At 38.2% G+C, this 249713-nt stretch overlaps 4 protein-coding genes across 5 annotated transcripts; 1 reads left to right on the top strand and 3 right to left on the bottom strand.

The window, feature by feature from the left end:
* Positions 1 to 3311: 3311 nt before the first annotated feature.
* Positions 3312 to 13773, bottom strand: LOC139949580 (U11/U12 small nuclear ribonucleoprotein 48 kDa protein-like). The gene is made up of 8 exons (XM_071947982.1): positions 13573 to 13773; positions 12276 to 12429; positions 11256 to 11375; positions 10244 to 10307; positions 8898 to 8936; positions 6640 to 6816; positions 5787 to 5905; positions 3312 to 5387 (listed from the first exon to the last, which is right to left on the bottom strand). The coding sequence occupies exons 2-8, from the start codon at positions 12399 to 12401 to the stop codon at positions 4788 to 4790; spliced, it is 1245 nt and encodes a 414-aa protein (XP_071804083.1). The 5' UTR covers positions 12402 to 12429; positions 13573 to 13773; the 3' UTR covers positions 3312 to 4787.
* Positions 13774 to 13834: 61 nt separating this feature from the next.
* Positions 13835 to 21217, top strand: LOC139950162 (tetratricopeptide repeat protein 32-like). Of its 2 annotated transcripts, none has more exons than XR_011787619.1 (4): positions 13835 to 14089; positions 14937 to 15091; positions 16642 to 16832; positions 18332 to 21217. XR_011787619.1 is itself a non-coding variant. In XM_071948784.1 (4 exons), exons 1-3 carry the CDS (start codon positions 13944 to 13946, stop codon positions 16779 to 16781), a joined length of 441 nt encoding a protein of 146 aa, XP_071804885.1. In that variant the 5' UTR covers positions 13835 to 13943; the 3' UTR covers positions 16782 to 16828; positions 18332 to 21217. The 2 variants fall into 2 exon arrangements, 1 of the variants encoding a protein (XP_071804885.1); XM_071948784.1 differs by having other exon boundaries at positions 16642 to 16828.
* Positions 21218 to 35179: 13962 nt separating this feature from the next.
* On the bottom strand, positions 35180 to 58370 carry LOC139949942 (dipeptidyl peptidase 1-like). The gene is made up of 8 exons (XM_071948528.1): positions 58237 to 58370; positions 56134 to 56336; positions 53371 to 53470; positions 52027 to 52311; positions 50991 to 51140; positions 41931 to 42173; positions 40649 to 40874; positions 35180 to 40097 (listed from the first exon to the last, which is right to left on the bottom strand). The coding sequence occupies exons 2-8, from the start codon at positions 56299 to 56301 to the stop codon at positions 39854 to 39856; spliced, it is 1416 nt and encodes a 471-aa protein (XP_071804629.1). The 5' UTR covers positions 56302 to 56336; positions 58237 to 58370; the 3' UTR covers positions 35180 to 39853.
* Positions 58371 to 83167: 24797 nt separating this feature from the next.
* LOC139950141 (uncharacterized) lies at positions 83168 to 228910 on the bottom strand. Its single transcript, XM_071948767.1, has 19 exons — positions 228771 to 228910; positions 221407 to 221520; positions 171005 to 171151; positions 166062 to 166170; positions 150314 to 150406; positions 142072 to 142143; positions 139880 to 139951; positions 127600 to 127671; positions 126715 to 126786; positions 116041 to 116112; positions 107868 to 107939; positions 104686 to 104757; positions 103503 to 103574; positions 96432 to 96503; positions 92848 to 92919; positions 89195 to 89266; positions 88064 to 88135; positions 86118 to 86189; positions 83168 to 84392 (listed from the first exon to the last, which is right to left on the bottom strand). The coding sequence occupies exons 1-19, from the start codon at positions 228859 to 228861 to the stop codon at positions 83168 to 83170; spliced, it is 2715 nt and encodes a 904-aa protein (XP_071804868.1). The 5' UTR covers positions 228862 to 228910.
* Positions 228911 to 249713: the final 20803 nt, after the last annotated feature.

Below are 249713 nucleotides of genomic sequence, written 5' to 3'. Positions count from 1 at the left end.
TTGATTCAGATGATGGTTTACTGTAGGATTCCGTCTAAGCAAGCAATCATGACGATACTTCTGATCCTTTTTGAATATTTATTGCATAAAACAAATATTTCAAACATAAACGTAATATTGGTGCTTTAAACAATTAATTGGGAAAACAATAATAACATAAACAACAAATGTTGTGTTGTGTCTCATATTTTATTGTGTACTACGTCCAGCGCACTTAAAGCATGAATGCTCATGAATATTTAAATGTACTTTTGTTTTTCCTCATTAGGGCCTCCATGAGATTTGTGTCTGCTTATTCTTGGTTTTGTTTTCGGCTTTTGAGAACATCGATCGGCTCAGTATAATCCACTTCCGTCGGTCGTTTTAATCACACTTTGGGCTCCATATTAAAGCCATCAGTCCGGTGACAACCTTTCTAATGTGGCCACTTCCAAAAAAATCCATTGACCACTTTAATTTTGGTTGATTAGTCTTGAAATCAAGTCGGTAATTGTCGTGTGGTCTTATTTGCCAACCCCTGCTCTGTGCAAGACACTGACTAGGTCTAAGGCAATTATTTTGTGATTTGTATTCACAAATCCATAAACTATTAATATATTTATTTAATTGTTATAAATCCTTGATTGTACATAGTGCCGATGGGTTGACGTTTCATGTTTTCCTTTCTTGCTCCTTGATTTGAAAATAGACACACAACAACTTTAAGAAATGCCTTTGTACAAAACTGCTATGGTTATTATTATTTATTTATATTCGGATTAAACCGATACATAAAACAAACACAAACAAAACAAAAGCCTGTGACATATGCCTGGAATTAAAACAGTTTACCAAAAGACTGTAGCCCGAAGGCCTTCAATTCCAATATCCCTGGCCATGTATTAAAAATCAAAAATTATTTACAATAAGTCTATACAATAAGTATAAATGTAATGTTAAGAAGCTCACAGTGACATCTTGCTAAAGATGGGGGAGGGGGACAAACGATGTTACGGGAGAAACAGACGTGAATAGAATTTGCATAGAAGACACTGGACACCTTTGGTAATAATTGTCAAATACTAGTCTTCTTACTGAGTGTATCTCAACATATATGCATAAAATAACAAACCTCGAAGTTGCGAGATAATAAAAAAACACCCTTGTCACACGAAATTTTGTGCTCTCAGGTGATTGATTTCGAGACCTCAAATTCTAAATCTGAGAGGTCTGGAAATCAAATTCGTGGAAAATTACTTCTTTCTTGAAAACTATGTCACTTCAGAGGGAGCCGTTTATCACAATGTTTTATACTGTCAACCTCTCCCCATTACTTGTTACCAATTAAGGTTGTATGCTAATAATTATTTTGAGTAATTACCAATAGTGTCCACTACCTTTAAGATTGGGGGGGGGGGGGCACAAACGATGTTACGGGAGAGATAAACGTGAAAATACACCATTGAATTTGCATTAAACAACCGTTTTGTGGGTCAATTATTACAATGCGGTAACCTACATAGACTTGTCCAAGGCCTTACCGTTTTGTCATAAGAGTTCATATAAACAATGTTCTGTCTCAATAAACGATACCACTGGTGTATGTACCAACTCTGATGTAGCTTTTTCAAACTTTGATAAAATGACAATTAATAAGGTGTGCAATTTGATTGAATAAAAAATTATAAATGTTTTGCGAGTTTTTGGTGTTCTGTCTGTTAAAGTCTTATCTGCGTGAAAAAAAATGTAGAGATGTGTTTAATTTTGTTCTTAGAAAAGATCACAAAATTGCGTGAAAAAAATGTAGAGATGTGTTTAATTTTGTTCTTAGAAAAGATCACAAAATTTAAGCAAAAGAAAACAAACTTAGGCAGCGCCACACAACTGAGGTGGCAGATAACAATCCAAAAGCAAACCTTTAAAGGGTGGGGGATATATCTGTTTTACAAAGAATACGAAAACAAACATCAATGCCCAGTTTGGGGAGTGCATATATTTTGTCTAGCAAGGTGTATTGAAACAATAATATTGAGAAAATGGTGATAAAAGACCAAGTTTAGTCTACAGACATGGTCCCTGGTAAAGTAGGTCATCGAGTGCAAGGGCTGACCTGCATGTATACATAGGTTGTAAAATACTTTTCAGGCCTTTATAATAACATGCTTTTTTATGGATCTCTCCGAATGGCAAACATTAGGAACACTTTAATACTTATAGACACTGGACACTATTAGTAATTGTCAAAGACCAGTCTTCTCAATTGGTGTATCTCAACATATGCATGAAATAACAAACCTGTGAAAATTTGAGCTCAATCGGTCCTCAAAGTTGCGAGATAAAAATGAAAGAAAAACACCCTTGTCACACGAAGTTGTGTGCGTTTAGATGGTTGATTTCGACACTTCAAATTCTAAATCTAAGGTCTCGAAATCAAATTCGTGTCTTTCTCGAAGACTATGTCACTTCAGAGGGAGCCGTTTCTCAGAAGGTTTTATACTATCAACCTCTCCACATAACTCATTACCATGTAAGTTTTATGCTGATAATTATTTTGAGTAATTACCAATAGTGTCCACTGCCTTTAAAGGAACACGTTGCCTTGGATCGGTCGAGTTGGTCTTTGAAAAGCGTTTGTTATAAAATGTATGTAGGTAGAAAGATGCTGTAAAAGTAGAATACAATGATCCACACAAACATGCCTCGAAATTGTACGGTTTTACTTTTACCTCGTCGACTAACACAGTCGGCCATTTATGGGAGTCAAATTTTTGACTCCCATAAATGGCCGACCGTGTTAGTTCGCACAGTAAAAGGAAAACCACGCAATTTCGAGGCAAACTTGTGTGGATCATTGTATTCTACTTTATAAACATCTTTCCAATCATATGCTTTTATAACAAACGGTTAAAGGAACACGTTGCCTTGGATCGGTCGAGTTGGTCTTTGAAAAGCGTTTGTAACCGTTTTTTATAAAATGCATATGGGTAGAAAGATGTTGTAAAAGTAGAATACAATGATCCACACAAACATGCCTCGAAATTGCGTGGTTTTCCTTTTACCTTATCGACTAACACGTCGGCCATTTATGGGGGTCAAAATTTTGACTCCCATAAATGGCCGACCATGTTAGTTCGCACAGTAGAAGGAAAACCACGCAATTTCGAGGCAAACTTGTGTGGATCATTGTATTCTACTTTTAAAACATCTTTCCAACCATATGCATTTTATAAAAAACGGTTACAAACGCTTTTTATAGACCAACTCGTCCGATCCAAGGCAACGTGTTCCTTTAAGTAGAAAAAAATATCATTCCCGAGTCTTTCCAAGCGTACATTAATGTTAGCAAACTGGCTAAAATGTGCGTTACTGCACTCATTGTAAACAATATCTGGATAAAACCTCGTTTTAATAAAACTTTACTAACTTGTGTTATAATCAGGGTACAGTGCCGCTGTTCGTCTGACATGAAATAAAGGCACTAAACACCATTGGTAATGTTTACCCCAAACAATTGTTAGCATAAAAACTTCCTTGGTAACGAGCAATGGCCATGCGAGCTACTGATAGCAAAACAATTTTTCAGAAATTGATCTCTTTTTCTTACCCAAGAAATAATTTAAAGACATTAGGCCTAAACGCACACAATATTGAGTAACCGGTTTTTCCCCCCATTATTCTCTTTCAACTTCGATGACCAATTGAGTCTACATTTCCACAGACTTGTTATTTTATGCATGGTAATCCCATAACTATTGGTAACTACTCAAAATATATGTTAGTACAAAAACTTACTTGGTTACCGGTAATGAGCAAAGGAGAGCTGTTGATAGCACAAAACATTGTGTGAAATGACTCCCTCTGAAGTAATGTAGTTTCTGATAAAGAGGTAATTTATCACTCACTTAAAAAGCTTCGGGTCTGAAGTATTTTAATACTATTTTTTTGTTAGCCATCTGAAAACTCACAAATTCATTATTCTCTTGAAACTTCGATGGTCAACCGAGTATATTTTGACAGATTTGTTATTTTATGCATATGATGAGATCCACCAAGTGAGAATAGGCCTACTGGCATGACTGGTATTCGACATTTACCAAACGTGTCCAGTGCCTTTAACCCAACTAGCTTAAGATGTCCACTAAAATGCAATGGATATCTCTGATGAATGCCATTCTTTCCCCTTTTACTAACCAATTACAACCACTAGAGGGCACTGTTCAGTTTCAAAAGTAAAACATGGTTTTATTTCCAATAACACATGCAGTTTTGACAGTTATTATTGGCTGGTAGGATTAGCAGGTTTCCACACAATTAGTAAGGCTCAGTTGGTGCAGTTTGCAAACTTTAAGTAGTATAGGTTTCAATTTGTTTTACCAGAAATAACACATTTATGTTTTAAAACACTATTGATTTCCATTATTATTATTTTCTTTTACTAAATCTATTGCATAAACTTAGGACAACATTTTTAGAGTTGGTCAGGTATAAACGCAAAGCAAACAGTATGGGTTTTTCAGGGGCACAATCTGCTAAGCATTGGATTTCAAGCCATATAGCTGTCTGCATTTATTTATTTTTTTTATATTTTTTTTTTACCCTTTGTAACACCTTATTTAGGAATTGAGCCATTTTTGGAGACACCATATTTTGTTTTCATAATAGTGTTTGGAGTTTTCCGTCCTGTGACCCTTCCCCCCACCCCAAACACAAATTCAAACTTGGAAAAAAATCATATTTACAAATTATTGCTTACAAAATCCAGCCTTGAGTCTTGATTATAAATGGCACACTTGCCTACATGTATCTCTCTACCTATGATGCTTGTGCTTATGGTGATGCTTATGCTTTGAATGTTTGTGCTTGTGTTCTTTTCTCGACTTGGATGAACTTCGACTGGAGTTCCCAGATCGAGGCTCTTCATCTTTCTCCACTTTGATGCGGATCTCTGGGCTAGGAGCAGAGCCATCCTCTATGTCCCTCTCTTTCACTCGTTTAGACTGAGAATGCTCAGGACTATCGCCAGCTTCATGTGACCTAGTCAGGTCCTTCTCGACTTTGATGTGTGGCTTCTCAGCGACTTCACTATGATGTGAATCTCTTCGGCGATCTCTCCGATCGTCCTTTCTTCCCGAGTGAGAACGTCTTGGACTCCTCCTTGACCTGCGGCTATATGAATCCTCCTTGAAGCTTCCTCGCCGTGAATTCCGATGTCCGAGGGAGTCTTCCCGTTGTCTGCTATGTTCTCTTGATCTTGGGTGGTCAGGACTAGGGCTGACCTCTCGGGATCTGGACGGGGTTTGAATCGGTGAGGTATCAGCTCTCTCGGAGGTTTGAACTGAGCTTTCGTCATCACCTTGTATCGCCTGTCGTATCTCAGTCATCTGATTCTCAATCACGTCCCTCATGATCTGTCAAATTTAAAATTATTGACAACATTTTGGTTACCTTAGAGAAAGAAATATGTGATTTCAAATAATAAAGCTCATGTCATGGTTGTACTTTTGCATGAAAATGTTGTGTTCAACCAATGTTGTATGGTGTTAAGAGCATCAAATTTAAGTTCTGGTGGTTAAGTCATTGGAGGTTGGGTGAGAAACCCGGTCATGACCCATACACTGTATATCCTCGAGCAAGATGTTTTACTATAGTTGTGTCTCTCCATCCAGGGATATAAACATTGATTCTTTCTTTGGATTATTTTTGTTGCTGTTCAACCCCAAATCATTTTTAAATTAACCTGTTTTCCATTTCCCGTTGTGGTTTTTTATTTGGTTTAAGAAACAAATACTCATGACGAATCCTCATACCTCTGTTTGAGAACGCCTAGTGATGTGAACATTCTTGGCACGGTAACTCTGACGACGTCGTTTGTAGTCCCTTAACTCAGCCAGAACCTCCAGTTTACTCTTCTTTACTTGAATTTGATCTATGAAACAAATTAAATGTTTTATTATGGTGTTTGGCGTCCTGGCCGAGCGGATAAGTGTACTGAACTCAAGCTCTGGCGTTTCTGTAATACCAGCAGGTTAACAGAGTGCGGGTTTGAATTCCAGTATTGACATAAATGTGTCCCTAAGCAAATACGTTCAACTTAAAGTTGTAGCTACATGTACTGTGTGTTGTGTAATGGGTTTAAAACAACCTAGTACACTTATCGTTAAAAGAAGGGGTTGCCCCCAACATTTCTGGTATAGTTGGCTACAGACTACGCCGAGGCACCTTGTAAACTGTTACATGGTGCTAGTTTAAACAAATGAGTCTTAAAGTTCAACTAAAGCTCAGCATGCCTTGTAGAACAAGCGATTTGAGATTCAAGTGTGATAAAGCACTTCATAAGTAGTGGCACTACTTTCTTTGTCCCCCAGGTTGCATCCCCACCGAAATCACACCTCAGGTTATTTTTTTTCTGATAGTATAAATTGTGTTTAACCCAAAACCATGGCAACCACATTAATGTTATCATGTGGGCTTTAAGCCAGATCAAGACTAAATCTTGCAACAGTCATCATGGAAAACTGTCTTTGGAAAAGAGTGGCTGAAAACTGTTCCCATGTCCCAGACAATCTTTAAAGGTGTATTGAAATCCGAAATACCACCTCAGTTTAAGCCAGATCAAGACTAAATCTTGTGTAGATCCGACATTTTGGTAAAACTGCTCACCTCTCTTCAGCAGGCTATCAGGATCCAGTTCCAGTTCCTGGAGGGAGATAGCGCTCTGTCTATTTGTAGCTTTGGACTTCTCGATGATCGTATCATAAATTGCTAGCCTCTCCGCTGGAGTAAATGTCTTATCCATTCGCTCCACGGTACGGGGTACCTTCTTGTCTGCAAAGCTTCCTACAAAACGAAAAGCAAACGAGGAATCATTTTAATAAGGCATGTGAAGTTACTACAAATATTACTCTGTGAATTATTTTGTGGCGTGTCAAGACAGAGCGGTTTGGCAGTCCCAAGCTCTGAGTTGTGGGTTTGAATCCAAGTCACGACACTTGTGCCCTTTAGCAAGATACTTGATCATACTTGCTTCGTAAAATAGCCTTCACTTGAAGTGGCAGTCTGGCCTTGTGATGTTATAATTAATAATAATTGTGGCTTCTTATAAAGTGCACATGTCCATCACCCAGTGACGCTCCTGGCACTGTAACATACAGTAGGAGATTTTTCATGAAAAAAGACTAAAATATAAGAAGATGTGAGCTATAAGAACAAAGTGGTATTGCAATTCTACCTCACCATAAATAAAGTAGACTTTAAGTTGAGTTTAAGGCATTCTGTTGCACATTTTGATATGGAGAAGAGCACTGTAAACTCGTTTTGAAAGTCGAAAACTCATGTGGATGAATGACAGTTTTGTCATTGGATGAGTCAACTTTTCTACATGCAACTACAGGACTGGAACTACAACTACATGCAATTACAGGACTGGAACCTGTAATGATCGGTGTGTAATGGATAATACGTAGATGGGGTCGTGGTGTTTAATCCAACTAAGCAGTCAGTGTTTTTTTTTCCATTGACCAGAAAAAGCACTGAGTATGCATTGCTAACCATACATCAGCTCGTTGGGGAAAAACAAATTTGGTTTAATCTTTCCCCACAAAGAAACACATACTACATGTTATCATAGTTATCCTAACAACATGCGTACGAACACCAATGACAACAATATTATTTTAGATTATATAACACCCAAGCAGATCCTTGCCATTTGATTGGAGGATTGTCCGTCACGTGATAGCAAATAAAAGTACCATTGCACGCTGAGTCACTCACCGTGCTTTTTCGTTCCATCCGAAAAGTACCATTGCACGCTGCCAGCGTGCAATGGTACTTTTCGGATGGAATGAAAAAGCTGAGTAAAAACATCACTGCGTGCGCGTGCCTTTGGTAACGCTGCAGCAGTGTTACTGCAAGGCATAAAATTACTAGCATTCAGCTTCTACAATTAAAAATTGTAGGCCTACACGCTTTGTTTGTTTTGAAAGTTGTATCTTTCAATCAAAATGACAAAGATCTACTTGGATGTTATATAAAACAAATAATGAATGTTTTTCATTCGTGCAATGGTGCGAATATGTTCATTCGTTGAAAGCTGGAATGTTCCATTCAACTCGGCTCCGCCTCGTTGATTAGAACATTCCATCTTTCAACTCATGAACATATTCGCACCATTGCACTCATAAACATTCATTATGTGTATATTAATGCTTGTCATCACGTACTCTGCACCCCTATAAAACACCTGTTAATCCCCTCATTAAAGTTATATTTTCAAAGAGGATACAATTTAAGGATATATGTAGAAGACGACTTTGAGTGATATGAGTGAAACCACCTGCCTCAAGTTAATGGTCTCAGGGCTCATCACTGAAAGAGAATAAAAAAGTCAGTTCACAGGTTCAGTTTCATATCATCTGGGAGTTAAAGGGAGGGTATGTATCCCTGATAATTACTCCAAAAGTTAATAAACGTAAAACCTTACACACTGTACTTGGTAAGAAGCCTTGCTGATATTGATAGGGCCTACAATTTTGAGAAGATGATTCTCTTCTAAGGAACATGGTTTTCAAAAGAGGAATACAAAAAATTCAATCTGAGAAAAGTTTCTCAGATTGTGTATTCCAATTAGGGATTGCTCTTCCTCCGTGGACATAACCACTTCATGTTTGTTTACGATATCTCTAAAATGCTACCACCTTTTGAAATGAAATTTGCACAGGTTGGTATATCATCAATATTTACAGAATCAAATCAATTGAATGGTGTAAAAAAAAAAACGGTAAACTTTGCCCCTTTATAGATGTTCAAGTTGCACCTGTATAAAGAATACTGCTTAGTTTTTACTAATACGCCGATGGGTGTAAGGCACCATATACTGGGTCGGAAAGGGGGGGGGAGAGTGAGAAAACTGTTCTTACCTGGGACTTTGGACAGTATCTCTTTCTGCGTGTCATTATCTGTCAACAAAAAGGTGACAGGTCAACATTCATACTTGACAGACTAAGCAGATGTGGGTGGCTTCATGCATCTGGTCGTTGCCACATGCCCCTTGAAATGTTACGTTACGTTGCTAAATGTGGTAAAGTAATTTCTCCCGTAACAAAATATCATGAGTATTTTCAGCATGGTCGCATTCTAGATCACTGGACCCAAGCTCTTGTGTTGTCAGCAGCAGAGTGTGGGTTCAAGTCCCTGTCATGACACCTGTGCTCTTCACTTCAGCAAGGCACTTAACTGAAACATATTTGCTTGATAAAAAATAGGAAGGTACCAGCCTGGCGCATAGTTGTACAAATAGTGGTAGTTGATTTGGGTTGGAAGCTCAAATAAGTTAAACGGGACCTCACCTTAAAGTGGCCATCTGGCCTTGTGACGTTAGGAGATATAAAAAGTATATGTAAATTGTCTGGGCATGAGTTCTCAAATTTTGTAAGTGTCCCACAAACAAATTGAGACAAGGTTGCAACCAACGTCCCCCCCCCCCCAACGCCCTACACCACACCACCACCAACAAAATAAATAAATAAATAAACAATTCATGTGAACAGCAATTTGTGACAGAAACAATGTACCGGCATTTGTGTGTGGCCATTGCCTTTTTGCCCAGGATGTCCCGAGTTTCAGTCCCTCATCATCGTGAAGAGAAAAACATAATAACAATTTAGTGCTGTCTATCCTGTTAAGTTTTGTATTGTTTTGTGTTGTAACAAGCACATCCATCACAAGCCTCGGCTCTTAGGATGATGCCTCCATGTGTAAATCTGGTAATCAATTTTCTACTGAATTGAAAACAACACAAATTACAGTTTAACCACAAGCTATCAGGCCTGCATGTCAAATAAAGAACAGACAATCTCTTGTCATTAAAAGGCAGTGGACACTATTGGTAATTACTCAAAATAATTATTAGCATAAAACCTTACTTGGTAACGAGTAATGGGGAGCTGTTTATACTATAAAACATTGTGAGAAACGGCTCCCTCTGAAGTAACTTAGTTTTCACGAAAAGTAAATTTCCTCGAATTTGCTTCGAGACCTCAGATTTAGAATTTAAGTTCTCAAAATCAAGCATCTGAAAGCACACTGCTTTGTGTGACAAGGGTGTTTTTTTCCCATTATTATCTCGCATTTTCGACAACCGATTGAGCAAAAACTTTCACAGGTTTGTTATTTTGTGCATTTGTTGTGCATTTGTTGAGATACACCAAGTAAGAAGACTGGTCTTTGACAATTACCAATAGTGTTCAGTGTCTTTAATGCTTACCTATCAGCACAGGTACCACACAGTTTGATTGGGAGTAGAAGAAGTGTGTGCTTTGAATCTCTTTCTGGAAACAAACCAATAATAATAAAACTTAAAACCATGCAGCTGTTATATTGATGGACCAATGTTTTCAAAACTGAACCACCCTGGTTTGTTTAACCCTCTCTCTTATCTCTTTATAAAGTAGACAAAAATGCATTTGCCCAAGGTCTCCTCTTCAAATTGTACTTGCTTGAGTTCGATATCACAACCTAAAACCAATTTCCCCTAAAATGCCTTGCCTCACTTTTGCCATTGTTAGCAAAAGCAAATGTCAAGCAGCTGTACATCTTTGGGGTCAGCAAAGTTTCACTTTAGTTTAAGGGTTAATTTGAATTAGGGCATTCAATCTCTATCCCATACATGTACATGCCATAATGCGCTGCCCCTCCATTCGGCCAACAACATAATACAGCTTAACAGAAGATATGTAGGCAAAGGATTGATTTCACAAAGCACTTTGTTTTATATTAAAGACGTTTTGACCACCAAAAGGATGAACATGGCACAGTCGCCACGAGTGATGGGCGTGGCAAGGGGTCAAAACACAGATACCGTCTTGTGTAGGGTCTCCCGCTACATAGTGTTATAGTTGATTCTTGACCACGGAATATTCACAATCTACAATCAAGGTATAGACCCCTTGCAACACGCGCAGCGTACTCGCATGTGCCTATCCTGGGTGTCATTTTGGGTGTCAAAATCGTATACAAACATGCACATTGCACAAAAGAGAGCTGACACTCAAAATTAAGTGCACTATTCGGAGGCGCATACTGTAATGTGTAAGAAGTCAAAGCTCCCCCTTGCATAAAGCAAAACCCTACAGGTACGCTGCGGTCACGTGCTTGTTTTTACGCACAGAGACAGCTACTGTCCAATGATCTGCCTCCTTTTTGAAAGTGTGACATCATACGCAATGGGTCTGTAACAAGCTTAGTGTCTGCACCTGGCAGTTGCCATGGTTATTTACCTGTTCCTCTCTGGTGTAGCCCTCGGCTACCAGCTCACACTCCTCAGCGTGTTTCTTCAGCGAAGACTCAGGGATGACGTGATGTGAATTGATTGGACAAACCTTCATCCTCTTTTCATTCTAAGTCAGACAAACGAAATAAGATTAAATCCACTGAACTCTTTAGGGCTAAATTTCATAAAAATATTTTAAAAGTAGAATATAATAATCCACACAAGTATCACTCGAAATTGTTAGTTCGCAAAGTAAGAGGAAAACCATGCAATTTCGAGGCAACTTTGTGTGGATCATTTGTATTCTACTTTTTAACAATCTTTCTAACCAATGCATTTTATAACAAACGGTTACAAATGCAATGTGTTCCTATAAGCAGAAAATACTGTGTGTGGGGCACCTGTTGCAATAACTTAGTGTCAATCTTTTTGAAATTTGGCTGGTTACCAGTTTCTGTTAAGCAAGATTTGTTTGTGCTTAGCAAGTTTTTGTGCTTATACAGTTTTTGTGCTTATACAGGCTTTGTGAAATTGGGCTCAGAGTGTTACCTTTTACTGATAAAAAAACCTAAATACCCAATTTCAGAGAGCCTGTAAGCACACGCACTACAAATGTATTCAAGCAACAATAAGCACAGACAAATTTTGCTTAAAAAAAGTGGTTACCAAAAAATTCAAAACAATTATCAATGCAACTGGTGTGCCATGCATTATTTTGCTTAGCAAAGAAAGTATTAAATTATGAGACTGAATCTGTGTTACTCTTTGTGATTGTTAACAAGGTGCTGCTGCACACTCAGCAGGCACTTCCGGAAACACAGCCCATCTGATTGACAAAGCAATAAGAGATATGTCTTGCTTTAAGAACACCGGTGTCAAAACCCGGACTCAAACCCGCACTCTGCAGATTGGAAACACCAGAGCTTGAGTCCAGTGCAATTGACAACTCCGACTAGTAAAGAAGAGGTAAATAAACGAGTTGTGTGGACGAGGCATCATGTCCTCGAAGCTTGGACTTTTGACTTACAAGAAGCTCCTCTCTGTTCCAGTTGAGATCCCCAAGAAAGCAATCCAGCTGGCTCTGGCTTGTCTCAATGAACGCAGACAGGTTGTCGATTGTAGCTTGACGAGCTTCAAGCTGATCCTCTGCCATGATGGCTCGCCAAATTGTGTCTAAGAACCTACAGTTGTAGAAAGAAAGTTTTAAAAATATCAATGTGATGTTTTGGGTCCTACAATGATGTACATACAGTGATTATATAGTATCCGAATCAAACTACCTTTTACTACAGAAAAGAAAAAGTGTGCCCCATTACAATGTCGCAAACACTTTGCTGTCCATCTAAATATAATACAGGGCCACTCCAGCAGGGTTAGGGTTAGGGTTAGGGTTAGGGTTATGCCGTTAGCATTAGGGTTAGGGTTATGGTTATGCGGGTTATGGTTAGGGTTTGCATGGTTAGGGTTAGGGTTAGGGTTAGGGCTGTCGCCGAGTGTGGCTCTGTATTCTATAGTTACTCCTCAACTGAGTGTTGTTTTGTTTTAAAAATGATCTTCAGGTCAAAGAAACTTGGCGAACTCCCATAAGCTGTCACTGCCCCGCTCTCCCAGTTCAAATCCACTCTTAATCTACCCTACATGTAGTTGCTTCATCGGTCAAACGCGTGTGTAATCTTGGCGTGATATCTCATCATGGGACTTTGCCGAGTTAAAGTAGAAGTAGAAGCTAGCAATGTAAGTTTGCCCCCGGTCATACAACCTCTGATACAATTATTTCTTTTACTATTTTATAAGCTGAAATCTTTCTAATTCATTCTTAATCTTAGTTAGTCTTTTATTATGAATTAGTTTATTAAGTCTAACTAATTCATTCTTAATTTTAATCTTAGTTAGTCTTTTAATTTATTAAGTTTAATTGTTTTAGTATTTATAAAATTGAAAAGCCTACATGGTCATGATGGTAACTTCCGTTATTATAATAATATTAATATTAAAATATAAATAATTAATTAATCATTATTTATTACAATAATTATTAATTAGGTTAGGCCTAATAATTAGACTGTGACTGTGAAGTGTGAGTGTGATGGATAGAAAGACTAACAGTGGTAAACACAATCAATACAGCATGGAACTTTATGATAATGTTCCAGAAATGTTCTTACATTACCAACATATTAACATTATACACAAAATAAACATGTGTTCACTACCGCAAACCAAAGGACGAGTTGACTTACTAATCGGTCTTTCAACATGTTTAAGTTTTTGGTTTTGCTCAGTAATAAAAAAACCCGAGAAAGTCAAAGTGTCAGGACTCTTACCGAACTGGTTAGTGAGTGTCTCAAGCGTGGACTTGTGAAGATACAATGAATACTGCATCAGCTGGAGTTAGGACAGTTAGTGAATCAATTTCCTTCTTGTTGTTGCTGTTTCATCTTCTGATTGAAGAACTAACGAAGAAAATGTAAACAAACAAAACAGAACGATCGCGAATCACGTTTCTTGTTCTCCGTAAAAAGTTGAGCAGCGCCCTCAAGTGGCAAGCTATAGTGGCAAGCTATTCAATGTTTTGATGTCACATGCTCCACGCACCAAACTACAAAAGTGACACCGACCGAGTTTTTGTATCGAGTTTAAAACTTCCCAAGGTCTGCATTTTCCACTCGCTCGGTGTATATAGTTCTAATGCACTATGGACGCAACATTCGACGAGGCCCAAAAGCAGTTCATGTTGGGCCAGTTTAAGGTGGCAGAGAAACTATTCACGGATTTTGTTGAACAATGTAATGCGGAAGTAACTTGCGACAGCAGTGCCTCGTGTGACAAAACTAATCGAGAGTGAGTGCTTGTATGTACATGTAGTAGTAGTAGTACAGGGGGAGGCCCAGCCTAACTATCATTGTACCAATCATGCTTTTATGCGGTTCCGTTCCGCTATCGTCTCCCGTGAAAGCGGAACGAAACCGCATAGTTCTAGGAGTAGGCCCAGACTAGACTCCCAGTGGCCCAGTGGCCAGTGAGTAGTGAGTGTGTTCAAACTCAAGTCAATAGTTGCACACTGCACAGCCAATTCATAAGTTAAAAACTTCATTACTTTTTCACTCAGAACAGTGTACTGTGTATATACATTGTATGCTTTATTTTAGTTCTGTTTTGGGCTCTTTGGGCTCTTCTTAAGTTATGGTACTCATAACAATTCAGTGGGTGAATTTTTCAATTTGTAATCAAATCAAAAATATTTTACCCAGTAACTGGGCTGGGGCTCTGCTGATGATATGAACTCATCAACAAAAAATGACATTTGCGACAGTACAGAGCCCCAGTTACAATACTCGGGTACTGGTTATAATCACATTCCCGGCCCTAGTAGTAGGAGCCTGTGTGGTAGGCGGCAAACCCAGTCCCTTGGGATGAATGAAGGTTAATTCCTCCATTGACCAGCATGCTCAACCATGGAGGTAGAATGGCTCAACTGAGTATGTTGGTGGAAGAACCCCCCCCCCTCTCGAAGCAAAACTAGTGCCCAGTGCAGTTCCTTTTAATCATCAAGTATATGTGCAACCTTGTTCCATGTAGCAACAGTGCATTCTCTTATGTCTTTATGATCATTTTATAATGATCATTGATTATCATTATAAATGCTTTAAAAACAATGCTTATAATACTACTTTTTGTTTGTACACAGAAAAATGCTGGCCCAAGCATATAACAACCGTGGCCAGATAAAATACCTACGTGTGGACTTTGACGAGGCTGTGGAGGACTACACGGCTGCCATTAATGTGGATGATACCTTCGCCATAGCGTACTACAACAGAGGACAAATTCATTACAGGCTAGGTACTGGTTGGTTTCATGCTGTTTACTAATCCATGGTTTCACATAGTAAACCTTTCATTTCCCTTCTGGGGGGTAAATTTTATAATTGGCATTTCATAAAGCCTGTAAGCACTAAATCCTGTTAGGCACAGGCAGCTTACAAAACAGGTTACCAGCCCCAAATTGCCATGATAGTGCAAGTAAAGTACTGCAAGAGAGGACAAATTCATTACCATGGCCCAATTTCATGGCTCTGCTTACCGCTTAATTCTGCACTTACGATGAGGATTCACCGCTTACATGTACCTGTAAGCGCCAAATTTCTGCACTAGCTTTGTAAGCGTAGAATGCCTAGTAACGCGGAGTACGCATACGCAGAATCCAAAATTCGTTGCTAACCTGTGACCTGCTAGCCATAAGCACAGAATTCCCTGCGTTCGTAAGCGCCGATTCTGTGCTTACAGTAAGCAGAGCCTTGCAATTTGGCCCAGCTGGCTACTTGATGGTTTCATGCTCATCCTAGGCTTCACAATAACCAGTCAATCAGCAACCCATGCAAGCTTACACTAATTGCCAGGTTTTATCTGCAGCATTTTATGTGTGTTTTCATGTGTGACCTCGATGTGAATATTTAATTAGTCTGAAGGGCTTCTGAAATTCAGTCTTTCTCAGCCTTATCTGAAAAGTATTGACAGAAATTATGTAGCAGTACATCGAAATGAAGAGCATGTTTTTTTTTTTTGTATGAACAAAATCGGTGCAACTCAAACTAAAAGAAATTGCTTCAAAAAGAAAGAAAACAAGTCAAAAAAATATGGCAGATTGTCCCGTTATGAATGTCGCCAACAGTTCTGAAAAAAGATGGATGGATAGATTATTTGATATTCTTCCTGGAAATGTTAAAAGCGAAACCGGGTGATACCTAGTCCAGTCAGGATACAGCAATTTCCACCAGTAGTCAAAAAATCCTGTTACGAAAAAAGCCACCATTGGACAGCATAGTTTTCCTGCATGGTGCATCATCGATTGATATGGCAGCCTGCTGTTTTTTTGTGGGTATGGTGCCCCGACCGCCGAGCCAGCGTTAGTCAATAACAAAAGAGCCTCAGGTCTAGCATGAGCTGACCCTGAGCTTGTAAGACTCTTCTGTTGTTTTACAAATGCTGGCTTGGCGGTCACGGCACATTACCCACTCTTTTTAAAATTGGAGTTGCACCAATTTTTTTCATACAAAATTACAGATATGCTCTTCGTTTAAATTTACTGGTGCATTATTTTTGTTGAGACTTTTCATAGAAGGCCGAAAAAGACTGAATTCCAGAAACCCCTTTGACTAATTAAATATTCATACCAAGGCCACACATGAAAACCCATGAACATTTTGCAGATAAAAGGAAAGGAATTTGTCACTGTGTGTGGTGCAGATTGACTTTTTTTTTTTTTTGAACTCACTTTCATTCAGAGCTTACAATTTTGAAAAACAGAAAATATGTACGAGAATTGAAGCAGTATGGTTCATTATATATTAATTGACACTTTTTTGGTTTCTTTTCCCTCCTTGTTTCATATAGCAAGATTTCAATCTGGAATCAATGACTTCAAAGAAGCTTTACGACTCTGTCCCGACTTCCCTGATGCTGAAGTGGCCCTGAAGACGTCTCAGGAAGACTTAGAAAGAAGTCAACACGTCCCGCCAAGCCAGCATTTATGATGCGGTTTCCGTGGAAACTTGCTCCATGTAGTCCTTCAAGTGGATAAGTACGTAAGGGGAATTCATATCAAGTTTTTCGATGAGGTTTTTTTATATGATTGTTCTTGGTTGAAAGAGAGATCATAGTGTGGCTGAATAGCAGGCCTGGTACTTCACAAAGGTTTGCCATGGTGCCTTTGAAAAGCTCCAACAGGTATCTCCTCATATGGTGTCGTTTATCAAGGAGAAATTGCCTTGGTGCCCTTTCAAAAACAAAGCATACAGGCTTCTGTTGGGGTATACCTCATTATAGCAAAGAAAGATACTCAACCTTTATAACAGGCGTCAAACGCTTAAAGGCAGTGGACACGTACTATTGGTAGGTACTCAAAATAATTATTATCATAAAACTTTCTTGATTACGAGTAATGGGGAGAGGTTGATAAACATTGTGAGAAACAGCTCCCACTGAAGTGACGTAGTTTTCAAGAAAGAAGTAATTTCCCACGACTTTGATTTCGAGACCTCAAGTTTTAGAATTTGAGGTCTCGAAATCAACATTTGAATGCACACAACTTTATGTGACCATGTGACCATGGTGTGACAAGGGTGTTGTTTCTTCCATTAATTTTTTGCGACTTCAACGACTGATTGAGCTCAGATTTGTTATTTTATGCATTATGTTGACATACACCAACTGTAAAGACTGGTCTTTCTTAATAACCGATAGTGTCTAGTGTCTTTAATAAGATGTTTGTTACCTCAACCAAATTGTACAAAGCCCTGAAAGTACCATCCAACATGTCCAGATCCTGAGTCAGGAAAATCCTGACCTGAGATAATTTACTGCAGAGTTTCGATATCTTGAAATTAAGACATCAACTTCCCAAGATGATATTTCGGGATGACAATGTCTTGAAAGTTTCTCCTGAAGACGAGCAGAGTTTGAAACGTTGCGACAACATTGGTTCTTTTCAGAGCCAACACTCGCACAAAAGAGTTTTATTATGTGGTTGTACTGGCAAGTTTACTATTTATTGATTTATAGTTACCTCTGATCTTAAAAAAAGATTGCTGACTTCTCAAGATAATCCATCTTGGGGTGATGACATTCTGAAAATAAGATGCCGTCTTCATCAAAGGCACTGGACACTGCTGGTAATTACTCAAAAAATGTTCAGCAGAAAGCTTTCTTGGTAATGAGCAAACAAGAGCTGTTGACTGGAAAAATTGTGAGATACATCTAGTTCTGAAGTAGGTTTTTTTTTTTACTGGAAAAAGAGGTAATTTCTCTGGCAAATACTAAAAGGAACTTCAGGCCTGAAACCTTTTTAGGCATCTTAAAGCACACAAACTTGTGCAGCAAGGGTGATTTTCTTTCATTGTTACCTTGCAACGTTAATGACCAATTGATTCCCACTTTGCCAAGGTTTGTGATTTTGTGCATATATTGAGATACACCAAGTGAGAATGGTCTTTGACAATTACCAATAGTGTCCAGTGTCCAGTACATATCTCCTATGGCTAGACTAGAAAAACTAATTTATTTTTGGAATAAATTCTACTTTCAGGATGTCGTCTTCATGGGTGACAAGTAAATCTGAAAGACCTCCCACTTCTACCATGTGGACCCCCAAGGTAATTGTTATCTGGAATAAGCCTTGGAGACTAGTACGACTAGTGTCAAAGTCGCGACTATTGATTTCTTAGACAAGTCGCAACGCTACTGTTTTTCAACTACTCAGTTAACATGGTTAATCGCGCCGCCACGTCTGGGTCTACTTCAAAAATATTTGCGACCCTATGCTGGGTAATTGAATAGTGTCGATCGCGACTTTTCACAACAACATTATTTACTTACAAAACACAATCGGTGACACAATCCTTCAATCCTTTAAGCAATAAGTTTTATATGTTGCGCCTGCGGCAAACAATCTGTCGCAATGCATCTTCAAAATTTTTTAATTTTGTCGCGACCGTGCCCAAATCACCTTCCTCTACTTCCAAGATGTCATCTTTAGTAAGTCATCTGTCATCTGCTGTTTCCACAGCTTTTTTAAAACTGTACCAACTGTCCAAATTGTTTGTAATTATTAACGAAAAAGCTGAAGAGGGAGTGTAGGCATTCTGGTTTATTTATTTACTGTACTGGCGGTCAAGCAGGCCGATAAGTACTTATACAAGTAAAAAATAGTTCAGATAGGTGAAAATATATAGATGTTGGTGTTATTGTTAATGTGTTGAGTTTTTTTTTCAATTTATTTTTTAGTTGTTGAGTTTATGTATTGATTGTTTGTGTTTATGTCCTGTGCTATTAAATAGTTTTTGTTTGGCGCCATTGTTACTGTTTATTGTGATTGAGTTTTTGCACCCCTTTTTATTGAGCCACAATGGATGTTTGTGTGGTTGATATTATTTTTTGTTTGTGCATTGTTGTGATCATTTTATCAAAAGGACATTATTTATTACTGATATGTTCACACTTAATTTAACTAAATAATGGGGAACAAAAAGTTATCTCTGCTCAACCATCGGAAATGCAGCACCTATTATCTTGTCAATAATGTAGTAAACAAACTGTTTTGTCATCATTATACAAATGTTTACTTGGTAGGACTTGAAACTTGGTGCATGGTGGAAATAATATATGGAAAGGTTTGCGGTAACACCATTTAATGACTATCTCTAATGAGTTTATATGGTTCTTAAAGTTTCAACTGACCGTCATCTCAGAAGACGATCAGAGCATACTGATCGAAACGTCGAGTTGAACTGTTCTTTTCAGAACCACCCCTACTCATTAGGAATAGTCAATGCATGGTGTTACCGCAAACCTTTCCATATCAATGGTTTACTTGTTAATGGATTCTGCACTTGTTCGGTTTGTAGTATGTTTGTGCTATTATTTTCCAAATGTTAACACCAACATATTTGTGCGTGTTCTATATGTCCACCTAGACAGTTAGGCCTAGCTGCACTAGTAGTTTTGTATGAGTTAGTGTCATCATTTAAAGAGTTACAGTTTTTGTTTTATTTATCACTGATTATATGGAAAGGTTTGCGGTAACACCATAATAACTATTTCTGAATGAGTTAGTTGGTTTTGAACAGAACCGTTGGTTTTCAACTGTCAGAGTTGAAACCAATGGTTCTTTTCAGAACCACCCAAGTCAATAGAGATAGTCATTACTTGGTGTTACCGCAAACCTTTCCATATCGTATCTTCACCATGCACAGTTTCAAATCCTACTTATCCCATATTGACAAGCCAACACAGTGCCTTCACACTACATGCACCCCACGGAGTTGTAACGGGGAAGTTGGAAAAAAACCTCATACAAAGGCAAACATACACAACTGAACATACACTCAGTTTTAGTGAATGATGAGTGAATAGACATACTTTTTTATTTGAATACTGTAAGTAAAGGCCTACATTATCACATACATTTAAACCTCTGAAGTCTTTATTTTTTCCCTAGACGTACTTCCCTATAATACTATTTATAACAGTTGTGTTCAGGCCTAAAACTAATATCAATGTATTCACATACGAAAGGCTAGAGGAATAGTTGTCAACAAGTCACCGTTGCTGAAACCCGTTTAGAATGTTTCTAATTAATATGGAAACTGAGGTCACATGAGAGTAAACATATTTTAATTGTGTAAATAAACATTAATTATCAATACACATCTCCGGTGCTTATTAGAAAGATTCTCGAAAAACCCCGTTATGCCATCACCCATGTTACCGTATGGGAGGTCTGTTTTTGTATAACTGCTTTGTCGCATCATGAACGTATAACGAAACAACATCCCACGCATGACGTCAAGGTTTTGTAATGTTGACGGACGCCACCAGCGGCAGTTTTGATCGAGGATCACGACAAATTCTTAAGGATATCAAAATTACATTTAGATGAAAGAATGAAGAACACACAAGTTTATCAGCATTTCTTTTAATTTTTTTTTGTTTAGCTCAAGTAGCTGTAAAATTTGAAGCCTGCGGCTTAAAAATATAAAGAAAGTTATCAATATGTTAAAATGCAAGGTACCATTTCAAACGGATAATAAAAATTAAGTTTAAAACAGTCAATTATATCGACATTATATCGATAAATATATCGATAACTATGCACTTGTTCAAAGGCACTGAATATGTTTGGTATTTGTCAAAGACCAGTATTCTCACAATAACAAGTTCGTGGGAATCTGAGCTCAATTGGTCATCGAAGTTGCATGGAAACAATAAAAGAAAAAGAAAAAACCGCTGGTTCACAAGGTTGTGAGCTTCAGTTGCCTGTAAAAAAAAACTTCAAGCCTGAGGTCTTTTTTTCTTCAGATTTAAATATTTTAGTGAGAAATAAACACCTCACAATGCGTATTTTTTTCAACAGCTCTTTACTTACCAAGTATATGCAATATATTTTTTTACTAATTACCAGAAGTGTCCAGAGTGCCCCTAATTTAGAAGAATAAATAAAACTATTGAAAAGGTAAGAACTACGTATTTAATATTTTATTTGAACCAGACAATACATCTCTCGGTAGACGTTAGGGTTGAAACTTTATGTTGCGATCTTGTTTTAAAGCTGTAAATGGCACGTTTTTCGCCGAAAGTTACGACAGACATACACAAACTCTTGCACACAAGGTCAACGCACAAAAGAATATAACACATTAATGTCAAAGTTAATTGTACACGGCTGATGTACGTGAGGTTGTGTTGGGATCCCGACTAAAAAGTAGTTTTTGATTAATCTGATTTGCGATTTTGTTTTATCGCGTGTAACCTTTAATCAAAGCTTGAAAACTTCTCGAAACTGTTGAAAGATATTTAAAAAACTGAATGAAGATTTTAGTCCGATCAAGATCGGCCAAACATTCCAAATGTTTCAGTAAAATATGTTTTTAAAGGGTCAAATAATTAAAGACAACATTTTTGGCCGGATACTTTGAGCCAACCGATACTGATCTTTTGAAACCATGACGTATTTCCGTACAATTTTGTCTGATACGGACTGTCGTGAACGTTAACATAACAGTTTGACCAATTCTTTCCGGTTTATTTTGTCCTATTTAGATTTATACCATATGCCTAGTCCGTGTCAGACAACGACAATGGGTATACATACATTTGGTCCAGTAATCCATCCTTTCATATTGACCATCACTTTATTCGTCCCCACCACTTTATTCGTATTGGTTCACAGCCACCAATTTAAACATGGACACCTTGATTGGCTATACTTTTTGTGGACCCTTCCCTTAACCCCCCCCCCCCCCAATTGTCTATAAATGGATATTTATTTGTTTGTACTTGTTTTATGCCTCTGGATAAGGTCCGGTTTGGATCGAAAGCCAAGGCTATCTAACCCTACTCGTCATAAATTATATACATACATAGCTCCATCCATACATACACAAATATTTTGTATACCACCAGCTCATCACTATATCAAAATGGACGATCGTTTCCTATGACAGATACGGACCATCGTCTCCAAACATATTGAACTGGCCATCATGTCCGAACCATGTCCGAAGATTTAGAACACTGGGGACTCCGATTCATGTCAGACGACGTTGTCCGAAATTGTCCCTGGTGTTTGATAAACATTAAAGACCTCCGTGTCCGACCCATATGTCCGAATGTTTGATATTCGTGTCCGATCCATTATTTTCTACACGGATTGTAACATTGGGCTACATATGATGTGTCACGGTGTCCAAAAATGGACATTCGTTTCCGATGATGGATTTTCAGTGCTCGGGATTTGGACCATCGTGCCCGGTTCGTTGTGCCCGGTTCGTTGTGCCCGGTCCGTGTCCCGTCATCCAAAATGGTCCATAAAGTCTGACTAGAATAGTTTCACCCGAGATTTATTTATTGCTTCATAAATCCAGAGAAGGAAAACGATCCTTGTTTTTTGGCTTGAGGTGATGAAGACTTGTTTTTGCCCGTAGACTTGTTTAGGAAGTCATGGGACTGATCGGTGCCGCTCTTCGATCTCCTGGCGTACCTCTTGCCGTGGGTATCCATGCTACCACGGTTAATTCTTGAGGTGAAATCCGAAGGATGATGGCTACCGGAATTCCCAAAGCGACGCGGCAAACTGGGCGACCATGTGACGTGCTTAGTTCCTTTAGGAGATCTGCCTTGAATCGGACTGGGTGTATCCCCTGGAAGAGTAGAGTGTCCTTCGGTAGAGCATCCCTCGCAGAGGGTAGCGTTCAACCGGAAGTCCTGCCGGACTTCCCCCTTCAAGCTACTGGCGAGAGTGTTCTTGACGGGGGCAGAAACGAGGGTAGACGGGGAGGTTATCAAACTGTTGTCTTTCTTGATCGGATTCGGTGAGAAAAGACAAGGTAGCGAGGAAAGGCTCGTTGTTGTCGTGTTTTTATCGGTATGATGGGTACAGATCGTTTCAGCTTCTCTCGCCTTCGGAGCGTTTCTTAATTTGTGAGTAGGACTTGGCAGGGGACTTGATGATAAAGGAGGCAGTTTAAACGATGCACTTGAAATTAAGGTGTTTTGCGGTGGTGGTCTTATAGTTAAGATCGGTGCGTTTGATCTAGGTGGAGGCGAGTGCGTCAGCGACACAAACCGAGTCAGACAATGGTCTTTGAACTTGCGCATTTTCGGTGAAAAATACTCGGTATAACGTTCATAGACGGACTTACTTTTTCTTAGTGGACGGTTGTTCCCCTCTTCTAGTTGTTCGTCATATCGAACCTGTTCATCACCCCTGGGTAGATCTTCGATGTAACGTCTGACGTACCAATCGGCATCTTTATCGTCAGAACTTAGGTCATTTAGGAAGTGTGCAGTGTCGTACTCAGCCGTAACCCCGGCGTCGATGCGGCCCTCTCTGTGAGCTTCGTGCATCATCTTCGGTTCGTTGTTCGGCTCGTTGTTCGGCAGGGTTGCACCGGTAGGTTGCTCATCAGGTGATACCGAGAAATGGTGACTCTTGGTTTGGTCAAAGTAACTTCTACCGGTCGCGAACGAGGAGAAATCGGTATCGTCAGTCCTCCCGACCGATCTGAAATTTAAATGGTCAACATCAGTCCATGTCATCGACCGGACTCGCTGATCATAGCCATCGTTGTCTATCCGGAGTTGAGAGAGTGTCGGGGCGAGGGTTCCAGTCTGCGTTTGACAACGGCAGTCAGCGTGTTGCTGATCGCATTCGATGTCATGTGCTTCCCAAACTGCGCTTTCGAAATACATTATGATGAAAAATTTGCTTCCGGATTTGTAACTGTTTTTTTTTATTTAGATATGCTAATTCATAATATATTGGCGTTAGCCGCAACTGTTTCAAACTTGGCTGTAATACCTCTCCGGAGTCATGGAGTATGCCTAAAGGTACTGAATTCAAACATGTACTTGCGCCAGCGAGTTGTGTGTCATTAGACTGACGTATGCTATTAATAAAGTCCGGTTTCTGTAGCATAATACATGAGTGTCCAACTAAAGAATACGTATTGTCTTCTACCTCATTGTGAATAAAGTAACAACTATCAGATACCAAACAATGCCTTGAAAACTGCTATAATTGGCAAAAGAGACGGAGTTAGCCTAGTTCACACTCATCTTAATTACCTTGATACTTGCACGTAACGAAACCATTGGACACCGGCTGTCTGCTCCTGTTTGTTGATTTGTTGTGTGGAGATGACGTAAAGACGTCGACAAGGCTTCCGATAATAATAGTTATCCATCAGGTGAAAACGAAAACACCTCACAAGCTAGGTAACAAAGTTCCAAAGTAGTTTCTACAGATTCCTTCTTCTAAGAATAAGATAGTTTTAACTGGAATCGTTACATAAATAAACCATTGGACACGGACTGTTGGTTGGTTTGTTTTGTGGAGATGAAGCAAACACGTCGACACGGCTTGGGATAATAATAGTTATTTAGGTAAATACGAAAACACATCTGTAAGCTAGGTAACAAAACTGAAATGTAGTTTCTACAGACTCCTCTTCTAAGAGTTGTGATGTAAGCATGGAATTAGTGATTTCCAGGTATAGTTGAAACGACAACGGGCACTATTGGTCATTGTCAAAGACCAGTCTTCTCACTTGGTGTATCTCAGCATTATGCATTAAAGACACTGGACACTATTGGTAATTGTCTAAGACCAGTCTTCTCACTTGGTGTATCTCAGCATTAGGCATTTAAGACACTGGACACTATTGGTAATTGTCAAAGACCAGTTTTCTCACTTGGTGTATCTCAACATTACACATTAAAGACACTGGGCACTGTTGGTCATTGTCAAAGACCAGTCTTCTCACTTGGTGTATCTCAACATTAGGCATTAAAGACACTGGACACTATTGGTAATTGTCTAAGACCAGTCTTCTCACTTGGTGTATCTCAGCATTAGGCATTAAAGACACTGGACACTATTGGTAATTGTCTAAGACCAGTCTTCTCACATGGTGTATCTCAACATTACACATTAAAGACACTGGGCACTGTTGGTCATTGTCAAAGACCAGTCTTCTCACTTGGTGTATCTCAACATTAGGCATTAAAGACACTGGACACTATTGGTAATTGTCTAAGACCAGTCTTCTCACTTGGTGTATCTCAGCATTAGGCATTAAAGACACTGGACACTATTGGTAATTGTCAAAGACCAGTCTTCTCACATGGTGTATCTCAACATTACACATTAAAGACACTGGGCACTGTTGGTCATTGTCAAAGACCAGTCTTCTCACTTGGTGTATCTCAGCATTAGGCATTAAAGACACTGGGCACTGTTGGTCATTGTCAAAGACCAGTCTTCTCACTTGGTGTATCTCAGCATTAGGCATTAAAGACACTGGGCACTGTTGGTCATTGTCAAAGACCAGTCTTCTCACTTGGTGTATCTCAACATTAGGCATTAAAGACACTGTACACTATTGGTAATTGTCAAAGACCAGTCTTCTCACATGGTGTATCTCAACACTAGGCATTAAAGACACTGGATTCTATTGGTAATTGTCAAAGACCAGTCTTCTCACATGGTGTATCTCAACATTATATGCACAAAATAACAAGCTTGTAAAAATGTCAGCTCAATTGGTCGTCGAAGTTGTGAGATAGCTTTGAAAAAAAAAAAATCCATGTCACACTAAATTGTCTGCTTTCAGATGCTTGATTTCGAGACCTCAAAATCTAACTCCGAGGTCTCGAAATAAAAGTTCAAATATTTTTAGTGGAAAATTACTTCTCTCTCGAAAACTATGTTACTTTAGAGGGAGCCGTTTCTCACAAAATATTATCCTATCAACGGCTCTCTATTAATCGTTAACAAATTTTTTTTGCTAACAATTATTTGTAGTAATTACCAATAGTGTCCAGTGCCTTTATACCTGGAAACGTTACATCTTTTACTTTGTGGTGAAGCGTGATGTAAGTATGCAGGCAGTGATTTTCAGGTAGTTTATCTGTTTGTAATAGCGAGGGAAGTCAAGTCCCATTCAGTGAATATATAGCAGCTGGTATCTGCATACTATCTGGCTTGGGAATACTTGCACAAGAATTATGTGCGAGTAAAATATTCTTAAAGGCACTGGACACTATACACATAAATTTGTTAGCATGTGTAACAACTTACCTGGTAACGAGCACGATGGAGAACTGTTGATAGTATAAAGCACTGTAAGAATAGGTTCTCTCTGAAGTAACGTAGTTTTTGAATAAGATGTAATTTCTCACTTGAATATTAAGAGACTTCAGGCAAGTAGCCTTTCTCTGTAATTTTTTTTTTCCTCTTCAACTTTTCTCTTGCAACTTCAATGCCATTGATTCAAAGTGAGAATAAACTAGTCTTTGAAAGGTGTTCAGCGCATTTGATTTAACATGATCTGGTTGAACATGTTACTCTGTATAGAAAGATTGACTAAAAGAGCCGCAGACCTTTCATGAACATGAAATTCACTGAATATCAACAAATCTTTCCCTGTTCTGGAGAACAAATTTGACTGCAAATGGTGGCATCACTGTGAGTATTATCTTTGTTATGGTGACCATAACATGCACACACAGTACTGCTCTTCATTTTCTTGTATAGCGATACAAAAAGAAATGTCTTTCTGATGCAATCGGCAAAAGGTTTGCAGACTGATTAATTATAAGTAAATGGAGACGATAGGTGGCAGCAGACTCGTCAGATGGGGTGCGACTAGACGGGGCCCCTGTCTTTATCCGCTATGACCCAAAGACAGGTATTGCTCTAACAGAACCAGTGATATGATTGGATACAATGTACATGTACTGCGATACATGTACATCCAAAATGTGATGATGTTTTTTGACTGCGAAATGATATCATTTGACTGCGAAATATATGCAAGTGACGTCAGATGTTCTGGCTAGGGATGTGCCACACTTAATAAACCCCCTCAGCAACCAACTTTAATCGCAAATACTCAAAAATACTCCAATAAAATTATATAACGAGTATCTCAGCCTCTTGAAAACCAACCCAACATATTTTCAGACAACTAAAGTTCAGATTTCTATCAAATTTTGGAAAGGTCGGCCTTTTGAAACTTGTGCTTGTTACACCCCTCCCCCCCCAAAAAAAAAAAAAAAAAAAAAAAAAAAATTCACGTAGTATCTGTATTGTCATGATTAAACCTTTTATGTCGAGCCAGAGAGCCGTATATACACGGCTCTGCCCAGAGCCTGCGCCAGCGCCCTCTATCGGCTGCTCGCAGTCTTTTTTCGTGAGGCACCCCTCCAATTCCAAAGCCAAACAGAACCAACTTCAAAGCCCAAGTGTATCCTATCTCCTCAAAAGTGGAACCACAGAACCCTAATGTTGTAATATATTATGATAATTGCGCATAAGCTGCATGACCCTAATAGTATTTGTATTTTTATATCAAAGGATTACAAAAAATTAATGATTTAATTTAGAAAGGTGCAATAATTGTGGCATGTATGTATTATGATTTAATAGCGTGGCGCACCAATAATTATACGCCTTTGCTTGTGAAGGGCGCCCCCAATATAATGTTTATAGGCAAACCTTTGACTAGGCAAGTCTTCTTTTCAATTTATGTAGGGATCAATAGTCATTGTTCTCTGCTTATGTGACTTAGAGGTTGATGAGTCCTACACGAATAACGGTTTTGGCAAGAAGTCAGTCAGGACTCGATTCACATATTTTTTATTATTTTTGGACCCTCACTTTTGACATTCGCGAATCGTACAACTAAGCGCTTGATTGATAACAACTTCGCTGTCCCCCTCTTTTATGTAATGAAGCAAAACATCTCTCGCTGGTATACAGCGCTTGGTTGCTGGGGTCGATTTCACAAAGAGTTGGGACTAGTCGTGACTTAGGACTAGTCCTAGGAGATATACAAATTGCATGGATAGTCCTAAGTTAGGACGAGTAACTGGTCCTAACTCGAGATAAGACTTGTCCTAACTCTTTGTGAAATCCACAGCTGGTGATTTTAGATATTTATTGGGGGACTCTTCACGATCTTCCAAAAAAATCGCTATGTCAAAACCAATCATCACAACTTTTCCGAAGTGCTGGAGGCTACATTCTTCCTAAATTACTATTAAAGTTCCGTATCTGAAGTTCCGTGTTGAAGTTCCGTATTGAACCCTAGCACGTCCAAACTTAAGATAGGACTAATCGTAGCGTTTCGTGAAATCGGCTGCTGGAGTCCTACTTATCCACATTGATAAAGACAGGTATACTTGCTTTCCATAACCAGTGATTTTATTGGGTACAATGATTTCATTGGATAAACTTACAGTTACGTGAGCTTTATGTATCCGTGTTTTGATTGGTCCGAGGTGAATGTATGGTTGTTGCAACCCCCCCCCCCCCCCCCCATGTAAAATGAAAGTATGTGAACTGTGATTATGGGCGGGGATTGACCTTGGGTAGGAGGCCAGTCTTTGGCGTTGTTCACAAGCCTGGAAGTGTGACGTCAGATGTTCAGGCCAGGTGGAGGCATGCGCTGCACCTCAACAAGACGAGCACTATTAATTGTAAAAACAGCGCCCTCTTGGCCTCATGCACGAACAGTCTTTTCGTGCTGCCAACATCCTAAAGGTTTATACTGGTTTATAAATTACATGGGTTCCGGGTGTCATGGGGCCTGTGCGTCGGTTTGAGCCGGAATAACACTCAAGAATCAGCCACTTGGTCAAACTGCCAGGGTGTGGTTGGGTGGGGTTTGGGGCGGGGATGCCGCAAGGCTGCCCGGAGGTTTGCCAGGGACACTGCCGTACTCAACAACATTGCTGGTTTCATTTTAGCAGAGGTTTGGATGTTGTGTGTACACTCGGACAAAGACATCCACGTGTCAGATTTTGTACGACCCCCCTCCCCAAGAATCAAACAAAACAAGACGAGCACAACACATTTTGTAGTCATGCAAAATTCGCCAAACCTTGGGAGTTACAACTTTTTTTGTGCAAAAGTTACCTCATAATTTGACCAAACAAAACAAAACGAGCACAGCAAAAACACACACACAAAGAAAAAACGAAGAAGATGGGCTAAAATTAATTGCTTTGTTGCTATTTATTTAAAAAATCGTTCCCAGATCGCCTACTTTCAAACTATCCATAGTGAGCATAATAATAATATTACTAATACAGTCAAATACATCATATTAATTCGTATATTAGTGAAGTGGTACAACAAAAAAGGAAACATTTTAAGACAACTTGTATACAAAAATATTCTTTCCTTCGACCTTTTTCTTAAGTTCTGTCGGGTATATACAATTATTACACGTACATGTTCCTTGTTGATTGTCTGCATATTGCACAGCAACACCTTGTAAACCAATTTCTTTTTCCATGTAAAAGGAATAGGTTTCATAATTTAAACGTGGGCACCAATGACTAACTAATGTTTACAGTGTGTGAGCACTATTATTATAACAAGCCACTATTATTATTATAATACATTTATTATTGCAACAAAGGTTGTGTTACCGGATAATCGTGCGCTCCTTTGCTGCAATTTACAGAGAGTGTCCCAAATGCTTTATTGATTACTGCAAATGAGTAGTCAATCTCTTGCCCAATGGTTTGACTTTGTCTGTACTGTTATACTTTAGCCCAGTCTTGTAAACTTTGATTGAAATATTTGTAAATTATAACAGTTTAGACCGACTACTCTTACGTACAACAATTTGATAAAAGCATTTTTCAAAAGGTGACCACATTGTAAATGTACATAGAATGGATACCATTCGGACTTAACGGCAGTGGACACTTTTACTCATGATTGTTATCATAAAACTTTTCTTGATTACGAGTAATGGGGGAGAGGTTGAGAGTATAAAACATTGTGAGAAATGGCTCCATCTGAAGTGACGTAGTTTTCGACTACAATACACACACATATAGTATAGCTTCAAACTTGTATGTAAAAAAAAAGGTGTTTGAAAAATAATATGATAAAAACAATGGGAGACAGTTCACTCTTATCAAGCTTGAACTTTATAGCAGCACGATGTTCTCAATAATGTTCACAAGGTAAAAGGAGATACTATACACATTTAACCTTTAATTTATAAAGACAGTGAAGACAGTATTTGCGATGCTGGTGTTTTGGGATGTCGATGTCTTATTGTACTTGGCAGAATGCAGAGACCGAGTGCTGGGTCGTTTTTCAGGCAGCTAGCACTCCGTCGTTGCCGATGTCGGTCAGCCAGGTCCGTCTGTGGGTCCAACAGTCTGACATTGGGCTCGGATTTCGACTCCGGGTGGCACCGATATCTGAACCAATTCGGCAGGGATCTGCACCAAGTGAGGGGCCTACTTCCATAGTTTAAATGTGTCGACAGTTTGTCAGCAGCCCCATCAGAACTTGCGTCTTGAACGGAAACACTACAATGCTGATCCTCATCACGACAGGCCTGCTGAGTTAATGCGAAGCTGGCCGGTGTTAAACTGGGGAGGGCCAGTGGTTTCTCGCATGTTACTTTCAAGCAGGGATCTCTTTGGGTTTTGTCTGTTTCGAAGGCAGAGTTTGAGGTTTTGGCAACAGTTTCACACGATGAACGGCGCCGGGCAAGCGTGGTTTTGTGTACTGCAGGGTTGGTTAAGCAGCTTTGTGTAACGGTGAGGTTTGGTAGACGAATTGTACATTTGTCATGAGACACGCCTCTCCTCTTCTCGTCCTTCTTAGAGACACATGGGGACTGTGTTGGCATCTTCAACTCATTGTTCATAGACGTGTTACGGCTCCGTTGCCGCTTCGCTTGTTGATGTCCCGAACTACCGTTGATGCTAGCCTCACGAATATTATACTGGACCGATGCATTTAACAACGATGACTTATTTTTCTTTGAGGCTCTTCTTGAACCGCTGCTCTTGTCTGGTAGATAGGTCTTGGAACGTTTAGAGAAATAGTTCACGCCTTCATTGATGTGGGTTGTATGATCGGGCATGGAAACTACGTACTGCTCCATCACTGCTTTATCGAATCTTGTGAAAGGTAGTAAGGGATCGTGTCCAAGGTTTACTTTCCACGAGGATGTGAGTGCCATATCGGGCTGGTTTTGCTCCGTTCTGCCATGGGAGGACGAAATGCAGCCGGTACAGTCGGATGTTTGAGGAGCAGGCGTCATCGCAAACCGGCTCCGATGTGATGGGTCGAATAGCTCCTCTTCGCGTTCTTGTTCTCGGAGTTTAAGTTCAGTTAATTGTTGGTTGAGCACATCTGTCATGATAAAGCTGTAAGCTTAAAAAACAACTGGGCACCGGTGGTTCAAAGATGACTCCATTCATTCAGACGTGTCAATTGTCAATTACTGATAACTGCCTAGATGTCAGATATTTATATCATCTTCGGCATCCTGAACAAAGATCACCGATCTACCCCGTCATTACATGTCACGTGTGATGACTCTCATATTACTCAACGCACACGTAACGATGACGGTGTCGTAAGTTTCCTGTGTAGAAGACTAAAGCAGTTGACTGTAGGGTCTGAAACTCCCGCGTCATGTTATATGGTGCCTTGGGGCAGAGGTCTTATAAGCAAAACGTGGTTGAAGTATGGGATTCTCAGGTGCGTTGTGCGGCTTTGAACTCATTTTCTGTGCCATCTGAAAACACATTCCGGTGTGGCGGTTTCATTCTTCCGCCGTGTTCAGTTTTCCGGGTGACGTAGTCGGACATATCAGCACGTTGTTCGAACGGTTTTAGCTTTCCGGCGTGGTCAGTTTTCCGGGTGACCTGTCAGATACCGCCGCGAGTACCCTGGCGAGTACTGTAGTTCTCTCAGCAGTGACCCCAAATTGTTTATATTACGATTCTTTTCTGTGTAGTCACATAATCTCTTGCCCCATCTTTACATGTATTTAGGCGTACAACTTTAGGCAGGTCACACTCTGCTTGCATAAAAAACAACTCATACGATCCACGCGTTTGCCGCTAGTTGTACTCGACTCGTGGACGCCGCCATGACAGCTACCGGAGGGTAATGGATGACTCAATATACGGCACTAAAAATGGACTACTTTCGCTTGCTGTGCGCAGGCATCGCATGACGTAATGCTACCGTATTTGGTCATTCGGAAAACTGAACACAGCGGAAAGTTGAAACCGCCACACCGGTACGGGTCAGATCACCATAACCATTGGGGTTGTTTTCATCCAATAGAATGTGTTCTCTTTGCGTCGTGATCGTTTTCGTTATCGCTGCAGTGCGACTTGGTCTGTATGTAGTCCCCCTCATGTAGTGCCATTCATTTATATTTCTTGCAGTTCTGGTCCATGCTGTTCCTGATACCCTGATACCATTTTTACTCCCATCTTCTTCTCTGTCTACCTCGTTTCCTTTTTCATTAATATCCATTGGTTGCCAATCCGTTCATATATCTGTGAATTTAATCTCGTCTCTGGTTGTTGAGACATGCAGTCATATAGCGATCCTCAAAATGGACCAGGCCGTACTGGACCTGGATCCGCCGGAGTAAATTCCGACCCAGAAGATTTAAGAGTGTGGTGCATGTCTCTGGTTCACGATGGAAACGCGGGGTTTCAGCGTAGCCCCATTGGTGTTTCCGGGTAGTAGCCGGTTAAGGAGGCACCATTGAGCCCGTGGGACGGGTCAAATTCCCCGGGCTGGACGGTGGAGTAAGCGACTCCGAACTAATGCAGTAAAATATTATCAAAGAATCATTCGTCTTTTCGTGCACGAGACCAGTGCATAGTTTTACGATACCAATGAATGACCACTACGGGAAAAACGTGATTTAATGTGAACAAAAAACTTGTCTAAAAATTATTCCAACAGTAAATTTATAGTGGGATGTTTCAAGACACTTCTCTCTGTTGGAACATAATTTGAGGTATGATTTAAGCAACATCATCTAGGCGTCAAGAACATGTGCGTTTTGCGGGCGTTTTTTTTTCTTTTTTTTTTTTTTTTTCTGCGTGATGATTTTAAAACCAATTTTGCGGGGAGCAAAATTTGTGCCATTCATGAATGGGAGTTCAAGAACATACCACTTGCATTGGGCGCTATTTTTGATGACACGTGCACACGTGAAGGACTACCATTGGCTGAGAGTCGTGCGCAGTGCATATACACGTGTGCACACTGTTATTGTTTTACATCAAATAAAGGCTCGGGCCTTTATTGCACGGACACGACCCTGCCTGTTTTAACGGCTCTGTCCTTAAACGCATCGCCACAACCCTTGTTTTCGATTGCCGTTTAAAGGAACACGTTGCCTTGGATCGGACGGGTTGGTCTATAAAAAGCATTTGAAACCGTTTGTTATGAAATGCATATGGTTAGAGAGATGTTTTAAAAGTAGAATATATTGATCCACACAAGTATCACTCAAAATTGCACGGTTTTCATTTTACGGCGCGAACTAACACGGTCGGCTATTTATGGGAGTCCTCCCATAAATGGCCGACCGTGTTAGCCGACGAGGTAAGAAGAAAACCACGCAATTTCGAGGCATGTTTGTGTAAATCATTGTATTCTACTTTTACCACATCTTTCTAACCATGTCGATTTTATAGCAATCGGTTACAGAACGCTGTTCAAAGACCAACTCGACCGATCCACGGCAACGTGTTCCTTTAAAAACTTATCTACTTTTGTTTTCCATAAATAATATGGACGCGTACTGCACGTTTCATCGCCGATGGTGGTCAATCCAAGAATTCCCCTACTAGCAGTGCAGCCCAAAGGTTGAAACACATATCGCAAGCACGTGACTTGGTTAACACGTGTAAAGTTATATACGACTTCTACATTTTCCAAAGAAGTACGCGTCTGTTGTCCTCGTTTCATGAAGCGACTTTAAACAAAAATAATGTATATGATATGAAAACCCAGCCAGAGCTTGAGGTGTTCGGGAAAGAGATCCGGTATCAACTTCCATTGTGATGCCCTCTTGCAACTTTTCTCATTTAGTAAAGAATGTTTAATTATCTTTATTATTTTGTGTGTAGTGATTTGATTGTAAATTCAGAATGCAATTCGGTCGTTGGACTGCAAATTGTTGAATGTTTTTAAATAAACTATAAATCACCTATTGCTGTTCGCGTCTGTTGCATGATGTAACTTAGACATTGATTGTTTCCTAATGGTAAAGTCGGTCTTGGTTTGGTAAGAACAGTGCGATGACTCTTAACGGGTTTGTGGGTTTAATGTTTAATCTAACTGTAACAGATCTCTCGTAAAAATATTCACTTCTCATTTGTTGGCACCTCAACATATCAAGAACGAAACCAAAAGTAATCAAGATTCAAGACCCCCCATTTCACTTCACAAGGCTCGCAATGTCGCAATCAAAGATCTCATTACAGCCAAACGTCAAACTTTCTCCATGCATATCCGCTCATCATCCACAGCATACCTGCAACTAGCTCCTGGGTCCAATTTCATATAAGCTGCACAACAATTTGCTAAAAACAGGATTACCCACCAAATTTCACTTAGGTGCATTCTGCTTGTTACTGGTAATCATCTGTTGTTTAATTATTCTGAAAATCACGTGGAAATATGGTTGGTAATCCTGTTTTTATCAAGGAAGAAATTGCATGCTAAGCAAATTTGTGTGCTTAGCAGCTGTATGAATTTTGGGCTCTGGTCCCCTTGCCCATCGGTGAACGAGCCTTCTCCGTGTGTGCTCCCAAACTTTGCAACAATCTCACCAAACTCAACAGTTTGTCAGTTTCACAATTCAATAGTTTTATCAAATGGGTGGGGATAAAAGTCATCTACAACTTTCAAAAAATTCAAAATATCTCAGATTATTTTTTGACCTGTGTACTGAGGACAGTGGAACATGTTGAATGGGATGGAAAGAGATGAATATTTGTAATGACATTGCATTGTTTTAATGAACGAGAACGTAGAACGAGAACGTATTGATGGGACCAGCTTGTTTCACCATCCGTTTTACCTGTTCTCTCTTCCTTGGACATGATTGGACAGATCGGGGTCCTGGGTCCGAGTCCACGGGGCATGTAAAGCACAACATTTATCTAGGGGCCGGAAGCACATAATTATTCTCCGTAAGCAGCGCATTGATATAAGCCCTGTCCTACAAAATACGCATTGAAAGTACTTGATTGATTTTTCTTTAATGATATAAATTGTGTTACAAAATAGCTAACATATAATATTTTAAATAATGGTGCAAACCAAAATGATAATGTACACTTATTTGTTGTACTATAATATTACCGTTTTGTTAACATATTTTATCCACATAACTTGTGGCTTAATCAAATACAATTATTTGTTGGTTATGATGCGCAGGGTGATTTCACAAAGAGCCAAGATTGATCTTAAATGAACACGTTGCTTTGGATCGGTCGAGTTGGTCTGTGAAAAGCGTTTGTAACCGTTTGTTATAAAAATGCACATGGGTAGAATGATGTTGTAAAAGTAGAATACAATGATCCACACATACATGTCTCGAAATTGCACGGTTTGCCTTTTACCTTGCGACAAACACGGTCGGCCATTTATGGGAGTAAAATTTTTGACTCCCATAAATGGCCGACCGTGTTAGTTCGCACAGTAAAAGGAAAACCACACAATTTCGAGGCAAACTTGTGTGGATCATTGTATTCCACTTTTAAAACATCATGCCAACCATACTCATTTTATAACAAACGGTTACAAACGCTTTTTATAGACCAACTCGTCCGATCCAAGGCAACGTGTTCCTTTAAGTACGAGTCAATCGTAAATTGCTAAGTGTGATGACGCAATACAAATCACTATGTTGATATTGACTACTCATCCTAATTAATCTTTAGTGATTTGTGAAACCGAGCCCACTAAACCAGCACTATAATATTGCACTATTATCCACAAACAATTATTAGCTTACATTAACTCCCATTTAACTTGTTCATGTTTTTTCAAGAATCGTGTCTGTTGCTCATGTTGCGTATGTATGTCACTAAATCGCTAAAAGTAGATTTCACAAAGCATCTTTATTATGATGTTGAGACAAGTTGAATCTCTGTGGAAGATACGAAACCTAGCTATAGGCACTGAACACTATTAGTATATATTCAACATAATGTGAGACTTTGAAACGCTAGGTGGCTACAGACTTACCGGGTAAATTTCCCATTGTTTACGTAGTTCTGAGCGTGCGCACATAACCGAGAACAGTTGGTTGTACCTGGTAAGTCTGCTGCCACCAAGCGTCCCGAAAGTCTCCAATTGTTAGCAACTTGGTCAAAAACAATGGCGAGCTGTTGATGGCATATAACATTGTGAGAAACAGCCCCCTCTGAATTAACGTAGTTTTTGAGAAAAAAAAAACCTAATAAACTTTCTGAAATACTTGAACGGACTCAATTCGAGCCCTCAAGTTAGGTCTCGAATTCAAGGCACATTAAAACTGGTGCGACAAGGATGTGTTTTTCTTCCATTATTATCTCGCAACTTCAACGATCAATTGCGTCAACATTTTCACAAGTTAGTTGTTTTATGCATATGTTGATATACACCATGTGAGAATACTGGTCTTTGACAAGATACCAAACGTGTTCAGTGCCATTAATGCAATACACACTTGGTATAATGCTACATGAGTCTCAATGTTGTTTTATGCATATTATTTTGAGATACACCAAGTGAGAATAATGGTCTTTTGCTATAGTGTAAGTGCCTTTAAAAAAGATAGTCCAATGTCATTCTCGTTGTAAGTGAGATAAATCTACGCAGTTATTTTGGTCAAATTTTCACCTTATACAAATGTACAGTAGTATATTTTTTAATAGGTATATGTTAAACAAAAAGAAAACTTTACAAAAATACTCCAAAACGAAACGAGACAAGCTTGTAATATAAAGTGTTATTTAGAATAATTAATGCGGTCCATAAGAGTATACATTATGTCCCGCAGCCTCTCAAATTAATAATGCACCAAATTTGCCTGCTTTCTAGAGTAGCTTCAATATCTTCAAATACATAATTATGAACGTGTGAATAATAATTTTCAAAATTATCAGATATGTTTTACATTATTGTCCTTTATCTGGAAATAGATGCACACCATCCTAAATCTTTTCCCGGGATCTATATGTTGCGGGAAAGTAGGTCATTGCGGATAAGTTGCGGATTGATTGTGTTCATAGGTAGATGTTTGCCCACATCAAAGCTAATTTTATCCGCATGTATGACCACTGAGCATTCTGTCTATAGATTTACCCACATGTACACAAAACACGCCTCGATTCATAACCAGCATGGCCACTTATTATAGAAATCTCTATGCCGAATTGTAGCGTATAAGTTCATTAATAGTTATATTAGAAAAATATGCAAATACATAAGTTTAAACTCACTGATGCAAATACTGTTACGATAATAATTACATAAAATATTTGTTGATTGAAATCTTAATTATGTGATAATAAATCCTACAACAAACATCTTAATGACACAATAATATTAGAATTAAAATGCAAGATTATTAGTCGTATATAATCATATTTTAGTAAACAGCAAACGAAGAGCTTAAACAAAGCACAGTCATTAATATTGGAGACTTTCTGAAACGATATGTGGCAGCAGACCGGGTAAAGCCATTGTTGTCAGAATTATGCGCATGTTCAGAACTACGTAAACAATGGAAATTTACCCGATAAGTCTGCTGCCACCTAGTGTTGGAAAGTCTCCGATTTATGTCATATGAAAATTTAAACTCACTATCAGTAGCACAAGACAACAACATCAAATCTGCCGACAAAATCAAATCTGAAGGGCATACCTAAAACTTCACGGAGGCAACAAAGGCGACTGCATCAATGGTTCCCTGCGTCATTGCCTTGGTGCCCTTGAAATACTCCATTGCAAATTTACACTTTCATCATATTATGGGTGTCCTTCCAAGGACAAAATGCCTTGGTGCCCATGCCGTTTTTAAAGCAAAGCATACAGGAAACAAAGCATATACCAGGGAGCGGGAATGATGATGTACACCACTCATAAAGACATAATCATTTACTCGCATGGGCAAACATATAAAAACAATGGGCACTTCAAATAGTTATAATATGTAAAATGTAAGCTAAAATAATATTATTACTGTAATGAAATGGAATATCGGCTCCCGGGCTGTCGCCCACCTGAAAATCAGGGCTTCGTTTGCAGTGAACATGCCGGAGGAATAGTCATCCTCATAATTGGTTGTATAGCCTCGCTCGCTCGGTCATTAAAACACTTCTTTTCTTAGAGGTATTCGGAATTCACAAAATAGTGAACTCATCGTTTTGGATAAAGATAAATCCAAATAAGTTGTTTTTTAGTAATCTCGTGATATTTGATAAGTATTTGTTCTCAAAGTTTTTAAGTTTTCAGAACTCGTTAAATAATGAACTCATCGTTTTGGATATAGAGAAATCCCAATTAGTTGCTTTGTTATCTTCTATAGCACTGGATCAGTTTTTTTATTTTCTTTATCTTGAACTATTTAATTGTATATGCGTGGCAATACTTTTAAGGGATCATTACATATTTGTTTGGCCAACAAAAGAGTTGCTGGCGGTGTTAGCACTTTATGTAATCCACCATATGCATCAACTGACATAAACTGTTGAAGTTTAAAATCGATCGGTCATCTGTGTCTTGAGAAAATAGTGAAAACCGATTGCAAATTTTGCATGACATCGATTTAAAAATAAAATGAATAGAACGGTCAGTGAGCGATTAACCCCGAACGGAAATTTTTTTTTTCATTAATTCCCATCAAATAATGACACTTCAGACAGAAATGTCAAGGGATGTTTTCCATTATCCTCATCAATAGACCGTGTACGATTTATGTAAATCTGTGATCTTTTTCTTACCAATTCTGTACAGTTCGTTTAAGTTTACCAACACAATTCGGAAAATAATGAACTCTTTTTTTTTTTTTTTTTTTTTTTTTTATGTTGCTTTTAGTTGTCTTCTGGCATCGGATCAGGATTTTGTTTTTACTTGTCTTGAGCTATTTCATTTTATGGGCGTGGTAATGGTTTTAACTTATCAGAATTGAGAAAATAGTGATTTATCTTTTTAAGAAAGAAAATCCCACTTAAATGCATTTGTTATCTTCCGCCAATGCGTCAGTATTTGTTCACACTCATCTTGGTGAACTTGGTCATATTATTATATGGGTTAGAATGTTTTTAATTTTTCATAATTCAGACAGCAAAGGACTCGTCTTTTCGGAGAAAGAAACATCCCACTAAGTTGCACTTTTTATCTGTTGGCAGTGGGTCAATTTGTTCTCACTCATCTTGATGAACCTGATCAAGTTATGGGTTAGATAATATTTTCTTTTAGTTTGCATAATTCAGAAAATAATGAACTTATCTTTTCGGAGAAAGAAACATCCAAACTAAGTGCTGAGTTATCGTCTGGAGTGAATCAGTATTCGTATCTCACTCCTCTTGATGATTATTTTTAATTTATGGGTTAGATAATGTTTGTTTAAGTTTTCATGAATCAGAAAATAATGAACTCATAGTTTATGAGTAAGATACATCCTACTTAGTTTCATTTGTTATCTTCTGGAAGTAGATACTGCACATTTGTTTCCAGTTCTCTTGAGCTTAGTTATGGGCGTGGCAATGTAGCAACAGCCATACTTTCAATATTGACTTCGTTGGTTCCCCTCCGGATGCGGAAGTAACCCATCTCCCCCCACAGGTTACCCCAAGTGTTCTGCACAATCCAGTATTTCTCCCCAGTTTCGGGATCGTCCCCAGAGAAGCCGTACCCGACCACTAGGACCACGTGGTTTGTCGTTAGCCAGGGGTTGTATGTATCCGTCAGCTGAGTGTGCTTGTAGATACCGCTCCTGGGATTGAGGATTGAGAAGAAAAGAAATTTAAATGTAGGGATTTATTTGTGATATAAACACAGTTGTTTGTTATTAAAGGCAGTGGACACTATTGGTAATTATTGTCAAAGACTAGCCTTTATAGTTGGCGTATCTCAACATAAGCATAAAATAACAAACCTGTGAAAATTTGAGCTCAATCTTGCGAGATAATAATGAAAGAAAAAAAAAACACCCTTGTCACACGAAGTTGTGTGCGTTTAGAGGGTTGATTTTGAGACCTCAAGTTCTAAATCTGAGGTCTTGAAATCAAATTCGTGGAAACTTCCTTCTTTCTCGAAAACTATAGCACTTCAGAGGGAGCCGTTTCTCACAATGTTTTATACCATCAATCTCTCCCCATTACTCGTCACCAAGAAAGGTTTAATGCTAATAATTATTTTGAGTAATTACCGATAGTGTCCACTGCCTTTAAGGGAGTATGGTACAATTGTTGTATTTTTACACGTGCCTCGATCGAATGCAAATTATTCAAAACTTCAAAGATTTCCCGCTCCTTTTATACTTACATATAATAAAGGAAATCATCGTACACCTCGAAGCTCACGGCGATCGGACCGTTCCGAAGTAGCTCGATTTTCATCAAATCAGCATTACAGGCGCCGTAAAAACCGCCAATGTAACGGTAGTCCGAGGTCTTGAAGCGACGGCAGGTTACGGGGCGACATGGCTCGTTGTACTCCGTGTACGGGAAGCAGGAATCGTCCACCAGACCAAAATCTTGACCGTATTTACCTGTTTGGAAACGTCATCAATTTTATTGAAATTCATCAAATTATCAACTCATTGTATTGTGTTTTATGTTTGGTTGAAACTATAATAATTGTAGTAATTTTTAGACGAGCAATCAATTATTAAAAGTAAAGCTATATATGCATCGCGATGCTACACGCTCTAAATTGGAGGGATTTAAAAGTTAATCCCAAATGATTGTAATTAGGGACCAATCCATTTAAAGATTTGAAAAAGAAAAAGAACAAAATATGAGAATTTAAAAATAAATCTGAACGATTATTCCGATCCTCTTTTATGAGCGGTGTACGCACAGGGTATTGGGTGAAATCCGAGCAAAAAAAAAAAAAAAAAAAGACAAGAAAAGAACAAATGTATTTATTGTTTTATTGCGCGTTTATTTTGAGGCATTGCGGTATACAACTATAAAACATGGTATGTTTACATGTAAACTACAGCATGGTCCCGTTTGAAAGCTTAATTAAATGTTCAACTATTTTCTGTTGTTCAAGATGCATTGCGGTACATTTGAAAGTTGGCACTTGTGCACGAGGGCTATGTTTTTTTCGGCGTTTCGATCAGTTTACATTGGAAATCTTCTGCAATTGATCATGGGTTTGGTTCTTATTGATTATTGACTTTGGCACTCTTCGTATGCATCACTTTAAAGACACTGGACACTATTGGTAATTGTCAGTGACCAGTCGTCTCACTTGGTGGATCTCATCAAATTTGAGCTAAATCGGTCGTCGAAGTTGCTAGATAATAATGTAAGAACAAACACCCTTGTCCCACGAAGTTGTGTGCTTTGATTTCAAGACCTCAAATTCTAAACTTGAGTGTCGAAATCAAATTCGTGGAAAAATACTTCTTTCTCGAAAACTACGTTACTTTAGAGGGAGCCGTTTCTCACTATGTTTGATACTATCAACAGCTCACATTACTTGTTACCAAGTGAGGTTTTATGCTAGTAATTATTTTGAGTAATTACCAATAGTGTCCACTGCCTTTAACCAAAAGTTAATTAAACCTCATGATGTTTTCTTCTCTTGCACTCACCAGCAACAAGATACGGAAAGCCACCTTCGCACTTCTGCGCATACTCAGAGCAGCTGACGATCTCCTGTGGCGAGAGGAGCAGCTTGATTGAGTTATTAGTCAGGACCCGGTACCTGGACTCCTGTAGGGCCGTGGAGGCGAAAGCGTAGCAAGATCCGCAGATGCCCTGGTCCCGTACGGGAGGGGTGAAGCTGACTCCGCCAACATTACGCCAATCAAACTCATCAGGTAGGTGGGCGCTTTCTGTTGGATGGTTCAAAAATTAAACCAGTGTTTAAATTGACCAAAACACAGACTAACCCCAAACTTAACATTTCGATATTGTGCAATTGATTATTATAATTAAAGCTAAATGCATATTGGGCGCGACATACGAAAGACAGGGCTACAAGATAGACCCATAGGACTTGCCTTTAATTATCCACAATACCCCACAAAACAATAAAACATAAATAAATAAGTAAATAAATAAATAAATACAAATAAATGAGCAAATCAATAAAATATTCCAACATAAACCGGAAAAAAAACCACTCCAACAGATAAACAAATAAATATAAAAATATCAATAAAATAAACACAAAATTAAAATCATTGTAAAGGACTCTTAACACCACAAGAAGTAACACCGTATTTTAAATGCCGCTGTCACCGTTGAAACAGTTATGGTGCCTCCTGTATTCTTTATGATCATTGAATCACGGTGTTAATATAATACCTCAAAATATATAATTATACAGTATTCTTTTTACACTTTTTTTGTTATACCCATTCCTTGGAATTGTTTATTAAATGTTTTGCCTGCACGTTAATCCGAGAGTAGCAGTTTCGAATCCCCACCGAGTGTCTCTTTTGTTCTTCCCCAAATTAAGAGTAAATTAAAACAAAATGCAGTCGTTAGCAGCACGATATGCTACACCAGTAACGAAGAGCACGAAGTCGAGGTAAATTATCAAGAACCAGGCATCGGCGGGTTTTAAACCACCAGTTGAAAACCGATTAAACACACTTTAATTCCCATTCACAAACCTCAGACAGTTACGCTATTCCCATTGGTGGAGAGCGCGTCACGTGGGTAGGTATTTATGAATGGCATGAACGTCATCGTACATCCTGATATTGCTTATACTATTACATGTTGTGTTTTTTTTTTTTGGGGGGGGGGGTGTCTGGAAAAAGGGGGGGGACTTGTGGGAAGTTGAGTTAGGTCTGACGACAGAATGTTAGTATCTGACTGAGAAAGTAGGTCACGATAATGGCACTGGGGATTTCTGAGGTTATTTAATTAACCGAATTTTCGGGATTATAGATTCGAAGTCAAAAACGCGAGACTCCCTGTAAATTGAACAAATCTAGCTATATTGCCATGCGACGTGCATACTGATCCGTGTTTCATTATTTATAAACGGGCAACTATTTGTTTTTTCTTTCTCGCGGTACGTTCACAGTGATCTAATTAGTTTAGGCCACGCACTGAGATTAAGCCCACACAGGAACCCCCCCCCCTTCTAAACATAGATCACTTCGGTTGAATTATTTGGTATCTTTAAAGCAATGTTACAGATTGTCCATTGCTAAGCAAAACATTTGCTGGCAGTGTATGCACTTTATGTAATCACCATATACATAAACTGAATAAAATCTGTAGAAGTTTGAGATCGATCGGACATCTGGGTCACGAGAAAAACATGGAACAACCAACTACGCTGATTAACAAATAAAACGCCCAGTAAGCGGGGAAAAAACACTCCAAACGGGAATTTGGTTTTGTTTATTTCTCATCAAATAATATGATGTTTCAGACAGCAATATTTCAAAGGATGTTTTATCATCATCATAAGACAAATTGTATGTAAAATGTGTTCTTAGACGAGTTTTTTTCTTACCAATTCTGTAAAATGTTTCTTTAATAAGCATTCCCTGTTGTGAAAACTATTTGTGTGGTGGAGGAAACTCCGGACCGGACCTCACTAAAAATAGACCCCCCTTTTGATAGTCTTCATGAGTTTGAAAATCTGTTTGGTTGTTGGGATATTATGCTCAGACTTCACCTTCAAAAGTTGAGAGGAAGTTTCTAATTGCAGTGGCGTACCGCGTGAATTCAATGTCAGCTCGCGAGGACGTGGTGTCATAGTAAACAGGTTATTTGAAACTTGAACTCTTCATAATTTGTAACTATTTTAAAGATCAATTCAAAAGCATATAATAACCCAAATCAACCAGGAGTCATCGTTACTTAATTAGGCGCATTTCAAGCAAAATCTATATCACCTTTAATAAACACATCTCGTGAAACTACTATGCTATCATGACAGAGCATGAACTAAAAGTTGGAAATAGAACGGATTATTTTTTAGAACGGTCACACCAGCGTTTTTGTTTTTTTGAAGTATAGGATGTCTTGATCGGGGTTCGAACTGGGTGGGCCTATTTATTAATGAAAACCAGAATGTTGTCGAAGAGCTATAATACAGGCCAAATTGATACCGAGTCAACATGTTTATGGCAGTCGTGACCAGTTGTCTAGTTCCGAGGCAACACCTAAACATGTGGTTCCAAGCCGCTGCAAATTGTGTAAAAATAGTCTGGAACTAAACCATGAAGGCCATATTTAAAGGCAGTGGACACTATTGGTAACTACTCAAAACATTTTTTAGCATAAAGACTTCCTTGGTAACGAGCAATGGAGGGGTGTTGATAGTATACAACACTGTGAGACTCCCTCTGAAGTAACGTAGTTTTTTAGTAAGAAGAAATTGTCCATGAATTTGATTTCGATACCTCAGATTTAGAATTTGAGGTCTCGAAATCAAGCATCTGATAGCACTTAACTTCATGTGACAAGGGTGTTTTTTCTTTCCTTATCATCTCGCAACTTCGACGACAAATTGAGCTCAAATTATTTTCATAGGTTTGTGAGAAGACTGGTCTTTGACAATTACCAGAAGTGTCCAGTGTCTTAAGAGTTCTTGATATATTTACGGAGATTAATTTGTGTTTTTTTTCCCCGTTGTTTATTTATATGTCATATATACTATTCACACCTACATAATAATATACACTTGTAAATAACCTGTTCTTATCTTTGTAACTGCCATCATGAAAAAAAGTTGTTTCTTAACTGAATTGAATTGAATTGAATTGAATTGAATTGAATTGAATTGAATTGAATTGAACACTAATCTGGTTCTATGAAACGAACAGTGTGAAGACAAATCTGTTTCAATACCACTGCCAATGTGAACAGTATCTTTGAACTAAACCAAGGCCACTATGAACAATGTGGTGCTTTTTTATCCAATACTAATTTGAACAATAATCCGGTTCCAACATAAGTGTTAACATGGTTCTTCTAAGCCAAGGCCAATGAACATTATAATACTCATGGTTCCTTATAATAGCATTAAAAGGAGTAGTCGTCATCGATCAAACTTGTAACAAAGTAAATATGATAGCATACGACCAACGTTTTTTTATTATGGTATTACAATTACATAAACATTATCCAATACGATTAATCATTCCGCGTAGCTATTAAAGAAACAGGAACTATTTCACTTGTCCGGGGGAGTTCTTTAGACAATACAAAGTCTCAATTTTATTCAAAACAAGGGCAATCCTTCGGATATAAAATTGATACACTTTCTTTTCAGAGTCATAATCAACATGCAACCCGTACTTTTAACTGATAAAAATTGATTGCCTTTGAGCGGGGGTGAATTCATCAAATAATTACATGATATAAGTCAGGAAAAGGTTGTTAATAATGAAACCTCCGTTAAAGCCATTGGAACCTTTCGGTACAGAAAAAAAAAAAAAGGTCACAGATTTACAAATAATTTACAGGGTTTACAGAAGGTAATGGTGAAAGACTTCTCTTGAAATATTAGTCCATGAAATGCTTTACTTTTTGAGAAAACGGTAAAACAATATAAATTCTCGTTAACGAGAATTACGGAGTTGTTATAAACACATGTCATGACACGGCGAAACGCGCGAAAACAGGAGTGGGTTTTCCCGCTATTTTCTCCCGACTCCGATGTCCGATTGAGCCTAAATTTCCACAGGATTGCTATTTTATATATAAGTTGTGATACACGAAGTGTGGGACTTGGACAATACTGTTTACCGAAAGTGTATAATGGCTTTAAACAATTTTTTACAGTTTCTGTTGTTATCAAGAAAGGCCTTATTTGATTGATACGTGTGTGCGTAGCCAGTAGATTTGTTGGATAACTGTTTATCTACTTCATGTACATAAGAATCCCATTACAATCCCATCCCAAACCAGATGTATAATCTATCAGAACATAGGCAGGGCTCGATTTAGACACCAGCCCGGCGTGCAATCAATAGTCAAGAGTGCCAAGTCACCACTAAGGGCTAGTGAAAATTTGTGCGGGCTGAGTCAAAAGTACAGCTGACTAGCCCGACGGGTTAGTTAAGGAAATAACTTAGTACAAGGCCTGATAGGTAACCGTTATTATGGTAGTTTGAAGACCGGAGAATTTGAAGACATTATTTAAGACGTTTTTTTTCGTTCATGCTTCCATAAAGACGTCAACAAGATGGAGCTAATTAGCCCTGGCAGCATCTTCACGCCTCCGTTCACGGTCATACAAGCGTGTCTCATTACTAGGGGTGAAGAATTCTCTTAACAAGGTGCAACATCTGTTACAGAGATCTCATGCACAAAAGGGCTCCACAAAAAAGATATTTCAATGAGTTGGGGATTTCTCAGTATTTCACTTCGACCTTTGCTTATTAATTGTGTGTGACGTCTTACGAATTACCTGTATAGGGACAAAAACTAACGAAACCATTATGATAACCTGCTGTGAAAATTTAAGGATTTTTTTAAACTTCACTGCCGCTGAGTGAGTTTTTAAATTGTGGACGTTTCGACTATAACCTGGTAATTCTCAGGAGACTCTCAAGTTAACCATGCAGTTTTGGCTCCGTTTGACATGTCTTCATTTATCGAACAGTCTGTTATATAACAACAATTAAGGTCACAATGACTATCCTACATAACCTTAATGTTGTATACGTTATCCAGAATGTCATGGGGAAGTCTTAATATCAGCGACGTCAACTGTATGATTTCCCGTAAGACTGAATTTAGTGTATGTCTTCTTCTTCTTGATATGCAATTATGTGAAAAAGGACATAATTGGGTGCCGTAAACTTCTGTGTGTGTTCCGCAGGCATTTAATCATGTAGCATTGTACCATAATGTGTATTGCAATAAGGGCAATTGACACGTTTGGTGATTGTCAAAGACCAGTTTTCTCATGCTCTTGGTGAATTCCGATGTATGCATAAATTAAACAAACTTAAAAGTTTTGCTCAATTGGTAATAGAATTTTTAAGAGCGAATAATGAAAGAAGAAACACCATTGTTGCGCTACTTCGTGTGCTATTATAGACGATGTGAACCTTGTTTATAATAGGTGGACCTTGTACATTCTTTCAGTATTCTGGCAGGCACAATACTACACACAGGTCCTATGGGAAAGTTGACATTTTGTGTCATAATTTCCACATAAAACCAAGAGTTATGAAAGTAACAGCTGGTCAAGTTTTGAGATGTGCCCCCTTTCATCATATCAAAAGTTGATAAGAATTAGACAGTGCAATCTCCACAAAATTTAAGTTTCTATGTTTTCTTCCATTGAGCTGTGTGCACATCATGCCTGCAGGAAGTCCAGGCTCTGTGGCTCTTTTGTAAACATGTGATGTCACAGGTCACATCGTCTATGCATAATAAAAGGCTTCGGCTCATTTTATATTTTGTTATTATTTGAGTGAGGAATAAAAAACACAACAAAGTTTGTTACTTCAGAGGGAGCCGTTTTTCACAATGTTTTATAACTATCAACAGCTCCCCATTGCTCCTTACCAAGTAAGTTTTGATGCTAACATTATTTTCAGTATTTTTTTTTACCAATAGTGCACAGAACCAGTGCCTTTAACTTGGTGTTGTGTGCTCCGTTGGCGTTAATCTTGTAACATTTGAACATGTTTAGTTGTTGTGTGTATTGCACTAAACCCAAGGAAACTCGCAATACATGTAACCATAAGAATAACCCCTATCAACCATGTGGCTGGTTGTGTTCTCTCGTCTTTAACCGAATTACCAATCAACGACAAGCACCAGACACAACATATTTTTAGTATTACTATAATCCTATTACATATTCGATACCCGAGCAATTATTACAGAGATATAAGTATATACGAGCCTTTAAAGCCATTGGAGAACCCACTCTCGGGAAACCACTCACTGTTTTATACGAAATTGAGAAATAATAAATCACAATAAAATATCCTTTTCTGAGATGTGTTTTGGCGACCAAGAATATAAACATTATTTGGGCTAAGCCTACTGTTAAATTTTTGTTTTGGTTTCCTTTTGGTTGTGCCGCGAGTTGGGTTGTTTTAACGCTACGAAGTGTGGACCTGAAAACGAAATAGATCCACGTATTGCTTGGACTTTGAAGACCATGTGGACTTACACACGTCCACATAGTGTTAATACAGTTTTGAAGAAAACGATATTCTTTTATGCATTGGTAATTGTCAAAAACTAGTCCATTTCAACATATGCACAAACATAACATACATGTGAAAATTAAGTTAGATCTCAATCATTGGTCGTCGAAGTTGCAAGATAATAATCGAAATCAAATTCGTGGAAAATTACTTCTTTCTCGAAAACTATGTCACTTCAGAGGGAGCCGTTTCTCACAATGTTTTGTACTATCAACCTCTCCCCATGACTTGTCACCTAGTAAAGTTTTATGCTAATAATTATTTTTAGTAATTACCAATAGTGTCCACTGCCTTAAAGGAACACGTTGCCTTGGATCGGTCGAGTTGGTCTTGGAAAGGCGTTTGTAACTGTTTGTTATAAAATGCATATGATTAGAAAGATATATTAAAAGTATAATATAATGATCCACACAAGTATCACTCGAAATTGCGTGGTTTTCCTTTTACCTCGTCGACAAACACAGTCGGCCATTTATGGGAGTCAAATTTTTGACTTCCATAAATGGCCGACCGTGTTAGTTCGCAAAGTAAAAGGAAAACCATGCAATTTCGAGGCAAATGTGTGTGGATTATTGTATTCTACTTTTAAAACATCTTTCTATGCATTTTATGACAAACGGTTACAAACGCTTTTCAAAGATCAACTCGTCCGATCCAAGGCAACGTGTTCTTTTTAAGTGTATACACATAGAGCTGCTAAGCACACAAATTTGCTAAGCATGAAATTTTTGCCTTCATAAAAACAGATTTTCCAACCAAATTTCCATGTGGTTTTCAGGATAAGCCAACAACAGCTGAATACCAGTGACAGGCAATATCCATCAAATGAAAATTTTGTTGGTTATCCTGTTTTAATCAATGAAGAATCTTCATGCTAAGCAAATTTCAGTGCTTAGCAGCTCTATGAAATTGGGCCCTGGTAGTAGGTGGACGCATTCCCCAAACCTAGGCTCCGTCTCTCTCCCTATAGATGCATTTGTTATTAGTAGCACCACACACAAAACACACTGCCCGAATTGCGGGAGTCGGAGTCCAACCAAAGTTTGGAATACACCTCATCATATAAATTATATTTAGGTATGATTTGAAACTTTGCATGGGGGAAATACGATATAGAAAGGTTTGCGGTAACACCATGTAATGACTATCTCTGATAAGATGGGGTGGTTCTGAAAAGAACCGTTGGTTTCAACTCGACGTTTCGATCAGTATGCTCTGATCGTCTTCTGGAGAAATTATATTTAATGTCGGTGTGAACAAAGATACACAACAAAGACCAAAGTTTATCTAAGTGAAAAAAATAATAAAGTCTTACTTTGTTATAGAAAGTTGTTTTTCTCCAATCGATATATTATCACCGTAATAATGGTCTTCAAAAACTTAACCAAAGCAAAACATCATATTCAGTCCAGCCACATTAAGTTTCTGGTTTACCGACCAGTAGTTTTTTTTTTAAAACCAATCAGTGAGTTTGATGTTTTCAACCTGTACTTTCTTGATTCAGTTCATTGTCTATGTATACGCTCTATTGCTCAGATGACACCGTCACACTGGATACACCTGTCTCGTATATAATAGGCACCATTGGGCTATATAGTTCCCTGCGTCATGTAAGATTATTGGTAGTTCATCAGTGCGCGATATTACCTGCTGGTTGCCGAAAAACCCCTCGGCTCGACCGGATATGACTTCAAGCATGGCAGAAATTCAATTTACATTTTTAAAGCGAAGTTGTGATTGTCGTGATACATAAAAACACATGCATTTGCCAAATAAAAAAATGTTTTGTGTTTAAGTTAAAGTGTCAACCATTTTCAAGATTTCTGTCTGTTTTTAATATTGTTAAGGCTTTACCTTCTTGCCTTGTGCGTGATTTTATGTTTTTGTTTATTTCATATATTTATTTCCTATAATTTATTGTTACATTTGACTTTTTTTATAATGATTCCCATTATCCAGTTATCCATCCTGTTTTAATACTGGCGCTGAAATACTTTTTATGCTGAAAAAAGTTTAGTCTTAAGGCCCGGTCACACTGGACTCGGTAACGAGAACGAAAACGAGCACGACGTTAACAATGCACGCCCTTGATTGGTGGAATGAGCGAGTGCGTATTCTGTGCGGAGCATTATTCAACCAATAATAATGCGTTCTCTTTGCGTCATTGTCGTTCTTGCTTTCGTTATCGCTACAGTGTGACTCGGCCTTAAACCCGAATGGCTAAGGCCTCAATTGGGTCTGGAAAATGGATCAATTCTGACCAGTTAACCTTTTACAGCGTTCCCTGCCGTAGTATTGGGCTTTGAAGTTCGTTCTTGAAGGGGTGCATCAATTTTCCTCTGTAAGGACCACCTCTATAAGGCAAATGTAAATGTGTATTGGAACCTTGCCGAGTGCACCATAGAGAAAAAGCACGTGACACCTCGGCAGTTGCCGTGGGTGCCGTGGATAATTTCGAGACCTGTATTAAACTGCGTTATATGAATTAAGTTGATGAAAACTTACCAGCTTTTGTGATGTCATTTGGTACCGTTGGCGGAGGGTAAGCGTTTTTCCATTTCCTGCCGCCGGCCCTTCTCTGTAGATCTCCCATTGTGATGTTGTCATACCGGCTGTACCATCCCGCTTTCCAAGAGGTCTGTTTTCCATTTATTTCTAGATAGATGAAAAAGTATCATAGTAAAGGGACATCAGCAAATTTCACGAAATGAGAGGATAAATCCTATTTTAAGGTAAGACGAGTACTAACGGTCCTAATTTAGAATGGGTTCAATGCGCCCTTCTGTGTTTACGAAACTTAAAACTCGTCATGAATCCTAAGTTTAACCCATAGTTAGGAAGAGATTGGTAAAAATGACGGATTGACATTGAAACATGACTTCTCACTTGGAAGTAACTACACGCGTGCATTAACCGTCATTGTCACAAAATAAGCTTTGATAGAGCACCGTCTTTGATCATGACGACAGTGTCCCTTTAAGGACTGGGAGGGGAAGCAAGGCAAAAATCAATTTAGACCTTTGTTATTGTTTTTTTTCTCTTCTTTATCATGGTGCAGCCATGTTGATTTTACTTCCATTCGAAACAATGTAACCATATTGCGGCTAGAAGGAGAAATAGTCTGGTTACTTTTTGTACCATGAATACTAGCAGCCATTATAGCCCTGCCGGCCTTAAGGCACTTTCGTATACTACTGTAAATGTGTACAGCACACAGAGGAAGAGTCGAAAGCACCCATTATTGTTATTGCAAACAAGGTACATGACCAAGATGGTGGCAGCATGATAATGTTTTATATATGGTACAATATAGCCGTGTCCGAGATGCGGCTACGGCTGTTGCTTATGGCAACCTGGCTTCATTGTTTGTTAACTTGATAATTCAACAGCAGCCACAGTCACTATTACACAAAAAGCTGACAGTGAAATTTGTCAAATTTGTCTCACACGCATCAGCCCCAAAGCTGGCACTTGTATAAAATAGTTTCATAGCCAAACATCGCCAAATTCATATGTTTTTCACTCATCTTCTGATACTCACTGTCAATAAACTCCGCGTTCTGTTTGTAGAGCCGACTCTCGTCCAGTTCGCCTGCCGTGTAGGTAGGCGGGGGTTTCCCCACTCCCGGCCCGGCCACTTTCTCCCCCCGGAAACAAGCCCAGTCCCTCCCGTCGGAGTTGTGCACCCAACCCGACGTCACGTTGCAATAACTGATGACATGTTTCTTAGTGATAACTTTGTAGTCGTTGAATCCGAAGAACTTTTTGCCGTGAATGACCACCTCGAACCCTTGGTTGTAAATGAGGGTCCAAAATCCCGTCATACCTTTTAAGCAAATTGGGGAAAAAATTATAGTTCAATTAGAAACAAATAAAGTTTTTGTGACGTCACAAAAGCAAGGTGTTATAGTGTTGCTTATCCACGACTATTTTGCAAGACCTCATTATTCAAGATTCAAGATTTTAAGTTCACAGTCGATGGTTGGTGTAACCAGATGACTCTGGAGGACGATGACGTACTCATTTTAAAGGTCGTCAATACCTTTCCTTTAGAGACACTGGACACTATTGGTAATTGTCAAAAATCACACTTTGTGTATCTCAACATATGCATAAAATAACAAACCTGTGAACATTTTAGCTCAAATTGTCGTCGAAGTTGCGAGATAATAATGAACGAAAAAGCACCCTTGTCACACGAAGTTGTGTTCTTTTAGATGCTTGATTTCGAGACCACACATTCTAAACCTGAGGTCTCGAAATCAAATATGTTAGTGAGAAACGACTTTCTTTCTCGAAAACTACGTTACTTCAGAGGCAGCCGTTTCTCACAACGTGATATACCATCAACCGCTCAGCATTGATCTCGAACAGATAGGTTTTTATGTTAATTACCAATAGTATCAAGTGCCTTTAACATGAAGATGTGCCATAATTATTGAAAATTCGAAACACAATCATGATTTTCACGTCCCATGAAACAATAAAACAAAATATTACTCACAACCATGGTTTTCTTGTGCTTGTAAATCTACTATTTTGTTTCATAAATAAAAGCTGCAATTAAATTAATTTTGTTATCAAATTTCGAACAAACAAAATGGGCTTTACCACAGATTAGTCTTTTGACGAGTATCGTCTTATGTGAATAAACCAAAAATACAATACAAATGAATAATAATGTAAATAACCATAAATTAAACAAATCATTTGTTGTTGTTTTTTTAAACGGCAAGCAATTGTTATTCGCCTGACGTTTTGAGCCTTTCGAAGGCTAAAATGACAACGAATCAACTTTGAAATGTTATGTGACTTTATTCAGATGTTGCACACATCAGTACACAAGCAGGTTATGGATATTTGTTTAGCAGTCTGGGTGCCATACCTTTCTTGTCCACTGCTACATCCGGGAAATGTAACGTCACAGTCCACCTTGAAACAGCCTTCCATTGGCGTGAGCAGTCCACCTTGTTTGTTTTCCCACCCTGCAAGACAATGGACAGAAACAGGCAATGGACCAATAAGTTTCAAAGAACAGTACTGGATTGGGTTTAAAAACAAAACAGTTGCTGACAATGTAGGACCTCTATACCTAAACTGACAAACCTGTAGAAGTTTGAGAACGATCGGCCATCTGGGTCACGAGAGACGATTGAAAACCGATTACATTTTTTTTCGCGTGACATTGATTAAAACCACTGAAATTAATGAAACTCTCACTAAAGGGGAATACCAGGTCGTGGCCGTGCGTTCGACTCGGGCCTTTATCCCACGGCCACGACCACGACGTTTAAGAACGAGTCAATACTCTTAAATCCGATCCGTTAATCAATTCCATTTTGGTTCAAAGGAGTCCGATATCAACTGTGTAAAAACTTATCTTTTTTTCCCGACGCCGAGTTATTTACACGTGTTGCGTGTTTATGAGACAGTTTTCGGATATGCATTAAGTGCGAGGTTGGTGCTAATTAACACAAATGCTATCCGAAAACAACCGTTGATAAACAGCTCCAGCTGGTCAATATCAACCGTTTAAACAACTACATGACGCTTTTTACTGATAGGAATAGCGAAACTGTCTTACGCATAAATGAGCGATAAACTCAAAACTGGAAATTGCCAATCACATTGGATACTGCTGTGTTAACTTTTGACAGCAGTATGGAGATAAAAGTGAATTTAATTGTAATCAATCACATTTCCATATTGGCGAGAAAAGTGAGAGAAAGCTAAGAAAAGTAATTAAAGAAAAAAAAAAAAAAAATGAAAATAATTGTTGCAATGGATATGGAGCAAACCAAAACGGGCCATTGCAGAAGTCAGGTTTGTTTGTTTAAATGCCTGACAATCACAAAACATACAAATATTAAAGGGACACACCGGCTCACCGTTTACGCAATTTAGGGCTGTAGAATCATAAATAATGTTTTTATAGATGGTTGCTGTAAAAAAAAAAATCATCAAAATGTCACGTATTTAGCGAACAATTATTTTTAAAAACCAAAGCGGCCATATTACCACCTTCCGTTAAACGGACTCTTTGAATGTGAATCTTACGTTAGATTTTTCACCATTATTTACATTTTGTAGCGATAATTTGAATACCTGATCTTTTTCGTCAACTATTTGTAAATAATTTTGTAAAAAAAAAGATTTTAATTTGGTTAAGTAAGTTACTTTTAGACGGCTGAAAGTAAAACTAGCCCGGAAGGTCACGTGATTGTTTGTACCACTGTTTGGTTAGAACAATCACGCGACCTGCGTTTTTGTCTTAAAATGCTCAAAAACGGCTAAATTTGATGATTTTTTTATGGACTGTTCTTCTTCATTCCTGGAATACTGCTGAATTCATTTCTAAGTCTATTTTGTAGCCCAAATAGCCCAATTCGGCCGGTGTGTCCCTTTAAGTATTGTTTGAAGCTTTTTTTGCATGGTGTGGAGAAATAAGAGGAAACCATAAATAAATAGTCAACTTGCGGGTACAACCATGTGTAAACCAAACATAAATATTTCACAACACAATAAGAGTAAACGCAAATAACTGCGGAACTACAGTAGGCTACACATAATAACAACAACTAGTGAAACAAAAAAAGTTTGATATTGAAGGGGATATAGTATACACCAACAAGAAATAATATATTTGTGTCTGGTGAATGGAATGTTAAAACAGCCTTTAAATTTAATGCTATCAAGCACCCTTCCCTGGACAGATGCTCATCAAAGTTAATTGGGCTCAATGCTTAAAAGATCTTTTTCGAACGAGGCCTTTCAACCAGTGGAAACAAAGATATTGTCGGTGATATAAAATACATAAACAGGAAATAATATATTTGTGTCTGGTGAATGGACTTTTCAAGAAGCCCTTTAATTTATTGCTATCAAGCACCCTCCCCTGGACAGATGATCATCAAAATTAATTGGGCTCAAGGCTTAAAAGATCTTTTTCACACGTGGCATTCTTGTATCGTCTGGTCACCCGACCCCCCCCCCCCCTCCCATCCCCTCCAACAAATTAAATAAAAATAACAATACAAAATAAAGGAAAGTGGCAAACTTTCGCTGGTTGTTGGTTGTGGTTTTGTTTGTTGTATCTGTTTGCACTTTTCCCGAGACGAATTTATTGTTGTTCTCATTTGTGGTGAAAGGTCACTGCAAATGTAGAAAAAGACCGGTTTGGCTTATTATAAACCAAAACTTGCTTATAATACAGCTTTAAACTACCGATTGATGTAATGGCCAGCTTGGGTCTTAAAGATGCCATGTCAGATTTTTGGCCTCAAACATTAAAAAATAATTTTTTTTTGAGTGAATGGTATTTCAAAGAGTATCACCTGCTCTAACGAAAAAAAAGTTTAACTTTACTTTCAATGGTCAGGAACCATAACGAAAGTTTAAAACGTTTCTTATAAAACACATAAGAATTGGTCACGTGATATATTGTCGGGATCCCGACAAAAACTAATTTTGAGCACTTTATTTCACTGCTACTAATAATCGGCGGACTTTTTCGAGCAATGGCTCAAATGAAAGCTTGTAACTTTCTCCCATCCCATCCCTTTCTGACCCCCATCAAAATAATTTTTTGGTCAAATCGGCCAAAAAACTGACATAGCATCTTTAAATTAATAAAACAAAACATACTCACCGGTCCGATGTAAAACCTCCATTGACCCTGTATGAGATCAAAGGAGCAATTCGCTGGAGTATCAGCGAAGGCCAAGGGAGTTGTTCCGCCGTGAAATCCAAGATGAACACCCATGAGAATTGTACAGAGGCCCGCTAAGATATTCCTGGTTAACCCTGGCCCGGGCATGGTGGTTCGGTGCTTGGGGGACTCAATATCCAACTCTGATGGGGGCAATATGATTGTAATGTTAGGGGATCTTATTGAAGGAACGATGATGGATAGAGAAAAAAATACTTATTAATGTCACACAAGAAAACACATAAACATAAGATTCGACTTGCCTCTGATCAATCTCGGAGGTCTGGTATGAAACTGCAGCTATTGCAAAGGTCGTGGGTTCAAATCCAACATGTGTAAAATGTCTGGGGTTTTTTTTTCACAGAACTCGGGAAAGTACACAGTGCTAACACATTGAATATCACACAAGAAGTTCAGAACAGCAAACTTTCCCACCTAAGCACACTCTTGAAACTTCCTGGTTGAAATCAACCAATATCCCGGGTCCTTCGTGGCCTGACCCCGTTCTGCCATTTCTGGGCGAGTCTAACACAGAAAATTATGTGCCAACATTGTGCAGTAATGTGCAAACTTTACCCCGGATCCTGGCTATAAGTCCTATTTTTAAAAGCCACGTCTTAAATGGGTCAGACCATCTCGGATCCGGAGTCTGAGGGTTAAAAGGCCTTTACAAAACATGAATGTTTAAATGAGTCGGTAACATAAGTTGTGTACAATTTTTTGCACGATTTCTGTTTCCAAAAGCAACAAACTCAAGTACACAACTCAGTGGTTAAGTTTCAGTTACAAAATGTTTATGTAATGCTATACTTGCACTCAGTCAACTTTTACCAAGTTTTACCCTGATCATGAAAGTTTTACAGAATTTCTGAATGTTCTGCATACTTGAATTTAAGAGTATTATAAGGATGTCGTTATCATGTGCTTTAATACTTAACAATTATCAGTAGATTGCTTTAATTTCAAAAAGTACTAAGTTCAAATGAAATAAAATTGATATTAATGACTGTTGTAGTTAACTAAACAATATTCTGTTCAATGGTCAAATGGTCAATGGCATCAATGACGTCATTTACTTTATTCCTTAAAGACACTGAACACCATTGGTTTTTGTCGAAGACTAGTCTTCACAGTTGGTGTATCTCAACATATGCATGAAATAACAAACCTGTGAAAATTTGAGCTCGATCGGTCGTCTAAGTTGTGAGATATAATGAAAGAAAAAAAAACATGTCGCACCATGGTCACACGAAGTTGTGCTTTCAGATGCTTGATTTCGAGACCTCAATTTCTAAATCTGAGGCCTAGAAATCAAATTTGTGGAAAACTACTTCTTTCTCAAAAACTACGTCACTTCAGAGGGAGCCGTTTCTCACAACGTTTTATACCATCAACCTCTCCCCGTTACTCGTTACCGGGTAAGGTTTTATGCCGATAATTATTTTGAGTAATTACCAATAGTGTCCACTGCCTTTAAATGAAGGTGAAGGTGTACCACAGCCGAAGCCTTACACTAACAAAAAGTAAATGCCTGAGATTATAGCAAACATTTTCAGTGTCTGATCCGTCTAGTAAAGGTTTATTTCCTGTTTCGTTTTCGTGTCAGCGACCCTGGTAATCACCTCTTCCACATTTTTGATGATAATCCAATCCCGTATTGTCTTTTTTTTTTCCAAAGCCGAGTGTGAACTCAACTTCCAGCACCCATATGTTCCGACAACTCCATATACAGATTTTGTTTTATGTACATCAACATTGCCCCTGTCGTAGTGCTTTAACAATGTGGAATCTTTTGTTTCTAAATCGATTTAAAACAAAAAAATGAAAATAATCCTTCAAGAAAAAAAGGACACAAACAGGAACATCTCTTTTAGGATGGCAATTCTGTAGGCTCCTACTATAGAAATACAAATTGCAACCAATTACGTTGATACACTAATGGGCTTCCTAAGGAAAACACATTATGGATATCGAATCATTAGCTGGTCGAAAAAAAACATAATCTCTACATCAAACGCTTCGCAATCGATTTAAATAATTTACCTCTTTTTGGTGGGTTTCTTCGGTGAGAACTCTCCGAGTCTCAAGACGTGGTGCAAGCCAAATTTGAAAGCCGCTCTTTAGGCTGTCTCTATGGCTGTTCTGCACTAACTGCGTAGGCGTCCGTCCACGAGCGCTAACCTAATAAAAAGCAAACCAACTCGCTGATAGAAATCTGTCGGGTAATAAGCTACTAATCACGTGAATTGTACCTCCATAAAATAATTATGGAGGCAGTGTTGCGAGATGGTTTTTTTTCTTCTTTCTTTTACATTTCTTGTGGACAGGAGCTGATGCGTGAAGACATGGTCTGTGCGTATGTGACGGCAGCCTGAAATTGACTTTTTTGTATAGCCATCGTTTGGTGTATAGTTGACTGTTTGATGTCTTGATGTTTTAACAATTAATTGTGAAGTTTGGTTTTGTTTTCGTTTGAAATGGTTTTGATACCTTCAGTATTCCATGAAATGATTCCTCCATCACTGTGAATGAAGATGTATGCCATACATGTATAACATACATGTAGAAATTTCAGCTTTATAAACGTCAAGTTTTGGAAGGGGGTATGTTCGTGACGTCCCTGTTAAAGGCAGTGGACACTGTTGGTAATTAGTCAAAATAATTATTAACATAAAACCTTTTTTGGTAACGAGTAATGGGGAGAGGTTGATGGTATAAAACATCGTGAGAAACGGCTCCATCTGAAATGACGTAGTTTTCCACGAATTTGATTTCGAGACCTCAGATTTAGAATTTGAGGTCACGAAATCAATCATCTGAATGCACACAACTTCGTGTGCAAGGGTGTTTTTTCTGTCATTATTATCTCGCTACTTCGATGACCAATTGAGCTCAAATTTTCACAGGTTTGTTATTTTATGCATATGTTGAGTTACACCAAGAGGGACGACTGGTTTTTGACAATTACCAATAGTGTACACTGTCTAAGGCCTTTCTTGAAAATGTACAGCAACTGGTAAATTGTTTTTACAAGCTCGCCATGATGAGTGTATGTTTACATTTTTACGGGATAGTACTGATGTCCGAACTTCTTGGAAATCCCGTTCAAATAACTATCATTATTTGCTTTTGTTGATTTATTTGTATAAATTGTTTTGTTTACATTGTTACGGAGTTTGACTGTCTATCGCATACACTTTGGGTTTCAATAACGTTGTATTTCCCATTGCACATCACCATTTAATATGAATATTCTTATAACTGCCCCATTTTAGTGCAAACTTGAATGAGACTACCGACGATAAAACTGCCGGTGAAAATACATAAACAGTTCACAATAACATAAACCAACTTACAGCTTTGAGAGCCATATTGTAGTTAACATATTATATATCACTTGCCAACAGACTGATTACATTTCACCGTCTGTTAAACAAATGTTATTTGGTGTTTTCACTCACCGGAAATTGTATGACGTTATTTGGTCAGGCATTATTGGTTATAGTGAAACATCTTACAATATTTATATTTTTTGTGTATAAATTTTACGTTCGCGTATTCGAATATCTAAAGTATAAATTACATATACTAAAATAAGACAAAGTAAAAGACATAATTTTGCATCCGCAGAGTAGGCACTTAAAGAGATTTCTGTGCGAAAAGCTGCCGCAAATCTGAGTGTTTTCTTTTTTTATCCTGACGCAAAACAAAATAAAAAAAATAAAAATTGCAAAGATGATTTGAATCGACAACTGTTTCAATTCAGGCGAAATGGAAAAATCAAGACATTTAATGTAATTGGCTGCGAAATTGACAATGATTTTTTTTTCTGTCGGTTGCCCCCTCGTGTCTTCCTTGAAAATACTTCATGAATGGTTATCATTTCCCAATGAATGAGACACGAGCTGCTCTAAAACGGATTCTCTCGTCATGTTTAAGTTAAGGCTTGGACACAATGCGAAACATCTGCCATGCAATCTCTCCTTGGTATTTTCTTGCTTTTATTCAAAATAACGTTAAAGGTGTCACGCAGTCCACTTTGCCTAGACAAAAAGAGCCTTCACTGTATGGTTGCATACACGTAGGCTTTATATTATACAGCAATTATAAAGGCGCACTACATCTGGTATAAAACCATTCAAAGGCGCCGGTCATTTAGCCATTTAAATGCATACATAATGATCTTTGTTGTTATACAATGATCTCTATAAATGCATATAAATGAGCCCTTTAATGAGGTTTGTTATTCCAAACATCAACGTATCGTTATCAAATGCTAAATAGTACTTCCAAAGGGGCATTTGCAGACGACGCATCACCCAAACCCATGGTGGTACTATAAGTAGGTTTACGATAAAGAAGAATTACATATTACACAGATGTATCTGTTCAACGCGTCACTGCTACGGTGAATTTTTGTTTTCTTAAAAAAAAAACCCACAAAATTGTATGTATTGTTTCTTGCTCACAATATATGATACTGATAGCACCGTACAGTTAACTGATGAGAGATGTGCCTATCTCCGTTGGAAAATACAACATTAAAGTCATAGGACACTATTGGTAATTATTCGACATAAATATTAGCATAAAACCTTACTTGGTAACGAGGACCGGGGAGCTGTTGATAGTAACATTGTTAGAAACGGCTCCCTTTGAAGTAACGTATGTTTCCGAAAAAGACGTTATTCTTGATTAACATATCTGAATTTGATTTCGAGACCCCAGATTAGATTTCAAGGTCTCGAAATCAATCATCTGAAAGTACACAACTTTGTGTGACCAGGATGATTTTCTTCCATTATTACCGTGCAACTTGGATGGCCAATAATTTAGTTCAAATTTTCACAGGTTTGTTATTTTGTGCGTGTTGAGATACACCAAGTGAGCAGACGGGTCTTTTACAATAATATAACCAATAGTGTACAGTGCCTTTAATGTTAGGGTGCAGGCCACGTAAAGAATGTACTTTTAATTCATATTCAACCACTTCGGTTCAGGTTAAGAATCAATAACCCGTTACGTCTTCTGTTGGGGTTCCGGTGCAAGCCTCCCCCCCGACTATATAAGCCCGCCTCCTTGATTAAAACGCCAGCTGAACTGCAAGTCATTCAGTTTGCGGTTAAATAATTGCTTATTAGATTGTGCTTATTAGATAGTATGACTTCTCCCTACTGCTGTTCTGCTCTCTGGATTTGTTTTTGATTTGTTTTCCGCTGTTTGTCATTTATTTGAAGTAGTACGTTGTATATACGGTATCCCACTCCCAAGAAAATGAAGAAGATGTACAAGTCGGTTTGAACTCAGATGTAAACAATAACAGGACATTTTGAAATAAAATCCAATACACTAAATATTATGAGACGTATCTTTTAAAAGCATACACTAACATGAACAAGCACGTAGCACTGTTATTTAAAATTACTTGGAAACGTGGTACCCTATTACAGGACAAGTTGTCAGACAAGCAAAAGACATAGCCAAACTTACATAATTATTGGCGGATTTTATAATTCCGATACCGAATTTAATCCCGTCAGTATTGCTATTGCGTGGACTGGTCTGGAAAAAAAAGCGGGAGTAAAAGAAAAGGAGGAAAGTAATTAAACATCACTCACTGTCGCAAAACACAAAATAAAAAGAAGAATCAAAACCCCAAACGACCCTGCTCTAAAGAACAAATTTGCGATAATCATATTGATTATAACGATGCCAAAAAGTAATTCTTCGCGGTGGTCGATCCCGCCATCATTAAAAGGCATCTTTAACGGTTTCTATCTGAAGGCGAAACCACTGCCATGACGTCAGTTTAAATGGTTAAAGTTGACGTGTTTCAAGCCTCGTCCTTGCCCAAAGCAGCTCAGTTCTACGAATTTCTACCTAAGAGGTTTTTTTTTTTTCTTCTTCTTTTTCTTTTTAATCTTCGGACGTAATTCTTTATTGGCAGGGGCCGTCCAGGGTAAGGCAAAAACTGTCATCGAAGCGATGTGCCTCCCGGACCCCTCCAACAAATAGCATACATGTTCATAAAAATACATAATACATAAAATAAAAGCAGGAATTTAATAAATATAGATAATAAAATATACTAGTGCAAAACGCTACATTAAATTAAAAGCATGAAACACCGAGCTGGCACAAACATTATGGAAAGATAATGACAATAGACCAAAACTGAACACTCGTAGATAAAACAAAATATCACCCATATATTGAGAAATATACCAAGCAAAGTATACAAAACAATATATAAAACAGAGATGGGATATAATGTTTATGGAGTGAGGACAGGCAAGGAAGACAAACAAGATTATCACATTTCATGGAATTGAGGACGATCAGGTTTGACACCCAATCAACAGTGCGTACAAGTCTTTATTAATGTTGGAAAAATGTCCCTCAACATATTTTTTTAATGAAACTCTTTGACACTATGGACCTCTATTGGACAGGTAACATACATTTTAAAAACAAATGTTCGTTCATGGAAAGTATGAATTATTTTCCTACAAATATTATTATTTCGTCCGTTCAAAAAACGTGATTTTTTTCTCCCTAAAAATGTTAAATCAATCTCTCAAAATATTAGTTACTCCCTTCGAACTATCATTCTTGTTCCTCCCAAATAATTATTTGTTCTTTCAAAACTGAATGATTTTCCTTATAACGACATCATTGAATTGTTTGGTTCATTTAATAGCTCTCTCCGCTCAAAATGCTATTTTCTGATCAATTTCATTCCAAATAGTTTCACCAATCACCACAGACTAATCAACGTTTCATATTTATAGTATCAAAAATCACTGTGCTTACACACTTTAGTGTAACCAATTGTAAAACCAAATATTATTATTTTCCCCCGATGCAATTTTAGCATTTATTAAAAACATAGTTGTTAAAGGCAGTAGACACTATTTTGGAGTCTTTACATTAACAACAAAACATGCAGTGAGTAAATTTCGCCTGCAAAAGAGTCAAACGATCCTATAAATAAGCTATATCATGCTCCATACATGCTTTTCTCGTAAAGGCAGTGGACACTTTTGGTAACTACTCAAAATAATTATTAGCATGAAAGTTTACTTGGTAACGTGAAGGGAGCTGTTGATAGTAGTAAATATTCTGAGAAACGGCTCACTCTGAAGTAACTTCGTTTTGATGGCCCCTTTTTGTTTTACCGCACAGTGATCCTTTTTTTTTCTTTTTTTCTTTTTTCTTTTCTTTTATTTCCAGTGTTGTTAATGTTTATTGTGTCTTTATTTCTCAGAGTGGGTGGGGCGTGGGGGGATTTTTTAATCGGTGAGCGGTTTTTATAATACAGATATAAATTGTCTAATAATGTATGTGTATGTCCTTGTGGTTGATATACATGTAGTAAGTCCGGTTTTTCACTTATCGTCTCCTCATTAGCTTTGTTTTCCAAGAACTGTACGTGGTGGTTGACATTATTATCAAACCTTCACCGGAAGGATTTAGTAATTGATTAAGGTTTCACTGCGTCTGTAGGAAGTGCCCATAATTATAGCGTAATGAACAAAGAAACTTACTTGGAATTTTGTTTGGTTTTAGTATAGGTTTTCTTGGTAAATTTTGGCAAATGAGCAGCCAATTTAACCACCAGAATATTATATTTCGCGCGAAATCGAATGCTACTGAATTTTTTTCGTTTTATAATTAGTCAAATGTAATGTTGCGTCATTCGATTAAAAACAATAATCATTCAATTTAGCAATTCATCAAAGCAGCATTCAAATTCGCAGACGCTTCTTGAGGCGTGTGTGTCACGAAAAAGAATGTTGATACGCTAAATTGAACAGAGTGTTAAAGGAATTTGACTCGACTCAAAACGAAATTGAATGGCCGAATTATGAATTTGAAACGCAGTAACAACTGGATAGGTAAAACTGCTTTAATTCGAACGTATGAAATGAAATTGGCTGCTCATTTACTGAATTTGACCGATAAAACCTATAGTATAAAACAGTGTGAGAAACGGCTCTCTCTGAAGAGATGTAATTTTCCACGAATTTGATTTCGAGAGCTCATATTTAGAATTTGAGGTCTCGAAATCAAGCATCGGAAAGCGCTCAACTTCGTGTGACAATGTGTTTTTTTTTTCCGTAGTTATCTCACAACTGCGACGACCGATTGAGCATTAGGGAAACGAGCCCAGTCTAATGTCACGTTCTCGAACCTCACTTTCTGAGGTTCGAGCCAAGTCAATTATGAACGCTTGCAGCACTTAAACTGATTATCTTCACTGATAATCTAGCCTGCGGTCAGGAGTCGAAAGTTATACTTACAACACCACTGACCCAAGGAGGCCGCAGTGTTCGGGTGGCTGGTCACCGAAATTGCTTACGTAATCACTGCACCATAAACACCTTCACCGCTGCTAGTGGTCACGGTCTGTTATTAGGCTGTGTTGCGGGGAGCTGGCTCAAGGTCGTTTATTCCACCACAGAACTTTCGTGTGCTCAATGGTGCAATGGTCCTTGCTCAACGTGTCAAGTTTATTTTACATTTTGTGTGTATATAGCGTAGTCGAACAATCCGATGACTAAACTATATCTGTAAATAATGGCAAATACAGGCCAGTTTGGCTGGCCAGGGTGTTTTATCCCATATGTAATTCAGAACGGGAAATGCTTTCTCGAGGCTGAACAGTGCTTAAAGGTTCTTGGTTTGTTCAAGCGAAAAGAAATCAGAGGATGGGTTCCATTTGACAAATGTTTCAATGAAAATGGTATTGTGGTACGGGACGAAATTATATGTTCTGGCAGGAATAATAATCGTACCCACATCAGTCTTCTTTGCTATACCACCCTTCTAATCGGAGGGGGTTATTTAAGGGATAGCGAAGAGCAACTGACAAAGTACATTCCCGACCTTGACGACTTCAATGTCAAGTTTTATAACACCCCTTGCAAGTATTCTGCCTGCTCATTGGTTTAGAGCGCGTCACATGACATGTCTTAGTTTTGCTAGACGACGGCCGTGTGATAGTGCGTCGGTTTGCCATGCGCTAGTCCGAAGACTAGCACACGGCGCCGTGCGCTAGTCCGACAGACTAGCACACGGCGTGCAGTACCCAGACGTCCGTGGCGTGTACGAGGATGATAAATTAATAGTCTGTAACCATTTCGGATTGCATGGCACTACACTACATGCAGCACAGTAAGTAAAAGTGTTTGCAATCTGTATTCGCGTCGTCCGTGGATTGTAGCATTTAGGTCTGTAACTTAATAATACTGTACAGTATTTAGATATGTTTGGGGTGTTATAAAACAAATATTGACTGCTTTTACTCGTGCAATGGTTAAAAATATGACTCCCTCGGTGATCCCCGTAGCGTTCTATTTTCCCTCGGCTTCGCCTCGGGAAAATAGAGCGCTCCGGGGATCACCTCGGGAGTCATAGTTTTAACCATAGCACTCGAAGCAGTCAATATTTGTATAATATGAATTGAGGGATTTTATCACAAACACCTGCCTGGCAGCATTGATTGGCCAGCCCAATGAGCGACATCGGCAACATCCACCAAATGCCCACAAACAAAATTTGGAAACAACCACGAATATTGTTTCAAAAATTGTTGCTGCTGGTGACCCCCACTCAAGGGCCCAGTGTAAACTGAGAGTTAAAAAAAGGATATGTGAGCATAAACAGAGACTTAATATCCAGCTCACCAAGGAGGTCCATGCTGGTGGGAAAAACGATCTGCTGACTGCATTGGCGTGGTAAGTACATACAAGATTCACACATAAATCATACCAGTTCTACAACTTATTTTAATAACATAAACTTCCATTCTCAGTGCGTTTTTTTACCATAAATTTAGGCCTAGGGTGGAGTGGGGTGGAGTGGGGTGGATCCGTGTAGCTGGTTGAGACGTTGAATTTTACAACCTGAATTTGTAAAAAGACCTCACACACGGACACATCAGTTTAGATCGAGGCTATCATGTTCGGCGTCCATAGTTTATTTAAGGTGTCGACCATCAATGAATAAAATACGGTGGAAGCAAGCTGGACATTTAACAAATTAAGAAGTAATTAATTTAGATCTACTAAAATTAGTGTTAAAAAAATATTCCAAAGACACTCTGATAGAAAAGTCCCAACCATGCTTAAAATGTTCGTACGGTCAATCGTCGATCAATAACCAATCACTGCCGATCATAAGCAGGCCTACTAATTGTTATATTAATAGATGATTAATTTGCATTTGGGATGAAAAACCCACAACCCTTGCAATAGAGCAGTGTCTTACCAACTAGACTACCGAGATTGCCCATTAGTTCAACATGACTTACACACATCGGTGTTCGATGGGTAAAAGACAAAAATTAGTATATAGTAGTTGTTTGCAAAACTGTTCTGTCTGATCGATACAACGAAACCACTAACTGTTATTTCCATCTGACAGGGATGCTTCTTATGGAAAAAGTAATGAAGAATGGGATGGCCACCTCGTCAAGGACGATTTCATCACGGTTCTGAAGACGACAAAATCTGGGACTGAGGATGCAGATTCATTCTTTGATGAAATCGTGAGGTAAAAATAACACGGCAACGCGGCAAAACATTTCAACATATTATTGAAAGACGGTCGTGCGCTACGCATGGTGTTTAAGGATAATTTACATTGACCGTACTGAATTCATAACCAAAATACTAATAATATTAATAATAATAAATAAAAATCACTAGAGCTAAAGTTAAACCTTTGTGTTTATGAGGTTTGTGTAGGCCAACCGGTAGTCCGATGTAGATTCTAAACATTGTGCATTTTAACCATTTCCCCGGTGCCAACAAGACAGATCCAAATAACGAAATAGACCTTTATTCATTTTTTTCACAGACAGGAAATTCAGTCACGTTTCCAGATTTAGACGGATGAGATGTTATTCGTCGAGGACACAAAGAACGTATCCGAGGTAATAGACTGGTTTCAAAGGAGAATTCCAGGGGTAGTTCCAAGCCTCAGAAAGATTCGATCTCTGAAGAAGAAGTGTGAAGATGAGTTCAAGGCAGTATGGAAACCCAATGTATGGGTATGGAGGGGCAATGTGAATTGTATGGATCGGCACCAAACACGTACATATACACACAACCGCCCTCCCCCTTTTCGAGAGGATGGCATCACACACCTACATTACACACAGCCGCTCCCCTATCAGGGGAGCGGACACCACATACGTACATAACACACGTACAGTCGCCCCCCTTCCGAGAGAGCGGGCACCATACACGTACAATAGGCTACACACAGTCGCTCCCCTTCCGAGAGAGCGGGCACCATACACGTACAATAGGCTACACACAGTCGCTCCCCTTCCGAGAGAGCGGGCACCATACACGTACAATAGGCTACACACAGTCGCCCCCCTTCCGAGAGAGCGGGCACCATACACGTACAATAGGCTACACACAGTCGCCCCCTTCCGAGAGAGCGGGCACCATACACGAACAATAGGCTACACACAGTCGCTCCCCTTCCGAGAGAGCGGGCACCATACACGTACAATAGGCTACACACAGTCGCTCCCCTTCCGAGAGAGCGGGCACCATACACGTACAATAGGCTACACACAGTCGCTCCCCTTCCGAGAGAGCGGGCACCATACACGTACAATAGGCTACACACAGTCGCCCCCCTTCCGAGAGAGCGGGCACCATACACGTACAATAGGCTACACACAGTCGCTCCCCTTCCGAGAGAGCGGGCACCATACACGTACAATAGGCTACACACAGTCGCTCCCCTTCCGAGAGAGCGGGCACCATACACGTACAATAGGCTACACACAGTCGCTCCCCTTCCGAGAGAGCGGGCACCATACACGTAGGCTACACACAGTCGCTCCCCTTCCGAGAGAGCGGGCACCATATACACGTAGGCTACACACAGTCGCTCCCCTTCCGAGAGAGCGGGCACCATACACGTAGGCTACACACAGTCGCTCCCCTTCCGAGAGAGCGGGCACCATACACGTAGGCTACACACAGTCACACAGTCGCTCCCCTTCCGAGAGAGCGGGCACCATACACGTAGGCTACACACAGTCGCTCCCCTTCCGAGAGAGCGGGCACCATACACGTACAATAGGCTAAACACAGTCGCTCCCCTTCCGAGAGAGCGGGCACCATACACGTACGCTCCACAATCGAGGGAGCGGACATTATTTTATTTGTTTGTATTTACTGTGTTTATTTATCTTTGTATATACTTACTTATAACCATATACGTGTAATGTCTAGTTGGATCGAAAGGTAATGGTCATCTACCCATCTGCGGCAATTATTTTTACATCTTAACACTTTAATGGTCAAATTTATCGGAACCTCAAAATATCATGCATATCATACATACATGTACATGTACATACATGTACATGTATATCTGCTCAACGCTGGACTACGATCCGTTTGGCTGGTGGGTTTTGTGGCCGGATGCTAGACCAGCCCCTTGGAAGCAAAAACATCGTTCAATCGGAAGCAGAATACGTCATTTGGCAAAGCTTTTCGATGTTTTAATTCACCATTTGTTATGTCTCATCAATAATTCCATATCTACAAAAACATTTTCATTTAACAATGTAGCGTTTTTACATAAAAAAAATCTATTTGAATCGTGGAATTTTGTTTTTTTCTTCGACTCGAACATGACTCGACGTTGCTGGATCGCTGCATTTCAAGACAAGCTCAAACCTTGAAGCAAAAACATCGTTCAATCGCAAGCAGAATACGTCATTTGGCTCAGCTTTTCGATGTTTTAATTCATTATTTGGTATGTCTCATCAATAATTTCATATCTAAAAAGCATTCCCATTCAACAATGTAGCATTTTTAACGTCCAAAAAGCTAGTTGAATCGTGGAATTTTGTGTTTTTCTTTTTTTAGATTCGAAAACGTAACCCCCTTCCCGCCGGCCGCCGGGATGAGAGTTACGTTATCGCAAATGTTTTTAAAATATTCTACATTTTATGTGACTTAATTGATTTCAATGAAATTGATTAATTTTATTCCGTTTAACTGTAAGGTTTTTGTTTTAACTCAAACCTCTTGCTTGTAGACTTTTGTCCATGCAGTAGGCCTACCCAAACGAGGGACGTATGTTTACATGTGTGTGTGCGTGTCGTGTGAATGCTCGCTAAAAAATCGCACGCGGTAAAGGTGGCAGACGGCTGGCGCCCTTAACCAGGGACCCGCGTTTGCAGCGCTCGTGTGAAAGGGGCTTAGGTACAAGTATATGCAAGTATTATGTACAATGCAAATAACATGGAGTTTGATTTTTAAAACTGCATAGCAAATAAGTTTAAGATAATTGAAGTTGTTACGATAATATTATTGTTAGTAAAGGTTTCTCACAAATTTTGCTGACATTTCACACATAATTTTTAAGAAATGTATTTTGGAAAACAAGATGATTGGAATGAATGCTCATCTAAAAAAAATGATTATGCCATCACACCGTTATTTTTTATTGTTTATTCGTATTATACACGTCGGCCTATCGTGTGTTTTACTTAATATTACTACAATCACATGGTATTTAGTTTCTATTAGAACAACCATTCAGACAATCAATCCAGTTAGAATTTGACATTGAACACATTATATCAATTACGCCATTGTTGTTGTTTTGAACTTGTGCATGGCAGACTGGCCAGGTATTTTTCTGACATAAACCTGAAACGTTATTTTAAATGCATTTATATAAATCCCATTAGGATGTTCTTCGATAACTCAGAATACACACGTAAACATGTACTCAGTGAAGGTGAATGTTTGAATTAAACAGTAAATCAATGAAATCAATTATAATGCCACTCTGTCTTGCTATTGCTCGTTTGTTTGTTTACTAGTTTGTTTGTTAATTGGTTTGTTTGTTTGTTTGGTTCCCCCCCCCCAAAAAAAAAAAAATAAATAAATAATGAATGTGTTAGCCCTGTTTCCTTTGCTGTTTTAATTCGAGGTAAATCATTAATGCGCGTACCTAAAACTCTGTACAGGAGTCCGGTAATCGGATTAGCCCGATCTGTGTGAAGCTGTGCGTTCGTCCGTAAAGCATAAAGCTTTGACCATTCCATTCACAATTAAGGTGTTAAAACACTTCTTAAACTTTGCAATTAAATCAAACGTAGAAAAATAAATAATAACAAACTGTTTATATCTGTAATAAACTGCAACTTTTGCTCTGTTGCAAAACTATACTGCAGAGGCGTGCGGAAAAATGCACTGTACTAAAAAAGAAAATCACACCACACGGCAACATTACCCCCTTCTTAAGATTGGTATGCCCCTAACGCGTAGCAGGTTTGAGTTCCAAACTTGTGTTGACGTTACTTCTCATTTTCGAGAAATTTTCCACATGATCATAACTATTCCAGCTTACGGTGGGATAAAAACCAAAATAATATCACATAAATCTTCAAGAATTGGACTTTCCAATAGTATACTTGCACGCTTAAATCACGTTTAAAAGGAGGGAAAATACCTCTTAAACCGGTACATTTTTAAACATGTGAACATGTAAGTGCACTTATTCTGTTATGTGGAGATTTGGAAATGTGCACTTGAATTGTATTGAATTTAATTGAATTAAACGGAGCATTCTCTGCCACCGCCGAATAGTGCTGTGTAGGTGCATTCAATGGGATCTCAAACAACCACCAGTATCCCGATTCGCTATTTGGTCTAACCATACGGCAGATGGCAAACAACTGTAGTTTAACATCACCTTCTTGAGAGGGACCAACCTCCACTTTAAAGCTCGAAAAACGATATTTTAGTGGTGCTTTCTGGAGACGGCTTCCTGCCGTTTCCGTAGTTGGTTGCATAAGTTGTACACGGAAATTTCATATATTGTTACTTGAAACTTATCATTCTTTTTGGCTGAAGAGTTGTAGTGTGGATCTCTGTCCCTGTATAGTATTCTACTTTTAAAACATAATATTTCTAATATAAACATTTCATAACGAATGCCATTCGAATGTTTACAATGCTTTTTATCAACTCGCCCGATCAAGGCAATGTGTCCCGTAAAAGAAGAGGTTCTGATTTATGAAGGGTGCATCAATGAAGTCCCAAATCTCTTTTCCATTTTGAGCTTCGTTGTTTTACTGTAACAACATTCTGTTATTTGGCCAGTTGCATCAGGATAGCAGCATGGAGGTAGAAATAGTGAAATAGTTTCTACCTCCATGGCCGAAACCTTGTACTATTGGGGTACTATGGGGACTGCATAATGAAACCGTGTGCTAGTGTGCTAATAGGATCAAGCAGCAGGTTGTGCATGGACTCACACGTTCTCTCCACACAATGATTGACATGATCTAGGCCTCATCTGCGGTCAACCATGGGGTTAGCACCCTTGTTTACATTACTGAAACCAATACCGGGCTTTTCTATCCTAAGATGTAAGGGATAGTGCAAAGTCGCTAATAACCTCCAGCGTGACATTAGACTGGGCTCGTTTCCCTAATGAGCTCAATTTTTCACAGGTTTGTTACTTTGTGCATATGTTGAGATACACCAAGTGAGACTGGTCTTTGACAAATACCAATAGTGTCCAGTGTATTTAAACCTCTATTGTAACGAATGAACGAGTTAACGAAGTGGCGTTTCGCAAAATGGGGTCTCATATATGTCCACTGTACCACTTCCAGGGGTTGTGGGCGCAAGCAAGGCTTGCTGGTAAAAACTGGCGCGATGGGATCGATCACCCGTGGAAACGAGGTTGGCACTTCCCCGAAGTTCCACAAAGACAAACAGGTTGATGTTGATTTGTTTGACGATTTTACCCGATCATGATTTTTTGTTGGTCGTGCTTTTCTATCATTTAAATTCTAAAAAAGGGCCCCAGCCATCTCCGTTTGTTATTCGGTGAAAATTACATGCCCTCTTTTCCGGTAGTGCCTGAAAACAAATCTGCCAAAAATAATACTAGTCAATTTATTTATTTATGCTTGTTTATTTTAAACTTTTAGACAAACACAATAGTTACAAATTGGACAGGGGCTGCCGAGGTTAAAACAAAAGTATACAAACTGTCAGCAAAATATGTGTAAAACCAGACCCCTGTCAACGATAAAAATATAATTATACAATATAAAAAAGAGATTGCACTGACACAATTAAAAATTACACAAATCCATCATATCGAATGTCATGCTTTTACCACAAAGTGCACAATTGTTACCACAGCAGCTGCACTAAACACAAACACCGTGCCAATAGGAGGAAGGGACAGCAATAAAAAAAATAGCATGGACTTAAAAAAAAACAGAGAGCAACTTTCAAAACAATGAAACCAAAAGCATGAATTTAAAATTATATTGTGACATTACGCCACGATGTCTTTAGCTACATTTAAATTGTGTGTTAACATTTCCGTTTTAACAGCGTCATTCTTTGTCCAGAGCTAATAATAAAAAAAAGAAATATAAAATAAACGTTGAATGAAATAGTCGTTGAGAGGAACATATCCTGAATTCAGTGGAGCGAACGCTTTGTGGTCTGATGCGGAAAACGATAAAGTGATGAGTATAAATTAATTAATGAACGAATAAAAAAGAAGAAGTGTGACATGTGAAAAGGAATAATGAGATTTGAATCACAGAGTCTTTATACTATTGTTTCTCGTCTAAATGTTATACATTTAATTGTATTTGTGACAGTTTTACAATGTTCAAGGGTTTTCATTACTTGTTTGAAGATCATGTTTCTTTATACCATGACATAAGTGATGTGAACTCATTTTGCATGCAGATGTTTGTAACATTACATGTGAAGTTTCAGCTTTAATAATAGTCTTCACGTTTTGAGGAGAAAAGTAAAAATCACATTATAACTGTTTTAAGGAGAGTGGCGTAAATCCGTTGTTAATCTTCTAAAAGACTACAACACTTCAGCAAGTACATGTAGTATTTTTAGGGAACTTTTTATCATCATTACATTCAACTGTGTATAATTTTAATGTTAACATGTGGACATTGTGTGTTTTGTCCTTGAAGAAGCACAAACCCTTATGTCCGTTTATCACCAATGAACCGACGAAGAAGCCTTCTTGTTGTTAAATTATTGTGTAGTGTTAGTTTTCTATGGGCGGCCAAAAGGGCCAAAAACTAATAAATTTATAAACTAAAGGACAAAACAATAATCAAAGAATGAAGTTGTTCAACAAACACCAAGTAGAAACTAAGGTAACAAAACTCAACAACAATCAAAGAAAATTGTTTTCAAACAATGAACAATTCCCTAATCAAGCTTTAAAGCGCAACAACAATCAAACACTTGTTTTTTTAACAAGAAGTACTCTGAATCAAACTAATAAAACAAAACGCAATCAAATATAAAATAAAAACAAAACAAAAACAGCCAAACGCTAAAAGAATGAATCCTTGTAAAAAAAAACACAGACAATAAAACGTCAAATAGGGACGAATACTAACACAGTAAAAATAAAGAGAAATCATCAATCGGCTATCGTTGAAAACGAAAATCAAACTAACTATTACAAAATGTTGAGGGCGGTTGTCAAAGCTAAGGACAAATTGCAAACCGTATCAGGCTCCTGAGCATGTAATCAACATTTACGACAAACTAAGGACTGACTGAAAATCATCGTTGGCGGCGTATGTACATGTACAGTTGTGACCATTGTTGTAGGGCCGGGTATAGACGATGTGAACTGTGTCGTCACATGTTTACAAAAGAGCCACAGAGTCTGGACTTCCTGCAGGCACATTGTACCACAGAGTATGATTGTACACAGATCAATTGAAGAAAATAACAAATCTTATGTTTTATGGAGATTGCATTGTCTGATTTTTCTCAACTTTTGATATGAAGAAAGGGGGCACATCTTAAAAACTGTACAGGTTGCTTTTGTAAATTTTGAATTTATGTGAACATTATAAAATTTAATTTATCCCATAGCCTGTGTGTAGTATGCCCCCTCCAGGAAACGCTTTAGAATGTACAAGGTCACCATGTAAACAAAGGTAGCATGGTCTATTGTAAGGCTGTGATGTGGTATAACCATGGGAAATGGGTTAGTTCTGATAACACGAGACCATGACGAGACCAAGTGTGACGACCACTAAATGTGTTTTGATGCCATCTCAGATAATAAATATAAATGTGACGATGTAACGCAGGAAATAATGTTCTTGAATGCTAATTCTCCACCAGAGTGAATGTTGGGCAGAGCTTATACAGGGTTTTGGTGGTGGGGGAACTCTAAATTTAGAAATGATATAATATTGGTGACACCTAGATTCTAGAAGTGAGATGATGTAATGGTCAACGGGGGGGGGGGGGGTAAGGGTGGGTGGTCAGGAATGTTAAGGGGGGGGGCTAATACTGGACATGGGCTTACAGAGGATATGGGCCACCTGTTGAAGTGTGAACAACCATAGAGAAAGGACAATGGAACGATTTGAGAATTCTACTCTAGAGATAAAATAGTGGGAAATCATCCTTATCCAATCCACAAGTGGGGCTCTTGGGGCTGGCCTGAGGTGCACTGACGTCACCACAGGAAGGCTCACGTGGTGACGTGTCTGTGTTTTTTTCCTGGTTCGAGGACGAACGTGGGGTAATTGTGTGCCCACGTTCGTCCTGGAAAAAATATAATACGCAACATCGGGGGTCGACCCAAGGAAGCTAAACGAACGCACCCTTTATTACCCATGAATAGCGCCATCTAGTGGCCATGTTTGGATTACATGCTTTACTCTGAGTTGTGTGACTCTCCAATGAATGGTACTCACTAATAACAGTAATAATAACATCACATCACTTAAAAGGTACGCTTTGTCTGTGAAAACATCTTAAGGCGCCGGTCTGAAAGAAAAGAAGAAAAAAAAAGTTCATGAAAGAGCCTGCCGGAAAATATATACCGTATGGTAAGTTACCGCAGCTGAATATGAGATGTTGTGTGTTTCTATGTTTCTTATTTGATATGTGTTCATAATAGATCTTCACTCTCTATACAATTAAACCGTTGTTCTGATTAAAAAAGATTTTTGCTCGTCTCTTTGTCAAGCCATGGAGATGGTCAAACTAACGTACATGCCTATACTGCTCGTCTACGTAAACACAGCTTAAAGATCGGCTATATCAAAGGCCGCCGAGATGTCAAGCATGACTACAATTTGCAGTATTGTCGCTCTCCTCTGCATACATTACATCTGTGTCGACTTTCAAAGGGGCAGTCTCCACGCTGTGTATCATCTCACGTCACACATCATGTTCCATTGAACTTGCATTATATTTGATCCTAGTTGTCATGGATACTGCAGACCTAGATATGTGTGCGTACTTACATTCTCAAAAAATGCATCCTTGTGGAGCAATATTTTGTCCTTTCCTTTTGTCATCACTGCACTAAGTGTCTTGCAGACTTTGTACACAACTCGCTTCGTGGATTGCCCAGTATATAGAATTTCCCAGTGGAGTCTCTTTTTAATTCCCCATTGTTTTGTTTTTGAATCAGTGTTCATATTAAGGAGCAGAAAGTGAGCCAATTCTTCATATCCCTGCACTCAGTTTTCCATAGACTCTGTACACAACTTGCTTCGAGGAGCACCCAGTCTGTAGAACTTCCCAGTGGAGTCTCTTTATTTCCCCCCACTCTCTGGCCATAAATCTCCTTAAAAAAAACAATAAAAAAAACAATCCCCCCAAATAAACGAACACCCTAACAAACAAACAAGCCTACAAGTAAACAAGCAACCAGTCAAAGGAAAGAAATGTATTGGAGACAGAATTCCTGCAATAATCATTCCCGTTTAATAACTTTTATCAAGATATATATTATTATATTTTTATTTATAATTTTTGTTTCAGAACCACTCCGTCGATACATACAGGCAAACATGCTTACTAACATTATAAAACACTTACTTTGGACTCGCAGTTTGAAAATACAATTCTTATATTTAGAGTTGTACATAACCCCAACTGACCTTATTTGACAAAAATTATATTTTATGACCGAGTAGAATATGGGTTTTCTTGGCCAAATTCGACAAATGAAATCTCAACTTCATTTCCATGCGTTCGAACTAAAGCTGTATAGCCTCTCCATTTTGTTACTGCGTTTTAAATTTAGAATTCGGCCTTTCAACTTCGTTTTGAGTAGAGTCAAAATTCCTTTAGCACTCTGTTCAATAGCGTATCGTCATTCTTTTCGTGACACACACCCCTCGAGGAGCGACTGCGAATTTGAATGCTGCTTTGATGAATCGTTAAATTGAATGATTATTTTGATTGTTAAATCGAATGACGCAACATTACATTAATTTGACATAATCATAAAACGAAATCGAATGACCCTTTTCAGTAGCATTCGATTTCGCGCGAAATAGAATAGCTTGGTGGTTAAAGGCAGTGGACACTTTTAGTAATTGTCACAGACTAGCCTTCACAGTTGGTGTATCTCAACATATGCATAAAATAACAAACCTGTGAAAATTTGAGCTCAATCGGTCGTCGAACTTGCGAGATATGAATGAAAGAAAGAAAAAGCCTTGTCACACGAAGTTGTGTGCGTTTAGATGGTTGATTTCAAGACCTCAATCTGAGGTCTCGAAATCAAATTCGTGGAAAATTATTTCCTTCTCGAAAACTATGGCACTTCAGAGGGTGCCGTTTCTCACAATGTTTTATACCATCAACCTCTTCCCATTACTCGTTACCAAGTAAGGTTTTATGGTAATAATTATTTTGAGTAATTACCAAAAGTGTCCACTGCCTTTAAATTGGCTGCTCATATTCCGAATTTGACCGAAAAAAACTATAGTAAAACTTTGCAGTTTTTTCCCCCAATCTACTCTTGTTCAACCTGTGCATGATTAATCTTAAACAAAAATCTAGGTTGATGGCGCTTGATTGACTTTAACCTGAAGACGATCAGAGCATACTGATCAAAACGTTTAGTCGTTAAAGGGTCTATGTACTTTTTGTAGGACAAAAAAAACACAATGTTACAGATCTACACCATACTTACACGGTTTGAAGATAATGATAGCAGAAAGCTTCCCTGAAAATATTTCTTGATGAGGTGCTGTAGTTTTTGAGAAATGAGTAAAACAATGTCATGAAAATAGTGTACGTCTCACTGATCATGAGAAGAAAACTATTTTATCATGTAAAAACGTATTTTCATGACATTGTTTGACTCATTTCTCAACAATACAGTACCTCAGGAACTTATACTTCAAAGTACGCTTTCTACTGTAAATCTGTGCACACGGGTTTTGTGTTTCAAAAAGTACCAAAATCATTTAACCACCGGCTCCATTTTCAGACTGACATTGCGTTTAAACCTCTTATAGTTTTACTTTCACCATAACAAGTTTCAAATCTTACCAACTTTTGCCTCGCACAATATTGAGAGCCAAAAATGAAACGTCAATCAGTTTTTTACTGCCATCTACTAATAAAAAAAAAAAAAAAAAAAAAAAAAAAAAAAAAAATTAGCTCCCCTCTCTCTACCTCTCGACCTCTCTCTCTGTCTCTCTTTGTCTCACTTTGTTCTATCTTTCTAATCAACCGTTTTATTAAATACACTGGACACTACTGGTATTATTGTCAAAGACCAATCTTCCCACTTGGTGTATCTCAACACAATGCATAACAAAACAAACCTGTAAAAATTTGAGCACATATGGTCGTCGAAGTAGCGAGATAATAATAGAAGGAAAAAAACACCCTTGTCCACACGAAGTTGGACAAGGGTGCTTTAAGATATGCTTTCAGATGCTTGATTTCGAGACCTTAAAATCTAAATCTGAGGTCTCGAAACCAAATTCATGTAAAATTACTTCTTTCTTGAAAACTACTTCACTTCAGAGGGAGCCGTTTCTCACAACGTGTTATACTAACAAACTCTCCCCATTACTCGTTACCAAGTATAAGGTGTTATGCTAATAATTATTTTGAGTTATTACCAATAGTGTCTACTGCCTTTAACACATACATTTCTTGGGTGCCTTTTCAACATTGAATTTATATGCTCATTGTACTCTAAATTACCCCCTGCTAATAATATTGGACTTAAACATTCCAGAAATATTCTTACATAATAGTGGACAGAAAACTGGATATTTATTTATGTGTAAAGATATATTATATAGTAAAATATAGGAACCAACATGACTTTCATTTAAAATACAAATTATAAGATAAATTGCAAATTTTGATATCGGTAACAATCAACAAGAAGTAATAACAACAGTAAGCTTGCGGGTACAACCAATTAAATAAATATTGTGGGAGTGTTGGCTTTGAAAAAAAAAAAAAAAAAAAAAAAAAAAAAAACTGGTGTGGTATCGACGTTTCGAACAGACTCTGCTCGTCTTCAACCTGCAAGTTTATTATTTTTACTGCTTATTTTTCTCACCGTAAACAAAAAACGTCGAATAAAACTGTTGGGCATAATAAAATGGTGTTCCCTTTTAAAGGAACACGTTGCCTTGGATCGGTCAAGTTGGTATATTAAAGGCGATTATAACCGTTGTTTAATATAGAATGCATATTATGGTTGGAAAGATGTTTTAAAAGTATAGAAAACAATGATCCACACAAAAATGCCTCGAAAATGCGTGGTTCTGCTTTTACCTCTTACTAATACGGTCGACCATTTATGGGAGTCCCATAAATGGCCGACCGTGTTAGTTAACAAAGCAAAAGGAAAACCCCGCGATTTCGTAGCAAATGTGTGTGGATCATTGTATTCTACTTTTAAACCATCTTTCCAACCAATGCATTTGATAAGATCCGATCCAAGGCTACGTGTAACTCTATGTTTGACCTTAACATAAAACCACCTTCGATAAGAACTTTTTTTAATTTCCTCTTGCATAATATGGAAAAGCTAGATAAAGTAGCGATCTATTTACACTATTGACTCTCTCTCACATTTTCACACAACTGGAAATATTTAGTGATAGTTAAAGGCACTTTGCAGAGCCATGAAACATGTTATAATACATTATGTTACATGCTATATACAGAATTCACTAGCACTCAACTGATACTTTAAGATAAATGCATACGGTTGCATAATAATAATCCTGAATCGTATGCGACACACTTTAAGTCTGCTTGATTAGTTAAGAACTGATCAGGTGGTGTTGACCACTGGTGACATCACCACTACTCAGGGTGCACCCCATCACTAAATAAAATCCAATATATAATACGGTGCAATATGCCAAATATTTACAAATGCAAGAAATATACCTAGAAGTCTCACAGCTTTTTACGGTAGAGGGGTAATTATTTTGTTTACTCATGAACCGTCTGTTTCATTTAAAAGGGGGAGGCCCTGGGCCCGTCAAGAAATGTCTAAAATAGAATATGTTGAGTGCCCACAGCAATTTAAGGCAGTGGACACTATTGGTAATTACTCAAAATAGTTATTAGCATAAAACCGTTCTTGGTGACGAGTAATGGGAAGATGTTGATGGTATAAAACATTGTGATAAACGGCTCCCTCTGAAGTGCCATGTGCCATAGTTTTCGAGAAAGAAGTAATTCTCCATTACATTTTATTTCGAGAACTCAAGTTTAGAGCTTGAGGTCTCGAAATCAACCATCTAAACGCACACAACTTCGTGTGACAAGGGTGTTTTTTTCTTTCATTATTATCTCGCAAGTTCGATGACCGATTGAGCTCAAATTTTCACAGGTTTGCAATTTTATGCATATGTTGAGATACACCAACTGTGAAGGCTAGTTTGGACAATTACCAATAGTGTCCACTGCCTTTAATAATGAGCTCCACGCTGTTTTCTCCTTTTCTAATAACAACCACATCCCGTCGAACTCGAACCCATTACGTTCTGACAAAAATAGTGTAGTCTTGTTCCAAGACGTTGTTATTCACACTATCACTCAACTATCACAATCCTCTGCTCGCCCCCTCCTCGCCATGCACATTACTATCGTCTTGCAACAAGGCTACATTTTTAGAACAAGGTTTGGAAATGAGATCACTCTATTTTCCACTTGTGTACAAGAATAATATATTCATAAGTGTTCAAGAAATTTGTGTTAAGCACGCCGATATTTATTTTCTTTCGAAGTTACATCGGCGTGGTGGTTTAAGCATCGAACATAAACCACAAAGTGTTCATGTAAATGTACGACTTCGGTCATTCCGCGAAAATTACGTCTTTCGCAAAATTGCAGAAATTATGAATAATTATTTCCGAAAATAAAAAACGTGATTATTAGAGTTTTGGAGCACATACTTTGAAGCCACCGTACGTTTGCCGTTGAGTAGCATAACACGAGTACATTGCACATGATATAAACTTTAATGTTGAACGATGTTTTTCAATGTTTACAAAATATTAACGAAATAGCAAAGTAAGTTAGTATACTTTAGTTTTATAATAAATAACATGCTGTACATAATTGCAATATATATATTTATATATATATCAAATAATAAACCACAAGGGAAACTGACTTTATATTTATATATATATATATATACTAAAATACAGCATCTTACAATCCCTACAAAATCGATTAAAGTAACACTTTAACAAAAAGGAAACATGCGATTTTTAAGTAATGAATTACGGGTAAAAGTATTATGTTCGACTACTTTGTATACATGTATTTCGCAAATGCTTCTTGATCGCTGCAATAGATTCAAGTTGAACATTATTGGGCGGGTAGTTTCACTCACGTTGAAATCCACTCATTAGACATAATTTCTGTATTTTCTTTTATATATTCTTCTTTTTTCTATACTCGTCTTTCAGTGTTTCCAGAAGCACATACTGTCTTCCTGCTATGCTTTTTGTCTTTTTGTTATTTTGTTGTGTACAGCTCTGTGGTACTTTCCCTGTTAGTTAGAGCGCTTTATAAATACCTTGTATTTAATATTATTATTATTGTTATTATTATTATTATTAATGAATGAAACGGTATTGTCGTCTAGTACCTGAGTCAACATCTCTTGATGTGTGCAGTATTATATAATCCCAGACATTAAACTAATGCTTTTATGGGAGAACCTGGCTGTTGCCAGCTTGTTGTGAGTTCCCTTGACTTATGTCAAGGGAACTCATTCTAAACAAGCAAAACAGACAAATCAACAAATATATACACACACATAAACAACACTAAAAAATAAAAATAAAACGTACGAAAAAACGAACTTCAATGGGAGACTTTTTGAAAGCTCTGCCACTAGAGGGCAGCAGACCTACCAGGTAAGGGTGCACAACTCCTATAGCAAACAATGGTAAATGGTAAAAATTCAAAAATACTCAAAAAATATTTAAAAGTCTCTCAGCCTCTTGAAAATTAAATCAGATACATTGTCATACAACTAAACTTCAGATTTCTTCTCAATTTTTGGTAGGTCAGCATTTTGGAATTTTTGCTAATTACCCTAGAAGAAACACTCCCAAAAACTCATGCACACCGCTTGTTATCCTTGGGGAACTCGTGTCCAGTACGTCCTGTTCCAGAACAGTTTGGTTTATGCTGGCATTGTGTTATGAAAAACAAAGTACAGTTTGGCTAAATCTAAATAAAAAATCAAAAACACGCATAACACAAGGTATTTGCTGTCAGTGACCGTCACTCATGCTTCTCCTATTCCTAAGTTGTTGACATTACCCGGTGAAGAGCGCCCTCTCTTGGTGATTGGCAGATAGTCTAAAGTTTCCCATTGGCATGTGTGCGTAATCATTTAGTGCTTGGCCAGGGCCCAATTTCATGGCTCTGCTTACCGTAAGTACAGAATCGGCGCTTACGGAAGCAGGGGAATTCTGTGCTTACGGCAAGCGTATTTCACGGGTTAGCGGCGAAGTTTGGCTTCTACGCGTGCGTACTCCCCGTTACTAGGCATTCTAGGCTTACGAGGCGCGCAGAAATTCGGCACTTGCACGTAAGCGACGAATCGCGATCGTAAGCGCATAATTCGGCGGTAAGCAGATCCATAAAATTGGGCCCAGATTGTCTTCGTACTAGTGTCACACTCCCCGCTTGTTCTGACCAAAAGAGGGCGGTGTTTTATATTAATGACTGGCTATGTTTTAATGTCTCTCAAAATCTTGTCTAAACTATGATATGACATGTTTACAAGAGAGCCAAAGAGCCTTAGGTGCCATCAGGCGCAATTTACATACACATCGCAGATCAATGAAAAATACATTAATTTTAGGAGAACGCACTGTGTAAAGTTTGTCTGCATTTGTGATATGAAGATTGGCTTGGATGGCTTATAACTATAAAACCACACAAACGTCAGTGAGTGAGGACTCGCCACCCCCCCCCCCCTCCGATGAAAAAAAAGCAAGAGCAAGAATAAAGTCAAGGTGCTGCATTGTTTCCGAATCACAGGCGGCTGTTTCCAGTCAAGTTCCTGCGACATTTAAATAAAACAGACGGCTGTTTCCATTCAATGTGCTGCGATATGTCAACAAAACAGACGGCTGTTTCCAGTCAAGGTGCTGCAATATTTCAACAAAACAGACGGCTGTGTCTTGTCAATGTGCTGCAGTATTTCCATAACACAGACGGCTGTTTCCAGTCAAAAGGGCCAATAACTGTTTTATCCTCCCGATTGGTGCCTAACCAGTGGAGCACCATCCCATGTGACATTCAACGACATTGGCTCTCTAATTACTTCATGATCATGACGTCACTGAGTGTAATGGCGTCCACGTGTAGATGTTAAGAGGAGGTTGTAAGCTTGCCAAAACAGTGCTCCGTGCCAACGTCACGATCTGCGGTGCATTTGTAACGTTTTTCCGTCGGTTTACGTCTTTGATGACGTCAACAAAGTCCATTGGGACCGCGCATCCCTTGAGAGCCTCTGCAGTTTGTTATATGCATGTGTCTACAGCTGACAGGCTTTGACGGGGCTTCGTTTGGTTTGTCCTTCATTGTCGAATAGAAGATAATTGCAGCAACGACCTACACTTCCATTGCTAAGAAGACCCCTGTGTTATACCTAAGGTATCCGTTTCCATGACGTTATTACGGTCGTGCTCTCGTCCTCCCGGCGACGAATAGTTCATACGAATACACTGCGTGTATCCCGCACCCTTCTTCTTACGCTTGGACCACATTTCCGAGATGGTGTAGAGGTAGGGATTCAGGGAGGAGTTGATGGGGAGGATAAAGACCACAGTCCAGGCGTAGAGTTCATCAGGCACGATGATGGTCCCGCTCTGGGTGAGAATGCCCATGATTATGATGGGCATCCAGCAGCAGAAGTCCGTACCGACAACCAGAGCCATCCGGGTGGCAAGCTTGACCTCCCGGGAGAAGCTCGCACTCCGTTGGGACTTGGCCCCGGAGGAGGTGCCGTTGCAGGGCTTCCTGGCCATGGTGCCGCGCTGGGCGACGCTTCGCGACGAACGCCGCACTATGACGAAGATCGCCACGTAGCAGATTAGCACAACGACGAAGCAGAAGAAGTTGAGCCCGATATAGAGAAAGACGGAGAAGACCCATGCGGGCTTTTTTTTGGGCACGAAGGTCTTGTAGCCGTACGTTCCCGTCTCACGGTTATAGATCCACGAGTAGGTGCCATTGACCGGGCTGGTGATAAGAGGCAGGCCGACACAAACGTCCGACAGACCGTAGATGGACGACGATGAACTCGCCACGATTGTCCCGGTCAAGCTCAAAGCGAACGCAATGATCCACGCCACGGCGATGTAAACGCGCACGGAGCGTATCTCCAGCTTGAAACGGCTGAAGGGGAATGCTATACTCACAAATCTATCCAGACTGATTAGCATGACAAGAAAGACGCTTGCCTCAGCTGAGAGCATGGACAATAGACCTATTGTCTTACACCAGCCACCGGATCGCCACCTCTCGGCATGCAGAAAATAGTTCCCGCTGAAGTACGAGTCTGCAACTCCTATACCGATCATGTACAAACCCATCAAGGCGTCTGAGATAGCGAGGTGGGTGATGAGGAAACCCTGGACGGTTACGTCGCGTCGACGTTTCTTCGTGGCCCGTTTGCCGATGACGAAGATGTTGCCCAAGATGGCGCTGATGCCGAGCAGCCATATTGCGATCCTCAGGACGTAGTTTGGCATGAGACGCTCGCAGGACGAGAAGGACTTTATCGGCCCGATACATGATGCATTCCACGCAGGGTCGAGTAGACAACATAGGCGGTAGTCACTCGTAGAGCTGCATGCCAAATACAAATGTGGGAACGTATATATTTAGGTGGAAAGTGTTAAACACAAGACATTTCAAAGATACCTGAGAATACACAAGACAATACATTAGATACCCTGAGAATACTCGAGACATGTTTTAATACCCTTGGAATACAAATTACGGTGGTTTATTAGAGCGAGGGCGCCCTCTTGTATTTATTTTGAATAAAGAACCAGTGGGGACGTGTTTTGTTACACAACCAATGTTTCAAACAATGAGATAACGAAATAACATTATAGGTTTTCCTGGTCAAATTCGACACAAATGGGCAACCAATTTCATGTTCATGCGTTCGAATTAAAGCTGTTTTGCGGCATTCAAGTTTCTTTAGCACTCTGTTAAACTTAGCGTTTCGTCTATCTTTTTCGTGACACACACGCCTCAAAAAACGTCTGCGAATTTAAATGCTGCTTCGATGAATTAATAAATTGATCTGTTATTTTGTTAAATCGAATGACGCAACCCTACATTTGACTAACCGTAAAACGAAATCGAATGACCCTTTTCAGTAGCATACGATTTCGTGCGAAATAGACTAGCTTGGTGGTTAAATTGGCTGCTCATTTACCGAAATTGACCGAGAAAACCTATGTTATCGACTAGTTAATTGTTCCATTTTCATGTCAAAACAATCAAACAGAACATTTTTCAGTTGTATGAGAAACTTCGTTCAGCCTGTTCCGCTGTGTGAACGCAACCCATAATCATTGTTTACAATCCCTGGGGGTCTTTAGTTTGAGTTTAGTTTTATTAGACTTTACACTGGCATACAAATATAAATATACAAATCGATACATATTTATAGAAACAAAGAAGCAAAGTAGCTAAAAAAATACCAAACCAGTGAGTGGCGAGGAGAAACGGGTGACCAGCACCTCTACAAAGCCGTCCTGCCACAATTAGAATGTCCCCCGAAACCCACACCACAGTTGAAAACCACCCATCCCATTGTAAAACAAGGGGGAAGGGGGGGGGGCGCTTGAAGGCGGGACTGACAATTGTAGACGACAACAACAGCAATGACAATGTGACACCTAAGTGCAAACATCATCAGCTGAAAAGTCAAACTCCAATTTGTACCTGTAAAACCGAAACTGGTAATTACCCTTAGCCTCTTGATATAATGGAGTGTTATTTCTAAGTAGCAACCAAAGATTTGTTGTTTAAAAAAAATCCTTCAGACCCATCAGACGAGAACAAAATCCGATAAAGCCATTATACACTTTCGGCACAGAAAAAAAAAACGTTGACAGATTTTAACAAATAACTTACAAGTTGTACAGAAGGTAATGGTGAAAGACTTCTTTTGAAATATTATTCCATGAAATGCTATACTTTTCAAGAAAACATTAAAACAATTATCAATTCTCGTTGTCGAGAATTACGGATTTATTTTAAACACATGTCATTGCACGGCGAAACGTGCGGAAACAAGGTAGGGTTTTCCCCGTTATTTTCTCCCGACTCCGATGACCGATTGAGCCTAAACTTTCACAGGTTTGTTAATATTTGTTATATAAGTTGTGGTACACGAAGTGTGGGCCTTTGGACAATACTGTTTACCGAAAGTGTCCACTGGCTTTAATCAAGAAGATGGAAAATCATTCACATTGGAGCAAACTTGTGACTGTTGACTATAAGTGTACGAATAGTGTAACGTAAAACAACTATCAGCAAGAGGATTATACTTACAGTGAAGACAGGTTGTTAATTCCATTAAGCATTCCCTGGCTTGGGGATTTCAGCTCAGCTTGAAGAATATTCCTAACAAAAGAGGAGCATAATACAAACAATCAGATTAACAGAAGACAGAATGAACACATTGAAATAATATAAGTGTCGGTACTACACAAATTCAAGGACGTTTGACGTGCGACAAATGACCCCGTAGGCTTACGTTAGGGACATATATATATTAAAGTTGCATGGTCAGATTTTGAAAGACAGATTTTTTTTAATAAATGTAATTTTTTAATTAGCGTCGGAATTGACTGCTTGCGCACAGTGACTATGGCCGATTTGCTGACAGGGTCCACTCTTTGAAAATCCGTCACCGAGGGACATGTTTGATTGACAACATCCCTGCGGTACTTTCTCATCTTTTCAGGTTTTAAGGGTTTATTAAAAACCTTTGTTGAACGTGTTTTCGTTTATTTCTCACCCCCTCTCTTTCTCTCTTTTCGTTTGACGTGTATTGTTCAGTTTTCAGCATGCTGAAAGTAAGCTTTTGTATAAAAATTTATCGTGTCAAAATAATGAAAAATGCGCTATATGCACCAGAAACTTGCATTAAACGGAACCGCAGCGTTTAAAGTATTTTCACCTCTGGCATTAAAGGTGTGTAGTACAGTAAATATGGTTTACTCATACCACAAAATACGAGTAGTGGGGAGAGGTTGATAGTATAACACATTGTGAGAAACGGCTCCCTCTGAAGTGACGTAGTTTTCGAGAAATAGTAATTTTCCATGAATTTGATTTTGAGACATTTATAATTTAAGGTCTCGAAATCAAGCATATGAAAGCACACAACTTCGTGTGACGATGGTGTGGCAAGTTTTTTTTTCTGTCCTTTATTAACATCTCGCAACTTCGACGACCGATTGAGCTAAAACTTTCACAGGTTTGTTATTTGATGCATGTGTTGAGATACAGCAAGTGAGAATACTGGTCTTTGACAATTACCAATAGTGTCCAGTGTATTTAAGTGTTAACAAAAATGTGCAACAAACCTTCATTCCAGCGAAAATATAAGCAAACCCGCGGTTTCGATCGCCTATTTTTCCTTTAAAAGCCACGTACATAAACTAAGTTCACTTTAAAATAAAAAGGATAAATTAATGATATAAGTTTTCTCGGTCAATTTCGGCAAACGAGCAGCCAATTTAACCACCAAGCTATTCTATTTCGCGCGAAATCAAAGACTACTGCATTGGATAATTCGTTGCGTCATTCGATTTAACAAAATAATCTTTCAATTTAACAATTCATCAAAGCAGCATTTAAATTTCCAGACGCTTCTTGAGGCGTGTGTGTCACGAAATAAATAATGTCGTTACGCTAAATTGAACAGAGTGCTTAAGGAATTTGACTCGACTCAAAACGAAATTGAATGGCCGAATTCTGAATTTGAAAGGCAGTAACAATTTGAGAGGCAAAACAGCTTTAAAGGCAGTGGACACTATTAGTATTTACTCAAAATAATTATCAGCATAAAACTTCACTTGGTAGCAAGTAATGGGGAGAGGTTGATGGTATAAAACATTGTGAGAAACATCTCCCTTTGAAGTGAAGTATAGTTTTCGAGAAAGAAGTAGTTTTTTTACTAATTTGATTTCGAGACCTCAGATTTAGAATTTGAGGTCTCCAAATCAAGCATCTGAAAGCACACATCTTCGTGTGACAATTATTTTTTTTTTTTTCATCTTTCATAATTATCTCGCAACTCCGACGACCAATCGGGCTCACATTTTCACAGGTTTGTTATTTTATGCATATGTTGAGATACACAAAGTGTGAAGACTGGTTTTTGACAATTACCAATAGTGTCCAGTGTCTTTAAAAGCCACGTACATAAACTAAGTTCACTTTCAAATAAAAAAGGATAAATTAATAATAGTAAGGAAACTATGACTCACAGAGTAAGAAGATTGGGGAGTCCTTGGAACGAACGAGGCTCTATGTGCTCCAAGTGAACGTTTGCCATCTGCCTAAATTATGTGATTAATATAGAAAACTGATTAACATTTATCAATCCAATTAATTATAACAATTGGCGTCGTCAAACGTAGTTACCACTGCAATGGAATTGTGTAGTTGTATGCCTCTTTTTTTCAAGATGTACAGTCAACAATGTCTTAATCCAAGAAAACAAGACACGCTGAATCGTCAACGCTTTTAAAAAAAAACTCCCAGGTCTCAGATGTTCTGACCATACTTCTGGGTCGATGTCACCTGGATCATTCACCGGGAAAGCTCACAGTTGGCCAGGATCCCCTAGGATTAGGACAACTTCTGACACGGGAGTTTTTAAACAGTTTGAATCCGTAATAACTGCATTTTTTTTCCATTTAAAGGATTTGGGTACTTTTTCAAAATATCCATAGATTTGTATAAACTTACAGGGTTTGAAGATAATGATAGTGGAAAGCTTCCCTTCAAATGTTACTTACTGAGGTGCTGTAGTTTTTGAGAAATGAGTAAAACAATGTCATGAAAATACGTTTATAAATGATTTTTCAAGGGAAGCTTTCTACTATCATTATCTTCAAACTGTGTAGGTTTAGTGTAAATCTGTGGACATTGTGTTTTTTGTCCTACAAAAAGTTACATAGACCCTTTAATTCCAAATGTACTAATGTCTCTTACAAAACAACGTTTTGCAATATGTGCATGCTCAGAAATACAATAAAAATGTACCTGGTAAAAACGCTGCCATTTAAAGTTCCAAAGTCTTTCAATAAACAGTAAACAACCACAACATCAACAACAACAACAACAATTCAAACCAACAATGAAAAAACAAAACAAACAAAAAAACACAAATACCCCAACAAACAAAGAAACATCAAAACCAACAAACAAATAAAGAACAAACAAACAAAGAGCAAACAAAAAACATACGTTCTTTTTTAGGATTGTTGTTAAACATATAATTGTATAAAACTGTGCCTATTTTGTTGTGATTTAGGGCCTACAGTTATAGAACATAGCGCCCTCTTTTGCAAGGACTTTTCTTCCTTAAAATCAATGACGATAAATGTACTTACAAGATTTGTAGATTGGGCATTCCAGAAAACGTACCTGCCCTCAGCTCAGAAAAACTGTTGTTCCCTAAATCTCTGTCAAAAGAAGTGGGAAAAGAAATCGTTTTCTTTTTAAGTAAAGCTAAAACAGTGAATCTTTAGGGGAGGACAGGCCCTTTACATCTGGAATTTACTCTAGACATTAAAACAAACACTTACTTTGTCCGGCTGTTAATAATGTAAAGCATTTTTGAGAAATAATTCCCCGTAAAAATATGTGGTTTAAGAGAGATGAGTAACGTTGCTGTGATATTCGGAATCAATGTACCACAAAACGATACCACCTGTTGAAGTGAACTTTTTCATGTTAGTTTCAATTGTATCATTTACATTCCTATGGATATAAATCAATTGAAAGGGTAACAAAAAAATGTTTTAACCCTCAATTTTCTTTTACATTTTTGTTTTAATAATTAATGTCTGCAGAACCTTAGAAGAGAATGCAATTCCAAGAAGATGTAAATAAAGAGTTTTTTTTTTTTCGGATCAGTGCGATGTTGGTTCTTTGCTACAGCTACCCTTAAGACGGTAAGTGTAATTTGATTCGATTTCATTAAAGGGGCACTGTCGTTGTGTTTGCAGCGAGTCTGTGGCCAGACTTGACAGCGGTATCTCTCTAGCTGCAAACACAAACCCGGTGTAGAAGACAGTGCCCTTTAAAGCTTTTGTTTGTGTTTGTTCGTTCGTTGGTTTGTTTAGACGAAGTCCACGTCAATCGAACTCCCTCAATACACAAAACTAGGAACAGTAAATTTCGGTAGGATTCGAACCCATAACCTTGTTATTGAAAGTCCTTTCATAGAGCTGCTTATGCACAAAAAGTAGCTAAGCACAACAAAATATGCTTACAAGTATAAGGGTAGCCTGCAAATTGTTGCTTGTCAGAAATTGTTTAAAGATGCTATGTCAGATTTTTTGCCCCAAACATAAAAAATAAAATTTTTTTTTGAGTGAATGGTATTTCTAAGAGTATCACGCGCTCTAACGAAAACAAGTTTAACTTTTACTTTTAATGGTTAGGAACCATGACAAACATTTAAAAGGTTTCTTATAAAACACATAAGTATTGGTTACGTGATATGTTGTCGGGATCCCGACAAAATCTAATTTTGAGCACTTTATTTCACTGCTACTATTAATTGGCGGACTTTTTCGAGCAATGGCTCAAATAAAAGCTTGTAACTTTGTCGACCCCCATCAAAATACCTATTGAATTTTAAATCAATATCTTGGGGTCAAATCGGCCAAAAATCTGACAGCATCTTTAAGCAATTTGCTTTTTCAAGCAGCTCAATGAAGTTGGACCAAGCGTAGGTACCGGTCAATGCGCGTGTTTCAGTAAGAACTGGTTGAGAGTTCATTGTTCCACGTCCAGACAATCAGACTATGTCAAAGACGACCGTGCCCCTTTAAGCTCGCAAAGCATTATTTAAACACTCGAATCAAAATGGAAAAAGAAAAAAAAAAGAAAGAAAAAAAAAAAACAGTTCCGGACATTTTAGAGTGTGTGTGAAATTGTGATGTTCGCTTGGGCAGTCAACTTGGAGTATACACATCTGTTGTTTTGTTACCATTTGCAGCCCTACGGTTTGTTTGCATTCAGCTGCCACTAACAAATATTGATCCTCGTTATAGGACACATAATATCCCAGCCAGGGGAGGATAGCTTCATCCTCCTCGCTACCCTGTTTTCTTATCAGATGGTGGTAAACCTCTCCTTAAAGAGGGGTCATCGATAGTTGGAATGAGACACTGAACGAAATCTGGCATGTTGTCTTAAGAAATGTAGTATTGAACAAGCAGTGCTTAGGAAATGTCATACTTCAGCTACTTGAGCGAGGGATGTTTTAGGGGAATTACTATTGTTTTTTTTGTGTGTTTTTAATCGCGTGTTTGTTTATCATTTAAAAGTATTTATTTATTTTTTAACTTTTTTGAACAATTTTCAGATTCAAATTTGTACAGTCACTTCAAAAAATAAAGCAAAAATTGTCATGGTTTTTAAAAAACTAGAAACACTTCTGTCGTTGACGGCGTGCGTCAAAATGGCAGCACTTCGACGTCATGTGTGGGAGTTTTATTTGTTATACAAATTGGAGCTCCCACGTAGGCCTAATATGTAACATGTCTGGTGACGTATATAAACAATTGTCTTTTTTGCGAATCTTTAGTCTCAACGCTCAAATGAACTCGATTTCCGTTCTGATTGAAGACGTTTGAATGGCTTTTCTGTGGCCGTTTTCGTTCAAGTAGGTCCTTCAAAAAATTTACACGTCATGATAAATCATGTCATAAACAAAACGTTCACAATTATTTGGTAACACCATGTGTGTGTCTACTTGCCAGGTAGAGTTTGTTCTTGAAAGGGAAGGTACACGTTTGGTAATTACTCAAAACAAATATTTACTTAAAAACTGACTTGGTAACTAGCATTGGAGAGCTGTTGATAGTATAAAACATTGTGGGAAACGACTCCCTCTGAAGTAACGTAGTTTTTGAGAAAGTGGTAATTTCTCACTGAAATAATAAAAGAGTTCTAGCTAGAAGTCTTTTTAATAATCTTATCTGAAAGCACACAATTTCGTCCAACAAGGGTGTTTTTTCTTTCATCATTTTTTTCCAACTTCGATGACCAAATTTTCACAGGCTTGTTATTTTATGGTTATTATGGGATTCACCAAGTGAGAAGAATGGTCTTTGACAATTACCAAACATGTACCTTCCCTTTAAAGAACTGTTTTACTATATTTTATCCTATAACTGCGGAGTACATTTATCGCATTGTTCGCAACCTGGCAAGTAGATACACACAGGTGTTACCGCAAACCAGATATTTATTGATACCTTTCCATGCAATTCCTCAAATCATTTAAGGACATCCTAAAGGGTCTAGGTACTTTTGTGGGAAAACAAAAATTCCCACAGATTTACATTAAACTTACACAGTTTGGAGATAATGGTAGCAGAAAGCTTCCCTGAAAATATTACATGTAACTGCCGAGGTGCTGTAGTTTTTTAGAAATGAGTAAAACAATGCCATGAAAATAATTTTCGTCTCAGTGATCATGAGACGAAAATTATTTTAGCATGTAAGAACGTATTTCCATGACAATGTTTCACTGATTTCTCAAAAACTTTAGCACCTCAGCAACTAATATTTTAAGGTACGCTTTCTACTATATCATCATCTTCAAACGGTGTAATTTTAATGTAAATCTGTGGACTTTGTGTTACAAAACATTTTACCAAGTTATTCTAAAAAAAAAAACACGCATAATTATTCTTTATGACCCTCGGCTACAGATACCCTTGAGATGATTGGTGTGATTTGATTTCAGTAAGCTCGCAGTGCTAGAACAAGCCCAAATTAAGTCATGCTGTTTAAGTGTACGTTATACCTTAATAAGTAAATAACTCTAAAAGGCCTCGAAATCAAATTTTCTACCTCGGAAAATATATCCTTTTGAGCTGTTGTAATAATAATAATAATACCAAACATATATAGCACCCTAATCATGCTGGAAAATTATGGGGAAAAGAGAAAAGAAAAACACACAAAATATATTGGGGGTGTGGTGAGGGGGGGGGGTGCAATATTGCAAGTGTTTCTGACTTACAGATATACAATGTTGTCTAGCCCATTAAAAGCACCTGGTTCGATTTCTGTGATATTATTGTTCACAAGGTTCCTGTCATAAAATGGGGGAAAAAACAAGAAAAGAAAGAAAGAAGTGAGTAAATTAAATAATAATTATAACTACCTGCCATTTTATTGAATGAAGTAACATTGTAAACAAACTATACTTTGTAAAAGATGTTAAAATGTACATCGGGAATATAAAACTTGTTTTCCCCCTTCGATGTGCACTGTTTACTCAGTAGTTTCCCTAGTTCTGTGAACATATTTCACAGGCCTATATTACTCGGGTGGGATGGCCTTTGAAAAGCATTACCTGTCAACTGTCAAAATGATATTTTAAAAGACTTAAAACTAAGTACTGTTTAAATAAAACACTTTTGAAACAAAGGTTAGGCTTTCGCAAGTTGAATTTTGAATACAAGCTAAACTTTAAACGCCATGTTGACATACAACAGTAGCAAAAACCTTCTTCGGGGAGAACATTTTCCGAAAAAGGGTATATATTTGTAGGCTTTATGCATAGGTTTGTTGAAAAACAAATATTATTCAAACGAGGTAGTAGCTACACCCTCCGAGAATCAGAAATAATACTGATAAAAATAATTAAATAATAAAAAGGGTTCTCCTCTTTTCTTTTCTTTTTAATCTTGAAAAAAAAAAAAAAAAAAAAAATCCTCCTTTTTTTTGAAACCCAGACGCTAAACATTTTTTTTTTTTTTTTTTTTACACGGTCTAATTGCATGTATGCACAGTGTCTTATTCTGAGTGCGGGGGCGTAGTTTCGTAAACGCTTTGGTAAGCGATGTTCGCTTGGCCAGTCAACTTTTGTAAAATACACCTGGTTTTTTTTTCGTAACAAGTTTCATGTCTACTTCGCAACCAGCTGCAACACACGAAATATTGATCCTCATTATTTTACTTCCAGCAGGCATCATAAAATATGTCCCCACCCCCTCCATGTCTGGTTCACGGTGGTCGTTAACATCTTAAAAAAAAAAGTTTGGAATAGAGAAACTGAGCAAGTCTAGAAAATTTCCCTTCTCTAAGGAAGTGTTAACGTCTTAAGTAGGCATTACGCGCAAAGTTTGAGAACCGTAAAAGAAGTGTTTTGGTCTTGGGGCAATTTTAGAAAGAACAATCAAGAAAAAACAAAACCATGTCCACAATAACAAACAAAAACTTATGCGATGAGACGAGCGAAAGTGCAAGCTGACAAACTACATGACCTCTGATCGGACCAATCATAGCACCTAATGGAAGCTTACGTCACTGCACGCTTATACAATGAAATCATTGGATCTTTACTGTGCTTGTTTCTAGGACAGTAGCCCGTCTTAAAGCCATTGGACACTTTCGGTAAACAGTAATGTTCAAGGCCCACACTTCGTGTATCACAACTTATATATAAAATAACAAACCTGTGAAAATTTAGGCTAAATCGGTCATCGGAGTCGGGAGAAAATAACGGGAAAACCCACCCTTGTTTCCCCACGCTTCGCCGTTTCATAACATGTGTTTAAAATAATTCAGTAATTCTCGCTATCAAGAGTTGATATTGTTTTAATGTTTTCTCAAAAAGTAAAGCATTTCATGGAATAATATTTCAAGATAAGTCTTTCTCCATTACCTTCTGTAAACCCTGTAAATTATTTGAAAATTCGGAACTTTTATTTATTTTTTTCTGTACCGAAAGTGTATCATGGCTTTAATCTTTGCCGATAAAAACAGTGGACCGTTGTTACGGGTAGACATATTTACACATAATAAGAAGAACATTTGGATCAAATTTGGAAATGATTAGTATGTGCAAAGCCGCGTTCACAAAACGCCTACTGTGACTAGCCTATGTTGTGGCTGCGATAGGATAGGCTTAGCTGGTCAAATCGAAATACAGTTCCCAATAATTAACAGTCCTAAAGTTCCTCGGAGAGATTTAGAAAGAGGAATAGCCAGTTTCAAAGCACAACTGTCCGTAAGGAGTAGAGAATTTACCCTACGATGGGTGACACGTATTTTACGGAGTTATGGGTAGGCCTATATGATTGTGTGCTTCAGGCGAGTAGTCCTCTCATGACACTCAGTAGCGACTGCATTTCCTAGGGGGACACAGTATAGGCTACGCTACAACCAATGGGGCATTTTCGAAATCATGCCTTTAGCTGCGTTCAGTACATTTCAATTCGTGCGCTTTTGATGCTCTCAGTGTGGTTGATGGAGCTGATGGGGCCATAATTTCGAAAACATTTGTTTCCAAATTGGACAGATTTTGTTTTCTCTTCTCAGATGTTGACATTTGTTAGCCTCGGGAAAAGCTGTCTCGAGGGACGCAATTTCCTGACACAAAACACGCTAAGTACGGCGGTAAGGCGATGAGATTTTTTCCCCTCATGGTACAAGCAGGAATTGTATTCGGGAAGCAATCAGCGTGTGTCATAAGAAAGATATTGGCTCGAGGGCCATCATAGACCTACCCTTTGAAACAAATACATACATGTATATTATCATACAATAGCAAACGGCTCTCTGGTTGTATACATCTTTATAGATGACAGTTTGTATACAACAATCCGGGCGCCCCCCCCCCCCCCAAAAAAAAAAAAAATAAATAAATAAATAAATAAATAAATAAATAAATAAATAAATAAAAATAAATAAATAAAAAACCGACACTGCAATGATTTGGTAAAAGAGCAGGCCAATCGTAATTTTGACGTAAAGAGCCAATTTCGACGGAAAGGGAAAACGAAACTGCAATGTCATTCGGGAAAAAAATATCGCGGGTGCGCTATTAGTACCTGGGTGCCGCGCGCCATGCTGTGGTGTACCAGTGCCCAGTTTTGTGCACAAAGACACGTGGAAATCGTTTCCCTTTTCTCGTTCTATGGGAACTGCATGTCTTCCTTGACAATCCATGCAATTTCCCCGTATGGCTGCATGATGTACTACATTCCTGCTAAATATTCAAAATTAAGCAGAGAGCGAAATACTAACATTCTGACAAAATACCTTGACGATGTAACGCCTTTTTATTTAGAGATAGTTATGCAGTTTCCGCGTCTATGACACCTTACTTAGCCAAGACAAGCACCATTTTCAAGATAATTCGGTTTCTTTTAAGTTGCAAACCTTTGCGATCAGTGATCTACATTGGTATATCATTGTGTCCTGTTAAGGAAATTGTCTAAGTCGTTGAGGAAAACATCTAAATTCCATAAAGAGTTAAAGGAACATGATTTTCTCGTGTCTTTGTGCACAAAAATAGGCACAGGTATACACCGCAGCAGTGGCGCGCGGTGCCCAACACGTTTGCGTACAATTTAAACATGACTGCCCCTGTCCAACTTTAATCATTGTGTATTATAAAAAATGCTTAATAAATAATAAAAAATAAATAAGTTGTGCAAATAAATTACTAAATAGTGTATAAATAAATAACTAAAGGTAATACAAAATTTAAAAGTTCGAGAAATTTTCCCAAATGTTTCCCTGGTATGTTTTCTCTCACGTTAATGAGGTCATCACTAAACTGAATGTTGACCTTTACAGCCCAAATATGCTTACATAGATTCCAGAGAGTGCAGTCCTTTAAAGACGTCAGGTTGAAGCGTTGATATTGAGTTTTTTACGATAACCCTGTAAATAAAACAAAGGACTCAAACTATAGTTATTATAGCCAAATTGCGGATTCGAAATACCACCTTTCCTCATTACTGAGTGCACTGTAAAAAAAATAATTACGTGAAATTTACGGCACTTACCTGGCACCCTCTGCCAGGTACAGTGCCGTAAACTTTACAGTGGCAAATTTTATATCGCAAAATTTACGGCACTTTACCTGGCAGCTAGGGTGCCAGGGGTCGATTTCACAAAGAATTAGGACTAGTCCTAACTTAGGACTAGTCCTAGGAGATATACAAACTGCATGGATAGTCCTAAGTTAGGACGAGTAACTGGTCCTAACTCGAGATAAGACTAGTCCTAACTCTTTGTGAAATCCACCCCAGGTAAAGTGCCGTTAATTTCGCCCTTTTTTGTTTACAGTGTGTAGTGGCTGGGTAGTCAACCACTTGCACCCCATTGACCTCAGCTGTTGTGGGTTCGGTTTAAACACTTTCGTCAACACCGGGCACACTTTTGGTAATTGTCAAAGACAAGTATCCTGAATTGGTGTACCACAACCTTATGCATAAAAATATTAAACCTGATCTTGAACATTTTGACCCAATTCGTCATTGAATTTGCAATAGAGAGTAATGGAAGAAGAAACCAAAACCTGCTGCACAAATAACCAAGTATTTTGTTTATATAATTTAGTCAATATAAAATTTCAGAGACTGATTTGTCCTTAAAAGAAAATGCAAATGTTGAGAATATGTGATCACAACTTCTAGCTCATTGTGTCCATTATTTTGTCGTACCCCCTTATATCACCTATAAGTACGACCATTTGGCAACTTGGCATTATATTGTTGTTCAGAGTAGGCCAACACTGGTTCAGTCAGGTAACGTCAGGTCCAGGTATTGTCATATTTTTGTCATAACACAATTAAAGACACTGGACACTATCGATCAGGCTTCTTATACCTGGTGTATCTAAACATTATGCACAAAATAACAAACCTGTGAAAATTTGAGCTCAATCGGTCGTCGAAGTTGCAAGATAATAGTGAAATAAAACAAAACGTTGTCACACGAAGTTGTGGGCTTTCACATGCTTGATTTCGAGACCTCAAATTCTAAATCTGTGGTCTCGAAATCAAATTCGTGGAAAAATTACTTCTTTCTCGAAAACTACGTTACTTCAGAGGGAGCCGTTTCTCACAATGTTTTATACTATCAACAGTCCCCCATTACTCGTTACAAAGTAAGGTTTCATGCCAACAATTGTTTTGAGTAATTACCAATAGTGTCCACTGCCTTTGACCATAAGTTATTTAACCCACTTCAGTTCAAGCTGGAAGGGGTAAATCACCAATGAGTGGAATACGCAGTCGCCATTTTACCAGACGATAGGTCAGTTACCTTCTTTTCCTGGTCAAATGAAATTATTTTTCGTTACATTCGTCCTCTCAATTTCTTGTTGACGTCTCCCAAATCAAAAGGGGACCAGCAAAAAAAAAATCATAATCCCTTAAAATTACGAGAAAGTTGTTAGGATACTTTGTCCCAATGGGGTGTCAGAGACTGCCCCGCCCATTAACGAGGGCTGGATTGACAATGCACTTTTAAATGAAAGAGGTAAGACACGAGGGAGGAACGAGATATCAGAAAAAGACGTAGTATGGAATATAAGAGCTTAATTAAGTTAAGTTGATTTGGGATCAAGTGACACGAGAGTTCTCATACAGCATCAAAGTCCAGGGAGAAATCAAGCAGTATGCACCCCAAATTCCCGCGAGTCACACAAACGTTCCTCTTTTCCATAAAAGCACATTTTAATTAGATTAAGTTAAAAGTTGTGGCCGAACAACTTGTCAAAAAAAAAATACTGATGTATTAACGATAAATAGTGAAACGACACAACGGTCATTGACACTGGATTGGCGATCGTTGCTAGATTGAAATAACAATGCCTATCTAGATTGGAATGATGTTTACAAATCTGGTTATTATTGTCTAGGTAAGTTAGTTCCGATTTGTGGGGTTTTAGGTTTTGTTTCAACTTTAGTTTAGTTATGAGGTTAGTATGGGATACAACGTCGATTTTTAGTTTAACGTTTCACTTTAAAGGCCGACAATTTTCAATTTGACTAAAACGATAACGATCACGACGCATAGAAGACGCATTCCATGTTGAATTGCTCTACGCAGAAAACGCACACGCTCATTCAACCAATAGATTGAGTTCTCTTTGCGTCGCGATCGTTATCGTTTTCGTTATCGCTGCAGTGTGACTCGGCCTTTAGGGCAGTGGACACTATTGGGAAATACTCAAAATAATTCTTGGCATAAAACGTTACTTGGTAACGAGTAATAGGGAGCGGTTGATAGTATGAAACATTGTGAGAAACGGCTCCCTCTGAAGTAATGTAGTTTTCGAGAAAGAAGTGATTTTCCACAAATTTGATTTTGAGACCTCAAGTTTGGAATTTGAGGTCTCGAAATCAAGCATCTGAAAGCACACAAGTTCGTGTGACAAGGGTGTTTTATTCTTTCATTATTATCTCGCAACTCCGGTAACCAATTGAGCTCAAATGTTCACAAGTTTGTTATTTTATGCATATATGTTGAGATACAGCAAGTGAGAACACTGGTCTTTGACAATTACCAATAGTGTACCTTCCCTTTGTAAACAGCACATTTGCGAGTTCCGGTTACTCATTAGGCATTGAACCGGTTTTCAACTCATATCTTTATTATTTATCATTTTATTTATAGGTTTTTTGTATGATATATGTTTTTCATTTGCTTTGATTTCAAAACACGACTTTAGGTCGGGCACAAACATTGTTTGGACAAGACTTTCTTTCTGATAAGTTGTCATGGTTTATTGACTGCGTATGGTTACATTTTCTCCATGTTTATGATGAATCAGAATGAGAACAATTTAGGCGGCAACGCATCCTATTGGAAACATTAAACCAACTTGAGCAATCATGTTCGGATGAGTACAATTATTGGGAATGTTCCCCCTGCGTGTTGTATTTCTTAATTCCTAAAAGATAAATTGTCTCGGGGCAGTTGGTTTTCAGATTGAAAATTGATTGCCTTTTTATTTCTATTTCGATCACATCCAGACTGAACAAGTACGTAACAGTCATACATGTGCATCACATCTTAAAGGCACAAAAACCTTCCTAACTTAAAAATAATCTTAGGACTTAGGATGAGTTTTTATCCTGCACTGTAGCACGAAGACATTAAGATTAATTCTAAGTTAGGACGAGTAACTCGTCCTAACTCGAGATAAGACGAGTCCTAACTCTTTGTGAAAATGACCCCTGTACACTATCGGTAACTACTTCAAATTATTGTTAGCATGAAAATGTACTTTGTAACGAGCAAAATAGAGCTGTTGGTAGTGTAACACATTGTGAGTAACAACTCTCTCTCTCTCTCTGAAGTAATGTAGTTTTTTAATTAAACTCGAGACATCAGCCGAGGTCTCAAATTCAGTTAGAGCACCTGAAAGCACACACTTATTTTCTCGCAACTTCGACGACCGATTGAGTTCAAATTTCCACAGGTTTGTTATGTTATGCATATGTTGAGATTAGAGAAGACTGGTCTTCGACAGCAACCAAATGTGTCCAATTTGCCTTTCAAGGCAGTGGACACTATTGGTAGTTACTCAAAATAATTATTAGCATAAAACTTTTTGTCGGTGACGAGTAATGGGGAGAGGTTGTTGGTATAAAACATTGTGAGAAACGGCTCCCTCTGAAGTGCCACAGTTTTCGAGAAAGAAATCATTTTCAACGAATTTGATTTCGAGACCTCAGATTTAGAACTTGAGGTCTCGAAATCAACCATCTAAACGCACACAACTTCGTGTGACTAGGGTGTTTTCTTCTTTCATTATTATCTCGCAAATTTTCACAGGTTTGTTATTTTATGAATATGTTGAGATACAACAAGTGAGAATACTGGTCTTTGACAATTACCGATAGTGTCCAGAGTCTTTAAAGTCACCTGGAAGTGGTATTTTTTCAAAATAAAGCTTTTGTCACTAATATATGTGTTTTGATGAGTGGAATGTGAAAAAACAGTTAACTAAGGTTTAAAAAAATCATTTCTTATGTTATTTACAAATTTAAGAGTAGACCCCGACCCGAGAGGGCGCTGTTCGTGACGTCAATCGAGGCAGACTTTGCCTGTAATGCGTAGAGTAAACACAATTGCAAAGTACATGTACGGACCAAATCTTGAGTTTGTACGTTTCAAAAAAAGAAAAAATTGTTTTTTTCCGGCAATGCCGACCGGGTGTATTGCTGCTGAACGCAGAAAAACACTTTTTGAAATGTACCAACTCACGACTTGGACGTACATGTACTTTGCGTGTGTGTTTACTATACGCATTGCAGGCAAAGTCTGCCTCGATTGACGTTTCTGTTTTCCAGCAAATGCTCTGTCAATGCATATCCCTGTATAGCTCATCTTTAAAGAAACACGTTGCCTTGGATCGGACGAGTTGGTATATAAAAAGCGTTTCAACTGTATGTTATAAAATGCCTATGATTGGAAAGATGTTTTAAAAGTAGAATACAATGATCCACATAAATTTGCCTCGACATTGCGTGGTTTTCCTTTTACTTTGCGAACTAACTCAGTCGGCCATTTATAGGAGTAAACAAATTGACTCCCATAAATGGCCGACCGTGTTAGTCGACGAGGCATGTTTGTGTTGATCATTCTATTTTACTTTTACAACATCTTTCTATAACAAACGGTTACAGACGCTTTTCAAAGACTAATTCGACCGATCTAAGGCAACGTGTTCCTTTAAGTTACAATGCTTAGCATGTCTCTTGATCCAACTGTCCGTGTGATTTTGTTCGTTATTATTTTGATTCTCTAACATCCCAAATCAAAGGGCATCTTGCCACTAGCCAATACTTCCAGAATACGCCTCTTTTTACAAACATCATTTTTCGCTTCTTAATTTGATATTTGTGTTATGCCCCCTGCGTTTTGTTGGATAACTCGATTTACTTCTGCATGTATTGTTTTCTGTTTGATTTACCTTTTCTATTTGGTGTGCTAATACATGTGAATTTAATTTGCACATAGTGGAAATTAATCTCGCTACAAGCCTAGCCTTCAAGAAAACAGCTGTCGCTTTTTACATCTTGTTGGATAACTCCATTTACTTCTGCATGTATATCTCTCTAATTGATTTACCTTTGCTAATACATGTGAGTTTTATTTTCACATAGTAGAAATTCATCTCGCTACAAACCTCTAAGGTTTCAAGAAGATACATCTGCACGAACATCATTTGTCGCCTCTTGCATCTTGTTGGATAACTTCTTTTACTTCTAAATGTATATTTTTCTGTCCGAGTTACGATATCACTTGTTGTGCTAATACATGTGAGTTTGAATTGCGTAGTATAATACATCGTTGCTCGTGTTTGAGTGGAAACGGTAGAAGGTGGTTTAAGTCGACACGGCATGCAGAAAGGGATGTTTAATCCGCTAAAGTTGAGATCGGGTTCACCATCCGTACAGTGACTTTAACCAATGAAGGGCATGGGCGGTAACCCCCCCCCCATCCTCCTCCCGCTCAGAATTTCCACCTCCCCAAATGAGATTGAAAATGCACAAATGAATGTCCCTTCCCCCTTAATGTCAGGAATGGTATTTTAGCTGGTGTCTTTTTCTGGTAGTAAAGTGTCCGGAGCCAACAAGGCTCAGAAGGCCAGTGTTTAGCCCCGGTTTCATTGGCATCAAACAACTAAGAATCATTTATGTTCTTCATAATGCTATTCGATATCAGAGGAAGTGTTGTGGAAGTGTCGTGGCCGAGGAGGTTAAGAGCACCGAATTCAAACTCTGGTGTTTCCGATAAGCAGAGTGTGGGTTTGAATCCCAGCCGTGACACTTGTGTCCTTAAGCAAGATACTTAACCATTGCTTCGTCCTTCGGATGGGACGTAAAGCCGTTGGTCCCACGTGTTGTGTAACGCATGTAAAAGAACCCAGGGCAATTTTCGAAAAGAGAAGGGGTCCGCCCCGGTGTTCCTGGCTGTGGCTGCTGTATGCGCCGTAGCACCTTGTCAACCATTATAAGGTGCTAAATAATTGGGTCTCAGAATTCATCACTGCAATAACCTGTCTTTCTGAAAGTTTGTATATACTCAGCGCCTTGAGTACCTTGTTTGGTAGATACGTGCGCTATATTAATAATAATAAATAATTGTGGCTTTTTATAACGCGCACATGTCCGTCACCCAGTGACGCTCCTGGCGCTGTAACATACAGTATTTCCTGCCAGATGGACCCCCTCCCCCTCCCCTCCCGAGCTCGCCCGCTCGTACCCATTTGTACTCTTTTGTGTGGAGAATCACGATATGATAACGTGCCTTGCTCAATGACACAAGTGCCGCGATGGGAAAGTCCCGGATTCGAACCTACTTTCGAAACTTGGCCAGGGCCCAATTTCATAGCCGTGCTTAGCGGCCGATTTTGTGCTTTTTTTTTGAAACTGTGCAATTTCTATTTCATAGCGCTACTAATCGTAAGCACACGAAAAAGCATGCTAACCTTCCGATGCTTACCCCATGAAAATTAATGACGTCTCAATGCAAATCCACGGTAAAAATGGCCGCCCATTTTTTTCTGCTGACCTGTGAAATACGCCCAAGGCTTAATCACATTTTTTTGCTACAGAAAGCACGCAAATTTGCTTACCGCTAAGCAGCGCTATGAAATTGGGCCCTGGTCAGTAATTAGTCTTATATCAGCATAACGTTGCTGTGCTTATTAGCTAGCTCATGTGCCTAAAACCAAAAGTTCTAAAGATTTGGGCCCATGCAGGATATAGTTATGTGTTCCCTCTGTTGTGCATGCGGTGTCCTCACATGTTTCAGCACTTGTGAGGGCAACAATCTCATCGTTGAACCTTTGTCGTGGCCATCAATAAAAGAGCAGTGCTCGGACTGTAGTGCTCATAAAACGAAAGTGATACTTACAAGTGAGTGAGCGACGTTAATTCTTGAAACGTCCCAGCGTAAATTAGCTCCAAATTGTTGCCCGATAACTCACTGTGAACAAAGATAGAACATGTCGTGAAAAACAGCACCATTTTCATATAAGGTGTTAACACGCAGCTATTTATGACATTTTGATCCCCTTTTGACAGTCAGAAACCCACCAGCAAATCTCACAGTTCACAAGTGTCAGTACAAATGAGGCTATAGTAGTCTTCTTATAGTTTTTGTTTGTCAAACTGTTCGCGAATTTAAGCGCAAGACAACTGCGTTAATAATTTACCTATCCTTTTTTATGAGTCAGGAAAACCCACCGACAAAACAAAATCGTAGAAGTGCCACATAACACAATATTTGAAGACGCAATTATACATTCTTCCTATCGCCTTTTTAAAGTTTTAGTACTGTAAAAAAAAAAAAATAACGGGTCTATGTACTTCTTGTAGAACAATAAACACAATATCTACATATTTACACTAAACTTACACAGTTTGAAGATAATGATAGGAGAAAGCTTCCCTGAAAATATTACTTGCTGAAGTGCTAAGTGAAACAAAGTCATGAAAATAATGTTCGTCTCAGTGATAATGAGACGAAAATTATTTTAGCATTTAAAAACGTATTTCATGACAATGTTTTACTCATTTTCTCAAACACTACAGCACCTCAGCAAATAATATTTCAATGGAAGCTTTCTACTGTCATTACCTTCAAACGGGCTCAGTTTAATGTAAATATGTGGACATTGTGTTGTGTGTACCCAACCCTTAAAGGGAAGGTACACTATTGGTAATTGTCAAAGACCAGTGTTCTCACTTGGTGAATCTCAACATATGGATAAAATAACAAACCTGTGAAAATTTGAGCTCAATTGGTCATCGGAGTTGGGGGAAAATGATGAAAGAAAAAACACCCTTGTTGGACAAATTTGTGTGCTTTTAGATGGGAATTAAAACTGATGCTACTTCAGAGGGAGCCGTTTCTCACAATGTTTTATACTTTCAACAGCTCTCCAATGCTCGTTACCAAGTCAGATTTTAAGTTAATATTTGTTTTGAGTAATTACACGTGTACCTTCCCTTTATTGTAAATCTGTGGACATTGTGTTTTGTGTACCCAAATTCTTTAAAGCAAAAGAAAGAAAGAAAGAAAAAAAAAAACTTACAGCGAGATAAGTGATGTCAGGTCTTGGAACGCTCCTTGTTCTATATACCGGAGTGGTATATCAAATATCATCCTGTTAAGGGAAACAGAGAATTTGACAACAAATGAATAGAGTGACGAAGGAGAACACAAAGAATCAAAATAAAGAATCAAATATCCACCACAAGGGCTTAAAATATTGCAATTTTCTTCCAAACCTTTATATTTGTGTTTTTGTAACACCCTTATAATGTTAAGTGTGATTCTTTGCATGGTTATAATTATGTGACAACACCCATGTTGGCAATTTTAAAACCCCGGATTTTGCAGTCACCCCCCCCCCTTTTCTGACAAAAGAACTTTGTTTAGGTGGCAGGGCTGGTGTCACTTGGTTAATCTTAGTTTGTAATGAGACCCAATGTACACCTATAAAATAAGTAACCTGTGAAGTTTAAAGCAATCGCACAACATTGATAAACAGTCCTAAGGCCCACACTTCGTGTGTCACAACTTATATATAAAATAACAAAACTGTGAAAATTTAGGCTCAATCTGTCATCGGTGTCGGGAGAAAATAATAACGGGAAAACCTACCGTTGTTTCCGCACGTTTCATCGTGTCATGACACGTGTTTAAAATAAATCCGTAATACTCGATAACTGATTGTTCAAAAAGTTTCTCAAAAAAGTAAAGCATTTCCACAAATAATATTTCAAGGGAAGTCTTTCACCGTTACCTTCTGTAAACCATGTAAGTTATTTGTAAATCTCCAAACTTTCTGTTCAGAAAGTGTCCAAAAGCTCACTCGGTCATCGGAGTCACGAGAACTTACAAGAAATCCCCGTAATACGTTTTCGCTGATTTCAAAATTGGCTTTAAGACCCGAGAGATCAAAATTAGTAGTTTGTGTTTTCATTTTCAAACGAAACATATTCTATAGCTTTTTATGAATAAGTATTTCAAGGGAAGTTTCCTACCACGATCATCTTTAAACAGTGTAAATGATGTGTAAATCTGTGAATATTTAATATGTCTAATTTGCAATGCAGCTGCGCGCTCCCTTTAAAGCCAGAATAGAAAAAATATTTTTTTCATTTTTTTATTTTATATCAGCGTCAATCAGTCTGGAATTTAATTCCTGTTCATGTTTGATTGATTACTAAAGTCTAAATTTGTCAGAACTATGACAAGACAAGGCTGTTCATTCGTTTCCTGCCTCCATCAACGATTGACATTGTCAATAGTGCGCTGCCCGAACAGAAGGATCTCTTACAACTTTGAAAGGTGGGATGTTGAGAGAGAGAGTAAATTCATTTTCATCCTGCGGTTTTTCAATAATAATAAGCGATCCAGCGTCTTAGTGACATTGGCAACAAACTGATGCTTACGTCTGTTGAGGTATTTTGCGCACACGCTCTCAGACGTGTTTATTTCTATTTCGTCGATCGAAATACACAATGGTAAAATCAAAATGCTATTTTTCTTGAGGGATTTGTGACAGTGTTCCATAATTAATTAGATTATCTTGAGGAGTGGCATTTTGTAAACTTTGTAGGTAAGCCGAGGGGATTTCTGATTAGAACTTTGTATTATGTTTTATTAAAATAAACAAATTGAAATGCAAATGCTTTTCTTCTTTCTTGACTCTGATGAAATTATAAATTAGTTCTCTGGACGATTGTCACTGTCATGAGCATTGGTGACAGGCCAAGGAGTTTTCTGATCGGAACTTGTGCATTTTTGTTTTGTATTTTGTGCAATTGAAATAAACAACTGTTATGCATATGTTTTTTGTTATCTTGGATCTGGTGACAGTATCGCATAATTTAGAATGGGGATGGTTGTCATGTTGTTAACATTTCAGGCAATTTAAGTTTTTTTTTTTTATTGGAACTGTATTGACAATTTATATTCGGCAAATGAAATAAACAACTGTAAATGGAAGGTTTGTTTTCTTGACTTTGATGACAGTATTCGAGAATTTAGTTTTCTTCAGGACTGACATTGCTATGAAAGTTGTAAGCAAGCCAAGGGGCTTTCTGATTGGAACTTAAAGGCAGTGGACACTTTTGGTAATTACTCAAAATAATTATTGGCATAAAACCTTACTTGGTAACGTGTAATGGGGAGAGGGTTGATGGTATATGAAACATTGTGAGAAACTGCTCCCTCTGAAGTGCCATAGTTTTAGGGAAACACGTAATTTTCCACGAATTTGATTTCGAGACCTCGGATTTAGAACTTGAGGTCTCGAAATCAACCATCTAAACGCACACAATTTCGTGTGGCAATGGTGTTTTTCCTTTCATTATTATCTCGCAAGTTCGATGACCGATTGAGCTCAAATTTTCACAGGTCTGTTATTTTATGCTTATGTTGAGATACACCAACCGTGAAGGCCAGTCTTTGATAAATACCAATAGTGTCCACTGCCTTTAAACTTTTTCAATTTTGGTTTCGGTAATCGAAATAAACAATAAGTGTTTTCTTGCTCTGATGACTGTATTCGAGAAATTAGGTTGTGTGAGGATTGCCATGTTATGGACAGTCAAGGCGAGCCAAGGGCTCTCTGATCGGAACTCATACACTTTTTACTTTTGATTTCGGCTATTGAATCAAACAACTTTAAGTGCACTTTTCTTGACTCGGATGATAATGTTTAAGAAAAAAAAAAAACGTTTTCTGACAGATTTTTTTTTATGATCGTTGGGGAGTTTTTCGTTTGGGACAATGAAAATAGCAAATTCCAAAGTCTGTTTCTCGACTCGGATGTTAGTATTTCAGACATAAATAGTGTTTTCGATAATCTGTACTGTTAAGAACGATCCAGTAAACTTTCCGTTTGGAAGTTACCTCACCGTATTACGTTCTATTTATATATAAAAAAAATACTTTTTTTTTTTTTTTTTTTTTTTTACAGAGTTACCTTTAAATTATTGCATTTTAACTCACTTTTAGAGTTATAAAATAATAGCTTCATGTTTGATATCAAGTTTTACTGAAAATGCGTTGTGTGATAACACGACCAAACTATAATAATAATGATGGCATTGTCATAAATATATAAGTATAAATATTTTTCCGTGTTAATACTGTGCAATTTCTATTTCATAGCGCTGCTAATCGTAAGCACACGAAACGAAAAAAGCATGCTAACCTTCCGATGCTTACCGCACGAAGATTAATGACGTCATATTTACTTACAGTTGAGTAAGCTGCGACAAACCTCTGAAGGTCCCACGACGAAGCGAAGTCATACTGTTTTCCATTATATTCCTGGAAAAACAAAAGAACTAATGTAAAACAAAAAAGTGTACAAAATGTTCATCTCGAAGCCAGACAATCTGCAGACTGACAAACATTAATATCTTATCATTAACGGAACTGGGGTGGATTTCACAAAGAGTTAGGACCTGCCGTCGATTTCACAAAACTCTTCCTTACTTAAGACTAATCTTAGGACTTAGGACGAGTCCCAACCCCGCACTGTAGCATGCAGACCTTAAGATTAATCCTAAGTTAGGAAGAGTTACTCGTCCTAACTCGAGATAAGACGAGTCCTAACTCTTTGTGAAATCGACGGCAGTTACTCGTCCTAACTTAGGACTATCCATGCAATTTGTATATCTCCTAGGACTAGTCCTAACTCTTTGTGAAATCGACCCCAGGACCCTAGTGGTAGTTACTGTTAGCGTAACAACTAACTTGGTAACGAGCAATGGAGAGCTGTTGATAGTATAAAACATTATGAGAAACGGCTCCCTGTGGAGTATTGCAGTTTTTGAGAAAGAGGTTATTTCCCACTCAAACATTTAAATACTTTAGGCCTGAAGCCTTAGTTCTAAAAGCACGCGAATTTGTGCAACCAGTGTGTTTCTTCTTTCAATGTTCTCTTGCAACTTCGACGACCTTCGAAGGTTTGTTATTTGATGTATATGTTGAGATACACAAAGTGAGAAGACTTGTCTTTGCCACTTATCAATAGTGTCCAGTGTCTTTAAGATGTTATCGTAGTTGCCCATCTTGCTTTTGTTGCACTCAACCTAATACATCAAAACCTTTCTGTCCCTTGACACATAAATGAGGAATTGTAACACTTGTCACTCTTCGATCGGGGAGCCTGTTGGCCAAGATGGCGACCGTAAGATAAAGGGTTTACAGTTATTGATCCATTCGACATTAGCATTGGATTTGTCCGTGGATATGATAACGTTGTAAAAAAAAGAAAAAAAAAAAAAAAAACACTGAAAAAATGAGTGTATGGTAATTGAACATCAGTTTAAAAAACCAACAAGGTGGTGTTACCGCAAACTCTTCTATATCTTATCTCCACCATGCAAAGTTTCAAATCCTACTTAACAAAGTATTCATTTCATTGTTTCATTTTACCCTGGTAAGAACTTTCGGTAAAACGCTGCTTATAAAAAGGGAGCCAGCAACTTCAAACAAATACTGAAACTATCAAAAATTACACGAGAATTAATACACAGACAGATTGTTCAAAAACATATAGTTATCTCGTTGTTGTTGATAGTGCCAATTAGGCAATTAGCGAGTGAAACTATGTTGTCATGTTTAGTTTAAAGGAACACGTTGCCTTGGATTGGACGAGTTGCAACTGACGAGTTGGTCTATAAAAAGCGTTTGTAACCCTTTGTTATGAAATGCATATGGTTGGAAAGATGTTTTAAAAGTAGAATACAATGATCCACACAAGTTTGCCTCGAAATTGCGTGGTTTTCCTTTTACTGTGCGAACTAACACGGTCGGCCATTTATGGGAGTCAACAATTTGACTCCCATAAATGGCCGACCGTGTTAGTCGACGAGGTAAAAGGAAAACCGTGCAATTTCGAGGCATGTTTGTGTGGATCATTGTATTCTACTTTTACAACATCTTTCTACCCATATGCATTTTATAAAAAAAAAAAAACGGTTACAAACGCTTTTCAAAGACCAACTCGACCGATCCAAGGCAACGTGTTCCTTTAATAAATCTTCAGAACAAATTGCACAATATAACTACAATTCAGCTCTAATGTCCGGTTATTCCAATCTGAAGCATACCGCTTCTTCATTTCCCCCTTGTGTTGGTTTACAGTTATACAATTACTGCCTTGGATCCGGATTGTCGATCTTCCCTCGTAATGTTTTATTTTTTTTTATTTTTTTTTTTTTTTAAGTATCCGAACCACTTAGTGTACCGGCTTCGATGACTTTGTTTCTCGACGATATTGTTATAAGGAAGCCGAACTATTCGTTAAATGGAGGTTTTTAAAGACACTGGACACTATTGGTAATCGTCAAAGACTAGTCTTTACAGTTGGTGAATCTCAACATGGGCAAAAACTAACAAACCTGTAAAAATTGGAGCTCAATCGGTCGTCGAAGTTGCGAGATAATCATGAAATAAGAACAAAAAAAAAAAACCTTGTCACACGAAGTTGTGTGCTTTTAGATGCCTGATTTCGAGACCTCAAATTCTAAATCTGAGGTCTCGAAATCAAATTCGTGGACAATTACCTCTTTCTCGAAAACTACGTTACTTCAGAGGAAGCCGTTTCTCACATTCTCATCTTTCGTAACCTCTCCCCATTACTCGTTACCAAGTAAGGTTTTATGCTAATAATTATTTTGAGTAATTACCAATAGTGTCCACTGCCTTTAAATAGCATAACACATTTTAAGTGACAATTCTTCACCGAAGTAAAGTAGTTACGTACAATTATCAATTGATTTGCTTCAATACAAACTGTGCCCAATTTCATAGCGCTGCTTAGCGGCCGATTTTGTGCTTACTGTGTGATCTCCATTTCATAGCGCTGCTAACCGTAATCACACGAAAAGGCACGCTGACTTTCCAGTGCTTACCGCACGAAAATAAATGACGTCACAATGCAAATCCACGGTGAACACGCAATATGGCCGCCCATTTTTTCTGCTAACCTGTGAAATACGCTAAGGCTTAAGCAAATTTTTCTGCTACAGTAAGCACGCAAATTTGCTTACCGTTAAGCAGCGCTATGAAACTAGGCCCTGATCGCTGCGTCAATGTTTACGATTTTGTGGGTCAGGTCATATGGGCACAAATCAGGAAAATTGTCAATATTTACGACCTAGGAGCACAAAGTTGGGGCAATTTTCACAGGGTAATCAATAGTATACAAAATAATTTTAGCTACTTTTCACAAGTTCTTATACGGTAAAAACAACGATAAGTGGCAATGTTCATGACGTGCGCGCAAGTTGCAGTTCATGACTTAGAGCGAAATTCGTGCACATTTTCAAGTACCAACATAATTATATAAATGATAACAGCAATGAAGATGTAATCAACTGTCAACAAATACACTTGACGCTACTTGGCACGTTCTTCTAGACGTACGGTTTAAATGAAGAAGTCAAACAGGGAGACAATTGATCCGGTTATATAAGATAAAAGCAATGACGGAGTATCACATGTAAGCAAATACATTCGAAGGTACTCGGCACGTTTAATTCTCAGCGTACAGTTAAAAAAGAGGTGGAAGGAAATTGATCAGATAATAAAAATATAAATGGGATGACGGAGTCTTAATCAATGTAAACAAATACATACTAAACTACTTGGCACGTATTTATGCATTACCAAAAAAAAATAGGTTAAAAATGAGAAATAAAACGATCAGATTGACTTCCGTGTTTGGAACAATTCGTCTCGGATCTCCCTCTGCCACTCGCCGTCGACTTCCTCGAAAAAAGAATCCCCAGATGAAAAACGAAATCTACTTGTTCCAATTATTCACAATAAAATGCTAGCTTTTGGTTACAGCTCGCGGCGACTAAACTTGATTATTGAGTGTTTGTGGCGCCTGCAATACATCTGTGTATTAGTAGTTGCACAAAGACAGTATATCTCCAAAGGGAAAAACATGTCACGTTGTGGCTTAAGGCCATTGAGTGTGCTGTAGCCTACATCTCATAACTTTGCATGTTCTGATCCTTCGGTATTACAACTTCCCAATGAAAGATTAGGTATACATTGTGTAACATGGTTTTAGGGTGGAGAGTTAATTTAAGTATTGTAGTTAAACAAAGTCAGTTTAAAATTTCCGAGGGGAACAAAATGTCACGTTGTGGTTTAGAAAGTTAAGGAGGTATTGTATAGTCGCTTAAACTTTGCATGTTCTGATCCTTCAGTATTACAACTTCCCTATGAAAGATTAGGTTTACATTGTGTAACATGGTTTTAGGGTGGAGAGTTAATTTAAGTATTGTAGTTAAACAAAGTCAGTTTACAATTTCCGAGCGGAACATAATGTCACGTTGTGGTTGAGAAAGTTGAGGTAGTATTGTATAACCTCTTAAACTTTGTATGTTCTGATCTTTCAGGACTATAAGTAGATTTGAAAACTTGTTAACAACTTCACATGTTATAACATGACTTAGGGTGGAGAGTCGATTTGAGAATTATAGCTGCATAAAGTCAGTATTTCTAAGGGAGAATGTGTGACTTTAAGGAACACGTTGCCTTGGATCGGTCGAGTTGATCTTTGAAAAGCGTTTGTAGCCGTTTGTTATAAAATGCATTATGATTAGAGAGGTATTTTAAAAGTAGAATATAATGATCCACACAAGTATCACTCGAAATTACGCGGTTTTCCTTTTACCTCGTAGACTAACACGTTTGGCCACTTATGGGAGTCATTTTTTTGACTCCCTGTATGGCCGACCGTGTTTGTTCGCAAAGTAAAATGAAAACCATGCAATTTAGAGGCACATTTGTGTGGATCATTGTATTCTACTTTTAACATATCTTTCTAACCATCTCCATTTTATAGCAAACGGTTTCAAACACCTTTTAAAGACCAACTCGTCCGATCCAAGGCAACGTGTTCCTTTAAGGCACGTTGTGACTTAAAGGCAGTGGACACTATTGGTAACTGCAAAGACCAGCCTTTAAAGTTGGTGTATCTCAACATATGCATAAAATAACTAACCTGTGAAAATTTGAGCTCAATCGGTCATCGAATTTGCGAGATAATAATGAAAGAAAAAAACACCCTTGTCACACGAAGTTGTGTGCATTTAAATGGTTGATTTCGAGACCTCAAGTTCTAAACCTGAGGTCTTGAAATCAAATTCGTGGAAAATTACTTCTTTCTCAAAAACTATTGCACTTCAGAGGGAGTCGTTTCTCACAATGTTTTATACCATCAATCTCTCCCAATTACTTGTCACCAAGAAAGGTGTTATGCTAATAATTATTTTGAGTAATTACCAATAGTGTCCACTGCCTTGAAGGCACTTGTGTGTGCTGTAGCCTACCTCTTTTAAGTTGGCATGTTCTTATCATTCTGTTTACAAGATAAGATGAAGTTACATTGTATATGGTTTTAGGGAGGAGAGTCGATTTTAGTGTTTTAGTTGCATAAAGTCAGTGTACCTCCACGGGAAAACATGTCACGTTGTGGCTTAAGGCCATTGAGTGTGCTGTAGCCCACCTCATTTAGGTTTGCATGTTCTGATCATCCAGTATTACAAGGAAAACGTGAGCTTTATGTAGAGGTATATTTACATTTTTATAACATGGTTTTAGGGTGGAGAGTCAATATTAGTATTGTAGTTACACAAAGTCAGTACATTTCCGAGGGGAACTTTATGTCACGTTGTGATTGAGAAAGTTGAGGGAGTGTTGCATAGCCTTTATAAATTTGCATGTTCTGATTTTCCAGTACTACAAGGAAGGAGGTTAAAGACAGTGGACACTATTGGTAATTGTCAAACACCAGTCTTCTCACTTGGTGTATCTCAACATATGCATGAAATAACAAACCTGTGAAATGTTGAGCTCAATTGGTCGTCGAAGTTGCGAGATAATAATGAAAGAAAAAAAAAAACACCCTTGTCACACGAAGTTGTGTGCGTTTAGATGGTTGATTTTGAGACCTCAAGTTTAGCTCGAAATCAAATTCGTGGAAAATTACTTCTTTCTCGAAAACTACGTCACTTCAGAGGGAGCCGTTTCTTACAATGTTTTATACTATCAAGCTCTCCCCATTACTCGTTACCCAGTGAGGTTTTATGCTGATAATTATTTTGAGTAATTACCAATAGTGTCCACTGCCTTTAACATTTCCTTTACACTTTATAACAATGGTGGAGAGTCGATTTTAGTCTTGTAGTTGCGCAAAAGCTTATTTCACACGAGAGCAACTTAGCAACGGTCTTTTGCTAAATTGTAGCATGGTTGTAAAAAGTGTACATTATTTGTAAAATGCACCTTTTGTGAAAAGATAATAATTATGTCTACTTTCTAAGTTATCTTGTAAAATCGTGTTATACATTGCTAAAATTTTAAAATCTTGCTAAAATTAAGCATGGGACCCCAGTTAAAATGCTGTCGTTTGAATAGCACTTTAGTCAGTTCAATTCCGAGGGGAAACATGGGTCCTGTTTTCCTTGAAGGCACTTGAGTTGAAGGAGTGTTGTATGGCCTCTTATAACTTTGGATGTTCTGATTTTCAAGTACTCCACGGAGACTGGACAACATGAGATGTACATACTTTAACATTTAGAACATGGTTTGAGGGTATAGACAGTCGATTTTATTCCATGAAGTGGAAGTGTGATGATTTCTCCACACATTAGAATTGCCATCCACACGAATGTTCTTGATGGTTTTTCTTTGAGGATTCTCTTATTTTAATCGATTCAGAAGAAAACAAATTCCCAATTGAAAAGCATAACGACCATTTCGTAGTGCAGAACAAATATTGGGGTGAAGGAAGTTGACATCCGAGTTACTGTAGAACGAGGGGAGCCAATGTTGACTAAACCGAAATGGAACCATGTCATGTTTGTTTTACATAAACACTCCATTTGTACTTCACTTTTCTGGCATCATGTAGATTTGTATGGGTATGGATTTGGGTATGGAACGTGTGCCACCATCAGAGAGGGCAGCTAATATTGACTGTTTAGCCGACAAACCATGTTATGTTTGTTTGACTCTACCCCGTACTTCACGAGTTTGGCATCAATGAGTTTTTGTAAAATGTGTGCCGCCATCTTATCGTGTGTTTATATATGTGCGTTCGATTATCTCCCATGGGTCGACCCCGGTGTGCTCATCCAAGTGGCATATTATTATATTTTTTTCCAGGACGACCGTGGGCACTGATAATTACCTGACGTTTGTCCTGGAAAAATTGCCTATTTGTTTTTTTCAGGACGAACGTGTGCAAATATTTACCTACGTTCCACCTGGAAAAAAATACGTCAAGAAAGTTACAAGCTTTCATTTGAGCCATTGCTCGAAAAAGTCCGCTTATTATTAGTAGCAGTGAAATAAAGTGCTCAAAAGATCCCGACAATATATCACGTGACTAATTGTTATGTGTTTTATAAGAAACGTTTTACAAAAAAGTCATGGTTCTGACCCTTAAAAGTAAAAGTTATTTGTTTTGTTTCGTTAGAGCGGGTGATACTCTTTGAAATACCATTCACTAAAAAAAATCTATTTTTATGTTTGGGGCCAAAAATCTGACATAGCGTCTTTAAATATGCAAACAATGTTTGTTTGTAACGTATTCTATGTATATATGGAAAGTGTAATTTTTTATCATGATTTCTCCGCAGGGTTTTAAAGTCCTTCGAAGTCATTTTGTATTCAACTTAACCTGGTAAGTCAATAACTTCTCTCTGATATTTATACGACTTCTCTAATTGTGTTGATTTTAGCTTACATGTATACATGTGTCATCAATAAATCTCCATCCCAAAGTATGTGGGTGGTTGGAGAGGGAGGACAGAAGTATGTCCTCCACAAGTCAGACTGGGACATGAATAAGTTTGCATGTTGGGTGGCGCGGTTGGCGTGTGCGTAAAGCGCTCGCCTCACACCAAGTTGACACCGGTTCGATTCCCGGCTAGGGCTATATGTGAGTTGAGTTGTGCGTTGGTTCTCTGCTGTGCCACAAGGGTTTTCCAGACCATCCGGTTTTCCTCCCTCTGGAAAAATTAAACACTTTCGATCTTGGCTGTGCGCTGTGGTCATAATGGTTTGCAGCTGAATGCACCCTTGCATGCCTGCTTCTCGAACATGCTGTCCTTCGCAATTCAGCTCTATAGCTGCGAGTAAGGATGATTATCCCCCCAAATTATTATTATATGATGGTGGTGCCATTTTGGTACTCATGGCAGTACGCTGTATCTGTATAGAAAACAAATTGTCAGTAAAATATATCAGTTTTTCTTAGTGAGATACCATGGGGACCCGGTGGGGCAAAGGATCTGAACGGGTAGGGGTTGGGCTCTCGCCCCGCCCTCTAGTTGCGACACTGTGTATGAGCAGTACAGGCTACAAACAGGACATTGTGTTCATTCATTTCACTTACAACGATGTGAGGTTTTTCAAGTTGTCAAAAAGTCCCGGCTCAAGATCCTGGATGTCGTTGTGGCTGATGTTTCTGGGGAATAAGAGCACATCATATCACAATTACAATTTTTGTTTTAATCTGGTGTCTGTATCGGTTTGATATCTCGTGTTGTTGATTAGTTGTGGAATGTCTGAACGAAAACGATATTGGGTGGATTTCCAAAAGATAGTCTTAAACTCGTATAGGACTAGTCTTATATGACTATTCAGGAATTATTCAGAACTAAAAGCTATTAGTCCTTAGTTAGGACGAGTAGCTCTTCGTAACTCGAGATAAGACAAGTCTGTAATGTTTATGTGAAACCCTACCTGGCCTCGTAAAAACAAAATGTGTATAGGCTTAAAACACCAATACGCTCGGAGCTTTTGGGGCGTATTTAAAAGTAGGACTGTGGTATCACCTTTGGTGATTATACTCCGAAATTGTACAGACATGTTAACCTAATTGATGAGAGTTACTGCGACTGATAACAAGTGACAAACAATTCCCTTGAATGGAAAGTGGTTTTAAATAGAGGAAAGAAAAAAGAAAACAAATCTTATGTGAGAAAGATATCTGCATACAACCTTTCTCAGATTGTGTATTCTTTTTACGATTTCTCTCCCTGCAATGAAAAACCTTCTCAATATTTACAATAATAAATGAAACGCTACCACCTTTTAAAATTAAACGTTTGTAGTTTTGTTTTAGTTGTTATTAATTATACAAATCTCCATTTTATACAAACAATCGAAACTTGATCAGTTCCTAAAACCAAATGTATATACTCTTTAAGAAATGAGCTCTGGTTCTACCCCAATCGATTAGAGACCAAAACATTAAGCTTCAAAATAGTTACGGATTGCCGCTAGACAGTCTGGATGGGTCGCTCGAGGGGCGTTGAAACATTCGATCGGAAGTTGTTATAATTGAACTACCCATTGGTCTTTGCCTTGTCAATTGATCTATGGCTTGACTGTCCAATGACGGATCAGGTGTACCAAGAAGCATGTTAACCTGAAATGATGCTTACAGGCAGTGGACACTATTGGGAATTACTCAAATTAAGTACGAGCATAAAACCTTACTTGGTAACGAGCAATGGGGAGAGGTTGATAGTATAAAACAGTGTGTGAAACAGCTCCCTCTGGAGTGACATAGTTTTCGAGAAAGAATAATTTTCCACCAATTTGATTTCAAGACCTAAGATTTAAAATTTGAGGTATCGAAATGAACCATCTAAAAGCACACAACTTCGTACGACAATGGTTTTTATTTTTTTAGCTTTCGTTCATTGTTATCTCGCAACGTCGACGACCAAATTGAGCTCAAATGTTCACATGTTTGTTGGTGTATGCATTTTGAGATACACCAAGTGAGAAGACTGGTCTTTGAAAATTATCGTTAGTGACGTCCACAGTATCTTTAACTGCAAAGACAAATCAGTTCAGTCTCAGGCAACTCAGAAATATACTAGTATAGACACCTTTAAAAGTGTCTATTGTTGTATGTGCGGCACTTAAATGTAGCCCGAGCCCCATTTGGGGCTACATTTAGGTCAGGATACATTTAGGGCTCGGCTACATTTAGGTGCCGCACAGTCGTATGTTGTACGTGGTCACGTAAATAAATAGGGTTGGAGCCCTTTGATTCTACAATTGTTACAGGTTGTATATGTACAAAAAGCCATTTACTTTTGTTTGAGCAGTCCTCTTATGATATCTTGCTTAACTGATGTGACAAATCAGTTTCCCCAGTCGTTATACAAACGATCAGTGTGTCTTCTTGTCGTATTGTAGTAATTGTATCATAAATAGCTGAGGTGGAGTACTTTGGTTCTACTTTATTTAGTTACACATTGTTGGCTTAAAACGGGGGCGTTTTGCAGTTGCCGTGTTAACTTGATTTGTTACTTAACTGTTAAGACAAATCAGTTTAATGCCATGCAAACGAATATAGAGTACACTCGTCGCATTTCGTATGTTGTAACATAAACAACCAGGGTTGGAGTACTTAGGTTCTACTTTAGTTACACACATTAATGTATACTTTTTTAGGAATTTTACTTTTGTTTTTGAGCAGTTGCCGCGTTAACTTGATATGTTGCCTTAAATAACAGCTACTACAAATCAGTTTCATTTCAGTCCACTCAGTACAAACGAATAAGTCTACTTGTCGTTATTATGTCGTACAAAATCGGGGTTGCAGTACGTACATTCTTTCTCTAGTGTTACACATTGTAAATTTGAAGAAGAATTTATTTTTCGAAGTTTCGTTTACAAGGGAAGGTACATGTTTGGTACAAAAGAATAACGTAGTTTTTGAGAAAGAGATAATATCTCACTAAAACAATTAACAACTTCTAGCTAGAAGTCTCTTTTTTTTTAATATCTGAAAGCACACAAATTCGTCCGACAAGGGTGTTTTTCTCTGACATCATTTTATCGCAACTTCGATGACCAGTTTCGCTCAAATTTTCACAGGTTTGTTATTTTATGCTTATGTTGTGATACACGAAGTGAGAAGACTGGTCTTTGACAAATACCAATTGTGTACTTTCCCTTAATCAGTAATGCATTACTTTATCAATGCTGCATTTATGACAATGAATATATTATGTAAGAAGGTACATTAACTACTGATATAAAAAACATTACTTTATGTTGGTTATGAAAGCAGTTCTGCTGGTTTTTAAATATATGTATATGGTGGATAACATAAAGTGCTTTCACTGTCAGCAGTTTGTTTGCTAGCAAAAACCAATTCTGTAATGTTCCTTTAAAGGCAGTGGACACTATTGGTAATTACTCGAAATAATATAAGCATAAAACCAATACTTGGTGACGAGTAATGGGGAGAGGTTGATGGTATAAAACATTGTGAGAAACGGCACCCTCTGAAGTGCTATAGTTTTCGAGAAAGAAGTAATTTTCCACGAATTTGATTTCGAGACCTCAAGTTTAGAACATGAGGTCCCGAAATCAACCATCTAAATGCACACACCTTCGTGTGACAAGGGTGTTTTTTCTTTCATTCATATCTCGCAAGTTCGCTGACCGATTGAGCTCAAATTTTCACAGGTTAGTTATTTTATGCATATGTTGAGATACACAAACTGTGAGGGCTAGTCTTTGACAATTACCAATAGTGTCCACCGCCTTTAAGGCTCTTCGAGGAAGCCTCTGCCAGGGTACAATCGTCAGACCATTAACTTTTGTTTGCATTTATATCACGCATTTCCTTTTGATTGGCAAGCAGTTATTTATATTTACTAATACTTTTAAACCACAAATATGGCGAGAGAATCATCCAAAATGGACTAACCAACTCCCTCCAGCCCGTAAGTTAATTACATTACGTGATCCCGTTTTAGTCTTGAAAAGGGCAACCAAGTTGCAGGGCTTATATATGCACATATAATGCGATGACGTGTGTGTTTCCAGACACCATTATTCTGGATTGGGAAAGTCATCTGCGTCAGACGAAAATATGTTCGTTGGAGGATATTGTATGACCACTAGGTTTGGCACAGATACATTTTGCTCCCAGCCACTCTGTCCCGCTTCGTTTGACCTATGACGCAATCCCCTAATCAACGTATCATTATTATTTTTTTGGACAACTTGGTTTGTACGTGTTTTGTTTTTTTGTTTTGTTCTCTCTTTTTTTTCACACGAAATTGAGTAATTTTCAAAAGGTTGAAATCGATACGGGTATTTGCAGACAGTTGAATGCAGTTATATTCTAAAGCCTATAAGGGGCCCAGTACTTCCTTCTCTCCATCTTGATTAATGAAGGAAATAGAAAACTCAAGATCCGGGGGACTCAAAATTGAAGTCCGGTAAAAATGATTTCCCCGGCGTGTAGTGGATTCAGTCATACTCCGGCATGGCATCCAATTAACTGTTACGAAGGAGCAATAATTTTCGATTACAAGATCCTTTTTTCCCCATCTTCTTTGACGTGATTAGAGTTTAATTTGAAGGCTCTTTTGTTTAGAGAACATGATGTTTATGTCTAGGGTTTGATGATTGATGACAACGAGTTCAGTCTTCAAACTTTCTTGATAAAAGACTCTTTATGCGGAATGAAACGTTTCTTCGTGATTTAAGTTTTTATACAGATTTGAAGAGGCACATCATTTTAAATTGCCAACCTTTTAGCTGTATTCTTTGACGACATTTGAGTTTAATTTGAAGGCTATTTTGTTTAGAGAACATGATGTTTATGTCTAAAGTTTGATGATTGATGACAACGAGTTCAGTCTTCAAACTTTCTTGATAAAAGACTTATTATGCGGAGTGAAACGTTTCGTTGTAATTGTTAGCTTTTATACATACTTGAGATAGGCCTTTATTATTATTTTGTTTTTTGGCGAGACTATACTTTAAGTTAAATTCTCTTTTTGTTTAGAGAACATGTTCTTCATTACAAAGGGCCAATGATTGATGACAATTATTTCAGTCTTCAAACTTTTTTGACAAAAGACTCTCTATGCGGAGTGAAACGTTTCTGCGTGATTTAAAGTCACCTGGAAATAATTTTTTCTTTCAAACATAAGAGTATATGCTTACGAACAATAAAACAATTTTTTTAGTATTTGTTTGTTACGATTTATATGTTTAAAAAATATATAAAGTTGTTTGGGGACTGACTCCGCCTACCCCTTTTGTGACGTCAATCGAGGCAGACTTTGCCTGCAGTGCGTATAGTAAACACACGTGCAAAGTACATGTACGTCCAAGTCGTGAGTTGGTACATTTCAAAAAGTGTTTTCTGCATTCAGCAGCAATACACCTGGTCGGCATTGCCGGAAAAAAAACACAAAAAACGTACAAACTCACGACTTAGTCCGTATATGTACTTTGCAATTGTGTTTACTCTACGCATTACAGGCAAAGTCTGCCTCGATTGACGTCACGAACAGCGCCCTCTCGGGTCGGGGTCTACTCTTAAATTTGTAAATAACATAAGAACTGATTTTTTAAAACCTTAGTTAACTGTTTATTCACATTCCACTCATCAAAACACATATATTAGTGACAAAAGCTTTATTTTGAAAAAATACCACTTTCAGGTGACTTTAAGTTTTTATACAGATTTGAAGGAGCGCACCATTTTAATTTGCCAGACTGGTATTCTTTGACGACATTTGAGTCGAATATGAAGGCTCTTTTTGTTTAGAGAACTTGTTTTTGATAGCCTCGTTTTATTGATTGATGACCCTTGATGAATTTTGTAATTTAAGGGGTTTTTTTTTCATTAAGATTTGATGGGGCACATCATTTTATATTACAAGAAATTGTCTTTCTTCCTTGACGTGATTAGAGTTAATTTGAAGGCTCTTTTGTTTAGAGAGCATGTTGTTTGTGGCTGAAGTTTGGTTGGTGACAATAATTTCAGTCCTGAAACCTTCTTGATGGAAGACTTAAAGACAGTGGACACTATTGGTAATTGTCAAAGACCAGTCTGTTCACTTGGTGTATCTCAACGTATGTATAAAATAACAAACCTGTGAAAATTTGAGCTCGATCGGCCGTCGGAGTTGCATGATAACTATGAAAGAAAAGGAAAAACACCCTTGTCACACAAAGTTGTGTGCTTTTAGATGCTTGATTTTGAGACCTCAAATTCTAAACATGAGGTATCGAAATCAAATTCGTGAAAAATTGCTTCTTTCTCGAAAACTACGTTACATCAGAGGGAGCCGTTTCTCACAATGTTTTATGCTATCAACCTCTCCCCCATACTCGTTGCGAAGTGAGGTTTTATGCTAATAATTATTTTGAGAAATTACCAATGGTGTCCACTGCCTTTAATATGTGGAGTTAAACGTTTCTTTGTGATTTAATTTTTTTATGAAGATTTGAAGGGGCACATCATTTTAGATTAAATTACATATGTATTCTTTGGCGAGATTAAATTTGTGAAGGCTTCTTTTTGATTAGAGAACTTGTTGTTGATGACTAAGGTTTGATTGGTGACAATAATATTTCAGTCCTGAAACCTTCTTGATGAAAGACTTAATAATGCGGAGTGAAACGTTTCTTTGTAATTTTCGCTTTATAAACACTTGAATTTACCTATTTTGGTCTTTAAACACGTACTAATATTGAGGTTGTTGATTGTTGATTTGTTTTCGTATTGGGGCCTTATTTCAGCTGCTTAAGCAGAAACTGATGCTTTAAAACACATTTTCTACTAAGCAGGTTTACAAATGTGGTAAATCATTGTGTATAACTTTGCTGTCTATACTTGGGAACTATCTATGCTGAAGCAGATCTTTTAATGTATATTTGCCTCAGCAACATGTGTGGGTCTAATTACCAGGTAGAGAGTTCTTTAGAGAACTGTCTTGCTACCGCAGAGAATATTCGGGAGACTTCTCAGTTCTAATAAGTACTGTCCTGCTTATTTACTGCTACCTGGCTAGAAAATCGGCTGTCTATGAAATCATACACTGGTCTGAGATATTTAAAGGCTGTTGGTATTTGTCAAAGACCAGTCTTCTCACGTGGTGTATCTCGGGCCAGCCCCAAGTGACCCTATCCACAAACGGGTCACTTGGGGCTGGCCCGAGGTGCTCTGACGTCACCACGTGAAGGGTCACGTGATGATGCGTATTTTTTTTCCAAGTGGAACGTGGGTAAATATCTGCAAACGTTTGTCCTGGAAAAAAATAGGTGACTTTTCCAGGACGAGCGTGAGGTAATTTTCAATGCCCACGTTCGCCCTGGAAAAAAATAAAATACGCTACTTGGATGAGCACGCTGGGGTCGACCCAGGAAAGCTAATCGAACGTACCCTATGTCTAATGAGGGAGGTCAAAGTTCAAACTACACGCCGGTTTTGATGCTGGTCTCTGGCGTTATTCACGAGCCTTGAAGTGTGACGTCAGATGTTCAGGCTAAAGTGGGGCATAATTTCACTGGCGCACATTGCACACGCCTGATAGGAGTGACCGCATTTTAACAAAAATGTTGCACTTTTAAGAAAAGGTTGAAGCACTTTCAACCCTTTTAACTTCATTAGACACTGTGCAGATGGGAACAGTTTAAAACACAGCAATTTGCGAGAGTCGCTGGCAGAATGCATCACCTCCTTGCTAATCAGATCCGATGCAGACCTTCTAAAGTAATAATGGGTTTACATGAGCGGAAAATATGATCAGAGTCAAGTGCATTTGAAGATATATTGCTCATTGGGGTGTCTTTAAACAGTCTCACAGATATGTCAGATGGACCTTGTGTATGCTGCCCTCCAGTGTATAGACCTAACAGGTTGCCTGAACCTATAGACCATGTAAACTTTGTTTACAATAAGTGTGACCTACATACATTATTTGAGTATTCTGGCACTAAAATTTGTGACTGAATACTTTACAATGCTGGATTTGACATACATACCATGCTGGATTCAACACTTTCAAAGTGTAGTCACTCACCGAAATCATGCAAGTGTTGGATTCAACTCTTTAGTTTTAAGAGTGTAAATAATGTACTCTGGTAAAAGCCCCGATCTAAATGTAACCCGTATCTCAATGTAGCCCTATTTGGATAGCTCCAAACTTTGGGCCCTAAATGACTAGTCCCCTACATTGTACCTTTAGGTGAACTGGGAGTAACTGTAGTCCGACACCCGTTACCTGAATGTACTCTGGGAAATTACGCCCCAATCTTAATGTAACCCGTATCTCAATGTAGCCCTATGTGGATAGCTCCAAACTTTGGGCCCTAAATGAGTAGTCTCTTACATTGTACCTTTAGGTGAACTGGGAGTAACTGTAGTCCGACACCCGTTACCTGAATGTACTCTGGGAAATTACGCCCCAATCTTAATGTAACTCGTACCTCAATGTAGCCCTATGTGGATGGCTCCAAACTTTGGGCCCTAAATGAGTAGTCCCCTACATTGTACCTTTACGTGAACTGGAAGTAACTGTAGTCCGTAACCCGTTACCTAAAACGTACTTTGGGAAATTACGCCCCAATCTTAATGTAACCCGTATCTCAATGTAGCCCTATGTGGATAGCTCCAAACTTTGGGCCCTAAATGAATAGCCCCCTACCTTGTACCTTTACGTGAACTGGAAGTAACTGTAGCCCGTAACCCATTACCTGAATGTACTCTGGAAGGTATACCCCTATTCTAAATTTATAACGTGCCTCAATGTATTCCATTTTCTTGTCTAGGTTGAAGGTACAAGGTTGGAGCTATACGTAGAGATTTGGGCTAAATTATTGGTGACGCAACTGAATTGCAATTTTAAAGATCTTTTGTGAAAACAAACATATCGTGAAATTTTGTGGTACCCGCTGGTATTATGGACTCTAACTGCATGTAGCCTAGGGGCTAGTTTAGTGGTGTGGTGCTCTAGCAATGCAATGTTCTACAGTTCCAATCCAACATAAGGTTTGTTTTCTTTGGCAGTTTTTTTTGTTCAAAGAACTCCTGAAAGTATACAGCAGTGGTCGGGTAAACAAACAATTAAAATATCACAAATAACAGAGAAAGTAAGAAAGAAAACAAAAACAAAAAAAACAGGTGTTCGTCATTTCGCGAAAACACTAAATCAGGGTTTGCACTTTGTTCGCCATTGTGCTACAAACTATGATTGCAGATGTTCAGATGAACATTGTTTAGACGTCAAGTTTAGCCATTCATATTATGTATTACATCCACCGCCGTTTAATATAGATTTAATGTCAATCTCAGAGCAAACATCGATGTTTTATTCAAGTCTCTCATCAAAACAGTGAGGTCACCAATGAACGAAGTACAGTTGATTAAGAACCTTAATACAAACCGAGAAGTGACTTGTCAGTAAATGTTTACGAGTGGTGAATAGACAGACCAAGGACACCATTCGTGAATACACCTGGTTTTCCAGTAGAATACACTGTGTCAGCTGCTCCCTCGGGCATGTTAGAATGAATTAACCTTATTTTAAACTCCGTTCCACCCACACAAATCGTTAAGACTTAAGGCGAAAATGAGAGTTACTTTTGACACCGTGCTAAGCTAAAAACTACAACTAATGCACAATGCACTAATGGACACTATTGGTAACTGTCAAAGACCAGTCTTCTCATTTGGTATTTTTTATGTCAACATATTCATGCAGGAACATAACAAACCTGTGAAAACTTGAGCTCAATCGATCATCGATGTTGCCAGTTAACTGTGAAAGAAAAACACCCTTGTCACACGAAGTTGTGCGCTTTCAGATGCTTAATTTCTTTTGTATCTTTATTTATGAGTATTAATTGACACAAGAGACTATGTATTCAGATTATGGACCCAAGTTCTTAATAATGAACCACAGGTAGGATTCGCATTCAGAGAGTCCGTGTACTGAAGTTTGTTTAAGTTGATGGTGCACCATGACCCATCTTGGGAGCTAGCATGGTCCCTTCCTCTCTGGATCGACCAAGTGACATTAAGTGACGTCCCTAGTGGGGGCTAGCGAGACATATCCCGGGGCAAATACTCCCGAGTTTACCGGTCTGCGGTCTATGAGCTCACTCGAGGGGGCGGGGAGCCAGACCATTAATGTATGTTTTTCCCTTGTGGGGTATTAATGTACCTCTAGCTTAATAGCCTTGTGCTATTCTCATGTAATGCATTGTCTGTGATATACAAACGCAGGACAAAGGACCGTCTCTACTACACAGTGTTTTTTTTTTTAAGGGTCTAAGTTTAACCCAGATACGTCGGTTCTCTGAAGTCAAACTTGTGTTGGATTTTCATCGAAGTGGATTTTGATGACAGCCTTTGCTTTCGGTTACTCCCAGAAAGGCATACATTTCTCTGATGCACTAAATACATACCATGTGACAGTGCACCCAGTTTGGCTGACTGATCAAATGTACCATTAGCAAACTTGAAGAACTCGTCTGTCAGTCTTGACTGGATGTTTTATGAAGTGGTCTGGAAGGCTTTAAGGTCGTTGTATTTAAACAAGATGTGTAGTGTAGAATTTTCACAGGGTTGTTATTTTGCGCATAATGTTGAGAATACAGGTTTTCGACAATTATCAATAGTGTCTGTAATAGTATTTTCTCTAACTAAATACTATCAGAAATAACTCACTAGGAAACAATTAACTGGGCTTCTCAAATCGTGTTGTCATAAACTCTCCGTGTGTAAGTAACATAATCATAACATGTGATAACCATGTACAGCTAACTGAGGGCGCTAGACATAGACAAGATGATGCACTTGTCACAGTGTCCAGTGTCTTTAAACTCTAAGTCCTGTACAAAGTTGAAAGCAATGCCTCAAGTACGGAGCAGTGGGAGCAAATAACCTGAACAACACTCCAGCTGACCTCTGCCACAAATAACACCCACAGTTACATCCAAACGTCCGCAATGCTGTGCCTCCGTAAGCAATAATATAGACGTTTGCTTGTTTCAAAAGGTTGATTAAACCTTAGCGGGAAATGTTACAAGTAGTGGGTGGGAGCTTCTAATTTGATTTCACAGACTGCAGAGTGTAAATCCTAAGGATTGATACAAAGTTGTGATGAAGCGGATTGGAAAATGGTCATCATTTGGTGCGTAAACCAATGTGACATAGAGGGCACAGAGCCCTTCTCTTTCCTTTCTCACTGACCCCTAAATGACTTCTTCCGTCATTATTTATACTTACATTACTTCCAGATTGCTCAGACCTCGGAAGGTGTTCACGTTCAATGTGTGGATCAGGTTGTTCCTGAGTGAACTAAGGGTGTAAAGAGAGAATAAATATCCATGAAAGGGAATCATAAAAAATAATGCAGATTATATAACACGAACGTGTGAACGTTTGTTTTAAAAGAGTATTGCGTTATTAGATATTACTTAAAGACAATGGACACTATTGGTAATTGTCAAAGACCAGTCTTCTCACTGGGTGTATCGCAATATATGCATACAATAACAAGCTCATTTGAGCTCAATCGGTCGTCGAAGTTGCGAGATATTGATGGAAGAAAAAACACCCGTGTCGCACCATGGTCACACGAAGTTGTGTGCTTTTAGATGCTTGATTTCAGAGGGAGCTGTTTCTCACAATGTTTTATACTATCAACCTCTCCCCATTACTCGTAATCAAGAAAGGTTTTATGTTAATAATTATGTTGAGTATTACTAATAGTGTCTAGTGCCATTAAAATAGCTTTATTATTATTAAAAACACAACCTGAGAGACATTACCGACAGCAACGCTTCTCAAATATTTTTTTGTTGGCGCATACAAACTGATAATATCTTTTAACGTAACCACGTTGTAAGGCATAAACGTAACAATTTGCCTTATTTCTTCGTCCTAGCCCAAGTGGCCACACCATTGATCCCAGTGCAGCCCGAGATTTAGGTGAAGCGTTAGGGTGGAACGATTAGTTCCGGGCTTCATTGAGGTGCAAATATGATACTACATTTATAAAAGCGGACTTCGAACCACACACTTTAGAATAATAAATAAATTGTAATACCGAAATTATATAGTTACAAAGATCAATACAATAATGATAACCATCATCGATTACAAACTTACATTTCGGTTAGGAGTGACAAATGCCGAAAGGCTGCGGGATCGATGTACGAAATAAAGTTCTGTGACAAATCGCTGGATAAAAAAAAAAGAGGCAAAAACATGTTTAACTTACATGATTAATAATCAAAATATCGACTAATGTATAGCACAGTAATAACGAAATAACATTACGCTTCAAACATCGTTACCCCTGGTCACTGGGCAGAACTTATCATTCCTTAAAGGAACACGTTGCCTTGGATCGGCCGAGTTGGTCTTTGAAAATCGTTTGTAACCGTTTGTTATAAAATGCATATGACAAGAAAGATATTTTAAAAGTATAATATAATGATCCACACAAGTAATTGCCTCGAAATTGCGTGGTTTTCCTTTTACTTTGCGAACTAACATGGGAGTCAAAAATTTGACTCCCAAAAATGGCCGACCGTGTTAGTCGACGAGGTAAAAGGAAAACCACACAATTTCGAGTGATACTTGTGTGGATCAGTATATTCTACTTTGCAAATATCTTTCTAACCATATGCATTTTATAACAAAGGGTTACATTCGCTTTTCAAAGACCAACTCGACCGTTCCAAGGTAACTTGTTCCTTTAATTCATTGACGGGAATTTGTCAACAGTGCTATTTTCCATATCGCAAGACAATCTTGTCAATGGCTTTCCTTTGGTCGCTGCTGCCTTTTAAGAATTTCTCCCAACTTAGTTGTCACATTTTCTGTGAAAACCGTGTACAACAAATGGCATGCTATTGTCTGATACACTGTGTACAGCTAGGCATCCCAGATAAAATATACAATAAAATACATAAATTGATTATAATAAAATAAACAATAGCTATGATATCTGCTCTCGCTCAGATGAAATCAAAATGAACTTAAGAAGATGTAAATAAGTATATATAATTGATTAGTACAAACAGTGCGGGTTCTTGTTAACTTCGATAGCAGCTTCCCCGCGCTTGATTAATTAGTGTCATTCGATATTATTATTATATCATTAAGAACGGGTCCTCGCAGTTTATTTACAGTACGACATTTTTTAAACATCATTACATCGAAGTTGCGGCAAATTCGCGGCAATTTCGATGAGGGATAATAAAGTTTTTGCTAACTTCGTTTCATCTTATTAACAACCAATTTATTAAAGACACTTGACACTATTGACAATTGTCTTAAACTAGTCTTCTCACTGGGTGTAGTCAACATTATATGCATACAATAACAAACCTGTGCAAGTTTGAGCTCAATTGGTCGTCGAGGTTGCAAGATAACTATGAAAGAAAGAAACACCTGAGTCACGCGCAGTTGTATGTTTTTAGAAGGTTGATTTCGAGACCTCAAATTTATAGTAACATGTATGAGGAGCAAATAGAGAATGTGCGAGTTAGGTCTCAGATAAACCCAAGGATTAATATTTGATACCGCGGGGTGTATTATATAGCGTAAAGTAATATTCATAAATACCTCCGACAGTTTGGATGTTACTGTTGGTGGAGATCGCGTCAAGTGGGTTTTCTTAAATGCAGTGGACACTTTTTGTAATTACTCAAAATAATTATTCGCATAAACCTTACTTGATAACGAGTAACGGGAAAAGGTTGATAGTATGAAGCATTGTGAGAAACGGCTCCCTCTGAACGTTTCGAGAAAGAAGTAATGTTCCACGAATAATCTTGATTTCGAGACCTCAAGTTAATAATTGGAGGTCTCGAAATCAAGCATCTAAAAAGCACACAACTTCGTGTGACGTTGGTGTTTTTTCCTTCATTATTATCTCGCACCTTCGACGACCAAATTGAGCTCGAATTTTCACAGGTTTATTATTTTATGAATATGTTGAGATATACCAAGTGAGAAGACTGGTCTTTGACATTTACCAATAGTGTCCACTGTCTTTAAACGGTTGATAATGACCAGCTGGAGCTGTTTATAACCGAGGTGTTTTCGGATACGTTTAAATGCATACTAATTTGCGCACAATTACAAATCCGAAAACTGTCCTTGTCATAAAAATGCAACACAGGTACAGGGAAAAACTCGTCGCTTTTACCCTGTATTCCCTTATTAGTAGAAAATAATGTAATGAATAAATATATTTGTCCTGTTGTTTATAATGCGAATTTGCGAGAGGATGTTGCGCTTAATAACCAGATTAGTTCGACTACAGCAATCAGCAAAGGCAAACTTCAGGTTGTTTTGCAAGATGTTCATAAAACTTTACTTTGGTAGCTCTCCTGAGAAGGATTGTCTCTTGGTTGAACTTGATCAACCAGCAAAATGTCAGATTGGCACTCATCATATATTTGTCTTGAAAACAAGCAATTCTGCGTTGTGTGTTTAAGACACCCCGGGATACCGGCAAGAAAAGACTGATCCATCTTGTCCACCCGCTTAACACTACTTCCGATTTACAAATAAATTGAACGAAAACAACGCGGAGGCCATTCTAAAAGTTCGTTCTACTATATTACCCGTAGTTAAAACCCAAGAGTACTGTTTTTACAAAAAAAGATAATTGATGCATTTCCCACAAGGACGTATGAAAAGATCACGGAACGATGGGGGGCAAACACGTGACTTCTGGGAGATCCAGCGTCTTTCATAACAATTTATGTATGTTTTTATTGTTTTTTGGGGGTTTTTTTTGCAAAAAAAATGTTAATGGCCTGATTTTTCGACCCTAGCAGAGTCTTACTCGAAGGCCTTTTTTTTTTTTTTTTTTTTTTTTACCCTTTGAGAAAGACTCTGCTAGGGTCGAAACGTCAGGCCTTTTACTATTTTGTTGCATTTATACCATCGGTCCATTTGATTGGTAAGTTGTTTGCAACTGCTAGTTTTACTTTATTTTATGTTGTTTATTCATTTATTTTCGAAAAGTACCGATGGCAAGACTAAGTCAGGGTCATCTGTAGGTTGCTTTAATAAATCTACTGAAAAAAAAGTATCTTTTCTCGAATTATCTAAATAAGTATACTCTTCTTATGTCACCCTGCATCTCTATTAGTTTCTAGTTCTGATTAACATTCTAGTTCAGTACTTGCTTGTTATATAAGTGTTGTTTTCCTGGTATCCTAAGCCAAGTTCTTTTGTAACTTCAGTTCTGCTTAGAAAGCCACTATATTGTTGCATAAGGCATTCATTAACGAGCCTTCGTCCATTCCTCATGTATTTTCTGTTTTATTTCTTTGAACTGAATATCAATTAAACGAGAGTTTAACGTGGATTCAATTAAAAAAAAACAAAAAAAAAACAAGGTAATTAGAATGCTTGTACAAGTTAACTACATAAACTGTACAGCAAAAAAAAAAAAAAACTAAAAACAAAAAAAAACCCATTTCAACTCCCCTACCAAACATAAGTATTACTTAAAGTACCTTGAAAATTAATAAATAGTTTTGTTCTCATCATTCAGTGCTAAAAATACACCATGAAAACAGGCGTCACGTTTAGTTATCATTCTGTTTTGAACGACTTTACCAGATCCTCTTTGTGCCAGAGCACTGATAACAGTGGCGCCTCTCCTCAAAATAATAATGAAAGTACTAATTACCTGCTCATTAGTGTCAGGTTTAATCATCGAACTTAAGTAACTTGATCCAACCTTTGTTTCCTTCTCAAATTACAAATATTGCTTCAACTGTCTCGGGTATCACGTTTGTGCTCAACATAAAGTAATAGAAGTACCCTTTAAGACAATGGACACTATTGGTAATTGTCAAAGACCAGTCTTCTCTCACTTGGTGTATCTAAACATATGCGTAAAATAACAAACCTGTGAAAACTTGAGCTCAATTGGTTGTCGAAGTTGCGAGATAACAATGCCAAAAACACCCTTGTCACACGAAGTTAACATGCGTTTAGATGGTTGATTTCGAGACCTCAAATTCTAAACTTGAGGTCTCGGAATCAAATTCGTGGAAGATTACTTCTTTCTCGAAAACTATGTCACTTCAGAGGGAGCCGTTTCTCACAATGTTTTATACTATCGACCTCCCCCATTAATACTCGTCACCAAGTAAGGTTTTATGCTAATAATTATTTTGAGTAATTACCAATAGTGTACACTGCCTTTAACTCATAGTATCATGCTTAATTAACGTTCTAAAGTATACCATGTTGTTATTTTGTCAAACTTATTTAACAATAATGTGTTAGGTCGCTTGTAAAGAAAGTCTTTAAAAATGTCATTTGTTAAAAAATATATAAAGTTTTTAAGTATTTTTGTTCATCATACTGCCTATTTATTGTTCTCACTGTTTTGTTATTCTTTCCAAAAATTAAACATATTGCTTCATGTGACTTGTGCGAGATGTTTCTGTCTCAAATTATGACGTTTGTGCTCAACATGTAAATACAAGTGCTTAGCTCATTAGTATCATGCCTAACTAATGTTCTGAAGTAACTGTACTTGTGTTCCTTCTCATATTACAAATGATGTGTCAGGTCGCTTGTCAAAAAAGAAAGTTCTAAATACTTTCTTATTACTGCGGCACCATAATGTAGCCCGAGCCCTAAATGTAGCCCGAGCCCTAAATGTAGCCCGGACCTACATGTAGCCCCAATCGTGTACCTAAGTGTAGCCCGGACCTAAATGCAGCCAGTCGTGCTTATGTTTTGTTTTGAAGTATTATGTACATTTTCTTTCTCTAATATGATGATGTGTCAGGTCGCTTGATGGGGTTTAATGTCATTCAACATTAAACACAAACAAACGATAATTACTTGCACAGAAGTGTCATGCGTAATGATGTATCTTAAAGCCATTGGACCCTTTCGGTAAACAGTGTTGTCCAAGGCCCACACTTTGTGTACCACAACTTCTATATCAAATAACAAACCTGTGAAAATTTAGGCTCAATCGGTCATCGGAGTCGGGAGAAAACAACGGAAAACCCACCCTTGTTTCTGCGCGTTTCGCCGTGTCATAACATGTGTTTAAAATAAATCCGTAATTCTCGTTAACGAGAATTTATATTGTTTTGCTGTTTTCTCAAAAAGTAAAGCATTTCATGGAATAATATTTCAAGAGAAGGCTTTCACCATTGCCTTCTGTAAACCCTGTAAGTTATTTGTAAATCTGTGAACTTTTATTTTTTTTCTGAACCGAAAGGGTCCAATGGCTTTAATAGTTTTATTTTGTTATTATCTCTTGTTTGTTTTATTTGTTTTGTTTTGTTTTCTCTCAAGTTACGAATACTGCTTCAAGTCACTTGTGAACAGTTTCTGTTGTGACAAGTGCGCTCAAAATTGGCTATCAATATACGAATGACTTGCTCGTTAATTAGCATTCTTAAATAACTTAATTCAACCTTTTTCTTTTTGAAGTTATACAAATACTGTATCAGATCACTCAATAAGTACTTGTCCCCTAATCGACGTCTGTGTTTAATGATTATGCTACATGACTTGCTAATTACTGCCAGTTGTCTTTACATTTTGTCTGATTGATGTGCATTCCTAAGTAATATTTTAGTTGACAGGGAGTCAACAGTAAGTAATACTTTTTAATCGGAAAAACAGCATTAGCGTGCGACATGCTATAATAAACCTTGAAATAATTGGCATTTTGATAAGGGTGAAGTAAGTGACCCAAAGGAACTATAAGGAATTGCAAATCCAGCACCACCCCATTACAGATATTGACTTTGCACCATCAAACTTGGTCAGCTTGCAAAGGCATTCGACACACTTGGTAGATGTTAAAGACCAGTATTCTCACTTGGTGTGTCCAAACATATGCATAAAATAACAAACCTCTGAAAATTTTGGCTTAGTTGGTCATCGACTTTTCAAGAGAATAATGAAAGAAGAAAATATACCCTTGTTGCATTACTGTGTGTGCTTTCAGATGCATATTACAGTAAAAGGCTTCAGCTGAAGTATGTGTATTTTGTGATTGAGAAATAACTCTTTCTTAGACACTACGTTACCTTAGAGTGAGCCGTTTCTGACATTGTTTTATGCTTTCAACAGCTCTCCATTGCTAGTTACCAAAGTTTTTTGCTAACAATTATTTTGAGTAATTACCAATAGTGTCCATTGCCTTTAAACTATGTCAAATAGGCTCTGTCCCTACAAACCGTGGCTAAAACGCGCCCTTTTTGAATTCGTGTTTCGAAAAACTTCCTTAATTACTAAGTATATCAATTTTTGTTGTTTGAGCTTTTCATACCAAACTTTTCTTCATACCGCTTTCCAACTTTTTGTTGTATTCTTGTGATAGCGGATAGATGTACCTTTATTTGGCATAGGTGAAAGTGCCAACACTTGTTGTATTGTAAAGTACTCGTTTTCTACAAACTAAGTGTTATTTATTCCCCATTTTGTTTGTGATAATTATGAGTTGTTTGTTTTGTGTAATGGTAGAGTGTAATTAAGTGCATTTGGAGTTATTCCGCCATATATTGTTCACCGAAACATGACATTATACGCTTCATCGTGTGCATCAAATAAACACATATTTTATCTGCAATACTTTAGGAAGTAGGAGACTATAGAACAAACAAACAGCAACGAAACATTAACTCAAATTAATATACTATATTGTTAATTCCATTTTGTTGATAGGGGCATATACTGTTCACTGTAAACAAAATAATATACACTTCTACGTTTCCAACAAAAGCAAATATTTGATGCTATATTTTAGGGAAGTAAGAGACCATTGAACAAATAATTAGCAAAGAAATGTGAACTCATATTAAGAAATGATAGTAGGTTTTTTTTTCATTTCGTTGATAAGAGCCTTCTGTTTACTGGAAGTGGGGCACTAAACACTTCATCACTTGCATTAAATAAAATAATTGTTCATTGGTCATATTATTTTAGAAATAAGTACACTAGCAAACAAATACACACGAAATATGAACTCAAATCAACACACGGTGTTGATGTTTCCGATTTTGTCTACGCTTCTAATAAGCCACTTGACAGTTTTTGGTAGTTGTCAAAGACCAGTTTTCTAACTTGGTGTATCCAAACATATGCATGAAATAACAAACCTCCGAAAATTTAGACTCAATTGGTCATCGATGAGGAAGGGAAAAATAAGGAAAATACACCATTGTTGCACAAAACTGTAAGCGTTCAGATACCTAATGCAAGGCAACAATCCTGATTTGTTTAAATATTTTAGTAAGTATAACCTCTTTCTCAAGAACTAGTTACTTTTCGTGAGGGAGCCGTTTCTCACAGTGTTTTGTACTATCAATAGCTCCCCCATTGGTTCGTTACCAGGTAAGTTTTTTGCTTTGGTTTAAACGTGTTTTCGAGTGCATTTAACACTGATGTCGCGTTATTTTGCATAAAATAATAGTCTATTTCGGTATCAAGAAAGTATAAGTTTAAAACATAACTGAAAAAGCTGAGTGTTTCACCAAAGGACACACACATCATGTTTAGTAATACCTCAAACCATATGCAGCTGTAATTGCCATTCGTTACACAAAGTGTTTTCATTTCGCTTTTGTAGGATCATGAAGTATACATTACCAGTAATCAACATCAATCATCCATGGAAAGCTTACCGTGTGTGCAAAAAATAACATTGTCTAGTCACGATAAAATATTAATTACGAATGCACCATTAACTTGTGAAGAATTTATGACTCTTACAAGCACGGTTGGTTAACTTGAATTAAGAGAGTGAACTTTAAGTGAACTTAGTGATTATGAGAGAAAAATAATGTTAATGATTTTGGGGGTTGAACAAAGAATTGACTAGAGTGGGATTCGAACAAACGACCTCCGGATTATCATGCATTAACGGAGTCGAAAATTTTAATCTCTGTTTATTTTTATTTTTTTAATTAAATTACGTATTTTTTCTCTCTTTATTTTTCTATTGCATTCCACACAGATATCTTTGCGATTTGATTGGTGGATTGCGCGTCAAATGTTAATCATTGTTTCCAAAAATGTAGTGCCGCGATGCTTCCATTTTGTTTGTTTAGTATTGGAGTCCACTATGCATGTACGCTCGGCGTATAAAAGGATTCTTGATGAAATCAGAGTACAAGCAACACAGGAAACTGTCATGGCGCGCTGATTTTCAAAAGTTGCCGCATGCGTTGTTCATGTTGGCATTGTTGTATCCTAACTCAAGTATGACGTCCATCTTGGCAGCTAGAATAATTTAGTTAGCCAAGATGTATGTTGTAGTTTAGTTTTAAGATGACGCTTGTGCATATGGGTTATAATATGGATATTGAGAGACTTTTAGAACACTTGATGCGTATGCTAAGAACTCCAACGCAATTAACTTGGTAAGTCTGCTGCCACCTAGCGTTCCAAAGTTTCCAATTATTATAAACGCTTGGCAATGTAGGTCCTGAATCGATTATGCTCAGCCCGTGTGTCCAAAAGAGTCGACTTCGTGTCACGGTGGATAGGGTTCTAATGTACAAGATATTATCCGATCTGTTTAGGCGATCTTTTGTTTTTATGTTTGCTTGACGTTTCATGGTGTTTCTCTTACATTTTCCAAGTGACAATGACTCTGTAATGAGTTATTATAAAACAATGCGTTACATTGTTTTCATTGTGTACACTGTCACATAAACCGAGGAGAAGATCACCCCAAACTGCTGCCTACCAATCATTGTATGTAGCCGCTCCCCCTCCCCCCCCCCCCGAACACACGGACACAATCACCAAACTGACCTCAAATTTGCTCTCGCCTAGGATCTTTCAGAGTTTTCCCTTTGTTTCTTTCTGAAAATGCATTTGTTATGTAAAATGCAATGCTATTGTCTGTTCGCTAAACCACTGTGGTCTAAATGGAGTGTGTTTGCATGTAATCGAGTCACTCAGTTTCGTCTCGTGAAATTAAATATTAACATTTTCAGATCGCGATTATAATTACATTTTTCGAAAATTTACTCTTTTACTAATACTTTTTATCTAATAAATATTTTCATATAAAAAGTAACCCTTGCAGACATTTTGTTTTCTCGCAATACAATTATACATCTAGGATGCAATTCGATTTGTCCATTATGTGTAGGTTCGGAGATGAAATCAATGGCATGTCCCACTAACTAAACCTTACAACATATGTACACGTAACGTTGAACACTACAAAAACTGGGATGTTAAATTGATTCTCTTGGTATCCATACTAGACAACACTGACACGGTGTTAGTTTCACAAACGATACAGTAATGGGGATAAATAACACCACGTTGGTATTGTCACATGTAGATACCAAGAATTTAATGCCGCACAGAAGACTTACAACGTGACGATGGCGAAGACTAGAGCAAACTATAGTGGGAACGTTGTGAAAGAGCTCACTGCGTGGAATAAACGAGAAGTAGTCTCGACCCATTCAAAGCTAAAGTAGTAGATCTGGGCGATTCTCTACCTTCCGACCCAGGAAATAGTTAAACAGACAGTTTTAAAGCAATCGCACAACATCGGTAAACAGTATTGTCCAAAGGCCCACACTTCGTTTACCACAACTTATATATAAAATAACAAACCTGTGAAAATATAGGCTCAATTGGTCATCGGAGTCGGGATACAATAACGGGAAAACCCACCCTTGTTTCCGCACGTTTCGCCGTGTCATGACATGTGTTTAAAATAAATCCGTTATTATCGATGTCAAGAATTGATAACTGGTTTAATGTTTTCTCAAAAAATAAAGCATTTCATGGAATAATATTTAGGAAAAGTATTTCATTTCTGTAAACCCTGTAAGTTATTTGTAAATCTGTGAACAGGAAGTGTCCAATGGCTTTATGAACTGAGTAGTCTCCCGAATTCCGAAAATGACATAATCTACCTGAAACACTGATGGTGTAATAGCAAACCAAAATTGATATTGATACCTCACTATAATAAGCCATGTGGAGATTATGGAACCAATGCTATAACACGGTTTGGGTCAATTATTACTTCCAAACCAAAAACAGTGTCCGTCATACCTAAAAAAGGGTTCCAGATTTTAATATTGAGGACAAATGCTGTCACTGTGTGAAAACAGTATTTATTTATTTATTTGTATTAATTTATTTATTTATTTCCAGGCAACCAATACATACAAATAATAGGCAATACAAATAAGACTACACTGAGAGCAAGCCTGCGGATAACCAACGAGCGAAACTAATAACCATCTAAAGGCAATCCAGACAGTAACTATAACAAAGGCAGACAAGGGTACAAGGACAAAAACGTCATACAAATTTGGAAAATAGCACATCAAATACCATATGAGAACTACTAGTGCGTTGCCTGAAATACCATAAACAGATTATCCAGTCGATCAATCAACATAATTATCTCTTCAAACATGCAGTTATTTTCCCGAGTCATCTGCATTGACTATAAAGGCCCTCAGAATAAGATCGATGTAATCAAATTCAACTAGGTCCTCATGAAAAAAAAGGTCATTCTTGACCTCACCACACATCGTAGAAATTCTGCAGATCAATTTACGTTGTTACAAGTGAATGGAATTCAATAAATGTTTGCACACGTGCATCACATGATGAGTTTGTGTCTGTCTTTAGTGAGAGCTCTTAAAGACACTGGCACTTTTGGTCTAATCAAAATAATTGTAAGCATACAAATTTACTTGGTAACAAGCAATGGAGAGCTGTTGAGAAAAATAAAAATTTATGAGAAACGTAGTTTTCGAGAAATAATTAATTTTTCAATATTTCATTTGAATTTTAATTCGAGACCTCAGATTTAGATTTTGAGGTATAGAAATCAAGCGCCCGACAGCAAACAATTTCGTGTGAAAAGCAGGCATGAGAATGGGTAATGATAAAAAAACAGGAAAAAAATTAAGTTGATTGAAAATGTCAAAATTCTATCATTTTTGTGTGCGAAGCGCGCAGCTTGAAGTCCCTTACGGCCGGGGTCCAGGGCCCGCTTAAGGGCCCTGGGAGCTCTGGGTATTTTAGAAGCTCTGTGGTGGTCTCTGATGCATTTCTGACACCTATTTTTCCAGGTAGAAGTGAGCTACTTTTGTGTGATTTTTCCTTTTTTTTTTTAAAATAGGTTTAAGGGAAAATAAGGAATGTAAAGCTCAAACAATTTTGGGTTCGCCTGCGATTTTGTTACAACTCCGGAAAAAGAAAGGGAAAAAAAAATAATAGTAATAATATTTTTATTTTTTAGACGATCTTAACCCTTATTTCTGCCCTTGAAAATGTTTTTTTTTTCTCACCAACAACCATTTTTATAGGTTCTTGATTTGAAATTCGGTTGTGTAAAAGAAATTCTTTTGCAATTTAATGTTTGTGATTTTAACAATCCGTCGGCGACGCACATTTTAAAATATATATATAGGCCTATATATTTGGCGAGAGCGATGTGTTTTTGAGAAAGAGGTTGTTATTCAGCATAGGGTATAACTGGAACGAGGTTGAGATAAGACCCCAACATAGAAATAGAACCAATGAAGAAAGCACGTCGTCCGCGGACGTACCGTGTGTTCGCTAGTTCCCAATATATCTTTCGCTGGTTGTGAGGCAAATAACAGGTACCAGTTTTCCATGGCCTGCCGGCGATCTCAGATTCGTGCCGCGCCGCTCATTGGTTCGTGTACAAACCTGCACGTACACAGTACACATGGTGCAAACACGTGCATTGTTTTTTCAGTAGACTTTCAAAAGTCTCCACACGTGTTATGTTTGCTGCTGCAGCAGCGAGCGCATTACACGCAAACATTATTGAACCGTACCACTGTAAACGAAGCGAGGAATGAGGCAAGTTTATACATCTGTCGCTGCTGCCGCATGCATGCGCCATGCAAGGAAGACCACAAGCCGTAAACTGGGCCAGTTGCTTGACGGTAATTTATTGTTTAGGTGCCGTTTTTTCATGAACGCCGTACGTGTGGATCCGCGATAATAACAATTACAAAGGTAAACTTACATTGTCTGACTAGAGAAGAGGGACTAGAGAAATCCAAATGTATACCCCCAAAAACCTACCCCCCGAATTTTATAGCAAATTCACATCGAACTCGGAGACCACAATTTTGAAAGGAAAAAAACCGGAATTCCGGTTTAAACCGGAAGATTCTCATGCCTGGAAAAGTTTGTTTTTCTTCTTTCGTTATTATCTCGCAACTTCGACGACCAATTGAATTCAAGTTTTCCCAGGTTTTTTTTTTCTGCATATATTGTGAGATACAGCAGGTGAGAAGACTGATCTTTGACACTTACAAAAAAGGTCCAGTGTCTTTAAATACGGCACTTATTTATGCAGCAACAAACAACATTGAGGAGGAAAGTAGAAAGTGTTTTTTGATTTACTCACAGATGTACGATGCCTGGGGATGCCAAAAATGAGGTTGCCTCAAGGCTCCGGATGTTGTTTTTAGACAAGTCCCTGAAAAGATAAGAAATATAATTGTATAAGATTTTATCAAGTTGTTAGTAATAAATATATGCACTTTTATCGTTATTAAGTTGGATATTAAGAAAAGAAAAACAAAACGCCAGAAAAATGGGGAAAAATGGTTTTAAAGGCAGTGGACACACTATTGGTAATTACTCAAAATATAAAGTATTATCATAAGACCTTACTTGGTAACGAGTAATGGGGGAGAGGTTGACAGTAAAAAACATTGTGAGAAACAGCTCCCTCTGAAGTGACGTAGTCTTCGAGAAAGAAGTAAATTTCCACGAATTTGATTTCGAGACCTCAAGTTTAGAATTTGAGGTCTCGAAATCAAGCATCTGAAAGCACACAAATGGTGGTTGTTCTTTCATTATAAGCTCGCAACTTCGACGACCGATTGAGGTCAAATTTTCACAGGTTTGTTATTTTATTAATATGTTGAGATAGACCAAGTTAGAAGACTGGACAACTACCAATAGTGTCTTTAAGGCGCCACAAGCATAGGCGTAACTGTTATCTATAGCTTATACGGGACCCCTCAGATTGCTTTTAGGTGGCATTCGTTGGTAGGCTGCGATATTTTGTCTAAATATCCCGCACTTGCTAATTAAAATTGCTGGGGAAATAAACACATGTTCCTTCAAGGTTTGTTTTCTAATCTTGTTGTTGGTGGTGTTTTTTCCATATTAGTTTACGCCAGACGCATGTTTATTGACGTCATTCTACCAAGTAATTTTCAATATCATTTAGCTTCAACTTCTGTACAAGTTTAATATGCAATACACATGGACGCTCATTTCAAGTATACTGGCCTTACTGTAATTACAACTGCTGAAGGGAAATTGCGGTCGTGACTTGGGGAATTGTGGTCATGTTAAAACGTTTGTTTTCCCGAACAGAACGTTCCATTGAAATGTGCTGTACTTTGATAGCTTTGTAACGTGAAACTTAATTTTTGTTATTTTCAATTTGCAAGGCCGGGCAGATATAATATACAACTTGCACGGACAGTACTCCCCTTCTTTAACAAACTACGTGACTATCAGCTCGTAAAGTCAGTCTCTGTACTTTTGGTAATTATTCCAAAAATTAATGACCATAACCATGACCTTGATAAGGCGCACTGGAGAGTTGTTGATTTTGAATTTGGAAAGGCTACATACATAAAGCATATCAATGCGCAACAAAGGTGTTCTTCACATCTAGTTTTTGCAATATCGATGAGCGAATGAGCCCAAATTTGTACGGATTTGTTATTTCATGCATGTTATGTTGGGATACAACAAGTGAGGTAACTGGCTTTTTGAAAATTAACCAGACGGTATACAATGCCTTTAAAACACCCGTTTTGATGTCATGACACTGTTTGAACAGTTTGTGTTTAACAAGTTGTGTGTATCACAGTAAAAAAAGGTCGATATATACACATCTTTAACATATCTTAGTTCTCGAGTAAAAAATATCAACAATAATGACCGCCCTTAAATATCATGGCCCTGGGGTAGTTAGTTTTACTAAAATCAGTTTTCCTCGACAAATTTCTTCCACATGACTTAATAGCAAGTTGGAACTGTTTTTGTTTAGTCCGAAAGCTCCTGTGGTGTATTTCAAAAAGAGTTGTGTAATAGACTGCTCTTGACTTTGGACGAGTTACTCATCCTGACTTAAATTTTTCTACCCGTAGTTTGTAATAAGTTCTAAGTTAGGACATGGTAATACTTTCTTTGTAAAATTGACCCCAGATCGGTTGGAGTATTCAAAAGGGGTTGTGTTCACACTCATATATAAAGTATTAATTTACTGTTGGAATCAGATGGTTAAAGATAAATGTATTTAATGATGTGCACAAATTTCGTAGGTTACATAGTTAGTTTAGCAAATGACAAAAATACGTTGAAACATTAGCCTTTTTTTTTTTTCTTTTTTTTCTACCAACATTCGAAAGCAGTGCATAGTATTGTTAATTTTTATTATTTTTTTTTACAACAATGATTTTTAAAGGTGCCCTTTCTTCACATATTTCAATAACTGTCTCGATCAAACTTAAAGGACAAAACAGACATTTCTAAATCCATATTGATATGATTACTGTACATAGTTATACTTACGCTGTCATGAGGTATGGTAGGGAGCCTTCTCTACCGAGATTCACTTCGGTGATGTTGTTGTTGATCAAATATCTGAAAGAAAAGTTCAATCATGTGTTATCACAGATTATAACACCCCTTGCAAGTATTCTGCCTGCTCATTGGTTTAGAGCGCGTCACATGACATGTCTTAGTTTTGCTAGACGACGGCCGTGTGATAGTGCGTCGGTTTGCCATGCGCTAGTCCGAAGACTAGCACACGGCGCCGTGCGCTAGTCCGACAGACTAGCACACGGCGTGCAGTACCCAGACGTCTGTTGCGTGTACGAGGATGATAAATTAATAGTCTGTAACCATTTCGGATTGCACGACACTACATGCAACACATTAAGTAAAAGTGTTTGCAATCTGTATTCGCGTCGTCCGTGGATTGTAGCATTTAGGTCTGTAACTTAATAATAATAGTACAGTATTTAAAAATGTTTGGGGTGTTATAAAACAAATATTGACTGCTTTTACTCGTGCAATGGTTAAAAACTATGACTCCCTCGGTGATCCCCGGAGCGTTCTATTTTCCCTCGGCTTCGCCTCGGGAAAATAGAACGCTCCGGGGATCACCTCGGAAGTCATAGTTTTAACCATAGCACTCGAAGCAGTCAATATTTGTATAATAGACCTTCAAGACACTCCTTAAAGGCAGTGGACACTATTGGTAATTACTCAAAATATTTATTAGCTTAAAACCTTTTTTGGTGACGAGTAATGGGGAGAGGTTGATGGTATAAAACATTGTGAGAAACGGCTCCCTTTGAAGTGCCATAGTTTTCGAGAAAGAAGTAATTTTCCACGAATTTGATTTCAAGACCTCAAATTTAGAATTTGAGGTCCCGAAATCAACCGTCTAAACACACACAACTTCGTGTGACATTGGTGTTTTTTTCTTTCATTATTATCTCGCAAGTTCGATGACCGATTGAGCTCAAATTTTCACAGGTTTATTATTTGTTGCATATTATGTTGAGATACACCAACTGTGAAGACTAGTCTTTGACAATTACCAATAGTGTCCACTGTCTTTAAAGGGGGAAGTACACGTTTGGTAATTACTCAAAACAAATATTAACTTAAAAACTGACTTGGTAGCGGGCATAGGAGAGCTGGTAATAGTTAAAAGATATTGTGTGAAACGACTCCCTCTGAAGTAACGTAGTTTTTTTTTTTTAAGAGGTAACTTCTCACTAAAATAATTATTACAAGACTTCTAGCTAGAAGTATTTTATTATTTTATGGAAGCACACAAATTCGTGCAACAAGGGTGATTTTTCTTTCATCATTTTCTCGTAACTTCGATGACCAATTGAGCCCAAATTTTCACAGGCTTGTTATTTTATGCTTATGACGGGATACACCAAGCAAGGAACACTGGTCTTTGACAATAACCAAACGTGTACAGTGCCATTAAAGCTCACATGTTCCAGCAGGCTTACTAACCGTTCAACTGTGCCTCAGCGCCTTAGAACAAACTCTTGATTTTTACAAATGACTTTTGATTGACTGATTGTTTGATTGATTGGATGGGTAAACAAATAACAATAAGAACACTTAACAAGAAAATAAAATGTCAAACTAAGCAAATTTTACTTGTAAGGTTCCAGTTGATTACATTTGCATTAACTAGCCAACATCTAATATGAACCAATAAGAGAGATCTCATGTATTTACTATTAAAGGATTTGGGTACTTTTTTTCAAAATGTCCACAGATTTACATTAAACTTACAGGGTTTGAAGATAATAATAATGGAAAGCTTCCCTTCAAATATTACTAACTGAGGTTGTGTAGTTTTTGAGCATTGAGTAAAACAAGTCACAAAATAATCTTCGTCTTAAAAAAGACGAACATTCTTTAAGCATGTAAAATCCCATTACCCAGTTATGATATTATTCCAAAACCATAGCATAACTGGTTAATGTGTTTTTACATGCTTAAACTGAGACGACAATTATTTGTTTTACTCATTTCTCAAAAACTACAGCACCTCAGTACGTAAAATTTCAAGGGAAGTTGTCTACTATTATAATCTTCAAACTGTGTAAGTTTAATGTAAATCTGTGGACATTGTGTTTTTTATAAGGAAAAAATAGACACTTTAATGTGACTGCAAGACGCTTCCGTATGATATAATTTATACAAAAGATGATGCACCCTTTAATACACATCCCAACGATATGACCGTAGCTTTCTGAATTGAGAGAAGCTTTACGAACCAAATCCACCCAGTGATTGATATGGCTCGATACAAGTTACAGTTGTACATTACCGTAGAGCTTTAAGGCAGGAAGTATACGGCTATCTATATTCGCCCCAAAGACAGAGTTGTCTCCCCTAGTGGGTTAAATCGTCGAATGTATTTTTTGGTGGGTTTTATTTTGTCGTGCTAGAATCTGCGGATGCAACAACAGTATCTCTAGAGAGTTCTCCAATGGCTCTACTCGTTGCATTCATGTTTTTGCGAAAACAGTAAACTGATTACGCTAGGTTGGTGGTGGGTGGGATGGGCCTATGTACGTTTTAAGGTCAATGTGCTCATATAATAGGTCAAACTCTGACAAATCCGGTAATTTTGTTGAGCCTGTTTCGGGTAAGCCTGTCCCAGAACAGGGATCCGGATCAATTCTAAAACTCTGACTCCGGGATTCAAAAAAAAAGTACATATGCCTTAGTAGGCTATATGAAAAACAAAAGTACAGGTATTGTTAAATATATTAGAGGGGTAACAAACGCAATTACCAGTAGGTTGTTGTGACCATGAATTATGAATGATGCTTTTAAAAATAACCGATTGGTTGCAGTATACATCACAAGCTTCAAGAAGAATACCAAATCCTCAAGTAGTTATTGACTGTCTAATCTTATTTCTCCCAAAGGGTCAATACTTCCGAAATTTATTACGAAATCTGAACCGCTCGAGGTTTTCTCGCTGTTCAGGTGGCTTTAGTTTGTCGTGCTAGAACGTAAGAACGATAAAAGGGTTGGAGGAAATCTTGGCTGTTTGCTGACTTTAATGCATTATTGCGCACCTGTAGAACTGATCCGCGAGAATCTGGACTTCGAATCTTGATTTATTCATGACATACATGTTTAAACACACGTTCTTGAAATTGCTTTTTGTTGTACTGTGGTTCTCCAATCGGGAACATATGAATTCTGTTCGTCGTGTTGTGAGGTAATGTAAGCCACTCTCACATGGTCACAAATGGGATACCCTTAAGCCTTAAAAATCTATGTTTACGTGCTCGCGTTGAATACACTGCAGGGACTGAGTATATACAGTGCCAAACTGAGAACAGATTACACGAAGAGACGGTCTTGTTAAAACAAAATAATCAGCCATTAACCAAATTATATACCAACAATTTGTAAAACATATAATTTGAGATCTCAGTTACCCCTAGTTATGCAAGATTTACAGAGATTTTATACGTGAACACTCAACGAACAGTGATGTAAACATGTAATCACCGTCAATTGCGATTTTTCTCAAAACATGCACATTTTTGCATATCGAATCGTGCATATCATCATGAGTTTCCTATACTGCCATAATTCAACTAATTATACAAATTAAATACATTTTTGAACCCAGGTTTGTTTTGAAGTGCCAAATGTTTCAGTTTGTTTAACAGCAGCATCTGTTTAGCTGTTCTAGTATTATTGAGCATCAGCAGCAGATTGGAAATGGCAAGAGACCTATGATTTACTATTATTAAACTGTGAAACGTCAATAGAGATTTATTGGTTGGATGAAGATGTCTTACACAGCCAATTAGAAGCTTAGTTGATACTTGTTTATGGGCTACGGTACTGTTACATTGCCGTGAAAGCAATCTATATGTATTCTCTGATTGAAGGTTTACTCACCAAAAGTACTGTACGGTTGTAATTACGGTTGGCTATCGACCCAAGTTATCTGTAGCCTTGCTCAAGGCAGTCGAATTATTCACTCCGAAAAAAGACCGCCGCTGTATAAAAACCCACCCGTATTCACTGTGCGTAAAACCCACCCGTAATCACTGTGCGTAACATCGCACGACACGATGCCCCCGTACACTATCCGCATGCGGAGGCCTCTGCATGCGGTTAGTGGTGTACGAGTGCGATGACTTGTGTGAACAGTATTTGTGCGATGTGACAGTATGTATACGGGTGGGTCATTCGGTGTGATCGCACACACCATGCACAGGGTATACGGCGGGTGGGTTTACAGCTGCGTCTTTTCGGAGCGAATAATGCGACTGCCTTGAGCAAGGCTAAGTTATCTGGCGATTTCGTTACACTTGTCTTCTTTGCACCATTAGTGATTTCAGTGCGTTTATGCCGGAAGCAATTGTGAGCGTAAAGCGAACTAGGAACTTCCCGTAAAGCTAGTTTGATATTGTACATATGCTTTGGGCAACCGTATAGGTGTGTGTATTAGCAAGTGTTTAACCCTTTGACATCTCGACATTCGATATTCGGAGATTGAACTTGCTGTACATTTTAGGAGTCAATGTTCCAGTGCGTATGCAGAAAGTACTTGTCCGTCTTTTGTGCTTAAAGCGAACTAGGAACTGACCGTAAAGCTAGTTTGATATTGTACATGTGCGTTGGGCAACCGTGTATGTGTGACTAGCAAGTGTTTAACCCTTTGACATCTCGACATTCGATATTCGGAGATTGAACTTGCTGTACATTTTAGGAGTCAATCATCCAGTGCGTATGCATAAAGTACATGTCCGTCATGTGTGCTTAAAGCGAACTAGGAACTGACCGTAAAGTTAGTTTGGTATCGTACACTGGGCAACCGCATAGATGTGTATAGAAAGTGTTTAAGCCTTTGATATCTCGACATTGGATATTCGGAGATTGAACTTGCTGTACATTTTGGGAGTCAATGCTTTAGTGCGTTATGGGAGAAGTACTTGTCCGTCTTGTGAGCGTAAAGCGAACTAGGAACTGATCGTAAAGTTAGTTTGGTATCGTACACTGGGCAACCGCATATATGTTTATATTAGCAAGTATTTAAGCCTTTGACATCTCGACATTGGATACTCGGAGATTGAACTTGCTGTACATATTGGAGTCATGTCCCAGTGCGTTATGCAGGAAGTACTTGTCCGTCATGTGTGCGTAAAGCGAACTATAAAGGAACTGACCGTAGAGTTAGTTTGGTATCGTACACTGGGCAGCTGCATGTATAGAAAGTGTTTAACCCTTTGATATCTCGACATTGTATATTCGGAGATTGAACTTAGATGGAACTGACCGTAAAGTTAGTTTGGTATCGTACACTGGGCAACCGCATATATGTTTATATTAGCAAGTGTTTAAGCCTTTGACATCTCGACATTGGATATTCGGAGATTGAACTTGCTGTACATATTGGAGTCATGTCCCAGTGCATTATGCAGGAAGTACTTGTCCGTCATGTGTGCGTAAAACGAACTAGGAACTGACCGTAAAGTTAGTTTGGTATCGTACACTGGGCAACCGCATATATGTTTATATTAGCAAGTGTTTAAGCCTTTGACATCTCGACATTGGATATTCGGAGATTGAACTTGCTGTACATTTTGGAGTCATGTCCCAGTGCGTTATGCAGGAAGTACTTGTCCGTCATGTGTGCGTAAAACGAACTAGGAACTGACCGTAAAGTTAGTTTGATATTGTACATTGGGCAACCGTATAGGTGTGTGTATTAGCAAGTGTTTAAGCCTTTGACATCTCGATATTGGAGAATCGGAGATTGAACTTGCTGTACATTAATAGGAGTCAATGTCCCAGTGCGTTTTGCAGTAAGGGACCATGGATAAACTAAGAACGCGGCCGCCCGCGGTCAGACTCGTTCTAGAACGAGTCCGTCCCAAAATTGTACTTGTCCGTCATGTGAGCGTAAAGCGAACTTAGAACTGACTCTAAAGTTAGTGTGATACTGTATGTTGGGCAGTCGCATAATAGGGGAATAAGACAAAATAACAAACTTAGTTTAAACAACCCTTTTGTATCTCGATGCTGTATATTTTAGTAGTCAAAGTCCACCTTTTCGTCATGTTATTCTGCGTAAGTTTGATATTGCACGTTAGTCAGTCACATAATGTGTGTATACAGAAGGTATACGGAATCATATGGTTGGGCCCATATGGCATCATAGGGTTCTTAAGGTTTCTTCTCTTGGAAATTAAGCAGCTTAAAATTATCATGAACACAATGCAAAACGCTGTCAGAGGAAACAGATGCCAACTGTTGCTTCAACGTCCATCTGTCGGGCCTGCCATCGCGACTGATAGGCCTTGCAAGCCACAGCCACAAGTGCCACTCCTAGCTAACAATGTCCCCCCAGTTACAAGTCCATTGCCTTTCGAGACGGATGGATGCCTACTATTACCACAACTGTATTATAACACCCCTTACCAATATTCTGCCTTTTCGTTGGTTTAGAGCGCGTCACATTATATGTCATAGTTTTACTAGACGACGGTGGTGTGATAGTTATCGGTTTGCCATGCGCTAGTCCGAAGACTATCACACGGCGTGCAGTACCAAGACGTCCGTTGCGTATACGAGGATGAATAAATATTTTGAGTAATTCCAATAGTGTCCACTGCCTTTAAGGAGTGTCTTGAATGTCTAATATACAAATATTGACTGCTTCGAGTGCAATGGTTAAAAATATGACTCCCGAGGTGATCCCCGGAGCGTTCTATTTTCCCAAAGGCGAAGCCGAGGGAAAATAGAACGCTCCGGGGATCACCGAGGGAGTCATAGTTTTTAACCATTGCACGAGTAAAAGCAGTCAATATTTGTTTTATAACACCGCAAACATTTCTAAATACTGTACTATTATTAAGTTACAGACCTGAATGCTACAATCCACGGGCGACGCGAATACAGATTGCAAACACTTTTACTTACTGTGTTGCATGTAGTGTCGTGCAATCCGAAATGGTTACAGACTATTAATTTATCATCCTCGTACACGCAACGGACGTCCGGGTACTGCACGCCGTGTGCTAGTCTGTCGGACTAGCGCACGGCGCCGTGTGCTAGTCTTCGGACTAGCGCATGGCAAACCGACGCACTATCACACGGCCGTCGTCTAGCAAAACTAAGACATGTCATGTGACGCGCTCTAAACCAATGAGCAAGCAGAATACTTGCAAGGGGTGTTATAAAAAACAAATATTGACTGCTTTTACTCGTGCAATGGTTAAAACTATGACTACCTAGGTGATCCCCGGGGCGTTCTATTAACTTCGGCTTCGCCTCGGGATAATAGAACGCTCCGGGGATCACCCCAGAGTCATAGTTTTAACCATAGCACTCGAAGCAGTCAATGTTTGTACACTATTATCATCGGGTCAGTGAACACGAAGTGGTTTCGTCAGGGGCATATTCATTCATTCGTTTGTCACACTTACAAAATGTGCCGGTTGAGGGCCCGGTAAACACTCAGTTAAAATATAACGAGCATTTATATTATTAAAGACAATGGACACTATTGGTAAATGTCAAAGACCAGTCTTATCACTTGGTGTATCTGAACATAATATGCATAAAATAACAAACCTATAAAAATTTGAGCTCAATTGGTCGTCAAAGTTGCGAGATAAGAATGAAAGAAAAAATACCCTGGTCACATGAAGTTTAGTGCTTTCAGATGCTTGATTTCGTGACCTCAAATTCTAACCCTGAAGTCTCGAAATGAAATTCGTTGAAAATTTCTTCTTCCTCGAAAACTACATTACTGCAGAGGGAGCCGTTTCTCACAATGTTTTATACTATCAAACTCTCCCCATTACTCGTTACCAAGTAAGGTTTTATGGTAATAATTATTTTGAGTATTTACCAATAGTTTCAACCGCATTTAAGTATTGCAAAAGATTATATTTTTTAATGGAAGACTATCCTGTAAAAATGATCAACATTGAGCAGAAGAATATTTCATAATTCTTCAATTTGACCGTATTTATAAAAATCGACGTAGAGTTTGTTTTATAGAAAGAAATTTGGCGCCATAAAAATACGGTTTTATTATATTAAAAAATATCCATAATCTGAGTTTTATAGAACGCTTATAGTGAACCTATCTTTCAAAGCCGATTTTAAGAGGACCGCGGGTATACCCCACGGTACCAGTTACGCCTTGTCGTGTCATATCCCCGCAAATGGAGCTCGGGAAACGATCACAATCGATCGACTGATGCTTCATCATAAAGATACTCACAGCTTGACGACGTAAGGAAAACGCGTTAAGTTGACCAGTGAAGTGACAGTCACGTCTGCGTCTTGCCTGGTTGTATGCACTCCATCCAAAGATCTGTAAATTTGACAAAAATATATATAAGTCCTGGAGACTATTAAGTTATACGGGGTTTGGGTCCTTAGTGGTCGACTACTCAGGTTACAGTAATAGCAAAGCCCCCATTAAACGTGCTCATCTGTTCGTCTACGTATTTTATTGTTATTGCCACTGGACACCCTTGGTTACTGTCAAATTACTAATATTCTCACTTGGTGTATCTCAACACGTGCATACAAATGATAACAAATCTGTGAAAATTAGAACTTAAACTGGTCATCGAGGTTGCAAGTTTAGTAATGAAAGAAAAACACCTAGGTTGCACGAAAGTGTGTGCATCCAAGATGTCTAAAAGGTTCAGGTCTCGTGTAGTTTAATACTTGGGATAAATTACCTATTTCTCAAAAAACTACGTCACTTCAGAAGGAGCTGTTTCTCACAATAATATACTATCAACAGCTATCCATTGCTCGTTTTTAATACCAAGTAATTTTTTTTATGCGAACAATTATTGATTTCAGTGATAAACATTTGAGGATTTATGACCGCTCATCCTTTGTGTTGTACTAAAGAGTCTAATTGTCTACGGTTAACAACACCAATGATTTTTGAGGCTAAGGTTACATTACGATGATTGTAGCTTAACCACTGTATTGTACGTTAGTTCAAGAGTCAAGTGCATCCGGCACCCCGTGCTTATTAAGTTTTCACCATCGATGGTTTCTATATAAATGGTTCAGTTTAATAAATGCTGCACAGTCACTGTATGCCACTTTAGGTTGAGAGCACTGTAGTGCCTCCAAGCACCTGTGAGTCTAAAAGAAGGATCTTTGCCACATTTGTCGTGTCGTTGTTTGACCATTTCAAGGACATTCTACGGAAATATCTCAACGCTCGTCAGCTGTCCCTCAAAACCCACAACGGCTTCGTGGTAGCCAGTGATCGTTTGTCCTGGAAAACGCTGTATTAGTAGAGTAGCTGTCATGTATTTTGTTCTTCTGTCACTTTGTTTGCGTGTCTGTCTGCTTGTTTTGCTTCTTTGTCTGTCTGGGTTTTAGTTAACAGCTTTTGTTTATCAAAACAGCCTTATGCACATTTTATTACATTTTCCTGCCTAATTACTGTTACTTCATTATATTTTGTTTCCATAGTTATAACATGTAAAGTTCAATTATTGTTTTCATGGAAGTATGCAAATCAAAATGTGTGTATTTAAACTTGACACACTCGGCGACGCCTTTGTACAGTTTCGAAAAATAGTTGTGTAAATAAATATTGTGTCAGAACTGCAGACAGCCAAATAGCATGGACAATTTGAAATTGTACTTGGATGGGGTTGATTCTTTGAATGCAACCATCCATTAGTTACTGTTACCTTGATAATGACAAATGAACAATGTTCATCATACACGTTCTAGCCTTGGGCTAATAGCCACTCATTGCTAATTCCAATCAAGCAACAGACGTCTGGCTTGGCGAATTTTAAAGTCAAAAAAAAAAAAATGCCGACCAGGTGTATTGCTGCTGAATGCAGAAAAACACTTTTTGAAATGTACCAACTCATGACTTGGACGTCACAAAAGGTGTAGGCGGAGTCAGCCCCCCAAACAACTTTAAATATTTGTTAAACATATAAATCGTGACAAACAATTTATTGTTTTATTGTTCGTAAGCATATACTCTTATGTTTGAATTTTTTATTTCCAGGTGACTTTAATGTTTTTGGTATCACGTAGCCAATAAAGATTTGCATGGACAGTTCCGAGTTTTTCTGAGTTGATTTTTGGAAAGAATAATCCATTAATCACTATCCCTTTGTTAATTACCAATGAAACTTATATCCTAACCTTGGGGTAATAGCCACTTATTGCTAAAATCATTCAAGCAACAGACGGCTTCCACGTGGGTTGGCGAATTTGAAATTTGTTTTATCACCTAGCCAATACATGGACAGTTTAACATTTTCCTGAGTCGATTCTTGGATAAAACAACCCACTAACTACTGCTCCTTAAATAATGATCAATGAATCATGATAAAAAAAAAATTATAGCCTTGGGGTAGCAGCCACCCATTGTTGAAAACACTCAAGCAATAGACGGCTTCCACATGGCTCGCTAAATTATAAACTGTAATGTTTTTACTAAATTTTTGTATTTATCTTTTTTTCTTCCTTTTTTTCTATCAAGTCACAGCGTTACCGAGCTCTGACAATGACCCCTGTATATGTTGATGTACCAACATTTTTTTGCGATCCCAGTGTCTCGATGTCGTATTGCGGCTTATACGAAGTGCGCCTTATACGTTGAGACTTGAATCTTATTTTTTTATTTTCTGGACAATGCTTCTTATTAAACGCGGAGCGCCTTTTACGCATGAAATTACGGTAGAATGGGACTTTGTCCTCACAAACAAAAGCATGAAATAGGGTTTCGAAATTTAAAAAGCAGTAAAATGCTTCGCAAGGCAAATTTTCAGAATTACCATAATATGATTTGTTACATGCCTAACTACGATTGATTTGCGGTTACGATAAATCTTAGCTCGTTGACATAAAACGTACTGCTTGAAACAGAACGATGGTGTAAGCTTGTTCGTACACTCAAAGGATATTCAATTCAGTTTAAAAACACCAGACCTTGTGTCTGGTGTGTTTGACCATTCAGTGTCGCGAACCTGAATGGAAATAACCTGTCACGACAGGTGACTATATTATTGGCAAACGGATCATCAAAGGTTGCACTAAGGGTTATTTATAAAATAACTCCATGGGTTGAACTCATCTCACAAAGATACTTTATCAGAAAACCGTGTGTTGGTCATTTTGCTAATGGTCACCCTGCTTTGTGTTCATCATGTGGGTATCACTGAGTGGTCAAACGAACCGGACACAAGCTCTGGTGTTTTTCACTAGCAGAGTGTGGGCTGAGTACCAGTTTAATGGACACTTGGGTCCTTTAAGCCGGACACTTAATTGACGATAACTGCTTCGTAAGGTCTCGTGTCTTGTGTTATGCACGTCAAAGTGTACAGCAGTAGATTGTTAAACTTTATAAAGGTATTAGACAAATTGTCACATAACTCAGAAAGTTGAAAACTTTTTTTTTTTTTTTTTTTTGCGGGGGTGGGGCGTGGTCTTGTTTGGTCTTGAGCGCGTTTGGTCGCGTTTGTCTCGAGTCTTGTTGTGTGCTGCATATAATACACCGGTTCGTTTATTTCGTATTGGTGTGCATTTTTAACTCATTAATGTTGACATACTGATATTCTTCTGAATTGCTGCAGTAGCCGTATATTTGTAATCTCTTGAGATTACAAAAGTGGAGAAGGGAGGAAAAACAAAAACCCGATGGACATTGATGAGACAGACACATGACATATGTTTTATTGGAGTGTTTATCTGTTAGTGTTGGGTAATGGTGATTATTTTTATACATTAAACACATCAATAAATACCTTATATTTGCCCTCCTTGAAACAAACTGGAACGTGAAAATAATGCTGATACTATTATATAGTCAACAAGAATTTATGGTGATCAAAAAGGTAGGCCTGCCAGTAAAATGTATATCTATGTTGTCATATTGGAGACTTATGGTAAGGCATGCGCGTTTCTTTTCAGAACAAACCCTACTTCCATCAATCGTTTATGTTCCGACACACGTTCATTACCCTTAACATTCTATCCTAACCCATCCTTAATCTTAATCCTAGCCCTAAACCAAACCCTAACCATCACCCCCAAAAATAAAAATAAAACATTTCATTGTTTTCATGTTTTTGTAGCGTATTGTTATTTTTTAATGTACCAGGTTTTCACCGTCTATTAGAGGTATCATACATGGATGTAGTTGGATATTTGTTAACCACCTTGCTTCAGAAAAAGAGAAATGGCGATTGTCCATGGGTGCAGCCATTTTTGTTAATAGCGCCCTCTTGAGCCTCAAGTTGAGGGCATTCGTTAGAATTTTGCGAAACACAACTGCACAGCCCACTTGACGCGAACGCGTACGGTTCGATATCTGTATGCGTATTCGTATCCGCGACTCTGCGAAACCTCTCTTTTCATGGATGTAGACTACTTTGCGAAGTAACACGACAAACAATCTATACGTGGTTTTAAATAAAGCACAATCGATCAGTGGTCAACATCTCAATAAATTCGCTATTAGTTGCACACTGAATCTCAATTGTCAAGCCAACCATTAAATATATTCGAATACTGCATCTCCTCATCATATTGAATAATTCGTCCTTAAGGAGCCAATCTGATAAATTGTATAAGTTGCCTTATGTTTTAAATCTCACTCCAAATTTTACTTGCATTTGTACAAGCTTGTATATAACTAAATTTGTCACAACCTATCGCTTTTTAAATCACGATTCTTGCTGTAATTCTGAGATAAGTTCCTAATAGCTGAATCATCTTGGAAGTGTAATACGTTTGACGTTTTAAAACCTATCTGACTCCAAAACCAAATTGTGCTCTAATTTGTATGAGCTCGTTTGTAACTCTAGTTCTATCAATGGAACTGATCTTTCGCATTTTTAAATCGCGATTCTTGCTTTACTTCAGAGATAAATTCTTAGCTGAATCCTCTTGAAAGTGTAGTGCGGTTTGTTAAGGGTCATGTATTTGAATAATTAAGAAAGGCAATGATAGCTTGATGACCTAGTTTCATTTTCAGATAACGGTGGCGTTACCAGTGGGAAAGGGGTGCTATTATTAGAGAGATTTCGCAAGCGTGCAGATACAGATAGAGACGGATATGATAACCGTATCCGTTCCACGTCGGCCGCGTATTGGATTATGTTTCGCAAACTAGGTTGTTTCACCTGAGTGCGCTCGCATTCATCATGAGTATTGTTTTCTTTTGAAAAACATGAACGTGTGTTTTATACCTTGCATTTTCTCATCGTTTTTTTATTTATTTATTTATTTATTTATTTGCTTCTAAATGACTAACAGTTTTCTATCTATATCAAGCTAGAAACCAGTGGAAGCAACTCCGTGGGAAATGTTTTTGATCTGGGACAAAAATACAACTAAAAGTCTACAAAACAGTATCCGTTTTTCTACGACGTGTATGAGCTCCCGTATCCGTTTCTAACGTGTGTGCAAATTATCATATGTGCCCCGTGCTGAAAACCCTTGTCCTCCGCTCGTTGACCATAATAATATAGGTCAAGTAAATGTATAGTTTATAACATCAACAACTGAATAAATGAAACAAAGTCATACAAAAATGTAAAACAAAAATATTTATATATTTGATTCTATTTCTGCGTAAGTTTGACCATTGAACTTTCAGACTGAGATAACAGGTCAAATGAACGTGACGTTTAAAGTGTTCAGCCATAACAATCGCCTTTATAAGCATTTTGTTTTTTGTTTTGACGGTCTCGGGTAGGTCATATTGGGTGCGTTCGTTTAGCTTCCCTGGGTCGACCCCGATGTTGCGTATTATATTTTTTTCCAGGACGAACGTGGGCACACAATTACCCCACGTTCGTCCTCGAACCAGGAAAAAACCCAGGCACGTCACCACGTGAGCCTTCCCGTGGTGACGTCAGTGCACCTCGGGCCAGCCCCAAGAGCCCCACTTGTGGATTGGGTCACTTGGGGCTGGCCCGAGGTGCACTGACGTCACCACGGGAAGGCTCACGTGGTGACGTGTCTGGGTTTTTTTTTCGTGACCCTGTTCAGAGCCAACAATCACAGAATAGAGATTTACACATGGTTGTACCCGCAAGTTTACTATTTATTTATAGTTATACTTTTGTTGCTTACAATCCACACCATGCAAAGCTTTAAACAATACTCATGTTTATATTATGTTCACATTTTCAGACGTGAAGTTTTGATAGCACTGATTTATTACAGTCAATGGACTTTCAGGTTGAATTTCAATAAGTCGAGAAGTACAATTCGTGTAATTTATAGGCTCAATATCGCTCCAACAAAGACTGTGAGAGGACACTTAATAGAGAACCTATAAAACAAAATTAAGAAGACAGTGAAAGACGTCTGCAAAGCGTTTCAACGTTTTGTGGCTCGAGTGGGTATTATCGAAGTAAGTCGGCCACAGTTCTACCCCACCTCTATCATGCAATCCATCTCGTATATCAGTTAATGTATTGCTTAAACTATTGTCGTTACAGACCGCATTTAACACAAGGATAAGATTTGCCGAGAAGACGCAGGTAAGACCTTAAGTACACAATATTGATTTCACTTGTGAATCCAATTTACATGTAATCCTAAAATAAATATGGATTGAATGCACTCTGGTTTTAAGGATGGGGGCAAACCTTCGAGCACTTAAAGCCATTGGACTTTCGAATCAGAAAAAAAAAAAGTTCACAGATTTACAAATAACTTACAGGGTATACAGAAGGCAATGGTGAAAGCCTTCTCTTGAAATATTATTCTATGAAATGCTTTACTTTTTGAGAAAACAGCAAAACAATATCAATTCTCGTTAACGAGAATTACGGATTTATTTTAAACACATGTCATGACACGGCGAAACGCGCAGAAACAAGGGTGGGTTTTTCCGTTGTTTTCTCCCGACTCCGATGACCGATTGAGCCTAAATTTTCACAGGTTTGTTATTTGATATAGAAGTTGTGGTACACAAAGTGTGGGCCTTGAACAACACTGTTTACCGAAAGGGTCCAATGTCTTTAATCTCCCCAAATCCTTTTTAACGAAAAATGGGTAAGATGTTTGTGATTGATGTTAGAATAACAACAATAAGCCGACAACAACCAAATACCAAGCTAAGTTCATTATAGTTCACATTTGCCTATGTACCCTGTGTTGAAGTGTGTATGGCTAAAAACTCGTAATGCCGGCACGCAACGAACACACAAAAAGTTTGTCATAAAACGGCCCCTGGCTGTTTTATCTTTGAATAAAAATATTGATAAAACAAAAAGAAATCACTTATATACAGACAAACTAAGTACAAATGCAATAAATTTTCTGAAAACCGTGGCAAATAATAACACCAACAAAACAACAACAGTTATGGTGGACATACTGGTTGAATGTTGTTTCAGCATTACCCAAACGTGCTCGTTTGTGGATGAAAGAAATCTGACAAAATGTTCTTAATCAAGTTTTTTTGAAACACAATGAAAATGAAAATTTTGGAAAGTATAGGTATAATAACAAACGAATCTCAAAATGACTCAAATTGCGTGACATCAATGCATAATGCCGGTACCTGAAGACAGTTATGTTACGGGCCCCAACGGCAAAATACATTTTTCGTAACCTACTCCATGGGGTGTGTCTAATTAAATGCTTGTATTATCAAAGACACATAATCCCATCACCTCAAACTTGCCGCTCTATTATAAACAGTGGATATTTTATAAGCAACACTTACACTGAAACCCTGTAAGTGTTACAAATACTCCACAGAAATGTTTAAACAAAATCGAGCGTGATGGAACACTTTAACTTGTCAGCCGTTTACAGCGACACATAGAATGTTGTTAAGTTGAATGCTCGGCGGCAGGTTTCTAAGAGGAATTACGTGTCAACAGCGAAGTCCTCTTTCGACGAGGATTTTCGGTCACAGTGTTTTCTTAAACAACACTTTGGAGAAATTTTCTTGACAAGCTCTTGAACGTTTTTAAAGTCACCTGGAAGTGGTATTTTGTCAAAAATGCTTTTGTCACTAAAATATGTGTTTTGATGAGTGGAATATGAATAAACAACTAACTAAGGTTTACATAAATTAGTTTCCATGTTATTTACAAATTGGAAAAAAAGCCCGACCCGAGAGGGCGCTGTTCGTGACGTCAATCGAGGCGCGATGAATCGCATGCAGTGCCAACACAGCATAGTGACGCTAGGCGCAAGCTAAAAACATGCCCTCAAAGTTGAAACAATACCTGATTTTTTTCACGTTAGGCAAATGCTCCTTTAGGTTCGTAACGTCTTTCAGATACCTTCTTCGACTTCCCCACTAGCTGGACAAATTTTTGGGATGGCGTCATGTTTTAGAAAAGAACTTTTCTCTTCATGTCAAAATGTGTAGTGTATTCCGGATTCTCGAAGCACGATGGCTCGAAGTGTTTGCCGCACAGCGCTGGAAAAGACGTCGGACCGGACAACTTGGCAAACTGACACCATCTTTAGTTGTTTTTGCTGCATGCAGCAGCAATACACCTGGTTGACATTGCCGGAAAAATGCAAGAAAAAAACTTTTTCAAACGTACAAACTCACGTCCAGGACTTGAATGTACTTGCACGTACGTGTGTTCGATGTTCGATCGACGCAAAGTCTTCCTCGATTGACGTCACAAACGGGGTAGGCGGAGTCACCCCCCACACAACTTTATTTAATTTGTTAAACATATAAATCGTCAAAAACAGTTATTCAACAAATTATTTTATTGTTCAGGAACATATACTCTAATGTTTGAAGTATAAAAAAAATATATTTCCAGGTGCCTTTAAGCGAACTTAGGAGCCGGGACTGGTCATCCACTGATATAATGTAATGCATTCTCTCTAGAGTGCTTGGCTTTTAAACCAGAATGTTTGGTAAAGTGGGGAGTCAAATCTTGGGTTTTTATTTTTAGAAGTCGTGTAGATACGTAGGACTTGTCAGAGAGAAACTGGGTCGGTGGCAACTCATTGTGGCCAAGGCTAGGTTATCTTTACATCCGTTGCTGGTCGTAACATCTACGAATCGATCTGTGTCTTTCAGGCTACGGCTGTCGGTCGTAACAAAAGTTGAACCGGCGCTCGTGTCCAAAATCATGTCTTCTGATTAGGCCCTCTCTTTTGATATGTCTTCCTTGGTTATTTTAGCCGCCACTTACAATGAACATCAATGTCTTAACTGACATGAATACTCTTGCTAAGGGGTAGTTGATAAATCTGTTACATTACATTTATGCTACCTTAATTAAACCCGGATGGCAAAGTGTGTAAACTTTGCAATAAAATGCTATCGCGTCAGATTTACCTACAGACCGTAACAGGAAAATATAAATTAAAACAGGACAAAAAGAAATTGAGGAAAACGATCAAAACAGCCAATTATTGAAAGTCTAATTGCAAGTGGTGATATGGGAAGATCCAATCAAGAAAGTTCCATTTCGTGAGTAGTAATTGAAAACTAGTGGCTTGGAACTAATACAATCTCACAAAAACATCGGTGTATTATCCTTCCAACCTTGATCTCAGCGTCCCAATTGTCTTCCTCATTATTATGTGTACTCGTTTGATCATACAATCAACGGGCAATCACAAGTTCCTCGCCTTTTGACCCATCCGAAGACATATTCCCATCCCAAAAGGACGTCTTAAATTATTAAGATGCAGGGAAAAACTCCGTACTTTGGGGAGACCTGACGTAATCAAGTACCGGTATACGGACTGTGAACCCACGGTCGGTCCTTCCGACTTGGGAATCGAACCGGGAACATTTCTGTGATATTAACACCCCCCCCCCCAAAAAAAAAAAAAAAAAAAAAAAAAAAAATCGTGTATTCACTTGTTCTCGATTTTGCTGAATAGTCTTGCATCTGAAAATCCAGATTCGAATTCGTTTTACTGCTCTTTTGCGGCAATATGGGAGTCTGCACTACTCACAGGTGTACATAAGACAAGTTTCTTTGGGTGCCTATGTAAACGATCTGTGTTTTTGCGGATAGAATTGATAAGATTGAAGTCTACCCGTACATTGGTGTCAATTTGAAACCAAATTTCGAATCTGTGCTGAAAATGCATGTATGGAGAAGTTCGCGCCTTAAAATGGACCTAATTTAAAAAGGACTGCTGTTTCGAAGACTGCTCAACACTCCAACCTTCTTCATAAAGAGCTGTCTTTGTGTTTTTAACCTTGCAAACATGTTAACCTCCTAACAACGTTAAAACGAAAAGGGAATACAAAGTTTTAAAAGGTTCAATGCAAATCGAGATCCGCCGGTTCTTGGGAATGACTAATAGTTCTCTATTTAAAATGGACAACCGATTTGTCGGTTAATGCAAAAGCAATTAGTCGTACCAGTGTTTGGAAAACGCCACTGCGTTTTTTTCACCTTCTTTATTGTTGGTCCATAAATTCTGTTAAATATTTTATTTTTAATGAATAAAGTTGTAAGTGAGGACTTCGCAGTTCATGGCAACGCAAATTGGCAAATCTAATGACTCGTCGGTCGTTTTAATTAGTGTATAGTTAGCATCAACACTTGCTTAGCATGAAATTTCTTAGGACTACCAGCCAAATCTCCATTTGTTGTAACTGGTAAACAGCTGTTGTTTGATTACACTGATAATTTTTTGAAAATTGTTTGTTAGGCTAATCCTTTTTTTTATCAAGGACAAATACTTAATGCCAAGCAATTTTTTGGTGCTTAGTAGTTTGGCCCATGTAAAGAAATATAACAATCGACTTGACGGTGACGTAATGCCGGTATCAATTACTTGTCTAGATTTATTTAAAAGTACTGTGTTGTTTTGTGTAGTAATTGCGGTATCAATTATTGGTCGTGGTTTATTAAAAAGAACCTCTACAGTTCTGTTTTGTGTAGTGATACGTTTTTTTTGTGTGATTGCGGGGGGGGGGGGTGGTTATTAAAATGATTTATACTTTTGATAGCTGCTGTACTACTCACCAAGTAAGTTGTTATTTTCATAAATTTTAAGATTGATTACCGAACTTATACCTTTACTTTATACATGATTTGCGCGTTTAAGGTATACACACTATTACAACAACAATTCAATCAATCGTTCATTCAAGTGCAATCCCAGACACGCTAAACTCCAATCAAGCATTTCCATTTTCGTTATTTTGTCCCGTTTCTGCCGGTAAGTTGAGCTATTGTCGTTTTCAGAAAAGAAAGAGGAGAAGACTATATACCTGCCTCAGTGTCTTACCTATGTAAGAGCGGTTTTATCACGTACTTGAGTATCCGATGTTGTAACAACAACACGATGTCGTGATATGTTGGAAAAATAATCACATTACTTCTGCTATTGCATGGAGTGATTTTACAGTTGTCTCATCCTATATCAGACCATTCTTGTCATTTTGTTGGTTGAGGCATGCGGGAAAGTACAAGTTTGCAATTTTGTTTAAACTTTTTTTTTTTTTACAAAAAACAGACATGAACTCCAACACCCTTTTCCAAATTGCACTCATTGTCATACGCATGTCCGAAATGTCTCAAAATTTAAATCAAATAGCGTTTTTTTTTTATTTGTTTTTTTAAACACATCCTTTTCCTAGTCTTGAGATCGACACAGTTTTTTCTGTTTCCGGCCGGATATTCCTCAGCGATTCAATGGCTCGTTAAACCACATCTAGAGATTGAACAGAGCCAGGAGACCGCCTAGACAGCCCGTCTGTTCGTCGTCTCTCGTAGCTCGTTGATATTCTCCCCAACGAACTTGTGACACTCACGCCTCCTCTTCTTCCTCCTCTTCCTCCTCCTCTTCCTCCCACATCATTAGCACGGTGCAGAGTCATTCCCCTTTACTACATCTCTTTACCAAAAGATACCTCTGAACCACATTATGCTTTCTGGTTGTCTTCCAAGGTATTTTTGACAACGTATACATTTTTCTCGTTTGTCTCTTTATTGTTAACTTCTATGTGATGTATTGTTTATAATTATTAGATCATGGAATGTGTTATTCAGTTACCTCTTTTAATAAACTATTTTTGAATTGAATTTAGTTGAACATTTACCAGGAACTCAAATAGTATTTTAAAGCAGTTTTACAAAATCCTTACGGTTTGCACTGAGGGCCTTTCGACTAAATATTGAACAAACAATCAATTACACACCCACCATCACATTTCCTCCTCCTCATGCACGTCATCAACACATTGCAGAGCTATTCACAATTACTACATCTCTGGCACCTCTAAACACCATTTACCAGGAGCTCAACATTATTCATTTTTACGAAATCTTTACAAATTGCACCAATGGCCTTTAGTTCTGAGCAGTTGAAATAATGAACAAAGTAACAAAACCACCCACAATTGATCGCATCTCCTCCTCATGCACATCATCAACAGGGTGCAGAGTAATTCCCCATTACTACATTTCTCTTCAGCGAACAACAGCTCGGCGCCACAGCAGAAGGTTCACAAACCCATAACGTATCAACAAACCATAAACACAATTTATAGCCTAGAGTGGTGAGAACTATTCAGAGGAAAAACACTTTCAACTCGCTCGAGAATGTTTTACTTTCAGACAGTTTGATTGGGATGTCGCGATGCAAATGACAGTGTGTTCTTTATGGTACTTTTACACTCTCAGTAAGTCTCAATTGTGAAAAATGTACATGTATTACGTATAATATAAATCAAACTCAGCTTCGTCAACGGGAATAAATACAAATATTTAAATTCGTTTAAATAAGCTGCAGGTGATTAAAAAGTGGATTTCGATGTTGCGAGTTGTTACTTTGTTACACTTTGCGCAGACAAGGCGTTTTCGAGACCCAGATTGTTCCAGTTAACTATTTAGGTCAGCGAAACAGCTTCTGGCGGGAGTTTTAAGCGGGGAAAATCAATGACTAGCACTTCCCAATATTAGATTAATGGATCCGAAATGCTTGGAGCTTGCCAATGTTATTTACATGAGCTTGGAATTGCTTCAGTAAATTTGGAATTATTGTGGAACGAAGTACCGCTACTGATCTTGTTAACGTCAGCCAGAGTCTTCCTTGTGGGAGGGGGGGGGGCGCCCCCACAGGGCCCTTCCATGGGTCCTAGCATCCGGGTGGTGGTAATGTCTCTTTTTGATCAAACTGAGATTTAATGTTTATGAGATAAAGCTGGATCATCCCCCTTATGTTTCACGTATTTTTATAACATGCTTTATATATTTAAGTCGAGTTAAAGTAAAACAGTATTGGTTGCCTAGGTTATGCTCATGTAAACGATGCCAGTGCTTTGTCCGATTCTCGACCGGGAAATTTATATGTTAATTTCAGTTAGCTTTTTGTGGATAGACTCTGAATATGCCACTAGAACCTTAACGTCAATGGTAAGTGGCAGCTAATCAAATTTAAGAGGCACTGGACACCTTCGGTAAGTGTCAAAGACCTGCCGTCGATTTCACAAGAGTTAGGACTCGTCTTATCTCGAGTTAGGACGAGTAACTCGTCCTAACTTAGGATTAATCTTAAGGTCTGCATGCTACAGTGCAGGGTTGGGACTCGTCCTAAGTTTTGTGAAATCGACGGCCGTATTCTCAACAAAAGCATACATGAACAAATTTGTGTGATTTCAAATGCCTCAAAAGAGGCTTCAAGACTGAAGTATTATACAATTTTGAATGAGAAATTACCTCTTTCTCAAAAACTGCGAACTTCAGAGAGTGCGCCGTTTCTCACAATGCTTTACAAGGCAGTAAAAATGTAACATCGCGTTGATATATTATAAGAGTCTAGTCTAGAAATCTCTATACAGAATCTGACATTGCCGTTTAACACCCCAGGGTAACCATGAGCTACTAGAATCATCATCTGAAATCCCTCGTGTAATATCCTCAATTTCGCCACAGAGCTCCCCCGTTCGCATCCACAGGGTGAATTGGTGCCGCGCAACACCATAAAACAAGCCCATGGTTTTTTAGCTCAAGTATTTCAGTTTATTTGTCCGATTTCCTAAATCAGGCAATGATTTCATTTGTAACCCCGTGGGGACACTCCTGAAATATATCCACATTTGTCAACATGTTTTTTTACTTTCTTCACACCACCACCCTTATGCGTATTGGTTTATTAAGTATGGCGACGCCTCGTTGCATTATTTACCGATCTAGATATTGTGTTTCTACCTCCATGTTTATGACTATCATATTTGGTTATACACTTCAGGTACATTAGATTGACATTGATCGTTTGACGTGTTTGCGGAACCTATCAGCTTTGTCTGTCGGGCTTTATGTGCCTTGCTTTATACATGAACTTGAAACTGATAAATGAAACTCGTTTTGAGTGAATTGTGCTCGATACTCTTTAGGGACTACATTGGTTCGACTGTCTGACATCGCCTATTAACACCACAAGGTATCCATGAGCTATTAAATAGAATCATCATCTAAAATCCCTAGTGTAATGTCCTCAATTTCTCCTGAATACGATCAAAGCATACTGATCGAAATGTCGAGTTGAAACCAACGGTTCTTTTCAGAACCACCCCAACTCATTAGAGATAGTCATTACATGGTGTTACCGCAAACCTTTCCATATCGTATTTCCACCATGCAAAGTTTCAAATGCTACTTATATTGAATTTGATATTTGTTGGTACGCCTGACTTGTTGTCTATTTGTTCGTTTCGTCCAGACGAACCAAAAGTCAACTTTTTTTTGCTGGTTTGTTTAATGAAAAACATAAGAATTATTGACATTGTGGGGTGCTCTTCATAATTATTTAGCAGACAAGATTAAATAAAACAGGGTCATAGCAAACACATTGATAAGACCATTAATTTCATTTTATGAAAGGAACATTACAAAATTGGTTTTTGCTAACAAAACAGTTGCTGACTGTGTAAGCACTATGTAATCCACCATATACATAAACTGACAAACCTGTAGAACTTCGAGATCGATCGGCCATCTGGGTCACGAGAGAATAGTGAAAACAGATACGATTTGAAATTTTGCATTCCGATCGATGCCAAAATAAAAAAAGGAATAAAACGCTCACTGAGCGATAAACTCCAAACGCGAAGTTATATTATTTATTTCTCATCAAATATGACATTTCAGACATGAATGTTTCAAGGGATGTTTTCAACCTTCATCGTCATTAGACCGTGTAAGTTTATGTAAGTCTGTGATCTTCAACATTTTTGTTTTTACTTATTCGCATCTGTAACGTTCCTTTAAACGTGTGTTTTATGCTTTTTGATTGTTGTTTGTTTATGAGTATTTATTTGTTTGTTAACACTGTCACATAATGTGAACTAATTATCTGTGTGTTTGTTTCTCCTTGTCTCTTACTTGGTTATGTCAGATGAGTCTTGTGGTTTCTGTAAGATTAATTATTTATCTCGAAGGAACAACATTATTATTTCTATAACCTAACTTAGTGTGTTATAAATTAGCTGTCTAGTCCTAGGTTTTAGGGAAAGGTTAATGGTAGGATTATACATTGGGAAAATGTATTATGGGTGTGTGGAAAAGGCTTTGACCTACAAGGAACTGAAAAGGGTACTTGAGCAAAAATGCCAAGCCATGATCTTTGCTGAATGTCATATTTTGAATTGTTGTCGATCAATAAGTAAATTGAGTCATATGACTGTAAAGCTGATTTAAATTTTGTAAAACAAATCTATCATTTCGAAAACCCTTATCCAGCGCTTTTCTGAAGGATTCGCGAAAAGCTCTACTACGTCATCACTCATGTTACGCGAAAATTCGGAGCTCCAATTTGTAAAGCCGCTTTGTTGCAGCGTGGGAGTACAACAAAGCAAACTCCCAGGCATACTTTCAAAACACTGTCATTTGAATGCACGCCGTCAACCGCAGAAGTGTTTTTACAGTTACTATAATATTTTGTTTTTTGTTTTACAAAGTTAAGACTTGGAATCCGATTGGGTGTCCTTTGAATGAATAGACATTGTGATTTGTTTTGAATTGTTATTAAAACAACATTTTTAGTCCGGTACTTACATGAATCTGATGTTATTTGGCACATCGTTGCCATAAGAAGCATTCAGCGTGACGTCAGAGCACGTCATTTGAAGCGCTCCGAAATGACACCCGGTAACGTACTGCTGGTCTGCAAATAAAGAGAATAGCGTGATTGGTTTTATTTTCGACTCATTTATCTTGTGTTTTTTCAACTTTAGTTTTGTTCAATCAAAATACACAAATTGATTAGTTAGACAGGGATGATATACAATTCGGTGGCATAACAGCTAAAGCTTGCAGGCGAAAATGCTTTGTACACAATACAACAATGGTAGAACGGGCTGTGTTCGCGAAATAGAAAGACATGCGGGGCGTTTTACAATCAGGTTAACGATCTACGAATTGGTTTGTCATCCGTGAACAATTTATTTAATTTGTTTTATATTATTTAGTTTTTAGTTAGTTTCCAATTTTGTGTTCAATTAAAATTTGACGTTCGTGACCACCGCCTCACTATTGACCTGTAATTGTTTTCCTTCTTCTTAACCATATTGAATATGGCTGCAATATGTAACCGTTGTTTGATAAACTGTCTACAAATGTACATGGAACATTTGTACTGTGATTTGTAAATGTTTTTCTAAAGACACTGGACACTAATGGTAAATCTCAAAGACTAGCCGTCGCGGTAGATGTATCTCAACATATGCATGAAATAACCAACCTGTGAAAATTTGAACTCAATCGGTCGTCGCGAAGTTGAGAGATAATGTTGAAAGAAAAAACACCCTTGTCACACCAAGTTGTGTGCTTTCAGATGCTTGATTTCGAGACCTCAAATTCTAAATCAGAGGTCTCTACAAATTCGTGGAACATTGCTTCTTTTTCGAAAACTAGAGTACTTCAGAGGGAGCGGTTGGTATTTGTTCTTTCATTAACATCTCGCAACTTCGACGACCGATGATGCAAAATTTTTTACAGGTTTGTTATTTTATGCAAGTGTTGAGATACACCAAGTGTAGTCCTTGACAAATACATATAGTGTCCAGTGTCTTTAATGGGTACGTTGCCTTGGATCCGACGAGTTGGTCTTTGAAAAGCTATTCATACAGTGTGTTATAAAATGCATATATGGAAAGTGAGATGGTTTAAAAGTGTTATATAATGATCCACACAAATATGCCTCGAAGCTGAACAGCTTACCTCGTACATCGTGAACTAAGACGACACGCCTTTTTGTGGAGACAAAATTTTGTCACCATAAAATGGCCGGCCGTGTTTAGTTCGCAAAGTAAATAGAACAACCGTGTAACTTCGAGGCATATATGTGTTGATAACTATATTATACTTTTAAAACATCTTTCTAACCATAAGCATTTCATAAATCACGGTTTTGAAAGCTTTTCATTGACCAACTCGACCGATCCAAGGCAACGTGACCCTTTTACCATATATCAGTAATTGTCATAAAAGCTCATAACATGTAGTACATTTCAAGTGTACACTAATGGTGAGTTTGGTTAGACTTATAAACTTGTACAACAACGTGCAGCAGTGTCAAGTTATAGTATCTGACGCAACTGGGCACTTGGAGTTTGTCACCCTGGCTGCTTAAGAACATCTGTATAGTGTAACATTACACCTTGATAGTAGTTGAAGAGTAGTTTATTTAATAGCTGTTTTCCTTGAGGATATGGGTTGGGCGGGGGTTCACCACGGTTTTTTTTTTGTTTACGAAGAGATAGCTCGATCTCACACACACTCAAAACAAGTCTAGAACCATGCTCAACCCTTTTACCAGAGGGCAGAGAACCCGGTCCCCAAACCCTTATCCTAATAACAGTTTAGATATGTGACGGTCGTAGAAATTGTTATATTTGTATTGCATTAACTTATTATGTACCATTTAGTTATTCAAGAGACGCGCCCTCTCTTGAGAAGCATTTCATTTCGCGCGCTTTTGCCACCCTCATACTGATTTCCAGCGAAGCCCTGAAAACACATAAAAAAATATTTTGTCTCCGTCTGTTGCAGGAATAAAATGGTCACTGTGCACCGAGTGTAAAGAAAACAAACTGCCGGAGCATGTATCCTTACCCGACTCTTTAAAGCCATTGGACACTTTCGGAACAGCACAAAAGTTACAGTTCACAGATTTACAAATAACTTATAGGGTTTACAGAAAGTAATGGTGAAAGACTTCTCTTGAAATATTATTCCATGAAATGATATTCTTTTAGGAAAAAAAAACCCATTAACACAATATCAATTCTCGATATCGAGAATTACGGATTCATTTTAAACACATGTCATGACACGGCGAAACGTGCGGAAACAAGGGTGGGTTTTCCCCGTTATTTTCTCCCGACTCCGATGACCAATTGAGCCTTAATTTTCACAGGTTTGTTATTTTATATGTAAGTTGAAATACACGAAGTGTGGGCCTTTGGACAATACTGTTTACCGAAAGTGTCCAATGGCTTTAAGAAATTGAGAGGGTCACAGATATATGAAAAAATCCCCGTTGTTATGTCGTGCACCTGCCTCTGCGGTGATGAATCTGTATGGCAATACGCAACTACTCTTCTACATGTAACAGCTGATTTTGTGTAAAATGAAATGCGATAGTTGTCGATTTTAACAGCAGCTTCAGTGCAATTAGTACATCACGATCATCGTAGATATAATATTTAAAAAATGTTGTTGCTAACAAAGTTATGGATCGATTTCACAATGAAGCCAATCGAACAAAGTTGTTCAGTACAACAGGTACAGCCGACGTTCGTACAATTGTCATTTCTTGTGATTTTCACGAAAAGTATTTGCTAAATTGTGACAAATCTGATTAACAGTGTATTGAAGCCGAAAAGTCTAGCGAATCGGACTATGGTTCGGACGGAGGAGTCATAATCACAGAATCGTTGTCGCCACACTAAACTATAATAATATTGCTTCTCATCATTTATTAAATGGATACAAACTGATGGTGTGAATGCTTAGTAATTAACGTGTGCACCTCTTGTGGCTTTTAGACATTTCATGCTTCTTAGGAACTGATGTGGTTTATGAGATGCATGTACTGGACACTGTTATTATTATAAACAAACTGCCCTGTTAACAGCCGTATTGGTGTCACTCTTTGGTTTCAACACGTTGTCCCGCCTCTGACGAAAAAGAAACGGCCTTACATGAGAAGAGTCACGGTGTTGCCTACTTTTAGCTTTAATGCAAGCAGTTAATGACACCCATTTTTCTGTGACGGATTTGATGATGACGGAACCTACCGCTGATCCTATTTAGTTACCTTACTATTTTAAAACAAAATAATGAACAGCTGTATATAATTCAACTGTTATATTGACCGACTTCTTTTTCCGCTCGATTTCAATAAAATCATTGCCCGTGATTTCACCGGTTGCGGGGCCAACATTGACCTGACGAGCACATGGGTAACTGACCGTTCAATTTCAATTGATTGTACCCAACGTTCGTCTTTTCTCTGTAGTTGATACTATGGACTCGGAATTTATATTAAAAAAAGGTGGCTTCCTAGTTTATAATTTGTGTTTAAAGACACTGGACACTATTGGTAATTGTCAAATACCAGTCTCCTCACTTGGTGTATCTCTACATGTGCATAAAGTAACAAGCCTGTGAAAATTTGAGCCCAATTGATCGTCGAAGTTGCGAGAAAATAATGAAAGAAAAAACTCCCTTGTCACACCAAGTTGTGTGCTTTCAGATGCTTGATTTCGAGACCTCAAATTCTAAATCTGAGGTCTCGAAATCAAATTCGTGGAAAATTACTTCTTTCTCGAAAACTACGTTACTTCAGAGGGAGCCGTTTCTCACTATGTTTTATACTACCAACAGCTCTCCATTACTCATTACCAAGTAAGGTTTTATGCTTATCATTATTTTGAATATATATACCAAAAAGTGTCCACTGCCTTTAACACCATGACAAATGTATACGGAGTATGTGCGTATCTTCTCTTTGCACGAGTACACTGTGCATGTATAAAGAGACGGTTAGTGGTTATTACTTTAAAATAAATTGAATGTTCTCTGTTTTCATGAAGTATGTAAATAAATTTAAGTTTGAATGGATGACGTGTCCTGACACTGCACCGTCACACTAGGTGAAGTGTAGATGCGAATTGTACTTGTCGATTTTTCGCTTGATACACTTTGAGGCCTGATCCTTTTCTGGCTCAGGTTGACCCGAAACTGGTTAAGATTTTAGTTTGACGAAGCTCGGATCAGTCTGACACAGCTCTGTGTTGCAGTCACTCTGTGGACATTCCCTTGATTTGCACCCTTATTGAAATCCCTTCCTGTCAGCACTGTTGGAAAACACTGTGTGGACTTGTGTGAGTCCACACGTGTTTCGAGTCGGTACACGTGCGTGGATCTCTTTTGTTGCCAGGTAAACACTTCGTTTGTAACACTAAAACACATTTTTTTTTTCCGCAGTCACTCTTTCGACATTCAGGAAAATCATATTCTTTGATGTAAAGCATTTTGTGGACGTGTTTTACTCCACAAAGTTTCACTGTGTGTTTATCTGGGTTTTTATTGGTCATGTCCACACTTCATATAAGAACAGAAAGACAGCCGAGTGTTGCAGTCACCCGGTTGACAATCCTGTGTTTTGTGCTTTTGAGGAAAACCGTGTTCTTCAACATAGTAACAACATGTTAGTGGCATGTTTTTGTCCACAGAGTGTTTCAAGTATCTACACTCTGTGTTCCTCTTTTGTTTTCAGATTCACAATTCATTGATACACAGCTCTGTGTTGTAGTCACTCTGTGGACATTCATTTGTTCTTTACAATTGAGGTAACCCTACTCTTCAACACTTACAAAACACTGTGGACGTGTGTACTGAGTCAACATAGTGTGTAAGTGCACATAGTGTGTCAAGTGATTTCCTAATACCACGAGACCTTTTCTTGCCACACATCTGCTTCCTAAACTTACCACAATTCAGCTCATCCTCTTCCGTATCACAGTCCACGTAATTATCACAGAAGTAATGATACGGAACACATATGATGCTATCCAGGCAGTTATAGACTGGTGCGTTCTGTGCAGCATCTCTACAGTGCACAGAACGGGGCGAGTCCGCTGGAAGTAAAGATGAAAAAGAGACATGATGCATACATCAAAAGGAAACAACTTATGTTGGTTGTCTGTTTGCGTAGACATTGGAGATGTCATAAGGATTTGAGTGTGAAGAATTTGAGTGTGAATTAAAGGCAGTGGACACTATTGGTAATTACTCAAAATAATTATTAGCATAAAACCTTACTTGGTAACGAGTAATGGGGAGAGGTTCATAGTATAAAACAATGTGGGAAACGGCTCCCTCTGAAGTGGCGTAGTTTTCGAGAAAGAAGTAATTTTCCACGAATTTGATTTCTAGACCTCAAGTTTAGAATTTGAGGTCTCGAATTCAAGCATCTAAAAGCACACAACTTCGTGTGACAGGGGTGTTTTTTCTATCATAGTTGTCTCGCAACTCCGACGACCAATCGAGCTCAAATTTTCACAGGTTTGTTATTTTATGCATATGTTTATGTACACCAAGTGAAAAGACTGGTCTTTGACAATTACCAATAGTGTCCACTGCCTTTAAATATTCCCTGGCGACATTATTGGTGTTTTTTATTTTTGTTTTGTTTGTACAGTTTGGGTGACGGATAGAGAGACATAAAAGTACAGTAATGAATTCTTAATGTTACACAGTCACGCTGGTGGAACTTTTCTTGAGGGCTTAATAACCACATGACACACAGTAACTATACGGAAACAATCAGGTACAAAATAATGTGGAAATAGACAAACGGAACTTGTAGTGAGCAGAAACAAGGAAATAAAGCCAGTGGACACTATTGGTAATTGTCAAAGACCAGTCTTCTTACTTGTTGTATCTCAACTATGCATAAAATAACAGACCTGTGAAAACTTGAGCTCGATTGGTCGTCGGAGTTGCGAGATAACTATGAACGAAAAAATTACCCTTGTCACACGAAGTTGTGTGCTTTCAGATGCTTGATTTCGAGACCTCAAATTCTAAACTTGAGGTTTCGAAATCAAATTTGTGGAAAATTACTTCTTTCTCGAAAACTACTCCACTTCAGAGGGAGCTGTTTCTCACAATGTTTTGTACCACCAACCTCTCCCCATTACTCGTTACCAAGTAAGGTTTTATTATAATAATTATTTTGAGTAATTACCAATAGTGTCCACTGCCTTTAACAATGAAAAGTGAAATATTGTGTATCGGGTGAAGAGAAGGATATCATGTGATACGATAATAATAGAATACAAGCAAAATCAGCCATTTCGAATCGCTCGCTGTTCTTGCTTAAAGGACAACTCTGCAATGGCCCACAGATTACAGGACAAGTCTGCAATGTCCCTCAAGCCAAATATCGTTGTCGAGATATGATTTTAGTGTGTGCTAAATCTATCCCACCAGGGCAACAATTGTTTGCTTTTAATGTATTTGTTTTGTCACCGCGGTGGTAGTGTGGTACCATTAAAGTATTTTGTTTCCCTCTCGTATAAATCTGTACACAAAATTAAAAGAACACTTATTTACTGTGACTCAACGGTTCGTGATGAAAACCCTAAAACCAGTGTATATTTCCATAAATAAAATGTTGTACTGTGCGTTACTTTGTTTCAGTGTGAGACACTACCCAATTTAGTCAATGGCTACAAATGAAGTTATGGTTGATAAAATGTTGGCGCTGTCCAATTTGGTACAACTCCAAGACTATTATTAGCCTTAAATAAAGGTATAATTATGATTACTTGTTTTATGGATGTGGTTCATGTGGGAGCATTAAGTTTTAATATAACAATATTTAAAAAAAATTGTCATATTGGCTGGGGTGATTATATTGTGACTGGGAACAAACCAGACTAGTAATAAATAATGAAACAAATTATAAGAGGAAAAAAAAACGGAATGAAGTATTCAAGTTCGTGCCATGTTATGGTAACCATGCGACGTTCACCTCCGCAAATTGTCATCATAACAGCAAGTCATCATCACCCATGCGTATCATTTCTTGTATTTCCCGCTCTTTGATGAATGTTGTTCTTCTCATCCCTGAGTAGTTTTTGTTTTATGCACAACTAAATATTTCAACTCGGTACCAATTTGTTGATGCACAACTGAATATTTCAGGTCAGTACAAGTGATTATCATTATCATTTATTTTTATTGTATTATTAGTGATTGAGTTGGACCGACAAAAGGCCAAACAATGCCAGGCAATGATAACGAAGGCCGAGCGAGATGAAGTTTTGAACTCAGGTGGAAACATTTGAAATTGTGTTAGCGGAAGGGAATGCTCTCCGGCCTGGGCATTACTGCTACGCAAGGAAACAACTGCAAAACGACGTTTTTTTTTTTTCTTTTTCAGAGTGAACAATTCGACTGCCTTGAGCAAGGCTAACAGTTATAACGAAAAAAAAACATGATGAAAACAAAAGGTTTACCAAAATGTTTAAGTATACTAGTGGCATGGCGTTACGACCCTTAACATTAATTTTTAAAGGTAATAAAAACATTATTTTAAAAGCCTTACAAAATAGAAAAATTAACGAAGCGAAAAAGAAAAAGAACATTTTACGAGTTGGTTACAACAATTTGAATTTTCTGCAGTTAAAAACAAGAAATATAAGGTTAAAACTATATAAAAAAAAAATTAAAAAAAGGAAGAGAGTTACTTTCTTAATCGATAAATGCTCCCAAAATTTATATTTCAAACTATTTGTCACACTATTTGTCACATAGGCCTATTCCTTTTATTTATTTGTTGCATTCATACACACCATTTATTTATTCGTCATGCTGTGTGCGCACATATTATTATTACCAATAAAAACATGAAGAAAATACTTACAAAATCAAAACATGTTCAGGACCCCCCAAAAACAAGCCGTTAACCATACGTACACATGAAAAACGTTGGAGACCCAGAAGAATTGGACATTAAAGATATGATAGAACATTATTGAATAAAAACCCAGTTATAACAAAATAATAACGAAAAACAAGTTTGCAAGTCGCCAAACACACAAGGCCTGAAAGCCAATTCAAGGTGTGGGCTACATTTTGTTTGGGGGGGGGGGGGGGGCATTGTCACCTACTCCTTGGGCTGAAACAGGGTTACCCACTTTACAGTCCAAACGCTGATGTAGCCATAAGTACACATCAGAAGGCTGGTTGAGGTAGAGCAGAAAGCACGTCCGCCCAAACTTTTTAACATGGAAATACCCACTACCACCAAAACAATCACATAAATATTTTAGAATCAATTTTAAATTAACCATCTGTCTTGAATTAGTGGACAATAAATATTTACACAAGAATGATGCACACACAATTTCATCACTAATGGCAGTCAATGTCGCATTTAATTGAAACTATTTTTGCCTTTCCTCGTTGCATTTTGACATTGAACATTTTTTTCTGCGCCGATAGACGACATCGCGGGATGTCAATGTTAAACGTTTCTGGTCACATACTGCATGGGAATTAGCTATAAATTATCTAGGTCACATCGCAATTTCACATCTACGCCAAAACAAAATTAAATGAAGAAGTTGCAAGGTGTCATCCGGATTCCTTATTAAAAAAAAACACCAAAAAACCTTGTCTTAAAATGTTAACAACCTTGCCTGATAAACTTCCACAAATTGGTTTCTTTAAATACCGTGCTTGACGGTTGCCTAGAACGTAAGCAACCAGAATATTCTTACTCACTTCCTCGCCGCCGGAAAAATCTCAGAAAGACACTTTGTGCTAACAGAAACAAGACATGGGCTAGAAAACCTTGGAAGTGTGTCTACCTTTTATTTGAAAATCTGGATTCTTAGATATTAATCGTGCAACCTTCGACTCGCTATTAATGACTTATTCAATTTTAAACTCCAGCGTAGCCTTCAAGTGTGCATTAAAATACGGCTACCCTGATTTTTTTGTTTACGGGAGTAATTGTCGTTGGTTAATGCTTTGGTTAAATATACATATTGCCACGTGGGATACTCACTTCCATCACTTTACGTTTAAAGTTAATTGAATTGATCGTCGGACGAGTTGGGGGAAACTCGTTTTCAGTAATAAGTAAGCAGGACAGTTATTTTCAGGAATGAGAAGTCCGCTTAATTCCGAAAATCTACTCCGCGGCAGTACCAAATAAAGCTAGACAAGTTCCGAAAAGAACACAATCTACCTGGCATGTAGATACACGCATAGTGTTACCGCAGTCAAAAAATACACATTGATACCTCGCCATTCAAATCCAAAATAATAATTCACTTTTAATTCCCCTTTTTGTTGCCATCGGTGTATAATTAAAAATAATGTCACGCCACATTGTCATTAAGCACATGAGTGAACCACCACTCGACATTTCCCTCGTAATGGCAAAAACTACGGGGAAAGGTATGATGAGTTATAGTTATTGATGACACTTGCACGCTTGAAAATAATAATATCATTGGCTGAGAGTCGTGCGCAGCGAGTAAACGCGTGCACGTTTGTAATGCCCGTCATCAAAGATGGCGGCCAATAACGTCATTATGCATTCCATCTTTATACGGCAGGTTGGTTATGTGATGGATTGTGCTTTTAATGATACAGGCAAAGAATGAGGCAGAATATGTCACGAGAAGCTAATCCGGCTATAGGGCCATCTCGAAGTGTCCTCTTCAAAACATTTAAAGGAACACATTGCCTTGGATCGGTCGAGATGGTCTTTGAAAAGCGTTCTGTAACCGTTTGTTATAAAATTGGTATGGTTAGAAAGATGTTTTAAAAGTAGAATACAATGATCTACACAAATATGCCTCAAAAATGTGTGGTTTTCGTTTTACCTCGTCGACAAGTCAAAAGTTTGACTCCCATAAATGGCCGACCGTGTTAGTTCGCGACGTAAATTGAAACCGTGCAATTTTACCCTATGTTCTCAATTACTTTCCCATATACTTGCTCCCCTTTGATGAAATGTTGACTGTGAGATAGAGAGCGTAACATAATGCAGCAACGCTTAAAGGCAGTGGACACTACTGGTAATTACTCAAAATAAATATTAGCATAAAACCTTACTTGGTAACAAGTAATGGGGAGAGGTTGGTAGTATATAAAACATTGTGAGAAACAGCTGCCTCTGAAGTGGAGTAGTTTTCGAGAAAGAAGTAATTTCCCACGAATTTGAGGTCTCGAAATCAAGCATCTGAAAGCACAAAACTTCGTGTGAACAGGGTGTTTTCTTCTTTCATAGTTATCTCGCAACTTCGACGACCAATCAAGCTCAAATTTCCACAGGTTTGTTATTTTATGCATATGTTGAGATACGACAAGTGAGAAGACTGGTCTTAGACAATTACCAATAGGATCCAGTGTCTTTAAAAGCAAGACACGAAAACTGTTTTTTTGCTTCGTCCTTCGGATGGGACGTAAAACCGTCTGTCCCGTGTGTTGGGTGGGCATTTAAAAAGTACACTTATCGTAAAGAGAAAGGGTTCGCCCGGTGTTCCTGGCTTGATTAGTTTGTTATTTTATGCGTATGTTGAGATACAGCAAGTGAGAAGACTGGTCTTTGACATTTACCAATAGTGTCCACTGGCTTTAAAGAATAAAACAGCGCATTCAGAACATTTACAAGTGTTCCAGTGTGTTCCAGGTCGAAATTGATCCGGACTCCCCAGGCTGTGTCATTATAATCTGGAATCCGTCTCGATTCGACCAACAACCGTGTCAAATATTTAGACCAGTTTCGAGTTAAGCTTCAAGACACTTTTGGTTATTGTCAATGACCAGTCTTCTCACTTGTTGTATCTCAACATATGCATAAAATAACAAACTTGTGGGAAATTTTAGAACAAACATCATTGTCACACGAAGTTGTGTGCTTTCAGATGCTTGATTTCGAAACCTCCAATTCTAATTCTGAGGTCTTGAAATCATAGTCTTAGAAAATTGCTTCTTTCTCGAAAACTACGTCATTTCAGAGGGAGCAGTTTCTCAGAATGTTTTATACTATCAACCTCACCCCATTACTCGTTACCAAGTAAGGTTTTATGCTAATTAATATTTTGAGTATTGACCAATAGTGTCCACTGCCTTAAAGTTTGGCCCACTGGAGCCCGGGTAGATTCCGAACCTGTAATTTTACCTTTCAAACAAACACTACGTAGGAAGGGTTGACGAAAACTAGACAATACAAAACGTCACTGCAAACTACTATGGTTGTTGATGATTTAATAATGATGTTGTTGATGTTGCTGTTGCCGATGTTGTCGTTTGGGGGTTGTTGGTGTTTTTGCTATTGCTGTTGTTGTTGTTGTTGCTGTTGCTGTTGCTGTTGCTGTGGCTGTGGCTGTGGCTGTGGCTGTGGCTGTGGCTGTGGCTGTGGCTGTGGCTGTGGCTGTGGCTGTGGCTGTGGCTGTGGCTGTGGCTGTGGCTGTGGCTGTGGCTGTGGCTGTGGCTGTGGTTGTGGTTGTGGTTGTTGGTAATCAAGTTGACGTTGTTGTCTTCTTCTTGTAATTCTTCAATATCTTTTTCTTTAAAGGTTAGTGATTTTGTCTTTAACTCAGCGTTTTTCTCTTGCCTGACAGTCGTTGGATCATGTGATATATTGTATCGACCGCTCAACAACAACATTCAATGCAAAACGTATATAGACCTCCCTCTCCCCCCCCCCCCCCCCCCCCCCCACACACACACACATGAAAGCTTATGAAAAAAGAGTTAACTGCCCTGTGGGATATAAATCTGCCTCAAACACAACCGGTGTTTTGTTTTACCCAAGCTGATGCAGAGTTATCACATTTCCAAATGTGGATAATTCCGAAATTGCATTAAACCCTGTAGCGAATCCAACCACAAAACCACTTGTACATGACAAGTGGAGCTCCCATGACAATGAAGGACAAACATAAATTCGTATAAAATTGCTCACCCCATTCTACCGTAGCTCTTAACGTGTACTTCGAGGGTTCACTATGTTACCTTTTATTGGATTTCCTAGCTGCAAAACAAGGGCAGATGTTCCAGAAAGCCTCTTCATGGCTTGTGAAACTGTTTGTGCAATGGAGACAGTTCCAATCCAATTGGACGTGTGAACATAATGGAGTTTCATGTCAAACACACAAAAATAAAGTATTTAAAGAAAGAAGTACTTTACTTGTTAACAGGGACATCTGCAATTTGATAGTGTCTTTGTCTAGACTTTTCCCTCTTGAAATGTCGATTTGTAGACTTTTCCGTCACTACAATGTTCTCGAATTTACATTTAGGTGTTTTTGTTTTAAAGGAAGCATTTATGTTATATTCCCCTTGGGCCACTCGTATACTGTCTGATTGCTTTAACATTTAGCGGTTGATATACCACACGTATATAGGCCAGAATCCAGTAAAATGCAGAGATGTCTCGGGTTTTTTTTTTTTTTTTTTGTCATGAAAGCCAGTGTCAGCTTACATTGCTCCGTTCACGCCGTTTCTCTTTCTAGTTTACTTTGACGTCTCTCGCACTTGGCTTCTTCTGTTTTCGTTTCCTTCAAGTGGTTAACAATAAATGAGTGTGGTACTCTCTACTTATCTTCATCTTTCTCTCTATCTGTGTATGTGCTCCTCATGCATCGAATTATGTGACCCGCCATATTAGGTTTCCGTCTTAAAGGAACACGTTGCCTTGGATCGGTCGAGTTGGTCTTTGAAAAACGTTTGTAACCGTTTTTTATAAAATGCATATGGGTAGAAAGATGTTGTAAAAGTAGAATACAATGATCCACACAAACATGCCTCGAAATTGCGTGGTTTTCCTTTTACCTGATCGACTAACACGTCGGCCATTTATGGGGGTCAAAATTTTGACTCCCATAAATGGCCGACGGTGATAGTTCGCACAGTAGAAGGAAAACCACGCAATTTTGAGGCAAACTTGTGTGGATCATTGTATTCTACTTTTAAAACATCTTTCGAACCATATGCATTATATAAAAAACGGTTACAAACGCTTTTGTTTTGACCAACTCGTCCGATCCAAGGCAACGTGTTCCTTTAAAGGACACAAAACACAATATCCACAGATTTACACTAAACTTACACCGTTTTAAGATAATGAAAGTAGAAAGCGTACCTTGAAATATTACCTGCTGATATGCTGTAGTTTTTGAGAAATGAGTAAAACATTGTCATGAACATACGCTATGACGTGCTAAAATAATTTTCGTCTCATGATCACTGAGACGAACATTATTTTCATGACATTGGTTTACTCATTTCTCAAAAACTACAGCACCTCAGCAAGTAATATTTTCAGGGAAGCTATCTTCTATCATTTTCTTCGAACTTTGTAAGTTTAATGTTAATCTAAGGACATTGTGTTTTTTGTCCTACAAAAAGTACATAGACCCCTTAAAAGCACTGGACATATTTGGTATTTGTCAAAGACCAATATTCTTACTCGGTCTATCCCGATGCAAAACATAATAAGGATACACCGTATTCATCTAAAACGTTCCCGCAAAAAAAAAACTTAAAAGTATCTTTCTCGATAATGATGCGCATAAATCACACTGACGTATACAAATCTATGACCATATCTTTGAGCAAATATCTTCCATCAAAAGCACTGCGGCCGATTTCACGAAACGCTAGGATCAATCCTATCGCGAGTTAGGACGAGTAACCCGTCCTAACTTAGGACGGGTTCAATGCGTCCTACGTCTTTGGATACGGAACTGAACCCGTCCTAAGTCCTAAGATTAATCCTTAGTTAGAAACGGTTTGGTGAAATCGACGGCTGGATACATTTGGTAGTTGTCAAAAAACAGTATTGTTTGTGTATCCCATCATATACAAACAACAACAAAACAGGTCATCGAAGTTGCAAGATAACAATGAAAAGGAAAAAAAAACACCCTTGTTACAATTGTGTGGGCTTTCAGACGTGTAAAACGACTTTTTAAAGGCATTGGAAGGGTTTGTGGTAATTGTCAAAGACCAGTATTCTCACTGAATTAAGCTGAAACGTTCCTAGGCCACACGGATGACTTTAATTTAATTTGCCTCGATAATTATGCCCATAATCATCAAAGCGTGCGTCTGCAAAAAAAAAAAAAAAAAAAAAATCTATGACCATATTTTTAAGCAGGTATCTTCCTTTAAAGGCACTGGACACATTTGATTGCCAAAGACCAGTCTTATCACTTTCCGACATACACACACCAAAACAAGAGAATTACAATGAAAGAAAACACCACTATGGTTGCGCAATGTATGTACTTTCAGATGCGTAAAAAGAGCTTCAGACCTGAAACATTTTAATATCTCTTTGAGGATTTACCTTTTTCTCAAAAACTATACTTCAGAGAGAGCCGTTATTTTCACAATGATCTACACTATGAACACCTATCCATTAATCGTTAGCAAGTAAATTGTTATGTTTACATTTATTGTGAGTAATTACCCATAGTGTCCAGTATAGCTTCAACATGTATTAGTTGATCTTAAGACCGTTCACTTCTCGTACTATCTTGCTTTATATATTTTTTGTTTACCCACAGCCGAAAGTCAAATAACAGAGTATGCTGTTTAGGTATAATTTATTGACTTGAAAACATGTGACCTTTAAGACGGAAAAAAACTTTAAACTTTTTAAAACACCCTATTATATAGTTGCTTTTGATGCTATTGTTCCCAGATTTCATCGACACGAAGGTAGCTCTATGAAATTGGCACACATATATTTTATTTCTTACCGGTAGTTTCTACAAAACAGTTTTAAGAAAACCTTAGGGTGCGTTCAGTTTATGAATTTCTTCAAGTTGTATTGTTTCTTGTTTTCTTTTACTCTTGCACCGATGTGGATAATCATCACTTTACAAAGTTCTGTGACATAATAGCACAGGCATATTTTTTTTTTTTTTTTTTTTTTACGAAACAGTAATTTTTTTCTCAAATCCAGGTGCTCGAAAATATGCCAGCTGGAAAATAGCCTCTTTCACTATCAGCCAATACCCATAAAGGCCGACCGACGCGAGCGGTAATTAAACTCCGCGACCTCAATTATTGAAGTCGCCGTCTCCTGGGTCATAGTTACTTCAAAGGTTTTCCTCCTGAACGCCTAATGAGCGGCAAGATTCCTAAAACGCCATCATTCACCGGTGACTTAAACGGGATCGTTATTTCTTAAAGGCACTATACACCACGGTAAATTCTATAAATAAAACAAGTTAGCATGACAACTTACCTGGTAACGAGCAATTGAGAGATAGATGTTGATAGTATAACACATTGTGAGAGACGCCTCCCTCCGAAGTGTTTTTTTTTTTTTTAGAAAGAAGTAACTTCCCACTAACATTTTGAATTGAATTTGAGACCTCGAATTCAAGGCACCTTTGAAAAGCACACAGCGTATACGACAAGGGTGTTTTTCTTATTATCCTCTCGCAACTTCGACCACAAATTGAGTCCAAATTTTCACAGGTTTGTTAGTTTATGCAAATTATAATGAGATACACCAAGTGAGAAAACTGGTCTTTGACAATTACCAAAGGTGTCCAGTGTCTTTAAGCAACCGCACCGCAGCTCATCAATTCTTGCAAAGGTTTGAGTAAAAAGTCCGTTCGTAGTGAGACAGTGAATCGTTATGATTTGTATGGGGGTCATCTATCCCGCTTGTCATCAATTCTTAAGGACGGCACAGAGTCTGGTTCGGGTTTTCAAACAGGGAAAGAAAACTGGAGTAACACTAGAGTCTCAAGGGTGGGAAGTCTTCAGCTTGTTAGAGAGAATGTTTCAACTTTACTTCTTCGTTTCCTTGAAATCATAGCATGTTATCTGAGTTCTCGTGTGGAAGGTATCCTTCCTTCAAAGCACTAGTGACACTATTAGTAAAAAAAAACTGTGGAAATTTTAGCTCAAATGGTCGTCAAATTTGCGAGATAAGAATGAAAGAAAAACACCTTGTCACGCGAAGTTGTGTGCTTTTAGATGCTTGATTTCGATCAAAATCTTCTCGAGGAAAATTTATTTTTTCTCGAAAAACTACGTTACTACAGAGGGAGATGTTTCTCACAATGTTTAATACTATCAACAACTCTCCACTGCTCGTTACCAAGTAAGGTGTAATGCTCATAAATGTTTTGAGTAATTACCAATAGTGTCCACTGCATTTCATTTTTGGATTCATGTGCTTGAGTATAAAGAAGTATATATTACGCTTTTAGAAGTCTCAAACTGCAAGTCATTTAATCTGATTATAAACTGACTTACATTTTACTGAAATGTCCACTGCCTTTCATTGTTGGATTCGTGTGCTTGAGTAGAAAAGAGTATATTACGTTTTTAGAATTCTGAAACTGCAATGCATTCAATCTGATTATAAAACTGACTTTCATTATACTGCAAACTCCAAAGTTTGGAGTTTGGTAATTCCTTAAATCTTTTCAAATTGGTTCTCAGAAAAGAAAACACAATCATTGAAATAAATGTTTTTCATTTGTATGTGATTTGCTTTACCGTGGAATCAGAAACATAATGTAAGCATCTGGGCCCAATTTCATGGCTCTGCTTACCGCCGAATTCTTCGCTTTACGATCGCGATTCCCCGCTTACGCTCAAGCGTCGAATTTCTGCGCTAGCCTTGTAAGCGTAAAATGCCTAGTAACCCCAATTTCCCGCTAACCCGTGAAATACGCTTGCCGTAAGCACAGAATTCCCTGCTTCCGTAAGCGCCGATTCTGTACTTACGGTAAGCATAGCCATAAAATAGGGCCCAGATCGTTGTAATTGTTTTTTCATCCTTTCGGCCACGCTTAAAGGCAATGAACACTATTCGTAAATACTCAAAATAATTCTTACCATAAAACTTTACTTGGTGACGAGTAATGGGGAACTGTTGATATTATAAAACATTGTGAGAAACGGCTCCCTCTGAAGTGACATTTTTATGGAGAAAGAAGTAGTTTTCAACGAATTTGATTTCGAGACCTCAGATTTAGAGTTTGTGGTCTATAAATCAAGCATCTGAAAGCACACAACGTGTGACAAGGGTGTTTATTTTTTCGCAACCTCAACGACCAATTGAGCTCAAATTTTCACAGGTTCGTTTTTTATGCATATGTTCAGATACACCGAGTGAGAAGTTTGGTATTTGACAATTAATAGTGTCCAGTGTCTTAAACTCAGCCATACTTCTCTTTCTTAAAAAACCGACAGGAAAACCGAAACAAATAAACAGCCACAACTACTGCTGTTAATAGTAATAAAATAAGGTCATCGAACCTTGTTTTCTACGTTTCCGAAATGCTCCCAATTCTCCCCGTCAAATTTTGCGGTAAATAAAAAATAAGAAAGAAACGAAAAGGTCCGAATTGCAAAATACCTCCGGGGACACACACGAAGAAGAACATCTCAGGAAATAATCAGAGAGTGACAGTTGCTTTTCAATTGATGCCTCGAGTTTGAGTTAAAGGAATCGTTGAATATTTACTCTCCTAGGTTTCAAGCAAAAATGTAATCGTACACGAGCCTGACGTCTGTGCGGCACCTAAATGTAGCCCGAGCCCTAAATGTAGCCCGACCTAAATGTAGCCCCAAACATGTACCTAAATGTAGCCCGGACCTAAATGTAGCCCCAAACATGTACCCAAATGTAGCCCGGACCTAATTGGACGAAAGGCCGTTGGTCCCGTGTGTTGTGTAACGTAACAGATGCAGTGCACCTATCGAACAGAGAAGGGATTCGCCCCTATGTTGTAGGTTTAAATAGCAGCATTCTGCGACACAGCACCTGGTATGAATAGGTCTCATAATTCAAACTTATTTCAACATTTACTTTGTCTGAATAGTGTTTGTTAAAGCACCGTGTGCGTCACTAAGTGACACCCTAAATAAGTATTAGTATATTATTATTTAAGAGTTTAACAGCGTAACTTTGGTCTGTGTTTCCTATACGAAATCGTTCAAGTTGGGGGCTGGGGTTGAAGTTGGTGTAGTCAGATGTTAGTGTAGAGTACGGTGATATTATACTTATAGTTAGGGTTATATCAAAGATTATAGAGCGCCGCAGCGGCGCTGTATAATCTTTGGGTTAGATAGAAGCCCGGTTCATACTTCCTGCGAACGTGAATTCAAAGTTGTGTTCAACTCCTGCGAAAACATTCGATGAGAAAACAGCCATGTATGACAGTCAACATTCGCTTTTGGTACAAGATTACGTTAATTAAACTGTGAGGTTTTGGGCCATCGATATATTATTGCGAACAATTCAGAAGTGAACAAGTATCCGCATTATATTTGAAAGATAACCAAATGCAGTGTAAACAAGTTTTAAAAAAACATTTATGTTTAAAAAAATAACTCAAGTATAAAACTACATTAATGTTTATGCTACATCTTGTGTTTACATTCAGCTCATGGGAAGTTCCTGAGGTTACATTTATGTGAAGCAGAAAGGAATTGTCTGAAGTCTTGTGACATGTAGCTGCACTCTCTCGTAGTTAGCAAGTTTATAAGGCATTCATAAACCACAATCATGTTTATGCCTACATCTTGTATTTTCAATCACTTGTTAGGAAGCATTTAGTTTCCGAGGTTTCATTAATGTAACGCAGAAAGGGATAGTCTGAAGTGCTCTAACATCTAACTGCACTCTCTCATAACCACAAAACCTGATGGAATACAACGGTTTCCCGATGATCATACGTTGATGATCATACATGATCATACGTTGATGAAGTAGTCGTACGGCTTGTTCGTGGTGTTCAAGAGAACAAAACTGCGTCATCTTGTCCGTAATTAAAAACATTTATGTTGTTACATTATGTTTTTGTTGGTTTTATTTTACTATGTATTCCCTAAGATTTGAAACGTTGTATGGTGGAAGTACGTTATAGAAAGGTTTGCGGTAACACCATTTAATGACTATCTCTAAATGAGTTGGGTGGCTCTGAAAAGAACTGTTGGTTTCAACTCGACGTTCATATCAGATACGCTCTGATCGTCTTTCGATCATTATGCTGTGATTCTTATTTTGTTTGTTGTTCTTGTGCTACTTTTTCAATCTTTTGTTTTGTTTTAACTCAATGATTGTTGTTGTTTCCAATAAGATGTTGATGTCTTTGTTGTTAATACTGTTGTTTATTTACTTCCAATTTGGCTGATGCTGCGATTTGTCATGTAAAATTAACCACGAGCGAACAAATGAATTAAAGAATAAACTAATAATTAATGAACAAATGCACTGTCAGTTCAGAACACAATACAATCGTGTTCCCGCTTGTATGTTGTTCCAATCGGCTGAAGTGGTCTGCCGTTTCCTTTAACCATGTTCAGATCCAAGCTGTAAAAGGGATCTTTTATGTTACACACGTCTTCATGCGAAGTTAATAAGACTTTGACATGCTATTGAAAGCATGAACCATTTCATCGGGAATGGCTTGTTTAGAATTTGTCCACCCCAGTTTCTCTGTTGTACAAATGACTTCTGAAGGTTACAGTCAGGTTTAGAAGTAAGATCGACAGATTGAGCGTGTGATTTGTTAGCGGCAAGCGATCGCGCGGTACAAAACTAGCAGTGTGTCTTTTTGTTTCGCATCGGTGCTTGGGACTAAATGAATTCACTGTGCGTGGTTCCAGTGGAAAACTGTGCCCATAATTCGGCTGTCCCCGTACCGCACAATGCTTTATTTTGTTTTCACAAAAAGGGCTTACACATATTAAAGGGTTATTCGCTGATAGAAGTCTTTTAGTTGACAAAAAATCAGGCAAATTGTTCTCATTGTCGATTAAATCATGTAAAATGGAGTAGAATAACTGTTGTACATGGGCGGGAGCATTTTTGGATATCAAGTTAATTGGCATCCACTAGTTTTTCAAGCCTTTTTTTATCTGTGAGTTCTGTGATTCATGTTAAGTATCAATGGAAACGGTAAAGGGTGCATTTTGCAATAGCGTGGTAGGCTGATGATCCCAACTTCCAAATGAGAAGGTGAATGGGTGCGGCTTCAAAATCTAAATAACAATAATAAATAAATTTCCCCGCTCTTTCTGGATCCTTCCCCTAATCCCTTCCACCTCTTTTTTCATGGATATGTATTTGTTTCTACTTGTTTTGTGCTCGCGGGGGGGGGGGGTGATCTTTTCCAATCGGAGACTTTTGGGACGCTTAGTGGCAGCAGAATTACCAGCAAAATCAATTGTTTCGGTCATGTGCGCACGCTCAGAAATACGTTAACAATATAAATTTACCTGGTAAGTCTGCTGCCACCTAGCGTCCTAAAGTCTCCTATTGACCTCTTCTCTACCTTATAACTCAAGTTTGAAGCTGAAACTCTTGTTGTTGCGAAAGCCAGCTGAACGCCAATCGTCTCCTCTTCGATATGTGCAATATTAACAAAATATGAGTCCCGTTGATTAATACATAGTGAGCTAAGAGCTTTTAGATTGTTAAAGCCAGTTACCATGGAAGATGATACGCCACTTTAACACCAACCCACGCAGTGGAGGAGTGTACATCTCATCTATTTATCAAAAACTGAATTCCCTAACGGTCTTTTTTGTTTTCTGGATAAAAAAAATATGAGGTTACCCATGCAAGTAATGTGTTTTAAGTAGTGATGTTAATGGTTCACTTTGAATTAAGAGGCGGTGCGGAACCTTGAGTATAAATAATATACTCCACACGCGTGCTGCATAACTGTGGTGAGAGTGAAAAGCAATGGCAGATTTGCGATTGGGATACAGTCAGAGGGGTTTTAAGCCTTACGCAGGGTTGGATTTGAAATGTTTACGGGACAAGTAATGGCAGCCATTTTGAAAAATGTGAAAGTTGCATGCTGTGCGTAGCACTTATAACAACATAGGCGATAATGAATCAAAGCTGTGAGAAGGTTCAGGTAGACAACATCAATGAGAGCTGATGCCATCCAAAAGTTAGTGTACAAAAGAAGTGGTAATTTAGGGAGGTCCATTAATGTACGTGCTGAGCACCTATGTGTTTGAAACATACTGTGGACTTACACATGCCCACTGAGGGTTTTCACCACCAGTGGAGGCAAGTGGGATTTTCCCTCAAGGCACTGTAACCCATTCGGTGGAGGAGTGTTCATCTCATATAGTTTATCAAAAATTGAATTCCCTAACAGTCATTTTTGATTTCTGTATATATGAGGTTACCCGAATAATATTTGTGTTTTAAGTGGTGATGTTAATGGTTCTCTGTGTGTATTAAGAGGCGGTGCGGAGCCCTGGAGATAAATAATTTACTCTACACGCGAGCTGCTTCACTGTGGTGAGTGAAATGCGATACAGTATGGCAGAAGGGCGATTAGTGTACACCTTACAGAGGATTGAATTTGAATTTGATTTTGATTAAAATTGACTGTCTTCGTGACCCGAAGGTCAAATTACAGAGTCATTACAGTAGTTAAAAATAGAGATGCCATACACAATATTTAAAAGGTTCACTCAGATATCAACAATAAATACTTAAAATATATAATTTAAAAAAAAAATTCACCGCCGACTATCAAACATCAATAAAACCAAAGAAACACCCTATTGAAGTGAAAAGGGAAATGGATTGATTTTAAAAGGGACTTATACATCAAAATAGAACAACAAATGTATGTCAAGCAAAAGAACGTGTGGTTAATTAAGACATCGCATAATAATAATTGGTATTTACAAATTAAATGACAACCAATGACAGTCATTTAATTAAATTTAAAAAAAATGCTTGCTAAAGACTTCCCCATTAATTAACCGAGACGGCCGAATTAATCGATGTAACACTTCTGCAAACGTTCCTGTAGACAAAAACATGGTGCATGGTTTAGAAACACACTGTGGACTTACACTTGTCCACACAAGGTTTCTACCAATTTTGGAAAAACAGCCTTCCGTTATTGTGTATAGAAGAAAGGAAGTGCAAAAAAAAAAAACTGCAACACAGAGCTGTAGGGGTGTGCGTTGGCATGTTTATACGCCATCAACCATATATATTCAACAAGAGGGATCCGGTAAAAGTGTTTACCGCCAGAGGCAGGTCCTCACTTTACATCCCTAAAGAAATTAAATCCGACAAATTGGGGAACATGGAGAGTGTTTTCGGTTTACACCATTTACAAAGATGTGAGTGTTGTGATCCATTAAAAAGGTGTACGTGTATAGAGGAGTGGCAATTTAGCCCAACTTTGGTTTGTATATATCCTTTTCAATTTACAATGTTTTTTTTTGCAAAGTGGTTCCCCCAGAGTTACTGTTTTGTAGGCCTACATGAGTGACACCGCTATTTAGTTCCCTGACTTGGTGACCACTTAAAATTAGTTTAGGCTGCGAGGCGCACCAGTCTATTACTTTGTGTAACACTTTCCATTTGTTTTTGTGTGGGTCAGTGAGCAGCGTTACATCATTGAGGACAGACGCTGTCTCCAGAAGACGATCAGAGCATACTGATCGAAACGTCGAGTTGAAACCAACGGTTCGTTTCAGAACCACCCCAACTCAATTAGAGATCACCATTGCATGTTGTGACCGCAAAACTTTCTATATCATTTTTCCACCACGACAAATTTCAAACCCTGTTTTAACTTCCAAAAACTCTAAAAAGTTCAGACATTATTTCCTGGTAACATGGACAAGGAACCTAAGTGTATGCAACAGTGACGGTGTGTGCGTGGGCATGTCTGTACGATATTAACCCGATACATTTAACACAAGGGGTCTGGTAAAAGTGTATACCGCCAGTGGGCAGTCCTCGCTTTTTGTCGCTAAAAGAAATTAAATCTGACAAAACGAGGGAGCAGGGGAAGTGTTTTCGGTTTACACCGTTTGCAAAGATTTGAGTGTGGGTATCCATTAAGAAGAATTGTGTAGACAAATGTGTGTGACACCTAATTTGCATGCAGCCTACAGACTTATTAATTTAAAACTGTCGGGGTAGCAAAGTGATTTTATTGTCATCAATTCTAAACGTGTATTGGTCAATGCCGTGGTGTGTTATGGCCTTTAATGGCACCGGGCTCAAGCTAGGTTGTTTCTGATCAGCATATTGTGGGTTCGAATCCCAGTTGTGACATTTGTGTCCTTAAAGGCAGCGGACACTATTGGTAATTCCTAAAAATAATTATTGGCATAAAACCCTTACTTGGTAATGAGTAATGGGTAGAGGTTGGTGGTATAAAACATTGTGAGAAACGGCTCCCTCTGAAGTGACATAGTTTTCGAGAAAGATATAATGTTCCGTGAATTTGATTTCGAAACCTCAGATTTAAACTTTGAGGTCTCGAAATCAACCGTCTCCACGCACAAAACTTCGTGTGACAAGGTTTTTTTTCTTCTTTCATTATTATCTCGCAACTTCGACGACCAATCGAGCTCAAATTTTCACAGGTTTGTGATTTTATGCATATGTTGAGATACACCAAGCAAGAATACTGGTCTTTGACAATTACCAATTGGATCCAGCGTCTTTAAGCAAGACACCGAAACCATTTTTTGCTTCGTCCTTCGCATGGGACGTAAAGCCGTTTGTCCCGTGTGTTGGGTGTGCACTTAAAAAGTACACTTATCGTAAAGAGAAAGGGTTCGCCAGGTGTTCCTGGCTTGATTAGCAGCTTATTGCACTGCAGCATGGTGCTTTAAAGGAAAATGTCTCATACTTCAAAACGTGGCTCCACACATACCTTGCTGGGAAGAACATCTTTGATACGCCCCTTATGGTGTATAATAAAGCTCTATATAATGACCTATAGTGAACTTATTATTAATAATAAAACCGCCCCAGACCACAACGCATATGTTAAATAACTGTTGGATCACTCCCGCTAAATTGATTCCGGCAGTGGTTCTACGAATACTTTAGCTTGATGGTTTGCTTCGTCAAGTGGTTAGACTACAGGACTTGCAATCGCAAGGTTTTGGGGTCGAATCCCCTGCTAACCGCTGATTTCACAATGACTGAAATAAATATTGTCGTCTAGTTATTGAATCACAATTTCTTGATTTTAAGCAATTCATACGCATAGACGTTAAACAAATGTTTGTATGAGGATATATTTGCTGTTACCAGCTTTGCCGAGTTCTCTTGATGAGAAGATCATCTAAACAAACAAACTATTTTATAACTAACAAACAAAAGGTGAGAAGTAGAATAAGAACTGTCGCCATCACTTGCAGCTTGTAACTATCTGCTGGGCAGGCAAACATGGTGGTGGCAGTGGATTCGATTAAACAGCCTGCATTATTATTATTATTAATTTAAACAAATTTTACGTTCGGAGAATAACTGGTCGTGTTAATTTGTATCAACCCGCAAAATTAAAAAAATATACGTCGTAAAAAGTACAAACCGTATGAATTAACAAATTAAATGGCAAATAAAAGAGAATTATAATTATAAAGCACAGGGTTAAAAGTAATTACTTTATCGTCAGGAACAACTATTAAAGATCATTGCCTTGGTTGCCATTTTAGTTTTATGACAAACTAGGGAAACGTGCACGACTCTCAGCCAATAATAGCCTTTGGTATATTATGGAAACGTTTCAACAAAGATGGCCGGCCATTGCAAATGGGGTATATTATACGGCAATTCTTTGAGTTGCGAATCCGCTGTGCGTCCAAAGTTTCCACTACTTCCGCCTCTAATACTGGCAAACGTTTGCACTGTACACTACCAAAAATCCGTCGTTGAAAAGCATTTCATCCAGTTAGTAAATTTTCTGTTTATTTCGTATATAAGGTACTTTGGGTCTGGAGTTTGGGTCATTTACTGTGCAGTTGGCCCGACTGCAGCAATCCGCCTTTCCGTGTTTTTTTTTTTTTTTTTTTTTTCAATTAGTTTTTATAGTGAACGTAAATTATTTGTTTATTTATGTTTTTCTGTAATGCTGTTTTGGATTGGATAAAACCTTAAAGTCCTTAAAGAACATGATTGTGTAAATATCAAATCGAAGTATGTACCTTGCATAAATCACAAGAGAGAGAGGGGAAACCTGGGCTAGTGCAAATCGTCTCTGCATATACGGTTATATAGTGGAGCCATTCAGTGGAGTTAGACTTGACTCAAGTCCCAATCCCGTGCCAATATCAGAAAACTATTGTTTCGTGATGTTCTGCATTCCCCCAATCTGTTCCGCACGCGCACAATAGCTACATTTTGACGGCGGCGGGCATACTTAGGGACCTCACGCACGAGAACGGGACTTGAAACTAGAGTGAAGTGCCCATGCCTCACATACAGTGAATTCACGTATAACACTTAACGACGAAAACGTTTGGCTGCATTTTCGCGGTTACAAACGCGAAAACGCACCCCATACCTTGGTGAGCGCTTGCGTAACAAAATAAGTGCGTACTGTGTGAAGTAGGTCTATACTGTCAGTCTGTACGACCCATAAAATCGATGACGTCAACGAGAATAAAACACAATAAACCTAAGGGGTCCCTGAAGAACCCCATGAGCCAAGGAAGAAATGGGGTGGAAAATTTGGTACACTACTACTCTTTCCATATTCCTCTGCGAAACATTTGCACACGCACTTATGTCTTCATACTTGCACACTCTAATTCACTCGGATCCCAACGGTAGATGCGCATTTTGTTGTACAATAAACCAACCGAAAGATGTGTCTTTCTTCATTCACGTGCACCACTCCGGGCGCCACGATGCATTACAGTGCGATAGGCTGACTTGGATATACTCTGTGTGCTCAGTTTAATTAAAGGCAGTGGACACTATTGGTAATTGTCAAAGACTAGCCTTCACAGTTGGTGTATCTCAACACATGCATAAACCTGTGAACGTTTGAGCTCAATCGGCAATCGAACTTGCGAGATAATAATGAAAGAAAAAAACACCCTTGTCACATGAAGTTGTATGCGTTTAGATGGTTGATTTCAAGACCTCAAGTTCTAAACCTGAGGTCTCGAAATCAAATTCGTGGAAAATTACTTCTTTTCTGAAAACTACATCACTTCAGAGGGAGCCGTTTTATACCATCAACCTCTCCCCAGTACTCGTCACCAAGAAAGGTTTTGTGCTGATAATTCTTTTGAGTAATTACCAATAGTGTCCACTGCCTTTAAAGCATTCGCACAACATCGGTAAACAGTATTGTCCAAAGGCCCACACTTCGTGTACCACAACTAATAAATAAAATAACAAACCTGTGAAAATTAAGGCTCAATCTGTCTTCGGAGTAGGGGAAAAATAATGGGAAAACGCACCCAATTGTTTCCGCACGTTTCGCCATGTCATGACACGTGTTTAAAATAAATCCGTTATTCTCGAAATCGAGAATTGATAATGTTTTCTCAAAAAGTAAAGCATTTCATGGAATAATATTTCAAAGGAAGTCTTTCACCATTACCTTCTGTAAACCCTGTAAGTTATTTGTAAATCTATGAACTTTTAATTGTTGTTCTGTCCATAAAGTGTCCAATGACTTTAAAGGACTATACTGAAAAGTTCCCTTTAACTGCCTTCTCCTTTTTCGTTTTCGCCGTTGCGAACCCGCTCGAGGTGATAATGCTACGTTCAAAAAAACAAGTGTATATCAGTAGGGCCATGATTCAGTGCGAGTTACCTTGCAGACGGCCAAGGCTTTTTAGTAATAAAAACAAGAGTTCGAAATTGACTGTTTTCCTATTTATTGGTCAGGTGCGGCCCTTTTCGAAACCACGGCTTCGACTTTGGACCCGACTCAAGCTAGCTTGGCACCGTGGTTGTTTTTTTGTAAATTGCGCGTGCTTTGCGTACGCGCTCAGGGCTTCATACGCGTGGATGGAGCTTGAAGCCAGATCCAAAGCCGAAGCCGTGGTTTCGTAAAGAGCCTATGGCGAGAAATACTGGATCCAAAAAAACCTTGTGTAATGCTAGTACCCCGACTTCTTCCAATGGTTACAATTAATGTATATTATATGGTACTTCGTTTTCAGTTGTTTCCTTTTATCTCAGGTGTCAGCTTAGCACTAAACAGAGCTAGGCCTACACTTTAAAACACATACAGAGCTGGGCCTACACTCTAAGACACATACAGAGCTATGCCTACACTATAAAACACATAGACCTTGTCGCAAATACCAATGCGCAAGCGCAGACTGTTGAATGAGGTGCATTGTGGGATATATATGAATCAAATTTGTAATCAGCTAGACCACAATGCACCTAATTCCAAGCTTTACGCGCGCGCCCCAGTATTTGCGAAAAGGTCTATACAGAGCTAGGCCTACACTCTCAAACACATACAGAGCTATATAGGCCTACACTCTAAAAGACATACAGAGCTAGGCCTATACACTCTAAAACAACCCATAGGTCAAAGTGATGCACATTCCGAAGTTAAAGTCAAATGTTTAACCACTCGCCGGGTTACTAGGTCACAGGCTTACCTTTTACCCATAATCTGGGTCAAAATCTAATCTGAGGTTTTCTAGAGTTTCTTTAAAGTCAATAATATCAGCAGATAGGGACCATAACAAGTTTGTGCTTATTTGACTCCTTGTTGTCAAAACATCTTACTTGATATCTGTTTTCGTTTTCACTCCCCTTACCATCTACCTGTTGTTGTTGTCCCTGTCTGTCCCCCAATTACCTGTCCCCCTTATTTAGCATCTCGTTGCACCTATCTGTGTATAAAGCGGCGTTTGGAAACGGAAAACCCGTACAACAACAACACCCCCATGTTTTGGACGAAACACGATCGTTGCCGGTTGTTCACACACGGCGATGTGGGCTTTATTTTCCCCCTCCATCCACATCCCAGTGGAAGAAGAAATAAAGTAATGGAATTAGATCTTCGATTGGCAATGAAGGAGGAACTTGCAAGGATTTCAAAACCGTCAACAACTGGGGAGGGGAAGAGTAATAACCAAACTCAATCGTCCGCTGGTTATGAGTAACCTTAGACGGGCACTCAACGACCAACGTGAATGGGTAAAATCAACAACGCTACGCAATAAAGGGGACGACTTTGCGGTCTGAACATGCAATAAGGAAATTAACCCTTTGTCTTTGCTTTCTCGTTTCCCCTTAAAAACCCCTCTTGTTAGTCTGCCTCATTTACCAGTTAATCACTTGATTTGCTCTTCCCACTCTCTTAATGTAAAATAGTGAAAAACCACTCGTTTTGTCCGCCATACCACTTTGCAAAGAGCCATGGCGGACAACTATTTTAAGAGTGAGAGACGTGTACTTTCAACTCGATGTAGAGTGAAGTTTGTTCCAATTTCACTCAAACAGTGTGACACAGATTGGTTTTTTTTCTCTCAAAAGAGTGAAACTGACACCACTCGGACAAGAGAGTGAATGTTTCACTCTTTTACGTTAAGAGAGCACCCTTGATAATGCCCTTTGTGTTTCCGTCTTCTTGCGGTCAATGGTCACACCACCCCCTTTAGTCTCCCTTTTCATTGTTCCACCTTGCTTTTGTATGTGTGCTTCCAGACTCTCTTTTTCTCTTTTCTCTCTAAACCTGCATGTCCACTACAATGCTTATGTTTCCCGTCCATGTTTGTTGTGTTCGAGAGAGACTTGCTGTCATGGGGTCTAAACGTCAGGCCATTAACTATGTTGTAATGTTCACCGCATAGGTCATTTTTGTTGTGGTAAGCAGTTAGCAACAGCTATTTCTCTATTCTAGTCTATCTTTGCGTTCTGTGACTTAGTTTCCTATTAACTGATATCTACGAATTCTTCTCACCGGTTTTTGGCCGTGTCTCTTATAAGTTGTTTTCACTAAGTAGTTGTAGTTCTAAAAAACAATCATCATGTAAACAACATTTGCTAGGCCATTGATCATGGCCACCAACTTGGTGGCCAGAATCAATGGCCTAGCAAGCAAATGTTGTTTTACATTAAAGGCAGTGGACACTATTGGTAATTACTCATAATAATTGTTAGCATAAAACCTTTCTTGGTGACGAGTAATGGGGAGAGGTTGATGGTATAAAACATTGTGAGAAACGGCTCCCTCTCAAGTGCCATTGTTTTCGAGAAAGAAGTAATTTTCCACGAATTTGATTTCGAGACCTCAGTTTTAGAACTTGAGGTCTCAAAATCAAGCATCTGAAAGCACACAACTTCGTGTGACAAGGGTGTTTTTTCCGTACATTATTATCTCGCAACTTCGACGACCGATTGAGCTCACACTTTCACAGGTTTGTTCATTTATGCATAAGTTGAAACACACCAACTGTTAAGGCTAGTCTTTGACAATTATTACCAATAGTGTCCACTGCCTTTAATGTGTTGGTTCCACACAAAAAAATGCTAAAGAACAGACAAGAAGTTGTACGGTTTCTTATTCGATTTCTCCAGAGTTATTTTGTGAATTTTTGAGCATTTTGGGGGGAAAAAACATACAAATATAGTAAATGTGTTGTGTATTGTATAGTTATTATAATGCAAGATTAACTTCGTTTTTTGTACTGTGCGACGATGCCTTTAAGTGTATAACATTTGATATCGTATCTCAGCAAACCGATGCCCCAGAGGTGCAAGTAGTTGACCGGTAAAACATTGCCACCATGTTAAGCCTACTTCAATGTGTGGCATTCATTGATCATGCAACCCTCATGTTTACAGGTATTCAATCCACGAAGGCCGTATACGATCAAGCGACGGCGAGGTTAAATTTGGTTAAATGTGACTATTCCAGGTCAATAAACCGAAAGGCGGATGCTCAGTCTAGCGTTACATGCAAAAGCCTGGCAAAACAGCACCAGGCTACAGAACTAAGATGAAAAACACCATTATAGAAAGTAATAAGGAATTGAAACTGAGACGGTACGGATACTATGTCGTCGATTAAAGACATTACAACAGGTGGACCAAGAGACTAACTGAATGGCAACCTGCAAATTGAAACAGAAGAAGATGAATACAGACGAGAAGATGGAAAGACGAATTCCACACATAATTTAAGACCTTGTGACCTTTGATTACAATAAATGTGACCTTGTACATTATTTTGCTAGTCTGGCAGGCAAGATACTGAACTGTATGGGAAAGTTGAAAATTTGGTGTCATAATTTCCACATAGATCTAAGTGTTATGACAGTAAAAGCTGGACAAGTTTTGAGATGTGCCCCCTGTCTGTCATCAAATCAAAAGTTGATAAGAATTGCACATTGCAATCTCCATGAAGTATAAGATTTGATGTTTTCTTCCATTGAGCTGTGTACAAATCGTGCCTGCAGAAAGTCCGGACCTGGTGGTTCTTTTGTAAACATGTGTTGTCACAGGCCACATCTTCTATAGGAATAAGTCAACATGAGGTACATTAAAAAGCGAGAAGAAGAAAACATGAATTGTCATGAGGAGAGCAATGGACGAAAACACAAATTCTATTTTTCTTTGCAGCCCATTGAAGACACCTTTTGGTTTCTCCTTTGTCCATGTACTATTTGTTTATACCCTTGTGTCTCCGATGTGTGTGACACACCGCTGTGAAGGGTTCAAACACAAGATGTTCTGTATTCCCAATACAAAACTACCTGTACATAAGAACCTCCCATAGACTTTGTACACAGAATTCCTCGTGGAGCTAGCACCTAAGTATTTCGAGTTTCCCTATAATACAGCCCCCCCCCCATTGTTTTCTTTTCTCCCCTTTTTCTCCTTTTGTTCCGGTCTACATATTAGTGAATGTTAAAACAATGTCATTTCTACAGGGGGATTAGGGACTTCCTATTGTTCCACTCGTCCATTTCCCAGCTACCTTGTGGGGACCACGTTTTAACAAAGAACAACGTTGTGGGGACCTTTGTTTATGGCTAGCCTTTGGCATGGCCTGATAATGAAGATGATGAATATGATGATGATGATGATGATGATGATGATGATGATGATGATGATGATGATGATGATGACGTCATCAAATGTGCAGTTTTATGGTTTAGGTAATAGGCGCAGTACAAGACAACGTTTTCAGAAGATTGGCGATTATTAGGATTGTTAAACTTTGCGGTAGCATGCATGATGTGAATATCTCTTCTGCGTTGGTTATGCAAATACCCGATGGTGAACGACTCAACGTTTCGACCAGTATGCTCTGGTCGTCTTCCGGAGAATAATGGACTCTATTGGTGGATGCAACTTATGTATAGCAAAAACATTAACTAAACACAATTCGAGCAGTACTATTTGAGTAGTATTGTGGGCTTTCGTCAACTCAGCATATAGTAAAGATTAACACCCTTTCGTTTGATTTGCTTCATGTTCTGTATAAATGCTTTCCAATAAGTTATGTGTATGGTCAACCAAAGTAGGATTCCTTATAAAGAAGTGGCCTACATTGTCCATTTCACAGACCCAGTTAATTAATTAATCTATTCCCCAGCTCTATCTTTACAAAATGAAAAGCATATATAGTGTGGATTTTATAGTTCGTGTTTCTCTCGTATTTAATTACCAACCGTCAGGTGCCGTCAATTTTAATTTTAATTAACTTCATAACCGCAGTATATATTCAAATGTGTGTGGGTTTTTTTTTTTTTTTTTTTTTTTTCGGGGTGGGGGTTAGTTCGTTTATTAGTGACGGTTTTTTTGTTGCTTTCGTTTTTTAAGGGTTTTTCGTATCAATCCGTCCATTGTCTGTTAAAGCCATTGAACCCTTTCGGTACACAGTATTGTCCAAGGCCCACACTTCGTGTATCACAACTTCTATATCAAATAACAAACTTGTGAAAATTTGGGCTTAATCGGTCATCGGAGTCGGCAGAAAACAACGGGAAAACCCACCCCAGTATCCGCGCATTTCGCCGTGTCATGACATGGGTTTAAAATCAATCCGTAATTCTCGTTAAAGAGAATTGATATTGTTTTACTGTTTTCTCAAAAAGTAAAGCATTTCATGGAATAATATTTCAAGAGAAGTCTTTCACCACTACCTTCTGTAAACCCTGTAAGTTATTTGTAAATCTGTGAACTTTTTTTTTTTTTCTTCCTGTACCGAACGGGTCCAATGGCTTTAATGCACGCAGTATAAACAAAATGTTATCATATTTGACATTTATATTTCATGCCCTAAATGTAGCCCGGACCTAAATGTAGCCCCAAACATGCCCTAAATGTAGCCCGGTGCTAAATGTAGCCCCAACACGACTGAACAATAGTTACTCGACTGACTTGGTGTTTGAAGAACTCACGGTCAAAAGCACTGTGAGTTAGGAATAAGAGGAAGGAACATTTGAAAAAGAAAGACATTGGAGTTGTTTATTATGATGAACTCATGGTTATTGGCTTAACCAACAGAGTCCTCGATCTCACAGTGTCGTCGACAAAGGAAAACAAACACATTTATGTTCCAAGGCTACTTGTCAAATTGTCATCTAGAAACTGACAAAACAACAACAACAGACAAACAAACAAGCAAACAAACACATAAACAAACACCCCAACAAAGAAATAAACAACTCAACCAAACAAAAAACATCCCATATACAAACGTCTGCAGTTATAGTAACGTGCTTGTATTCACCGTGTGGTTTCATACTTGGAGACCCGCGTACTCGGTACTCAGCTGTCAAACGCGGTACTTAGCTGCCAAACTCGGTACTTAGATATCACAACAATGACCCTTGTAGTATTTGCACTCGATGACCCAAGTATTCGAGTACTGTTCGGCTCAATCACTCGAGTACTACTTTGCCCAATCTCTCGAATACTACCAAAGCTTTCGAGTACTACCCCGTAGTCGTCTTAGAAATCCGTCTCATATCCGTAAGTTTCTGACCTAAGAGGCAACCGAGGTGATGGTCCACTTATTTATCTCATCACGGCTCGATTTCTGCAATGCCATTTTGATCAACCTTCCCGAGTTTCAGATAAATCGACTACAACGCCTCCAGAACTCAGCTGCTGCACTCGTGTCAAACGCTCATCTCATATCACCCCGACCCTACAAGCAGTACACCGGCTTCCTGTTCGGGACCGCGTCATCTTTAAGGTTCTCCTTATGATCTTCCACTCACTGGATATGGCACGTCACCTGACTACATCAATGACTTAATCCATGTGTACAAACCTCCAAGACAGCTCCGCTCCTCAAACAACCTGCTCCTGAACGTTCCACGTTGCCTGCACTTCTGGGGTGATCGCTGTTTTTCACATGCCGGACCATCCCTTTGGAAGAGCATCCCACTTTAACTCAGAAAAGCAGATACTTGTTCCAAATTAAAAAAACTCACCTCAAAACATATCTATTTCGGAAACAATAGCCTTCAAACTTTTAGTTGTCTTGTGTCATTGTGTATTAGCAGAGTTCTTGGGTTTTTTATTTTTTTTGCGCCAGGAGTGTCATCATTGACATACATGGCGCACTAGAAATGTTCATTTTATTGTTTATTATTATTATTTACTCGAGTACAACTTCTCCCCCAAACACTCGAGTACTACTCGATGACCCAAGCATATGAGTACTAGTCAGCCCAATCACCCTAGTACTTCTCGGCTGAAGCACTCGATTACTACTTAGGCCTAAGCTTTCGAGTACTATCCCCTACTTGGTTCAAGCACCCGAGTAGTACTTTTCACCAAACACTCGAGTACAACACGACCCAAGCACCTGAAAATTATTCGGCCACAGTACTTCATACTCAACTAAATGTACTTCATCACAATATAAGTAATATTTACATTGATACATAATACCAAGGATGTCGCATTTGATGAGCTTAATCACTTGAGCTCACAAGCCTAGGAAAACCTGTTTAAAAAACCACACTTTTATAGTGAGCGGAAACACATGGATTGCCCCGTGTGCTTCCACGGCAGTATAACTGTGTCACTTCAACTTGTCGTGTACTACTATACATGTAACCATAATTTACGGAACCTATACGACTCAGTGTCCAATCCCAAGGACAAGGCCAATTGTGGAGTGGTATCCTGCTCAAGGACACAAGTAGCACTACGGTAACTTGAACTCTGCTGATGAAAAAAAAAAAAAAAAAAAAAAACAAGGGCTTGATACCTGCTGACTTGCAACAACACTCCCGGTCACTATTAATACAATTTATTGCCCGTAATTCACAGCTTTCGCTGCACCCAATTTAAAGTGATACCGCTCATCATTATTATTATTATTATTATTATTATTATTTTTTTATCTCTCTCATACGTGTTTGTCAAGTTTATGTACCGTATCAATGATTATTAATTAGGTTTAGTTCCAAAATCGCCATCTGGCTGTTAAGTTTGAATTTAAAGTGGTGTTTTTCTTGAATATATCAATTTGCTTTAGGAAATGTGTTTTTTAATTAGGTTTCTGAACATTAACACATGTCACGGTATCGGAGGGGTGTGGATTTAACACCTGTTGAATGCACATATATTTTCAAGCAGATTTTAAACATCAAACATGCCACTGTATTCGGGGATAATTAAATGCAGTGGACAGTGGACACTGTTGGTAATTACTCAAAATAATTATTAACATAAAACCTTACTTAGTAACAAGTTATGGGGAGAGGTTGATAGTAATAGTATAGCACATTGTGAGAAACGGTTCCCTTTGAAGTGACTCAGTTTTCGAGAAAGAAGTGCTTTTCCACGAATTTGATTTCGATACCTCAGATTTGGAATTTGAGGTCTCGAAATCAAGCATCTGAAAGCAAACAACTTCGTGTGACAAGGGTGCTTTTTCGTTCATTATTATCACGCAACTTCGACGACCGATTGAGCGCAAATTTTCAAAGGTTTATGTTATTTAATACTGTATGCATATGTTGAGATACACCAAGTGAGAAGACCGGTCTTTGACAATTACCAATAGTGTCCAGTATCTTTAAGCAAAAGTTTAAATTTAACACATGTTGTTTGTAAATGAGCGTGGGTTTCGATTACAGAAAAATGTTGAGCGTTGATGAGTCTCATCTTTCCATATCGTTGGAATCGTTTACTGCTGATGTACTCGTCGGTTGATCATCACGAATGGTGATGAATGGGGGGGGGGGGGGGGGTCGAAATTCAATAAACTCTGACATTGATATCTAACCGCGCTATACTGTTGAAGTTTAGCGGGACGTCACACGAAGCCCGGTTCAAACTTCCATGGGAAAGCGATACGAATCTTTGGCGCCACAATTGTACAGCGAATAATTTACATCGGTTGGATCGTGTTTAACTCCTGTGAAACACGCTCTCGCATCTGCTGCACGCGCCTAACGTTTTCATTAACACTTCCATTCTGGCTCTAAGGCCGATCATTTTTGTTGGTAGTCCACCCCCCCACCCCCCCCCCCCCCTAAAGAAAACAATTCTTAAGACGTAAATTTTTAATTTTAAAAGACCTTAGCAGTCAAAAGCCACTGGAGAAACCAAGTCCAACCAAAGAATGGTGTTTGCATACCATACCTCATTAAAGCATAGAGCCAAAGAAATCCTAGCTTAAATACACCGGACACTATTGGTAAATGTCAAAGACCAGTCTTCTCACTTAGTGTATCTCAACATATGCATAAAATAACAAACCTGTGAAAGTGTGAGCTCAATCGGTCGTCGAAGTTGCGAGATAATAATGAAAGATAAAACCACCCTTGTCACACGAAATTGTGTCACTTCAGATGCTTGATTTCAATACCTCAAACTCTAAATCTGAGGCCTCAAAATCAAATTCATGAAAAATTACCTCTTTCTCGAAAACTATGACCCGTTTCTCTCAATGTGTATACTATCAACATCTCCCCATTACTCGTTACTAAGTGAGGTTTTATGCTAATAATTACTTTGAGTATTGACCAATAGTGTCCACTGCCTGTACTCAAAATTGGGCCTTTGGCAATCGCTGGTGAACAAGTTCTTGTTAAGTGGGCATGAATGTACATGACACTTGGTTTGCTCACCATTATCTAAGTTCGCGTGTTACTCGCGTGCACATATAGGCTTTATAATGTCATAATTCATCGTTATTAGTCAGCATCATGCATTTCTACGCCAGATACCTTTTTGGTGAGAGGCATTTAAAACATACCGAACTTAAAAGCACTGGACGCCTTTTGGTAAAGCCTTCTAACTTGGTGCATCTCATAATCTATATGCAGAAAATAACAAACCTGTGAAAATTTGAACTCGATTGTCGTGGAAGTTGCGAGACAATAAAGGAAGAAAAAAAAACACCCTTGTCACACGAAGTTGTGTGTTTTCTTGACATTAAACTACGCCAGGCCATCTCCTACTGGACTTTGAACTAAGCCAGGTCATCTTCAACTGGACACTGAACTATGACATGCCATCTTCAACTGGACATTGAACTATGACAGGTCATCTTCAACTGGACATTGAACTAAGCCAGGCCATCTTCAAGAAGACATTGAACTATGCCAGGCCATCTTCATCTGGACATTGAACTAAGCCAGGCCATGTTCAATTAGACATTGAACTAAGCCAGGCCATCTCCAACTGGACATTGAACTACACCAGGCCATCTCCACTTGGGCCGTAAACTATATTATAATTTCCAGGCCTTTCCAACTGGACATTGACCTAACCCACGCCATCTCCAACTGGACATTGAACTATGCCAGGCTACCTCCAACTGGACATTATCTAGACATTGAACATTGGCGGGGCTTTTCTGAAAGCATCGTTGTCCATTTCTCCAGGCAGCATATTATCGGTCATCAAGCGCGCCTCGGTAGCAATTTGTCCACTCACCACTAGAGTCCATCATGGTTCAATTCGCCGTACCTGTTCATGATCACGTCCAGTTGACTCACGTCAAACTATAATACATTATTTAACACTATGACTGAAATGCTCTACCTTTGTCTCTTCACACGAAACTTATCCAACAAACATTAACTGTATTTGCATTGATCGAAAGCCCATCTCTCTCCCACAGACCACACGACCCAATTAAATAACACTAATATGGAAGTAATTTTTCTCCCCCACAGGGTGTGTCCCGGTGCAATCATACGTGACATTAATACTAAAAGGCTGACTCGTTCCCTGGAATGCGTGCAACCGTTTAGAGAGATGGGTTTTCTAAGTCTCACGATGAGAACAACGTTCGGGATCTGGATTATGTCTGTAACTTTATTGGCTGATAAATTTCATACATGTACGTGTGAAGTGTTGTGGTCGGGTGATTTACAGCACCGAATTCAAACCATTGTGTTTCTTATCAGCAGAGTGTGTGTTCGAATCCCCAACCGTGACACTTGTGTCCAACCATCGCTTGATCCTTCGGATGGGACGTACAGCCGTTGTTCTGTAAACAAGCACAGTGCACTTATCGAAAAGACAAGGGGTTCGCCCCGGTGTTCCTGGCTGTGGCTGCTGTGTGCGCCGTAGCACCTTGTAAACCCTGCTACATAATTGGGTCTCAGAATCCATCACTATACATTAACCTGTCTTTCTGAACTTATGTCTGTATATACTCAGCTCCTTGAGTACCTTGTTTGGTAGATACGTGCACTATATAGGACTTCAAAGTTATTACAGCACCAAGTTTTTCTTTGAGCATCTTTGAGAAGACTGTTTGTTCCGTCTGAAAAGGTGCACATGCTGAAAAGGGGCATTTAAACATAAACGTTATTTCTTTTGACTGCAATGACCCAACTTGCAATTACACAGCGGTGATTTGTGGCCCGTGAGATTTCTATGGCATTTCGTGACATCACAATTTCGTCTTATTTCGTGAAGAACCATAATTTTGACACACAAATTAGCGGACCGTATACTATGATCTTAAATGGTGATGCAAGAGGCAACAAAGCACAACCCATGATAGCACCATTAGTGTATCTAGCTGTACATGTTGTTGCTTTGAGAACTTGTCTTGCCCAATGCTCTAATATGGCGGAGTGGACTTTTGGAATTTGAGAGACTCCTTAATTTCTGGTGGAAAAAGGTCGTGGTTTTGTTTAAATATTACCTGGGCGTAAGGTAGGAAAATAGCTGGGACTACAGCTTCAGTGGATCGAGGGGATTCGAGGGGACTTCTCGTTATATAAACTAACACTGCCGCGGAGTCAGTTGGTCTCGTGACGTTTCGACTATCTCGCTCTAATCACAATACTCACGATTTCCCGACTTCAACGGCTCCAAAATACTGCTGCCCGCATTGTGACACTGTCTAGAAAATCCTGTTCTATCACCCCCATTCTGAAACAACTACACTGGTTCCCTATCTCTCAACGAATCATCTTCAAGCTGATGCTCATTGTCCACAAAGCTCTTAATGGCAAGGCTCCCCACTATATTTCTGAACTGCTTCAAGTTTACACTCCATCAAGGAATCTTCGATCAAGTTCTATGCTTCTCCTCATTGAACCCAAGTCTCGACACTCATGGGGTGACGGGTCTTTTTCTTCAGCCGCACCACGCATCTGGAACTCTCTACCACTTAATCTTGGAACTTGTCTTTGTACCGCAACATTCAAGTCTCTTCTCAAAACTTATCTTATGTCACAAGTTTTCAATGACTAATTTTGTTGTGTCTGTTTTTCTTTGTGTTGCGTTTTGTTTTTTTTGTTTTTTGTTTTATGGTTTTTCTGCGCCTTGAACACCCAGCAGGGTGGATATGTGCGCATTACAAGTCTTATTATTATTATTACATTGCAGGTTTTTGTTGTACGAACGTTCTTGTAAAGGGTTTCGAGGTAATTCCAAAGAGCAAATTTTGAAAAATTTAGAAGGCAGTTTTCCCCTTTAAAGGGACACACCGGCTCACCGTTTACGCAATTTAGGGGTGTAGAATCATAAATAATGTTTTTATAGATGATTGCTCTAAAACAAAATCATCAAAATGTCACGTATTTAGCGGAAAATGTAAAAAAAAAAAAAAAAAAAAAAGCGGCCATATAACAAGCTTCCGTTACACGGACTCTTTGAATGTGAATCTTACTTAGATTTTTCACCATTATTTACATTTTGTAGCGATAATTTGAATACATGATCTTTTTCGTCAATTATTCGTAAATAATTTTGTAAAAAAAATATTTAAATTTGGTTAAGTAAGTTACTTTTAGACGGCTGAAAGTAAAACTAGCCCGGAAGGTCACGTGATTGTTTGTACCACTTTTTGGTTAGAACAGTCACGCGACCTGCGTTTTTGTCTTAAAATGCTCAAAAACGGCTAAATTTGATGATTTTTTTTAGGACTGTTCTTCTTCATTTCTGGAAGACCGTTGAAGTCAAATCTTAGTCTATTTTGTAGCCCAAATAGCCCAATTCGGCCGGTGTGTCCCTTTAAGAAAACAATCAAATTATGCTTTGCTGTGCGTGCTTGTTTAAAAAACAACAGGATGAGAGAGACTGGGTTCTCCTCAACATTCAGTCCCGATTCAGCCAAGCACTCTCTCCTTAAAATATCACGTGGAATTTTGTTGCGGTATAAAATATTTCGCCGCTGTTTAGGGGCCATCGGCTACGGATCCGGTGTGCCTAGGTTTAATTACACGCCGAGCTGCGCGGCTACAGTTACACCGATTGGTCACGACTCCGAGGGGATACTAGCCAGGATCAACCTGTTTCACATTCCGACTGATTTTCCTTGGGTGAAACTCTGTCACTAAACCGGAAGTTAACGATACGGTTATAATGCGTGTTGCATTTTAATGAGTAAAGGCACTTGACGCTATCGACAATTACTCCAACTATTTATTGTTAGCATGAAAACTAAATTGGTAACGAAAAATGGAGAGCTATTATATAGTAGAACATGTAAAAAAAATTGTGAGAAATTGGTCCCCTTATAGGAACAGTTTTTTTAGAAAGAAGTAACTTCTCACTCAAATAATCACACTTCAGCTGAAGTATTTTATTGTGCATCTAAAACCACACGCAACTTCGATGACTAATTGAGTCATTACTTTCACAGCTTTGTTATTTTGGTTACATGGGTGTGGGAATTAATGTCCAGTGCCTTTACAACGTTGCTACTGTACCAATGTTAGCGACCACGACATTGCCTGCTATAGAGTTAAGTTATTGAAATATAATGTGTTTTTACATGGGGCTCGAGTTTTGTCCATTGCTGCGCCCTCCTTCAAGAATTGCCTCGATACAAACGTTCGTCAATCTATAGCGGTTAGTTCAATCAAGAGTAACGCCTAAAACCCAAATATTTTTGTAAACTAATAAATAAACATTTGGAGTTTTATTTTGTACCGCTGCGCCATGAGCACCGCTTACGGCAGATACCGGCGCTTTTAAAGGTTCCTGTATTAAAGGGAAGGTACACGCCTGTTATTTACTCAAATCAAATATTAACTTGAAAGCTAACTTGGTAACGAGCATTGGAGAGCTGTTGATAGTATAAAACATTGTGGGAAACGACTCCCTCTGAAGTAACATAGTTTTTGAAAAAGAGTTAATTTCTCAATAAAATAATAAAATACTTCTAGCTATAGAAGTCTTGTATTCTTATCTGAAAGCACACAAATTTGTCCAACAAGGGTGTTTTTTCTTCCATCACTATCTCGCAACTTCGATGACCAATTGAGCCCAAATTTCCACAGGCGTGTTAATATTTTATGGTTATGATGGGATACACCAAGTGAAAAGACTGGTCTTTGACAACCAAACGTGTACATTTTTTTAAAAAACTGAAACAAAATATTCGAGGCGCCCCCAACACATTGTTTCTTTATCATTAGGTTTTTAGACCAACTCTCAAGTTTGCTCATTGCTACACCCCAAGCTGCCGATATTAACACCAATGGGTGAATCCAGCGCACCACTGTCTAACCCCTCATAGGATTCCAAAGGTTTCACTTAAACAACAAACACTTCTTTAAGGCACATATTCTAATGTAGATCGAGGAGCTTATAAAACATTATTATTCCTGATCATTAGGTTTTACTAAGACCAATTCTTAAGTTTGCTCAACTTCTTAGGATATTACTACGCCCAAAGCAGTGAAATTAACGCCAATGGGGTATTCTATCGAAACAATGTCTTAATTATCTCTTTTAGGTTTCCGGTTCTTCGGTAGCCCACCGGTATAACTGCAGCCAGAAGACCAAAAACACAATTTAGTTATATTATAAGCAGGTGAAAACCCTTTAAAGGGAAGGTACACGTTTGGTAATTGTCAAAGACCAGTCTTCTCATTTGGTGTATCCCAACATAAGCATAAAATAACAAGCCTGTGAAAATTTGAGCTAAATCGGTCATCGAAGTTGCGAGAAAATGATGAAAGAAAAAACACCCTTGTCGGACGAATTTGTGTGCTTTCAGATAGGAATAAAAGACTTCTGGCTAGAAATATTGTATTATTTTAGTGAGACATTACCTCTTTCTCAAAATCTATGCTACTCTAGAGGGGGCCGTTTCTCAGCTCTCCAATGCTCGTTACCAAGTCAGTTTTTAAGTTAATATTTGTTCTGAGTAATTACCAAACGTGTACCTTCCCTTTAAGTTCTATCCCCAGACAGACCCTGATTACATGTTTTTTTTTGTCTTTAAGACTCATGGACTCGGAATATCCATCCAGGAAAATTTTAATCTATAGGTTTGTGTACAAAAATACTGCGGTTTCGCAATAGATTGTAGTTTTTCAATTTATTTTTTATTTTATTTTTATTATTACTTTTTATACGTTTTATTTGCCTGTAGTTGTGCTTGTCCCTATAGTCTTTTGGTTTTTGATGTGCGAACAAGGGTCCCCATCCGAGGTTCGAGGTTTCTCTTTTGCTATTTTGCTATGTTATTTTGTTGTGTATTTATGCAATGAAGGTAAACAAAATATACATAATTACTCTTGTTTACCAAAACACCTCTACAATGTATGGAAAGATTACTAGCTTTGTAAGCTTACAATTAATCTGGTAAACACATTTTTCCAACTGTACGCTGTTGTAACCAATCGCACTCATATTTCATGATTGGGACTTCGCTAGGTTTAAAGACATTGGACACTATTAGTAATTGTCTAAGACCAGTCTTATAACTTGGTGAATCTCAATATATGTTAATTAAGTTTTTACTTGTATTTTTACTTGTATTTTGACCTTGTACTTTATGTTGTCATTATTAATTCGTTTTTCGATTTCGTTTTCTCTCTTTCAGAAAAGCCACATACCTCGAAAAGTCAAATACCTCGACCGTCATGGGTGAGTGTGTATACATTATTATCATTGTAATACATGTTGGTTTTGTTACTGTTCTAGCTTGTTATTGTTCTCATAACTTTGATTGTGCATGTGACTGTGTATCTGTTACTGTCACTGTGAAAAGGATCGTCTTATAAGCAACCGTAATCGTATTGGATTCATAATAAATAATAATGATGATAATAATAGTTTTCATTTATTATGCGCCATGTCTGTCCAAAGGACACTCCAGGCGCGGGAGAGATGCAGAAGCAAGTTGACAATGAGTTACAAAGATGTAAGCACAAAAATAAGTGTTCAAATGAGTTTTAGATTTGGTGTATAAGTAGTTCAGATTCGTTATAGACTACAGGCAATTACAAAATACATTACGCAAAACTGTAAAACCAAAATTACCTTTGAACATAATCCTTGTTCGCTGGACTGTGATTGCTCACGACAATGAATGTAATGTTTTATAGGAAGACTGGTCACATCAATCGCATGTTGATGAAACGTCAAGTCCACAACCAAATCCCGTCGTTTCGTTGAATCATAATAATTATTGTAACTGATGATCTGAAACTTTGCTTGGGGAAGTATTGCTATAAATTAAAGAGGTTTGCGGTAACACCATGTGAATAGACCTATCTTTTTTTTTTAGTACTGTTTTCTGAAAACCAACACCACTCACCAAAAGATATTTACATTTACCGCAAACCTCACCTCTCTCCTAATTGTAACTGTTGGGTTTTCAAGCATCCATACTCTTAATTGTAACTCGCGTTGCGATAAGCAGTAACAAAGCGAGCACCATCCATGGTCAACCGTCATCTTACATCACGTTAATATACTCATAATATAGAACTAATGAACGCCACTTCACTACGGAGTTTGTTGTGGTTTTTATAGCAAAAGAAATAACAAAATGAGTGTCAAGGTTTCGTTTGGTGATTGACGTCACCTCTCGTTGATTTCATCTTTGTTTTGTTAAGTCACAGAGAGGATAACCTTGTTCCAGATGAGAAATGTAATGCAATTTGCCCAATTGTAGAGAGAGCGAGCGAGCAGTTTGACAGATAATTATTGAACAGGCGATGATACATTACACAACAGAGTGACCATGATTGTTAGTATATTACGATATAATTTATTTCTTTTTTATCGAATCAGAGCTTTCTAGTTTTCTGAATTATGAACATTATGTTCATTTCGTGTATACAGACGACGTCCGTTTGTTGAAGTTGAGCTTTTTTTTTGTGTGTAACAATTCAAAAGCATCGTTTTGATGAGAGTTGGATTCGTGTTTTGGATTGAAGCTTTTATTCGAGATTTCTTAAGATGTACCGCAGAATGAGGCTGCTAATATCCTAATGGAAGCCAGTTTCTTTGTTAGTGTCCTGTGCTTCGTGTGCTTATGGAGGTGACAGTGGACAGTATGTACTGACGTCAGCACGCCGCCATCTTAGGTGGTTTAAGTCACTGATGAATGTTAATGGTAACTACTAACAAGTATTGTTAGCATAGAAACTTATAGACCATGTGACCTGTGACATCACATGTTTACAAAAGAGCAACATAGCCTGGACTTCCTACAGGCATGGTTTGTACACAACCTTATGGAAGAAATCATTAAATCTTATATTCTATGGAGATTGCACTGTCTAATCAACTTTTGACATGAAAGGGGACACATCTCAAAACTTGTCCATAGCTTTTACTTTCATCATTCTTGGATTTATGTGGAAATTATGACACAAAATGCCAACTTTCCCATATGACGTGTGCATTTTTGTGCCTGTCAGAATACTCAAAGAATGTACAGGTCGCACTTAATGTAAAATAAAGTTCAAATGGTCTATTGATGACGAGTAATGGTGAGAGGATTACATTGTGAGAAACGGCTCCCTCTGAAGTAATATAGTTTTTGAGAAAGAGGTAATGTCTCACTCAAATAAAACAACTTCAGCCGAAGCCTTTTATTATGCGTCTGGAAAGCAGACAAATAAGTAATGCAACACTGCATTCTCTTGCAAATTCGATGACCAACTGAGCCCAAACTTTCACAGTTTTTGTTTGTTTGTGCATATGTTGGGATACACCAATTGAGAAAACTGGTAGTTGACAATAAATGTGTCCAGTACCTTTAAAAGGTCAAAATTGGAACAGTAAAAAAAAAACCGCTCATTTTGCTTTACCCACGACACACTTAAAGGTTACCCCTTTGATTGAGTAACCTTAATGTCACGCCGTGGGCGGTAACTGGGTCATTGTGTCACTCCTTGACCCACCTCAGCCCCTTAGGGTTTGCACCCCGTGTTGTCAGGTATGCCGAGTATCAAGCTAAATCAATCACACAAACCTCAGGGTGAAGGTCCTTCTGGTTGGAGAGAGGCAATTAAAGGAACACGTTGCATTGGATCGGACGAGTTGGTCTATACAAAGCGTTTGTAACCGTTTGTTATAAAATGAATACGGTTGGCCAGATGTTTTAAAAGTAGAATACAATGGTCCACACAAATTTGCCTCGAAATTGCGTGGTTTTCCTTTTCCTTTGCGAACTAGCACGGTCAGCCATTTATGGGAGTCAGTCAAAAAGTTGACTCCCATAAATGGCTGACCGTATTGTGTGGATCATTGTATTCTACTCTTACAACATCTTTCTATATGCATTTTATTTAAAAAAAAAATTACAAACGCTTTTCAAAGACCAACTCGACCGATCCAAGGCAACGTGTTCCTTTAAAGTAACTTAGTTTGCCGTTTCCTTTAAAGTAACTTAGTTTGTTCAAGGATGAGTCACAACCGGGATTCGAACCCACACTTAGATGGCACAACGGGAAATTCAAAAGATTGTACAAGAAATGGGAGACCTACTTGTATGTAGTATACTGTTTGATATCTACGAGTAAACTAAAAATATGAATGTTTACGGTAACTTATGAATTCATCCGCTTTTTCAAGGACCCACCCCATCCTTGTCAGTCCGTCTTATTCACTGTCGTAATCAAGCTAAAAATCACACTCAAGTTTATTTTATTGTCCCCAAAATGAGAAATTCGTGTCGGCCTTTACGGCAGCAAGAAATGAATGCACAATGTTCACACACATTCAAATGAACTCGTTTGATTTATTTCCTTTTGTATGTTGCCGTTTCTATATGGTTTAACCCCTTCCCCCTAGAACCCCACCCTTGTATACTTCTTCGTTGTTTAACCATTGTTTTATTATTTGTCTGACGTCATTCTTCTCTCCCTTGACTATGGGTGCGTTCGTTTAGCTTCCCTTGGTCGACCCCGGTGTGTGGCAGGTTTTTTTTCTAGGACGGACGTGGGTAATTGTCTGCACACGTTCGTCCTAGAAAGAAAAAAAAAACCGCCACACATCGGGGTTGACCCTTGGAAACTGTTTTGCTACAGGGACAGCGTGTATTCCTCTGTAATTTAGCAATTTACAAAGACTCCACTTCAGTCCGTCCTCTGGCTTGACACATAAATTGCTTTTCATTGAACGATGAATTTTACAAATGATACCTCTATCCCATATAATACACCGTGCTTTAATGTGTCACACAAATGCAAGCTGCACTAATCAACTCTGTCGGCAACGCATTAATTCCCCCACAGCGTCAAACTAGACAAGCAATTGTAATTTAATTGCGGCGTTAACACTAGATTGTTCTTTTATATTCCATCGACCCCCTTTTTATTATAAGGTCTAACACGCCCGTGCGAACAGTTTTGTGATTAATATATATATATATATATATTTCTGGCAATGGTGGTATTTTTTTTACACATTGGGACTGGGTTATGAGCAACGACTGGCTCATTACACAGAGTGCCAGGTGATAGAAGCCTGCACTGTAGAACTTGTTCTATTATGGGTAAAACGATGGACTATATAATTTCTTTACAAAAAAAAAATAATTTATACTGTATAGACCTAAACCTTGGTAACTATGGGATACATGGTTTGGGCTGAAGATAGATGTCGTTTCATCATTTTTTTTTTTTTTTTTTTTTTTTTTTTTTATAATAATAATAATCATTGCTGTAAATTGTTATATTTCAAACTTTTTGTAGTGGTTTCACATTATTTTTTTTTTATATACGTATATAAGTCCGTTTTTTGTTTTTTGTTGCAAGCGAATGTTCTTGCGTTACAGTGGGAGACATTGGAACGCTAGGTGGCAGCAGACTTACCAGGTAAATTTCCAGTGTTTACGTAGTTCTGAGCAGGCGCACTTTACCGAGAACAATGGATTTTACCTGGTAAGTCTGCTGCCACCAAGCGTCCCAAAAGTCTCCCATTGGAAAAAACTGCGCGTATAGCCTTCTGATAAAATAATGTGTGTGACAAAAAATTGCGTCCTGTTCACATATTCACTCGCAGGAAGTTTGGACCGGGTTTTCCTCGTATGACAATATTGTATGTGTAACGTTTTGATTTACGCTAATCTGCTTACAGCAAAGGATTTCGGTATTACAATGTACATGTAATGTTATTATCTAAGTCAGTTTGGGTGGTTCTGAAAAGAATCGTAGGTTTCAAATCTTGTGGTTTCAGGTATCTGTTAACTTTATGAAAGTGTCTAGTGCGAAGTAATTTCTTCAAGTTGTAGATCAACAAAGATTTTCTAACAGACTTAAGTCTGACGCCTTTAACATAAAGTAGTATGTGATCACAGATTTATGGTACATCCCAGAGGGCGAACCTGTATAAGATCTTCATGAGTTATTCGTCAATAACCGACGGGGGAAATACAAACAAAACCCAAAAACAGTTTGTCTTACATCTACTCGGTCTGAAACCTGAGTACGGCCAATAAACATCGCCACTCCATCCACCGTGGCGCGCCGATGTCTCATGGGGGGTTGATTTGAACGTTCTCTCGGCACGTAATATCCCGTTACGTCCCTGGCTGAATAGTGGCCCCATCAATAAACCATGGTTTTAAAAACAAGCCTCTTCCCTGGTTCTTGTGACAATAATGAATACATCAACACGAGTCTATGCTGACTACGTTCAACCAAATCAGCGTCTCATACGTGCAATGCATTGCCCTAGAAGCCAAACTGACAGTATCAATCCATCCGTCGATATTTTTGATATGTGTGCACCTCTGAACTTTTCGTAATTATCGATTTCAAAATCAGGCCCCTACCTAAAGGTTTTTTGAAAAACTAAACACACTTCTGCCGTTGAGAGCGGGCGTCAAAGGACAATGCCGCTGACGTCATTTGTGTGAGTTTGCTTTGTTATACATCCACGCTGCAACAAAGCGGCTTTATCTACTTATGACGTTTTTAGAGTGATTACGTAACGGGGCTTTTCGCAAATCTCGCAGAAAAGCTCTGGACAAGGGCATACAAAATGATTGTTTTTTTACACAATTGAAACCTATTTATAATCATATGACTCGATTTCCTTATTCATCGAAAACATTTTAAGTGGAATTCAGCAAAGTTCACGACTTCACATTTTCGTTCAAGCAGGTCTTTAACCACTACCAATTGGGCAGGCTATGGTGAACTGCACATGATCTTGTGCATGAAGTGACGTCACGCAGGCTTCACGCGCGGCCATACATGTATGTATACGCGACGCTTGCATTAACAATCCACCAGCTGCTTTATGCAAAAAAATGCACCAGTCCAATGACGTTGGTAAAAACGGATGTAAGACAGAATAATGAAGGCTTTTTCCAAACAAGAAGATTCGACTGATCAACAAGAAAACCACTAACGCTTGTCCCCTCTCATGAATCATATATGTACACAGAGGAGTTTCTGTTTTATGAAAGCCATTGGACACTTTTGGTAAACAGTATTGTCCAAGGCCCACACTTTGTGTATCACAACTTATATATAAAATAACAAACCTGTGAAAATTTAGGCTCAATCGGTCATCGGAGTCGGGAGAAAATACCCCTTGATTCCACACGTTTCGCCGTGTCATGATATTGCCGTGTCAAATAAATCAGTAATTCTTGATATCGAGAATTTATATTGTTTTATTTATTTATTATTTACTTTTGTAAAAAAAAGTAAATCATTTCTTGAAATAATATTTAAAGAGAAGTCTTTCACCATTACCTTTTGTAAACCCTGTAAGTTATTTGTAAATCTGTGAACTTGTAAATTTGTTTCTGTACCGAAAGTGTCCAATGGCTTTAAAAGCGTCACCTTTGGTTCGTACATTTTGACTGCAGTCAATATTACCACCGGTGATATTTTACTAAAGTCCACCTTCATGTCCAGCAGAAATCTTGGTAGCTTGTTTGACTCACAATTGTTCATTGAAAATCGTTCCTATGTGTTTATACATAACCTTTTTCTATTTTCAAAAGCGTCACCCTTGTATTGTACATTTTGATTACGGATAATTACTGAAACGCTTGTTGAATCGGGTTTTTTTTTTTCGTTTAAACTGTATGCTGTTCTATTATTTGCTATAGTTGACCTGCTTTTAAATAAAGTCCACTTGTTCATGTCCACCATGGGCCTCGGTAGATTGTTTGACTCGCAATCGTCCATTGAAAGCGTTTCTATAGATTACCTTTTTAATTTCCTATAAGCTTTATCCAAGCGTTCTGAAAACTCAACATTGAAGTCAAGTTTTTGAAAAGCTGGTTGAAATGTTTTTCTCGTTTAATAATACTCCCTTGTGTATCAAATGGTTGGCCTGAATCTGAACAAAAAACACTTGTTCACGTTCCGCAGAGACCTTGGTAGCTTGTTTGCCTAATAATATTCGTTTGAAAAACCGGTTATTAGTGTTTCTAGATTACCTTTTCATTTACCTTGAAGCTTTGTTACTAGCGTTCTTAAACTCTACTTTCAGTCAAGCTTTTAAAACTGTTTTTCTCTTTCTGTGTTGTGTTTCTGTTTTGTATCGTGAGTGGCCCGCAATTAACCTAAAATCACTTGTTCTGTGTCCAGCAGAAACCTTGGCAACTTGCTTGACCTTATTTCCCCTTTATAAAGCCCGTTTCTGAAGATAAACATTTTTTCTCTATGTTATACTGAGTACGGTGGTAAAATCGCATTGTAGTCCATACTGACAAGCTATTTTAGCTACTTGAAAATGTATATTATCGTTTATTTTTTCATGTTCTAAGTTTTGGTTTTTACCCATACACCGATGTGTGTTAGCACTGTATACTCAGTACTTCCCCGAGTCCTGTGAAAAAAATTCGCAGGCATGTTACTCGGGCGAGATTCGAACCCACGACCCTTGCAATTCTAGAGCAGTGTCATACCAACTAGACCACCGAGATTGCCCGGTAGCTAGAGGCAGTTCGACTCCAATGTTTTGGCAGCGGGTACCGAAACGATATAAGAGACATCTCTTAATTTAATGTTCTTATGAAATTAACATGATTTCATAATGCAGTTCATACCATAATTTCGATCTGCATATGCGGGATTTTGTGTATTAAACAGTTGACTCACAATTTCCTTTGTAAAGGCACGTTGCTAAATTGGCTAATCATAAACTAGAATAATGAGAAATTTGGAATTGAGAACAAGAAAAGTCCACATAATGCATGGTTTTTAAACACTATCCAACACATCTGTTGACATTGTGTTTTGTGTAACAAAACGTACACAAATCATTTAAATGTCCTTTTCCATAAAATCATATAAATTGCAAAATAAGAGAACACGCATTCTCAAATATGCGTCCCCGTTGAGAGGTCTTGTTTTCGTGCTGTTGTCCTTGTACTTGACATTGTCCAATAGACTTCGTACACACAACTCCTTGTGGAGCACTCTGGTCTTTAGAATTCCTTTTTAGAGTCCCTTTTTTTGTATCCTTAATTGTTTTGTCATTGGTCTTCAGAGGGTACCAGATATGAGAGCATCATAATAATGTACACAACTCTATGGCGGTTGAAAACCAATAGGACCTGATTGTAATTAGCATATCGAGGAAAAGACTGACTATGCAAGCCTATAGTATATAGAATGTCATTAAAAAAAATGTGGGAGCACGTTTCTATATAGCACCCGATATCCACGTATAGCCCAATGAATGTCCTTTGGAAATATGCAAATGTTTACTAAGAACCAAGTGCCTAAGAATACCTCTAAGCGGTATGTAAAACAATCCCTAAAAACTAGATGCATGTCCTTGTTAACTTATGCTGAATCACGACTGATACGAAAAGGCGACCTCTCCACTAAATGCATGTGTATACCCATGGGATGCTAGGCCGGCTTATAATCAGGGCCCAATTTCATAGAGCTGCTTAACGGTCGATGTTGTGCTTAACGGGTGCACCTAACAAGTTTTTCATTTCATAGCCTTGCTTAAGCAAGGTTTTTTGCTTACATAGGTAAGCAAACAAAAAGGGTCCTTTAAAGCCTCTATTTGCTTAAAGCACCCTATTCACACAACACATAGTGCAACACTCATTGCAAACGATGTTATTGTGCCGGCACAGCGGTGATTGTACGTGCGTTTGTATGGTAGGTGTAGCGAATAAACGAGCGTCTAAAATGCTTCAGAATCATGCTGTACAATGTATTATCTTCTTGTTTACTTTCAAGTTAGTGTGTAAACTTTTCGAGGGGCATTTTGAACCATTACAAATAATACATATCAGACACAGAAGGTGATGAATTTTTTTTTATCGCCACTCGAGTGCACTCCGCATTTATTTCGCCCGCCATTTTGTCAGCACCTTCTTCTTTTTCGCTTAAGCAAACGATATTAAATGTTGCGCGCGCAGTTTGTTTACGTGCTTAAGCTAGCAACCGCTGGTGAAATAGGTTTACGCTTAAGCAATTTGTGTTGCTACGTTAAGCCAACATATTTGCTTACCGTTAAGCAGCCCTAGGCCATGCACACAGTGCAAAATACACTGCCTTCTTCTGTTTTGCTTAAGCAAACGATCACTTGGTGTATCTCAGCATTAGGCATTACAGACACTGGACACTATTGGTAATTGTCTAAGACCAGTCTTCTCACTTGGTGTATCTCAGCATTAGGCATTAAAGACACTGGACACTATTGGTAATTGTCAAAGACCAGTCTTCTCACATGGTGTATCCCAACATATGCATAGAAAAACAAAACTGTGAAAATCCTAACTCAATTGGTCGTCGAAGTTGTGAGATAATCTGCTTTCAGATGCTTGATTTCGAGATTTCGAGACCTCAGCTGAGGTCTCGAAATCAAGTCAAAATATTTTATATAGAAATTACTTATTTCTTAAAAACTGCGTTACTTCACGGGGAGCCGTTTCTCACAATGTTTTATACTATCATCAGCTCTCCATTGCTTCATTGTTGATAGTATGAAACATTGTGAGAAACGGCTCCCTCTTACTGATCTAAGTTTTCGAGAAAAAAAACAATTTTCCACGTTTCAGATTTAAAATTTGAGGTCTCGAAATCAAGCATCCGAAAGCACACAACTTCGTGTGGTTACCAATAGTGTCCAGGGTCTTTCGATAAAGCTTGGTCGTGAAATCAGTTTTACTTTGAGCCTTGATAGTTCGATCTCCAACGTGCATGTTTTGTTTCTTAGTGTATATTTTCAAATCTTTCAACATTCGGAATTTGATCATACAGAAAGGCCACTTGTGTAAAAGGGGCTTTTTATTCAACTTAATTTGAAACATTGATATATCAATATTCAAATCAGTTTCGTATTGTGACGTCACTACAATGTTAGCCATGCCCATTTGACAACAACTTTATACACTGATATTAGTAATAACAAAGACATATGTAAAGCGCTTTAAGCAAGTAGCCTCTGAGCTAATAAGAGAACAATAAGATATACAATGAGAGAAAAAGATTTAAAAAATAAGCAGATTACAAATGAGCAGTTTCAAACAAATGCGTTTGAACAGAGACTTAAAACATTGTTAAGAACCAGCCTGGCGAATATGCACAGGAAGACAATAAGGAACGATGTGGCGTAAGAAAATGACATGTGGTCATACAAAAATCATCCGATACCCTAAAGAATGACGATTTGATGATTTTATCGAGTAATTTCCATAAATACATTTGTATTATATATTTTCATTAAATAAAATTTGAACAATTTGACTTGCATTTACATCAAACACTCGGGTACTTTAAGACTTTACGGATTACCGCAAACGTGCATGACATTATTCGCGAATTTGACATTTTGAGCTTTTTGCGCACCGTTGTTTGCAATGATAAACATGAACACGAGAATCACCACTTTCTCACAAAAAATGCATAATGAAGGTTATCAAGGTTTGACATTTCTTGGAAAATATGTCTTAATTGTTATTACAACTTTTAAGTCTGAACTCCGACTTTTCATGTGGGAAAATCAGACGAGTTGTGAAGTTAAATAGCCTCGAAAATCCATAAAAAAGGGTAACCTTGTGTACATCTAGGTCAGACCTAGTACTCGATTAAAATACTTTTTTGTCAGGAACAACATATCAAAGTTGCAAATAGTTTTTCAATATTAATTCAATTCAATTCAATTCAAAAATGGTTTATTAAAACATGTCTCGCAGTGAAAAACTGAACTGAACACGTCAACATCATGTTAAAATAATTACATCAAATAGAAATTAACAAAGAAAATGATATAAAACGAGACAGTATTACTATATACATTCTCAAAAAGACATGATAGGGAAAAGGGAAAATGGTTTTATACACAAGTTATATGTTCGTAACAGTCAGTGGTGACTTGTTATTTCCGTAGTTGTACAACACAGACTATGATGTACATCCCCCAAACTAAACATTGAACAAACCCTGAGCAATACCATTTAGGGTGCCTTTTGACCAGGGCCCAATTTCATAGAGCTGTTTAAGCACAAAATTTTGCGTAAGCAAAAAAATCCTTGCTTGGTAAAATCAGATTACCAGCTAAGACTCCACTCAACTGTTATAATAAGTAAACAATAGCTAAATACCAGTTTTTGCCAGTAACATGTGTAAAAACAGCAAGCTATTTTCGTGCTTAAGCATTTTTTTTTTGGCTTAAGCAGCTCTGATATGAAATTGGGCCAAGGCGTTAACGGATTCACTTTCTAAATAGAGATGAACATTCCCTAAAAAGGGGGCAATTTATTCTGTGGTACCTTTAAAGGAGGCGTGTGTAAACACTCATCAACACACTGTGACGAACTCTATCACTTAATTGGACGCTGAATGAAATAATGATCTCGCGTGTTCACTTGTCTTTCGACAGTAATCATCAACGAACCCTTTGAGAGGAGACTAACAACAACATCATCGCTGAGCTTTATTACAGCTTTGTATATGACTCTCCGTCCATCCACCGCTGTTGATGGATATAGTCTTCCCACCAGGCTGATCACTTGTTAAAAGATGAAAAACCTGCAAATTCAGTGTTGTGCAGTAACGGGTGCAAACAGTCTTTCACGAAGAGCTAAGACCAGGCTACTTAAGGGTATACACATTTCATGTCGATGAGGTCTTCGCTGGAAGCATTTGAACATCAGACGTAATTTTAAGCGTTTTAAAAGAATATATATCATCAATGTGGTTAACGTTACAACTTCCTTCCAACCGACAGGTCTGTACTTTACTACAGATTAGTCTATGGTTAAAATGTGCCACAGAGTGTCCTATAGTGTCCCCTCTCAAAATGTTTAAGCGTGAAACACACTATTGATTTGTTACAAAAGCCATCCGCACATTTAATTTGTTTCCACGTACTGCGTACGATTGAAACTCCTTTCCTTGTGCATGTATATCAACCCGTCCCACAATTCTCGACTGTTACTCCCTGCTTAAAGGCAGCGGACACTACTGGTAATTGTCAAAGACTAAACTCCACAGTTTGTGTATCTCAAAGAATACATGAAATAACTAACCTGTGAAAATTTGAGCTCAATCGGTCGTCAAAGTTGCGAGATAAAAAAAAAAAACCTTGACAGGCAAAGTTGTGTGCATTTAGATGGTTGGTTTCGAGACCTCAAGTTCTAAATCTGAGGTCTCGAAATCAAATTCGTGGAAAATTACTTCTTTCTCAAAAACTATGGCACTTCAGAGGAAGCCGTTTCTCACAATGTTTTATACCATCAACTTCTCCCCATTACTCGTCATAAAGAAATAATCAGTTTGAGTAATTACCAAGTGTCCACTGCCTTTAAAGATGAATACTGGTGCATACATTCAGCTCTCCCTAGTTATTGTTCACATTGTGTAAGCATTTGTTTCTCTGTTTAGCCCTTTTTTCCAAGAGTTAAGCCTTCCTTGGTGCGATCTTTCTTTTAAAAACAAGATACAGTCAAAAAATTACAAAGAAGAAGCATGCGAAAGGGAAGAAGAACAAGAAGACCAAGCAGAACCAGAGAGTGAATTTCAAGTTTGTCCTAACATTTTGTTGCAGTTGTCGAAATGTTTCGTCATTCTCTTGAGTCCAGATACCTCCGAACCTCTATGTCTTTTAAAAATAGAATCAACCTCGGATGCATTGGAGCACTTTTCAAACTGATGTTATCCACTGAATCGCTAGCAGGACACTTAAAGGGAAGATACACTATTGGTTATCACTGGATACACTAAGTGTTCTCACTTAGTGTATCTCAACATATGCATAAAATAACAAACCTGTGAAAATCTGAGCTCAATTGGTCATCGGAGTTGGGAGAAAATGGTGAAAGAAAAAACACCCTTGTTGGACGAATTTGTTTGCTTTCAGATATGAATAAAAGACGTCTAGCTAGAAGTCTTTTATTATTTCAGTGAGAAACGACCTCTTTCTCAAAATCTATGCTACTTTAGAGGGAGCCGTTTCTCACAATGTTTTATACTATCAATAGCTCTCCAATGCTAGTTACCAAGTCAGTTTTTAAGTTAATATTTGTTTTGAGTAATTACCAAACGTGAACCTTCCCTTTTACCATGATTGCTTCGTAAAATTGGGGAGATAGTGCTTTCTGCTCTACCATACAGGCTTCTGATGGATGATACCCAAGCCTACATTTGTATTGAGCCCAAAGAATAGGTGGCAACGGCTTCTGCAAAATATTGGTTGATTTGTAGCCCACACCTTGAAGTGGAATTCAGGCGTTATGGGTCTGGCGACTTTGATAAAAAAAAATATACTTGTTTCCACTATACGGTTTGGTACTTTCCATTGCTAAAATAATAGACGTACAGTCTTGAGTTTGAAAAACACGTGGTCGTTTGAAGGATCGACCGAATGGATCAGACATTTAATTAGTTGAAGGAGGAGGGAAATTTAGATGATTGAACAGATCTTACAATCTAAAGCTGTGTTTTTCTATAAACAGAGACCAGACTAAAAATGACTTACCACAGAATGACTCGTCGTCTGCAAGGTTGCAGTCTTGTACCCCGTCGCACACCCTGTCATTTGTAATGAAACCTCCATGTTGGAGACAGGTGTAGCCGGCTATGGTGACATTCCCTATAAAGCAAAAACAATACGAAAGGTGCAATTAATGGCAATTTATTCTACCGCGGTACCAAATGAAATCTCAAGGGGATTTACCGTGCGCTTATCGTGAATCTGAACAGGTTCTGGGTTTCTGGGGCATTATTTGTTTTTCTTCCTTAATGACATTGTGCGTGCTCCGGGTAAGAGACAACCTGATAAAACCAGAGAGCAATTTCGAGAGGAGACTAAGGACTCAGGATATCCGATTACTGAAGAGAATCCTTGGCGAGAACATTCACTGGTTAAGATGCAATATTCTGGTGGAAAATATAATATGGTAGACTTATCGAACGTCACGTTGACATTTTGTTCAATTGAATGTAACTTTTGGTATTGTTCCTGAATCCGCGTTAAAAGCACCTGGAAATATATTTTTTTCCTTCAAACATTAGAGTATATGTTCCTGAACAATAAATTTTTTTTAAGTAATTGTTTTTGACGATTTATATGTTTAACAAATTAAATAAAGTTGTGTGGGGGTGACTCCGCCTACCCCTTTTGTGACGGCAATCGAGGAAGACTTTGCCTCGATCGAACATCGAACACACGTACGTGCAAGTACATTCAAGTCCTGGACGTGAGTTTGTACTTTTGAAAAAGTTTTTTTTTTGCATATTTTTTCCGGCAATGTCAACCAGGTGTATTGCTGCTGGATGCAGCAAAACAACTAAAGATGGTGTTAGTTTGCCAAGTTGTCCGGTTCGACGTCTTTTCAGCGCTGTGCGGCAAACATTTCGAGCCGTCGTGCTTCGAGAATCCGGAATACACTACACATTTTGACATGAAGAGAAAAGTTCTTTTCTAAAACATGACGCCATCCCAATAATTTTTCCAGCTAGTGGGGAAGTCGAAGAGGGTACCTGAAAGACGTAACGAACCTAAAGGAGCATTTGCCTAACGTGAAAAAAAATCAGGTATTGTTTCAACTTTGAGGGCATGTTTTTAGCTTGCGCCAAGCTTCACTATGCTGTATTGGCACTGCATGCGATTCATCGCGCCTCGATTGACGTCACGAACAGCGCCCTCTCGGGTCGGGCTTTTTTTCCAATTTGTAAATAACATGGAAACTAATTTATGTAAACCTTAGTTGTTTATTCATGTTCCACTCATCAAAACACATATTTTAGTGACAAAAGCTTTATTTTGACAAAATACCACTTCCAGGTGATTTAAATGTGTTTTGTGATGATTTCATTTTGTAGAGCGCTATTATCATGTCTCTGTGCGGCACCTGGTATATCGCTTAAAAGTGTTGTTTATTGGTATATAAGCAAATGGAAACGCAGGCCTATAGTGAAACAATCGATTTGAGTTGAATGCAACAATCGATTTTGTAATTATCATGGATGGAAAATGAGGTAACTTCTCTGTCTTTTCCGTCCATTTCCGTAAAAAATTGAGGTGATTAATGAATTAATATATCACAACAGTTTAGTCGACAAATAAAATTAGGTTTGGCAAAGCCGGAAAATTCGTTCACATTTGAACTCTTATGCTGATTGGTATCAGGTACTAAGTTGCAATTATTGTATGGGTGTTGGGGGGGGGGGGGGGGTCTAGGGGTGGGATAAATGCAAAAAGTAATGCCTTGAATGAGTTGTACCTTGTAATGAAATTTGATGTGATCAGCAAAACCTGTGTGTTCATTTACATTTTTAAAACCTTTTTGAATGGTTTCGGTGACTTAGTTGCAATTACTGGGGAAAAATCCATTGATGTGATGGATGGAAAAGCAGTACTTTAAATAAAGTGTTTCTTGTGAGAAATTTTAAGATGATTAATGTAAAACTTTAACACCTCAAATGATTCAAAACACATCGAATGAGTCAAATAAACTATTGATTTTGAGCAGAGCTTTCAGGTTCATTTACAATTTACATGTTGAAACCTCTTCACTTTACAGTTTTGAAAACCTTTTGGTTGTTCATGTGTTGGATGCAAAGCAGTGATACCTTAAAGGCAGTGGACACTATTGGTAATTACTCAAAATAATTATTGGCATAAAACCTTACTGGTGACGAGTAATGGGGAGAAGTTGATGGTATAAAACATTGTGAGAAACAGCTCCCTCTGAAGTGCCACAGTTTTAGAGAAAGACGTAATTTTCCACGGATTTGATTTCGAGACCTCAGATTTAGAACTTGGGGTCTCGCAATCAAGCATCTGTACGCACACAGCTTCGTGTCACAAGGTTTTTTTCTTCTTTCATTATTATCTTGCAAGTTCGATGACCAATTGGGCTCAAATTTTCACAGGTTTGTTACTTATGCTTATGTTGAGATACACCAACTGTGAAGGCTAGTCTTTGACAATTACCAATAGTGTCCACTGCCTTTAAATAAAATGTTTGTTGTGGATGCATGTGTTGAATATTGAGGCGATAAAAAACACCATTATAACACATTAAATGAATAAATTTACATTTATTTAAAAGATTTACCAACAAATGCTTCCTATTTACATTTCGAAACACTTTTTGGTGGTCTCGGGTAGGCCTACTTAGTTGCAATCATTATGAAAACCTTTTCTACACAAATTATGGGAGGAGAAAAAAAGCAGCTACAGCCGCAGCTCGATTCAAATCGGGTCATTTTAATATGCTTTTGTGAATATGAAAATGTGAATAATTTAGGGTCGCGGTGTAAAAGTAAGGGCCGGTCAGTAACCAGAAACCGAACATTTTGTTTGGCCTAAAACACTGGCGACATTTATTCAGTGAGTGGTTGCTTTTATCTACATAAATTGTGTATATATGTACGTGTCTTAGAAGCCGCCCGCATGCATTTTTTTTTTTTTTTTCCCCGCTTGATTTTCTTGGCTCGAAATTCCGTAATCCCCCCTTTTTTTTTCCCGCCCCCCGCCCGTTTTTTGTAGCTTACAAATCCGTAATCCAAGTAATACAAAACAAAATGGCCTTACGTTTTTGAATAGGCCTACATAATTGATTTATAGATGAGCACTTTAATTGTGGCTTGATATGGCCCTTTTTTTAGTTTTTTTTTTCATTAGAGGTGATATTAGTACCTGCACAAGCTGTACCACTCTCGCAAGGTAATACATAAGGGAATCAATGTGTGGTAAAGAGGTTTTCAACTAGTGGTTTAAACCCAACGAGGCCTGGTTCTTGATAATTTTGAAAACCTTTTCTACACAAATTATGGGAGGAGAAAAAAAGCAGCTACAGCCGCAGCTCGATTCAAATCGGGTCATTTTAATATTCTTTTGTGAATATGAAAATGTGAATAATTTAGGGTCGCGGTGTAAAAGTAAGGGCCGGTCAGTAACCAGAAACCGAACATTTTGTTTGGCCTAAAACACTGGCGACATTTATTCAGTGAGTGGTTGCTTTTATCTACATAAATTGTGTATATATGTACGTGTTTTAGAAGCCGCCCGCATGCATTTTTTTTTTTTTTTTCCCCCGCTTGATTTTCTTGGCTCGAAATTCCGTAATCCCCCCTTTTTTTTTCCCGCCCCCCGCCCGTTTTTTGTAGCTTACAAATCCGTAATCCAAGTAATAAAAAACAAAATGGCCTTACGTTTTTGAATAGGCCTACATAATTGATTTATAGATGAGCACTTTAATTGTGGCTTGATATGGCCCTTTTTTTAGTTTTTTTTTTCATTAGAGGTGATATTAGTACCTGCACAAGCTGTACCACTCTCGCAAGGTAATACATAAGGGAATCAATGTGTGGTAAAGAGGTTTTCAACTAGTGGTTTAAACCCAACGAGGCCTGGTTCTTGATAATTTTACCCAGATGAAGTCGAGGTAAATTATCAAGAACCAGGCCTCGTCGGGTTTAAACTACTAGTTGAAAACCGATTCAACACATTTTTATTCCCATTCCTAAATACCATTTTGGTCAAAAAACATCAACACTTTTGGTCAAAAATGATAATTGTTCAGTGATTAGGGTTAGGTCCATAATTGTATGCGTATGTTGAGATACACCAACTGTGAAGGCGGTTAAACACCTATATTCCGACACCCCTATGTTCCGACAACTCAACCTTTATTCCGACACCCCTATGTTCCGACACCCCTATATTCCGACACTCCTATGTTCCGACACCCCTATGTTCCGACAACTCAACCTATGTTCCGACACACCAATATGCTTTTGTATAGCATGCCAAGTACAGATTGAAAGGAAAGTTAATTACATAAATAAAAAAGGGAGCATGTGTATAAATCGTATTCGTCGATTTAGAAAATATTTCCAACCATTTATAACAAAGGGTTTTCAAACGCTCTTCATAGACCAACTTGCCCGATCCAATGCAACGTGTCCCTTACGTTTTTGAATAGGCCTACATAATTGATTTATAGATGAGCATTTTCATTGTGGCTTTATTTTGTCCCTTTTTTTTTTTTTTTTTTTTCTATTTTAATTAGAGGTGATATTAGTACCTGCACAAGCTGTACCACTCTCGCAAGGTAATAAATAAGGGAATCAATGTGTGGTAAAGAGGTTTTCAACAAGTTGTTTAATCCCAACGAGGCCTGGTTCTTGATAATTTTACCCAGATGAAGTCGAGGTAAATTATCAAGAACCAGGCCTCGTCGGGTTTAAACTACTAGTTGAAAACCGATTCAACACATTTTGAATCCCATTCCTAAATACCTTTTTGGTCAAAAAACATCAACACTTTTGGTCAAAAATGATAATTGTTCAGTGATTAGGGTTAGGCTCATAATTGTATGCGTATGTTGAGCTACACCAACTGTGAAGGCGGTTAAACACCTATATTCCGACACCCCTATGTTCCGACAACTCAACCTTTATTCCGACACCCCTATGTTCCGACACCCCTATATTCCGACACTCCTATGTTCCGACACCCCTATGTTCCGACAACTCAACCTATATTCCGACACCCCTATGTTCCGACACCCCTATATTCCGACACTCCTATGTTCCGACACCCCTATGTTCCGACAACTCAACCTATGTTCCGACACACCAATATGCTTTTGTATAGCATGCCAAGTACAGATTGAAAGGAAAGTTAATTACATAAATAAAAAAGGGAGCATGTGTATAAATCGTATTCGTCGATTTAGAAAATATTTCCAACCATTTATAACAAACGGTTTTCATACGCTCTTCATAGACCAACTTGCCCGATCCAATGCAACGTGTCCCTTACGTTTTTGAATAGGCCTACATAATTGATTTATAGATGAGCATTTTCATTGTGGCTTTATTTTGTCCCTTTTTTTTGTTTTTTTTTTTCTTTTTTAATTAGAGGTGATATTAGTACCTGCACAAGCTATACCACTCTCGCAAGGTAATAAATAAGGGAATCAATGTGTGGTAAAGAGGTTTTCAACAAGTTGTTTAATCCCAACGAGGCCTGGTTCTTGATAATTTTACCCAGATGAAGTCGAGGTAAATTATCAAGAACCAGGCCTCGTCGGGTTTAAACTACTAGTTGAAAACCGATTCAACACATTTTGAATCCCATTCCTAAATACCTTTTTGGTCAAAAAACATCAACACTTTTGGTCAAAAATGATAATTGTTCAGTGATTAGGGTTAGGTTCATAATTGTATGCGTATGTTGAGATACACCAACTGTGAAGGCGGTTACACGTCTATATTCCGACACCCCTATGTTCCGACAACTCAACCTATATTCCGACACCCCTATGTTCCGACACCCCTATATTCCGACACTCCTATGTTCCGACACCCCTATGTTCCGACAACTCAACCTATGTTCCGACACCCCTATGTTCCGACACCCCTATATTCCGACACCCCTATATTCCGACACCCCTATATTCCGACACCCCTATTTTCCGACACCCATGTTCCGACAAGTTGTTTTCGCAAATTATTACTCAGTTGATCAATAACAAAAGCACAACTTGTATTACGCAAGGTTTCCCAGTAATTTTCGACCGGGATTAGGTTTGAACATTCATAAGATGAATTTGTACTCTTTTAAAAAGTGATGGAATCTCACATGCTTTTTTTTTTTTTTTTTTCTTCTTTTTTGTATACACATGAGTATGGCTCCCCGAGGTAGCTGGCAATAAAATACTCGGTACTTTGCTATTGTTAAGTGCGCGCCGTGTTGATAACATTTCATGAGCCTTCAATCAGTAAACATTTCAACCCTCTCCTGCGTTTATTGCGCCGATGTGTAATTTCTTTCTTATAGAGCAAAGGAAACAGGGAAGGTGTCCCCCCCCCAAAAAAAAAAAAAAAAAAAAAAAGATGACATGTGAAAGAATGGCAAGTAAGTTTTGCTCTGAGCGTCAAACATGGCTAACACAATATCATAAATATTTGGTCTTTCTTTCAAAGGGTTTTGGTTTGGTAAATTCTGAAGATCATTTTTGGTTTGGCTTTGACAGGAATCCCGACTTACTGTGAATGAAGATGTATGTGATAAAATTTACCAGAAGGAGTTTCAGTTTAAAATCACAGAGAATTGTCATCAGAAGAGTCGCGTAAATCGCGCGTGCATGCACAAAATTAGTTTCGTCACTTACTGATACGATTGCTGATTTCGTTATTAAAAAAACAAAACAAAAACAAAAACAACGCAGCAAGGAATATTTTGCGAAAAAAACTTCTTAACACCAATACCTTTATACTGTGTAGCTTAATGTAAATCTGCGGACGTTTGGGTTCTGTGTGTACAAAAAGTAGCCACCCTTTCACGGCAGCGGACACTATTGGTAATTACTCAAAATATTTATCATCATTAAACCTTTCTTGATTACGAGTAATGGGGAGAGGTTGATAGTATAAAACACTGTGAGAAACAGCTCCCTCTAAAGTGACGTAGATTTCGAGAAAGAAGTAATTTTCTACGAATTTGACTTCGAGACCTCAAGTTTAGAATTTCGAAATCAAGCATCAGAAAGCACACAGCTTCGTGTGACGATAGTGTTTTTTTCTTTTATTATTGTCTCGCAACTTCGACGACCGATTGAGCTCAAATTTTAACAGGTTTGTTATTTTATGCATATGTTGAGAGACACCAACTGTGAAGACTAGTCTTTGACAATTACCAATAGTGTCCACTGTCTTTAAAAGTGATAACGAAACAAGAACTAATTTTTTAAATTGTGCCTTAAAAATGATTCCGCCCTCGAAATACTTGTTCGATGTAGTTTTGTTCTTTCGACATTAAGTTGTTTGCATTCAGTTCAGATTGTTAAAAAATATGAAAACAAAATTGTAATACATAAAACTTACCAAAAGGAGATGCAGTTGACAGCTGCTGATCAGCCAAGGTAAAAGCCACAACTAGAAATACTTCCAATCCTAAGATAGACCACTTCGCCATTCTTATATAATTATCTCAAAACACCCCTGGTTCCGATCAAGGCAAATTCAAAAACAGTCGACTTCAAGAAGGATACTAAGAGCACTCGTATCGTAAATCTACAGTACTGCTCGCGCGTACAACTCGCACGCAACACCTGTATCACACGTTGAGAATTTTCCACAGTTAACCTGTCCAACGCGAACATTAGACCGCTACTGAGCTTGATGTAGGCTTTTGCGTAGGGGGAATACCCTTGTGTATATCAGCAAGCTAGTAGAAGTCCGGGACTGAGGTAGGCAGAATCTTGCTCTTGTGCTACGATGACTGTTAGTTAGTTAGTTCCGTGAAGCCCAGAGGTAAAATCACGTGAATGCTGTTCTCAATCGGTCAGCGGATCCATTAACTCATCCTGATCTATAATTCCTGGCAGTAGGCCCAATTGAAACTGCTGACTGATGTATCACTGTGTGCTCACACTCCGGCAACTCAATCAACACTTCTGTCCCTTGTTTTTTGTTCAGTGAATTCCAATTTGATTCAAACTCAAATCGAGCGTCTCTCTTAATTTCACGCGTTGTCCGTGAGGTGACGAGAGGGAGTAAGTTTGCAGACTCGGGGAACAGCCTTTAGTGCGATATACTGGTGAATGTATATCACCTATAATGACGTGTACTTGTTTATACCCTTCAAAAAAACACACAAAATGTCCATCCAAGTAGACTTGAAGCCGTACATTAACACATCATAATTGTAATGGTATGGTTCAGAGGCTTTGGTTAAACCGAAACGTGCCTATTCTAACTTGTATTCTTTAAAGCAAAGTCTGATGATCGTATAGGGGTCACGTGGGGGTTTTGTCTCCAAATATAGGTATAGCGTTACGGTATGATCCTAGTATAATATTATGTGGGGAAAACGACGGGCCTGACCCCTCGCTATGGCCCAGTGGTCGTAACTTAAAAACACGCTGTGTTGTTCGGTCCCCCGAAACTTACGAATTGACAGAGGTGCAGGATGCTTATCTTAAAATAATGTGAACGAATGAAACCAGCACTGTTGCGCAATTGTCACTCCCACGAACTAAACGCCGCGCAAGTTTGTCAAAACCTCGATAATCCAACCCGTACGGTTGCACAATGCGTCTACAGTTGTCACTTCCACGAACTGAGCGCTGCGCAAGTTTGTTAAAATCTCGAGAATGCAACCCGCACTGATGTGCTGTGGTCACGTCTCATCGAGTCCCAGAATGTCCTAGTCTAACTGCTGCCACTCTACCTGCACTCCGCAGCTCGATTGACGACTCTGTGCAACGCATTAGACCTGTCGACTGCGTTCACGGTGTACGGTTCGTGATCACCGCATAGCCCCGTATGCACTGAGTCTGTCCACTGTATATAAAACTCGTATTGGCAAACCGTGACTATGACGTGTTCACACTGGCCAGCCAATCACCGATGTCTGTTTTTAATGTGTTAATCTCTACAATCCCAGACAGTGGTAACCGGAGGCATCAGAGTCAATAATAATGTTTCAATTTTATTGCTGCTTTTTATTGGTTGGGCTGCATATTGATAATTCCTTTGCGCGGGCGTGTGTGTTAGTGTTCTTTCTTTATATGATGCTGAATTATTTATTTATTTCTGTGTGTGAAATGCTTTGAGGTCTTGCGCTATATAAAAAGATTAATTATTTACGAATTCTTATTGCAATCATCACCGAAATTTCGACAATTAATTAGCAAGTAATTCATCTTAGTTGTGTATATGTTTTCAAGTCGTGGGAAATGCTTCTTGCAGTTATTCGAATTTTTATAAAATATCGATCAGATTCATTGGTTTTAGATTTACAACTACCATAGAAAAATTATTCTAAATTTTTTTTGGAGAGATATCATTTCTTATTTGTGGGGACCACTCAGCAAAAACTGATGTTCACATGTGCCCAGTAGTTACATTTAAACTTTATAAAAAAATATGCAAAATGAAAACAACAAATTAAACATACAAAGATTACAGCCAGGTTAACGCCAATCTTAAAGAGTAAAACACAAATATTATGCAAGATACCACAAGTTAGCAATAACGGGTGTGTTCGTTTAGCTTCCCTGGGTCTACCCCGCGGTGCTCAGCCCCTGACAAGAGCTAATCGAACGATCACACTCGCCCTATCGTGGTGACGGCATGCACCTCATACAGGTCACCCCAAGAGACCCATCACTCCACAAGCAGGGCACTGGGGGCTGACCCGGGTGGGCCCGTCAAAGCTTTTCGAACGTACCGGGGTAGACCGGGGTCGACACAGGGAAGCTAAACGAACGCACCCACTAATACAAAAAATAAAAAATACTTTAATACTAAGAAGGCCTATGTAAATTAAGACCCCAAAACGGGGGCGAATGTGATATTCGGTGAATTTCAAACATTGTTCGCGTGGTTGCTCAGCGCTTCAATCCGAACCTGGATGTCATCAGTTACTGCATGTAAAGACAGGGTGTACTTTGGGTAATTATCTACAGTGTCCATACAAACTGACCTGACAAATAGCAATGGCGACTGCTAATCTTATGAAGCATTGTTAGAAACGACCTCTTTTAAAGTAATGTAATTTTAGAGAAAATTCATCATGTATTTTTTATCGTAAAGGCACTGGACACGTTTGGTAATTGTCAAAGACCAGTCTTCTCACTTGGTGTATCCCAACATCAGCATATAACAACAAGCCTGTGAACAATTGAGCTCGTTTGGTCATCGAAGTTGATGAAATGATGAAAGAAAAAACACCCTTGTTGGACGAATGTTTGTGCTTTCAGAAAGGAATAAAAAAGACTTGAAGTTGACTTGGCTAGAAGTCTTTTATTATTTTAGTGAGAAACTATCTCTTTCTCAAAATCTATGCTACTTCAGAGGGAACTGTTTATCACCATGTTTTAAACTACCAACAGCTCTCCAATGCACGATACCAAATCAGTTTTTAAGTTAATATTTGTTTTGAGTAATTACCAAACGTGTACCTTTCCTTTCAGGCTGCACATGCATGAAGCCTTTGTCAGGCATCAGGAAGTTCACAATGAGTGGAACAAATTGTTATTTTATTTTTTTGCTAATTTCTTCTTTAAATATTCCAACTTCGATGATTAAAGTCACCTGGAAACAGAATTTGTTCTTCTTCAAACATTAGAGTATATGTTTCTGAACAACAAAATAATGTTTTGAGTAATTGCTTTTAACGATTTGTATGTTTAAAAATATAAATAAAGTTGTGTGGGGGTGACTCCGCCTACCCCTTTTGTGACGTCAATCGAGGCAGACTTTGCCGCGACCGAACATCGAACACACGTACGTGCAAGTACATTTAAGTCATAATGAAAGAAATGAAAGAAAAAACACCCTTGTCACACAAAGTTGTGTGCTCTCAGATGCTTGATTTCGAGACCTCTAAACTTGAGGTCTCGAAATCAAATTCGTGGAAAACTACGTCACTTCAGAGGGAGCCGTTTCTCACAATGTTTTATTTTATAACACCCCTTACAAATATTCTGCCTTTTCATTGGTTTAGAGCGCGTCACGTGATATGTCTAACGACTATCACACGGCGTGCAGTACCCATACGTCTTTTTACCCACCTCGAACCCAATCAGTTGTGCATCTGTGCATCTGAAACGCGGGTACGAAAGCTACCTTTACGAAGATTATAAAATAGTCTCTTTGTGTGTTTTATAAACAAATATTGACTGCTTTAACTCGTGTTATGGTTAAAACTTATGGTTAAACCATGGCACTCGAAGCAGTCAATATTTGCATACTATCAACCTCTCCCCATTACTCGTTACCATGTGAGGTTTTATGCTGATAATTATTTTGAATAATTACCAATAGTGTTCACTGCCTTTAAGCCTAATGTTGCATTCATTGGTAGTAACTGGGTACGTAAGTCAGTATCATTGTCCTATTAACTTGGAATGGGCCAATTAGGCAGAACTGACCTTTCGCAGAGGACGCGAATGTCAAGGTGAAAGTTCTCTAACAAGCAAATTAGTCGGTCTTCAATTAACTAACAGCAGTCACGGATAGCTTGATTGGACAATTTTTTAAGGCAGAGGACACTAGTGGTAATAACTCAAAGTAATTATTGTTAGCGTAATTATTGTTACTTGGTAATGAGCAACGGAGAGCTGTTTAAAGATAAACACTGTGAGAAACGGTTCCCTCTAAAGTAACTTAGTTTTTTAGGAAGAGCTGATTTCTCATTCAACGATTATTAACACACTTAACAGGCCCATGGCATTTAATTAGGCATTTTGAAGCACTTGTCCTGAATTTGTTATTTTCTTCAATTAGCCTCTTGCAACTTCGACGACCAATCTGAGCCTAAATTTCCATAAAAATATGAAAAGACTTCCAGCTAGAAGTCTTGTTTTCCTGTCTGAAAGCATACAAACGCGTCAAACAAGGTTTTTTTGTTTTCATCATTTTATCGAACTTCGATGACCAATTGAGCCCGAATGTTCACAGGTTTGTTTCATGCATATGTTGAGACACACCAATTATTGATAATATTTTTTTGACAAAAAGTACCGGCGTATTGGACTTATAGCAGAATATGTACCGAACGCCAATAACCATTTATTGAGTTTTTAAAAGTTTGGCCTTAAACAAAGTTTTTGTCATATAAGGAAGGTGGCCTAGAAAATCGCGCGTCACTTCTGTAACCCGAAAGCCCGATCCTTGTTGTGAACAGATGGAAATGTAATGATCATCTCGCGAAATTTGTTCGATTGAAAGTCACCCCCCCCCCCCAATTAGTAATTAGTAATTAATAAAAGTGTAACAACAAATTTGAAGTACAACACTCATCACAAAGCAAGTATCCCACAGATGACTTAGAATATGGCTTGAAAATTATGCTCATATCATCATGACGTATACAAAACAAAAACAATCTATGGCCCTAAGTGTTTATCTTCCTTAAAAGATTTGTGATGCCTGTCCTCAATTATTGTGTGATTTGGTTAAACAATTAGTAGACACTGTACTCATCTCAAACCTTCACACAGATGACTTTAAACAAATCTCTATGGGAAATGATGCCAGTAAATCATTCTGACGTTTACAACAAAGTATTATCTATGACCCTTATACCTTTAATCCTTTTTTGTGTGATTTTGTGAATGGCGCTTTTCGTTATTTTCAATACTAATAAACACTTGTTTCTAAAAAATGCTGATACGAGGGAATTGCACAAATCCTTCATTAAAATGAAAGGCTGTGTGGGTTGTCTTAAAGGATCACTCTAAAAAGTGTTGTCCTAAAGGATCACTCTTAAAATTAAAGCAATTTTGAAGTTACTTTGATTGAAGGAGAGCAACTGAAATCATTTTGAGGATCATTTGCATTTTAAGGAAGTAATGCAGATAGATGTAAAAAGATGTAGCCGTAAATCTTCGAATCGCCATAATTCGACGCGTTATGACAATCTACTTTATATACGCATTACAGCATGAGAAAAGGACTTAGGCTAAACGAGTAGGTTAGAGTTGAAAGAACGGAATATGCGGAGAGGATTGCTGAGGTTTAAGTCAAAATCATCAATAAATGCAGAGGCTCTGCTCATAAGAAGAGAGGATGAGGAAATAAGATTGAGATGATATACTTGAAAGATTATGTCTCGTGTCAGCTTAAAAGAGACGTGTCTCTAAAGCCTTAAAGGCAGTATCGGTAATTACTCCAAATAAATGTCTTATCATACAAACTTTACCTAGTAACGAGAATGGAAGGATGTTGATAGTTAAACATTTTGTGAGAAACAGTTCCCTCTGAAGTAACGTAGTTTTTGAGAAAGAAGCAATCTGATCAAGCTGAGGTCTCAAATCCAGGCATCTGAAAGCCCACAACTTGTGCGAGAAGGGTGTTTTTTTTCTTCCATTATTATCTCACAACTTCGACGACCAATTGAGTTAAATTTTTCATTGTTGGTTATTTTATGCATCATGTTCAGATACACCAACTGTGAAGGTGTCGAGTGCCTTTAAAAGAAACGAATTATACGGTGGTCAATTATTGGGTTGATTTGATTTACGAAAAGGGGTTTAGCGGAATAGTATTCACGAGGCCTGTACGTCAATGGCCTATAAAACATTTTATCAAATAGAGAGATCAGTTGGGCTTCGAGTTTCAAAGTAGATCAGTTAAAGGAACACGTTGTCTTGGATCGGACGAGTTGGTCAAAACAAAAGCGTTTGTAACCGTTTTTTATAAAATGCATATGGTTGGAAAGATGTTTTAAAAGTAGAATACAATGATCCACACAAGTTTGCCTCGAAATTGCATGGTTTTCCTTCTACTGTTCGAACTAACATGGTCGGCCATTTATGGGAGTCAAAATTTTGACCCCCATAAATGGCCGACGTGTTAGTCGACGAGGTAAAAGGAAAACCACGCAATTTCGAGGCATGTTTGTGTGGATCATTGTACTCTACTTTTACAACATCTTTCTACCCATATGCATTTTATAAAAAACGGTTACAAACGCTTTTCAAAGACCAACTCGACCGATCCAAGGCAACGTGTTCCTTTAAAGTTCAGCCTAACTTTTAACCGGCGAGAAATTTCGAAATACTTTAAAAGGGGTACCGTGCCATATTGTTTTTTTTTAAAGGTAAATTATATTGAGACACTGAGAGACTGTATGACGAATACCGGGCCCTGTAAAAAATGTAGTTCTGCTTCTGCTGCTTCCGCGAAATGACTTCCTCGAAATGAGCTTAGACAATGAATAAAATTAAAACAAATACTTGATTTAAATTTATATTTTATTAACAAAATTGGGTTTGGGTGGGGTCAGCTTTAATTTAGGCAGCCAATGACCTTATGGTTTGCACAGCTATATATATATTTTTTTATGACAATTTACCACAATCGGAATAGCCAGAAGCAACCCCTGATTGGTTGTATCATGGAGGTAATGGTTGTGTGCTACGTTTAATAATTTAAAACTAAGCGGATGGGAACCAATTGACTGCTTAATGGACTGAGACGGGTCAATCTCAAACTCTCATTATTTATATGCAGCGTCTCTTGAAGACACTGGACACTATTGGTAATTGTCAAAGACCAGTCTTCTCACTTGGTGTATCTCAATATATGCATAAAAGAACAAACCTGTGAATATTTGAGCTCAATTGGTCATCGAACTTGCGAGATAATAATGAAAGAAGAAAACACCCTTGTCACACGAAGTTGTGTGCGTTTAGATGGTTGATTTCGAGACCTCAAATTCTAAACTTGAGGTCTCGAAATCAAATTCGTGGAAAATTACTTCTTTCTCGAAAACTACGTCACTTCAGAGGGGGCTGTTTCTCACAGCGTTTTATATCAACAACCTCTCCCCATTACTCGTTACCAAGTAAGGTTTTATGCTAATAGTTATTGGGTGCGTTCGTTTAGCTTCCCTAAGGTCAACCCCGGTGTGTGGCGTTTTTTTCTTCCAGGACGAACGTGGGTAATTATCTGCACACATTCGTCCTGGGGAAAAAAACCGTCACACACCGGGGTCGACCCAGGGAAGCTAAACGAACGCACCTATTTTGAGTAAATACCAAAAGTGTCCAGTGCCTTTAATTGCTGTTCTACAGGGTGTCTAAAAAAAAAGGTAATCCTACTTTAAAGGGTTTTTATGGCCAGACTATTATGTTTACCAGCAGAAAGTATGGCATCATCTTAAAGCTGAAACCTTGTGCTTTCCAATGATACATTTGGTTACATTCCAGGGTCATGCATCAGAGAGCACCTTTGTCTTGAAAATGTGGTGCAAAAATGCAGTTGGTTCACTTTTAAACCCTTGTCATTCTGGCCTTCAGACAGAGTGTAAACCTCAGGTTGTCACAATGGTTCAGCTAACGGCAGAACAGAGAACATTTGTGGTCAAGAAATGGTATGCAACCAGAACTTTTTGCAGGCTACACAGGATGAATTTGGAGAAGCATTTCCAGATCGAGAACCACCAGCAAAGAAACAATCTGGGCCAATGTGAGAAAGTATGAAGCACATCATGAACCAACCTCAATCGCAACAAAGGAAGTTCGAGAAGGCCAAGGACAGCGAGATCTCAGGAAAAAATCGCTATCCTACGACAGCAACTGATTGACCACCCACGGGAGACAAGTGCAAGACGGAATGGTGTTGGACTGAGCCACACCACTTTTAATCGGATCACTCATCTGGACCTTCACTTCCATCTGTTCCACATCTTCACATCCGTCATGAACTTCTGCTTCCTGATCTTGCAAAAAGACATACTTTCTGTGAGTGGCTTCTTGAGCGGTGTGAGAGAGATCCCAGCAAACTTCTGGTTTCATACCTTTTCTTGGCCACTCTGCTGTTATTAGCTGAACCGTTTGTGACAACCCGAGGTTTACACTCTGTCTGAAGGCCAAAATGACATGGGTTCAAAAGTGAACCAACTGCATTTTTGCACCACATTTTCAAGACAATGGTGCTCGCTGATGCGTGACCCTTGAATGTAACCAAATGTATCATTGGAAAGCACAAGTTTTCAGCTTTATGATGATGCCATGCTTTCTGCTGGTAAACATAATAGTCTGGCCATAAAAACCCTTTAAAGTATGATTACCTTTTTTTGAGACACCCTGTATATCACACTTAAAGGCAGTGGACACTATTGGTAATTGTCAACACTAGCCTTCACAGTTGGTGTATCTCAACATATGCATAAAATAACAAACCTGTAAAAACTTGAGCTCAATCGGTCATCGAACTTTCGAGATAATAATGAAAGAAAAAACACACTTGTCACACGAAGTTGTGTGCGTTTAGATGGTTGATTTCGAGACCTCAAATTCTAAACTTGAGGTCTCGAAATCAAATTCGTGGAAAATTACTTCTCTCTCGAAAACTACGTCACTTCAGAGGGGGCTGTTTCTCACAATGTTTTATACTATCAACCTCTCCCCATTACTCGTTACCAAGTAAGGTTTTATGTTAATAGTTTTTTTGAGTAATTACCAATAGTGTCCAGTGCCTTTAATGTTCTATATCACAATTTAGAAACCTTACTAAGGTCACACACTAAGTCATAACAGTAACCTTTATGAATTGCCAGGCAATTTTTTGTTGCCTTCCTAGCGTTTTTGTTTGTTATTGAATTTGCGGATATGGTCGCAAATGGCTGAGTGCGAACCCCACTAATTAGCAACCTGTAATGGCAGCTTCCGGTTCCCATGACAACGTATCAACAAGGCCAGGTGCTATTTGTTCCTGTGTCGTGTCTTTGAGTCGTTAAAACTGAAGCAGCTTTGCGTGGTATTTGTAAGTAAATATAGAACGGTGCTTCGAGAGTGTCATATCACTTTTAAAAAAAAAAGGAGAAAATTGTTCACCACATATCTACGTATTGCATGGCATGGTTCGACTATCTGTATCAATTAAGACACCCAAGGCCCATACAGATAAAATTAATGAACATTTAACGGAAAACTTGAAACTGAATTACGGAAAGAATATTTGAATTTATATGTCTTTAAACTGGACGAAGTACTACAGAGATGTACAGGTGCACAGATCTCTTGGGGGAGTGTTCCAGCACACATCTGAAGCTCCTTCAGTCCGTATATCATTAGATTAACCCGGTTTCATTTCTTATTCATGTCCCTTTAACGAAAAACCACCGAGGCTCGAATTCATAGAACTGCTTGCGAGAAGAAAATATTCCTTTGTAAAGTTCTGCTAAAAAATATATATATATATTAGCAGGAAAACAGTCACAAATGGCTTTCTGGTTGGTAAATGTGTATTGTAGGCAAAGTTGTTTATGCACCACCTGCCCCCCCCCCCCCCCCATCCCCTCTATAAGTAAAATAACAATGTGTCTTTATTGAGTTTCGAGAATACCATGAAATATTTTGCGATTCTGCATTTTCTTTTTTTTTACGATTAACACAAAATTGTTTTACTGTTTATTGAATTACACTTAAACAAAGCTTTCGTTTTGGGCGTGTTTTAGTGGGAAGGCAGTAAATTGCGTGTGTGTGTTTTTATAATAAACTAGGCTGTGCACGTAGCGTTAACGAAAGACTGATATAATGTGATGTTACTATGGTGACCGTGCAGTCAATTTACGACGAGCTTATTGTTTGACAATATGGCTGCCCCTAGATATGGTCTATAATTCCAAAGGCAGACTCATTGTTCTGCTCGCTCAAGGTAAGGGGGTCTCCTGGCGAACAAGGTTTTTCTCACTTTAAGAAGTCATCGGTTTTTTTTTCTACGTTTAAATATAACTTGTCGCAGTTTGCCATCAGTTAGTTTATGCATATATTGAGATACACCAAGTGAGAATTAGTGTCCAGTGTTTTTAAATATAAAGAACAAAGAGCGGTTCGGACATTTTTTTTAAGACAAATGCAAACAATTACATGATCGGGTGAATTGCTTCTTTAATAAAACTTACGTTTTGCCGTTAAATGTCACCGTCATATCCCACGTATTTACTCTGCACTGAAAGTGTTCCACTTTTAAAAATGGCTAAACTAAAACTGTGTCAATCTTACGCATAAGGGTGCAATGGCAAAACAAATACAGATAAATAAACGGTTCACGATTTTTGTCGAGGAAAAACAATCTGTGCTTATGTTTTACTTAGTTACCTGTTCATGTTTGTTTTGTTGTCATTTAGCCTTCGAGAAAGACTCTGCTAGGGTCGAAACGTCAGGCAATTAACTATTTTTTGAAAAACTATCTGAACAACTACTAATTGGTTGAACTTGTTCTTGAAAAGAAACTTGATTTGCTCGCCTTTAAATGTCAGCATCATCCACTTTTAATACTCTGCACTGAAAGTGTTCCACTGTGAAATATTTCTGACACTAAAACCATGTGAATCATACATAGCCTAGATGGGTGCAATGGTATCAACAATATAAACAAAAATACTAACGGTTCGGGAATTTTTCCGGGGAAACAAATTCTAAACATTAGATCGGTTGAACTTGTTCTTCAAAAAGAAACTCGATTCGCTCGCCTTTAAATGTCAGCATCAACATCCATTTTAATACTCTGCACTGAAATTGTTCCACTATGAAATATTGCTGACACTAAAACTGTGTCAATTATACATAGATGGATGCAATGGTATAAACAATAAATATAAAAGAACGGTTCAATAATTTTTCGGGAAAAGGAAATTCTAAATAACTACATAAATTGAACTTGTTCTACCATAAAACGTGAGGTTTCTTGCATTTAAAAATGTCAAAATCATAATCCACTTTAACATTCTGCACTGTAAGTGTTCCACTGTGAAATATTGCTGGCACTTAAACTGTGTCAAACATACATAGATGGGTGCACATTCAAACATTCTCATGGCCATATATGTCAAAATCATAATCCACTTTAACATTCTGCACTGTAAGTGTTCCACTGTGAAATATTGCTGGCACTTAAACTGTGTCAAACATACATAGATGGGTGCACATTCAAACATTCTCATGGCCGTACAGTTGGAACTCAATATTAGGGTTTTTGTCGGATGAGTACATTCGTTTTCCATTCTAAATGCTTAAAGGCAGTGGACACTATTGGTAATTGTCAAAGACTAGCCTTCACAGTTGGTGTATCTCAACATATGCATAAAATAACCAACCTGTGAACATTTGAGCTCAATCGACCATCGAACTTGCGAGATCAGATAATAATGAAAGAAGAAAAAAACACCCAAAGTTTTGTGCGTTTAGATGGTTGATTTCGAGACCTCAAGTTCTAAACCCGAGGTCTCAAAATCAAATTCGTGGAAAATTACTTCTTTCTTGAAAACTATGGCAATTCAGAGGGTGCCGTTTCTCACAATGTTTTATACCGTCAACCTCTCCCCATTACTCGTCACCAAGAAAGGTTTTATTCTAATAATTATTTTGAGTAATTACCAATAGTGTCCACTGCCTTTAAGGTTTGCGTTGGGCTCTTGTAAAACCAAATCATGCGAAGTTAAATTGTGAGCGGACGCCTGAGATTTCGAAGGTGACATCGTATACAGTATGGTTTATTTATTTCATCAATATTTATAAAAGACACTAGCAATTATACAAAACTGAATTGTGGACTTAAATCTGCAATTTGGCAGTTAAAGGCAATGGACACTATTGGTAATTACTCAAAATAATTATTATCATAAAACCTTATTGACTACGGGGAGAGGTTGATATAGTATAAAACATTGTGACGTAGTTTTTGTGAAAGAAGTAGTTTTCCACGAATTTGATTTCGAGACCTCAGATTTAGAATTTGAGGTCTCGAAATCAAGCATCTGAAAGCACACAACTTCTTGTGACCATGGTGCGACAAGGGTGTTTTTTTTTTGCTCTGTCATTAATATCTCGCAATTCGACGACCGAATGAGTTAACATTTTCACAGGTTAGTTATTGTATGCATATGATGAGATACGCCAACTGTGAAGACTAGTCTTTGACAATTACCAATGTGTCCAGTGTCTTTAATACAACAGTTAGAACGATGAAAAGCAGAAAACATTAAAATGCACAAACGGCATGCAAAAGACCCAGAACTGCACAAACATCTTAAACATACACAGAACATTAGATGTATAAAATGAGTATAGGGTAGATGGCCTTAGCTTTCGATCCAGACCGGACCTTCTTCAGAGGCATAAAACAAGAACAAACACAAACATATCCATTTATAGCAAACAGATGAGCAAATGATTAAAGGGAGGTATCCAGAAAATGAAGGAAATTTTGAGCCAATCAAAGTTACTATAGATTTATACACAATAAGTGTACATCACTAGTGATTTTTAAAGACGATTTTTTTTAGGATGTTCGGTTGCCCCTTGAGGTTTTGCGTTGCTACACAAAATATATAGAACCTCGAACTCCTAGGCTATTTTTTTCCCACTCCCCTCTTGCAATTATGAAGCATGACGATGCTCAACTAATTGCAGCCGATCTCTAACTCTAACTGCTCGACCTTTAACTGCTCGTAATGTTTTCTTTCTGTGGTTTGTAATGCTTGCCCTCTCCCCCTTGCAATTATGAAGCATGGCGATGCTACACTAATTACAGCAAAAATCAAAATTACTGTTGATTCGCCATGCTCCAGTTAGCGTACTGTATTTGTCCAACTAATAATTACTTAGCCTATAAATGAGCAAGGTTAACTCTTAACCTATATAAACTGGTCATACTGTGTGGCACTGTTAACCCATGTACAAACTCGGCCCTTCGGGAAAAAATACAAGGACTCGCTGACACTCATGAATATACAACTGTAGGATTTGTGTCTTTGGTTTGACGAACGAAACACCGACCATACATTAATAATGTTCACCTGCCCTGGCGTGGCCTATATTCCAATGCTCTTATTAAGCATCGTTAAAACGAAATTGCATCTTAGCTGGCTAGAAATCCATCTGTATTATTTGCTCCATGCCGCCACTTAAAGGCACCGGCCCAGCCAAATTTTTGTAAAAATCGAAAATCAAGTCCTAATCTGACCTCTTTTTTTTTTAGCAAAACGGGAAACACATTTGAAGGCACTAGACATACTGAACAAAAAAATGTTAGCATAAAAAACTTACTTGGTAAGGCGCCCGTGAGAAATGTTGTGTTTAGTATAAAACATTTTTAAAAAAGGTTCCCACTGAAGTAACGTAGTTTTGAGAAAGAGGTCGTATCTTACTTAAATAAAAAAAAGGCTTTTGGCATGAAGTAGTTTAAAATTTGGTATTTGGCATCTAAGAGCACATTATTTTGCAACAAGGCTGTTTTTCTTTCTTAAGCCCAAAACATTGTGAGAAACGGCTCCCTCTGCACTCTAAGAACGGCACTAGCCAAATCGTCTCGTAGCCCTACATTGCGTAATAATGTACTCAACTTTCGTACCCAGCACATTTACTCAGCAAGTTATTACACTTCTTTTTTAGAGTGTAAAGTATCGTTGTTTTTTAGGAAGGTGTAATATCTTACTCAAATAAAAGAAGGCTTCAGGCACGAAGTAGTTTTATATTAGTGGGTTCAAATGAGTTAAAATGGTCACAGGTTTGTTATTTTATGCATAATTATGTTGGGGTACACCAAGTGAGAAAACGGACATACGGTGTCCAGTGGCTTTAAAGACAATGGACACTATTGTTGGTAATTGTCATAAACCAGTCCTGTGAAACACGCTTTCGCATCTGCTGCACGCCTAACGTTTTCATTAACACTTCCATTGTGGCTCTAAAAGGCCGACCATTTTTATTGGTAGTCCCCCCTAAATAAATAAAAATCTTAAGACGTAAATTTTTAACTTTAAGAAGACCTTAGCATTCAAAAGCCACTGGAGAAACCAAGTCCAACCAAAGAATGGTGTTTGCATACCATACCTCATTAAAGCACAGAGCCCAAAAATCCTAGCTTAAAGACACTGGACACTATTGGTAATTTTCAAAGACCAGTCTTCTCACTTGGTGTATCTCAACATATGCATAAAATAACAAACCTGTGAAAATTTGAGCTCGATTGGTCGTCGGAGTTGCGAGATAACTATGAAAGGAAAAAAACACCCTTGTCACATGAAGTTGTGTGCTTTCAGATGCTTGATTTCGAGACCTCAAATTCTAAACTTGAGGTCTCGAAATCAAATTCATGGAAAATTACCTCTTTCTCGAAAACTACGTCACTTCAGAGGGAGCCGTTTCTCAGAATGTTTTATACTATCAACCTCTACCCATTACTCATTACCAAGTGAGGTTTTATGCTAATAATTATTTTGAGTAATTACCAATAGTGTCCACTGCTTTTAAGGCAAGAAGCACAATTGCTAAAACAGGCAAAGTTTAGAGCAGTCATTGATTTCATAAGCTATTTACGGGGGTCTCCCATGACCCTAATACAAATTTAGAACGTAAATGGATCTTTTCGCAAGGTGTTTGTAATGGAACAAACAGACGTGATGTAGGAAGAAGAATTGCTGTTCGGTATTTATTTTACAGGATATTAAAATTTATTGAGTGTTTATTTCATCACGTCAATTGAAAAGAGGAACTAATTAAAAGGACTATTTATATCATAAATTACTTCTTAGAAGGGGGATAGTCCCAGGGTATTTAACACCCGAAGATAATGTTACCGTCTGCTTCGTCTTTACTGAAGATGTTCTTAGCAGCTGGGGCTAAAAATAAAGTGATCTCTGTTGTGATTTGGATAATATTTCGTTCTGCTTTTATGTTGTGGGGTTTCTTAAATTTTGTTAATTTCATTTAATGTATTCATTTGGGATTGCCCACTCTAGTTTTCCTGGACATCATATTATCATCGATCGTTTTAGAACTGATTTAAAATTGAGATTACTTTGTAACTGGAAAATGGGAAACACATTCAATTGCTAACTTCTTAAACACTTTATATATGGGTCGTTGACCACATATTTGGACAGAAACTGTTTTAAAACAAACGGATGGTGGTCGATTCACTTGAATTACTTTTATTTGTCTTGGGGAGTGACAGCGAAATTGCCGTGTATTGATTCGAACAGACACTCTGATAATTGAAGGGAGGGGTAAAAAAATAGGACATCACAGACGGGTCGGTCGTGCATTATTTTTAATATGTGCATATCTGTATTATGTTTTATTTATTCTTTTATTTTATTTTTGCTTAGTCTTTTTCTCTTTATCCGAGATTGATTTGGGGAATTGAATTAATATATATATTTAATTTATGGCTTAGTAAATTATTCCAAGTAAACGGGGCTAAGCGTCATGGCAAATGCAAATAAACTGGCTAATCTTCAAGAACGCTGATCATTAGTTAGCCTCGCCAACCACTTTGATTCTTTCATGTATCAGACACTAGCCTACAGCAGTCTGTTTGTGAGCTATAATGAGGCGACGGTTGTATACACAAGCAGGCATGAAACACACAACAAAATCATTTCATAAAACATTGTAGTCTTAAAAAAAGGGGGCGATGTTTTGTTTTGTTTTGAACAAAACAACCCCAAAACAAAACTTTCCAAATTTAGCACTGACTGAGACTCAATAAAGTGTACTGGAGCAAAAACGACCGTACGGCAACTACTGAATTTGAACGTGAATTATTTTCATTTTTATAATGAAGATCGTTGTTTTGTCCTCGTGATAGTTGTAAAAAAAACACCAACCATTGTTTTGTCAAAACATGGTTTGATTTGTGTTTGGAGCGGGCGTTGTATTGTAAATAATATCTTTCCGGCCGCATGCAGTGGGGGGCGGTCTCGGACGTTTTTTTTTTGGCGCTTTTTGATGATCAACTCGACCGATTTGGGGCAACATGTCTCTTTAATGTGTTTCTGTCACAACTTTGTTGCCTGTGTGTTTATACATCAATTAAAAAAAATATATATATATATATATATAACAGTAATGTTTTTAATGACTATTTTGTAAACTGTGCATTTCGGCTTTTTAGCCGCTGTATTGCAGTGTTTTAATAAATAAACCATGAATAATAATAATACATCAAAATAACCTTTATTGGTGTGAGTTTGAGACAAATAATTGATAATCTTTTGGATTGATTACATGCCTCGGAAATTGTCCATTTTTTAAGTACAACTAGATACGGGGTATACCCCGTGGGGAAAAGTGATATAATTGAAGGTTTTTTCCGCTAAGTGACCCTCCCCCCATTCCCCTCCACGACATCCAACCCTCTTAATAGCCAACTCAAATTCCGACAATTTCCTACAATCTCGTACAATCGGAAGCGGTTTTGGTAACTCAGTCGTTTTACAATTTCACTTGCGCCAGTCTTCAATTTACAAAATGCCACCCATCGTGATCTCCATCCCCTGAATTCACAAAGATCTACAAAAATTGAAATAACCAAGCGGTTTAACGCCTGGCAATAGGAAATGAGTAATAATTCATGCCAGGGTGATTTCTTTGTTATCAAGTGACGCAAAGTGGGTCAATGTAAGACATAAAAGGTTTTAAAGTGGCGCGCTAAGTGCTTAGTAATTGTCACAATGCATACACATGATACCCAAGGGGGCTGTCTTCACAGGGGAAAGAAGTACGTCAGATGGTTCACGGAAGAGTAAACTAATGTCCATGCTCCAGTTTTCAATAAAACACACCATCCTTTGTAAATGTGGTCAAGTTTTTCGGCAGTGGACACTATTGGTAATTACTCAAAATAATAATTAGCATAAAACCTTACTTGGTAACAAGTAACGGGGAGAGGTTGATCGTATAAAACATTCTGAGAAACGGCTCCCTCTGAAGTGAAGTAGTTTTCGAGAAATAATTAATTTCACATGAATTTGATTTCGAGACCTCAAGTTTAGAATTTGAGGTCTTGAAATGAAGCATCTGAAAGCACACAACTTCGTGTGACAAGGATGTTTTTTTCTTTCATAGTTATCTCGCAACTCCTACGACCAATCGAGCTCAAATTTTCACAGGTTTGTTATTTTATGCATATGTTGTGATACGCCAAGTGAGAAGACTGGTCTTTGACAATTATCAATAGTGTCCATTGTCTTGAACGCAACAAGAAAACAGATAGCCCTTTTTAGTGGAGTGTCGTGGCCGAGCGTTCTTGTTAACCGGGCTCAAGAGTGAATTTTAATCCCGGTTGCGGCACGAGACATGTAGTGGTGCATCACACGTTACCGCAAGTAAAACGGTATAAAGTGGAATTTGCTGTTGCAAACTGCTTTAAAAATCCTCTTCACAGCGAACTCGTTCTGAGAAATGTAGTATTGGTGCAAGACGATTATGTGCGCGGCGATGAGTTAGCAAACAGTGGATCGCAATAGGGGAGTGATATTGTGAATTACAACGTCTTGCACCAAGACTACATTTTTCAGAACGTAGTGAGAATGAGCTCGGTATAACCGTGGATTTTCTTTCTTCATGGTATAACCGACCAAAATGATGGTATCGACGCAAATAAGTAGACAATGGCCCGACGTTTCGACCAGATGGGGGTAAGAGGGAGAACAAGTTTTCCCCACCGGAGTCCCTTTTTAGCTTGCACCATTCACTAATTAATTTATTTTTTTCTCCCTATTTCCACCCTTGGTGTTTCCCTCTAATTGTGGTCACATCAGCCCATTCCTTATACCCCCTTGTCTCCCTATTATTGTTTGCTCCTTGCTTAGTTCGTGGGCTTTCTTACTCCCTCTCTCTGTCTATCACTCTCTGTTCATGTATTTCCACTTCTGATCACTGCTTGTATTACCCTTACCTGTTCAAATGTTGCTGTCGTTTAGCCTTTGGAAAGACTCTGCTAGGAAAGAAACGTCAGGCCATTAACTTGTTTTCAAGCAAAAAAGATGTATTCAAACGAGAAAGGCTTGCACCGTTGTTAATTTTATGGTTTGGCAGCACGGTGCGCCAGCGTGCTTCCCCGATGATCGCATTGATGGTTTACATAAATCATCCTTTCTGCGCAAATCCCCCACCTGCTTGTGTCTTTTTTCTCTGTTGTGTTCAGCTCCTGAGTACCTTTACTAAATGCAACACTCGAGGATGGTTATTATTCTTAGAGTTTGTGCTCTGTGATTTGTAAGGTGTCAATTTGCTTGCATTTGCCATTATATTGCTTTGAACGTAGGAGCCCGGTGCAAATTGACTGGAGACTTCCAGGTGTAAGAAACTAACGTAGCTCGGCCTATAAAATTGTTAACCTTTCGTCACAATTTCCAATGAAATGGAGATCTCCCGGCAGCCAACAAATCGGTGTTCGTCAAATTTCACCTTTTGCCAATAAAATGGAGATCTCCCGGCAGCAAACAAATCAGTGTTCGTCAAATTTCACCTTTTTCCAATGAAATGGAGATCTCCCGGCAGCAAACAAATCAGTGTTCGTCAAATTTCACATATTTCCAATGAAATGGAGATCTCCCGGCAGCCAACAAATCAGTGTTCGTCAAAATTCACATATTTCCAATGAAATGGAGATCTCCCGGCAGCAAACAAATCAGTGTTCGTCAAATTTCACCTATTTCCCAGCTTGTTAGACCGCCTTATAAATACCTTGTATTCGTTTTAAGTTTATTATGAGAATTTGGCGTTTGACTATTTTTCAAACTGCTCTGTCAGAGTTGTTTCTTTATTATTCTTGTTTCATTGTTTCATCTTGTTTTGTAAACATGTGACTATCAAAACAAGGCAGCTGATTAATCAGACTTAAGGCTGCCAATCTTGCAATTAAAATTAGCTTGAAGAGAAATCATAAACACAACCATCACTTCGAGGATAAGAAAGAGTGAAGAAATTGTTACTGTTACACAAAATAAAAACCTATGTAGAGTAGACCCCGAAGCACGATAAGATTTGACAGTTCGTGAGATCGCAAACAAACACTGTACCGCGGTTGTTTTGTTAAATCATAATGATAACAAAAAGGTAACTATTGATTTGACACCTCCCGTCACTTGCTCTTAGTGTTAACATCACTATAGCCTTTTTCAAAAATTGTACAGAAATCGATTAAACAAGTTTTGTTTTATTTTTGGCATGTATATCGGTTCGTGCACACGGTGGCATAGCCAAAGGGGAAATGTTTGAAGACACCAAATAATTCTGCACAGAGTCAAAGTATGTCATGGGATGGGGGTCATCGCACCTTCCTCTTGGTGTGTCTGAACATGTTTAAAATATCAAATCTGTGTAAACTTGGACTATATTGGTCATCGAAGTTGCAGGAGAAAAAAAATAAGATGATAAACACTTTTGTTGCACAAATGTGTGTGCTTATAGATGCTTTAAAAAAAGGCTGAAGTGAGAATTTACCTGTTTCTCACAATGTGTTATACTATCAACAGCTATCCATTGCTCGTTACCAAGTAAGTTTGTATGCTAACAATTACTTTGAGAAATTACCAATAGTGTACAGTGCCTTTAAGCTGTAAAACAACAAGCAATGTTTCAACATTTTCAAACTGGCTGAGATTCTTGTGTTCCGTTTAAAGGGAAGGTACACTATTGGTAATTGTCAAAGACCATTGTTCTTCTTTGGTGTATCTCAACATATGCATAAAATAACAAACCTGTGGAAATTTGAGCTCAATTGGTCCTCGGTATTGGGAGAAAATAAAGAAAGAAAAAAACACTCCTGTTGGACGAATTTGTGTGCTTTCAGATAGGAATAAAAGACTTCTAGCTAGAAGTCTTTTATTATTTCAGTGAGAAATTACCTCTATTTCAAAATCTATATGCTACTTCAGAGGGAGCCGTTTCCCACAATGTTTTACACTATCAACAGCTCTCCATTGTACGTTACCAAGTCAGTTTTTAAGTTAATATTTGTTTTTGAGTAATTACCAAACGTGTACCTTCCCTTCAAGGGAATCTGTGAAGGACAAGCAGCCAGACATTCATTGAATACACTGAATTTGACAATGATCGTATCATAAGTGGCGCAATCCAACCGCCTCCTGCCGTGATGTGAACGTGCAAAATAACAATAACAGCAACTGTTGGTACGTATAAATGTTATTGTTGTGGTGGTATGTGAACAATCGTGATGTACACTTTGTTGACATGGTTACTAAACAGGCTTTATATAAAACCAGACTACTGTAACGATTCAATGATGTGTAAACACAACAATGATCAGAATGGGACTGATTTTCATGGGAAGAATCAATACTTGTTATTCTGGTTTCGTTTGTTCACGACTTTTCCCATATTTCTCTGAGTGAGTGGCACAGATAATGGATCCGGTTTTTTTCACGTCCGATGAAGTCACGTTTTAAATTTTATGAGTTCTATACTCCTTTTAGAGATGTATAATGTGTTCCCACATGGTTTTTACAACTGGAGCCGTTTTGTTCTGTCACGTCCGATGACGTCAAGTTTTTCTCGA

The sequence above is a fragment of the Asterias amurensis genome, chromosome 17 (assembly GCF_032118995.1).
Source record: "Asterias amurensis chromosome 17, ASM3211899v1".
Classification (NCBI taxonomy): Eukaryota; Metazoa; Echinodermata; class Asteroidea; order Forcipulatida; family Asteriidae; genus Asterias; species Asterias amurensis.
Note: the sequence above shows the minus strand (reverse complement) of the source record. Positions and strands in the feature narration are given on the sequence as shown.

Coding starts and splice junctions, on each gene's coding strand:
- LOC139950141 (XM_071948767.1), bottom strand. CDS start 228,861: ATGGCGAAGTGGTCTATCTTAGGATTGGAAGTATTTCTAGTTGTGGCT. Junction 142,144..150,313: donor TTTCCTTACGTCGTCAAGCT/GTGAGTATCTTT, acceptor CTTTTCTTTCAG/ATATTTGATCAACAACAACA. Junction 116,113..126,714: donor CTGAGCAATCTGGAAGTAAT/GTAAGTATAAAT, acceptor CTTATTCCCCAG/AAACATCAGCCACAACGACA.
- LOC139949580 (XM_071947982.1), bottom strand. CDS start 12,401: ATGGCAGAGGATCAGCTTGAAGCTCGTCAAGCTACAATCGACAACCTG. Junction 11,376..12,275: donor GGAACAGAGAGGAGCTTCTT/GTAAGTCAAAAG, acceptor TGTCTGACTTAG/AATGAAAAGAGGATGAAGGT. Junction 6,817..8,897: donor GATACTGTCCAAAGTCCCAG/GTAAGAACAGTT, acceptor TTCGTTTTGTAG/GAAGCTTTGCAGACAAGAAG.
- LOC139949942 (XM_071948528.1), bottom strand. CDS start 56,301: ATGCCCGGGCCAGGGTTAACCAGGAATATCTTAGCGGGCCTCTGTACA. Junction 53,471..56,133: donor GGAGGTTTTACATCGGACCG/GTGAGTATGTTT, acceptor ATTGTCTTGCAG/GGTGGGAAAACAAACAAGGT. Junction 51,141..52,026: donor GAACGCGGAGTTTATTGACA/GTGAGTATCAGA, acceptor TCATCTATCTAG/AAATAAATGGAAAACAGACC.
- LOC139950162 (XM_071948784.1), top strand. CDS start 13,944: ATGGACGCAACATTCGACGAGGCCCAAAAGCAGTTCATGTTGGGCCAG. Junction 14,090..14,936: donor TGTGACAAAACTAATCGAGA/GTGAGTGCTTGT, acceptor GTTTGTACACAG/AAAAATGCTGGCCCAAGCAT. Junction 15,092..16,641: donor ACAAATTCATTACAGGCTAG/GTACTGGTTGGT, acceptor TGTTTCATATAG/CAAGATTTCAATCTGGAATC.